Genomic DNA, 264903 nt, shown 5'->3' with positions numbered 1-264903 from the left:
TCACACCTAAAGGGAGGAAAGAGATTCTCTCCCTTCTTATGAATGACTCAGAATGCATATACTCAAATAGTGTTGGCTTTCAAAGAATGAGGATATGTACTTATGTCAAAGATCTTATCACTCAAAAGGCCTTTAAATTATTATGTTAGCTTCAATGTTGGCAAATCCTGGGCTTTAAAGGTTGGAGTAGGATGTTTGGGAAATAGCCAAATGTCATTTGGACCCACTGTCTGGTGGAAAATGTAATTTCCAGCTGCATTAAAATGGATCTAGAATGAGCAGTGACAGTGGAGTGAGGACACTAGTTTCTCCTACGTGGCTCCTGAGCCAGCTCTGAAGGCATTTCCACAGAGGAGTGGATTCCGACCTGTGCCTTTCCCCCCCAACATCCACCCTCCTGGTCTGGACCCCTCCCCAGGGATTCAGAGAAGTCTGAGACACAGAGTTACTTCTCTTCTCTACTATCCCAGGTGACCTAGGAAACCTTCCCTGGAAGGTCACAGCCATCAAGCGAAGATCTACATTCTCACCTCTTCTCCATTCTCTTCCTCTGCTGCTCCTCTTGCCCCATCCTCACTCCCTGACGTGAAAGAGTCCTTGGTAAGAGACCAGACAGCTTTCCTGGAGGATGTAACCCACTGTTATCCTGGACACTTACATGGATGCTTATTTCCCACTGAGGAGAGCTGCCTACACACTGGACTCCTGTAGCTCTCACACTTGTTTCCACAAGTTTCTTTCTTTTTTTTTTTGTGAGGAAGATCGGCCCTGAGCTAACATCTGCCAATCCACCTCTTTTTTTTTGCTGGGGAAGACTGGCCCTGGGCTAACATCCATGCCCATCTTCCTCTACTTTATATGGGACGCCGCCACAGCATGGCTTGACAAGTGGTGCGTCAGTGCACGCCCAGGATCTGAACCGGCGAACCCCGGGCCGCCGCAGCGGAGTGCGCGCACTTAACCGCTTGCGCCACCAGGCAGGCCCTTCCACAAGTTTCTAATCCACAACCATTCAGTGAGGTTCTATTATGTGCCAGGCATTATGCTGGCCCCTGTCAGGGACACAAAAGTATCAGACCCCATCTCTGACCTTGGCCAGATGGGAGAGGGTGACAAATTGTAAACATATAACAGCAAAATCTTTAAAATGCCATTCTAGACAGTGAAAGCAGACATTGGTATAAGACAGTTCACAATTCTGTGATAATTATAATTGGTACTAGAAGGCAGAGGGTAGAGGCTGGGGTGGTCAGGGATGGCTTCTTGGAGCAGGTGGATTCTAACAGGGTCTTGAGAGACAGGGAGGATTTGGGGGAGCTGAAGAGGAAAGGAAATATCAGGAGCAGAAGACAGTGCTGGGAAGGCAAACCTATGGTCAAGATTGGACTGTTTGTGACCACCTCTGGTTTATTTTTTATTTCAGTCTGGTCATTCCTTACAGGTATCTTGTCAAGGACCTGAGCTTTGTCTTCAAGCAGAGGCTTCCTCCTCCCAAGTATTCAGACCTAATGACTCTGTATTAGTTAGGATTCTTTTGGTTGCAAGTGACAGAGACTCAATACAAAATAAAGCAGAAAAGGCTTTAATTGTCTCTTTTTTTTTTTTATAATTTTATTTATTTATTTATTTCCCCCCTAAGCCACAGTAGATAGTTGTATGTCATAGCTGCACATCCTTCTAGTCGCTGTATGTGGGACACGGCCTCCGCATGGCCAGAGAGGTGGTGTGTCGGTGTGTGCCAGGGACCCGAACCCAGGCCACCAGCAGCGGAGTGCGCGCACTTAACCGCTAAGCCACGGGGCCGGCCCTAATTGTCTCTTATAACTGGAAAGTGCAGGTATGGAGGTACACTAGTTTGCAAAGTATTAAGGCACTGCTGGCTCTAATAATACTGCAGGGCTCCATTTTCTCTCCTTTTTCTACTTCACTGAGATCCATTTTACAGGCCGGCTCTTGTTGTGAGGCAAGGAAGCCAGCTGCTGGCAACCCTAGGTTCATGTTCTCTGAGCTTACCAACTCCAGTGGAAAGAGAGGAAGTTTTCTTCCTAGCTATCTTCTTAGCCCCTTGTCAGCATCCCTGACAAAGCAGGTTTCACTGTTGGAGTCCCAAAGTTGGCCGTCATGTGGGGAATACCTGGTACTATGGGGTGGACCCACAAGACTAAAAGGACAACCTTGGACTGATCTGGGGAAGAAGGCCAGGCTGTGCTGCATTATTCTGGATAACCTCGTCCCCTATTACAGACTTCCCAGATAGATACATGTCCCCACTTCCTCCCAACTCTAATGGCCAGACTCTTTTCACAGGGAAACAAATGGTTAATTGCCAAGAGAGCTTGTGTACAGACAACAGCTATCTATAACAGGACGCTACAGCAGGGTTAGTAACTGGATAAACACCCGAGGAGAGGTGGTGTTTTAGGAAAGAGACCTAGACCAGGTTAGGCTGGTATATCCTCACACCCTGGAAATTCATGAAATGGATTTGGTGGTGAGCAGAACAGATTCCTGTTGCAGGCCAGAACCCACTTAAAAGGTTTGAGTGGCAGCTTCAGGACTATAGGTGTGACACTCAGGAAGAGCAAGATGTCAGAGCCTATGGCTGCCCTGGACTCAATATTGAGGAGGACTGGAGGCATTTCTACCCTGCTTGAGTTCTCAATAGGCAGCACGCTCTGGGGGTCCCAGCCTAAAGCAGCAGCTTCCAATCACTCCAGATCAGAATCAGAGGAGAAATGAGAGGAGGCTTCGAGCAGTGCTGTCCCACAGACCTTTCTGTGATGACGGAGGTGTTCCGTATCTGCAATGTCCATTACCGTAGCCAATGGCTGCATGTGGCTGTTGAGCACTTGCAATGTGGCTAGTGCAACTGAGGAACTGAATACTTAATTTTACTTAATTGAAATGAATTTAAATTTCAATAGCCACATGTGGCTAGGGGCTATGTATTAGACACTAGGCCTTAGAGAACATCCTTCCTCTACCCACCTGCAAGGCTTGGAAGGGAAAAGGCAGGATAAATTGGAACGGAACTTCCCAATCAACGATCTACGTCAGGCAAGGCAGATGGTGTAGAATGGGAAACGGGGAAGACCCCTGGTGTCAACCTCCTTCCTAGACACAGACATCAGCTGCCTGAACTCTGGCAACTGTCACTCAGCGTCTCCCTCAGAGAGTCACTGCCTCTGAAAAGTACCTCACAAAAGGTCATCTGAGGCTACCAGGTGGTCCCAAAGCCACAGTCCAGTGAGGAAGGAAATAACTTCCATGCCTCCCAATAGCCCCACAGGGAACACCCTCCCCTTCCCACCATGATTTTGGAGACCCCACATCCCACACTCTTCCCCCACTGTGGGAAGTATCTCATGCTGTGTGTGAGGACCCAGCTCACACATCCATTAATGGCCAGGTCCCTGAGGGATTTCAGTTCCACGTGTGTTGACTGAGTGCCTCCCAGATCATCAGAGGAAAAGCTGAACTTAAATAATTTCCTGTCCAAGAACAATCTGTCACCTAACACAATGGGAAACCATCCAAGCTAGCCCATAGGAGTGACACAGCTCCACCCACAGCCTCCAGCCTAGAAAGGGATCTGCCCTATCAAGACAGGCAGGGACGAGGTGAACAGGTCCTGATAATGCAGGAGAGACCTAAACCAGCCCTGCAAATTAACAGCAAGGCACAGGCCCAAGACTTAAAGAAAAAATGAGCTTGTGGGAAAGTAAGATGGTTAATCGAATGCCTTTGTGTTGAACTCAGATCACAGCTGTTCACCTTCTGGTGAACAGAAGCCAGACCGGGGCACTGGGTAATATGGGCAGGGCTGGGAGAACACTGAGAGTGGGAAACACTGTAGAGACAGATGGATGGCAAAGCGGACCATGTGCCAGGCTGATGCCAACTTAGCTCCTTTCCGTGTACCTTCCACACTGTTCCATGACTCCGCCTCACGCTTCTTCCAGCTTCCGGACCATCCCAAGAGGTCAGGCCTTGACAAACTCCCCAGCTGGCAGGAGAGTTTCTGCCCTGGGCTTGCTCTGGTCCAGGAGGGACTTAACTTCTAGGCCTTGTCTAACCACAGTTTCTGCATCTATTTGGGATATCGTTTTTTAAAAATAAATTAAGCTTGCACACTCATATTCACTGCAACATTGTTTGTAATAGTCAAGAGGTGGAAGCAACTGAAGTGTCTACCCACAAATGAATGGATAAAGAAAATGTGACATAGACATGCAACGGAATATTATTCAGCCTTAAAAAGGAAGGGAGTCTTGGGGCCGGCCTGGTGGTTGCGCGTTCCGCTTCGGCAGCCCAGGGTTGGCAGGTTCGGATCCTGGGCGCAGACCTACTCACTGCTCATCAAGTCATGCTGAGGCAGTGTCCCACATAGAAGAGCTACAATTCTACAGCTATGATATACAACTATGTACAGGGGCTTTGGGGAGAAAAAGAGAAAGATTGGCAACAGATGTTAGTGCAGGGCCAATCTTCCTCAAAAAAAAAAAATGTACATTAGAAAAAAAAAAGGAAGGAAGTCTTGTCACATACTACAACATGGATGAAACTTGAGGATATTGTGTTAAGTGAAATAAGCCAAATATTGTATGATTCCACTTATATGAGGCATGTAGTCAAATTTATAGAAACAGAAAGTAGAATGGTGGTTGCCAGGGGCTACGGGGGAGGGGGAAATGGGAAGTTCTTGTCTAATGGGCATAGAATTTCAGTTTCACAAGATGAAAAAGTTCTAGAGATCTGTTGCACAACAATGCGAGTGTAGTCAATATTACTGAACTGTAAACTTAAAAATGGTTAGGATAGTAAATTTTGTCATGTGTTTTTACCACAATTTAAAAATTTTAAATAAATTAAGCTTTTCATCTTTTTATCATACATTATCATCGTCATGCATGCCCATTATGGAGAATGCGGAAAACTGACACAGAATTTCTTGTAAGTTTTGTGAAAATATAATCTGCCCATGATTTAAATGTGATACAATGGGGACTATAGAGAAAAGCAACACTGCCCTGCCCCACCTGGTCCTTTTTTCCAAAGACGTCTGCTTTTAGATGGTCATCACTCTAACACTAAGTAATTTGCTGCTAAATTTTTATTTATCAACTTCAGATATCTCTGACTCCTGCCTAGGAAACATGAGGATTTAGGTCACTAACCCAACCCCCTTCTCCCTCCCCAATCCTCTCATTTTTAGTCATTACAACTTTCAATTATTCTATTGGTTATCTTTGTAACTTTAAATAATGTACTTAAAGCTTGATTTCTGGTTGTGTCCATTTTCAATAGTCTCCTCACTGCGTAAAATGAGTTAACTAGGGCCCTTACCTGTCTTCCCACCAAGATGTCCCCTTCCACCCCCTACTTCTGACAGTTTACTTCTACATTTATATTGTTATGGTGGATAATGTTTAATTCAATCTTTCTCTTTTACAATAGATTGATTCTAGAAGTTGAAAACCAACCCTCCATGCTTACATAATTGTGACTTTGTGGGTGTGGTTCCCTCAGTGTGGAAACACTGTACTTCCCACTCTATGCTCCACTGTCACAACGGAGATGATTTTCAGAAGGCTTGTTTGGTGAATATGAGGGGTTCCCATGCTTCATTTCTACAGATTCCTCTCAGTTAAAACAACAATAAAATCAGGGCAGAGATTACGGAGAACACCATCCTAACTAAGGTAAACTGTTCCATATGGGAAGGTCCTCTGTGATCCTCCCAAATAAAATCTTCCCACTGGCAGGCCTGGGTGGCCTCTATAATCAGCAATTCACTCCTCTGCATTGAGCAAAGCCCTCAACATGGTGTCATCTAATATGCAAATAGTCCTGGGAGGGCCAGCACATTAAGCGGCTGACACCTAGGAGGAACCCAGTTTTATCAGATCACTGCTTTCCTGTGTGTCAGGAAGGGTGAGCTGGCTTTGGCTCTGATAAGCTTGGGCCCCAAGCAGCCCTGAGGCCTGGGCCAGCCCTCATGGGAAGGGGAGTGGGTGACAGCTGAGCTTTCTTCACTTTCTAGCTCCCACTCTCATCTGTGACCAAAGCAGCTCTCCAAGGCCAGCGAGGCTGCCGTTGGGCAGCAGCGGAGAAGCCTGAGGTGTCACCGTGGTTCCAGCTGTGCCCGGGGGGCAACATCCACCCACCCAACCCAGCCCGCAGCCCCGACCTATTCAGAGCCGTGAGGGAAAGGGGGTGACAGGCAGAAAGATAACCAAGGAAGAAGGCTGAGACTCTGGGGTGGCTCTAGGGAAAACCTGAAAGGGCTTCAGAAAAGAAGAGTCAAGGGGGGCTCCTACCTGCCTCTGAATTCTGGGGTCAGCCAAAGCTGAGGAATGCTCTGTCCGCTGCCTGCTTTTCCACCACGGCTCACATCATCTGTGAATTATTTGCCTTGTGTTTGTCTCCACCATATGACTACAGGCTCCATGAGAGCAGAGCCTGCCCTGTCTCGTCTCCACTGTCTCCTCATCTCCAACACGGTGTGGAGGGTTGTGTGTGTCCCGTGAAGACCTGCTGACTAAATGAAGCAATAGGCAAATGCAGGCGCTCTAGGCTCTTTGGCTTGCAAATGCCCTCCTCCTCGGCAGATCTATAACTTCTTCCTCACTGTCCTCCCACATCCGGGCAGTGTTAGCTTGTTGCATGTGGAATGAATCCAACTGAAATACTAAGAATCAAAAGGAAAGGGTTGTTTCTTCAGCCACAACAAGGATTTTTGGGGTTAGTTTATGGTGCTGGGAAAACCCAGTGTCTTCCAGTGTGTATAGTATTGCCATTGGACTTCTTGGTTGTAGAAGTGAGTGCCTACAAAAGAGGAAGAGGGATCCATGGGCCAGGAAAAGTGGCCTTTGGTGTCCATTTTATAATATTTACAGCATTAATGGATACACTCACACCTGCGGGTGAAATGACATCTATACAGGACTTTTCACTGCAGCTTTGAAATAGCAGAAGATTGGAAACAACCTAAATGTCCCATCCACTGAGAATTAGTTAAATAAATGATGGTACTTCCATATAATGGAATTCAATGCAGCTATAAAACAATGAGGAAGCCCTTTATATTCTAATATGGAACATTCTCCAAGATACGTTGTTAAGTGAGAGAACTGAGGCACAGAACAGTGGTCATGGTTGTGGGGAAGGAAGTAAGTGGTTTGGGAGCAGGTAGGAGGGAGACTTTCCTATGTACCCTTTTCTGCCTTTTGAATCATGTGACGGTTACTTATTTTAAAATGTAAATGTAACAGAATTTTGAAATAAATAATAACAAATGCCTCTTTTATGCCAGGCTCTATCTTTCAAATCCGTTTTCTAGTTTTAGCACAACTCTGTGAAGAGAGTAACATTATCCCCATTTTCCAAATAAGAAAATTGAGACTTGGAGAAATAAGGCAAGTACCTCAGCTCACACAGCCATAAAAATGTGGAGCTGGGACTTAACCCAGAAGTCTGCAGGTTTGATCTGAGATCTGAATCTCTCTTTCTGCCTCTGTTTTCTTTCTCCCAGCAAGACCAATGGGTGCTTTATCCCAGGAAACCCATTTATAAACTGCCACTAAGGTGCCAACTCAAGGAAGCCCCTGCTCAGGCACAGCAGAGCCCTAAGCAGGGATGTTCTGGGAGCAGGTATGAGGCTGTGTGTGTAGGTGAGTGTGTGTGTGTGAATGTGTATGAGCATGTGTGTGAGAGAGTATGTACAGGTGTGTATGTGTGTGGGCATATGTGAATGTATGTACATGTGTGACTGTGCAAGCCTGTGTGAATGTGTGTGAGCACGTGTGGGTGTGTGATTGTGTGTGCATGCATTGAGCATGTGTGGGTGTGTGTGAACGTGTGTGTGAGCATGTGTGTGTGTAACTGTGTAAAGCATGTATGAGCGTGTGCGTTGAGGCCTGAGATGTCTGACATGGAGGAAACCAATCTTGGAGGTGGGCAAGAAGCTGAGGAGACAGAAAGTTAACAAGAGCCTCTGGGGAAGTGGGAGGAGGAGGTGGGGTGGAGGCTGGGGCAGGCCTGGGCCCAGAGCTGGGCCTCACAGCTTCCCCCTGGAGCTGAGGGGAGGAGCTGGGACAGAACGCCCAGTGGGCTAGAAGAGCACCACCGTGCCTGGGGGCCAAGAGTCCACAGGGCCAGCACCCCTCAGGCCCAGGGCCCAGGAAGCAACATTCCTACCCCTAGCTGAGGCCTCCCCTGGTCCCACCTACACCAGATGAGTGGGGGCTGGTTAATCAAGGCCCAGCAGGACTGGTAACTAACCAGGGGGGAAAACTTGCATGTAGCTGGAGAGAGTCAGATGGCAGAGTCCATGTCGCAACTGGCAAGCTGCCTCCCTCTGCCCTCGATGCTCCCTAAATAATCACTCCTGCACCAAACGCTGGTGCTGCAGAGACAGCCCCCTGCCTCTGCCCTACTTGGAGTACAAGGAAAGCTCCAGGCCAAGGGAAGGGAGGTGAAGGGGGATGAATCTGGGAGGGTAGAGGGATTGGAGAGGAAATGGGGGATGTTTTAAGAACAGATCTGGTATGGCCTCATACACACTGCTTGCTCAGAGGGCTGAGTGTCTGCATGGCTGGCTGTTTCCTAGCCATCCTGCTGGAGCACATGGCACTCTCCATGCCTCGCCTTGGCCAGCTGTGCCACTATCTCCATGGGGTCCAGATGTGGATGTGGCAGTCCAGCCTCTGTCCTGACAATTGTCATCTGTGTGTGTGTACACTGTGTGAGCAAGTGAAACGGGGCCTGGAAAGAGGCTTAGCTTGCCCTTGGAGCTGAGGGAAGCATCAGCTCCTCTTGATGCTCCTAAGAAAGCCTGGGCCACCAGGGTCCTGAACAGGGAAAGGTGCTGTTATGGGTTGTTGAATTGTATCCTCCCCAAAAGATATCGAAGTCCTAACCCCAGTTCCTGTGAATGTGACTTTATTTGGAAATGAGGTCTTTGCAGATGATCAAATTAAAACAAGGTCACTAGGGTGGGCCCTAATCTAACACAACTGGTATCTTAACAATAAGGGGAAATTTGGACACAGAGACAGACAGGCACACAGGAAGGACGCCAAGTGAAGATGAAGGCAGACATCAGGTGATGCATCTACAAGCCAAGCAGCACCAAAGATTGCCAGCAAACCACCAGGAGCTAGGGGAGAGGTGTGGAACAGATTCTCCCTCACAGCCCTCAGAAGGAAGCAACCCTGTGGATGCCTTGATCTCAGACTTCCAGCCTCCAGAACTGTGAGACAATAAATGCCTGTTGTTCTAGGCCACCCAGTTTGTGGCCCTTGGTTACGGCAGCCCTGGGAAACTAATACAAGTGCTATAACACAATGGTCAAACACGTGAACTTGACCTCGGTCAGAAGTGCGTTTCAGTCCCAGCTGCACCACCTGCTGGCTCTGCCACCTCAGGCAGGTCACTCGAGTCCTCTGAGCCTCCGTTTCTTACACTTAATGTGGGACTAGAAAGAGCACAGCCCTCCCAGGGCTGTCGTGAGGATACGGGTTTGGCCCGGTGCCTGGCACATGCTGAGGACTTAGTAAACTGTGGCTGTTATTGCTACTAAGAACACATTTGTTTTCAAGGACTCAGTCAAAATTCCTGATGACAAAATTGTCTCCAACCTGCATCAAGTCCAAACATGAGAAGCCAGAAAAGGAAACCAGAAGAGAAAGTCACTTTTGGGGATGGCCTGCTGTACCAGGCATGATGGGGTGTGCTTCTCAGAATAATTTAAATTAGAGCATTCCAGGCTTGGGAGTGTGAGCAGTGGGTCTGGGAAAGGACCTACAGGAGGGGGTGGGGGGCGAGGGAGCAAGTCTGACATGGGAGGCAAGCCAGGAGCTTCAAGAGGAAGGGACTCCCAGGCCCTGAGTGCCCCGAGACCCCTCCCCGCCCAGCCTCTGGTCAGCCCGCTGGCCTGGGGAGGCACCGAGTGGGGGCTGTGCAGACCACAAACCTCATCCCAGTGGAGCCGGAGTCACCCGACCGCAATAATGCGCCTTTCTGCCCGCGGAGACAGAGGGCATTGTGTGTGTCGGCTGCGGCCTGAGACCCGAGGCCCCGCGCTCCCCTCAGAAAGGCAGGATTGTCTTGGGCAACCTCTGTGGCCTGGGGCTGCCACCCTGCACGTCACAACAAACCCAGAGCAGGGGAAGGGACAGCCGCTCTCGCAGGACAGGGAGCCTTTGAGACTCCGGGCTTCAAGACCCAAAGAGCCAGGAAGGAGAAGGGAAGCAGGAGCTTTGGGACAAACTGGATCATTCAGAGCTGAGGGATCATTTCAAAGGCTCTGGGATGAGCCTCACAAAACCCACATTATGTCCAGAAGATCTGTCAGGAACATCGGTGTTTAAGAGCAGGGGGTGCGGGGTCAGAGTGTCTGGGTTCAAATCCTGACTGGGACACTTCCTGGCTGAGTGACTTGGGGCAAAATTACAGATGGGGCACAGTTTCCCTCACCCCATAGACAGGGGGTTTGTGAGGATTAAATGCACTGATGTCTGGTCCCTTGGTAGGCACTCGAGAAGTATCAGCTATTACAATGATTATTAATCTTATATTGTCCCAAATGAGATCAGAAATGCAAAACCCTTAGTGCAAAGCCTGGCACCTGGGAGTTGCTGAATGAATGTTAGCCCGTGCTCTGCATCCCTGACTTCTGTCTCAAAAGCCCCAGTTTCCAGGGGCCAGCAGGGTGGCCTCTTTTCCTTAGAGACATCCTTTCCCCAGCAGCAAAATGTGTCCAGGGAACCTGCCTAGAATCGCTCTAGGCAAATGATCCTGCTCCATTTCCTCCCGGGGCTGGGCTCCAGCCAGCCTGCAGGGAGCTTCTGTTTTGCAGGTGGGAGCCCATGGCCAAGTGCAGACAGGAGGCCCTCCTTTGCCTGCCTCCGCTTTGCCTCCCAATGAATCCACATCCTGTGTTCTGCCTGAGCTTCAACCTGGCCCAGTTCTGGGGAGATTATCTTTCCTCTACCTCACGTCTGGAAGAGCCAACACCCTCACCACAATCAGCAACCAAATGAGCTTCCAGAAGCTCCCACCAGCCAGGCACGGCCCTCTCCGCCTCACGGCTCAGGACCCTGCAGGAATCAGGAGAGAATGTGCCTCCTGGGCCGGTGCCCAGTTCTGACTGAGGGCCCCTCCTCGTTCCTCCCCCACAGACACACAAGGCTTTATAGTCAGATTATGCCATGGAAACTATGCACACGGTCTGCCCTGTTCACATGGCCTCAGCAGAAAAAAATAACAGAGTCTTCTCTCTCTGCCAAGACCCACAGTCCTCGCAGGCCCAAACTACCACAGCAGGCCCGTTATGTGAAACAGGTCCCCACGAAAATCTCAGGACTTGTCTGGGGGCACCCTCAAGTCAGTCCCCCTCCCCCGGCCCACAGCCATCTGCATCTGTCTCCTCAGAGATCTGGAGAGCTCGGCTGCCCGGGAATATGCGGCCTTATATGGCAGTTTCCTTTTGAGAACAAATCTCATTTCCCTCCCCGGTATGTTCCTGAGACCTGGGAGCCCCACTCTGATCCTCCTCCAGTCAGCCCCCTCCCCACGGGATGAAGTCGACAGAGTCAACAGGACATGTCCATTCAGAGGCCCTCACACCCCCACTTTCTAAACGTGTGCTACCTAATATGGTAGCCACTAGCCACATGTGACAATTTAAATTTAAATGTTACTTAATTAAAATTTTTTAAATTAAAAATTCAGTTCCTCAGGTGCACTAACCACATTTCAAGTGCTCATTGCCACCTGAGGCTAGTGACTACCATATTGGATAGTGCAGATAAAGAGCATTTCCAATATCACAGAATGTTCTATTGTATAGCACTGCTCTGGACCATGCTCCAGAATTCCCTGGTCAAAAGGCCCCAGCCCACTTGGGCCTGTGATGTCTTCCCTGGGTCTGACCGCCCAAGGGCAGATCCCACCACGAGTGTGCACACCCTTAGCCATGAGGGGGGCCAAGGGGAAGCTGTGGATGGAGCTGGAACGTGTGAGCTGAAGAGTCCAGTGGCATGCTCACGAGGCCTCTCAAGGTGCAGGTCAGAGCTGGGGTGGGAAGATGGGGTGGGGGGAGGTGTGAGGGCCACACCAGCTCTCCCTGTGCTGCCACATTCCGTGCAGAACTCCAAGGACGCCGACAACTCCAACTTCAAACCCCGTCTTCCAGGTCATTATGGGGGAACATTTTCAAGGTAGGAAGATAGACCTGCAGACGATTTCTGGCTTTGTTTTCAACTTAGCAGCAGCAGCAGCAGGGTTTGGGCTCTTCCTCTTCTCAGTTCAGGGTCTGGCCCCTGCCCGACCTACCTCCCTCCGCCAGCTCAGGGCTGCGCCTGGAGTTGGGGCTAAGCTTTCCTCTCGGAGCCTGGGGCTGTGTCGGAACAGCAAAGGTGACTGGGTTGGCATGCAGAGTTGAGCATCTAGCAAGTGAGCTGAGATTAATAAACCCAAGAAACAACAAGTCCCAACAGGCCTCAGGGAAGTTTCGGGAAACAGGGCCCAGGACACAGAACTGAACAAAGCACCCTGAGTCAAGCCAGACAGGAGACCACACTGTCCTGGACCCGGGAATAGGGGCCACGGCCCAGGACTGGGCTTGCTTTTGTTATCCCTGACTGCAAGCCTGGGTTGGGGGACAGCAGGCTCCATATACAGGGGGGCAGGGAGCGGGGGGGTCAACAAGTGGTGACTCCTGTGACCAAGAGAAAGAGTTTACTTGTCATTGGTTCAACAGAGAAAAGGGACGGCTTGGTTTCTCCAGATTTGTCATGAGCGATACAGGGTGGGCTGAAGGGCGTGAGCCAAGGTCCTGAGCATCACCAGATGGATGCACAGCCTGGGATCCCTCTGGGAGGGGGAGGAGAAAGGAACTCCCACACAGTAAGTGCCTGGCACCATGCTCAGTGTTTCACTAGCTAGGCACTGTCCAAATACCACCCGGACACTAACAACCCCACAAAGAGAGGAAACTCAGTGGCAGAGACGATAAGTAGCGTGTCTGAGGTCACACACCTTGCAAGGGGAAGAACCAGAATTTGAACCCCGATGTTCTGGCTCCAGGACCAGGCTTTACCCACTCTGCTGGCTGCATCCCTAGTGCCTTCTTTTCACTCCCATGACAACCAGGGGGTGCACTAGCATGACTTCTGTTTCTACAGACATGAAAGGTAAGGCACAGAGCAGTTAAGTGGCTTGCTCTAAGTCATGCTGCAAGTAAGCCGCAGACCCAGGATTCGACCTGGGCCTGTGAGCACAAAGCCTACACTCTTTCTATCACCCTACAATGAGTCTCCTGGAGGAAACAAGGTGAGGGCTTAGTATGTATGGCTGCTTTTCAAAATCATAAAATACAAATTTTGTTTTTAAAGAAATAAGGCAATAACATCCCTGCGATGATGGTGTAATCAGGCTAGATAACCTGTCTGGGCCACAAACAAATCAGCAGCGAACAAGCGAGCCTTCTATTTAAATTTCTTCCACAGCATTGTTGTTGTAACTTCAGGGGCCAGCTGCTCATGCTGACACTGTGTACATCACTCCAACTGCACAGGTGAGAGGGTTTTGCAAAAACCCTTTGTGGATTGACCCATTTTCTTGCTTGAGAATAAGTTATACCGGGCCTTGAGTTATTTTTACCTCTGGTATCTTCTCACTGAAGCCTGCCCCCTACCCCAGCCCCCTCCCCTGTGTCTAGAGGCCTTGCAGAGTAATAGAAAGAGCTCTGTGCCAGAGTCAAAGGACCAGGTCTATTTATGTAATCACTTAGCTGTGTGAGGTCAACCTAGTGACTTAACTTCTCTGAGACTCATCTGGAAAATGCAAACATTGAATCCAGTGACCTTCAAGGTCTTTTCCCACTCCAGGGCTGATGCTCATTGTTATTCATTCATTGGACTGGCTGTGGCCAGGCACTGTGCTACGTGCTGGGGAAACGGAGATTACTACAGCCCATCACTGGCCCCAAGGACCCTAGCACTGCAACACAGTTCTGTGTGGCAAGCGTCCTAAGAGAGGCAAGCTGGTATCATGATAACTCAAAGCCTAGAGTTCTTGCTTGAAGGGACAAGAAAGGCTTTAAAGAGAAGGAAATCTTTGAGCTGAATGTTTCGTGATAAGAAGGTGAGGATGGACATTCTAGCCAGAGGGAATAGCATGTGCAAAGGCACAGAGGTGGGAACCAGCCTAGTACAGCCAGTCCTGTGATGTGGCTGGAGCAGAGGTTTTGTACACAGGAGAAGGAGACAAGTCTTGAGAAATGGGCAGGGGCCATGTCATGGAGGCATGGGGACCCTATAGAAGGGTGTTAAGCAGAGGAATGACACAGTCTGATATGCGTTTGGAAAGATCATGCCTAGGGGCCGGCCTGGTGGAGTAGTGGTTAAGTTCACATGCTCCACTTCAGCGGCCCAGGGTTCACAGGTTCAGATCCCAAGCATGGACCTACACCACCCATCAGCCATGCTGAGGTGGCGTCCCACGAGCAAAATAGAGGAAGATTGGCACAGATGTTAGCTCAGGGCTAATCTTCCTCAAGCAAAAAAAGAGGAAGGTTGGCAACAGATGTTAGCTCAGGGTGTATCTTCCTCACAAAAAAAAAAGGAAGAAAAAATAAAAAGATCATACCCATGGCAAGGATGGGTAGAGGAAAGCAAGTACAAGTCTAGGGGTAGAAAGATCAATCAGAAAACCATTCCAACAACGCGGGTGAGAAATACAAGGGCCTGAACTAGGGCAGCAGTGGTGGGGATGAGAGAGAAGACAGAGACAAGAATTCTTCCAGTTTAAGGAAAGACTCAGGATAGACTGGATGTAAAGCAAGTAGTCTAGGAGGAGTCTCAATTTCCGACTTGGGTCCTGGGTAGACTAGAAACACAGGAGGAACAGCCTTGGGGGAAAAGATAATGAGATGACTTTGGGAAAGATAGTGAAGTATGTGCGTATATCCGAGTGGATGAGAATCCCACCATTTTTAGAAAATTTGTATTTTAAAGATAGTCCCTTAACATGCAGCAAAAACACTTCCTTGGAAACGACTATCTCATTCCTAAAATCCTACAGTAATGGAGATACTGTTTGTGAAACACTTTCCAAGGCGTTTTCACTATCAGTGAGCTACATTCTCTTACTGAAGCACGGGTCCTAGGGAAGGAGACAGGTGGGTACCATCTAGAACAAAATCCACAGGGCAGGGAAGAAGGAAGATATGATGAAAGGAAGTCTCTGAAAAACAGAAAGAGGAAGCACAAACCCTTCTGGTGTTGGTGGGAGAGGGGGAAGAGGTAGGAGGCCAGAAGCCAGTGCTCTCCCACCATAACCCTTGATGGCAGTGTGGAGAAGAGTAGAAAACCACAGAGGTTGAGAGCACGCCAGAAACAAAGAGGATTTGTGCCCCACTCCTTGACTGGAGCCCTGGAACAGCCTCACACTGTGTCCCTATGTCCACCTGGGGCAGCTGCAGCGAAGCAGAGACAACTGCATGGTGTGGTTAGTCCAGGAGAGGGACTGTAGATGTCCCTCCACCCCACCCCAATTCCCATTGGCTTGACTGTGGCCCAGGAGAAACCTGGAAGTTTCTAGAGCTGCTATGGAATGCAGAAGGGCATTGCGAGTTGAGAGCCTGTGGACCTGCCTTGGGAAATGGAAAACGTGGAGACACGGAACAGGTGCAAGTCTATACCTGAACCAGCAGAGCTGAGACAGGACCAATGAGCCAGGTGAACCATCAGGCCACACCAGCCTGGACCTCAACCATGGACGCCAGCAGACCAGATGGGTGAAGGACATCTCTGCAGAGGCCGCTGAGGACCAGAGGACAGTGCAGTGTTCAGCACCCAGACCAGCCATCCTCTCCCATTGCCCCAGAGTTATACACAGGATGGGGAGGAAGGGGGAGGGGCGGGACGGAGGACACCTGGACAGCAGGTAACAGTCCAGGCAGGGATTGGACTGAATATTTATCCAAAAGAGGCTGAACTACTTTAATAAAACTATTTTAAAGTGGGAGAGACTGGTTTTCCTTTAATTGGCAAGTTTAAATTCTCCCACCTAATATAAATGGGGTTGAGAATTGGTGAGGAAGCTTATACTGGTTCTAAAAAAATAAAGAGGTTAAATTTTTCTCCTTTTTTACGCGGCTGAGTTGCAATCTGTAATTCTTGACACCTCCTTCAACTTGTTTTCAAGTCAGGTTTATGAGGTATAATTTATATACGGTAAAATTCACCCTTTTAAGGTGTACATTTCAATGAGTTTTGACAAATGTGTACAGTTGTGTAATCATCACCTCCATGAAGATACAGCACAGTACCATCACCCCAAAAAGTTCCCTCACACCCCTTTGCAGTCAGTCACCCCCCGACCCCTGGCCTGGCAACCAGTAATCTGGTTTCTGTCTCAGCATTTTGCCTTTTCCAGAATGTTGTATAAAGGGAATCATAGAGCGTGTAGCCTTTTGTGCTAAACTTTTCAACATATCTCCTTAGCTGCCTCAGCTTTCTCCACTTCTCCACTCCGCCTCCTCTGCAAATTGCTTTATATGGACAAATCTGGACGGGCAGCAGTCTCTGCAGTCTGCTCACCCCTCACCCCGTCACTGGACCCTTTGTGTGACAACGGCCCCATGCAAGCCTCCTCCGGGGTCAGCAGGTTTGGATATTTAACATCCTAGTCCTGTTGGTTCTCTGGAAAGTTTGCTTTTCTTTCTAATGTGTTTCTTTTCGCCTCTTGGGACACAGATCCCTCCCCACCTCCTCATCCTCTGGCCCTACTTGGCCCCGCAGCCTGGGCACCTGGGGAACCCATGCACGCTAGCCTTACTCCCTTTGAGCTTCAAGCTCCCTCTTCTCCTCCAGCTTTCTCCTTTCCTCATCCTCTGTCCTTTGGCATCTTGGTTTCTGTGCCCAGGTATCCCAGCATCATTTGGTTGATTGGTTTGGGGTTTGTTGACAGTTGGGGTTTCTCCCTCACTGAGGAAGAAGAAAGGAACCTTAACACTACAACCTCCTTCTCACCTCACAGCCTTGGTGACGGATTCCAAGTCTCCAGGGCAGGGACGGTGTCTTTACATGCCCTCTTGAGTGCTGCCCTCACAATGGTGAAGGAATAAGGAGGTGAAAAGGCAAGACAAGAGGGAACAGCATTTGTGCTTAGGGCAGGGCTCAATTTGTCTGACAAGGGAGGACCTTTCTCTTCCCACCTGTGCCAGAGATTTGCAAGCTGATTGCACCTCAAAGGAGCTCCACCCCACTTCTCCATCCGCCATGAGTCTCTGCAGAGGGGCATGCCCAGGGAACGAGTGTCTGCTGGGCCTCAAGCAGGGTGGGAACTTGCTGGGGAGACGAGAGCCAAGCATACGGGAAAGACAGTAAGTGCTGGAAGGGAGTATGGCTGTGGGATGCTGGCACTCTCCCTGGGTGACAACTCTTCCCTCGTGTCACTGACACCTTGACCCGACTCAGGGGCTGGCCAGAGGGAGCCCAGGCCTTAGGCAACTTTTTGATGAAACAGGTATTATCAAAGACCTTAGGCGTTATCCAAGAGAAAGGAGGAGTGGGAAGGGAGGGTCTGTGTTTATTCAACTCTCTTCACAGCCAAGTGATTTGGAATTCAGCTCTGGAGTCAGATTGCCGGGTTCTGCTCCTAAGCTCCTTCACTGACTACCCATGAGGCTTTGAGCAAGTTTCCTAACTGCCCAGTGCCTCAGTTTCTTCATCTGTAAAATGAGAGTGGTCATAGGAACTACTCCACTGGGTTGTGGTGGACATGGAATGAGAGAATCCACCCGCACTTGGCACATAAGAAGGGCTCAAAAAATGGTAGCTGCTATGATGCTTATTATTATTATTTCCAGTTAGGACCTAAGGATCTTGACATCTCAAGCTATTCCAAGTGAAGCCAAAAAGAAGAGAATTCCCAAGTCGCAGAGTAAAGAAACTTACTGACACCCTCAATAAAATCAAACCTAGATCCTCCAAGGTGGGCGGTGAAGGCGAAGTTCTCACTGGGGTAGGGAGGGGTGCAGCTCTCCTTACCCATGGCGGCACCAGTGAGGTTAGGGGGACAGCTCCAGGGGAGGGTGAATCTTGGGGAATGGAGCCAAGAGATGCAGCCACCCTTCCCGTGCGGAGAGTCTCTCGGCAGCCGGGCCGATCTTGGAGGAAGCAAGTTTGATTTTATTAAGGAAGCCAACACATTTCCTTCCGTCCAATGTGGCCTCTGTTGTTCATATTAGTTTCCAGGATGTGAAATGTCATCCTAGGCCAGAGCCTGGGCTGAATGCCTCTTTAGAGAGCTTTAGCCAACCGTTGAAGAAAGTGGATTCCACTTCCCTTACAGACTTAATAATCACATGCTGATCAGAGAGCAGCAGTAACAGTTGAGGTAATAATAACAGTAAACTTTTTTTTTTAGCAATTGTGGTATAAGAATCACAACAATCCTGTTTAGCTGGTATTATTATTCCCACTTTACAGAACAGGAAACTGAGGCTTCATGAATTTAAATAGCCTGCTGGGGTCACAAAGACAGTAGATGACTGTCTCTGGATGTGAACGTGGGTCTGTTTTTTTGTTTTCTTTTTTTTCCTAGTTTTATTGAGATATAATTGACAAATAGCATTGTGGAATTTTGAGATGAACAGTGTGATGATTTGATATACATATATCTTGTGAAATGATCACCACAATAAGGTTAGTTAATGCATCCATCACCTCGCATAGTTACCTTGTGTGTGTGTGTGTGTGTGTGTGTGTGTGTGTGGTGAGAACATTTAAGATTGACTCTCTTAGCAAATTTCAAGTATACAATAACAGTATTGTGAACTATAGTCACCATGCTGTACATTAGATCCATCAACTTGGGTCTGTTTGAATTCAGAGCCTGAGCTCCTACCAGTATTCTGTCTCTTAGAGGATTCTAGATCACATTTCAATCTAGTGAGAAAAGCATGTGTAAGATCTGCTTCCTTTCCAACCACCTTGGGTATTTATTTTCTCGTTGAAGTTCTGGGGAAATCTGAAGGCTCAGCCCCAAGAAAGAACAAGTGGCTCGTTTCTGCCCCCTAGAGGATGCAGCCTGCACCGCCGAGAATAAAGGCGGGAAGGCCACGGGTAAAAAGTGTGTTCAAAATCATGGCAGGTCCAGGCCTGCAAGAAATAGAGCTAAGGAGAACACCCTTCAGTTCATGAAAAGCTGGTGACAGCGGGTTGGGGATTTTCTGGACCAGGAGTGAGAACAGTATAGCAAGGGCAGCACTGCTAGTCAGAACAGAGCTCTCGTTTTAACACATGATCCCAGATGATTCTTACGCTCAGGCAAGCTTGGAAAACACAGATGCGTGTGTTTCATTCATCCTACAAGAGTTTGAAGAATGCCTCCCATCCACAGCCCACTGTGACTTCAGCATGAAGTGGAGTCTAGGTCCCTGTCCATGGTCAATTATATCACCTCTCAGGCCTTGGCTTCCTAATTTAGAAAGTGGCCCATTTTCTGAATGGTGTGGAGCCAGGAGACCCAGGTTGTACTTGCAGACAGGGTGTGCCTTACCTAATCTCCTGTACCTCAGTTTCCCTGTCTGTAACAAGAGAGGGTGAATTCCTTCCTGCTCCAAGATGCCTGAGTCTCTGTCTCTGCTGGACCCCAGGCCCCTGTTGGGAGGCTACACGGACTCCCTGGGTGACCTGCTCCGGAGGCTGGTCTCCACAAGTGCTCAGACCCACCTACTGCTGCACTGCTGTCCTGGTTCAGAAGGAGTCAAAAGCTCACACCTGTTGTTTGCGTTCACAGTCACACTGTAGGAGCCGCCTTTTCACTGCGTGTGAACTGTAAAACTGACTTTCTGTTCACACAAAGGCCCTGGGGAAAGTGAAGTTGGTTTGGAAAAGGAAAGTTCTCTAGAAACCCAGAAATAGGGCTTCTGAGATCCTGAACTGCAGAATCAGACAGACCAGACTTCAAACCCTAGCTCTGCTACTCATTAGCTATGTGATTTTGGGCAAGTTACTTACCCATTCTACACTCGGTTTCCTCATCTGTAAAATGGGCATGAGAATAGTAGCTATGTCATTGGGTTGTGGTAAAGATGAAATGAGATGATGCCGTGAAAAGAGCTTAGATTAATACCTGGTACACAATAGATGTTCTGGGATGTTCCCTGACTGCTGCAATTGGGAAATGGCAGGGCAGTTCAAAGTTGGTGTCCCACACAGAGTTTTAGCATCCAAGGTCTCCTCCAGGGAACTCCAGCTTGACCTCTGCAATGATCTGAAATGCCATGTGTCCCCTCACTCTTGTTTACAGGTGTTCTAATGAAGCCAAACCTTCCTTTCCCAAATTTCTCAAGGTCAGTCCTTAGTGGGTCCTTGGGCTCACAGTGCCACTACCAAGTTGCCTGAGGGTGTGGCCATCTGGGTTTGAGGCTACAGGAGAAGAGACGCATGAGGAGCCCCTCGCAGGCCAATCCCTCACAGACGCCCTTCACAGGAGCCAGCCCAACAAACAAGACCTGGGAAGGCCAAGGTGTGGCCCTGATTGACGCGTTGATTGTTTGCAGCTGGAATGTGAATAATCGCTGCCTTTTCCCTTGTAATAAGCTACTGCTTTTGACTAAAATGAAACAAAAATAAAATCCACAAAAGCACCCAGGCATTGCAGGGCAGCAGCAAACAAGCATATGGGATTGGCCAGAAAGAGTACTAAGGTCTTAAGAGCAAATTACTTACTGACTGAAGAGAAGGGTCTCAATGAGAACTGGCGTCAGCACAAAAACACAGCTTCTGAGATTGTACTGTTTTGCTCCCACCCAAGTGAACAGCAGCAGCTGCGGGGGCCTTGGGGCCTATTGGGGGGTGAGGGTGGGGTATATGGGGGCACTGGGCTCTGGTCTCACAATTCACAAAGGGTTCTACACTCTGTCTTCCGATATTATCTCCAGATGACAGGACAGAAAGAAGGTGACATTCAGGATAGAACTCGAAATCCGTGTTCCATCGTTGCCTGTAGAGCACTGCATGTAATATATTTAAAATATGTCCTGGAATTATCTTGCAAAAGCATGATTACCTTTACTCTATTCTTCTTAATGGTAGAAGTATTAATCTATCAAATGTAAACATTTAAAATATACCACAGTGCTCAGTAACTGTGTGAGGGCGGGGGCGGGGGCACATTTCTTCGCATTTTAATATACTAGGCGCCTTAAAAAATGCACATGACTGCGGGTCAGCCTTGACCTCCAGGAGGCCCTGGCTGGGACCTGGCGACGAGAGCCCAGAATCAGTGCAGCTCCAGTTGTGACTGGGTCTCTCCTGAGAAAGTGGTTTCTCTCTTTTCCAAATTGGTTTTTTCTCAGGATCTCTTTGCTTCTCGATAAGGAGAGATAGCCTGGTAAAGGAGCAGTCTTCCCCTTCTCATTCAGAGGAGATACGTCTTCAAGGACAAACCCTGAAAATGCCCCTGTTCAACCAAACTGACAAGGGCCCCTGAGTATATTCCCATGAGGAGGGTCCGTCCCCTCTCCCTACATCCATCCTGCTGGGGTTTGAGCTACGGACACAGCATATTTTTCTGGATTCATGACAGCTCTAAACCATGGCCCCAGATAGCACCAACTGGTTTTCTTTCACCTCTTACGTAAACTTCCAAAGCCTACAATAAAACACATCAACATTCTAACCCGAGTATTTGCCACCTGCCCCTGTCCCCACATGATTAAGATGATGTACTCGGCTTCGATGTGTAGGACGTTTTTGTTGCTCTGACACACTCCAGAAATCAGTTTTAAGAAAAAAGGACGGGAGCCTGCCTTTCCAATTTCCTCTCTTGAAGTTAATAAAAATGTTGGTGGTGGACCATCTCCAGCAAGGGTGCCGGCAGCCAACCCACAGTCACAGACAAATCACAACCACACCCTTTCCACACTCAGAGTGCCAACATCTCAACCTTTAGAGGCCAACTTTCCTCACAGCCACAGCTAGCAGAAACATCCAGAAAGGCTTGGAGTTGATCCAGAGCACCCTGAGTTTGCATCACTTTCAAGGATGAATTTCATTCAATAAATATATATGTGTTAAGGCGGTCTTTTTTTTAAATTGAGATATAATTCACATAACACAAAATTCACTACTTTAAGGTTTACAAGTCAATGTTTTTTAGTATATTTCCTATGTTACACAACCATCGCCACTCTCTAATTCCAAAGCATTTTCACCATGACAAAAAGAAACCCCATTAGCAGTCATTCCCCATTATCTCCTCCTCCCAGCCCCTAGCAACCACTAATCTACTTTCTATCTTTATGGATTTGCTTATTCTGGACATTTCATTTTAAGTGAAATCACACAATATGTGACCTTTTGTGTCTGGCTTATTTTACTTAGCATAATGTTTTCAAGGTTCATCCATGGTGTAGCATGTATCAGTACTTTATTCCTTTTTATTGCTGAATAATATTCCATTGCATGGATATACCATAGTTTATTTATTCCTACATGAATTAATGGATATTTGTCTTGTTTCCACTTTTTGGCTATTATGAATAATGCTGCTATGAACATTCACATACAAGTTTCTGTGTGGGCACGTTTTCAATTTTTTGGGGTATATACCTCGGAGTGGAATTGCTGGGTCATGTAGTAAACCTATGTTTAACTTTTTGAGGAACTGCCAGTCTATTTTTCCACTCGATACCCATTAGTTGAGACCTACTGTGCTAGAAACCAACAGCACAGTGGCAGACCAGACAAGCCTGGCCGCCTGCCCCCGTGGAGCATACAGTTCAGCAGAAGAAGGCATTAAACAGATCATTAAAAAATAGATTTTTAAGCACAAATGCTGAGAAGGGGAAGTTCAGGCAGCTATGAGACTGTAACATAGGGAGACCCAACCTGAAGATTGAACGAGGTCACAGGACAAGAACACAGACACTCTTGAAACATCAAATCCAGAGCCTGTGATACCAAAAGAGCCTCCCAATAAAATAAAATGAAGTTCTTGTAATTCCGTGGATTTCTGAAAGTTCTCACCATCTGGGGACAGGGAAACTCCATACAGGGCTCCAACAGCCCCAGTGAGGTCCCAGGTGGCAGCCAGCATCAGTCACCAGCCACGTGAGTGAAGGAGACTTTGAATGATACCAGCCCCCAGCCTTCATCAACATCTGCCATCTGAAGCCCCAGACATCATGGAGCAGAGAATAGCCATCCTCACTGTGTTTGGTCTGAATTCCTAACAAACAGAAATCTTGAGATAATAAATGATTAAATAATTTTGCTTCAAGACTTAGTTCAAAAATTTTTTATCTAAATGATTCAACACTTGAAAGATGCATAGGTCTCTAAAGAGGGTGAAGAATAAAATTGCAATGAAGGCTTTGCTATCAAACCTGTGAGAATTGAGCACACCCTCCCTAATCTAGGGATTCACTCACCCTCGGTGATTTCCTCAACAGGTGTTTTAGGTGATGAGGCAGAGTAGGGCCCAAACCATAGCCTCTAATGTCTGGCCTGGAGAGATGCCATTTCCCCTCCCAGTGGCTACACACCCGGAGACTCAGGGATCCGGCCTCCCCACGTTTAAGAGAAACTGATGGCCAGCTTTGAGGAAGAAGCAACTGGCGGAGTCATTGACTGCTTTCCAGACCTTCTGAAACAAGGAGATTTAGATGGGCCACCTCCAGATCCAAGTCATGCCCTCCAGAGGCCAAGAGGAAATTCAATCAAGCCCCAGGCTGTTCAGGAAGAGATAGAAGTGAGCCCCAGCATGCTGCCACAAGGAACAGGAAGCCCGGATTGTGAACAAGGGCTCAGTGCTGGAGCTTTCCTTCAGACATAAGCACTTGGACTTGGGAATCTCAATTCATGCCAAAGAAAATAATTCTGACCAGTGGCTGGTCCCAAAGACAACAATGCCTGTGATGACAGTGACACATTCTCGAAGCACAGCCACAAAGCTGGAAAGCCAGTGTTTAGTACAAGGAAAGATGTTCATCCCCTTGAAGCACGTGCAGGCAATAAAGACAGCTCGAGTTTATGGAGGGCTTGCTGTGTGCCAGGCACCAGGCTCAGCTCTTTCACAAACATTATCTCATCGAATTCTTAAAATATCCTCCGAAGTAGGTCCACTATTAGCTCCCCTTTACAGATGAGAACGCTGAGATGTGGCCTGCGGTACAAGTCAGGTATATTGGATTTCAAAGCAGGTAAGCGTCCTCTTACCTGCTTGCTGTTGTCCTGTATTCAAAGGCAGAGAGACTGTTCCCCACTTAACACATGAGTGTGTATTTCCCAAGTACAAGGATGCGCTCCTACTAAACCGCTGTTCAACCACAACAATCAAGAAATTGACATTGATTCAATAATACCATGTAATCCACAGACCCCATTCAAGTTTCACTGATTATCTCAATCACGTTGCAATAGGTCTAGCATCCAAATCAGGATCACGTTGCGTTCAGTTGTCATGTCCCTTTCATCTCTTTCAATCTAGAACAGTTCCTCAGGCGTTCCTCATCTTTCGTGACCTTGACGTTTCTGAAGAGCAGAGGCCAGTTGCACTGCGGCATGCCCCTCAATTTGGGTTTGTCCAATGGTTCCTCGTGATTTCTGTATTTGGGGAAGGAATACCACAAAAATGATGCTGTGCTCTTTTCAGGGCATCGTATTAGGAGGCACACGACATCAACCTGTCCATTATTGGTAAACACAGAGGGACTTCTAACCAAAGACCTGGAGTCATATACTGAGAAGGAAGACTACAAGATCCTGGATTTCTGCCCCACTCAACAAACCCTTTAATACACTTTGGCCAGTGGGACCGCCGGGCAGAGGCCAGACCTGGTCTATAAGAGAGCAACAACATCGGCGGAAAGGACAGAACGGATTGTGTCTGCCAGGACTCCCCCTGGGGAGAGAAGGTAAGGGGTTGGAGGGAATTCTTCAACAAGCCATTTGGAGAGGAGGGTGAGACCCCACGGGGCATTCTCAAAGAGCTGGGAGAGCAAAGAGCTGGATGCTGGGTGAGTTAAAAACGAAGCTCATACAGGAGCGGGAAGGAAAGCATGAGGCAAGAAAAAAATGGATGGAAGGACAATAGAGTAATGGGAGGAACAGCATCATCCAAGGGGCTCAAAGTATTTCCTTCATGTGCCTTCACAGGTGTTTAAAAAATAAGTTTATTTTGATGAGCTTCTTATTCACTGGAGTTGGAGCCAAACAAGTTAATCCCAGATCATTGGGTAAATGACTCAGTTTTGCTGAGACTCAGTGTTCTCATCTGTAAAATGAGGAAAAAAATACCTCACAGCATTGCCCTGAGGGCTAAATAAGACAGCACCTAGTCCCATAGTCAGGCAATGTTGATTGTGCGTCTGCCGTGTGGCCCCACTGTTCCTTGTGCTGGGAAAACAGCAGAGGACAAGACAGACAGGAATCCCCAGCCCCACAGAGCTGACAACTGGGGCGCAGCCTACCAGAGTGTTCTCCAAATTGTGGAGCTCTGTGCACATCTAAGGAATTACTGTTATTCAAAGGTAGTAGTGAGTGTGACCTGTGTATTACAGATGGGGACACTAAGTCACAGAGGTTATGTAAACAACGGAAGCGCTAAGAAGAGACAGGAGGTCACCTTCCAATTCTGTTCAGAGTCTGTTATCTGTGGAAGAAATGTGCCCATTTGAAAACCGACCATGGTGGATAAGAGCAGAAAAGCTCTGGAAGAATATTCCTGGAGGAGGAGGATAGACAACCTTTTCCTCAGCCACGGCCGCTGAGTCAGGAGCAAACTGGTCTCTGTGTGCCTCTGGGGGTCTGGACACAGCGACCCTGTCGGCGGAAGAGTTGCTCCCTCACTCCATCTTCAGCTTCCTCTCGCCTTTCTGGCTTTCTGTGCCTCTTTCTTTAATCCGTGTCCTCCTCACATCCTCCCAAACCCACTGCACACACAGTCAAACGTTTCAGTCCTCCTGATTTCCAGTCAGGTTCGGTACTGAGCGGCTACCTCCCTTTTCATTTCCTCACCTTTCTCTTGCACTTTACAGAGAGCCAATTTACACACACATAAAAAGGTTTCCAACAGAAGCACAAACAGCGATTCACTTTAAAAAACTGTTTTTACTTTTCAGAAAGATGGTGCTGAAAGCGAAGAAGGAGGCCCCTGCCCCTCCCACAGTGGAAGCCAAAGCAAAGGCTTTGAAGGCCAAGAAAGTGGCGCTGAAAGGCGTCCACAGCCACACAGAAAAGAGATATTTGCATGTCACTCACCTTCCGTCAGCCCAAGACACTGAGGCTCCGAGGCAGCCCAAATATCCTCAGAAGAGCGCCCCCAGGAGAAACCAGCTTGACCACTGTGGCGTTATCACGCTCCCCCGGCCACCGAGTCAGCCATGAAGAAGATAAAAGACAGCAACACACTGTGTTCACTGTGGGTGTCAAGCCCAACAAACACCAGATCAAACAGGCTGTGAAGATGGTCTGTGACACTGACGTAGCCAAGGTCAACACCCTGATCAGGCCTGATAGAGAGAAGAAGGCATACGTTCCACTGGCCTGACTGTGATGTTCTGGATGTTGCCAACAAAATTGGGATCATCTCAACTGAGTCCAGCTGACTAATTCTAAACACCATTTTTTTCACCATAAAAAAACTATTTTTATTGTGGTAGAATATACATAACACAATATTTATCATTTTAACCATTGGTAAGTGTAAAATTGTCATTAAATACATTTCCAATGTTGTGTAACCATCTATAACTATCTATAGCCAATATAGTTTGTGTAACTGTCTATACCCAAAACTTTTTCATCATCTCCAACAAAAACTCTGTACCTATTAAATGATAACTCCCGCATCTCTCTTCCCCCAGCCCTGGTAACCTCTATTCTACTTTCTGTCTCTATGAATTGGCTTATTCGCAGTACCTCCTATAAGTGGGATCATACAATATTTCCCCTTCTGTGCATGGCTTATTGCTGCCTCAATGTTTTCAAGGTCCATCCAGCATGTTTCAAAATTTTGCTCATTTTTATGGCTGAATAACATTCCAGTGTGTGTGTGTGTGTGTGTGTGTGTGTGTGTGTCACATTTTGTTTATCCATTCATCTGTTGATGGACATTTGGGTTGTTTCCACCTTTGGGCCATTGTGAATAATGCTGCTATGAACATGGGTGTACCAATATCTGTTCGAGTCCCTGCTCTCAATTCTTTGGGATATATACCCAGAAGTGACATTGCTAGGTCCTATGGTAGTTCTACGGTAGTTTGAAGCAAATCACTTTTGAGGATTTTTTTAAAAAAGAATATATTCATATCCCCACTGTATTCCATAAAAGGATTTGAGGTGTTGAGAAAAATACACACAATAAAGAGAGATAATGAGTTCAAGGAACTGGGACAAAGAGAGAACGGGTTAATGCTTGTTCAGGGCGGATCTGCTCACAGAAACAAGCTCACGTCTCCCCTCCTCTTGGGACATGCTGCGAGCACGTTCAAAGGCTGCTTCCTTTGCGGATGACTGCATTGCCCCAAGTTGTCGGAGCTGCTTCTCCGAACGGAATACTTGTGGTGGGCTTCCCTGTGTGTATGAACCCTGTGGAAGCTGGCGCCACGACCTTAGCCGCACGGAGTTTCCCCTGGATGCAGACCTCTGGCGGGGTGGCTCCTTGAGGATGGTCTAAGGCAACCCTCTCAACTTCCAGTTGAGGAATGTAAGACTCGGAGAGCTGAAGTGCCCTGTGGAAAGACACCGAGTGTGTAAACAGCAGAACTGAAATTCAAAGCCCCGTGTTCTGACGCCAGGCGAGCTCCTCCCTGGCCCCACCCCCCCATCCCCCGCCTCTCATTACCATAACTCCGCTTTCTTTTGCTTTGGCGGAGTAAACTCTTTACTTGACTTATTTGGGAAATCATTATGTTCTCATTCTTTTTAAACTTCTCCAATAATTATGCAGTTTCAAAATTCTGCAGGCTAAAAGTATACCATTATGTGGTAGTAAACGTGGTGGACCTTAGCTGTGTGACATGGGAGAGATGCCACAAATCCCACTGCTGAAGCATAAGCTGTGTAACTTATTTTATAAAACTTTCCATTAGTTGGTTCCCCAAATAGGAGTGTTGCTTCCTGGTTTCCATGGTGATTTTAAAAATTTCACTCAAACATTAACAGCCAAATGAGACTGACCACGAATCCAAAATACCAGACCTTTGTGAAGACCAGAGCTGTGATGGATCCAGCATCAGCTAAATATTCACACGGCTCTCCGTCACGCAGGCTGGGGGGACAGGTGGGTTTCTGCTTTGAAGCTAGTGTGAACAAAGCAGCTTGGCTTTATTTGTGTTCATTGATTTTTTTTTCCTGCTGATAACGTTTTTTTTAAACTTGATTTTTTTAGAACAGTTTTAGGTTCCATGGCAAAATTAAGAGGAAGGTATAGAGATTTCCCATAACCCCCCGCCCCCACGCATGCATAGCCTCCCCCATTATCAGCGTTCTCCCGGAGTGGTGCATTTGTTACAAGTGATGAACCTGCACTGACACATCATTTTCACCCAAAGTCCATAGAGTACCTTGGGGTTCACTCTTGGTGGTGTACATTCTATGGGAATGGACAAATGTGTAATGACATGTATCCATCACTATAGTATCATACAGAGTATTTTCACTGCTCTAAAAGATTCTCTGTGTTAATTGATTTTTCAGACATAGTTCATCCTTCTCTAAACCAACCGCCCTCAGAGGCATTGCAACTTCCTCCCTGCCCTCCATGAGTCACCTTAAAGCACACTGGTGGTTTCCAGGACTTCCTCAGTAGTTTTCTAGAAGTATCTGGTGTAAATATAGAGGCTTTCCCTGGAAGAGGTCTGACAGATCTCCTCACTCCACTTTAATTCAATTCCACAAACCCTGTAGATGTGGTGGAGAGGGTGGTCCCAGACTCTAGAGCAAGACTGCTCTGGTCCAAATCCCAGCTCTTGCTTTGTGCCCTCCAGCAAGTCACCTAACTTCTTTGTGCCTCATTTTCTCATCTGAAAAACGGGGATGATAAGAAGATAACCTACCTCATTACGTTACTATGAGAATTAAGTGAGTTAATATATGTATGGGTCCTGGAGATGTGCCTGGCATACATTGTAAGTGTTCAATAAATTACTGACAAAACTCTTGCCTACCCCAAGCCAGGCATTGCCAGGCTTTGGGGACATAATGATGAATAAAAACACAGATCCTGCTTTCAGGAGGCTTATTCATAGGAGAAGACAAAAAAAATTATACACAGAAAAATAGCAACATTACATGTCCTTATAATGAACATTTTTAAGCAAGATAGTACCATGTCACATTTGTGTTCCATATGTAAACTTGTTGCTATAGTATTACCACTGATTACCAGTATTTTCATTTTGAATTTGTTAAATGCCACCATCTGTTAAGTCACCATTTATTAAGCAACTATTATGTTCTGGGCATTTAGGATATAAATGTGACACAGGCACAAAATGTGACCATGTCATTCTTCCCAGTCTTCCCTCATCCTCCACTCTCTGTGCTGCACTCCAGGGTGCCTATGACTGCCTGCCTGGTTCCTGGGGCTTCAAGGTAAAGAGGGGAGTTGAGAATTGAGAGACGTTGACTTGATCTATATAATTGAGGTGGGGTGGGGGTGACAGGAGAGATGTGAAGATTTGAGTAAGTTTGGAAGAAGAGAGATTTTGGAGAGCAGTTGCTGTGATGAGGGGGACTTTGGGGAAATAGAGGAATGAAGAGGAAATTTAGAACTTTTGCTGGGCAGTCTGCAATGTAATTCCTCCTTCCTTGCTCTTCTGAAGACGTCAGTAAAGACTCAATTGCTTTCCAGTGCTTGCAGTTGTGAAACAGGTGCTTCTTTTGAATATGGTACGCTGCTGAGACTGGCTGTAATAGCCAGCTTCCAAGAAGGCCCCCAATGAGCCTTGCCTCCTGGTGTTCATGCTTTTGTGCCGTCCCCTCCCACACTAAATAGAGATGAACTGTGTAACGATAGAATGTTGCGGAAAGGAAAAAGTGGAACATCTGAAGCTATATCCTAAAAGGCATTGCAGCTTCCACCTCGCTCTGTTGGACCACTTGTTCTCAGGGAAGTCAGCTGCCATGTTGTAAGGATACTCAAGCAGTCCTATGGAGAAGTCCATGTGGGCAAGAACCAAGGCCCCCCACCAACAGCCAACATAATTTGCCAGCCCCATGTGTGAGCCTTCTTAGAAGCAGATCCTCTGGCCTCAGTCAAGAAGTGGATCCTAGATAGCCCTGGCCGACAGCTTGCTGCAACCTCATGAGTGACCCCCAAGGCAGAACCACTCAACTAAGCCACTCCCAAATTCCTGCCCCGTGTGAGATAATAAACATTTACAGTTATTTTAAAATCTCTAAGTCTTGGGGTAATTCGTTGTGCAGCAATAGATAGCTAAAACACTGGCTACAAGGTGGCCCAGGTTTATTAAGTTTACCCAAATTACCCTCAGTTTCCCAGGGCACCTCAGCCCATCAGTACAAAAGGGGACGCAGCAAGAGTAATGCGTGGATTTCACTGCTCTTGCCGTTACCTGTGATCTTCTGTAAATTGACCATTCCCCTACCCCTACGGGGAAATGCAAGTCTGTTTGTGAATTGGGAGAAGAGAAATAGGTCTCACATGTGTGTCTCCCTGGGCGCTGTTTTGCTGTCTCTCACTGGGTACTGCTAACAGTTTTCCAGATACCGCCGTTTCTTGCCAGGCACCACAGTTGCCACCAGGGGTCAGTGGCCCTGGCCAAGCACCCAAGTCTCCCACTGGGCATTGTCCCTACTTTCCAGACATTGCTCTGTGATGAAGTGACAGAAAGATGCTTCTCTCCCCTCCAATGTGCTGCCCTTGCCCTACAGTTTTACAGAGATTTTACTGAAATAATTCATTTTCACTCACAACCTCTCTTCTCAGTTCTCAGACATGTGTCCATGGGTTGGGTGGGGACAGAACTGAGTGATCCGTATGTTGTTATTAGGATTCTCACTATCTTTTAGTGACCTAGACTTTGTTACTGGGCCAGGCTCAACATGGCCACAGGCAGCTCTCGGTTCACATCACGCCAGTTTGGCAACACTAAGAAAAACTTTAGAAAACATAACTCCCAGGAAGAGCTCTGATTGGCTGGGCTTGGGTCTCATGCCCACCCCTTGGGCTGTAGTAAGAGGAAGGCAGGGGACTGTGGTAGGAGCCCCACCAGGACCGCATGCAGCTCCCCAAAGGAAGGAGGCACGGCCTTACCCTCAGGGCAGTGGGGAGGGGAGGGGGATGGTGGAGGATCAAAGCAACAGCTTCCAGCTGCCCTCCACTTTCCAGACCTGCCCAGGCATCCCAGTCTGACCTCTAGCAGGGGACCCCACCATTCACAGTCACGATCCCTGCTCCTGAGCAAGGAGCTCGCCGTCTCCAGAGTAGGGTTCATCTGCACCGCCTTCTTCGACCATCTGCTCCTTCCTCAGAATCTAGTTTAAGGGTCAGACTGTCATGATTTTTGCACCTTCTTTGTCATCTTCCTTCTAACCTTCCCTGAATGTTCTCCTCGGGTTGCCTTCCCCTGCATCCTGATGTCCGCCCTCCTCTCCAAAAGTCACTTCCACATAGCTAACTAAAAAGGCATGCAAGGATTCATAACCTCCAGCTGTGAGAATTTTAGGGCAAGCTGTGAGAATTTTAGGGCAAGATGCTCTGGGGTCCAGATGTTATAACTTTACATGATTCAGGAATGGCAGCCTCTCCCTTCCTACCTCATCCCCTGTAACTTTGAGGCGAGAAATCAGACGATTGCTCTTTTTGTGACCAGGGGAATCTTCTCTGCTGACAGCAGCCCCATAGGTCCTCCTGCTGCTGCCAGTAACCCCTGATGGCTGGGTCTAGGAACTAACCGATCCTCGTGGGTTGTGGCACTCCACCAGTGTCCCAGCAGGACACCTGATGGTGTTCTCTGCATGCAAACTGCCTTGCCCATCTTCCTCAGGCTGCCAAGGAGATGTGCGTCAGCTTCCTGTGGACGGTCAGGTGGTTCTTTGAAGAGTAGGACACCAGGGGAGGAGCAGAGGTTCTAACGATACAATGTCATCACCTTCTCAAACAACACAAGGGAAAAGTGTTGCTGAATTAGTTTCCTATAGCTATGGTAACAAAGTACCACAAACTGGGTGGCTTAGAACAACAGAAATTTATTGTGTCTCAGTACTGGAGGCTAAAAGTCTGAAAGGACCTGATCCCCTGAAGGCTCTAACTCTGTTCCAGGCCTCTCTTCTAGTTGCTTGGCTTGTGGCAGCATAACTACAACTTTCACATGGTGTTCTTTTGTATGTGTCTCCAATTCCCCCTTTTTATAAGGACACTACTCATATTGGATTAGGGCCCACCCTAATGACCTTATATTATCTTGATTACCTCTATAAAGGCCTGATGTCCAAATAAGGTCATATTCTGAGGTACTAGGGGTTAGGACTCCAATATATCTTTTTTTGGGGATAGACACAATTCTACCCATAGCAGTTGCAGACTTAGGCCTTTAAAAGAAGGTCATCCTGTGGGGTTGCCTTCTCTCTCAACTTCTCTTTCTGTTCTCCAAATTCCCCTCTTTCCGGGCAGCTGCCTTCTCCACGAGCTCTGGTCCAGGGCTCCTTATCCTTCTGTCAGGAGACTCTGTCCCTGCCCGTAGGACGAGGCTCTTCTGGGGTCTTGCCATCTGCTAGTGAAGGCCCCTCTGCCGAGCCACTGTGACTCTAGAGGGACAGGGTGGCTGCACGGTGGGGGATCCCACTTCAGTTCAGCCTCCTCACCAGCCAGAGGTGTGACAGATCTGCTCACCATTTTTCCAAAAAAAACTGGCAATTGCTTCAAAACGAGCATTGGCTTTTCTTGGCAACCATGTAGTCTAGCCTCCTTTAAGGAAAAGAATCCCTCCTGGTTGTTTGTTTGTTTGGTGTAGAGTTGAGTCAATGCTCCTCTCCAATTTGGGGTGACCCACCATCAAGGGTCAGTGTACTTCCTCCTCCCCTCTTGCTTGGCGTTCCTCTTCCTCATCAATGGCCTCTCCCTTCCCTGCCCCCTGCCCAGAGGCCCTCCCTCTGGGGTTCGCTGTGGGTCCTTGAAGAGGCCTGGGTCCCTGTCAAGTAGGCAGAGTTGTTTTGTACTTTTAATTTTTATAAATGGTGTGTCACTGTACATAGCATCCTGTTTCTTACTTTTATTATTGTACTGACGTTCTTCCTGTGAATACGATTTTATTCTCACCCCTTGTGCAACGTAAGCTCAGACATGGTTGAGTTAAGGAGTATTTGACCCTTCCTGGGTTTGGCTTACATCACAAAAGCCTTCTATGTAGCTATAATTGACCCTCTCCTCCACACCCTGGAGGGGCAGTACCGGGTCTGAAGAGACTGATTTCTCACTCCACATCTCTCCACCACCTCCATGGAGAGGACAGTGGAAGTTCCCCGTGTTACCTCACACGGCCCAGACACAAAAATGCACTGCGGTCATGGTAAATGATGCAGTGAGGATGCAACCAGCCATATCCAGAATGTGGGGATGCTATAGGACAAAAGATCTGGTTCCTTCAACAAATAAATGTCATTAAAAGAAGGCAGTGAGGTGGGGTAGTAAGGGAGAAATGACAATGGATTAAGAGATAATTAAGCGATATATTAACCAAATGCAATGTATGAACCTGTTTAGATCGTGATGTGAAAGAGCCAAGTGTGAAAAGACAGTTTTTTAAGTTAATAGGGAAATTTTAAACTCAGATCGGGTATTAGATGACATTGAGGAGTTATTGATTTGTTAGATACAATTATTCTATTATGGATATGGCATTAATAAAGCTCTTATCTGTTAGAGATTCATATTGAAATCTTTACAGGTAAAATGATATGATATTGAGTGTTTGCTTTAAAATACTCTAGTCTAGGGACTGACAAACTTTTCGTGTAAAAGTCCAGATAGCAAATATTTTAGGCTTCCTGGGCTACACAATCTCTATCACAGCTACTCAGCCTTGCTGGTGTGATGCGAAAGCAGGTATAGATAATACATAAATGAATGGGCGTGGCTGTGTTCCAATAAAACTTTACTTACAAAAACAGGAGGCAAGTTGGATTTGGCCCAATGGGTCGTGGTTTGCCAATCCCGGTTCTAGCGCAAAAAAAAGGAGAGGCGCAGATAGGTAAAAAAGATTGACAAAATGTTGATAATTATTGCAATTGGATGATCGGTACATGGTGGTCCATTACACTATTTTCTCTATTTTTGTGTATGTTTGAATCTTTCCATAATAAAAAAATTCAAGTGCACTGAAGAGATCTTTTTGCATCAAGAGAACTGTTTGCCTTTGACCTCTCTCCTTATCTCCCCCACTTCCTTGACTTTTGCCTGTCTTTTTCTCAGATCTGTTTCACACACCCACTCACACACATACTTTCACTTTGATATATTTTTTAATCTAAATGAACTTCCTAGACAGTCTGTCTCGCTAAGGAACGCAGCAAAATTCTGCGGCATATCCTTATGGCGGGGTCTCATATTCTCTCCCAGGAGACTCACAGGCCCGTTTCCTCTCAGAGCTTTATACCCTTGTAAACACTTTTCCTAAAATGGAGATTCCAGGCTCCAGGGTTGAAGCATACCACCCTTAGGGAAGCATTGTTGTTTTCTTATTTCTCAGCAGGAAATAGGAATGTCCTGGGGAGGATTAGAAAATTACCAGACAGCTCTCCTGAAGGGCTGGGAACCTCGACTGGAAGTTGGAATTTGGTCAGAACATCTGGAAGTTCCAACAAAGAAATGTCAAGCTATTCATCAGGCTCCATAAATTCTCTTAAAAGTAGACAATTAGGCAACAGGGAGACGACAACAGAGCACGTTGTCAGAGGAAAGGAATTACATACATCTCACTTAAAACTGCCCTGAATGTGTAGGCTGAGAAGATATGTCATTTCAAATCATGGGCCGCAGATCTACTGAGGAAAGAGTAGCCGTGGACCCTTCTTTGCCTTTTTCCTTCTTTTTCCATGACAGGGGCACCTGCAGAAGCTGGCCCTAACCTCTCGTCCACCTGCAGGAATGGGATGCTCTCCATCTGTCCTCCATCAGCATCAGCCCCCAAGCCTCTGCCCCTACCTGGAAGGATTTCTCCCTTGACTTACCCAGGCCCCATTCTCCATGTGACCTCCAGCTCTTGTAGATGGAAAAAGGCCTTTCCTGACAACCCTAGCTCCTGGCGGCCTCTCCTTCTTATGAGCTTCTCCAGCACGGGTACCACCTGTTCTCGCTTAATTGTATACTGCCCTGTGTACCACCAAGGATAAGCAATGCTGGCTGCTGAAACAGGCCAACCCCAAATTCCCAGTGACATAACACAAAAAGTTATTTTCACTCATGTCACAACACAAGGTGGAAGTTCCTGGCCACATGATCATTCAGGGTCCCCCGAGCTCTCTCTATTTTGCCGCTCCACCCTCTTCTAGGCCCTTGGAGTACCTGTCATTTAATTGGAAGATGAGGAAAGAGAGCACAGGGAAAGTACATCCATTTCTTTTGTACAATATTATATCCGTGAGATTCATCCATATGTGGCTTGAAGCAGTAGTTAATTCTCTTTCATTGCTCTATAATATTCCATTGCATGAATATACTACAATTTATCTATTCTACTGCTGACAAGCATTTGGATTATTTTCGGTTTTGGACTATTATCAGTAAAGCTATTATGAATGTCTCTTTTGGTGCACATATCTATACATTTCTGTCAGGTATGTACCTAGAGGTAGAATTGCTGGGTCATAGACCATGCATATGTAAAACTTTAGTAGATGTTGCCAAATAGTTTTCCAAACTGGTTATACAAATTTGCAAGCCTGAATTTAGCATTGCCTGCGAGTTCCGGTTGCTCCATATCCTTACTACCACTTGGTATTGTCTATCTTTCTCATTTAGCCATTCTGGCGTGAGTGTAGTGCTATCTCACTGTGATTTTAAGTTGCATTTTCCTAATAACTAATGTTACTGAGCACCTTTTAAAGGCTCATTGGCCACTTTGGTATTCTCTTTTGAGAATTTCCTGTTCAAGTCTTTGACCTACTTTTCTTTTAGGTAGTCTGTCTTTTTCCTATTGATTTGAAGAATTTCTTTATATATTCTGGATATGACTTGTTTGTCAATTATATGGATTGCTATTACATTCTCACACTCTGGCTTGCCTTTTCATTCCTTTCATGGTATTTTTTTTTATAAATAAAAGTTTTAAATTTTAATGAAATGTGGAGTATCAATCTTTTCTTTTATGGGTAGTACTTTTTGTGTCCTGTTAAAGAAATCTTTGCCTATCTGAAGGTCATAAAGATATTCTTCTGTATTTCCTCTCTTATCTTTTGGAAGCTTTGGAAAACTTTTGGAAAGTTTTACCTTTCACATTTAGGTCTATGCTTTCTCCGTCATTTATTTTTGTGTTTTGTATGATGTAAGAGTCAAGGTTTTTTCCGTTTGAATATCCAACGGGTCAGCACCATTTACTGAAAAGACCATCCTTCCCCCACTGTATTGCAATGTACCTTTGCTGCAAATTGGGTGATTATGTAGGTGTGGGTCGATTTGGGGACTCCGTTTTATTATTTTGGCCTATTGTCTATCCTTTTGCTGATACCACATAGTTTTAATTATGGTAGCTTAAAAATCAGTAACTCACATCCTCTGACTTTGTACTTCCTCAAGACTGTCTGCTGATCTTGACCCTTTGCATTTCAGAATTTGCCTGTAGTTTTTACACACACACGCACGTGTGGGGATTTTTCTTGGGAATGAATTGAATCCATAGATAAAATTAGGGCGATTTAACAGATTTACAATATTCTTTCAATCTATGAACAATATATGTAATTCCTTTTTTTTCTCCCTTCTTTCATTTCTCTTGGTAATGTTTTGTGGTTTTCTGTATAGAGGTCTTGCACATCTTTTGTTATGTTTATTCCTCAGTGACAGTTTTTGGTGTTATTGATAATGGAACTGTTTGTTTGTTTTTTGTGTGTGTGTGAGGAAGATTGTCCCTGAGCTAACATCTGTGCCAATCTTCCTCTATTTTGTATGTGGGACGCCGCCACAGCGTGGATGATGAGTGGTGTGTAGGTCTGTGCCCGGGATCCGAACCTGCGAACCCCAGGCTGTGGAGGTGGAGCATGCAAACTTAATCACTACACCTCTGGGCTGGACCCCGGAACTGTTTTTGAAACTTTACTTTCACGTTGTTTTTGCTAGTATAAAGAAATACAATTGATTTTTGTATACTGACCTTGTACCCAGTGATGTTGACCCATTTCTTAACTATTTTGGTCTCTCTCACTCACAATTCGTCGGTCAGAATTCAGTCACATGGTCACATCTAATGCAAGTGAGGCCAGGAAATTGAGTCTTTCCGGGGGGCCAGGAAGAAGAGGAAAGGAGTTTTAGGGAACACAGTGGATTCTCCCACACTCTACGTTGAGATTTTAACACCTCTGGGATTACTCTGTCACTTCACAGTGCTGCAAGGAACTCTAAAGCTCTCCAAGTCTTAACAGTGTTTAGCTAATTTATAACTTGAAGAGTCCTTCAGAATGCTCTAGTTGGAAAAAGACTGCATTAACAGTTACACTCTGTTCCTTTAGATAATCATATGGCCCCAAGGTGATCACAAACCACATGTGAAATCACATGGTGGTACCCTGCTCCACCGTGAGCATAAAGATCATCCATGTTATGCTTATGTTTCTATGGTTTTAGACTGACGTAGACATCAAGCACGTGCTGCCCACCTCCTAATGAACTTGCAGACCACACTCCCCACCCGCCCCTCATTTTTATGTAACTACCCAAGGCTGAAGTCACACATAAACAAGTTGCTTCATATTTTGAAGTACCTGGTTGAACGTTTTTGCTCTCATAATGTTGTACTCTCATGTGTTGTTTAATTGCTGTTACCAAACACGAATGATTTACTTTCTCAATCTAATTTGCTCGTAAATTGGCACAGCAGCTGAGCCCAGGATGTAGTCACTGAACTCTGATGGCCCATGTTGGGCATTGCTGAGTCCTGACTGGCTGAATTTGAGGGTGGTCTTCAGTCTGTCAACCATGAATACAAGACAGTTAACCGCTTTTGTAGTGATCAGATGTGCTCTTGTTTTATATTTTACACAGAGCATAATTTCATTTGTTCTGAGTACACATCTGATAATGTTTAGGTCAATGGATTCCAAAGCTGAGATGCTCCAAACACGATGTCTCCCCCTAGACAACAGCTGGAAACCCAGGCACATTTCTACTGCATGTTTGGTGCAGACTGTGCTTCTGTGAACAAAGAGGAAACAAGTGTGAATGGAGGGTTGCCCGTTCTCACACAGGCCAGGAGAATGTTTGATGACATCTGTCAAGGTCTGAGGCTCAGTACAATCCTGCAAGGCTTTGAACCTCTAAGGCGCAGTCAGAGGCCCTGAGTGTCCCTTCCAGAGGATCAACAGCTGGTTACTCTTCGTGCCCCCACCCCAAGTCTAGCACAGAGAGGGAGGGTAGGAAGGGTGTCTGGAACAAAGGATGGGCTCAGGAAGTCATCTCCCAGCTCTAGGGAACTTTATTTGCACTTTCTCTCCCCTCCCCTCTCCCCCTCCTCTGTTTTTCTCTCTGACTCCCTAAGCAGAGATTTAGCCAAGAGTTTCCTAACAGAAGATCTTCTCACTTCTCACAGCCCATCCTCCTGCCCCAACCCTACCCCCAGCACAGAGGGCTTTTCCCCTAGATGGCCTTTCTAGTTTTTGTTTTGTTTTGTTTTGTTTTGCTTCAATATATTTCTAAGATTTTTTTTTCCCCATGTGCTGCTGAATCACATCTCAGCTTCAATCAGTGGATTAGATTAAAATTCTAAGGCCAGAAATAGAGGATTGAGGTGCCAAAGGCAAAGTGGCCTCCAAAGACCCCCCCAAAAATCCCTGTAGCCTTTCTCCCCCTCCAATGTGTCCACTGTAGCTCTTCTGGGCACATTCTGGTCAGAATTGTTGGTGTACATGTGTGTTGGGGAGTGTGTGTTTTGCTGTGTTTTTTTTCAGGAAAACTAAGATGGCGGAGTTGGGTGAGCTTGGAACAACAGAGGGTGGGGCTGGGACAGAAGATTCTCATGATCTATGTCTCACTTAGGACTGGACCCTACCTGAAGAACACAAAGAGGACTCTCTAAAAAACATTCTCTGAAAAAAGTATTGGGTTAATAATGGGTTAACATGTTACCACTTTTCTAAGTTTCATAGAATTTTAGAACCAAATTAAGAATAAGAGCCACCATTTATTGAGCATTTACTATGTGCTGGATTTTTTAATCTTCATAACAACCCTAGAGGGTAGATATCGAACTGAGGCTCCTGCCGTGTGCCATAGCTGGTGAGGGGGAAGCTAGGAAAGAGGACAGTTTTGCTCATCTAATCCACTGCTATTTCCTTTGTTTTCACTTTTATGGAGGTAATATAAAAGTAGGGCAAATTAGATCATTTCAGGAGTTTTAATTTAATACACTTCTCTTAAAGGTTAAAAACAAGATCGAATTGATTATCTCTATTTTTTGGCTGGTTGAGTAATTCCTCCCTGGGGCCACTGGTCTTGGATCCTGTGCTCCTCTGCTCTGGCGGCCGAGTTTGCTGACACCCGGGGCGCTGGGAAAGCTTGAGGCTGGGTTTGACTAGCAGGGTCCGCTGACATTCTCAAAAGGCCCAGCAGGTGGCAGTGTTTCCTACACCGGCGGAGCCCACCAGGGTCGGCCCGGAGAGCCCTGGAGGAAAACTGAAGATAAATTCGTGGGGGCAGCAAGACCATACTACCTTCCCGTGTTACACTTTATTAAAAATTTTGCTTTTTTGAAACATTTTACTGAACATAAGCAGGATAGGCCTTCGTGAAAATGGTGGAAGACCAGGTGCCTCCCTTCTCCTCATGTCACCAGTTGCCCTTGGCTGCCCAAGCCCCTTGCTGTGATGCTCCCCTCAGGTCTGCCTTTCCAGAAATACTCAGGGAAGACTATTTCCAATCTTCAGCTTCACCCACCTGTCCCACCACCCCATCACCTACCTGCCCGTTTGCTGCCCCACTTCCTTGAAAGCCAGCGGTGTGTGAAACTGGTAAGCCAGCTGCAGCCACTCAGCTGTGCTTCTCAGCTGTGAGTCTCCTGGGGGAACCAAGCACACTTCCTGGAGGAGATCGCAAGGGAGGCTGGCTGAGAAAAATCCTGGTACCCGAGGAGTAACTAAAGGCAGCGGCTGCTGGGCGTGAGGAAGACACACCGGGACGGACGGAGGCTTTGCCAGGGTGCCTGCAGGTCCAACAGGCAGGGAATGCAAGTTCAGCTACAGCCCAGTGAGACTGTCTTCCCTCCCACGCACAGCCTTCATGTAAATATTTCTTTCTACCACCTGTCCCACAGCCTGAGTATCACGATTGGAGATACACTTCCTTTGATTTTTAAAATGGTCAAGTTTTCAAGAGTTTCCTACTAAAAATGTAAATGTAGTGGGAGGGGCATCAAACTGGGGTGTAAATACTATGAAAGTGGGGAGGGGCTGGCTCAGGGGAATTGGTGAGGTGACAGTATAGATAAACATGGTAAGACACTCGTCAGTAATTTTCCTAATGGTAACATAAAACATTTTTATACGCAAAAATTAAATTAATTTTTATTTATTTTGTGTGTGTGAGGAAGATTAGCCCTGAGCTAACATCCATTACCAATCCTCCTCTTTTTGCTGAGGAAGACTGGCCCTGGGCTAATATCTGTGCCCATCTTCCTCTACTTTATATGGGAGGCGGCCACAGCATGGCTTGACAAGCAGTGCGTCTGTCCGGTACTGGGATCCAAACCTGTGAACCCAGGGCCAGAAGCGGAGCGCGCAAATTTAACTGCTACGCCACTGGGCAGGCCCCTGAATTAATTTTAAAGTTAATTAGAAAGATAAACAGTCCTAGAAATTTTGTTTTTAAATAACAGGCCACTTTAAATAATGCCTCTGAGTTTTCGTTGGAGGGACAGGCATCAGGCAGGCAGAAGATGCTAGGAAATTTGGGGAGAAAACTTGTAATAAGTCTAGGCTTTACCTACATCAGCTAACTTTGTCACGATTGTTAAATGCCTACTGTGTGCCAATGTGGTGTAAGAAACACTTTGTAGACAGTATTTTGTTTAGTATTGGGCATTTTATGGGTAGGAAACCGAGGCTTTGCAAAGGTAACTTTCCCAAGGTCACAAACTTATAAGCACCAGCCATGATTCAAACGGGAATTCAAGCTGGATTCCAGCACTTGCTGCCTTTGTCCACGTGACCACACCACAGTTACGCTGGAGTAAAGCAACGTCACAGGCCTTGGGAAGTGACGAGCTACTGGAAATCTCCCAAAGTCCCCATGATATTTGTCCTGGGTCTTTATTGAAATGCCGGGACAGATCCTTGTAATCCATTCCCCTGATTTCCCGGGTTCTCAGACGCTTCCGTGTGAGAAATGCTCTACTTAGAAGAATGTTATATTTCTGTCCCTATAACCAGGACCAGTGTTCTGGCTTGGGGACTTCCACACAATGTGATACACTATTCAAACGGGGACTTGGTCAGCCTGTGGGACACATGGTCATCACAGCTAAGCCCTGATTCGGAGTCCACATCCTTTTTTATTCCCAGCACGTAGAATTTAGCATTCCTTGCCTTGTTCCACATCCGCCTCCTGGTGCCTCCCACTCCCTGACACATCTGTACAAGTTTGGGTGCCCACACGCTCCTCTTGCTGACAGGCACCCTATCTGTCCTGTCGCTCCAGGAAGGGCAGGGGACGACAACAACATTAACCCATGGGTCGTCAAGCGATGACAAAGGGAATGTTGTGCACGACAAAGAGGCAGCTTGTCTTGCTCTCAGGCCTCAGGGTTCGGGGCCAGCCCATAGCATGGTTCCTCTGGAATAGCAATGGCACTTTTGAATATATATTAAACTGGTGTGTTTTTCTTTCTGCTTAAATCATGATGCTCTGTGGCCCTCCACCCATTTAATCAGCAGGTTTCCGTGCTTCAGGGAAAGGGAGATGCCAATGAGGACAACCAGGTCATTGCTCAGCTGTGACTGCCAAATTCCTTTTTTTTTTAATCCCTTGCAAGACAGCAGTAGTAAACAGGGGCCTCCAAAGCGGGGTGTGCCCAAGACAACATACGGGGGTGCAGAAAGAAAATATTTGCCCTTCTATTTTCATTTTTATCTTATCCTTTAAGATGTCTATTTTTGGATGTATGTTTTATAAAGCATGTAATATATTAGTACAGTATTAAATGTATATAATTCTAAGACATATATATGGTGTACATATATATCAAATATATATATGTACATATTCAAATTTTTTTACTGCTGGGGATGCATGCTCAAAAAATTGAGGCCACTGATTTTGAAAGCCAGGCTTTGTTTTAGGAGGGAATTTTTTTCCTAAATTCCAAAAGCTCCCTTTAACTATCAAAAGTATTGCTTAGAGTTCTCCACGTTGACTTTTACTACAAGCCATAGGGAAAGATAACTTAAGTACCCACTCATCTAGAGAAGAACAGACAGCCCCTCCAGTATGGGAAAGGGGAGGAAAGAGAAGGAAGAGAGGCAAATAGTGTGTTGGAGGGAGACATGTCCCACTCCCCACTTGGGCTTGAAACTCTGTTGGGCAAGTCGAGGAGACTCCCAGAGCAGTGGGGCAGTTCCTTCTTTCCTTACCCACTGTAGGGAATGTCCACGTCCTACACGGGCCTTCCAGGCTGATGATGGTGAAGAGGTGGGTGGGCTGCAAGGTGGTCTCACAGAGCCCTGAGCCCTGCAGTGGGAGCGCAGTGGCACCCAAGGGTCCGAGTCTCCCAAGGGGATGATGGAACCAGTGGATTACAGAAAGTTGAGGGAGAATGAGAGGCCACAAACTGTGAGAACCAAATGACCAGGGGGACTATGATGCAGGAGCCAAAAGAGCCAGGTGAGACCAGCTTCACCTGAGTGAGCACTGGCAGGTGCTGCGTGTTCAGAAACCAGGCCAAACCAGCCACTCTACAGGGAGACCAAGAAGGACAGGGAAGACAGCTCCCAGACCCTCCACCCTCGTGAGGACACATACATATCCCTTTCCCCGCAAATGTTTCTACAGCCAAATACCATTTGCTATGGGTTGAATTGTGTCCCCCCCACCAAATTCATATGTTGAATTCCTAACCCCTAGTACCTCAGAATGTGAGCTTATTTGGAAATAGGGTGGTTGCAGATATAATTAGTTTAGATGAGGTCATACTGGAATAGGGTGAGCTCCTAGTCCATATGACTTATATCCTAAGAAAAAGGGAAATTTGGAGGCAGATGCACACAGAGAGAATGACACTTAAAGAGACCCAGGGAGAAATGGCCTTTACAAGTCAAGGAGAAAGGCCTGGAACAGATCATTCCCTTCCAGGCCTAGGAAGGAACCAGCCCTGCTGACACCTTTGACCTCAGACTTCCAGCCTCCACAACTGTGAGACAATAAATTTCTGTTTAAGCCACCCAGTCTGTGGTACTTTGTTATGACAGCCCTAGCAAACTAATATACCGTCTTTGCTAAAGGAGCAAAGTGCATGGGGAGAAATTTGAAAGAATAGATCTTTATTCAAGAGGGGCTCAGAAAACCTGGAAGAGACTATTCTAGACTATAAAAAAATGGTTTCTCTCGAGTTGCCTTTCATAGACAAGAGGAAGTCCTCTGCCTCCGCCAGAGGAAATAGAGGCCTTTGAGGAAGATAAGAGTAGTCAGAGAAAAAGAAGCCTGGCCTTTTTCACATATCTGGGTGCACTGAATAAGGCTTCAGCCTAGCTCTGCTCAGATCTCTCAGAGACTTTGGCCCACCCTGGCCTGCTCTCTCAGTGTGACCAGAGCCCACCCTCCTGGATATCTTACGTTTCCAGGCTGGTCACTTATGATATTCTAGTCTTACAACAGATCCCGGCCTCCTCACTGCTTGCTTTAGTCCGGGTAGCAGGTTCCTAGTTGCACAGGGAGCAGTGGCATGCTGGAGCTGGTTTGTACTGACTCACAAGAGCTGGCCGTTGAATTTTCAGGAATTTTGTGAGCTGGTCATTAAACAGCCATTATTAAAAATTAAACTATTAAATAATTAAACTTACAATCAAATCAGTTCGATTTTTTTAAGTAAAAAATACTTAAAAGTCATCACTTCCTAATTATTTTACTATCATCTGTGCTTTTGAGGTTATTTTTATCTATTACAGCTGTATGGTACAAATACTTTGTAATGAATTGCTCCTGTGCGTCTCTTCCCAATTCCATGTTCAGTGAAGTCAGGTTGGTAGCTTGAAATCAACTTTGTGTGGGAGTATTTACATCATGGAAATTGGTGAGTACTACATATCAGCCCCCACCACCACCACCCGGCCCACAGAGCCAGTTGTTAAGCATTTACCAACACACCATGACGTGCTGACATGGGCCTCGTGCTCTTTGCTCTGATAAAGTAGCAGATCAACTGAAAAAACTGGAGTAACAACTATTACCAGGTGTGCCCAGGTCTGATGTGGGATTTAAACCACCAAGGACAGTGAGGACAAATCCAGTCTTCCACAGTTCCACAGAGGGAGACAATGAATAAAGGTGACACCAGTTGAGACCACCCCTGTGGTCCCAGATTTGGGGTGGGACACTCAACAGATAGCTACTGACCTCACTACCTTTGTGCTCTTTTGTCATGATGGAATAACGATGCTGAATGGGGAACCTCTGAGAGGTCTTCTACCTAACCGTCCCTATTACTGTAAAATACTCTGGACTAACTCTTCTAATCCCGCTTTCCTGCAACAAAGAATGAGGGAACTCAAAAGGGCGCCAGACCTCCAGGACTGGATCACAGGACTCTGCAACCCACTCTGTAAACACCCCTCCTCCACTAGCTAACATGGTATTTTAACTAGCCAACAGAGCCGAGTCCTTGGAGAGCCTGCTCTCTTTGCATAGTAACAGGTATAAAAATAGCAGGTGACCCCACTTCAGTGACAGGTGCCAGGCAAAAGTAATTTCAGGGCCACAACAGTCATAGCCAGGCTTGGGGGCTGACCAGGGCTTGTCCCCAGCTCTGCCAGTTACCAACTGTGTGGCCTTGGGCAAGCGATGGTCTTTCCAAGCCTCCATTTTCTCATCTGTAAAGTAGGGAAACAAGAGAGATTGTCAAAAGTTGAAGGAGCAAGAGATAGAGACTCAAGTCTATATTTTTCAAAGTTACAATGTTAACCAATGCAATAGAGGGGAACATAGTAATTTAACCATAAAAAACAGGAGGGGTGTCGTAGGGGTGGCGACGTAATCTAAACCCTTCTCTGTGAGCAGAACAGCAGAAGTCAAGCATGTTATTTAGAGATGAGGAGGTAGCCCCTAGACGCTGTCAAGTCAGAGCAGGTAACAGTAGTCACCTTTAGGGTTTGGGCCTCAAGGTGGGCGAGATGCAGTTGTTGCTTTTCATTGCTGGATTTTCCAAACTTTTTACTTTTTAATCCTGTTCGTGTATTACCTCGATTCAATTTTTTAGGAAGAAAATAGCCGTGCATTATATTAGCTAGATTTGTCATCTTGAAAAGTGAGTTGATCTCATCTGTTCTCTTCTCTGGAGTTGAGTTTACATGCCTTGCTATGGGGACACTGGAAATTGTTTATTTTTATAGCTCCTGGGTCTGTAAGTTTCTGTAGCTCCTTTAAGTCTGTTTTATATGTCTCTTGATTTATAGTGTGTTGGTGAATCATTCTAAATAAAGCCTTCTTTTCTTGCAAAAATATGTAAAGAAATAGCAACGGATGATTCAGCGTTTGAAGCGAATGCTTTCATCTCCGGAGCACTAAGCGGGGCAGCCAGCAGCCGTGGCGGACTGAGTGCACATCGCCCTCATGCAGCTCAACTTGGTTCCAAGCTCAGAACCAGGCCGCCTCCTGCTTGGTCTCCTCCAGCAAACCCTCCTCCCACCCCCACCCCCACCCCATCTCCAGGCCAAACTGGAAATCTTAACCTCAAGTTCATAGGCCTGTAATGGGTCTGTGGATGGGCTTCAGGGGACCACAAACCTCCAGAATTACATTTGCAATCGTGTGTTTTTCTGGGAAGAGTGTCCAGACAGTCTTCAGATTTTCAGTCTCCAGGATCCTAGAAGTGAAAGGATTTAGCTAGAAGCAGGTCTCCAATATTCCTGACAAAGCAAACTTCAGTGGGTTTTTGTGTGTGTGTTTAAGATCAGCCCTGAGCTAACATCCATGCCAATCCTCCTCTTTTTTTGCTGAGGAAGATTGGCCCTGAGCTAACATCTGTGCCCATCTTCCTCCACTTTATATGGGGCGGTGCCATAGCATGGCCCGACAAGCGGTGCGTTGGTGTGCGCCTGGGATCCGAACCCAGGCCGCCAGTAGCGGAGCACGCACTTAACAGCTACACCATGGGGCCAGCCCCCTTCAGTGGGTTTTTATACCTATACAAACAGGAAAGACTGTGATTCTCTACCCCTTCTTATGTTTCTAACGCAGAGCGGTGGCTAAGAGCTCCAGCTCGGGACCAGAGTGCCCAGGTTTGAAGCCTACTTAACCTCTCTATGCTCCTGTTTTTTCAATTATAAAATGGGGCAAATAATAGCACCTCCCTCGTTGGCTTGTGGTGAGGGTTACATGAGTTAGCATAGGTAAAGGGCTTAGAACAGAGCCTGGCACCAAGGCTGTGTTAGGTGGTCTTTGGCCCCACCTTCATGCAGACTGACAACTCATAAGTGGTCACCCCCGATTACACTGTGTGGGTATCTTCTGTGAGCTTGGGGATGTAGCAGAAGCACATCTGGGGGGTCAGTGCAGTGCCTTGGAGGGCCCTAAATGCAGAGATGACACTGCAGAGATTCCATAAGAAGAGCAGAACCTTCCAGTGCTTGTGTGTCGGGTGTTGGGGGGCAGGGGTGATCCTGGCAGCTCCCGCATTTAGCACTCTCTCATGGCCTCATCATGAGGGGCCCCTTCATCTGCTGGGCCTAGAAGGACTGCATGTCATTCTCATCATCATCATCCCATTGTTATCCTCCGGTTACAGATAAGGAAATTTGGGTTTAGAGAAACTGCTAAAACTTAATCTCTCTGAGGCTGGGACCCATGCTTTTATCCACTTCTCCAGACTCCTCTCTGCTTCTGCCCAACTCCACTGGCATTTTTTAGCTTCTAATTTGTTTAAAGTCTCCTGTGACCCTCTTGAAGACAGAGATCATATCTAATTCATTTCTATATCTCAAATAGCTATCACTGCGCCTGGCATACGGTAGATGTTCAATAAATGGATGGATGGCTCTTGAATTCAGGCTCTGCCAAATTTCTACTCCAGCTCTCCCCAGGTCGCAACCTTTTAAAAAGGCTTCCAGCCTCGATCAGGTCATTTTTAAATGCTTCATTCATTCACTCATTCATTCATTCATTCATTGAATAAACAAATATTTATTTAGTGCCTACTGTGTGACAAGCACCAAGGATACAGCAATAAACAAAACAGCAGAATCTCCTGCCCTCGTAAAGCTTATGTCCTCTTTTCATTGAAGAAACCTTCGTGGGGACCCCCTCCTGGCAGCACCATTCTGATGCCTCTTGCTGGGAAGACAGTGGTGAAGAACACAGACATGCCCTCTTCGAGTTACAATCCTAATGAATCAATACATGAATATCAATAAAAAGCTACTCCCAGGCTCAAACCAGAATACCGCCAGCTCTCAGGCAGGGTGACAGCCCGAGGGCCCCTGTCTCAGGCATAGGAGCCCTCCTGGCATCCTCCTTCGGGTTCACTGTTCTCACACGCTGGGCTGCTGCCTCCTCCTCCTCCCCGGGCCTGACTCAGAGAGGAGCCTGGGCAGGCCCGGGACACTCCTGTCTTGCCTGGGCTGTTCTTAGCACCAGGATCAAGGAGAAAAAGTGCTTCCAGGGAGGGCAGGGTGGGGAAGCCGGGAACTGAGGCGGGAGCCAGGTCTGGACTGGCAGCGACTGGAACACCCGAGGTCAAGTGCAGGGAAATACTTCAGAGACTTTGAGAGTGGCCAGGGACCCAAGGTCACAGAGCCCACCACACATGTCCTTTCTGTTATTTCCCTCCATGCTCAGATTGTCTATTATGAAATCCCTTGTAGTGTGGAAGGGAGGGGAAACCTTGTTATTATGAAGGCTCCACGCAGACCCCAGAGACTGGGTCAAACCCCGTCCTGGCTCTTTCCTTCCAGTTGCCTCTCTACCCACACCTACAAGACAAACAGAGCTGACTGGCCATCCGACCTCCTCACACGACACAACAGTCTTGGCACTGAGCGTCAGCATTCTCCAGCAGCTCTTTCTGGGGTCTCCCCTACCCTCTCTCCTTCCTCCCGACTAGCCTTGGGCACCCAGTGGTGTCCCCTCTGTGACCCCCGTCCCCCCACCTCAGCTTCTATAATGAGCTATTTGTACCCCAGTGACTCTGTATGCGTGCATTGGGCTACTTGGGGCGGGTGTGGGATTTAGGGGCTTCTTCACCATCAGGGGTGCAGATCATCTCTTGATTTGGGGGTAGGCCTGCAGCCTAACAGGATTCTCTTACTCAGTTAAACAGGCAAAGGAAGAAGTCTGGAAGAAGTTCAAAGTAGAGGAGGGGCCGCAGAATGGGTCCCTGGACGTGCCAGGGCCACCCTTAGTTTTATGCAGTGTGGAGCACCTTTATTTTCTTCCCTGTCTTTCCACCTTGTCATTCTTCCTTGATTTTTCAGATTCAGTTCAAATAGCTCCTCTTCTAGGTCACCTTCCCAGACCCCTCCAGTCACCAACGACTTCAAGCTGCTCTGAGTATGCAGAGCTGTCACTGCATACGCAACAGATTCAACCCCATGTTGCCGTCGTGCCTCCTCCTGGGTTGAGAACTGGACCTGTTCATTATCGGCCGCATGGGTCTGCGTGGAGAGTACGTTGGAGTGCAGTCTACATGGCAAAGCCTTGGGGGCAGAGGGCATGCCTCTACCTCTGGGAAGCTCCCTCGCCCTTCGGCTTCTCGACAGTGTGTGGTAGGTGTGTACTTCCTTGCTGATGGGTGGCTGATTAATGATGGAAACTTGCTCTGTCATTTGATTTCACTTCTGATAATGGGGAGGTGGCTGGCACTTTGGAGAGTAGCCCATACCTTGTCTCTTCTTTGCCTCATATGCTGTTTCAGCAAAAATGAGGCTGCATAGAAATCTAAAGGAGTGGAAATTACAGGCAAGGTTTTGCTTTTCTAGGCCTGTGTTCCAAAGCGATGATAAAACATCCAAGTACACTTCCATTCCAAGTTCAGAAACCACAACAGATGGAAGCAAGTGTGGGCAGTAATTAGAGGCCAAGGTGAGGGAACAGAGTCATCCATCAGGCCCTGAAAAACCTCATCAAAGGAAATCGGCACAGAGAATAGAGGCTCCCAGGGTTTGTTTTGGAGGAAAGGACAGGGGATTATGTCCTGGCTCCTACAAGTACAAGAGACCTGGCACTGGCTTGGACTGTGCAAATATTAAACCCAGTAATTACGTGTTGTGGGAAGGGCCAGCCTGGTTTCTCAGTGCCACATCCATTTCCCGTGGTGGGTGGCAGGTCTACAAGGCACAGTGATGCCAAGTTTTCTCAGTCTCTTCCTGGTGTGGGGAAGTTAGAAAAAGGCCAAAAAGCATGGTCTGGAAACACACAGTGAGCCACTCAAGATCATTTGAGCAAGATGGGCCAGGTTTCAACCAGAACAGATAGTTCTTGATGAACAGAAGCCAAGCCATGGAACATGTTCTGGTTGGGGAAATGGTCTGGGGGAGAATGGGTCTTCTGGATGAAGAGACACTGAAGGCAGGAAGAGGGTAAGGAAGATCTTCTCTGATCTGGGCCAGTGAACAGTTTGGCTAACATCATTATCTTTCCCAAGGACTGCACGGAAGCCTCCAGGGATTTCTGAACCCTGTGAGAGGCTTAGGGTCATGGTCCTTGCTCTCTCCTTTGGCACTGGCATCGGCACCCTTGGTTAAGGGAGATGGCTCCTTCCCTTCACTCCACCAAATCAACTAAATAAAAATGACCTAATTTGATAAAAATAGTCATCGGCTACCTTCACATCTAGGAGCTATGGGAGTGGGAGGTACTCAAGAGGAAGAAATTGTGGTCCCCACCATTTTGGAGCTCAAGGAGGGAGATGGCCATTAGGGATGCCAGCTTGGAGGGATCCCTCCAAAAAGGAGTCCTTCCCAGTGTTACACACCCCATAGAGCAATACTCTATGGTGTCTGTCTCATTATGCCCATGTGACTGGGTGGCACATGCCCTGGAGTGAGGACTACCCAGAGAGCCCCTTTGAAGTCAAGGTCCCCAAAGGACCAACCCATAAGTGCCATTAGCTCCACCTCCCTGAATGTTCTAGAATAAAGCCTTGCCCATAGTGAGTACTCAAGGATCTCAGTAGGAGATTTGTGCAAAATCTGCTTACCTCATGCAAACGTTCTAAAGTTCTAGGAGGCACCCACTACTGAGATGTGTTACTCAGCATTATGGGGTTACTTTTTCACATGGTCTAGTTGGCATGCAGTTCACTGCCCTGGTAAAGAGATAGCCAGTGAGCTGGAGAATAACCTCCCACTGCCTCTCTCTCTCTCTCTCTTTTTTTTTTTTTTGCTGAGGAAGATTAGCCCTGAGCTAACATCTGTTGCCAATCCTCCTGTTTTTTTGCTTGAGGAAGATTAGCCCTGAGCTAACATCTGTCCCAATCTTCCTCTACTTTGTATGTGGGTCGCTGCCACAGCATGGCTGACAAGTAGTACAGGTCCACACCCAGGATCCAAACCCGCAAACCTGGGCCACCAAAGTGGAGCACGCCGAACTTAACCACTACACCACAGGGCAGGTTCCCCACTGCCTCTTTTTTTACCTCTCGATGTACATGTGTCACCAAAAAGTCCTTGAATTTTTTTTCCAGCTTTCCTGAGATATAATTGCTTGAATATTTTTAAGGATGCAAAAAAATTTTTAAGCAACTAATTTAATTTAAATAATTTAATTATTTTGAGATAGCATTTGCTAGCATATATATTAATATTTGTTCATGAGAGAAAATCTAGGAAAAAACAGAAAATTAAAATAATTTTTAAATCTCTTGTAAGAACACAAACTAGAGTTAGCCACTGCTACCTTTCTGTAAATATATATATATATATATATATCTCTGTGTGTATGTGTGTATATATATCTTCTATTTAGCCACATTGTAAATAGTGGTAACAAATATTTCTTCATATATTTCTAGAACCACTACCACAATCAAGATACAGAGTATTTCCATTACCCCAAAAAGTTCTTTGTGCCCTTTCTCAGTCAATTCCCTCAATCTCCAGCTCCAGGCAACCACTGATCAGCTATCTGTCATCATAGATTAGATTTGTTTTTCTGGTGTTTCATATAAATGGAATCATACAGTATGTATTATTTTGTGCTTGGCTTCTTTCACTCAGCATAGTGTTTTTGAGGTTCATCCACGTTGTTGCAGGTAAAAGCAATTCATCCCTTTTGATTACTGAGTGGTATTCCACCATATGGAGACACCACAGTTCATCTACTCACTTGTTGACAGGCATGTGGATTGTTCCAGTGTGGGGCTGTTATGAATAAAGCAGCTATGTACGGGTCTTTCTGTGGACATATATCTTCTTTTCTCTTGAGTAAATATCTAGTAGTAGAGTTGCTGGATCATAAGTAGGTATATGTTTAAATTTATATATTTAAAAAGTGTTTGTACTCTTTTATAGTCCCACCAGTTGTGTATCAGAGTTCCAGGTCCTCCACATCCACACCAACACTTGGTATGGTCAGTCTTTTTAATTTTAGCCATTCTATTGAGTGTGTCATTATATATAGTGTTTTTTTATTTAACATTATATCGTGAGTGTTCCCCATGATATTAAATATTCTTTGGAAACATCATTTTTTGTGGATGCATTACATGTCGTTATATGGGTGAACTATACTTAGTTAAATAACTTCCTCCTGGAGAACATTTAGGTTGTTTGCAGTTTTCTCCATAAATAATGCTGTTAAACCATCTTTGTCAGAGTAAGTGGTTATTAGGATAAATTAAGTAATTCTTCTTTATGGTAGAAAATTATAAACATACAGATAAGCAGAAAGAAAAAGATCGTCTATAATTTTACTACCTTGAGAAAACCATCCTCAACTATTTGGGGTACACTCTTTCAACCAACTAGCTAATGAGCTAGCCACCTACATGTTTGAGTCCATTTTCTTGTTCACTGTGCTAAATTGCATCTCAAAACAAGGTCAGTTTCTTTTAAGTTATCTCTATTTAAGAAAATAATAAAAGATCATAGTGGAGAAGGGACTTTTTTAGGGCTCTTGATACATATTGCCAAGAGCTCATTTCTGGTATTTTGGTGTAAGGAGAAGGAATTCTAACATTTCAATCTGTCCAGTGGGCAGCTTTGGATGCTTCCAATGGAAGAGTCCAAACCTTGAGAATAATCCCCTGCAGACCTCAGGGCAGACTCTAGAGATGCTCTCTCTAAAAGTCTCAAATGGAGCTCTAACCATCTCTAGAAGAAGCTGAGTGTACAAAACTAGGAAGCAAAAACACAGGCTCCTTCTTTCAGACACCCTCATCCCCTCTGCCAAATAGATCTATGCATCTTCTAGGAAGCATTCTGAGGGAATCCTCCCATTTCTGAACTTTGGAAAGAACGTGCTGCTAGACACACCCTCTCTGGACCCAGAGAGGAATTTCCTAAATGCTGGGTGTGTACTAAAAGCAACGAGAGGCTCTCAGCTGGACTGTGGGACAGGCCCTGACAGGCAGATGTCTCAAAGCCCCAGGCTGGTGAGCACCTGGAAAAGACTCCAGGGTAGAAACCACCGCTCTCAAGAGGGTAAAGAAGACAAGAGAGAAACTTGGTTTCTTGTTTCATCCAGAAGTTAGAGTTATAGGAGTGTACACTCGAGCAATTACTTCCTAGGCAGACTCAAGAAGCAACACTTGGAAAATGCGTGCCAACATTTACTTTGCACTTTCTATGGGCCAGGCACAGAATTAAGCGCTTTCCGTGCATTAGCCCTAGTAGTTAACATTCACAGTGGCTCCATGAGGTTGTTAGTATAATTACCCCAATTTTTTAGACATGGAAATAGAGGCTCAGAGAGCTTAAGTAACTTGCTTGAGGTCACACAGCTCATATGTGTGACCTGAGCCTCTCTGACCAGATTCATATTATATGGACCCGCATAGCCCAGTAATTCCCAGTCCCTTCCCTCTCCCCCATACCAAGCAGATCTCAGAACTGTGCCCCCCAGTAATACTACCTCTGCTCTGTTCTTTACGTCCACACGGACATCAGCAGCTAGTCACACTGGTGCTTTGGAAAGTGTATATACCAGAAATATGAGTGACTCGCCTGAAGCACCCAGGTGAAGGAGGCAGCACTGTGTGGAGCAAAGGGCACTGGCCTGGGGATTAGAAGGGCTGGGTCCTAGCTTGAGATCTGCCATCACCAGCCTAATGCCCGTGGGTAAGCCATTTAACCTCTCGGGGTCTCTGTTAGTTCATCTGTGCAGGCACTGGCATGCCTCCAGCATCCATTTCCCCATTTGATTATAAGGCCTCCATCAGGGTCACTGTGAGGACTAATTGGGACCATGGATTTCAACATGAAGCCTCTCAAGCCACCCAGTTGCCAGAGCAGACGGCCTGGATGGAATCCCAGCTCTGTCACTTGCTGCTTGTGAGACCCTGAGAATTTATTTAACTCACTGTACCTCAATCTCTCCTCTGCAGAATGGACCTACCTCTTTGGATACTGTAAGGTTTAAGAGATAATGCCTGGAGAAGCGTAAGCAGTACATATATGTTATGATTACTGTTAAGAACATGTGATCTCTACATCCCCACACCCAGGCTGGTCTTTCCTATTGTCTAAGCCTTGTTCTAGCTGTCTCATCCATGATGATGGAATGAATTTCATGTGGGCCGCTGGATCTCTTCAGGAGTTTGCAACAGGGCAAGACACACGGTTGGTGCTGTTATTAGAAGGTGTTTAAATGCAGAGCCAGTAAGACAGCTGACTCCTGCTCAGTAAGAAGAGAGTCTCCCGCCTCTTGGTTCACGGCACGGTGATTGTATCATGGGCAAAATGCTCTCCCAGAAATACTCAACACTAGTTTGGTGTCTGGAGTGAAATTTCCACTGTATGTGTGTTCACTTGGGATTTGAAACTGGGGCAGAGCCAGGGATGCAGGAAGAGGAGGAGCAGGAGGGGAAGGGCTTCCACAGACATTACCCATCTGCTCCTCATTTTAGAGACGGCTGAGAGCACAGCATCCTTGCTCCTGTATTTTAATAAAATTGCCCCAATGGCACAGTGCCTCATAACCTTCAGACAAACTGCACTAATTCAGACCAGGTGGACTTTGTAAAATGTCAGCATTTTAAACTATTTCATTCAATTCAAAATATTTTCTAATTTCCCTGTGATCTCTTCTTTGACTGGTGGGATATATAGAAGTGTGTTGTTTAATTTCCAAATATTAAGAGATTTTCCAGATATCTTTCTTTTTTTTTTTTAACATTTTCTTTTTTTTTTTTTTGTGAGGAGATCAGCCCTGAGCTAACATCCGCCAATCCTCCTCCCCCTTTGCTGAGGAAGACGGCCCTGGGCTAACATCCGTGCCCATCTTCCTCCACTTTACATGGGACGCCGCCACAGCATGGCTTACCAAGCAGTGCATCGGTGTGCGCCCGGGATCCGAACCAGCGAACCCCGGGCCGCCGCAGCGGAGCGCGCGCACTTAACCGCTTGCGCCACCGGGCCGGCCCCCAGATATCTTTCTTTTATTGATTTCCAGTTTAATTCTGATGTGGTTAGAAAACACACTTTGATTTCAATTCTTTGAAATTTGCTGAGGTTTGTTTTATGGCCCAGACCATAGTGGGGCATAATTCGTGTGCACTTGAAAAGAAGGGGTATCTGCTGTTGGCTGGAATGTCCTATGTCAATTAGGTGAAGTTGGTTAATAGTGTTGTTCAGGTCTTCTCTGTCCTTACTATTTTTCTGTCTGCTTTATCTTCTTGTTCTTTCTTGCTACTGAGAGAAAGAAGAGTATTGAAATCTCCAATCATAATTATGGATTTCTTTATTTCTTCTTTCATTTTTATCAGTTTTTATCTTAGGTATTTTGAAGCTTTGTTATTGGGTACATATAAATTTAGAATTTTTTTATCTTCTCTTTTTTTCTGCAGGGGAGGATTCACCCTACGTTAACATCTGTGCCAATCTTCCTCCTTTTTTTCTTCCCTCCAAAGCCCCAATACATAGTTATGTATAGTTGTACGTTCTTCTAGTTCTTCTGTGTGAGCCACCACCACAGCATGGCTACTGACAGACAAGTGGTGTGGTCCCGCACCCAGGAACTGAACCCGGGCCACTGAAGTGGAACGTGCTGAACTTTAACCGCTAGGCCATCAGGGCTGGCTCAATATATATCTTCTTGAAAAAATTATTCTTCTATCATTATGTAATGTACCTCTTTATCCATAGTAATATTCTTTGTTCTTGAAGTCCACTCCAGCATTCTTTTGATTATTGTTACCATGGTTTATCCATCTCCATCCTTTTACTTTTAATCTTTTTGTGTCTTTACATCTGAAGTGTGTTTCTTATAGGCAGTATACAGCTGAGTCTAGCTTTTTTTATTCAATCTGCTAATCTCTACCTTTTACTAGAGGTGGTTTAGACTTTAGTCCTGCATCGCTTAACAAGAGGGATATGTTCTGAGAAATGTGGCATTAAGCTATGTTGTTGTTGTGCAGACAGTGTAGAGGGTGCTTACACAAGCCTAGGTGGTGTAGACACTAGGCTATATGTACTAATCTTATGGGACCACCATCGTGTATGCAGTCCATCATTGACAGAATTGTCATTATGTGGCGCATGACTGTATTTACATTTAATGTAATTATGGCCACGTTGGATTTAAATCTGCCATCTTGCTAGTTGTTTTCCATTTGTCACATCTTTTCTTTGTTCCTTTTTTCTCTTTTCCTGTCCTCTTTTGAATTAATTTAGTATTTTTAAATTATTCCATTTTACTTCCACTTAAAACTATTTTAGTTGAAAGTGTTCCCAAACATACTTAAACCTCTTAACGTACTGATTCTTTTAATGTATTGTCAACTAGAGGTCCTTTTTATTTTAGTTGAAGGAGCATAGACTTTGGAGTCAACCAAACCTGCATTTGAAACCTGGCCCTGCCACTAACTGGCTGTGTGGCCTTTGTCAACTTAATCTCTATAGAATTCAATTTCCCCATTTGTAAAATTGCAATGTTCATTACTACTTTCCAGAGTACAATGAGAATCAAATGAAAAAATTAATTACAGTATAGACATAGAACATAATAAATGCTTAATTTATGTTATTGGCTTTTTTTGTTTGTTTGTTTGTTTTCTACATAGCTCTGTTTCTAAAAGAGATTTGAACACTATTAAGGAAGCAAATACCTGGCCTATTTACTACCACTCCTGTCTTCCTTCCTGAGCCTAGTGCAGACATTGCTAATCAATCCCAGCAGTGTTTTAAATCAACTCAGATATAGTCTTTCTTTCTTTTCCTTCCTGCCTTCCTTTCTTTCTTTTTTTTTAAGTGTATAATCTTTCTCAACATTGTGCCAATCAATTGGAGATGTGCCAAAATATAAACCCTATCTACCACCAGGGGCTACCACATCAACCCTGCTTCAAGTCTTTAATACATTTATTATCTTAATTGGGTTAAATCCCCCCCCCCCCGTTCCTCTAAGAACTTTTTACCTTTTTCGTTTATTTATCAAACCCTTCACCAAAGGTATTGCAAAGCAAAACTTTAGCTCATTCAGCTCCAGTGATCCCAAATGCTGAATCAATGAGGTTTTTATTTGGCATCTGTGAAACCAGACACCAAAGAAGAGAAGAGGATGAATGTAGAGTGTTGGCCAGAGGTCAGAGGCAAGGCTGCTGGGCTGGCTCATCAGGTCTCATTTTAGAGTCTGACACAAGCATGTGATGAGGGTGTGGCAACTCGTGATGGGCACCAACTATTTCTCCTGGGGCCTCGGGTGTCACTTAGCTGCAGATGGACAAAGGACGATCTGTTGTTTGTTCTGAAAAAAGCCTTGACCTTGTACCATAGGAAAGCACTGAATACTCCTTGTTCAGCTGCTTCTCCCCAGCCCAGCCCTGAAAATAAAGACTTCCTGTTACTGGTGCTGGGGCCGTTTGCCATGTCCAGAGACTAGCTGGTGCCTGGGAACATACATGCACCTTTGTCCCCTCGGGATCCTGAGCCTGTGGGGCAGAGACTGGCCGTCGGTAACGCCACCACTGCCCTCCTTGTAACCCCAGGAGGGGCTGGTTTAGAACAGGTTTCGGTTCTTCTTTTTTCTTTTTTTTTTTAGTGAGGAAGATCAGCCCTGAGCTAACATCCATGCTAATCTTTCTCTTTTTGCTGAGGAAGACTGGCTCTGAGCTAACATCTATTGCCAATCCTCCTCCTTTTTTTTTTAATTTTTCCCCAAAGCCCCAGTAGATAGTTGTATGTCATAGCTGCACATCCTTCTAGTTGCTGTATGTGGAACGCGACCTCAGCATGGCCAGACAAACGGTGCATCGGTGTGAGCCTGGGATCCGAACCCGGGCCTCCAGTAGCGGAGCGCGCACACCTAACCGCTAAGCCACGGGGCAGGCCCTCAGTTCTTCTTATTGAGGAAAACATGAGCAAGGGAACTACCCTGCTGCCTGAAGAGACATGAAAAGAGACCCTCTAACCCCCTTCCAGCCTGAACCTGCAAGGGCACCTGTGTCCTCCTCTGCCAGCCACCTTGTTCTCTCCTCATCGTTTCTCCCTATCATTCTTGTCGTGGGAAACTCAGAACAACATTCAGGGGGACGGAGTTTCTTGAATTTTCCCACATTACTTGTAGGGTGTTCTATTCTGTCACCAGCTGGGGAAATAGGAATAAACTGGGATGAGTGCCCACTTCCCACATACTTCTGTGACTTGGGCTGATACTGCTAGAACCCCTAGGAACAGGGTTCGAGTAACGAGTTCCCTCTACTCCATTTATCACAGAAGAACACGTGCTCTGGCATTTACTGTTTACGATGTAGAAAATGGTCTTGGTCCAAATATTTAAGAATGGTTAACAAGGAATAAATAGATAGATAAACACACGCACACTCCCCAGGAATCTTACTCCGAGTTGTCAGCAGTGCTTTTGAAACCTTTCTGTAAGTTGGAGGTGCCCTTTAAACACATGGCCTCTGAGTTCTTGTTGCCTCAAATACTGCTTCACGTTCACATTCATCTAGAAATGTCACAGCTCTATGCCAATACCACTTAGGCAAGATAATAATGGTAACAATAACAAAAATCCCTCAAACATCAGTGGAGCATCTACTTTAAGCTGGCTGCTTTCAAATGCAATCTCTCATCTCATCCTCACCAGGGGCCTCTGAGCTGGGTGTACTGAGCCCTTGTTCAGAAAACTGGAGTGCCAATGCCAGCCTACCCAGAGTCACAGCTAACAAGTGGCAGAGCTGGAATGTGAACCCAGGCCTAGAACCTGACTCTAAATCCGGTGCTTGCTCAAGTCTTCCTGATACATGAAGAGGTGCATTACTTCCCTTAGACCACAATATAGACAGGTGGGATTTTTTTCTCTGTTGGGAAGATGGAGGCTCTATAACTTACATGAATTTCTTCCCAACACAGAGCGTGGGAGAGGAACTGGGAGACCACCTAGTCCACTCCCATGATTGCTTACTGACGGACAGACACCAAGGCAGAATAGGGCTCTAGCAGAGCCAGGAACTCTCGCTCAATGCTATCAGCTCCTGGAATCAATGGCCCCTGTCCCCTCAGTGTGCCTCCTCTTCCCGGCACCACCATGCTCCTCACTCCGCCATACTGAGTGCCAGTCCCCAGACCCGGCAGCAGCTGTCCCTCCCTAGACCTCTTCTCAGCTTCACCTGGAGAAATGCGCTCCCCTCCCTACTTTCTTCAAGGTTCACTTAAGTGTCTGGGCTTCTGTGAGCCTTTGGTGATTCCCATGCAAAAATCATCATCGGATCTCTATGCTTCCACGACAATTTGCACCTGAAATGTGCCATCTACCACACGATGTTAAATGAACTACAGTCCACTCGGTATCCATGGGTTCCACATGTGTGGATTCAACCAACCAACGGGGAAGAGGGGGAAGGGATGAGATCAAAAGGCCTATGTATAGATTTGTTTTTCTTGTAATTAGTCCCTAAGCAATAGAGTATAACAATTATTTACATAGCATTTACATTGTGTTAGGTATTATAAACAATCTAGAGATGATTTAAAGTATACGATGCCTGTTGGTTATACACAAACACTATGCCATTTTACATAACAGACTTGAGCATCCTTGGATTTTGGTATCTGTGGGGGCCTGGAATCAATCCCTGGGGATAGGAGGGATGACTGTATTTTTGTTTCTTCCTTTTCTTGTTAAACCATGAGGTCTCTAAGGTCAGGGAACAGGAATTATTTGTCTTTCTAAGGGCCTAGCACAATCCTCAATAATGGTGAGCTCAACTGAATGGAATTTATTTGAACTGAATTAAACTGACTCACTAACACAAAATTCAGGCATGAATATGTTCCATGGCATGTTATGAAGATTATTTGATAATTTCTCTGCAATATCAAAAGGGCAAAGAGCAAATATTTTCACGAGCCACGTCCAGGCTCATAATCCATGTGATTGAATATGTATGTTGTGTGCAAGGCAGCCACAGCGAGATACACAAGATTTATAATTTTGTGACATAAATGTGATAGAATGAGACAATTTTGAAATTATGACTAAAATATTGTGTGAGATGTTTAATGTAGATACCATGTGTTGTTCCAAGTTCCAAGTTGACTTGAATTAGAACTACAAATTTAACCATAAGTTTGAGACAGTCTTTCAGATGTCTAGAATAGACTCGAGGATCCCCTGCAGGAGCCCATTCTAGAAATTTTACCATCCTTAATGGTCAGCTAATAGTCACACACTTCTCGGGGCTTTGCATACATCATCTCATACCATCCTCCCCACAACCTTATGAGGCAGACACTATTGACCTCCCCACTTCTTATATGGCAAACTGAGGCAGCCTGAGGGCAAGTAACCAAGTAACCAAGGCCTCACAGAGTAAGTGGCAGAGCTGGGATCTGAACCCAGGCAGTCTGACTCCAGAGTCACGCTCTGTACACCTCAAGTCCTATACGCTAAGTTACCCAGCGCGCTAATCTGCCTCTAGCAAACTCATCTTTAGATCTAGCTTAATCCAAATGATTACATATTTACCTCTTGATTTCCAGTTGTGTCTTGTTTGGAAGAGAGAAAAAGATATTCAACACCCTGTTTATAATCACACCACGAATATTTGAAGACAGTTTTAAAGTTGTTTCTGAATTTTCTTTCTGCAGTTTAAATAATTTCAATTAGCCTAAAATTTGTCCCAGAAATTCCCCACCATCTCCTAAGTCACTCACATTTTTCAGGGCACACAATTTTTTGTATAGACGTCCCAAATGATGAAGGACGCTCCAAAGGATGGAGAGTCCTCCAGTTAAGGCCTGACCAAGGCCATAGGTGGGAAGAGTATTCAGGAGTTCTGCTTATCTTTCTTTGCCTCAGTAACGTTCCAGCACCATGTTCTTTTGTTTTCCCAATAGTTGCTCTATTGCTGACTAATTTTGTACTTGTGACACAGTTGCTAACTTTGAAAACTCCTAACCTTTTTTTTTCACTATAGCTCTTGTGAGCCATTTCTCATCTTGTATTTGTGGTATGGATCATTCTTTAAAAATTTGTCAAGGCCAATCTAAAAGGGTTGTATTGAGTTCAGTTCTCATTGTTTGGTTGTTAGCAACTCCACCTAATTTGGTATCATCCACCAAGGACAAGATGCTTATTCTTGACTGTATCATGTGGGTCACTGAAGAAAGTATTTATACAAACCGCTTTTCCTATAAATCTACTTTTCTGGCTTCCAGAGATCCTGGGAGTGGTGAACTGAGTTCACATTGTAATCCTTTCCAAGAACTGTGGTTGGTTATCTGAGCTTTAGGCCGACTTATAAAGAAACAATCAAGATTCACTTCCAAATCTGAAGAAATACTGCTGTTTGGCCCCTGCTCAGTTCCTGGAGGACAACCAAAGTGGAATTTATTCTAAATACAGGAGGGACAGCAATGTTCTTTGGAAGCCAAAGCTTGGCCTGGATATCTGGAACTTACTGAGACAGCTCTGTCCCTCATCTTGCTTCTAGACTGGCATTCTTTTTAGTTATTGCTAAGCAGAGAAAAATTACAATCTGGTAGCAAGCCAGATTGGAAGTCTTTAAACACAAGTTTTTATATTATTTATTTTATATCTTGTGTCCTAGAAAGGAAAAGACAGGGCTTTTTATAAAAAGGAAGTTTCGTGGCTTTTTGTTTGTTTTCTATTTGTAGGGAAAACTGATTCTTTGCTTATGCCAATAAATCCCAGACCTGGCTGATGATCAGAACAACCTGGGAGTTTGGAAAATTCATATGGTCCCTAGGCTTCCTGAATCTCCATCTTGTAGGTGGTGTTGAGACGTGGGGGCAGGGCATCTGTATTTTTTAAAACCCCCCCAAATGGTTAAATCATTTGTGGTTAAATCCATGTAACGGATCCTCAAGCAGCCATTGAAAAAGGAAGTAAATCTACACGTGCCTATATGGAAAGATCTCACATCAGCCATACAAAATGTGTGGAAAGTTCTTATTTGAGGTGAGCTTGTCATGAACATATAGATACTTATATATACTTACATACATCCACTTATATATGTATGCTGTATACATTTAGATGCATCACTGGAGGCCCCTGTCAATCAGAAAGAATGGCACCTGTAGTACCAGAGCACCTGAGCCTGGTGTAACCCCTTGAGATGGTGGATCGTAGGGAAGAGGGTCCAAAGGGAGGGGCCAGGGGGCTAGGTGCACTGCCTATTTATTGACTGATATGGAAGTATTTCCACATTTTCACGACTAGGTGAGGCTAGTCCTGCATGTACACGCATAAAACAATTCTGGAAGGTTTCCTAAGAACCTGAAACTAGTGGCCTGTCAATCAACACTGGCTGATTTAAGCAGAAAGAGAATTTACTGGGAGCATATTGGGTAGAATCGCCAGCAAGGCTTGGGAAACAAGAACAAAGGGAGAGTGGACAACTAGCGGTAACCACAGTTAAGTTCACACCACTGAACCACTCCAGTGAGCTGCCACCACCCCTGGTCACTGGAGGCTATTGCTGGCACCACTGCCACTTGCAGACTTTGGAATAGCACTTAGTGCATCATCTCCGGACTATTTAGACATTTAGTTACCTCTCCCACTGGACTGTGAGCCCCTCAAGCATAGGAATAGCATCTTATTAATCTCTCAGTTTCTGGTCCCCACCCTAGTCCCTGGCACCAAATGAGCAGAATGCTGAATGAAGTTAATGAGCAAATAGAATTTAATTGCTAGATAATATACTGATACAGCGGAAAGAGTGAGAGCTGTATTTAGCTGTATGTATCCCTTAAGAACCTTGAAAATAAACAGGTGCACGTGCTTTCTTATCCTCCATTCCTCCATTGGTGGTTTGTCAGATGTGGCTTCAACAGAAATATATGGCTTGGCTTTCATGGTTGATTCATCCTCTTTCTCTGAATTGAGCATTCTTTTTAGCAGAGATTTGTATAAAACCATGGGGTCATGAAGTGATTATCTTAATTTCAAGTGTTACATCCAGATGAAGTGGGTCTAGGGGTCAACTGTGCTTCCACCTCTATTAGGACTCTCGTTTTAATTGCCTACACACATGAAAGAATGCCCGACCACGTCTCTGAGGCTTTCCCAAGGAAGCAACTTGAAATCAAATGTGGTTCACATAGACCAGGATTCTGGAGAGAAGAAGCAAAAACAAACTATATCTTAAGAATTGCAGTGGTTTCATAATAACAACATAAAAGCCAAGAGTTGAGAATATATATCAGAATTCAGGCTCCACTGGACCCCAAACAAACTAGGTAACTCTTCTAAAGTTTCGTGTGCTTTTTCCCAAGCCACAAGAGGAGTTAGAGCCTGGGAAACTGTAAAAATGAAGGATAATAGAACGCTACTAACAATCACGATACAAAGAAAATAGATGGTCTTTGTTTATTTATGATTATATATATGATCCATTCATAGAAAAAGCCCTAAGATAATTCACTATAAAAGGTATAAGCTCAGAGAAATGAACTTATGTTCACCCAAAAACCTGTACATGAATGTTTGTAGCAGCTTTACTTATAATAGCCACAAACTGGAAACAACCCATATGTCCTTCAAAGGATGAATTAAACAAACTATGGTACATCAACGTCATGGAATACTACTCAGTAATAAAAAGGAACAAACTGTTGATACATGCAACAACCTGGATGAATTTCCAGAAAATTATGCTGAGTGAAAAAAGCCAATGCCAAAAAGTTACATACTGTATGATTCCATGTATGTAACATTCTTGAAACGACAAAATTACAGAAATGGAGGACAGATTAGTGGTTGCCAGGGGTTAAGAACAGAAGTGTGTGGCTATAAAAGGGCAACACGAGGGATTCTTGTGGTGCTGGAATGTTCTGTATCTTGACTAGACCAATATCAATATGCTGGTTGTGAAATTGTACTATAATTTTCCAAGATGTTACCATGGGGAGAAACTGGGGAAAGGGTCCGCAGGATACCTCCCTCTGTATTATTTCTCACAACTGCCTGTGAATCTGCCATTATCTCAAAATAAAAAGTTTAACTAAAAAAAAAACAAGAAAAGATGTAAGCAACACAAAGTTGTAAAAATAGAAATATGAGAGACCAAAACTCTAAGCTCTTACAATTAAGCGTTAAATTTATTTCTGTGCTTCCTTGCAGCAAAAGAAAAAGATAGGTTATAGGTTTTTGTTCTCTGATGAAAGTAAGCTCAGTAAATTTTTAGGAGAGAAATCTTTCCCCTGGTGGTCAACCCTAAAAGAGAAATGAATTCAGTCTTAAAATACAACCCACCAAGCACAAAATAAGATCTATAGAGTCTAAGCAGGCTCACAGCCCAGGTGCTATTAATTTGAATGCGTGATGATCCCCGACTTGGTTAAGGGATCCCACCAGAAAAAATGATACAATTTTCATGGCTAGTCTTATACACAAGTGGAGTAGATGATCAGCCAAAAACTGTGGCTTCAGGGAAACCAAAAAACACTTCACAGCCCACCTCTGTCTTTCCTATGCGGTGTCTGAAGGTCCGCCTTTAGGATTGCACTTCTCTGGTTAAGAATTTTTGCTATCTGGAATTCTTCCAATAAAAATTCAGAGACTGGGCCTTGCTCAAGCGATGCGCACAGAGGGGGCCTCTGGGCATCTAAGAGACTCAGAAAAACCTGGAGAAAGTGACTGCAGATGCTCCTCCCCATCAAGGGCAATCCCCAACCTGTTCTTCTGGTCCCAGCTCTCAAGGTCTCAGCTCCTACAAGTATCCCCTCTCTGTCCTGAATTGGTCAGTTCTACCCACCCTACGAGATCATCTGTATCAGCCCACAAATGCGTTCTAGTATCGCCTATCTCTAAAAAGCTAGAACCCAAAACAACTCAAAAATAAAACTCCACCTCCTTCACCCTACATCACCCCCTAGCCTGTGCACCACTGCTTTCTCCCCTTCACGGCAAATTTGGCATTGTCCATCGTCTCAGTATCCACTTGCTCACTGACTCTCTCTACTCAGCCCATTTCAAGGGGGCTCCACACCTCCAAGTCTGCAGAGTTGACCTCCGTGCTCCCAAATCCAGTGGTCACCTCTGCTGTCATCTTACTAGTTCTCCCTGCAGCATTTCTACCCAGCTGCCCACTCCCTACTTATGTCACACTTTTTTCTCTTGTCTTCCATGACTTCTCACTCTCTCGGTTTTCCTCTTACCTCACTGGCTGGTGGCACACTCTGAAGTTGAGTTGTTGGAGCATGTAAAGGATTTGCTGCATTTCCTTGCTCGTCCTCTAACATCTAAAGTGTCCTACAGCTGGTCCTGTGTCTTCTCTATCTTTACTCTCTCCTTAGGTAATCTCATCTTGTCCCATAGCCAGTTACCTCTACATCTGTGTTTCCAGCTCTGATCTTTCCCTAGAACTCCAGATCTCTATATCCAAAGGCATCCTACTTGCATGACTAATTGGCATGTCAACCTTAACAAACCAAAACGGAACTCAAGATTTTCTCCCTCAACCTGTTCCTCATCCACTCTCCCCTATGGAAACCCTGAACACCCAGTTGCTTAGGCCAAATAGTTGCGAGTTATCCTTGCTTTCTCTTTTCTCATCCCCAACAGCCAGTCTGTCAGCAAATCCTGTCAACTTTACCTTATCCAGAATCCATTCCTAGTCCAAGTCACCATCTTTCCTCTCCTGGGCCACCTCTATAGCCTCTAACTGATCTCCCAGCCTCCATTCTCCGTCCCGCCACTCCTACCCCCAGCCCATTTTCTACACAGTAGCCAGTGTAATCCTTTCAGACATAAATTGGATCAGGGGGCCCACCCAGTGGTGTAGTGGGTAAGTTCTTACACTCCACTTTGGCAGCCCGGGGTTTGCAGGTTTGAATCCCGGGCACAAACACGCCACCCATCAAGCCATGCTGTGGTGGCATCCCACACACAAAATGGAGGAAGATGGGCACAGATGTTAGCTCAGGGCCAATCTTCCTCACCAAACAAATAAATAAATAAGTTTTAAAAAATAAAAATAAATCAATTGGATCATGTCACTCCTTTGACTAAAACCCTCTATTCTATTCCCATCCCAATTAGATAAAATCCCAGCATCTTGCCACAACCTACAAAGCACAAACCATCTGGTCCCTGCTAACTCCCTTGCATTCCACCATCCATTCCACCCTTTACCAGGAGGGACTCCAGCCACGTGGAACGGCGCAGACCATGTCTGACTTGTCGGGGGAGTATTCTCAAGGCCTAGCACAGCGGGTACATAATAAATATTTGTTTGTGAATCATTAAACCAATGATTTACTAAGACAAACTTACAATTCTAAACTGGGGACAACAGCTCTGTAACTCAGGGTCCTGATTTGAAAGGCCAGCAACTATAACCACCATTCTTCCTGGTTTGCTATGAGAACTGACGGAAAAATTTTCTAGTTCTAAGATCCACCCAATTGTTCTTCAATGGGTACATGTCACAGTGTGAGTCCTGTGATGACGTTTAGGGCTCCTCCTCACTTTATTCGTTGTGTGCAATGACACAAGACTCAAGTCCTCAAGCCAATGCTCCATTTGTGCCTTTCAGGTCTGCATCAGTGTGTGATTACCAGCCTATGACAAGGGATGTGTGTGGGGGAGGAGATCGTTATTCCCACGGTAAGCAACAGTGTTTGGGAGGAACCAGCACATTTATCTGTAGTCAGTGGGCTCAGGGAAGCTGCACAAAAGCACACACTCCCCTGAAGTGGGAAGTGTGCTGTAAATCTGCTACTGGATCCGTTGAGGCCTGGCAGCTGCTGCTCGCACAGCCTGAGGGAGATTCCAGTTGTCTGAGCTCGCAGGGGATTACTGAAATTTGTTACTATTTTCTTTTTCTTGAGGGTATGTTTTGTTTGTTTAACATTCTCATTCATGCTTTGGTCTGCTTTTCCCAAAGGAAAAGGACTGGGAAGAGGGTGTAATACTTGCCAGACAACCTGCAACTGCATCCGGGAGGACACGGAGAGTTGATACCTACTCACTTTTTCTCATCTTCCTTTCCATTGCCTGCCCTTTTTTTTTTCCTTCTGTAAATATTTAAGTTTGTGCCTCTAAAAAAAAGGGGGGGGGGCTACAAAACCATAATAACATTATTATGCCTAACAAATTTTTTTTTAATAATTTTATTTATTTATTTTTCCCCCAAGGCCCCAGTAGATAGTTGTATGTCATAGTTGCACATCCTTCTAGTTGCTACACGTGGGACGCGGCCTCAGCATGGCTGGAGAAGCGGTGCGTCGGGGCGCGCCCAGGACCAGACCCCGGGCCGCCGGCAGCAGAGCATGTGCACTCAACCACCAAGCCACGGGGCCGGCCCTATGCCTAAGAAATTTATGAATAATTCCTTAATATCAAATATCCCCTTAATAGTAAATTTCCCTGATTATATCATATATCTATATATATCTTAAAATAATTGGTTTGTTCAAATCAGGATTCAAGCAAGACCCACGCATTGCATTTGACAGATAGAATTTTAAGTCTCTTTTTTAACCTGAAGGTTCCCCTTCCCTCCTTTTCTCCCCCTTGTTACTTGTTGAAGAATAGAGAAATTTTTTCTGTAGAGTTCCCCCCATTTTGAATTTTTCTGATAGAATCCATGTAGTATTATTTGACATGTTTCTCCTCCCCTGAATTTCCTATAAATTGAATGTTAGATTTAGAGGCTCAATCTGATTTGGGTTTTATTTTTGGGCAGGAACAGGTCATAGGTGGTGTTGTCTATTCCCATCAGGGGGCACATGATGACCAGATGTCTCTCGTGAGGTTAGCTGCCACCAATGATCATTGCCTAGACCCATTATTCCATTAAGATTTTGCAAGATGGTAATATTCTAACCCTATCATTCCTTCTACATTTATTACCTGGAATATTGCTACACAGAGAAAATCTTCCCTCATCAACAATTTGAGTTGCCCTGAGGTTACTTTGAAAGGAAAATCACTGGCTGCCAGGGAAAAGAGGCAAACTCAGATGCACCAGCTGTGCTGCTTGGTAAGAATGTCCGTCAGAGCACTGGTGCAGGCGGAGCACGGAGTGACCAGTGGAAGTGAGATGTGAGCTCCTGCTATGTGGAGTCCTCTGCATGGGTGGTTCTGAGCTGGCGGATAGGTGAGCCCTTAGCTTCCACTTCACAACACAGTCTTCCGTGCATGCTATTCCAGTCTGTTGCTGAGCTTTGTCCTGACTCTGTGGGTCAGCTCTGAGGGCAGGAACTCCGCCTCGTACTTCTGGAGTCCCTCACAGACCTAGCAAGGCACTGAGCACCGAATAGGCTATCAATAAATGACTGACGACCGCTTATAAATCCAAGATGATAAACTATTTTGTCACTATCGTAATCATCCTCAAAAGCACTTCTCAAATGTCTATGGGGTCCCAGGGCTGGATGGAATGACAGAGCTCCACCCCTCAATAAGTCTTAAATCAATAATGGACAACACCACTAAAGAGCAACATGAAGGAGCCAGATATTTGAAGCAGCCCTAAATGAATACACAAAATACACAGATATGTTCAAAAGGTGATAAGTTACTGCCCAGTTGCCTTCCAGAAGGCTCACACCAGAGTACGCTTCCCTGTCAGTGTATAAGAATGCCTACTTTCCAGCCACTTGCCGACATTAGACATTACCATTTCTTGGAATCTTTGCTAATTCTATAGGTGAAAATGGAATCATATGTTCTAATTTATACTTCCAACTAGTAGTGAGAATGAATATTTCTTCACATTGGCCACTTGTGTTTCTCCTTTTGTGGCTAATTACTTATTCATATCTGTTGCTCACAGGCAGTGAGGTCCCTATGTACTGCCGGATGGGAGTGGGTGATAGGTGTCACCACTATGCAAGAAATCAGGGACATTTTAAAAATATATATATATTGTACCAAAAATAGGAAATACATGTAAACAAAAAATATTTAAAGAAAAATCATTCATAATCCTGCTTCTCAGAGAGAATCATTGTTAATAACTTAATTATTTCCTTCCAGACATTCTACACATATAGGTACATGTGTTTTTTACACACATGGGATCTTACTTTATTCAGCTTTTCTGTAACCTGTTTTCCTCATAGGAATCTTTGCAATTTCTTCAAAGGCTGACAAAGCAATAAAAGAAAGATAGAGTCCACTAACAGAAAAATAAGACAGGATATGAAAAAGTAACTATTCACAAAAAGAGAACACAAATGACCAATGTGAAGAGGTAGTCAGCCTTACTGCTAACTGGAAGTATAAAGTAGAACAAACATACAATTCCATTTTCCACTACCATAGAATTGAGAAAGATTCGAAGAAATGATAATGCCCCGAGAGGAGGTGAGCATTCTTATACACAGATGGTGGGAGCGTGCTTTGGGGCTAGCCTTCTGGGAGGAAATTGGGCAATGTTAAGGTCTTGAGAGTGAGCGTGCTCTCTGACGCTGCTACCTCACCTACTGGGCTTTATCCTAAGGAAATGACCAGCAGTTTGAGTGACAGTGTGTGTGTGAAAGAAAGTAGGGGATTGAGCAAGGACATTGTGACATATTCATACCATAGAACACCACAGGGCCATTCAAATCATGTTTTAGGTGGGTATTGGCTAACTGGGAGAATGTTCATGATGCATTACCACGTGAAGGAGGGAGGTTGCAGACAAGGGTGCATGGCATGACCCATTTTTATTTGTACATATATGTACACAAATGCTGAAAGGAGATTCACAAACATAAACAATGAGTTAACCTGGGGGATGAGATTATGAGCATTTATTTTTCTTTGTGCTTTTCTAAGGTTTTTGTATTTCTTCATGTTTTCTTAAGGTTTTTTACACTGAACAAGGATTACTTCTGTAAATGAGGGGGGTGATGTCACTAAAAATTATTTCTAAGAGAAGTCCAGGTTGATAAGGGGCAACCACGAGTAGACTCAGGACTTCAATTCTATATAGCTCCAATGTTCTGACACTGGCCACTGAGGGCAGAAGAGGTGACTTCCGCAAAGGTCCTAGGTTTGGGTGGCCACTCTCGTGCCAGGCTTCAGTGTGGCCTGACTTCTCAGGGGAAGAGCTGAGGCATTCTCCTTTTGCTCTGCTTAGGCCTCTGGATTAGAGGTAGGAGCAGTGAAGGAAATGAGAACCAATCATTCTGTACAGGAGGGGGAGGGAGGCCAAGGTGCAGAGGAAGTGGCCTTCACACCAAGCCCCTTGGCATGGCTCACCTAGACTGCTTCAGGCATCCCCCTCACCCCCCAGAGAGAAAGCCACCAGCATGCGCCCAAACTCAGAGACAGAGAACAACCTTACAAACCCACTGCCAGACACAGACTGCTCTGGAGACCTTCTGCAAATTCAACCAGAGGACAGTTCACTCTGTGCTCTCAGTCCCCTGAAACTGCTTGCTTTCTGCCAACATGTTCAGAGAGAGGGGGGCTGAATGGTAATGGGCCTGGGGGAGTCAAATTTATTTTCTTTTTTGGTATAAAAATTAGCTGAGAGGGGCTGGCCCGGTGGCAGAGCGGTTAAACTTCCATGCACTCCGCTTCGCTGGCCTGGGTTTGGATCTCGGGCACAGACATACTCTACTCATCAGCCATGCTGTAGAGGCGTCCCACATACAAAATAGAGGAAGAGTGGCACAGATGTTAGCTCAGGGTGAATCTCCCTCAACAACAAAAAACAATTAGCTGAGAGATCAGAATGTCAAATGTCAAGTCAAAATCAGATGATTTGTCTCGCTGATGGAACCAAAGCTCAAAACAGCGTGTATAGGACACGCTGACATAGTTGGGCAGGCTGAATCCTAGAAGAGGGTGATGGTTCAAATGTTATAAGATGCTGGAGGAGGCAGCCTTAAAACAAAGACCAAATAGAAAAAGACATCCATAGCCAGCGAGAAAAGGTCAAGAAATAAGACCCCATCTTTCCTATCTAAAGGAGAAGTCCTCGCTACTCTCTGACCAACCCTGAGTCCAGCTCAACTGCACGAGGCCTCATCACCACCCGGTTTTCAGGTCTGAACGCTGTGAGGACCCCAAGAAGCATTCCCTGATACCCTCCACCCCATCTCTACCTATCCAGACCCCTTACCTCTTCAGGAGCTATCTCTATGCCCATCTCTCAACCCCCTGACCCGGTAGGTTCTCTCCTGTGAGCGCTATGATTTTTCTTGACTTCTGACTTCCAGCCTCTTTTTTGAGCATGTACTTGTCTTCTCCTTCTGCCCAGAGAGCAACGTGAATAAAGGACTGCACGTTGTCCGTCTCTATGTCCACATGATCAGGTGCTACGTGAGTAACTGCTGATCATTTTTTTAATCAAATTTTTATTTTAGAACAGTTTTAAATTTAAAGAAAAATTGCAAAGATAGTATAGAGAATTCCTGTATACCTCATGCCCAATTTCCCATATTATTAACATCTTATATTAGTATGGTACATTTGCCACAATTAAGGAACCAATATGGATACATTATTATTAGTTACAATCCATTCTTTATTGGGATTTCCTTAATTTCTTCCTAGTGTCCTTTTTCTGCTTCAGGATCCCATCCAGGAAACTATATTATGTTTACTCATCATGTGGTGGTTTCTCAGACTTTCCTTGTTTGTTTTTAATTGAGATATAATTCACTTACCATAAAATTTACTCTTTTAAAGTGTACGATTTAGTGATAGTCTATTCGCAAAGTTGTGTAGCCACTAGCACTATCTAATCCCAGGACATTTTCATCACCCCAAGAAGAAACTCTGTCCCTCTCAGCAGTCACTCCCCATCCCCTCCTCCCCTCAGCCTCTGGCAACTACTAATCTACCTTGTCTTTATGGATTTCCCTTTTCTGGACATTTCATATCATTGGAATCATAGAATATGTGGCCTTTCGTGTCTGGCTTCTTTCATTTAGCATGATGTTTTCAAGCTTCATTCACATTGTAGCATGATTAGTACTTCATTCGTTTTTATGGCTGCATAATATTCCATTGCATGGATATACCACATTTTGTTTATCCATTCATCAATTGTTGGACATTTGGGTTGTTCCACTTTTTGGCTATTAGGAATAATGCTTCTATGACCATTTGTGTACAAGTTTTTGTGTAAACATATGTTTTCAATTCTCTTGGGTAAATAGCTAGGAGTGAAATTGCTAGATCATATGGTAACTCTATGCTTAACTTTTTGACAGTTTTCCAAAGTGGTTGCATCATTTTACGTTCCCACCAGCAATGTTCTGAAGGTTCTGATATCTCCACATCCTCATCAACACTTGGTCTTGTCTGTCTTTGCTCATAGCCATCCTAGTGGGTGTGAAATGGTATTTCCTTGTGGTTTTGATTTGCATTTCCCCAATGACTAATGATGTTGAGCACTTTTTCATGTGCTTATTGGCCATTTGTATATATTCTTTGTATTCAAATCCTTCACCCATTTTAAAATTGAATTATTTATTTTTTATTGTGGAGTTGTAAGAGTTCATTATATATTCTGAATACTAGATCCTTATCATGTACATGATTTGCAAATATTTTCTCCTATTCTGTTTTCGCTTTTTTTCTTTATAACAGCTTCATTGAGATATAATTCACATGCCATACAATTCACCATTCAAGCGTACAATTCAATTGTTTTTAGAATAGTCACAGAGTTATAGAACCATCACCCTCATTTTCTTGATAGTGTCCTTTGAAACACAAAAGTTAATTTTCATGAAGTTCAATTTATCAATTTTTACTTTGGTTGCTTGTATTTTGGTGTCATTCATGTTTAAGAAACTATTGCCTAACCCAAGATCATGAAGATTTACTCCTGTGTTTTCTGCTAAGAGTTTTCTAGTTTTAGCTCTTAAATTTAGATCCGTGATCCATTTTGAGCTAAATTTTGTTTATGGTGTAAGGTAGGGATCCAACTTCGTTTTTTTGCATGGGAATATCCAGTTGTCCCAGCACCATTTGTTGAAAAGACTATTCTTTCCCCACTGAGTTGTCCTGGCACCCTTGTCGAAAATCAATTGACTATAAACGTATGGGTTTATTTCTGGACTCTTGATACTATTTTATTGGTCTAAATGTCTATTCTTATACCAGTACCACATAGGCTTGATTTCTGTAGCTTTGTAGTAAGTTTTGAAATCAGAACCTGTTAGTCCTCCAACTTTGTTCTTCTTTTCCAAGATTGTTTTAGCTACCTGAGTTGTAAGAAGCTTAAAGTAAGAAACCTCCAAATTGTCTTCTAAGGTGGCTGTACTATTTTGATTTCCACCAGCAATGAATAAGAGTCCTGTTGCTCTGCATCCTCACCAGCATTTGGTATTGTCAGGTTTTTTGGATTTTAGCCATTCTAATAAGTGTGCAGTGGTATCTCATTGCTTTTTGCAACTTGCATTCCCTAATGACAAACGATATTGAGCATCTCTTCATATGCTCCTCATGTGTATAGCTTCTTTGGTAACATTTCTCTGTTCATATCTTTTGTCTATTTTTTCATGGGATTGTTTTTTTCCTTCATGTTGAGTTTTAAGAGTTCTTTTCATATTTTGTATACAAATCCTCTATCAGATATGTGTTTTGCAAATATTTTCTCCCAGCTTGTAGTTTGTCTTTTCATTCTCTTAATTGCTGAATATTTTGTATAAAAAACCCCTCTTGGTAAGCTTTAACAATGCCCTTGCTTAAAAACCATCAAAGAGTACCCATTCAAGGCTGCTGCCTTGTGAATTACAAAAAGAGATTCCCTCTGGAAAGACCCAGAAGCAGGTAAAGATATGCATTTGGATTTCAGCCCCCATCCACCTGCTTGGCTGGTGCCTTTGCGCAAGGCACAAACTACACAGTCACATTGCAACAACCCACATTGATCTTTAGTGTATCCTTAATACACTTATAGAACCTTCCATAATAGGGCTCTAATACCAGCTACATATCTCATCCTTCTACCCTTCCTCTCTACACCCACAAAAGCCTTATCTCGGCAACTTGAAGAGCTTTGCTTCCAGCCTCAAGACTTTCGTGTTTCTTCTGCCAGAGTGGCAGGCTGACTTTTAAGATGCCCCGCAATGATCCTCACCTGCTGGTATTCATGGCCTCATGTGGTCCCCTTCCCTTGAGAGTGGGCTGGACCCTGTGACTTGCTTCTAATGAATAGAATAGAGCAAAAGTGATGGAAAATCAGTTCCAATACTAGGGTTGTAAGTGACTATAACTTCTGCCTTGCTTGCACTCTCTCTTCCCCTCTTACTTGTTCCCTCTGATGAAGCTGCTTACAGCGAGGCTCACGTGGCAAAGAACTGAGGGAGGCCTTGGGCCAACAGCTTATGAGGAGCTGAGGCCTCAGTCCAACAGCCTGCAAGAAACAATCCTGCCAACAACCACTTGAGTCATATTGAAAGCAAATCAACTCCCAATTGAGCCTTTAGATGACTTCAGCCCTGGTTGACACTTTGATTGAACATTTTGAGAGCCTGTTGAGTCAGAAGATTCAGCTAAGCTGCACCCAGATGCCTGACCCACAGAAACTGCGAGATAATAAATGTTACTGTTTTAAGCCACCATGTTCGGGGATAATTTGTTACATGGCAATAGATAGCTGATACAGTCAGGAATATTACCCTCCTTCCTTCCCATCTCTCTAACATCTATATGTCTTCAAGTCTCAGATTAAATGTCACTTCCTCAGGAATGACTTCCATTTCTCCTGAGAATCCCCCACACCCGGCAAATCTCTGGTTACAGCCTCTCCTAGCATTCTCTTCTTCTCTTCTGCAGCACTCGTTGCCATTGCAATTAGTTCATTCCTTGAGTATTTGTTTCCCGTCTGTCTTCCCCCAGGACTGTCAGTTACAAATCAGAGCAGGCTCTATTTTTTCCACACTGAATTCCCAGCACCAAACATGATGCCCAGCACAGAGTGGGGATATAGCAATTGTAGGATGAAAAAATGAATAAACAAATGAATGCATTAATAAATGAAGTACACCAAAGCCTCACCATTCAGAAAGGAGGAAGAGAAAAGCCCAGTGCTCTAGTAATTCCCAAGCTTTATTTTTTAAAATACCAAAACACAAAAACAAAAAACCAAAATAAAACCATCTCAACATATTCTAAGTAAAAATTTGTTACAACAGAGTGCATTATAACCAAATTATCTACATAAATAAAAAGACCAACAAGGGTTACCTCCTAGTCCAGGATTTTGATAAAACCTTGGCAATTGTAACAGGAATTGACCTGGATACTAAAGGATGAGAGAGTAAAGACAGGGCATGTGTCACAGAAGCTGCCCCACATTATCAATAGGCTGGAGTTGGTGTTCCTCTGCTCTTGATATTAAATCTTGGAAAGGTATCTAGCTTTTCCTGAAACGAATGAATTTTTAGCTAAACACTGAAAGGAGGATTTTGAAGTTTGAGGATAAACCTGTGGCCACAGAAAAGTAAATTCAGTCCAGTTGTTTTAATTGGCTACACTCCTGCAGGACTTCTTAAGTGACAATACTCTATAATCAGCAGCTCAGTATGGTACTCCACCTGGTGAACTGGTTTCATCGGCAATTCCTGATCTTCACTGCCTCCAGATAACAGCCAGCGCACCTCTCGCAGGACCTCCAGGGCTCAGCTGACCTTCCCAGCCTGCTCTTTACTGCGCCCCCTCACGTGCATGTACTTGCTCTCGTCATTCCTCAGTCACCGGGTACACTTTTTCATCTCTGTGCCTTTGCATGTGTTCTCCCTCTGACTGGAAGTCCCCCTTCAGTGCCACCCATCCCTGCAAAGCCACGTTCAAGTCAGAACACTCCTGGACTCCCGGAAGTGACGGCTCTCCTGATCTGTCCTCTCAGAGCACTCAGTGTTTGCCTCTTTCACGGCCTCTCACAGGTCAGTACTGTATTGTGAGCAGGTATGTACTTACTTGTCTTCTCTACTACCCAGACCTGGAGGATACAGTCTCTGTCTTAACGATCTGTTTTCCCTACATAACCCAGCACAAGGCTTGCATGGAGCAGAGGCTTAGTAAATATTTGTTGTTAAATGAATAAATGAGAGAATGAATGAAGCATATAAGCTAAAAAGGCTTCTAAATGAATCAGATATACTTTATATCTCAATACCAATAATAATATAGCCATAGAAAAAGATTTAATATTAAAAACATTTTAATCTTTTTATGAACTTTTGTTTTCAAATGTACTAAAGACACTCTCTCATAAAGCAAAAAAGAACTTAGAAATGAATAAACAGAATGTTTTTTCACTAGTACACTAGAACATTGGCTAAAAGTTTTAATACCTTACTCTAAATAGCCACACAGGAGCCAAAGAAGTAAATAAATAGCAAAGCAAACTATTAAATACACGAAAACGAGCTTTACAAGAGCTTTCCGGAATTCTTTAATAGTCTATTGCTGAACTTTTAACAAAATGGTTTGAACAACTTTAAAAGTTTAATAATAACAAATATTAGTCCTACATAACGTGATTAAGTCAAAGTAGTTTACTTCAAATACAGAGACTTAATTACAGAAATGGAATGTACCAGATTATTTAGGGAATGTTTGAGAGGATAGTGCTCTCATGACTAAGTCCAGTGTATCCTGAATCCTCATGTCATTTCTTTCTACCAGGGAAGGATGTCTCCCAGACGGTTTCATGTTTTCCTCTGGTTCAAGGGGGAGAAGGGTATGGGGGTTGAACAGACATCGAGGCTCCCCCAAGATGCCAACTCTGTGAAAAGAATTATTGGTACAGCCGAAGTAGTCAGGCCAAAGACTAAGGTGAATGGTTGTGCTTGTGTGTGTGTGTGTGTGTGTGTGTGTGTGTGTACTAAAGCCAAGACTCACACACACACACACACACACACACCCCTATCTTTATTTTATTTTTTTGAACCTTCCCCTGTTTCCATGAACCACCACTGGGGTCTTAAACATAGGTTCAAAAACTCAGCCCATAACCAGATTTTGTACTGGCCCTTCCCATATTTCCCAAAGATGATTCTTCTAATGGAAAAACTTCAGCCTTAGAAAGTTTGCTGCTCACTCCTCCAAATTAGAATGATTTGGAGTCTAGCATAACTTTCTAGCAATATTTTCTAGTCTAGATGGGTGTACCAAGAGCTGCTCTGGAAAGGAAACAGGTGGAGAGGAGTAGGGGGTGGGTAGGAGGGCAGTGCTTTCATCTTTGTTCAACTCTCTGGCAGAGGCATGGGATCTGAGCAACTGCCCCTCCCGGGCCCTACCTAGGGAGCGACACTCAGGCTCTCCTTTCTCTCCACGGGCCACTTACTTTGGCATGGGCACAGAGTCCAGATTCTCCATGTCTTCTTGCATCTGAGCTGGGATTTTGATGCCTCCTCGACGATACTTTTTCTCAAAGATATTCTGAGCTTTTTCTCTGAGAGATGGCAGCAGAGTCGACATGACTGGAGAGCGCATGTTAATGGCTTTTTTAATCGCTGGGCGTTTTGCCATCATTCTCCTGTGAGGGGGAAGAGGTGATATTTAGGTCACATCATCTTGTTTTCTAGAAATGTCCTTGAGCTTAGGAAAGTCATACCTGAACTGTACCAAAGTCATGCGTTTCTTTTCCCCTCCTGCTTCTTCGTCCTCACGCCTCCTTTGAGGGATGTTGAACATACTGGTACGAAACAGCCTCCCGATTTCTTCCTCAATCTCCGTGAAGTGTTGACGTCGGAAGACAATCCAAGCCACATACGTGCAGAAAGTGTAAAAGCACTATGACAGAAAACAGACAGGAATAACACCCACAGCTACATGGAAAGCTCCCAGCTGTCTATCTAACACTGCTAAGTAGACGCAAACCCAGATGACCCAATTGCTCCACATTCCTGAAAAGCTGTGGGAAATTACACATGTACTCACCTTTGCAGCAGGAAAATCAGGCCAAAAACTTAAGGCGTGGCGTACAGCTTGTTAGCATCTTTTTTAGAAAGGATAGTCACCAAAAATAAGTGCCTGACAAATGGCTATCAGTTATTGCTATACTTCATGTTTCATATCAAAGTGAAAAGCTTCAGAACGTAAGTGACTCACCTCAAAGAATTTCCAGTCTTTTTGTGTATCTGATATTTTCTCCCTGCAATATAACAAATCACAACCATTGGTTGAGAGGAAAGTTCAATCTTTCAGTGATCTAGGCAAGCCCTTATCTTCAAAAGGTCCCTTTGCAGGATCATTTCCTGTGGCCTCAAGACTATTTAGCCACATAAATGCTATCAAAAGGCATTGATAATGAGTCCCAATATCTTTTTCTTCGACTTCTTAGGTTACCCAGATCAAAACCCCTAGAGCTTTTGGTGAAAAGTTAATCAACATAAATTCAGGATAAACAAGCCAGCAAGGAAATGTATTCTTCCAAATGCTTCTGGTGATGTGAGTGTTGGGGAGGTGAGGAGATTGGAAAGGTGTTGAAGAGGTAACACGAGGTGTTAGTAGGTATGGAAGTAATGAAGTAGAGGGTAAGTCTAAAAGGAAGAAAAAGAAAAAAATCTTAAATAATGGTTATGGCCATTGGGTGCAAAAAGAAATAGAAACAAAATGGACAAAGGTCTATGCCATGCAATCCATTGACCGGGGACAGTAGCGTGCTCTTCCTCCTGAATGAGGTATATAGACTGAGCCTCGTCTCTTAAAGGCAGGCATTTGCCCAGGAGTTCTTGCAACACAAACTCAATGTTAAGGATACTAGACTGACATGGGCATACTTAGTGAACCTGGCCTCCCCTCCCCAACACAGGCCATTCTGATTCTGATTCCAGCCTTATGACAGCAGGCACGGCCTGGGGAGGACTTGAGAGTTGATGGAGAGGGCTGTGCACCTGCAGTCACGTCATCAGTCATGGGGCCAAGGCTGGACCCAGGGCACTCCAAGGTTGATCCTGCATTTGCTTCTGCTTTTGCTTGGGCCTTCCTCAGAGTAACTGACCCCTAGGATTGACCCTGGTATCAGACTCTCCAGAACCGTCCTGAACTCCCATGGTCTGGGGAGATGACCCAAACCCCTCAGGACCTCCCGTCTTCTCACAGGGACTTCATGGTCGGTACAGGCCCAAACTAGCCCTCCATTTGGGGGAACCACTGAAGAGATAGTTCAGCTTTTACTGGGGTAGGTTCCTCCCTTCCTGCAGACTCTTCATTTACACACTCGTGTGCAAGTCTTCAACAAAGAGTCATGGCAATAGTTATTAAAGTGAGTGTTTACTAAGTGTGGACTCTGCGCCAAGTACTATGCTAAGCTCTTTACATTTATTATCATATTTAGTTCCCACAAGATCCCTATGATGTAGTCAGCACTATTATTTCCACTTTATAGTTGAGGAAACGGAAGTTGAGACTGAAGTTCAAAGACGTATATTTAATTAGGTGCAAAGTCTGTACTCAGGCCTGTCATATTTCCACATTTGTTCTTGTAACCAGAACACTAGGGAAACAAGCTTTTTCTTTAGAATATTTTGCAGATAAAAATATTAAACCCCATTGCCCAGTGGAAACTTTTCAGGACAAGCCTCAGCATCCTTCTGTACCACCTGAAGCCTCCACCTGCTGGGAGCACTTATATGGCATTTCCGCTCTTCCATGGCCTCTGCCACCTGAACCCTGAGCCCATGCAGACCTGCCAAGCAGAAGTGGACACCAACCAAACCCTGTTCTCGGAATACCAAGTCAGCCTGCGCTCTGGGAGAAGGTTTAGAGCAGCATTTACATGGGCACGACCCAAACCAGTACCATCTCAGCAAGGTTTTGAAATGACAGAATGGTTGCCCAGGAAACACACACCTTCTCTCCTTGTCTTCTCTTTCATCCTTTTTTTAAACATTATTAGAAGGTACCATAAGCCTCCTCCCCTTTCCCTCAAGTTGCCATAAAACTGGGACTTCTTTCTCTCTTAAAGCCCAGAGCAAACTGATGTAGGCCACCCCGCAGAAATTAAGTACAGAATGTGGTGGTTTCTTCTTCCCATTCCAACCGAGCTCTGCATATGAAGCTGAAAGGAGCCCAGGAAATGGAGGCAGGGAATGAGGACATCTGAGAGCCGCATGGTTTAAAGCTGTAAAGTCATATCTCGCTGGTGGATTCTGAATCATTTTTCTTTCTTCTTTTTTTTATTTTATAATTTTTATATTAAGAACATACAAATCAGTTATAAATTTAGAAGTTCAATGAGTATAAATAACAAAGTTAAGCCCCCCCAATCCTCTACAAATTGAAATGGGAATTATAACAGCACAACCCAACAGAAATATAATGCAAGCCATAAATGTAATTTAAAATTTCCTAGTAGCCACAGTTAAAAGAAATGGGTGAAATTAATTTTAATAATATATTTATTATATCCAAACGCCCAAAATATTATCATTTCAATATGTAATCAATATTTTAAAATTATTAATGAGATATTTTATTCCTTTTCAAACTTTTTGTATAGTGTACATTTTACATTACAGCACATTTCACTATGGACCAGCCACATTCCAAGTGCTCAACAGCCAATGGGGCAAGTGGCCACCATGCTGGTCAGCAAAGACACTGTACATTCCACCTGTGAGGGCAGAATCCAAAGGAGAGAGGGGAAAGCCAGCCTGGTGGTGAATCCAGAGATTTTCTGTGGCCTGTTATGATGTTTTCTTATTCCTTCTTACTACATTAGACTCTAAGCTCTAAACCAAAATGAGGACAGTATATCATATTTTTAGTTATTCCTGAAGGGATGCAAAGCCTAGGGCCAGGCCCACAGGGTTCTAAGGACTGGAGAGAAAAAAAAGTTGTGTTCCCATTTGCCCCTTGGTGCTTTAGGTGAAATCAGGTTTAAATGAAAGTCAAGGGCTGTTCTGTAAAAGGGAAGAGAAATTTCAAAGGAAATTTCAAATTTCAAATTTCAAAGGAATGTGTTATGGGGAAGGGAAAGAGGCCTTGGTGCACATGACTGGAGGTGAGGGAGGGGGAACGGGCCGTAAGGATGATTTATACACCTGACCTTCAAAGAGATCCCTTTCTCCCCATCCTCATGCACACTGCCATCCTCTTTGGTCACCCGTCAGGTGACAGCTGCATTGAGAGCAGAGGATGAGGGGATAAATCCTAGAGTAGAGCGGGGGGTGGAGCCAGAATTGGCCATAACCAGACAACAGATCTAATTCTATGTCATGTGCCATGAGGAGGTTTTCTTATAAGGGCTTTTGCAGGTCCCTAGAGCTGTTGGTAGAGATTCAGCTTGCTACAGATCCCATTATTTAGGAAGAAGTGGTATTTTGTCTTTTCTTGACAAAATTTTCAAGAAAGGTCTTATGATGAAATTACAGTCAGCTTTACAATTTCCTATTCAATCACTTGTAAAATCACCTTTTCTCAACATTAACTCTACTTTCTTTTGTCTTCAAACTCTCACTTCAAATTGAGAAAACTAGAATTTGAGGTTTGTATTAGTCAGCTTGGGCTGCCATAACTAATTACCACTATTGTTTAAATAACAGAAATTTATTTTCTCATATTCTGAAGGCTGGAAGTCCGAGATCAGGATGCCAGCATTGTCAGGTTGTGGTGAGGGCCCTCTTCCTGGCTTACAGGTGGCTGCCTTCTCACTAGGTCCTCCATCGTGGAGAGAGAGAAAGCCCTAATCTCTCTTTCTCTTCTTAGAAGGATGCTAATCCCATCATGAGAGCCCTGCTCTCATCTAAACCTAGTTACCTCCCGAAGGCCCCACCTCAAAATACCATCACATTGGGAGTTGATAGGGCTTCAACATATGAATTTGGGGGTGGGGGTACACAAACATTCAGTCCATAACAAGGTTAAAAAAACAACTATTCTAAAACAATAATTGTATTTCTTAATATACTTATGTGTAATCTTTAAAAGCACATATACATTGGAAACTAATTTTGGGTTAAAAAAATCAAACTATAAATAAGTATATCATAATTAGAGATGTTATCGTATCTTTTAGTTCCCTGGATATAGAACCTCCCCTTAAGTTATTGTGCTTTTAACAGTACATTTTTATTACAGTGTAATTTTTATACAAACTTTTTAAAGGAACGCATTATGTTTGAAAGTAAGTGATTGCCTCAGTTTAGCACCAGCTCTTTTCCAGGAGATGTTGGTCTTTTGGCCATTGGATGCAACATCACCTGCTTTCCTCCCACCTGTTGAGTGGCAGTCAGGAAAAGAATCAGTTTAGAGCTCACCACCCACGATCCACATAACAAGTGCCGTACAGGTCAGAGAGCTGAACACAGGATATCAAGGAAAACAGATTACGGCCTGTTTTTGCCAGTAAAAGTTATTACCTGGCCATGGGTGTTGATTTTGTTCTTGAATGGAGTTTATTGATTTTGTTCTTGAATGGAGTTTATGTTGTTCTTTTGGTTGTTTCTATTTAGGAGAAGATGAGGACAATGTTTTTGCCAGTTACGAGTTATTGGCTGATTTTAACATATTATTATTTTACTTTCTCCCAATGTGAATAGTCTCATGAGAACATTTTCATGTGTATTTTCTGACTTTTCTCTCTAATATATGCACACTTAAAATTGGACTAGAACACCTTATGCCATTTGTCTCTGGAGTTAAAGATTTCAGTAGAACCAGCAATTAGGGGGCTGTTAATTTAGTGCTGTCATGTTTTGTGAGAAGTAGGAGGACATGCCTTTCTATTATAAATACATCTGTGAAGTCCTGATATAAAAGCTTTGGCACAATTTTGATGAACATGTTCGGTAAAAGCTCTCTGTGTTTTCCAGCTCAGACATTGGCTGGAGGCAGTCCCTGAGAAGCGTGACCTCAGTGCAAACCTGGTGGTGGATTCGGAGTACAGCAACCAGAGCCACTGGTCAGTCATGCGCCCCACTACGGCAGATCTGAGAGGCACATTGTCATGGCTGCCATGCTGAAAGACAGCACTAAACTTGTCAACTCCATAAAAGAGCTGAACACAGCAGCAAAAACTCTAAAGAGCAGAACTGATGCAGTAGAATAAAGAATGAATCTTGCTGGAGAAGCATTAAGAGGGCATTCCCAAATCATGGTAAATCCCACAAAGTGAATCACAGAAATGGTAGACGTGAGAAGCAGATCACGTAGTCTACCACGTGGACAAGAGGGGTGCAAGAGAAGAGAAATGGCCAACAATGCCAAAACATAACCAAAAAACACAGAAAATGAGCCTAAATTGAAAATATAAACATTAAGTCTCATTTGAGAGAAACCTCACATGCCTTTTTGTTTTTACACTTTATAGACCAACTGCAAATAGCCAAGGAGAAATGAGAGAACGTACGCCTGCCCCTTAGACTCTGGAGAAGCTTAGAGAAAATCTACTCCAACTAAAGAATGACGTTGTTAACCCAATACTATCTCTGTCCAACCTGATTTTTCTTTTTATAGGCAGAAGAAAAAGGTTTCAAGACTTGAAAAAAGTGAAAGAAGAAAAAGCTTTAACCACATCCTATAGTTGTAAAGTTCACTACATGTAAGGGTAGAAATCCAAGCTCACATGAAAGACATCAAAATGCAGATAAAGTAAAATGTTTAGTAAGGGTTAAGGGTAATGATAAAAAATAAAGTAAAAGAAATTGGGGAAACAGGGTGAGAACAGCAAAGTATAAATATAGAGTTCATTAGGGGTTTTAGATTCCCACATTGTTACAAAGAAACAGGGACAAATCATAGAGTCTCAAGAGAGAATGCGAACACAGTAAATATCATATTCTATATTTCAAAAGATCCAACAATTTATTTGATAATGCAAGGCATTTTTTTTTTTATTTGTGAGGAGATCAGCCCTGAGCTAACATCCGCCAATCCTCCTCTTTTTTTGCTGAGGAAGACGGCCCTGGGCTAACATCGGTGCCCATCTTCCTCCACCTTATATGGGACGCCGCCACAGCATGGCTTACCAAGCAGTGCGTCGGGGCGCGCCCGGGATCCGAACCAGCGAACCCCGGGCGGCCGCAGCGGAGCGCGCGCACCTAACCGCTTGCGCCACCGGGCCGGCTCCTGCAAGGCATTTTTAAAATCACCCATACTCCCTTCACTCTAACAAATCATCTATTTTTTCCATTTATTCTCTTCTCTGTAATAACATTTGCTCTTGAATAAGACTTTTAAATTTAAACATAATGTGTGATATTTAAATATGCATATTCTTTGACCCAGGAATTCTACTGTAAGGCATTTAGGACAAACTAGACAAGTACATAAAATATAGGTAAAAGAAAGTTCATTACAGTGTTATTCATAATATTTAAAAAGGAAACATCCCAACTGTTCATCAAGAAGTTAAATACATTTGGGGCCCAGCCCCGTGGCATAGCTGGTAAGTGCACGCGCTCTGGGGCTGGCGGCCCAGGGTTGGATCCCAGGCGCGCACTGATGCATCGCTTGTCAGGCCATGCTGTGGCGGCGTACCGTATAAAGTAGAGGAAGGTGGGCACAGATGTTAGCCCAGGGCCAGTCTTCCTCAGCAAAAAGAGGAGGATTGGCATGGATGTTAGCTCAGGGCTGATCTTCCTCACAAAAAAAAAAAAAAAGAAGTTAAATACATTTGGAATACCAGGAAGCCATTAAAGATGATGTTATAGAGCTATATTTACTATAGAAGATTAATAGTAATAACAATAATAACAATACAAATGAAATAATAATAGCTAACATATACTGAGTGCACACTATGTGCCAGGGAGGGTTCTAAATGTTTTATACGTATTGTGTCATTTAATTTTCACAGTCTATAAAGTAGGTATATTTAGGTATATCCTCCAGATGGAATGCTATAGAAGAATAAAATTCTATTTATGTAAAATTGTGTGTGTGAGTATGCGTGCATACAGAGATGTCTAAAAGGATAATGAACAAAATGTTGACAACAGATAGTTTGGTAATGGTATTTCAACAGATTTACCTTTGCCTTTTTCTGTATTATTTAATTTTTTTCATGACTATGTATCAATTTTATAAACAGAAAGAACAAACTATATTTGAACATATAGGGAAATATTGAGTTGTTTTCTTGACATGATAAATAGTTTAATGTTTAAACTAAGGGTCAACACAAGTAAATAGCTAGTTTATTCTCTATTTTTTTTTTTAATTTGAGGAAGATAGGCCCTGAGCTAACACTTGCCAATCCTCCTCTTTTTGCTGAGGAAGACTGGCCCTGGGCTAACATCCACGCCCATCCTCCTCCACTCTATATGGGACGCTGCCACAGCATGGCCTGACAAGCGGTGCGTCGGTGTGCGCCCGGGATCCGAACTGGTGAACCCCGAGCCGCCCCAGCAGAGCGTGCACACCTAACCACTTGCGCCACAGGGCCAGCCCCTAGTTTATTCTCTTTTAAAACAGAAAAAAGATAAGGCTGACTTCAGTTACTTTTCTAATGGAATTAGACACAAGAAGTGCTACTATTTATGTATAATTAAAAAAATTAAAAAGATGACTCTAGGAAAAAATGAAATCTAAAAACTACCCTTTTCAGATGATATGATTATATACCTAGAAAACCCCAAGAAATAAATTATAATTTTATATAGGTAAGAAATGAGTTTAACATGTGTCATAGGTTTTAACATAAATGACAAAACCAAATGCATTCTTATATATTTTTATCATCAGAAATATATTACCAAACATGCATCAACAGGGGAATGGATAATCAGTTAATTATAATAGATTCATAATATCCATAGTTTAAGAACTATTCCATTCTTCAAAAGAATGTGATAGATCTATCCATACTGATATTCAAAGATATTTAAGATTTGTAAGTGAAAAAAGCGCATCTCAGAATAACACATATAGCATTATCCTATGTATATTAACAACAACAACAAGGTAAGTGCATATGTGTGATTGGATAGAAAGGTAGAAGGACCAAACCAGAATTAACAGTACTTACTTCGGGGGAGGGGAATGAGCTTGGAAGAGGGTGGGGGAAGTAGGAGATTTTCATTTTTAACTCTATATGCTAACTAACTATAAACCAACTATATACAGAACGGTTATTTGAATTTTTTCCCCTCAGGATATGTTCATGAAGTATTTGCATAACTAAAAATAAATAAATAGGGGGCAGGCCTGGTGGCGTAGTGGTTAAGTTCACGCACTTTGCTTCAGCCAGCGGCCCGGGGTTCACCGGTTCAGATCCTAGGCATGGACCTATGCACTGCTCATCAAGCCATGCTGAGGCGGCGTCCCACACAGAGCAACTAGAATGATGTACAACTATGACACAAAACTGTCTACTGGGGCTTTGAGGAGAAAAAAAATAAATATAAAATAAATAAACCAAAACTTCACATTGGTATAAGAACTTAAATACATGAGTGCTAGTCTAACTTAGGACCACATAAATTTCTTTAAAGATTATTATGTAAAGCTTTAATGGACAAAATAAAGAACGATATGAATAAATGGAGAATACATCTTACAGCTCTTTGAGAGGATTCAATACAGTCAAGATGACACTATTTCCTAAGCCAATATATAGGTTTCAATATAATATACAACAAAAGGTTCTTGGTAGATATCTCTTAGAACTTGATTAATAGTGAAATTGATCTTGGGGCTGGCCTGGTGGCATAGTGGTTAAGTTCAAGCACTCCGCTGGGGCCGCCCGGGGTTCATGGGTTCAGATCCTAGGCACAGACAGATGCACCACTTGTCAGGCCATGCTGTGGCAGCGTCCCAAACAGATGTTAGCCCAGGGCCAATGTTCCTCAGCAAAAAGAGGAGGAGTGGCAACAGATGTTAGTTCAGGGTTAATCTTCCTCACACACACACACACTCTCACACACAAATAGTGAAATTGATCTCAAACAGGTAAGACTGCCAAATACAAGGTTTCTGAAGGTAAGAGGAGTGAGCTCTTGTTTTCAGCTGTTACATCAACTCCTTTCTAGCGGGGCTCACTGCCTGTGCTCCACAGCGAGTCTCCAGCAGGTGCACTCCTCCTTGCCTCTCCTGCTTGGGGTGCCCAATCTCTGTCTATACCTCTGTGTGTGTCTCTGGCCGCTGGTTTCCTTATCTGACGACTCCTCCACTAGATTGTACGTTCCTTGAGGGCAGAGACTATTCTCTTCGTACATGAGCCCTTAGAACCACAACTAACACAGAGCAGGCACACAGTCACATGTGTTGAATAAAGCAAAGCAAAATATAAACTGTATAGTCCTGTGTTTAAAACCGAAAAACTGATCAATAAAATTCAATAGGCATTCCCCAAAATGGGTTATAATATTAGAAAAATTCAACATCTAATAAACAAGAAATGTTACAGTGGAAAAAAATCACTAATAAATATTATTGGAAAGTTGGATGTTAGCAAAGAAAAATTATCTTATATTCATAGCTCATCTGATCTGATAAACAAATTTCAAATGGATCAAAGACTTTAACATTTGTTAAACCCTATTTTTAAAAACTAAGAAAGAAAGGTAAGAAGTTTAACCCAGGAATGAACAGAATGAACCCAGGAATTAGCTTGTAAGACTATTGAATAGCATCAGAAACAAGGTGGAAACGTTCAAATAAATAAAAATTTAAAACACTTTCATAATGTGTAAAAACATAAATATCAAAAGGAAAGCAACAAACTAGAAAAACAAATGACCAATCGCAGCTACATGAAACCTAAATTACATATACAAATTCCGTTTCCAGTTGATAAATGGTTAAAACTAAATGAAGACCAGGCAATAAGTTATTTTACACAGAAAAAGAGCACAGACTCCAGAGTGATGAAAGATATTCAGAGTCAATATAAAATATCTTTAAATTTTATTTATCTATTTATTTGCTGAGGAAGGTTCACCCTGAGCTAACATCCATGCCAATCTCCCTTTATTTTTCAGTATGTGGGCCACCAGCACAGCAGGGCTGCTGACAAAGCAGTGTAGGTCTGCTCCCGGGAACCCAACTCAGGCCGCCGAAGCAGAGCGCGCTCAAGTTAACCACCAGGCCACCGGGGCTGGCCTCCTTTAAGCTTTTTACACACCTTGAAGCTCTCAAAAATATTAAACTAATAAAACCATGTATGCTTATTGCTGATGGTGATACAAAATATTTTAACCCTTTTGGAGAACAATTTGGCAATATGTAACAAGAGCTATAGAACTGTTCATGCCTTCTAGGTAACACATTCTAGGTAACAAGTCATAAGTAAATAGCCCAAATGAACAAAGTAATTTATATAAAGATATTCAATGCAGAAATATTATAAAGGAGAAAAACTGAAACCACACAAATGTACATAAAAGGAATGGTTAAGCAAATTGGTATATTACACAACAGAATAACTATAGTTGCTATTCAAAGTGGTAGGTGAAACTATGCAAGCAGAATAATAGAGGAAGCTACATAGAAAATGTAGAAGACAAAAAGTATATACGAGTATCTGTATTTTGAAAACGTAGGGAATGTGGAGAGAGAGAAATCATGTATTGGGTTCTTTTCCTCTAAAGTTAAAAAAAAAACGTTCTGGCCATGACCACGGTGTGGATCTTGAGCCTGTCGTGAAACTACTCAGAGAAGGGGAGTTTGGGTTAAGGATTGGAGCTTTCCCTCCTGGGATCCCAAACTTTCCTGGGATGAGACACTTGTAAATTTTAATTACAGTAGTGTATAAACTGTCATCCTGAGGTAAAATGATCTTCCCGTAAACGGGGTCATCTTAGAACTCCCACCTTACAAGCTTGTACTCACAACTGTTGTTGCTGCAAAACAAGCAGATAAAGGGCAGGGGACACACCCAATACCCCCATCAACACCGGTTCATCACTCGGCCTCCTGCCCAAGGCAGCCAAGTGGCCCTTGCCTGGCAGCAGGAAGCCTCCCTGGTTGAGAGCCAGGTGCCACTGAACTGATATATCCTGAGAGAAAACTCATTTAAACCCAAGCAGCGGAGGTTTTTAAAATAACAGCTGAGATTCTGGATTTTTCCCATACTCCTTTGTCTCTCTCAAATGAGACATCATATGTGCTTGGGACAGAGTCTCACCTGAGCCCAGTTATTCTGTACAACAAAAAGGGAAACTTTCTCACAGGCACCAAAAGTCAAATTTCAGGGTCTCAGGACGTGGCTGTACAAACCAGAGAAGATCTAGTGAAATCCGAAGTGTGCGCTTACTTCCCACAGCACATGTGGTGCTTCTCCGGCATGCCCAGGCCCAGCACGAGGACACAGTACTCCTGTGCCAAGTACTTCTGGGCTGCTTCTAACTCACTTAGAACCAATTCCATCTCTTTCTTCTCTACAAGGCCCCTGAAAAGAAAAACGAGAATTTGGGTTAATTTTGGCAAATGCCTCTATTCATTAGCAAAAAGTCAAAGTATGAACTATTTTGAAAGAAATACAAATCAACACATCTCACTTATCTTTTCATTATTTTATTCGAGCTGTGGCAGAGGGAGGTCGTCAAAGTCCTTCAATACTTATCATTGCAATCAGCATCTCAAGGTAATGGTGAATTTTCACTTTTTTATAGATTCTTTATACTTTGTGCTATGTATCCTTAGTTTTATATACAGGCAGTCCTAATTTATATAGAACACCTCAACTAACAAATTCCCTACACTGGTTTCTAAGGCAGCTAGCAGCCCAGTTCCCTGCTGTTTTGCTAAAACAGCCATGGAGACTCTTTCCCCCGTCAGCTCCCCTGGGTTCCTGATGTTACTACTAAGTGCGGGGGCTCGGGGTTTGCCTACCCTCAGCTCCGCGTTTGCTAAAGAGGCATCTGTGGACAAGTACTCTGGAAACTTCAGCATCAATTATAATAACCTTGCTTCCCTATGAAAACACAGCCCCAGTGCCAACTGAATTGCAAATGAACTTTCTAAAAGAAAACCTGTTTGTAGGTTACAGCATGTCTGAAGTCTAATTTTAGAAGTTTTTGCAGCACAACATGGTAGGAAACAATATTGCTGACAATGCATTCCAATGATTGTATTGAAAAGTGAAGTGTCATCAGCTTTTTTTCTGCCTCTTAATTTTCAGAAAGATTTAAACCAAATGAAATGCACTCGATAAACAGGGACAAATTACTGCCCCTTCGGATGTTAACCTCTAGACTGACCACATGAGGATTTGCTGCGGGGTAAGGGAGGGGTGTTAGGATAATATAGATACTTCCAAGAACAAAACATTATCACATGTGATGATAAGCCTTGTGAGTCACTGGAATAAAATGAGTTTCTGGAATAGATAAAGCGGGTTCCAATTTAAATGTCCAAATTTCATAGAACCCAATCACACACCCGCACACACACCCCAGTGACCATCACTGTGCCTGCCTCCCTGTTTCTCTGAGCAGCCCCAACCCTCACCCTTCACCCCTACTTTGCCAGGGTTGCCAGTACTTGCTCTGCTTTTGCTGTAGAACAAACCAAACCAAACAACAACAATCAAGAAATGCCTTGAAACTTTTAGGCCAATAGTTCTCAAGTTGTAATATATGTAAGAATTGCTTGGGGTACTTGCAGATTCCCAATGCCACTCCCTCTCCAGGATTACAGGTCAGCAGGTCTGGGGAGAGCTTGGCATTTAAAACAAGCCCAGGTATAATCCTTTGGAAAAAAATTTGATAATAATTTCAAGTGTCATACAATTGGTCATAAACTTTGATCCAAAAATCTCTCCTGGAAATTTATTCTTTTTAGAAAATTATCCAAAATTAGGGAGGAAATCTAACACATGAAGATATTCAATGTAATTCTTATTTACCTATTGGTCTATCAGAAAAACTGGAAACTCCCAAAATATATAAAATAGAGGGATAAAAGGACTAGTAATACAGCCAGGTACTGTTAAAGGACTTGACATTTATTAACCTATGAGTCCCCGTGGGAATTAAGCCAGGAATCAAAGTCTGTACCCTTAACCACTCTACTATACTGCCTCTTAATAGGTAAGTCATTAAGTCAACAACATACATTGGCTTGATGGAAAATTATACCACCATTTAAAATTGTAATTATCGGGCTGGCCCCGTGGCTTAGCAGTTAAGTGTGCGTGCTCCGCTGCTGGCGGCCCGGGTTCGGATCCTGGGCGTGCACTGACGCACCACTTCTCCAGCCACGCTGAGGCCACGTCCCACATACAGCAACTAGCAGGATGTGCAGCTATGACATACAACTATCTACTGGGGCTTTGGGGGAAAAAAATAAAAAATAAATAAATAAATAAAATTATAAACAAAAATAAAAAATAAAATTGTAATTATGAAGATTGTAATAACTTGAAAAATACTTATGATATGACGTTTAAAACTACATTCATAATTGTGCCTTTGTTCAGAAGCTATAAATCCTATTTACAATTGGATAAACTCTGGAAAAGAGAGCATAGTTAATTGGTAGGCAGTGTGGGCACACTGCACAGTGGTTTAGGCACAGGCTTTGGAGTTCTGGACAGACCTGGATTCTAATCTCAGCTCCACCAGCTAACTAGGCAAGTAATCTCCAACCAGCTATTTAACCTCTCTGAGCCTTAGCCTCTTCATCTGTAAAGGGGCATAAGACTTCTTCTTCTGGAATTAGGGCTTTTAGTCATCTAAAACCATCAAAGTGCATCTCTGCTATCCTTCTACATCCCTTCTGCTCTCCTCTCACTGGTTGTAGACTTTCCTCCCAAGTGCCAACCACATTCATATTAATACACATAACCATATTTATACACATTATCTCATCTAATCTGGGCGATAACTCTGTAAAGGAGATACTATTATTATCCCTGGTATACCTCACTAGTTTGACTGAAATCAATTTTTTTCTTAAAGTTATTTATGTCCAGATATCTCAAAGCAATCTATGTTCACGTCTATTATAATAAGTAAGCTGACTACTAGAAGCCTGAAAATGAAAAGTTATTATATTTTTTTTAGAATCACACCATAGAACCAATAATTTTAAGGCTTGGATTTTTCTTTGTCATACTGGAACTGATTCCTTCTAAGAAAGTCTACCTTATACCACTGTGTTCTAATAAGTTTTAAAGTATTTTAAAAATGACTAAGAAATCTTTCTTACTTAGAAGCGCCTGGATCAGTACAGTGTTGCGTCTGCCGGGAGAGGGAGCAGGGGTGAGGCGGGGTCTAGAGGACTTCTCCCGGCCCCTACTGAACCAGGACCCCTGGCTCAGAGAAAGCAAAAAAAAAAAAAAAAAAGAGAAAGAAAAAAAGAAACCTTTCTTCTCTGTTATCTATTCCTGCAAATTAAGAAATGAAACAAATGTCTCTGCTAGGTTACCAATAACCCTCAGCATTAGAAAACATCACAGAAAATATAACCTAATATGCCACCAAAGTCTAATAAGTTTCTTTTGGGGGAGAGTAAGACTCCTCAAACCTTTTGAGCCCACAGCCAGCTGGAGCCCTTTTGCTTGCTACCACAGAAACCCTTCATGATCTCTAGCTGCTCTGCTGTGAAATGCAGGCCTGAAATAACATGGAGCCAGCATATTATGATGGCTTTACCGAGCAGCAGTGTTTGAATTATTTATTTGGTTCTTTACAAAACTGCTGTCCAGATACATTTCTCTATCCATAAAATGTTTTTCAAACTGCTTGGTTGTACGCAAGGATTTTGCATTTTGAAAACATGCTACAGCAACAAATTGATGACTCTACCCGCATTCCTAACAGCTAAATCATTGGGTTGGTTCCACATGTACTAGGGAGGGCAGCTTGGGCTCTCGGAAAGTTCCATGGCTTGCAAAAGGTCACCACGCCTGAGAGGCATTGTTCTACTCTGGACTTAGAGCCCCAGATTCATACCCTGTGTAGCTCTGAGCCACCTCTGCCTAATGCAGTTACATTCTTCATCTGGAGCCTAAGAAATCTTGTTTTCTTCTGTGACATGGAATATCATTTTGGTCATATCCGTTCACTTTTTTTAATGCTTAGCTTTTTTATTAGACACTTACAAATGCTTTAGCAAGAACTTTGTAAGCATAAAAAGCATAGAAACAATATCTATATCTGCACTGTCCAATACGGTAGCCATGAGCCACATGTAGCTACTGAGCACTTACTGTGGCTAGTCTGAATTGAGTTATATTGTAAGTGTAAAATAGACACCAAATTTCAAAGACATACTACAAAAAAAAGTAAAGCAGTTTATCAATAACTTCCTAATATTGACTACATGTTGCAATGATAATATTTTTGAGTCATTGGGTTCAATAAAATATATTATTGCAATTAATTTCACCTGTATATATATATTTTATTTTTGGTGAGGAAGATCAGCCCTGAGCTAACATCCATGCCAATCCTCCTCTTTTTGCTGCGGAAGACTGGCCCTGGGCTAACACCTGTGCCCATCTTCCTCCACTTTATGTGGGACGCCACCACAGCATGGCCTGACAAGCGGTGCCTCAGTGCACACCCGGGATCTGAACCCGGGCTGCCAGCGGCAGAGCGCGCACACTTAACCGCTGGGCCACAGGGCCAGCCCCCTCACCTGTATCTTTTTACACTTTTAAAATATGGCTACTAGCAAATTTTAAATTACGTATGTGACTCTCGTTATATTTTTATTAGGCAGTCAGTACTATTTATTTGCACTATCTATATTATTCGGAATATTTTGTTACCAGAATACCCATCTTAACTATTCAGCGAGCTTTAAAAACTGGTGGACTCCTCCCATGTAAAATGTTTTAATATATCCAAAGATTTAAAATTTTCCATCATCTCTTTACTCTAGACAAAAGTTAGTTTTAATACTGGCAGTGATAAAACTTTAAAGCACACTACAAAATCCTACTTACACCATATAGCTTTTGGGTTTCTTTTCCAGTGAGTTTTTTTCCAAGTAATGAGATAAATAGTACAATAATGCCATGAGGAAATTGTCAAGATTCTTATTCCTATGGGAAGATTAAAAAAAAGGAAATTAATGCTAACATATTTCAAACATAAAGCTTCTCATAAAAATATATGTGCACACAACATAAAAATAAGTAGAAATATACATCATCATGCCTACCACACAACTAATTTACCATTTAAAATTCTATCTACTACACTCTTGAAGATGTAAGAAATCTGATTTTTGTAAACAAAACTTTCTAGGAGGTCACATATTAAATTATAGTTTTGCTTATTAGTTTCCAGTCTTAAAAAGTTTTTATTATACAATATTTTTCAATTGTTTAAAAAAATGTACACAAATGTAGCAAGTAAAACTCTCCCGTCACTCCTTTGTCACCATCCTACTCCTGAGTGGTAGCCACTGATAAGAGTTTGGCATGAATCCTTTCTAAACATTCTAAAGCACAGACAATCACATATAAGATCCTCCCCCACCAACACACATACATATGTATGGATATATGCCTTAAATTTTTTTTGGTAACAAATGGGATAATGCTGTATACACAAGTCTTTGCAACTTGCTTTTGTCACTTCCCTGTGTAGCATGGATCTCTTTCCATGATAACTATGCATAGATTTTCCTCATTCTTTTAAACAGCTGAATAAAGTATTCTATATATTTAACTAGTCCTCTATTGATGGATATTTAAGTCTTTGAAACATATTATAGACATTGCTGCCATAATTATCCTTATAGCTATGTCTTTGAGTAACTTCCTAGAAGTGAACTTACTAGGATATAGTATATACGCATATTAAATTTCATAAGAATTGCTCTCCCAAAAGATTGCACTGATTTACAAGCCTATCTCATTTGTTTTAAAAGTAGAAGCCACTGTTTTCTTTCTAAATATTCTTATGAGATTTTTGTTGCTTTCCTTTCTAGCCCCAAATGGAAATTCTTACTTGGGCATGCTTTCCTTAACTATACCTTCAGAGCAGGATGAAGGTGAGCATTGCAGATTTTTTTCATGATATTAATAACTACCTGTTCTAGGTTGGGTTCTCCCAGAAACACACCCTGAGACAAAGATTTGAGAGTAAGTGGTTTACTTGGGAAGTGAACTCAGGAAACATCAGTAGGGGAGTGGGGAAGTGAGACAGGAAAGGGAAGGAAGCCAACAAAGAGGGTGTTAACAAGTTCGTTATCACTGTGGACAAATGTAGTTCAAATGTATTTCAGTCCCGTGGGGGACTCTGGGAGACACTGCAGAAACTTCTCAGAGTTACCCCGACAGATGGAAGCTGGGATATTTATCTACCAGCTCCTGCTCCGGCAAAGCACTGACTGAAGGCTGCCTCTGGGCACCGACTGCCTGGTGCTCCTAGCTCGCTCTGTAGTCAGGCTGTGTGCTCCTGCCGTGGAATCAAGATGCAGGTGGAGAATCTCAGGTGTTCGCCATATGCAGCCTTCACTGAATGCTAAGGGATCTGGGTATCCAGCTCTCACTGGGCACTCACAAGTGCAACGCCACGTGAGGCACCTTCCACACGCAGCCATATGGAGACACTATTAGTTCCAATTTTGTATCTGAGGAAACTGAGGCTCAGAAAGGTCAAGAAGCTCAGCCAGAGTCACATGCCTACTACTTGTGGGGGTGCCAAACATAACTAGTGGAGAAAACCGATCTCCAGTAAATGGGTATATCCTTTAACTACTCTATAACTATAGTGCAGTCTTTACGGGACTCTGACAACATGCTCTCCATACTCCTTGCCCTGGGACTTTATTTGTGGCTCCTGTGACTTCTGGCTTCCTTTCTTAGGTCTCAGTCTTTGAAACTGAGTCCCGAGAGGATGGCTTGCATAGAGCCAACCCCATGCCCTTTCTCCAAAAATCAGATTTGTCATCATTTATCAGATGGAATTACTTCAAAATAAAGGATAAGAGGTCTAATGTGTCACAAGCATTACATACCTCATAAATGTTGTAAAAGAACAGATCCTCTGCATCTCAGTGTCTTGTAGCAAAAGCAAAGCAACAACTGAAAGGAGAGAAGATGGACGATTGAAAGAGGGACAGAGGCTCCCTTAGAGGTTCACAGCTGACAACACACACAAGGCAGAGGAAGGAGTTACTCACACTTAGCATCGTGCAGTGTGACGTCGCCCCGCGGACCTCGTTTCTCGGAGGCTTTAGGTGACTTATCGTCTCGTGAAGAAAACCTTTTATCTGTCAACCTGTTTCAAATATGACAGTCTCTAGTAGTTCTTTGAAAGGCTTTAATTGTATTTAATCTATCCTGAGGTGTACGAAGCTTCCACTATAAAGTAATGAGAGCCTGAGTGTCATGCGTGGGTTTCTTTAATATAGGGTCATTTTGGAATGCATTTTATTAAACAGTATATTTACTGTGCTGGGGTAGGAGGAATGCACACTGCCTGACATAAAATGTAAATACCAATTCCATCCAAAATACATCATTTAAATCATATATTTATGGTGTAGCTAGCATTTTCAGATTTTAAAAAAAGTATGAAAAGCTGAAAATTTGCTAATAGCCGAATTATTACAGGGATACATTTATTGGGACTATTGTAACTCCCACCATAATTGTGAACTAGCGTGTGTTCTTTCCTTGATGGGTATTTGCCTTTCAACCTAGGATAATGGGAAAGATATTTTCTCAGAGTTGTAAAGGCTTAAGCCATTCTGCTGAGAGGAGCTCTCAACAACATCGCCACCGTTGGGAAGGTAAGCTACCTGTCTGAAGCTGGACCATCAATTTCAGCAAAGTGAACTGCTTTGCCTTTCTTTCCTTTTTCCTTGAGTTCTGCTGTAGGTGTAAAACTGTAATAGAAATAAGAAAATTAGGAACTTAACCTTTTTCCAGAGAAAAACTAATCATATCATGACCATAGATTCCTCATGGAATCTTAGGACAAGCATATATTACGGGTAGAGCTTGAAGAGAATTTGAGGTACAGCAGGACTCAATTCATGTGTTCACATATAAAACAATCATTTAGAAAAAGATTAAAATTTCAGACTTTATATTCAGCCTCTATGTATCAGAAGCCTCCAGAAAACCACTGTAGACAAAACGTTTCCATCTGAAAATGTTGCAGTAACTTCACCATAAATAGAAAGCTCATGATCAGTTTGGAAGGATTTTCTGATTTACTGATTTTTTAATTACTTTTAAGCACGATCTCATTCAATTCTTACAGCAACTCTATCAGGAAAACATTACTATTACTGCAATTTCTATATACTAGAAAAGTTGAAGCTTATAAAGAGATTAAGTAACTTGACCAAGACACTTAGTAAGTGCCAAAGCCAGGACCGGGGCCCAGCTTCTCCAGCCACAGAGTCACGTGCCTACCCACCAGGTAATCCTGCCTCCCCAGCAGCCATCTCAGTTGTCACTGCTGTGAACTCTTCTAAAGGCCTTGACTATCTCTAGGCAGGTTTCAGGATCTTTTACTTAACTCAGGGTTTCTTAAACTCTACAGTCCTTGTACAAACAGTACTGAGCAGTAATGGGCCTAACTAACAAGGGACCACAATTAAGCAACAAATAAATATATACTGAGGCCATACTGTGTGTCAGGCATTGCTATAACATTGAAAAGAAGATGGTGTGTGACTAGAGTCAATGCACAAGCTCTCGGGAGTATCAGCAAATGCTTAATAGAAAAACCAAGAACAGCATTTTGAAGACCAGCAGGATGCAGTTCCTGCCTTATAGAGAGAGCATTTTCTGGGAAAATTGTGGTATCTACCAAATGTACTGGTTTGGTAGCCCATTGTGGATTATGACTTTTCTTTTTCTGTCTGAAACAATGCCACGCTGATAACGTAACCCAGAAGATTAATCTCTCTTTGCCCATAGTTAGATATATCTCTCTGTTAAGCTTAACTGTAGACGTAGTAATAGAAGCACTCTCCCCCAAACTTCAATCATTCTCTAAAGATGGATATCAACCATGGATACTCTTATTATCTTCTTGTCAACACAATAGTTTTGAAACAACTTTCTTTAAAAAATTTCTGGGATTGGTGTTCCCCACAAAGTAATCATTTTAGAGAAACACCTCCCCGTGGGAGTAATGAAGTTAATCAGTTTGGTATTTTCTTTTTCAAGTTTTTTCCAACTTCCCAGCAATATTCAGGTTGTAGAATAGGTTAGCTCCTAAAAGCATGTACATGATGTCACCTCAAGGGAATGATGTTTTTTTATTTTTCTACATTTTTTTTTAGACTATTGGCATCAAGTTGGTCAGTGGATGATTTCTATGCTCTTCCTTCTTCCTGGTGCTCCTCTTACCAGGTCTCCAAGAACGGGGTATTTAGAGGGGAGGGTGTGCTGCAATACTTGGGGTAGGGTGGAAAAAAGAAATGGAAGAATACCAAATGTCGATGATGGCTGCCTCCAAAGAGAGGTGGGGATCAGATGGGGCAGAGACCTGGGATGGTAAGGAAGAGATCTAGCTTCCACATCTGTATACTTCTGTATTATTTGAGTTTTTATAATAACAAGTATGTACTGATTTATTACCTGCATAACTAAAAAAAAAGTTGATAGAGATATATAGGAAGATATACTATGTGGTCCTATTCTATTGGTGGACCATTTAGATAGCGTTTAACAAAATACTCAAATCCTCCAAACATTCAGACATTTTCTAATGGCTCTTTGAAGCCCATTCTGCTTGCCAGATGTCATTGTGCAGATTAGTAACTCTTTCCTTAATATAACCATCCTAAACAAGATTACAAAATTGTTTTCAGGTTTTTCCTTGGATCATCACAGTGTTTCGGCCACTTACAAGCCCTTGGCTGTTTGTTACTTTCATACCAGGCTAAAGAAATCTCAGGTCACTAGCCCTCCCCAGGGTTTCTCTTCTCTAGAAGACAAGAAAAGATAGAAACACCCAATCTCGAGCTGGCTCAGTAGCGTAGTGGTTGAGTTCGCCCATTCTGCTTTGGCTGCCTAGGGTTTGTGGGTTAGGATCCTGGGTGCGGACCTACACACCACTCATCAAGCCATGCTGTGGCTGCATCCAACATACAAAATGGAGGAAGATTAGCACAGATGTTAGCTCAGGGCCAATCTTCCTCACCAAAAAAAAACAAAAAAAAACCCACCCAATCTCAATTAATGTCAAACGAAATTGCTGTCTCCTACCCTTTTCTCAGTCCCACCCCTGTAAGTCAGTTTCTTGCCCTATTAGTTTACCTGAAATGATTTCAGATGAGACAACCTTAAAATAAGAAATTTGAAAGGATATATTTGGGACTTTCTTGTAGATCAGGTCTAGGAACTAAGTCAATGAATTTAGAATTATAAAGTCATAAGTTCATAGAATTTTGGAGGGCATCTAAAAGATCATCTAGTACATGGCTGTCATTTTACTGATGGGGAACTAAGGCTCAGAGAGTCTGATCCCTGCCCCAGTGCCTGCCCTTAGCCAATAGTCTGGCATGCACTGCCAAACCTCTAGTCTTTATTCTCTGACCTCTGGTCATGCCTTCCCTACTTCACCCTTGTCTAAGTGGCTTTTCACTCGACTGAAGTCATCCTCTAGCTCAGCTGGTGAGATGGGTTTCTCTTTCTGAGTGCCCTGCCACAGCTCTAAGGGCAGCTACACTCACCGTGCGTTTGGAATCACTAAGAAGCATCACTAGTAACAACTGAAAACCCTCCTTGGAATTACACCTAAGATTGGCTCCAAACCACAGCCTGAGCTAGTTCTGTAGCCTCCTACAGTCTCCAGTCTCCCCCTCAATCTGGCAACCCATTTAGAATCTGGTCCTTTCACAGACCGCATTTTGTTGATGTGCTTTCCTAACATTACAATATAGTTACGTCATTTCTCTTTGCCCTGAAAAACGAGGAAAAAAATCATATTTTCCCTCTAGAACCCATCACTATAATGCAGAGGGCTGGACCACTTTGACTTCCACATAAGTTAGAGCTCTTCAGTGGTTATTAGAGTCTTCTCTTAGGCCATCATGAAAAACAAGAAAAGCTCAGGGCTTCTGGAGATGTAGAGTTTCTTTGGTTGTATGTCGTCAGGGGAGTCAATGACCTTGGCAAAGACTCATACAGGCTGCTGGTTCTCTCCCAGCTGGGAGTAGGGGCACTTGAAACAAGAAGGTATAGGACTTATGGACACTGTGTAGGGAGAAGCATGCTTCATGGGTCAACCCAGATGTGGCCTGTGAATAAAGGTATTCTCTCTTTAACAGATAAGAAAGAAACAAGCATGCATGCTGAAGAATTATGCAACACCCTCATTTATTCCTCACGAGGCATTATGATTTCATTTTATAGGTGAGGGAACTGTTAATTACTGAGGTTAAATAACTTGACAAATCATGACCACCTAGTAAGTGGCAGAGCTAGGATTTGAACCCAGGTCTCCCTCCAAACCACTCTCCACTGCTTCTTCGCTAACTGCCTACTAAGAAATAATGACCACCCTTTCCCCACCCATCACCGTGTGTCCATATCTTGCATGGAGGTTATGGGTATGTAGTCTGATACAGCTATCCCCTCAGTATAAAATCTGCAAAGTAAGGTAAAATCTGCCTGTGAATAGGGAGCTAGGTCTTCTCTGAGGGGAAAGATTTCCAGCGTCATTCATCCAGGAAAGATGCCAGGAACTGCAAGCTGGGGGAGAGGAAAGGGATCATCTTCTCTCCATCTGAACTTGACAATATACAGAAGTTTGTGAACTCTGGTTGGCTAGCTGGTGGCCTAGCCTACGTGGAGGGAGATCAAAACTCTGGAAGAGATTGCCAGGGTCTTAAATTGATGGGATAGAACTTGAACACCCCTGAAGTCAAGCTGTTACTTTGCAAAGCAGATTATCTGCATTCATGACACTCCAAACTACCTCCCCCACTCCCTCATTTTTAGCTCCTCTTTCTTAGTCTCCTTCAAAAGCATCTTTTCCTGGGCATGTTCTCTAAATGAGGGCCTTTCTCAGGGTTCCATTTGGTTACTCGTCTCACTTCCTCTGAGTAATTTCATCTACTCACTAACACTGATAACTCACAAATTTATATGTAAGGTTCAGACCCTCCTGTAGACTTATAAACTGATACATCTGCCTATTGGGCATCTTCGCTTGGGCATTCTACAGACACCTCAAACTCAGCATGTCGCAAACGGAACTCATTTCTCTTTAAACTGTATTTCCTACTCATATTTCCCCCATCTCAGCAAATGGGTACCAATATCCACCAGATGTCCAAGCCAGAAAATGGTGTCATCCTTGACTCCTCCATCACCCTTAGCCCTCCCAGCCCACTAATCACTTAATTCTCTAATATATCTTGAATTTGTCTACTTCCCTCTCTTCCCATTGCCATCATCTTAATTTTAGCCACCACCATCTGTAAACCGAATTTCTGCAGTTGTTTCTTAACTGATCTCCCTGCCTCCAGTCTTGCCTCCCTCCAAACTGTTTTTCATGCTGCAGCCAGAGTCATTTTTCTAAGATGCAGTTCTAATCAATCTCTTAACTCCCGCCTGTAACTCTACCCCCAGCCTACGGAACTACCTGCAGTCTCAAATACATCCCATGCCCTCTCAGGTCTGGGCCTTTGCACATGCTGTTCCTTCTGCCTAGAATGCACTCTCCTCCTCCTCAACCAAATCCCCCTTTGCCTTCTCAACTCTTACTCCTCCCCAGGTCTTGGCTTGGATATCACCTCCCCAGGGAAGCCTTCTCTGGCTCCCCTGTCCCCTGGGCTTCAGGAAACGGCCCCATTTGGGTACTAGGTCAGGGTACTTGGGTGAATGTGGTTTTCCTCAGCCCTGGCCCCAGCCCAGTGTGACAGTGGGGGCAGTTACTGATGAGCGAGCGCCAAGGAGAGCAGCAGTCTCAGGGGAAAGAGTTAGGGTCAACAGCACTCTTACCAAAAGGTTCTCATTCCAATAGTAGCCTGGAAGGGTCTGGTTTATTTTCAGTAAGGAGAGCAGCATAGATATCCCTCCCTGCACCTTCAAATTCCCAAGCTTACCTGTCTGTATTACTTCCTTCCCACCATAGTCAGTGGAAAAGCTGCTTCTATCTTTTCCAAGCTAATCTGTGTTCTTGATCCCATTCTCACTTTCCTTCTCTTCTATTCCATCTCTTCTTTCTCCCAAAACAAACAAACTTGAGATTTTCCTACCTTTAAAACAAAACCAACAAGGCCGGCCCTGTGGCTTAGCGGTTAAGTGCGCATGCTCCACTACTGGCGTTTGGATCCTGGGCGCCCACCAACGCACCGCTTCTCCGGCCATGCTGAGGCCGCGTCCCATATACAGCAACTAGAAGGATGTGCAGCTATGACCTACAACTATCTACTGGGGCTTTGGGGGAAAAATAAATAAACAAAAAAAATAAAAAATAAAAAAAATAAAACAAAACCAACAAAAATTCCCTTCCCTTAGTACTGGATCCCCTAAAGGCTACTATCTCTTTCCTTCTTCACTGCTAAACTTCCTGGTAAGAGTACTCTATCTCAGCTAGTTTCTCCTATTTATCTCAGATTCTCTCCTCAAGCTACTGTTATCTGATTTCCACCCCACTGTCCTCCTGAAACTGCTCCTCACCTAGGTCCCCAGTGATCCCTAACTTGTTAAATCCAAAGGCTTCTTTTCATATCTGCCCCACCTTGAGCTCTCTTGAGCATGTGACATTGCTGACGCCTCCCCACTCCAATCTCCCTTCTTAGACAACCTTCTTTTGCCTTTGAAGGCTTTGTGTCTCAGGGTTTTTCCTCTGACCTTTCTAATCCTTCTTTCTCTTTGGCTAGCTCTCTTTCTTTGCCTGTCCGCTATCCCCAAGAGCCACGTGAAGATACCTATCAAAACCTTCAGACGTGCACACTGATTAAGAGACATATCAAACCAACTGTAATGTATGGAATTATCCGGATCCTGAATGGAACAAACTTAAAAAATATTAGACAATAGGAGACATCTGAATACAAACTGAATATGTGATGACATTAAGAAATTACCATTTATATTTTTAGGTGTGTAAATAGTAATTTAGTTATATTTTTTAAGAGAGTGCTTATTTTTTTTGAGATACATACTGAAATATTTATAGATGAAATGATACGATATCTGGGATTTGTTTCAAAATAATCAAGGGGTGGAGTAGATTGGGGCAGATGCTGACCTTAATTGGGTGATTGTGGATGCTGCGTTATGGGTACATTGGGGTTCATTATACCATTCTCCCTACTTTTGTATGTTTGAAATCTTCCAGTATAAAAAGTTTAAAATGTTTATATTTATAAATGTTTTTTAAAAAATAATGCTGTAAGAAAAAAATGGCAACAAAATCAAACATGAAAAGACTGTAGATATTGGAATTATTAGTCACAGGATCTCAAATAAATGTAACCAGTATGTTGAACACAAAAAAATAAAAATAAGGTGGTAACCCTTAACACTGGCACACTGGTGGTCTTTGGGGGTAGAACTGTGGTAGAATCTTCACTTTCTACTTTGTACATGTACGTTTTTTTTCAATACATATATACAACTTTGTAACGAGAAAAAAAGAAATGGAAATGCAGAATATAGTAAATTAAAAGTGTGTGTGTGTGTGTATACCTACGTATAGAAGAAGATTGGGAAAGCTATATAAATAAGATGTTAACATGTTAACAATTACTCTTGCTGGGTGGGAGTAAAGGAAAAACTCAGGATTTTTCCTTCCTGAGTAGGGAAAAGCCCAGTTCTCCCCTGGGTGTCCTCCCTGTAAGTCTCCTTTACTACTCACATAAAACACTTCATTTCTGACACTTCTGGTTACCAAGTGTGTGGAGGCTTTTCCCCACACCAACAAGCAATTCTTGGATACCAGCAGGTTGTTCAAGAATTCAACTCAATTCTGACATAATCTACCCAGAAATAGCATCAGATTCCACAGGTTGAGAAATCAGTCCCACAAGTCTGCCCCCTACCAACCCTCACTTCAGATGCCAGTCGCAAGCCCAGGTTATCACCTATGCTTCTGATGGACCAGTTACAGATCAGAGGTTCCAATGACCCCCTCTTAGGGTTCAATTAATTTGCTGGAGTGCCTCACAGAACTCAGGGAAACACTTACATTTACCAGTTTCTTAAAGCATCTGATAAAGGATACAGATGAACAGCCAGATGAAGAGATACATAGGGCAAGTTCTGGGAGGGTCCCGAATGCAGGAGCCTCTGTCCCTATGGACTTGGGGTGCATCAATCTCCTGGTATGGGGATGTGTTCACCAACCTGGAAGCTCTCCGAACCCCTGTACTATTGGGATTTTGTGGAGGCTTCCTCACGGAGGCATGATCAGTTATTAACTCCATTTCCAGCCCCTCTCCTTTCTCTGGAGGACGGGGAGTAGGGCTGAAAATTTCAAGCTTCTAATCATGGCTTGGTGTTTCTGGTGACCAGCCTCCATCTAGAAGCCACTCAGGAGCCCACCCAGAGCTGCCTCATTAAAACAAAGGATGCTCCTAGTGCTCCTATCACTTAGGAAATTACAAGGGTTTTAGGAGCTCTGTGCCAGGAACAGGAGGCAGAGACCAGAATATATATATTTTCTATTACCTCATAAAGTTTTTCTGTTTTAGCTTACTCATATTTTCTGATTCTTTAAATAATATAATTAAAAAAAACTGTTTTTCATAATTTTTTAAGTAGCTATTTCCTAGGCTCCCGGCCTCAATAATTTCACTTCCCACTCTAATTTTGCACTGGCCTCTCTCATGAGGGCCAAACTCTTGCTTACTGAATTCTTGATCTGGGGTTTCACAGGCAGGCACCTCAAATCCTCCATGTCTAAAAAAGTAAACTTGTTACCTCTCACCCCCTCCACAAACTTACCAGCTCTCCCACCTTCCTTATCTCAGTGGACCATATCATCATCCACTCAGTAACCCAGACATTCTTGCCTCCTCCCTTTGTCTTACAGCAGGTCTTACCAGCTCCTTCCTCCTGCACACAAGGCCTGATTTACCTCCAGCTGCCTCTAGAATGAGTCTTTGATTCTCCACTCTCCTGCCAGTTTTCATCTGGGTCCTAGTCACCTCTTCCTGGGATTGCTGCAATAATTGTCTTGTCCTCCTACTTCTAACTTCACCCCTCCATGCTACTGTGGGAGGATGCTTTCTAGAACATAGATGTGATCCCATCATATATGCTTAGTGAGGTTTGTGGAGCGATTCCAAACAGAACTAGGTATGAGAGCAGTGACCAAATAGGCCTCAGCCTCTGCAGCTCCCATCCTACCACTGTCTTCTCCCAAGCTCCTCTGCCTCTGCCCTGTCTTGTCACCACGAACAGGGGTGACATGAGTCTCTGCAGTTGTGTCTCTACAAAAAGAACATGTTCCAGCCCACAAGTCCTCTCTGACTTCAAACCTGCATTTTAAAGTTGTGATAGGATATGCTTAGACTTTAAAAGGGAATCAGTACCAATATTTCCATCAAATGCAAACACTACCTTTGGCCTAAAACCAACACAGGTCTGCTTTCCTCTTCCTAGCACTGTCCTGAGCAGCTGGACTCCCAAGGTGGCCCAGGTACTCTGAGGTTTGCCACAGTGAGTCGCTTAGACACGAAGCAGCTCCACCACAAGAAGGCTGCTCCCCATCTATTCCTCATGGTGTCCCTTTCCCCATCTCTCCTAACTGCTCCCAATTTGTGTATACTGTCTGGAGTTTGGGTTTGGTTTTTTTTTTTTACTTTTTAAATTTAGGTATAACTTAGTAAATTTATGCACACAGTAAAGTGCATAAATCTTAAGTGGACAGCCTGATGAATTTCTTACTACGTATATACCTATGTAACTACCACCCAGATCAATATATAGGCCATTTCCAGCACCTCAGAAGGTTCTCTTGTACCTTCTCCCATCTGTTGCCAGTTAACAACCCCCCGAAGGTAACCACTTTTCTGACCTCAATCATCACAGTTCTCTTTTGCCTCTTATTTTAAACTTTTATATAAACGGAATCATACAGTATTTACAATTTTGTATCCGGCCTTTTTTGCTCAACATTGTCATACATTCTATCTTTTAAATCATACCATCCCATGTATATTCTCCAAAATTAGTGGAAATCAAGTCATTTTTAAAAGAATAATTTGCTAACAAACCAGAAAAAACTTTAGCTTATGAATATGAGTATTTTATGAATAAGAAAGTCAGTGTGAAATTATTCTCTGTGAATTTATTAGTAGGCTCATACAGGAAATAGTGCCACTTGGGGTGGGTTATTATTAGATTAGCACTGCAAATTAGTTTGAAAAATACTACAAATTAACTTCATTTACAAAGAAGGTCAATAAGTAAAAAGTATGGTCCAATTTTCATGATAAGAAGAGAGGAATGAGATGGCCTTTAAATACATGTACGGAGATTGAGAAAAGAAAATTTTGGCACTTAAAATTTATACCCGCATTTTCTTGTGCTGTAACAAGTATTTTGCCTCCTGTGATTATCTTTCTGTCTAATCCCAAAGCTATCTTGCTGTCCTTCTCCCTATCACACTCACATTCCAGAGCTGTTCAACAGAATCTTCTGTGACGTATCTATTTGAGAACAAAAACTGAAATCACTGCTCTGGAAATGACAAATTACTCAGAAATACTGAAATAAATATTCTATGAAATATAAACTTTGATTTTGACTCTACTATAACATTTAGACTTTAAATTATGTATGTTTAATTGACATTAAATGTCATTATATTTATAATGTAACTATAAATTTCATCTGCTTAGCCAACGCCATTCCTGACCTCCAGCCCCATTTGTCCAACAGCCTAAAAGACGTATCCATGTGACAATGTCACAGCAACCTCAAACACATCATCAGTTTTGCCTCTTTTATTCTGTGTGAGTGAAGGGCAATCCCAGCCACCAAGCACCCAAGCCAGACACCTGGGCGTCAACCTCAGCATCCACTTCTCCCTCCACCTTCACATCCAGGCACCACATCCTATCAATTCTATCCAAACATCCTATCAATTCTCTCTCTTAAGTATTTCTTAGTCCTGCACCCTTCTCTCTATTTCTACCAACATGGACTTAGTTCCGACTTGCACAGTTTCTTAGCTGTAATCCTCCTACAACTAGCCTTCTAACTGGTCCCCTACCTCTAGTCTTCCTCTGCTGCAATCTAGTTCATTTACTCAACATGTTCAATAAACATCTAGGGAGTGCCCACTTCGTGAAGTTCTGTAGATGGCTTCAGGGACATGAAGATGAGTAAGATCGTTCCTGCCACTGAGGGGCTTACAGTCTAGTGGAGGGAGACAGTATATGTGCAGAAAGGGCTTTGGCATCAGACAGATCTTGGTTCAAAATGTCAGTTCTGCTACTTACAGGCTACACGACTTTGGTTCAATTGCTTCATCTCCCTGACCTTGTTTCTTCAACTATAAAATGGGGATATTAACACTCACTTTCCATGGCTGTTATAAGAATCAGAAAAACATGCAAATGTCCAGGTCATAACAGGTGCACAGCAGATAGTGGCTAGTATTGTTAGTTTAGTTATATACTTTTAATAGAGTTGGTATTTTCTCAATGGAGATTAAAATTAGTTTTTTCTAATCTAATAATTTTACCTTGTAAAATTTACCATCTATTGCAGCAGGTGTAATATGGTCTCATTAATGTAAAACTTTATATCTATAACTCAAAAAGGCAATTTTATAAAGTAGTTAAGAATATGGACTGGGAGCCAAACAGACCTAGATTTAAATCATCTTAGTCCCCTTTGAGCTGTGTTATTTGGCCAAGTCACTTAGTTTTCCTCAAACAGCTTAACTCTGTGACATCGGTTTCTTCACCTGTAAAACTAGATCAACATGCAGCTGTTTCAAAGGGCTGGTAAACTGATTATCACAGTGTCTGGTACACAAGAAGTAGCTGATGAATGTTATCAGAAAGTGATATCTGGAAGGCTGTTCACCAAAATGGTTATCTCCAGATGGTGGGATTTCAGCACATATTTATTTTATTCTTTATACACTCTTCTGTATTGCTTGAATTTTTTTTTTTACCCTAAGCACACGTAAATTTTATAAAAGTCATAATAAAGTTGTGTTAAAATTTACCTTCTGAATTCAAGAGTTCTGGTTTCATCTTTCCAGTACCACATCCCTAATCGTAATCCCAATTTCTGTAAAATGAAATGATTCCAGCAAATTAAAAGTTCAATTTGCAATCCACATGTCACAATGAACTTTTAATAATAATTCCCACTAGTCGCTCTTTAACTCTATTCAATAAACATGAGAATCTTAAAGCGTTCTCTTTAACTTGAAGCTAGGATTTTATCCTTTTTTATTGTTGTTAGGTGTAGCTTCAGTAGAAAGGAAGCAAGGAAAGGAGGAAAGAAGGGAGGAAGGGAAGGAGGAAAACTTCACTTAGCCCACACTAGTTCAAGGCTCATCATAGCAATTTACCGATTAATTGGGACTCAGACCACAATGAACTAACGCCCAGGGCAACCTCAACCTTCTAGGGAAATTAGACACTCCTAATAGGAGAAGCCTGTCTAACACCGACCCCGCCCTTCGGAAGACGTCCGCAAAGAACGAGTTTACTCTCTTCACGGAGTTGGTAGCTACCAACCCACCAGCCTTTCCGCTCGGAGATCCCACCCATAGAAGGACTGCCTCCTCCGCAGTAGGACTATTTATTTTGCAACCAACCAATTAGAGGTAGTGAGGTGGAACTTTCATAAACATCTCAATATCTGCCTAGGGGAGCCAGAATTCAATTCTGACGGTGTGCCGAATACACTTGTATAGTTTTGCTTTTGCAGGCAGATATGCCCATAGCTCTTTGAGTACCGCTCGCCCGGGGGCTAAGGCGGCGACCCGCCCGTGGAGGAGGGCAGGGCCGCCGTCTGGGGCGCCGCGGGCCGGGCGGGGGCAGCGGGCCAGCCTTCACCGGCCGCCGGGGTGGGGGCGACCGAAGCGGCACTTACATCCTGCCGGATTGCGAAATGGCCGTCCAACCGCTTCCTCCTCGAATAAAACTCCGGCACCCGGTACATGGTCCCACCGAGGCCGCCTCTCCGCGTTGCCGAGGTAACCGCGGCGCGAGGGCGAGCGGGGGGCGGGGACCTGCTTCCGCTCGGGCGGGCGGCCCACCCCAGTCCCGAGAGGCGTCCGCGCCGGCGTCGCTCGGTCCGCTTTCTGACCACCTCTGCGGTGGTGGCTTATTGGCGTATCCATAGCAAAGCTGCCCAGGTGATACTTCTTTAAGGGTCAGTTCTTCATGGCCCTCCAGCCGTGAAGTAAACCACTTTACTGTTTTGTTTTTCATTAGAATAACTAGATTCAGTTCCACCGGGAAGATCCTTTTGTTCCAAACTTGACTAGTTAGCACTAGATTACGTTCAAATCCAGATTGGGACTAGGTTGATTTGTGGGGGTTGATGGGAGGAAGCATGGAAATAAGTTTTCAACTTTATAGATGTGGAACCTAGGGCAAGACAACACTGATCTTGCTTCTGTAGATACCCAAGTCAGGGGTTATCAGGATTTTTAAGGAATAATGTGTGTAAAGCACCACCCTTAATAAGTACTGAAAATTAGTGTTACTCAAAGCAAAGAACTTTGCTTTGTGTCAATGGGTATTCAACTGATATTTTTACATTTACATTTTTCAAATCACGTGTCTTGTAATTCCTTCTTGCAACTGAGTTGATAGGCAGATTCTGATATTTTTTTCCTTCCAACACTGATGTAAGCAATGCTGGATGACACTACATGATTGGGAATGCCTAATATAATCTGCGTTTGTTTTATTCCCATAGCTTAATAAGCGTTAAGAGATGCTCAGTAAATAGTTGATGATTGTATACTCCCATAAACTTCAAAAATATGGCAATAGACATTCCCCCTACGCCCACTCTCCCAGGCTCAATACTTGGTAACAATCACTGGTTATAGTGGTATAAAATTGTAATCACCTAGACTGACGTTCCACTCATTTGAGTCCATTGCTGGTAACTGTTCCAGTTGGCTCAGGTATATGGAAACGCACCTATACACTGGCAGTGCTGCTTTGAGGCTGTGGCCTCAAGGCTGGTTTATTACAAGAGGACTCACTTGCAAAGGAATAAGAACATGGAAGTCACCAAGACTTTTTCACCAAGCGGTGTATATAACTAGGGGTAAGGAGGACAGGAAGAAATAATGAGCTGAAGCTCCAGAAACGCCTAAGACCAGGGACTCTGGGTGGAATCCATTCACCACACAACCATTATCAGGAAGACCACACTTGAGTTAACCTCCTCAGTTTAATACAATGAGAAGAAATGCTAGTAGAAAACCAAAGATCTTTTATACTTCACCATAGTTGAACTTCAGGCTGTCTAATGTACAAAACTAAGGTGAAAATAAGAGTTGAGAAGCCAAACCAATGACCTATATCAAAGTTACATGACAAGTTATTCCACATGTGCTAGAGGGACATAATATTTAAAAAAAACCTTTGATAACTCTGAAGGGACCATCTTATACTTCTGTATTATCAGACCCTAACAAAAGGGAATAAAAGATTGTTTTTATGGCTCTAAATCATTATTTAAAAAGTGACCCACTCATTTCTTAGGTTAGATTTTTCACCAATTAGGTCTTTAAATGACATGAGAAATTCACAACCTAAAATGGAAATACTATAATTTTCCCTTTAGAAACAAACAATTCATGATGTTATAAAGTAGGGAAAGATTTTTTTTTTCCCCCTAATTAAGGGAAACTTCTCAAGGGCATATAACATAGAACTAAGTTGCTGATTTTGGATTTTAGGCCCAGGACGTTAACTGAATATAATGCATGCTTATACTATGAAAAAGTCATAATGGACAAGTTTTCATAGTGTTAATAATTCTACCTTTAAAAAATCAATATGTCAGAAAAAAAATTAACATGTCAGAAAACAGCAATGCCAGTATTTGAAACAGCAACTCCGTTTTTGGTTGCTTATTTCCCCAATCTTGAATTCACAGACAACCTAATCGATACCGAAAGGGGTGGAGGAAAGAGCCTATGGCTTCTTGATTTGTTCTAAAAGAAAGACATTTCAGTATTAAGTATCACCCTATTAAATTTCAGAAATGCATATCCCCTAAAATATTTCCATTCAAAGAGCTATATCAAGAATAAATACTTGCCTTTTTTCCTACAGATCCATACTTTTTCAAGACATGAAATTCTGTATCTGATCTTAATGCTTAAGGATAGTCTGAAACAGTTTTCTCATACCTATTTATAAATTAAATATAGAGAAGCAATTGAACATTCCTCTTGTTCTTTAACCTAAACATATATATTCCCTTAGCAATTGTCTTGTGACATATGGATTTGAGATTCTTTAAAACTTTAATTCCAGTGTTCAAAAGCAAGAGGACCATGCCTCACAATACAACTTTTATAAACTACATTCAATTTAAAGGAGATGAATGCCTTATCGTGGGCCTAGTATTTGAGCTTCATAAAGAAAAATCTTTTGATTTCATCTAGATAGCCAGGTTGTATTCCTGTTTAAAATTACATATAGGATAAAGAAATTCTCATTAAGTCTCCTTGACATATTGAATAGATGATTCATTAAATATCCCATTATGCATGTTAAGTTCAAATATGTAAATGGCATTAATATCTCCTAATATACAAGTTTTAATGAATTTCAATAATATAAAATTAATACTATAAAAAATTTAGTGAGCTTGTTTTGAAATTTCACACATCTCAAATACTGTAAACAACCTATCTTATTTTGACAAGTGTCTAGTTTTATTGCCTCATACAAGGACAATTATGTTAATCCGACATTCAGGTAAGAAGAATTTAAGTGCCTCTTCTGAGAAATGTATTTTTTCAATCCCTTAGTAGTCTATGCATATTGCATTTGCTTTAGTCATGACCACTAGTCCCTAGTATATAACTCACTACTTTCAAGTTCAAGTGATGCTAATTATTCCTGAAACTGCAATTTAGCCTCATCCTAACACCAAGTACTTTTTTCATTGTCATTTGACTATGGCTGACCTAACATCTGCTAAGGAGTTCCCAGGAGATATCGGGTTACCAGTTTCAACTGCTCCCTAGAAACATTGAATGGCTGCTTTGGTGCCTTTATCTTAGTAATATTCACATCTAGGTAAATTTGAGAAGACAGAATTAGATAAAAAACACTCAAGAAGGCTAGGAGTTGTACAAATTATTTTTCAAAATAAAAGAAAATGAAGTATCTACATAGATTGATATTAATGTTATAACAAGTTACCGGAGGCCAGGCCACAGGATCAGAGAGACTACCGTTGGTCATTTTTTTGATGCTTTAGAAACTAATTCCTTCTAAAGTGAGGAGTAAAATGAGTCATACTAATACCAGATTGCTCTTACAGAAAGACTCCCTTATATTTTGAAGTTAGAGCAAGGGATAAACACTTTCAACAAAGGACTAATAAAAGGTTAATAGAATGGGTATTATCTTGGTAAAAATTCATGTTAAATGTCACTCTAAGGCTACTATTCATCTGATTCTATTAGTACCCAGTTAGTTTGTCAAATATTTATGTGCTGCTATCTGTAGTCAATGAAACACCCTTTATGCCTCCTGCTGAAAACTTTCCACCAGCATGGCACCAGCACTGAAAAACCCGAGTTACCTTCAGCTTTTCAGAGCGTAAAAAGCAACTACCTTTAAAAATTGTTTTAAGCTTATTTTGAAGCAATTTCACAATTGCTTTTTTATCTTCCTCCCCTCACCCAAATGAGACTTCCCAAAAGAAGAAAAAAACTTGTATGTACATAAGAGTCAGCTCTTGTGTGAGAGGGTCATTACCAAAGTCCAATGTTTTTAGGCTAATTTGTTCTCTAGTTTTTATATTACTTCAAAAATTAATCTCTCTGCATGATACACAAGAGTCCACTACTAAATTAAAAATATAACTTCTATAATTCACTGTTATCTTATGAACAACATGAAGCAAATCTACATCACTTGGAAAGAGATATCAAAATGTCTACGTGTGGTGAAAACATTAGGTTAAATATGTCTTTTCCAATCAGCTTTACCGAATTTCTCCCAAGTTCCCCTAAATAGATTAAATCAGAACAAAGCAGAAGTGGCATTCCACTAAAAAGTAAACATGAACCCCCTTCTCCCAAGGATGTGGATTTTAAAGCTTAAGCCCAGGATAGTGGATCCCAAAGGGTTGCAATATTCCTATCTGTAACAATCTCAAATCAGATACACGGGAAAATGGACAAGTTGCATATTAAAATACAAGACTATCTTGCAGTTTGTCTTTTAAAAAATAAACCTATTCTAGTGATTTAAGGCAGGTATTGTAAAAGCATTAATTCTCAAATCAGGAAAAAAATATCAGAAAAAAAAATTCATATTATCTCCCCTATCCCCCATGAAATTGTAACTGCTGGAAACATATCCTTATGGAATTTGCCATAAACTCAGAAGTTGAGCTGTTTTACTAGAAAATTAAAGACAAGTTTGACTAAATTTGGACTCGATATTAAGTGGCTTTAAAGTTTGCCTGCTGTCTCTTATTTCAGGCAACCTGCATGACACAGAAAGCAACTTGTTTCACACTACCTTGGGCTATTATCAGAAGATAACTCCTGCCCCAGCTTTTGTTAGTTTAGAGAAAGAATCATTTTATACTTAACCCCAAAACATAGCTTGTATTTTGCTGGAATATTCAGGTGGATTTTCACTTGAACACTTAAGCCAAGCCTTGGGAGTTTGGGTACACTGGAAGACCCCAGTCTGGTTTCTGTATTAAAAGAGGGAAAGAAGTTTACCCAGATCTTCTCCCCTTAAATTGTTGGTAATTCAAAGCAGGCAACTCATCTGAGAATTAAACAAGATAGGGTTAGATAAATTTCACCTCATACTGATATCTTACTTAGTTAAAGACCAACATGGGTAAAACAGTAAGAAGGGAAAATTGAAAACTCCAAGACAGTAATTTTGAGATCAATTTCAGCTTTACTTTAAATTTGTATTTATGCATTTGTTTGCAAAAAGAATGCCTGTCCTTAACATTACTGCAATATTTTTAAAGTAGTACATAAAAATAAACAACTCACGCTTCTATATATTTTATTGTTACCAAGCTTCCACAGAGCATGTGTGCAAACTTCAGGTTTCCCATCTCAAACAAATCTCTATGCACAAACTAAGCTAACCAAAAACGCTCAAGTCAGCAAACACGCAAAATGCATTAAAGAGGAACCTCAAATAATGTTTTTAAAAATCAAACTTTAGAATTAACCTTTTATAATTAAACTAAGTTGTTGCACCTTTCCTTTCATATGCATACACCAGGCTAAATACTTCCAACAATAGATCTCATAACTTGGCACCAGGACATTTCAAAGAACAACAAAAACAAAAGGAAAAAAAAAATAGAGAAAGGAAAATAGGTTTACGCTGACTCGAGTGCAAGCTTACTTAGTCCACTTCCTCGATAGTTGGTCCCCCGGAGGCTCCAGAACCGCCGCCGCCGCCAGGGCCGCCTTGGTAAAGTTTGCTGATGATGGGGTTGCACACTCTTTCGAGCTCTTTCTGCTTGTGTTCATACTCATCTTTCTCTGCCATCTGGTTTCGATCGAGCCAGCTGATCACCTCCTGACACTTGTCGAGGATCTTGTTTTTGTCCTGCTCGCTCATCTTGCCCCTCAGTTTCTCGTCTTCCACCGTCTGCTTGATGTTGTAGGTATAGGACTCCACGGCGTTTTTCGCCGCGACCCGGTCGCGATTGGCCTCATCCTCCGACTTGTATCGCTCCGCCTCCTGCACCATGCGGTCAATGTCGTCCTTGCTCAGACGACCCTTGTCGTTGGTGATGGTGATTTTGTTTTCTTTACCGGTGCTCTTGTCGGCGGCGGTGACGTTGAGGATGCCGTTGGCGTCAATGTCAAAGGTGACCTCAATCTGGGGGACCCCGCGGGGTGCTGGGGGAATCCCGGTCAGGTCGAACTTGCCCAGCAGGTTATTGTCCTTGGTCATGGCCCGTTCACCCTCGTACACCTGCACCAGCACGCTGCTCTGGTTGTCTGAGTAGGTGGTGAAAGTCTGCGTCTGCTTGGTGGGGATCGTGGTGTTCCTCTTGATGAGTGGGGTCATGACGCCGCCAGCCGTCTCGATGCCCAGCGACAACGGGGTCACGTCGAGTAGCAGCAGGTCCTGCACGTTCTCTGACTTGTCCCCGATGAGGATGGCTGCCTGCACCGCGGCTCCGTAGGCCACCGCCTCGTCGGGGTTGATGCTCTTGTTCAGCTCCTTGCCGTTGAAGAAATCCTGCAGCAGCTTCTGAATCTTGGGGATGCGGGTAGAGCCGCCCACTAGCACGATCTCCTGGATCTGGCCCTTGTCCAGCTTGGCGTCGCGCAGCGCCTTCTCCACCGGCTCCAGGGTACCACGGAACAGGTCGGCGTTGAGCTCCTCGAAGCGGGCGCGGGTGATGGACGTGTAGAAGTCCACGCCCTCGTAAAGGGAGTCGATCTCGATGCTCGCCTGCGTGGACGAGCTCAGGGTGCGCTTGGCGCGCTCACAGGCGGTGCGCAGCCGCCGCACCGCGCGCTTGTTGGGCCCAATGTCCTTCTTGTGCTTGCGCTTGAATTCCTCCGCCAGGTGGCTCACCATGCGGTTGTCAAAGTCCTCGCCGCCCAGGTGGGTGTCGCCGGCCGTGGACTTCACCTCGAAGATGCCGTCCTCGATGGTCAGGATGGACACGTCGAAGGTGCCGCCGCCCAGGTCAAAGATGAGCACGTTCTTCTCGCCGCCCGTGCAGCCCTTCTTGTCCAGGCCGTAGGCGATGGCCGCCGCCGTCGGCTCGTTGATGATGCGCAGCACGTTGAGGCCGGTGATGGTGCCCGCGTCCTTCGTGGCCTGGCGCTGCGAGTCGTTGAAATAAGCCGGGACGGTGATGACCGCGCTCTGCACCTTGCCCCCCAGGTAGGCTTCGGCGATCTCCTTCATCTTGGTGAGGACCATGGAGGAGATCTCCTCCGGGAAGAAGGTCTTGATCTCCCCCTTGTACTCCACCTGCACTTTGGGCTTCCCGCCCTCGCTCACCACCCGGAACGGCCAGTGTTTCATGTCCGACTGCACCGTGGCGTCCTCGAACTTCCGTCCGATCAGCCTCTTGGCGTCAAAGATGGTGTTGGTAGGGTTCATGGCCACCTGGTTCTTGGCGGCGTCGCCGATGAGGCGCTCGGTGTCGGTGAAGGCCACGTAGCTGGGGGTGGTGCGGTTACCCTGGTCGTTGGCGATGATCTCCACCTTGCCATGTTGGAAGACCCCCACGCACGAGTAGGTGGTGCCCAGGTCTATGCCGATGGCCGGGCCGCGGGCGGACATGCTGACAGAAAAACGGGCAAGCAACGTTAGGCGAGAGCACCAGGAAAAGTCCACAGCGTCAACTAACGGTCGCTTCGCACCACACGCCGCGAATGCCACCAGCGTCTCCCGCTCCCTTCGCTCGGCTCCTCGCTCTTATATCCGACTCCCTGCCGCCTTCTGGAAACGCCCAGAGCCAATCCGCTCCCAGGACCGCCCGCCACAGGCTTGCTGGGTCCGAGTGACCCGCCCCTTGGCCCAATAGATTTCAAGTTGGGTGAGGGGCGGGACCCCGGTCCGCGTGAGGAGGCCAGGGACGGCCGTTATGCAAATAAGGCCCCGCCCACGTCTCCCAGCGGCCCGGGCCGGCAGCGGCTCCGGAGCGTTAGGCTCGCGCTCCCCTCCCCCGCCAGGTGTAGGCTCTGTTTCGCGATCTTTGCCTTTCCTAAGGCGGGATTCGTCGACGTCCTCTGGACTGGCAGGGCGCACGACCAATGAGCAGTGCGGACTCCCAAGTGGGGTGGGGAAGGAATGGCTGGGGCGTGGCCGGGGAGGAGGTTCGAGAAGCGAGATGCGTAGGCTGCTCGCTCAGGCCGTAAGGTCTTAAAGACAGCTCGGGGCCAGGTGTCTCGACGGACCTAACACGCAGGGCCAGGGCTATTCATTCTGAGGTGGTTGCATCGAGGAAATAGAGCCAGAGCCGGCTTTTTTCTCCCGCCAGCGCCGTTTAAACTGAGGGGAGAGGGCTTGGACGCGGCCTGGGCGTGAAGGCGCCTCCCCCCAGGCGGGGACAGAAAGCAGTGACTTTGAAGTTCCTGGGACCGGCGGTCGGCCTCCAGGGAGTTGACTTCTCGTGCTTCGCAGCGTCTCAGTGCGTGTGAGCGCTCGTAGAAACTGCCTGGGGCGCCTGCGCGGGCGGCCTGCGGCGGGGGAGACGCGAGTGGCTGCAACTCGTCCTCCCGGCGTTGCAACTCGCTCTGCCTCGCTTCCCATTTTCCTGCTTGTCCTGCCACGTTAAGCCTCCTCATTTCGTCTCCTTGTTCTCTCCACTGCTTTCCTTATTTTCAGTTTCAAGTGCTTTATCCGCCGCTCTAAGTTCTTCGCGGGGAAATCTATAAATTCATCAGAACCCGCACGTTGAAGCACCATCAAATGACCCCGTCAGTCTCCGCACGATTCTCACCCCCAGCACACGCACAAGCGATCGTGGTAATGACCGAGTCACGTTTGTGACTGAGCTCCACCGAATGAGATTATTTTCTTGAGCTATACTGAAGTTACATTAGAGGCATAAACCCTCAGAGGAGGTAGATAAAAGGAGCGCAGTTCCTTCTATCATGTTGAAGAGAAATATAAGAATAGGTCTGGAGGTACTGTCTGGCACCGGGTGATAGGAGGAGGAAGCAGACTCCTATAGAAGGGCCCGTGAAGAAGACAGTAACAAAATCGCTGCAGCAAAAACAGCGATGACACTTCATTTTATGGGGGGAAGCTGTAACAGGTACCTACCATGTGAAAGTAAGAAGACAAATGACATGGCCTGTCTGTAAGAGGTTGAGCGTCTAGTGAAGAGGTGACCATAATTCGAGAGGAGTCTTGAAAGAATGGTGCTGTGGGCACGCGAAGGAGGGGCGCTTCCAGAGGGGAAAGTGTGTTGGCGAGGGCTTTCTGGAAGAGGTGACATGCCTGAGCCAGGCTCTGAAGTTTGCCAACCAAGAGGAGATGAAAGGCGTTCTTTACATAGGTTGTAGCATGGGCAAAGATGAGAGCAGTGTGTGCCCGAGCAACTACCAGTTCCGTACAGATTAGTGTCTCTAGAAGGGGAGGGATGCAAGCAAGAAATAGTCTCTTCAGGTGGACAGGAGCGTTAGGTGCTAGTCTTTTTCCTGAGCCTATGGGAGGGGAGACCATCCTGCGAAGCAGGCTAGTAAGGTATAGCCCCTATCAAAGTTGTGTGAAACTGGTGGAGAAAAGTTTTTGCTTGAGAAACACAAAAGTTGTCGTTGACCAAAAAGTAATGTTGGCAGAATCCTATAAAGTCAACAACAAATATCTGTTTCTTTTAATCTGGTTGTATATGTAATTTCCAATCTTTAAAAACACATTTGCTATTAATTAGTTAATCTCATTGGTTAAACAGTACAAGTTTTAACCACAATTTCCATCCCCTTTTCCATGAGAGAAGTTAAAGAAAAATTTTGAACTACAAAACCTTTTAAAGAAAATATTAGGAAAACAAAGATAAAACCAAAACGTTTTTATTGAAGCTACCTTAAATTGTCAGTACCTATCTCTTGATTTTATTCTTGAAAATTCTTGTCTTTTATGTAGTTAAAAAAAAAGAGGGACTCAGTGGACTGGAGAGCAATACAAATTCTTTTGGGATTTAGAGACAGGGTCCCAGCTACAACTGAAAGCAGAAAGAACTGTGAGAAACACAAACTCTTCAGATCTCTGGCATTCAGACAGCCCTCATACACTTATCTCAAGCAAAGCAAGATTGCAAAAAAAAGCAGACATGCCAGTTCTTCACACATGAACACTAGAATGAGAGCTTCAGAAGGGAGAGGTTCTTCAGCACAGTAACTATGTACTATCTCTGTGCACAGTTATTACAAACAAATCTGGCAATCTAACCACCACATTCATCTTTAACACAGTTTTCTGAAACCACAGTAGCAATTTTATCTGCATTTTCATTAGCTATATATATTTTTTCTGCTCTAACCTTTCACCTAGTAAATTAATATTTCATGTTTCATACTTTAAATGGCATCCTGAGCTTTTCCCAAAAAAAAACACAGTATTTTGATTTTACATGAAATAAACTTTTGCAATACAAGAGCATTATCATATACTGACCATTCTTGGAATTTTTACATTGTTCCATATTTGTATTGATTTTTTAAAAATCTTGTTCTTTTCTCTTTGATGGATGTGGCTCAGAATTCATTAAAAACATATCCCATTAAAAATTATTAAATTAGCAAATTTATAATCAAATAATATTCATCAGTACCAGCAATGGTGCAGCAAAACAAGTAAAGCCTACTGGTTGGAATGTAAATTAGTACAGTCTTTCTGGAGGGCAATGTGATGATATTTTTTCTTTACCTTAAATATGATCATACCCTTCATTTAGCATTACTCTTTGTGGGATTCATCCTAAGAAAATAAAACATGCAGGTAGTATTATTTATGATAACATTAAAAAGGAAATGGCTTGGGCTTGCCCCGTGGCTTAGCGGTTAAGTGCTGGCGCTCTGCTGCTGGCGGCCTGGGTTCGGATCCCGGGCGTGCACCGACGCACTGCTTCTCCGGCCATGCTGAGGCCGCGTCCCACATACAGCAGCTAGAAGGATGTGCAGCTATGACATACAACTATCTACTGGGGCTTTGGGGGAAAAATAAATAAATAAATAAATAATTAAAAAAAAAAAAAAGGAAATGGCTTAAATATCTGACAATGAGAAAATGATTACCTAAACTATGGTACATCTGTATGATGAATTATTATGTAGACATAAAAATTGCTTACTAGAATTTTAATGACACAGGAAAAAGTTCTTGATATAATTAAGTGGAAAAATAAGACACGACTTTTGTATTTTATTATCCTATATATAGGATAATCTTATATAGATGAAAAATGCATCAAATTGATTATCTCTAGATGGTAAGATTATCAGTAATTTTTCTAAATTTCCTTATTATACTTTACAATTGATTTTTAAAACTTGACTTTATTGGGCCGGCCCCGTGGCTTAGCGGTTAAGTGCGCGCGCTCCGCTGCTGGCGGCCCGGGTTCGGATCCCAGGCGCGCACCGACGCACCGCTTCTGTGGCCATGCTGAGGCCGCATCCCACATACAGCAACTAGAAGGATGTGCAGCTATGACATACAACTATCTACTGGGGCTTTGGGGGGAAAATAAATAAATAAATCTTTAAAAAAAAAAAAACTTTATTAACATTTCATTGAAACAAAGTTCACGAATCCTACTGCTTACGTAGAAATTACAACTGATTTTCAACAAGTGAAATCTGTCTGGCAGATTATAAATTCTCCAGTGTTTCAAAATATTTTTAAAATCCAAAGACTGAGGTTCCACACAGTGTGGAAGAAACAAGAGCTTTAACATCTGTCAAACCATCTCTAATTAATTCCCAGCATGCAGAAGAGTACCTGGAACACAGTAGGGATTCACTAGCTCAATGTTTATTAAAAGTGATCTGAGGCACATTATTTGACCAAAAAACGTGAAATAATAACTTCATTTTTTTCCTGTACAAGAGGAAGATTCTTTGCCTCCTTCTTATATTTCCGTACTAAATAATACTGCAGAGATCAAAAGTTGAAACTAATTCCCATCTGAAAATATTTTTACTAGAGATACAAAGATGAATAAGACGAGGTCTAAAACTATGTGCATGGGTAGTCCGACCTGCCCTAAGGAGACTGAGCAAGAATAAATTTTTCCAGAATTACTAGGAAAAAAATTTATGGATTTTCTGGAACCCTCTCAATCCCCACTCAGGCACAACCTTCAAAAAGATTGTGGATTGTTTTGAGGAGGTAACATTGGCCTGAAGAGAAGGTAGAGTAAGCAGTAGCCTGTAATTTGAGGACCTATGAGCAACCTGGAGTCAAACTAGTTATTATATTTAAGATCTCTATAAATACTGCCATTTTATAATTCTTTGGAAGTACCCTGTCCCAAAGTATTTCTCCAATCTGTCACTATAGGAAAAATTTCACCATTTGTTTCTTTGAGCATTGAAAAACTCAGTCTTTAAAAATTACAGTTAAACTGTAGACACATAGTAGTCTGCGGTAGGACACTAGCAGGCCTGGTATGGAAGGCTATGAGACCCAAACCCGGAAGAGAGACTTTTCCAGAAGAGAAACGAATCTATGACAATAGCAGACAAATTGTGCCCACTTCATTTTTGTAGTGAATGCTAACTTCTAGGATAGACTTTTGTGGAATAGTCTGAAATAATCGGAAAGAAGTAAGGCTGTTGTCTTATACATGGAGAATCAGACTCAATATGCTATTATTGTTAATACTTATTAAATTCTTATGAAATTATGGCAATCATCTTTCAAGACTGACCTGAAATGAAGAGAATACTCATTGCTGATCACTTGGGGGAAAAAAACAACTTATTAAACTCTTACACTGAAAATAAACAAAATGAATTATACTGCTAAGGAAGTTATTTCTCTGAATAAATTATGTTTGCTATTTTGAGAAATGAATTAACCCTCTGAAAGAACTAAATACTATGCCGGTGGATTTTTATAAATAATTATTTCTTTTTGTATTATGAGGAAACCTAATTAATATGTTGCCACCTATGTTTGCCATGAGATAGTACTTTTCCAATCATTCTATATTGAAAGAAACCAGGACTTGGCAATAAGAATTTTAGTTAATTCTCTTTGTGCGCTTCTTAAGCCGCTCAGGAACACCATAATTATATCAGATACTTTATTATTTTGGTATTAGAGAATGGAAAGAGTTGGTGATAACTTCTCAAATAATTTTTTAAAAGAGCCAGGTTGAAAAAATACAATATAAATAAAATATACAGACAATTTAACTTCTGAACATAGAGGAGGAAATTTTATTGGATAAAAGCAATGGATTAAAAAATGTAACAAAAATTCTCTATGTAATGCAATAACTCTATTTTATACTAATATACAGAAAATAATCACATTATAGAATGCATTTATATCACTTATAATTATTGTAACTCATTACATTTGTAGTTTAGTACAGTCAAAATTTAAGCCATATTTCTTTGTAAATCTAATTCCACCACCAGTCAATCAAAAATTATTTGTCGAGTCTCCACTATATTGATCTGGCACCTTTAATTATTGGTAATATTCTTTTATCTTTTCTGTTTCCTGTTTGTTAGAAGTCTGCAGTTCTATATGCTTCCTTATGTTTCCAAAAGAAAGTAGCTATAGCCTTTTTTTGGAGTCTAACAATTCTCTAAACTTGTTTTATTTCTCTTAAAGCAGTTGAATTCATATGAATTTGAAGTGTTTAGTGAATTTCTCTTCTCTCTTCTCAACCCTGTACCCACTATCACATTCTAATTAACTCTGTCTCTGATTTTTTTGTTAGTCTAATTATTAGAATGAATAGTCAAGTTATCATCCTACTTTATAGCTAGAGACTTTAAATGACTTAACTTCTGCATATACTATTATGTATACTCTAAGTTAGATCTCTTTGTGCAACTCCTTATTAAAACACTTGAAGAAATAGGCATAAAAACAAAATAAGCACTTCTGAAAATATATAACATCTTGATATTGCACAAGAAACAATAATAATAATAAGGAATTGGGTACACAGTTAACCAAAAGTAAAACTACAAGTATATTCACAATAAGGAAATAATATGGCTATAAGGTCCATATAATTAAGAAATGTGCATATGAGTATATATACATATATAAAACAAAGTATTTGTAGCTAGGTTAAAATCTCACCAAACATTTCATTTCCCCATGAAAGGTTTTTTAAAACATGTTGACCATTGTTTCATTCAATACTTAGTTGACTTTTATCTCGAAATTTGAAAGCTGAGAAGCATGGTATTATACATTAATACCAGGAATAAATGTTTAACAGAAACTCATTCTGCCTTATTAGGTGATGTTGCTAACTTCAGGAGAAAATAATGTGTCTTAAGATACATTCTTTTTGGTTGTCTGTGATTTGTGAAGATGTACCACTGTTGAAGTGATACCACTTCTGTTTTTCCTTCAAGTCAACAGACCTAAAAGGGATCTTCATTAATATTAATAATCAAATTTGTGACTGGTATATACAGTGAAAAAGGAGGAAGGGTAAATGTTACATTACAGTGAGTAATAACTAGATTATCTTTTCTTGTTAAAATATTGGTCTTACATTTTTTTTTTTCTCTGTCAACTTCTCTTTATTTATACTCTAAACTACAGATTTGGGGGTGTAATTTTTTAAATTGTCTAACTACATTTCATAATATGTAAACTGTAATTCAGATTATTTTAAGTTTAGAATTATATGTGTTTACATAGATATGTGATTATCTCTCTTTATAACATATTTATAGCAGCCTAGCAAGCCCTTTTATTTTAGAAGGGACCCTTGACGATAATTAGCATATAAAGTTTCATTTTAGTGTAGCTTTAACCACTGATGTCATATGAATATTCTAGTTACTTTTCTTTATTGGATTTTCCACAAATACTAGGAGAGTCACTGTGAATCAGTTTTGTCACAAAGTGATTCCAAAGTGGTCTTTCCTGAGTTTTCTTGGATCCTTGCAACTGGAACTTTTGGGGTTGATGAGGTTTGTCAGGAAGACAGAAAAGATGGTGTCACTTCAGATCTGATATTCCTGGGTCTGGACTTAAAGTTTATCTGTTGAAGATTGATTCTTCCCCATGTCCTCTCCAAATTCAGATCTCACTTCTCCAGTAGTTTAGAAGGCCCTATTTCACCACTGCCACACAGAAAAAAACAAAACTCAAGAAAAATAATATTACAAGTTGACTGCTCTACAAGATACAACATAATTCTTAGGTCAGAATTTCATGGCTTTTGGCACCAGGCCAGCACACTGTTACTAGAACAAAGAATGGGAACAATGCTTTTGTTCCCATAGCATAGTTCTTAGCTTAAAGCTAGAAACTATGGTTCCTAGAACTAGCATAGTTCTTAGCTTAAAGCTAGAAACTATGGTTCCTAGAACTAGCATAGTTCCTAGAACTTAAATTTATTTTCTTCCCCAGTGTAACTCATAGTACCCTTCAAATATAAGATGTTCTTATTATTAATATAATTCTTCAGCTATAGGGACCTTTTTTTCTTGCATGACCTAAGCTAGAATGAGTAGGGCACATAAATAAGTAACATAAAGAAGACAGGAGGTCAGCCAGGTAGAGGGAACTAAGGAGGAAGGAAGGAGTTAAAAAGTGTTTTCCTTGAAATAAAATAATTTTACAATGTACTTTAATTTGTGCACGGCAAATCTCTGATTGAAACATAGGTCAAACATTTAAAAGCTCATGTTCTTTTTACTGAGTGACTTCAGCCATCAAGCTAACATTTTCTTCAAATATTAAGTGTTGTACATTCTGCAAATGAAAATAAAGTACACACACACACACACACACACACACACACACACAGAGGAGTTGTTGTTTTGCTTCAAAGTCCTAAGTTCATAACTCTCTTAACCTGCCCCAGTAATTCTGGGTAGAATTATATATTTTTTGTAGCAATGTTTTGCCCTAATTTTTCAAAAAAGGGATTATCTCCCCTAAAATATTTTTCCCCTAATCAGGGAACACATAAAGCATTTGAAAGGAAAGATGACTTTCATCATCTGGATGCTTAGAATTATATTTCTGTTATCTAAAAATGAGCTCTGCTGAGTCTAATTGGTATAAGGAATTGGTTTAAGGAGGATAAAAACAACATAGCAACTTTTTAAACAAAGCTTAACTGGGGGCTTCATAGGCTGTCTACCTAATTCTATTCCTTTCTCAAATAGGTTAAGTACAGAGAGTTGCAAATTTTCTCACATAAAATTATTAATTCCTGACTCTGAAATGAAATCATGTCCTTTCCATTTTTGTCATCCTTTGGCCCTAAAGTTTCCTGTGATTTCTTACTTATTACAGGAGTGATTAGTACATTGATACATTCAATTCAGAGCCAAGTACTGAATTGTAATCTTCACACCATTTTTTTTGTCAGCAAATGAGTAAGATAATGAGAAATTATAACGAATTCCTGCCCCCTAGTGATCTGTGGTGGTTTCGATAGAAAGGATGAACAATTCTGTCACAACTAATGGACCTCAATGATTTTGTTCTCCTGAATGTATTAAGGGAACAACTTAAATAGGATTTAAACTTCTTAGTGCTAAAGTCAACTAAGCATGTGCATATAAATATGTAAGTAGTGTTAGATTGGTTCAAAATTAGCATGAATTTACAAGCTGCTATTGTCATTTAGTTAATATTTATATTTACCCATACTCACAGACACAAACATTCTAAATCCTTGCATTTTTGCCTCTTGCCAGCATATAAATTTCTAAGTGGCTAAATTTCATCTGGTTTTGGTATGAGTCTAACCATATGTTACCAAATAATATGTCCTTGAGTTTGATAGAAGGAAATGAAAGTGAGCCACCTAAGTGATAATACAAACATTATCCATGGAATCTCACCCTCCTGTTCTTCTGTTCTCACTTAATAACATTTGGCAGATGGTGGAGACATCATTCAAGTAGTAGATTTAATACAGTGGTAGTAAAACCTATTGTGTAGGTTTTAGAAATCAGGCAATAGATGCATAAAGTTAAAATCAGATTAGATTGGGAGGATTTTTTCACTTAAACCATTAAATAACTATTCATTTTTTAAAAGTTTGCTGCTAGGTTAGGGTGGATATACAGCTGTCGTTTCCTGAAATTATCTTTCATTTCTTTTACAAGTAAGACTGTCTTTATAAGTTTATACTAGAAATCCATAGATGTTTTTGGTAAATTGAATTATAAATGGCTAGAATAACCAACTTTTGTTTTAAGCAGACTTAGATTGCTCTGTAAACTTGAACTGAATCAATCACAATATGGTAATTAGGGATTTTGTTTTGTTTTTTAGCCCAGGAAAGGGAAAATTTCTTATCCACATCATCTGTTAAGGCAAAAAGAGGAAACTGGTTATTCTGGGGTCCTAATTTTTCTTGAGAATATTTTCAAATGATTTGAGTTATTCAACTCAACAGTCTGCTAATCAATAAAAGGAAATGGTGATTGGTGGGAGAGATTAAAACATAAAGGTCAGGAATAGGGAAAACGGGGGGGGGGAGTCACAGAGGTAGAAATACAGAAGTTGAATTCAAATTAATTTTTAATTGAGCACCTATAGTGGGCCGGAAGAAATGGCTGACAATACCACTAAATGTTTTAAGTTTAAATAAAGGAAAATTAAAACATATCAGTATTTAGTACTTATTTGTAAATCATCATTCTGAATGACCCATTCAAATAAAGTTTTGTTTTCAACTGACATTTTTTCACATTACTCAACTTGTTCTTTAAGGACCCACTATTAGCAGCTACCTTACCAGGCATAGATGACAGATGATGAACAAGGAGCACAGAGTCTCATAGGAGCTTTATCACAGGCTGAAAAGGCCCTTCTTTGTACTTCTTGGTAGGTGAAGTATGTAGCTTAGTGGTTAAGTACAGAATGTAGAAACCAGATAGGTCTAGGTGCAAATTCCAGCTCTAGTATTTAGTTTCTGTGTGATTTTAGGAAAAATACTCAGTCTCTCTGAACCTCGGTCCCCCATCTGGAAAATGAGAATGATACTTACCTCATAAGGCTGTGAGGATTAATTAAAACTACCTATGTAAAGCACTGAGCAGAGTATAAAGAGTGCTAACTAAATGGATGCTGGGATTACTAAGTGACAGGCCTAGGACGGATCATGGGTTCCCAAATCTGGGCTGCAGCTTCAAGTTCTTAACACCAAATATAACTCTATTTGCTTCAGTTCCTTGGCGGTCAGCCTGTCACTCCCAGTGTACTGCACTTTGGGGATCAAGGAGCTGGGAGACATTCCACAAGGATATGTTTCCACAAGCTTTTTGGTACCCTGGAATCCTAGGCATTGTTAATGCCAGGGTGCCTGCAGAGCACCAGCGTGTATCACTGAGAAGCATTTTGTTACAGAGGTGGGGGTGCCGAGGAAAGATGAGGAACTGATCAAAGAAGATTACTGGCAAAAAAATAAAAAAGAATTTTAATTTAAACTCATAAAAACCATTTAAAACTAAGAAATATACCAAATTTCTTTATTCTCAACTATGTGTGCACGTAGACATTCAGGTTTTTTTCTTTGGGTTGGTACTGATTTAGCTTTTTATTAACAACAATGACAAGTTTTGTTACATTGATTCTTTGGATTTTCCAGAGATCTATTAAATATGGAAGTTCTTTAGTGATATAGAGCAACAAGCATTGTTTAGGGGGAAAGCTGCCAACCACTACCAGCCTTTCTTCCCACTTCCCACTTTTTTAGAATATAAAAGTTGGTATATTATCTCAAGTATTTAGGCATATCCTTGGCATATTCCTAACAATTATTCATTAGGCATTCTATAGCTCTAATTGAATTACTTTAGTCTAATAATCTAATCAAATCATTTTAATTTATCAAATTAATTCAATCTCTACTCATCTTACCTAGAAGAGTTCAAATGTTTTTAATTCAACTTTTATATCTTGTTGATATTTTTGTTCTCAACTACAGTACTTAAATATGATTTTTCATGTCAGTCTGTTATTTTTCCTTTTAATTGGTGCTCTGACTGCCCTAGCAAAGTCTGTCCTTATTTTAATTCTTTTATTTTTATAACTAGCCCCTGGAAATCTTATGTTCTTTCTTCTAATTTTTTTTTGTACTCAAACTTCACACATTAAACATTAGCCATGTAACATTTTACTCATGTGTCATTTCTCTGAATATTTTGACTTTAAAAATATGGGAGAGATTAAGACAAATTTCTGAGTTCTAATCCACTGCCGCCTTGGTTGTGCTTTATTAGTCTCTGAGATCCTTAGTCCTGTTTACTAAAGAAAAATAAACATCTGAGTTGTACTGTAATTGGTGGCAAGCTTGGTAGGCACTGACTCCATTCCTCCAGGATTTCTTGCTGGAAAACAAAAGGCCCTTTAAGCAAGACTGTGTTTGTGAGACAGAAAGAGAAACAAGATTCCACATATATCTAGATTTTCCTTTCATTTTTAGATTTGGAGCCTAATCACATATAAGTTATAAAGGCAGGAGGAACAGGCAGCTTCCACAACCTAGATTCGTCTTCAGAGCAGTGGAGGGCAAGAAGCAACAGTCAGGGGTTACAGCTCTGTAGCTCCACCTCAGGAGAGAGGAGGGAAATGGGAGGATACTGGGTTGGAGAGTGGTGTTGGATATTTTTCATTCCCTCTAGTTTTAAAAGGCAAGTAGCCTTTAAATGAACTCTTTGCCTTAATAAAGAAAATTGTACGTTATACTTAAAGAAGACTGTGCTGCCCTGTAGCTAGTTCCAAAACAAAACAAAGGTGGGTGTCCTGTGTAACATGAAACTGAGAGAAAACAACAGCATGAGGTGTGGTTTGTGAAACTATAAACATCTCAGTTATGTAAAATTAGAGACTGTTTAATGTTTATATATTTGCTTGCTAACTGTTGGCTGTTACTACATGTCAAAACACTCAATTAAACCCCCTTTCCTAATGGAATAGACAATCCTTTTCTGTAGAGTGGTAGATTTAGAAAGAACCCTGTTCTTTAATGGTGGGAAAGCCATTGCAATAGATTTTAATGCGAGTCAAGGAAAAAAGTGACCCCAAAGAAAATTATGTCCACTAAGATACTATATAAATAGTTTGGAAATTTGGTCTGGGTTTATCTCTTTACACTGTTCTCTGATGGTCTCTGGGCTTGTTACAGAACTTTCATCAGGTTCCTATCGGTAATATATACACCATGTTTCATTTTAAGTTGCATTTCAGATTTAACTACTTGATAGTTAAGTAGTATCCAAGACTAAGATGAATCACTTTTCCTGCTTTTTCTGCTAACCTTGTGGCTTTTAAAAAGATTCCTGATTTCTCATTTATCTTTTCGTATATTTCCCCCATCTCTACTTCCCATTATTTTATTTTAATACTGCCTGGCTTCTGTACTATTCCTATTCTTACTTAACACCTCAACATATCCCCACAAATCTCTGAGCTTACACTGTGCTCTAATACTTCTCTTTCAACCAAGTCTGTGCTAGTCCATATGTCTCTCAATTCTCTTGGCAACTAGTTCTTTTATGCAAATTGTATACAAAAATTTGACTTGCATATCTTAAAAATTTGATGTAAACAAAAAAGCAATGCTGTTAAATTACTGTTCATAATCACAAAATTATACTTTTAAATATAGGAGTTATTTAAAATCCCTTTCATTATGTGAAGGGTATTACAATGCAAGTAATTCACATTAAAAGTCATTCTATTCAATAGGTGTTTATTGGTGAGCTAGTTTTGCCAGTGTTTTAATTCACATGTAATTCATGTAGACCCTGTGTCAGCAACAACTAAGAATAATACTAATTTAACTAAAAAATGATAAACTCTTTCCATTTATATGCTCTGTGATTATTTTATAGTCCTCAAATTTTGTAGTCCTAAAAAAAAAATAATAAAGCATGGTGATAAACTGCAATTTGCCATAACACATTTTCTCCAAATCTTAGTATAAGACACAAAGACTTTTTTTTGCACACTCTACTTTTATAGAACAACCAGATCTGTAATTGATTTCTTTATTTTATTAGATTTATCAATATACATGGCAGCTTTCTCAAATCTCAAAGTAAGTTCCGAAAGTATTTAATTTTAAAGGTGAAAAATCATTTTCCTTTAGATGTCATATTCCTAGAGAGCTATTAAAGTCTATTTATAAACAAAAATAATTGATAAACTAACACACTTTAGAAATCAGAATATTTTAAATTATTTTAAATGAATACAAGATATGTCTTTTTAATTAACTATCATAGTTAAATTTAATATCACAAAACAAAATGACTTGTCCCCACTAACTTCTCAAGTGAGGTAAAGTCATTGGGTTTTACACTTAATATAAGTTTTAAATGTGATTATTAAATGATAATATTTTATCAATTATAGGAAATATTCATTTATAGGAATTTCCTTAGGTCCATCAATCTTTTTAGGCCAAGTCTGAGCCCATGTCAACCTTCAAGGTTAGATTCAGTGCATCTAACCTACCTAATAAACTTGTCAATTTAAGAATATGAATTTCATTAATAAGAAGGGGGAATAAACAGTGTCCATTAAATCGCTGTTCAACTTACAAAAAAAAAGAAAGAAAAAAAGAAAAAAGCTAAAAGCAAATGGGATAGTTTCCAATAACTAATTACTTAATTTTTTTTTTTAATTTAAACAAGAATGGCCAATGATCTTGGGTTTAAAATTTCACAGGATAATGTTAAGAAAAAAACACATAGAAGTAGTGACATCATCACCTTATTGATAAAAAACTAAAGTTTAATAGTCATTGAAGGGGTAACAACCACTTGTAGTCTACATTTAAAAATAATTTTAATCATAGCTAAAACAAACTAAAAACAAAGAATTCTATTAAGAAATAACAAAAATGATAAACATTTAATAACACCTAAAATGTAGATACTTAAGATCCTAAACAAAAATATTAAAGATAAAGGGCCTTGAAATTTTTTTCCAACAATTCATCTTATAAAATCAATTTCTAAATAGCTCATATCCTTTGCTTTGGTTTTTTTCTGCTATCAACTAAACATTAGTACAGTAGAAAATCACTTATGTTCTTTTCAAATGCTTGGCATTATAATGTGATCTCATATCTTTCCTCAAATTAAATTTTGCTCCACATATTCCACATGTATACAGATGAACATCCATGTGCTGTTCCAACTGTTCATTATTTGGGAATATCTGAAAGCAGACCTGGCATATAGTCTCACCAGCAGATAAATGAGAAATCATATGCCGTACATGGTCATGTTTTCTGAAGTTGCCTTGATCACAAATGGAACAGACATACCTGGCCATGCCTTTGTGCATATCATTGTGCAGTCGCAACTGACGTTCCCTTAAAAACTGCTTTCCACATGTCTGACAAACAAACTGTTTTTCCTTAGTATGAACAGTATAGTGTTCTCTTAAGTGACACCGCTGATAAAATCCTTTTCCACACAGATTACAAAAATGCTTTCGTCTGTGATCTCTTTCATTTTCTTCCATGATGGCACTCTTAAACATATCTTGGTCTAAGCAGCTAGACATATGTTCAACCACTAGATTTTCAGTTTCAAAACGCTGGCCACAATTAGGACATCGAAAAGGACAGGCAGAATGTTTAAATAACTGCTTTTTTTGGATACTGTTTATCTGGAAATGAGTGTCCCTAAAATCATCCAACATTTCAACGAACATATCTCTTATTTCAGACTGCTCATCAGGATTCTCTTCCATGTCCATTTTCTCCTCGGTATTTCCTAAGCCATTCATTGTCAGATCTTGGGGTTCTCCACATCTCTGAGCGTGTTCCTGAAGCTGTCTACCCTTAACAAGTATTTGTCCACATTTACCACATGCACAGATATTCTCAATGTGCTTGGCTAAGTAGTGAGATGACAGGTCCTCCTCAGTTATCGTGAGTCCACACAGTTCACAAGATGCATTTTCAGTATCCTCTTGTACTGGACTGCTGTTGTTAGGGGGCCTCATATTTTCTAACCCACCTCTTTCATCAGCATTTATTGACATCCGAGGTTTTAGAGTTTTCCTACCACTTTTTTTAATACTGACATCTTCTTCAACATAGTATCTGTAAAATGGCTCTTCAGGTTCATCTTCTAATTCGTCATTGTCAGTGGATTCATTACAGTCTTTATCAGTAACTTTAATAATGTTAAAGTCTTTCAGTTCATCTGTAGGAATATCTTCTGGCTCCATCTTGATAATGATTCTTTTCCTCTCAGCAGCTCTGCTTTTTTCTTCACTGGCTAGTTCAGACTCCACCGTGCTACTTTTTCGGCTTCCAGTGGTTGAAGTTGAATCATCAGCAGCCTGGTTTGTGTCTCCTCTGTATTTGTCCGTCTGTGCAGAAAATGTTTTAGAAGAATCCTTTTCACCAAATTCAGCTTTGATATTACTGTCTTTTCCATCTCTAATATCTACTATTCTGTGATAGGACCTTGTGTTTTGGTATGAATGTCTGTTAGTACAGGTTAGCACATGCTCATCTAATAATTTTTCACAGCTAAAGCCAAATCCACAACTATCACAGGTAAAACTCCGTCCAAAGCGTCGTGACACACGTTCTTTTGGAGTAGATAATTTGGACACAGAACTTTTTTTACATACATCAAATAGTGGTTCAGGAAAATTACCTAATTGTAAAGACTCTTCATCAGGCTCCCTATTATGTGGTGTATTTACTGTTGAACTTGGCTCTGCAGACCACCTATTGGCTTCATTGCCATTTCTAGCCACAGTGTCTTCATACATTCTTACCCCAAATATCATTTTGCTGTTCTGTTTGCTAGAAGCAGAAGATGAACATTTTGAACTAGAACAATCTGCATCCTGTATGTCTTCTAAGCAGTCAGGAACATTGTACAGCTGTAGATAGTTCATTGCCACTTTAAACTGCTCAAAACTGGAGGGAGCTGTCATAATTTTTCCTAAATACATAAATTGCAAAATAAGATCAAAACACTCGGCACTAATTTTCATGTTGCTGAGATTCAGTTGTGCAGTACTGTGCTGATGGTTCATGAAAAACATCCTAAAATAGGAGCTACAAGCAGCTAGAACTGCTTTGTGTGCTTGAAAGTAAATGTCATCAATTGCAATACAACAGTCACAGAGAAAACCCCATTCCCTTTGGTTGTTCAGCTGCTGAAGGACGTAGCTGCTGTGGCTGGGCTTTGCCATCTTCTATTAATTAGAGACCTATATAAAACAAAAATATTAAAGTCAGACAAGATATCAGAAAAGTACTTGAAGAAAAGAATAATTTTGATCATGATTTGTGACGTGTGACTTTGCTATTACAATCAAGGTATGAATAGTTTTTCATTCTAATGTAGCAAAACTCAATAATATATACCTGAATCATTTTTTAAAATTTGAATATGAAAACACTCAGCCATTTATTTAAGCTTCTCATTTGATTTTAAGAAATACAAGCAAAAACCATCATTTTGGTTTCATTTCAACTCTGGAGAAAAATGTATACTAAATTTGAAAGAAAAGAAGACACTAGGTTTAAAAGTACTTGAAGGATATGAACAATGAAAGTAAATAAAATAACAACCTAAATTGAAAGTTAGTAACTGGATTGCAGAGTATTAAAAACTTCTTAGATGATTGCTATAAAGGAATTATTGCTCATTTTTAAGTGTGATGAGGGTATTTTGGTTGTGTTAAAAAAGAGTCCTTATGTTTTAGATATACATACTGATGTATTTATAGATGAAATGATATATCTAAGACATGCTTGAAAATAATCCATGGGGTAGGTGTGGGGGCTATAGATGTTATAAGATTGGCCATGTGTTGATAACTATTGAAGCTTATAATTCTATATTTGAATGTTTGAACATTTCCAGAGAAAAAATTCTATTTAAAACAGCTTGATTGTATGGAAATGCCAAGCCAAAAGGTTTGATCAGTGCTTTTCTCTTTTCTTGATTATTGGAGAAGCAATAATTCTGTAGAGTCAGAACATCTGTCTGATTTGGTGAGCACTTTAGGGCATAAGGAAGCAGTGGATCTATTTGAGGAGATATCTATCCTTAGACTGAATTTTCCTTCTTTTTTTTTTTTAATTTTTATTTGTTTATTTTATTTTTCCCCCAAAGCCCCAGTAGGTAGTTGTAGGTCATAGCTGCACATCCTTCTAGTTGCTGTATGTGGGACACGGCCTCAGCATGGCCGGAGAAGCGGTGTGTCGGTGTGCGCCCAGGATCTGAACCCAGGCCACCAGGAGCAGAGCGTGCGTGCTTAACCGCTAAGCCACGGGGCCGGCCCTCCTTCATTTTTTAAATGTTAAAAAAAATGTATACAAAAGTCACATGCTCATTGCAGAAAATTCACACATAAAAGTACATAGAATAAAAACACACCTTAGGTCACATACTTCTTCCCAGAGGTAACCTCTGCAAACACTCTGGATTGTCTATCTTCAGATCTGTTTATATGTATACATACAGAGTCAACAGACACTGAGTACCCACTATGGGCAAGGCATGTAGTTTTGCTTTTGTTGTTTTCTTTTTTTTTTTTTTACCTAAATGGTATCATATATACTTTTGGGTGTGTGTGAGGAAGATCAGCCCTGAGCTAACATCCATGCCAATCCTCCTCTTTTTGCTGAGGAAGACTGGCCCTGGGCTAACATCTATGCCTATCTTCCTCCACTTTGTATGGGACACCACCACAGCATGGCTTGACAAGCAGTGCCTCCGTGCGCACCTGAGATCCGAACCCAAGCCGCCAGCAGCAGAGCGCATGCACTTAATCGCTATGCCATGGGGCCGGCCCCCATATATACTTTTTTGCAACTAGTTTTCTTCACTTAACGACATATGGTAGACACTATAAGTATTTCTAATGTATGGAGTTGACTTTGGATAAAGATGAAAGAAGAGAAAAATATGAAAAGCACTGGAAGTCCTATCTATTATATTAGAAAGCAAAAGTAAGATCCAATTTTAGCCTTAATTTTTAATCTGTATACATAAAACTTCAGAATCCATCTTCTACTTAAAAACAAGTCCCTACGCAATTTGAACATAAAAAGAACATTTAACAAGCTGTTCAGAGGAATAAAATGTTCACTCTTCAGTCCCCAAACTCTTCAGTCCCTGCAGTGGTAATTAAGAGAGGACCTAAGTTTATTTACTTCCACTTGTTCTTCATCTCATCATAGATCACACGTGGATCACATGCCCCTCTTCCCCACCGCCTAAAGACCCACCTGCCTCTTCCTGCCTGACAACATAGAGCTGCATAGCCAGCGATGTGCATCTGGTGAAATGAAGGTGGCTTATGAGACCTACTGCCTTCTTAAAATTGCAACCATTGTGCTTTTTCTGTAAGCCAGATCAACTATTTCAAGTCAACCTTGCAATATGTCCACCTTTTGTAACTCAGCTATCTGTACCCAGACTGTGAGGAATCACGTTCAGTATGTACCTAAATACAAAATGCAATGTATGCACAAAGATATTCATCAATGTGTTATGTATAATTTGAAATGCCTGGTAATAAGGGAGTTGTAAGTAAACCAAGATAAATTCACTCCCTAAAATTCACTGTCCTGTGGCCTTTAAAAATTATATTCATGAATGAAGACTGTAAAAGAAAATGAGAAAAGTTTCAGGATGGAAACCTGTAAATAGAGGATAAAAATTATGTAACAATTACAATTATGTAAAACAAATCCAAACAACAACAACAAAACCTTATTCAAAGAATGAAAAAAAATGAAGAAAAAAAAAACCCACACAAGCCCATTTTATGTAGGATGAGATTTCTAGGCCTATAGTCATTTTGTAGGATTCAGAGAATAAAGAGAAAGAGGCAGAGGGATAGATATTATCTCAAAAACTTTTCTCTAGCAATAAGAGTTTTTTGAAAATGAAACAAAGTTGTTCAGAGGATAATGAATGCCCTGTAGGCAAGCAGAGCCGAAATGTCGTGAGGACGGGATGGTACAGCGAAAAGGGCACGGGCTGTGGATCAGACAGACCTGAGTTCCAGTCTGGCTTTGCCACCTTGGGTAACTTGTTTATCCTCATTGACCGAAGTTTCCTGAATGGTCAAAGTGGAGATAATAATACCTCAAATAACACATCAAACACGAGGATTCACAGACGCAATGTGTAAAACGTATACCGTGCTTGGCATGTGACAATTAACAGATTAACAGTTGCAGTTGTGGTGGCGGTGATGCTTACTCAAGCATAAAGAGGTAAGCTGGACTAGATAACCTTAAAGTTTCCTTCCAAATAGGAGTCCGACAGTGTGAAAGCCAGCTGTTAATCTGTAAAAACATTCAAGTTTTATATATCCTATGCTTTAAATAATGACATAAAGAGCTTAAAAGTTCCAAAGACCCTTCTAATCTAAATGAAAAGGAGTTTTATCATCAGCAACCAATATTAATGCAACTACACAGAAGACCAATATGATAGGCACCTCTAGCTACAGTCACAATTCAATTAAATTAGTGAAAATGTATGCATTCTGTTAACATAAACAAAACACTAAAACAAATAAGAGCATCGATAGCATTTTTAATGCACATTTATTAATTCAACAAATATTTATTGAGTACTGGGTGTACCAGGCACTGTATAAAGTACGGAGAATCAGCAATAGCACGGGTATTCTGTAATCTCAAGGGTACATCATTGAGGAGAATTCTGACTTTTTCTAGATTGGTGACTTCATTCAGTGAAGTGCCTACTCTAGGGAAGAAGGCATCGTGCTGAGGGGAGAGGACAAGACCTCGGGTCAGGCAGAAGCCCACCGCCTCCACATGTCCCTCTACATTTCTGTCTTCCCCTCACAGAGCTGGAAGCTGAACAGGTACTGTGTCTAAAATTAATGCTAACACTACAGCTTCTAGGCTGACGTAGAGCTGCGGTTTCATCAATGTTATTATGCAAATGTCAGAGTTCTGAGTAAAACTGAATTTAGGAAATGTCCGAGTTCTGAGTAAAACTAAATTTAGGCAATGTCCGAGTTCTGAGTAAAACTGAATTTAGGTGGAGTAACTTTTAATAGCAATCATTCACACATTAATACCAGCAATTGTGTTCTTGTTACACCTCATTCAGAAAAGCTTTAAGAAAGCTAAATAACACCAAAAAAAAAAGGGCAGGGAGTGGAGTCAGGGGTGAGGGATCTAAATTCCTGTGAGACTTTTAGCTTATCTCTTGAGAATAATTTTTGCATTAAAATTTTTATAATTCATTCACTTTTATCAAACAACCATTTCACCCAAATTTCAAAGGAAGTTCGTTCTCTTTTCAACTCTTTGATATCCTTAACGTACCAGATAAAACTTAGTGATCTTTATGTTATAGTAAAGCTTGCAAACTTTTATATATATATTTTTGTGTGTGTGAGGAAGATCAGCCCTGAGCTAACATCTGCCAATCTTCCTCGTTTTGCTGAGGAAGACTGGCCCTGAGCTAATATCTGTGCCCATCTTCCTCCACTTTATATGGGACCCCACCACAGCATGGCTGGACAAGCGGTGCCTCGGTGCGCGCCCAGGATCCAAACCCGGGCCGCCAGCAGCGGAGTGCACACACTTAACTGCTACGCCACAGGGCCGGACCCGCTTGTAAACTTTTAAATAAAAGGACTGCTGTATTTCCACTGTCTTTGTTTTTATAAGGAAATCTCTGAGTGTTCCTGTTCGTGTCACTAGATGCATCACTGGCAGAACAAGTTTACTACAGATGGAAGTCCAGGGCTGGGGTTGAGAGCAGAAACTTCAAGTGTGAGCCAGAGCCCAGGGTTCTCCTGAGGCTGGCAGGACAGCCAGTGTGCATGCGGCTCTCTAGGAAGAATAAGGAGTTAGGTGATGCAAAACATTCTACACTGGATTTTTAAAATTTTAGTTTGAAAGATTACCAGCTCATCTCAAATTTAAAAACAGCCACCAAGCACATTAAGCATATTAAGTAATTTAGATATTCATCGACTTTTAGAGCTTAGAGAGATCTAATCTAATCCAACATTCTTACTTCATAGAAGCATGGCAAAGATCTAGGGCATCTAACAATGTACCAAGGGTATAGTTAACTGTGGTAAAGCAGGTACTAGGACTCCTGACCACGCAGAGGCATACTAACCACTTGGTACTATGCACTGTGCCCTTCTGCAAAGAACACTCAACAAGGACCGGGCATGGGTCCTCAATACAGACAGGGGTTACTGGCAGGTGCTCTTGCACAAGTGACTCCTCCCATCTGCACTCTCTCTGTAATGTGGTTGTATCTGTATCTGTACATCTAGTCTTACTCAGCAGACGTGCTCCCTAAATTATACTGTGTAAGCCAATGCAGTCAATTTCTCACTGACATAGTAAGTTTTCAGAAATATTTTTCCTTCACTGCTAAATCTCTTCAATTGGAAAAAACAGTTTTGCTGGAAGTTTCTTTTGCCCTTGCCTTAGTCAAATGATAATTTAAAAGTCTATAAATAAGCATATAAAGTGAATGAAGAAGTAACTTAAAGGAATTTTGGAGTGACTCCTGTAAGGCAAATAATCACCCCCAAATTTGTCATAGACTTGCATTACCACAGAGGCCCCTGAAGACGACTTGCAGAGCCTCGCATCACACTGTCAATTCAGCATCCCAATCTTTGAACTACTAACATTCACCTCTGGACCCCAAAGGACAGTTAAGTGTATATATATATATATTCATTTCTCCATACCTATTTCTATGTCTTACATGATTGAATGGATGTATATGGATTTAATTTGAGGGTTATAGACTATCTTTTTGAGAAGCCTGAAATGTAAGGAAAGGATTCTCTCATGTTGATAAATCAGAGTATCAGAATGTATTGAATACCTCCATGTTCCTAACACCACATCAAACATTGAGGCGGAGGGTGGAGAAGGATGGCATACAAGAGAGCTAATTACATACGAGGGATTAAATTTTAAACCAAGAAGCAATCTGAGAATAATTAAGTACTAAATTATATTGAACAAAGTTCAGCAAGAGTTTAGAAAAAGAAAAGCATGAATTGTACTAGAACAGTAGGCTTTAGGAAGGATGTAGGATTTGAGTGAAGCCATGATGAAAGAATAGGCTAGAGAAAAATAGAAAGGAGAAAGGTATTTGAGGTATCTGTGTAGGTGTGTATGTAAACAACTGGGGAGGGAAACATAGCAGCATAAACAAAAGCTTGGGAAGGTAATGGGAGGAAAGGCAGATTTGCTTTACTAGATTGGTAGATGAAGGTTATGAAGGTAGGGTAAATGACAGCTGTAATATGAACAACAATAATATGAATAGCTAACATTTGTTAAGCCTTACTATCAATGTGCCAGGCTCTAGTCTAAGCAGATGTGTGTGTATATATCTCTCTCTCACATATGTATTATATATACATACATATGTATGCATGTAAATATGTGTACCCTACAAAGTAGGGTACTGTTTTAAGATCCACTTTCCAGATAAGAAAACAGAGGCACACAATGATATAACCTTCCTAAGGCCACAGAGGATTTGGCGGGATTAGAACACAAGCAATATGACTCTTGAGCCTGAGATCATGGCCTTAACGATTTTGTCACCTATAAAAATAAGGTCACCTTGGCAACCTTCTTTCCTAGAATACCATTTTCTGGGGTATACATGCAATTTCTAAATTTAATTAAACTCTTTAGGTTTTCTCCTTGAAATTTCCAGAAAGAACCAGTTGTACAGGCTCCTAAAAATAAAAGTTTTTACTTTAAGGCACTTAAATGACAGCCATGATCAAGTTTAGAAAATTTTATTCACTTTTTAGAACACACATTCTGGCTGATTATTAGACTGCAAATTCAATACTTAATATAGGAAGTTCTAAACTTATAATTGGGTTATGTTCCAAAACTTTATTTTTAAGTTAGTTATTTGGAACTTGAAACACATATTCCCATAGAAACAATGCTATAAATGGTGGCTCTGTTCCATGCTCACACCCTAAAGTCTTTAAAAACCCTAATGTAGCTGTGTAATGTCCTCACAGTGCTGTAGTGTCATTAACACTAACAGAGGTACTATGCAGCAATGCCTACTACACTGAACTCAAGGTCGAGGACGAGGCTTAATGGCCGTGGTGTTCCCTCTGCCTAGCACAGTCTTCCCACATAGTCAGCACTTCATGCATGCTTGTTAAATCAAAGTATTAAATAAGAGCCGATAGATTTGATTACCAGCTCCACCACTTATTTAGCTGCAAGGAAACTTCTTTACCTCTCTAAGCCTGCTTTTCTCATCTGTAAAATAGAGATAACCATACTCCTCACAGGACTCTTGCATAAATTAGAGATAACAAATGTTTGTCTTTTCAGTCTGAGGATAATACAATTTTTCTTAAATATTGTCATCATTGTGAACATAGTTCATAGAACTTTACTAAGTGGTCAAGTTCAACCCGATGATTTATAAGACGAGAAAACAAACTGAGGCCCTGAGAGGTTAAGTGATGCTCGAGGTCATATTTAGTTTTGGTGGCTGACAGCATAGGACGCTGGTCTCCTTAATCCTGGTCCCAGGCTCCTCCTGCTATTCTAACTGCAGCCCCACGTACAGCACACCTGGCTGGCCGCTTTCTCCTCTGCATCATTGATGTTTTGCTGAAACACAGGAGCTGATTAGTAAGGGCTGTTTGCACCTACACAAAATGGCCTGAGCCCGTTATGCTTTTGGAGACTGTGGTGTGTCGGCTGGTTAGTATTCTTCTGTCTCCTTGCTTGTCAGGCCAACAGCTGTCACTTCTAAAAGGTGTGCTGATCTCTTGCTGCCCACCATTTCAATCTATTATGGGTCATGAAATTAGACAAAAACCCATGGAAACGGAATCTACATAATTTCCTGTGAGGACCTGGGAAGTGTTCTATAAGTAGGATAAGGTTTTAATTCCTGCACTTTATTTATTTTAATTGTTGATAGGCAACGAATTGCCTTACTCTTTTGCTTCAGCCCAGGGCACTGGATAGCTGAGGTTGCCAACCAAATAACTTCCGAATAAGTGGGGTGTTTCTGTAGTTCAGCTGCATTATGGGTCTGGGAAATGAATTCATCTACACAGAAGGCAAAGGGGACAGAGTGGCTTCCAAAATATTCCTCTCTCCCTCTAGGAGAGGAGGAGGAAAAGTATTTAATCCAAGGAGTCTCTACATTTTTTCTGTTCCTCCTAGAGGCAACATGGCATCTTCTGACCACCAGAGGGCACTGTGTGAACAGTAGGCTTCTCTCAGCAAAAAAACAGCTTCACCAGGAAGTCCCTTTTTGCACGTGGCGTTCGCATTCTTAGGGTTCATTTTGTGGAACTTCTATCTATTCCAAAGTACTCACTCTGTGACTTTGTCTGAGATCCACCTAAGACTGCTCCTCCCCTTTATTCTCTGTCTCACCTGGCATAGCCATGCACCACGCTACTTGGGAGTCACCTAGGACTTCTCCCTCATATTTAACTATTAAGTTTTGTCAATTTTCTCACTAAATATTTCTCAAATCTATCCATCTGTTCCATCCCTACCTTCCCTGCCCCACTGAGGCCTCTATCATCACTCCTGAGTTATTACAACAGGCTCCTTAACTGGTCCCTCAAATCCATCCTTCACCCTCAGATGATCCATAATGAATAAAAATCAGACCACATCATTCTCCTGCTGAAACCTTCTATGGTTTCCTTCACATATCCTCAAGCTAAAGGACAAACTCCTTAGCAAGGCATACAAAGCCCTCCATGGCCACCCACCTAGTCTTACTTCCTGCTTTAAACTTCGTGTTCAAGCAAAGTAAAACTGCTCGCCACCCCCCCTCCCCCATTATACTTCATGCATTTCTTATCCATGCTGATTGGCTCTTCTGTCTGAACCAACCTCCCACATATCATTTAAGAATCAGTTTATCACCTCCTCCAGAAAGTCTTCTCTAACATCTCTCTCTCCCACTATTTTAGGTTTTGATATTACTTTGTGTACTATCTTATTCTGCACTTATTATACTATATTTTAATCATCAGAACAGCAACATAAAGTAAGTGTTAAAGCAGAGACTAACCAGACCGCCTGGGTTCAAATCCTGGCTCTGCCACTTATTGGGTGTGTGACCTTGAGCAGGCTGCTTAACCCATTTGTGCCTCAATTCTCTCATTTGAGAATGGGGATGGTAATCCTTCCTAGCATTTAGAGTTATTGTAAGGCAGTGTCCGTCAGGAAGTAAGTGCTAAATAAGAATCGGTTACCAGAATTATCTATATGTCGGTCTCCCCACTAGATTATGAGCAACTTGAAGGCAAGGACTTTGGCTTGTTCGTTTCTCTGCAACATAATCAGTATTCAGTAAATGTTGCTGAATGAATAACTGGTGAGGCAGCTCTCTACGACAGGACTACCCAGTTTCCTTCTTTCAGCAGATCCATACATATATTTAAATTGTATTGTTTCCAATTTTGTAGCTCCAATGTTTAATGTTTAATTCTAACCAAAATCCTGAAAACTTCAGTTTTACCCTAATTAAAAGTCAATGAAATGAAACCAATAAAAAGAGTATCATAAAAAGCGTGTTCATTCTAAGAAACTTAACTCCATTTTTAAGCCTTAAATCTATTTAAGATTCTCCCTCATCCCAAAGCACCTAACACAGCAAAACCCTTCGTGTTTTCATATAAGCTATTCCCTTTGCTTAGAACCTTTTTGATGTCCAGCTCACTCTTTTCAGGAAGTTTCTTCTCATCCCAGGGTGAGGCAGATGCCTCTCTTCTGAGCTTCCAAAACAGCCTATACCTACAAGTATCCAGTGACAAATAACGTGTCATCCAAACTGGGATGCTCTGTCACTGCACTCACAGCAGGGAAGATAATTACGCGGCGACCCTGCTCTGCTGTGAGCTCTTTGAGATCAGGGTATGGTCTTAGTCATCACCGAATCCCCTGAGCCTCTGACAGCTGCCTCACATTTAGTTGATATGTGATCAATTTTTGAATGAATAAATTTTGAAGTAGTCAAGTTTTATTTTGCTTATCAATTTTTTGCATTATTTCAATCGGCAACTTTTATACATGCAGTGGTAAAAAATTTACAAAGCAATTTCCCACACATTATATAAATGATTCTCACAACAACCTTGAGGCAGGTATTTTTATTATCCTCATTTTGTGAATGAGGAAACAGGTTTAGTGATTGATACTTAAGTGCTCATCACATAAGTAGAAGATGGGACTCAGACTCTTGACGTTTTTGATTCAGAGCCCTGAGTTTCAGTTTTTATAAACCAGACAACACTCTCTCTGGCAATGACTATTAACTGGTGTCCCTTTGGGACATTCTAAGCCTCCCAGAGTCACCCCATTCTCATACAGCCCCATATTGCAGGCAGAATGCCCAGCCCCTTCCCCATCCCCTCTTCCATCTGCTGACTGCCGCTGTGCCTCAGAGCAAGCCCTCCTCCAATACTGAAGATGTGAAGTGGGGATGGAGCTCTTCTGTTATCTCTAACAAGGATTACATGTATCCCCCATACACAACGAACAGAAAATCTGGTTGGTGATTTAATTCTTTAATTTTCCACTTTTATTTCAAAAACTATTTTCAACTCATAGCAGAGTAGTGTGAAAAACACCCATGTCCCCAACACCCTCAAATCAATGTTGTGATTAAACTTCTATGTACCATTTTGGGGCTTTGTTTTCAGAACATCGTCAACTACTTCACAGTTCCGTCTTCTCGAATATACCAGGCTAAGGAGTAAAAGATTCTGTATTTTGACTAAGATCTCTTGTAGTTACTAGACAAATGACTATACATGTCACATACTTAGAAATCTATCTTAACTATGTACCATCTCCTTCTATGCCACATCTGAAAACCACACAGTCATTAATCCCCTTCTTTCCTCTAATTTCCTTTCCTTGATGTTTGGCAAGCTACCTCCGGATATTGATCAAGAGGAACTCATCCCATATCAGCAGTGGTCATGACAAATATATCAACTCCTTCCCAACTATAAATTATGTAACTCTCTAAAAATGTGAGGATTTTGTTTAAAGGAGTTTAGTCGGTATAAATCAACCCATCAGAGGCTGGACATCAACATTAACATTAAAAAAGTGTGAGAACTAGCCCACCAAGCTACAATAAGTACTTCATAAGGACAAACCCAAAATAGCCATCCTGTTATATGTAAACTCTCATGTCTGTTACTTAATCATACAGTTTTAAATCAGCCCAATGCAAAACATTCCCTTTCCCTCCACCTGGCCCATTCTTACCAACCAGAGCAGTGTACAGAGAACATGAGCCCATGAATCATCTAGGCCATCCCGAGGCAGGGGGAAGCACACACAGCAGCACAGTTATGATCAAATGTTGCCTTCTCGAGTTTTAAACAAGGAATTGACCGTTAACAGTGATTATCTCTGGGGAGTGGGAGTCAGAATGACTTTCATTTTTGTACTATATGTACTTCAGTATAGGTTAAATTTTTACAAAGAGCATGGATTTTATAATAACTTCCATTTTGAGAAAAACAGACATGAGTCACTTTTAATTTAGTTTACATGAGTATAAAAATAATTTCAATATTTTATTGTAAAAAATACTATCACAAGAAAAAAATAGGAGAAAATATCCTATACAGACCAAAGTGACCTCTCAAGCAGATGTTTTTCAAATGTACCTTGATTTTTTTTGGAAGACAACAGATTGTAGCTTAAAAATAAAAACCTATGGTAGTCTTTCTGCATTTTTATCCCAAATGGTTTCCTCCTCTTTGGGCCAGAAGGTTAGCAGCAGAGGCTTAGCACTTTTCCTGGCTGGAGGAGAGGCCTGAAAGCAGGCCCTTCTTTTCTCCTGCACATTAGAATGGGAAATGGTGCTGCAAGGAACACAGACATCTTTAAAAAGCTCCATGAACTGTACCTTTCCCAGAGCCTGGCAAAAGAAGAGAATGAGAAAACAGTACAAAAATTTATCAGCGTTAAAGCGAAATCAAAACATAAGGTCAAGAGCGAGGGGTTGAGGCGTGCTCAGCCCTGCTAGGTCCTGGTTAAACATGGTTTCTCTTTTCTCCGACAATGAGGCACCAGGGCTCCCCCACCTCCTCTGAAGCAGGCCATCATAGTGGGGTGGGAAGAATAGAAAGGCTTCAGGCAAGACTGCTCAACCTGAATTATTCTATACCATGAAAATTTGGTCATAATGGAGAAATCTGCTTTTAAAATGAATATAAGATGTTAACTGAAGGCTCTACTGCAGACTGTCTTTATTAATCTTTAGAAAAGCATTTCACCTCCACTATGCTTCAATTTTCTCTGTTTAAGATGAGGAAGCCCCCATCTAGCTCCCAAAGCCATTCCATTATTACTGAGACTTTTAGGCATCCAGCAAGTAATTCAAAAGGAAAGTTTTGAGGTTCTTATGGTCAGCCATCATTCAAACTTCATCTTTTTGTATCCTAATTCTTCCCATTTCTCCCCATCATATCCATCTGCACTGGCAAAATGTCATAGAATCTAATTTCTCAGCTTCAAAGGACAAGGTGGTGATTGCTTTGAAGTTATCACCAGAACTGCATCCTTCACCAAATCTGCTCCCGAGGGCCTTGAACTTTAGCTCAAGGAACTGATTCTAAGTCGCCTACAAAATGCCTGGGACCACTCCTTGGGTTCGAATGTCAAAGAGAAAATTGTTCCTGGAACAGTTTTCCTGCCGTGATACATACTGTATGGAAATACACTCAAGCCAAGGAAGAATCTGCGCGTACCTACCACGCTGAAGCTCCATTTAGGAATATTATTATACACATACAAATGCCCTACTGTCCCCAGAAAACATCAAGGACTTTCACCAACATCTTCCTGACACTTCCAATTTGGAGAATGTCACGTCAACCTTTCAGATCAGGTAGACGCGTTGCTTAGGTAGAAACGGAGACTGGGAGGGTGGCTGAGCTCAGACCCAAGCCTACATATTTTAGCGGTAACGACTCCCAATCTACGTCCAACACACGTACCGACCACTAAGAGAACTTCTTAGTAAGCGCCCACCACTGGAAGCGAAAGCACTTTCTTCCCAGGAAACAGATCTTTTCCACTGAAAATTCCCAAACCCGAGACCTACCACTTTTTACTGAACAAAAAACCGTGTGTGCCGGTAAGAGGAGGTGGGAAAGAGCGTGGCAAGAATTTGCACGGCTCTTACGCCTCCTCCCTCGGAGCGCGCCCAAGTCTGCGGCCTCGGCTCCGGGACACTTCCCCTCCCACCCGCCCAGGAGCCGCAGCTGTAAGTTGAGAGAAGCGGGCTCTGGGCACGTCAATCAACCGGGTCCTCCCGCCTCCCGTCTACACCTCCCCTCCCCCCTCAAAAAAATAAAGGCAGAGAAAGAAAGGGAAAAGAAGGTAACTAATTTGGGAACTAGTCTCCGCGGGGGCTTCGCCTCCGACCCACGGAGGCCGCACGTCCCGGACCAGGCGCGCCGGCGGGCGGCGGGGTCGAGCAGGCGGCCCGGCAGCCGCCCGTCGCCGGGTCCTCGCCGCGCGTCCTCCGCGCTCCGGCTCCCCGCACGGGTCGGCGCCGCTCCGGCTCCGCACTCCGCCAGGCCTGCGGTCCGCCGCCCTCCGGCCCGGCCCAAAGTTGCGCAAATAGCCCCACAACTGGCAAATACTCACCGGCCGCAGCAGGAACCGGGGCTGCGGAGATTTTAGGGAGTTTAAGGCAAATCAGCCGCGGGAAAGGCGGGCGGAGGCGAAGGGGCCGCGAGCTGCAGTGGCGGCGGCGCTCGGGCTGGGCTGCGCGGAGAGGTTCTGGCTCTGCCAGGGACTGTGCTGCAACAAAGGACTTCCGCTGCCGCACAGCCGCGCCTGCCGCACCGCACTGAGCCGGCCCCGCTTACGCGGCGACTCCGGGTCTGCCCACCAGTTCGCTGCGGCGTCCGCCAGCCTTCCCCTCCCTCTCGCCCGCCCACCCACTCCGCCGCTGGCTGCTAGGGGCACCCGCGGTCGCCTGTTTGTTGCAACAAGTTTCTGCGTCGGGCTCCGAGAAGGCTGGCGCAACCCGCACCGCGGGGGCCGGCGCGGCGGCGGCCTGACCACCTCTCTCGCCCCTCTCCCAAGGGTAGGCTTGGGACCTCCTCCTCCTCCTGTTTGCACAGCTGGTCAGGACGGGGCTGGTCAGGACGGGGCTCCTCCCGACTCCCCAAGGGCAGGATGCTGCTTTCCCACTCCGTCCAGATGTCAGACCCCTGCCCCGTAGGGCCCAGCAGCTGGGCCTTCCCTCGCACTACGTCCGTGGTGTTCTGGGGGTGCCAGCACCATCACCCTGTCTCGTGCGCGGCCAGTCCGTCCATGGTTGCCCATTCCCCGCGCTCCCCCCACCCTGCCTTCCATGGGCCTGTCCGCCTCCGGCCTTGAGTCACTTCCCCCGCCATGCCCCACCCCGCCCAGCCCGCCTCCCCTCCCAGATTCCCGCGGCTCAGCTTCCCTGGCCCCGCGCCCTCACCCCTCTCCTCGCGAACACGCGGGCGCATCCTTGCCCACCCCCACCCCCGAACAGAGGGGGTGCCCGTGCTTTTGCACACCCTGGGGAAAGTCCCCAAGTCACGCGGTTGTGTGTGGGGAGCCTGTGACGCTCAGGCTCGTCTGCACGCTTCCGCCTACAGTCACGACTGGGGACTGTGGCGGAGGCGCCCCAAGCGCACGCCGACCCCTGCCTGGCCACTCGAGCGGGCGAGTGCGCACGCACGCACACAGACTTCGGCCCCGCGCCCCTGGTTCCTCGGCTACCAGGCGCGCGATCACGTGGGCCCATCGCGGGGCGGCCGGCGCGGGAAGCCGCGCGAGAGCCGGCAGCGGGGTGCGTGAGCCGGCGCCGCCGCGTGACGTACACGGCGCGGGAGCCGCCCCTCCCGCACGGAGGAGCCGGCCGGCGGCCGCGGCGGCGTCTGGGTAAGCGACGCGGCCCGGCCCTTGTGGGCTGCTCCGGGCTCAGTCCCTCCCGCCGCGAGCCGCCCTGGGCGGGGGCCTGCAGCTGCGCCGGTCGCGGGACAGATGCAAGTAGCTGGGGAGAGGGGTGTTTTTGGTCCATTTGAGATGTCAATCAGGGCACAAGAGGAAAATGGCAACCGCATGTGAGCGCTGGGCTGAGGATGCCCGGAGCCGCCTGTCGCTGCCGACACAAGGCGCTGCCGGGGCCTGACGCAAGCCGGGACGGCGCGCGGGGAACCGCAAAGGCATGGCGCCCTCCCCGCCGCGGGCCTGGGTGCGACCCCAAGCGGGAAGTCCCGGCGGGCCTCCGGCTTTTCCCCGGCGGCCGCGCCGGCCCTTCTCGCAAGTGGGCGGGTCTCCAGGTGCAGCCTGCGAGACGCTGCGGCCGCTGTCCTCCCTCTCCCTCCCCCACCCCCGTTGGTGATTACCCGTTTCTAGGGCAGGAAGTCCCCCCCAAATTCATTTGTTTCTTTTTTCAGATTATATTAATCTTACTTTAAGCAAATCGAGTTTTTCGTTTTTGGAGCTTGCCCTATTCATTACTGTCTTCCCTGGCGCTTATTATTTGGGGAAATCAAGCTGCTTAGGCAGCACCTAGCGCTATACCTGGAACTTGACAGCAGCCAACAGGTTTCATAAATTAACGCCCATTTCCCCCAAGGGATTAAATTTGGCATTCATTCTCTTGAGACAAATCTTTTTGGCAAAGCTGTCGATTCTCACAGGATTTTGTCAAGTGTGTAAAGTACACTTTTGAATCAGATTTTAAAGCTGAAGGGGGCCTTATAGAAAATCTAGTTCATCCTCTCGTTTTACAGATGAGGACACCACGCCTAAAGGAGCGTGTAGTTTGATGGGGTCCTACACTTGAGTAACTGAGCTCCAGGGTTGCGCTGTGCACCACATCAGGAGTCCAATGCCAGTTTAACCCACTCACTGTAGAGACCCTCCATCAGAGCTGATTATACTTGCCTTAATTCAGGTTATGGAGAAATCAGGTTTGGCCAGTGTGTGATGGCTCTGGTACTTTAAGGAATGGAGTTGGCACTATTTCTAGGTGGAGTAGACTGCCTGTGATGTACTTTGGAGTTCAAAGCCCGTCTCCCCCCAGTTCAGCCCTATTCTCTGCAAGAATAACCAACGTTTGCAGCATTGCTTGCTTCCTTAGGTTAAGGCATCAAAGTCCTCTTTAGCAATCTGGATATGTTTTAATTAAGGATAAACTATTAATCCGTCATCAGACATCAGCTCCTTAATAGGGAACAGAACACTGATGGGATAGTACATGGGATAGATTAGTTCTTATGGCTGGGAGGTTATCAGGAAACAGTGGAACATCACAGGGGTGGTCAGCAAGAAAGGAGGGAGGACCTCATGTGACTTGCTACGCCTTTTTGCCCAGCCCTGCCCTGAGTGTCTTATTTGGAGGTAGTTGAGATGGATCCTGCTCAGGTTTGGTCGCTGTTTGAGTACCTGCAGTGGCTAGCTACTTTCATAGATGAATTTTGAATACTTTGCAAAAAGGAAGTAGTAGTATCTCCATGTTACAAATGAGGAAACAGGCTCAGAGAGATTTACCTGGCTTCATTTGCAGTAGAATTCAAGTCTGGATCACTTATCTCCCAAGTCCAGTCAGTGCTCTTTTGCATTATATCTTGCTACCACTTCAAGCCAGGAAGGGGATGAGAGAATCGCCTGCGGCTGATTTATTGGCGCCTGTGGTTGCCCAGAGAGGCCGAGCAGGACTTTTCAGCTGCCCTCTCTGCTTTAGAAAGTGGAGTTGTGTGCTTCCACCCTATCTCCTGAGGGGAATGCGAAGGAGCCAGGCTGTCTAGCTGGGGAGGAGGGGCCCAAGTGCCTTGGCCGTAAAATATCCTGCCCAGGGCTGTGCTGGGAAGTGTTGCGTAATGCCCTCCCCACCGCTGAACCAAAGTGATTTATTTACTATGGTCTGTAGGTGGTGCTTGACCATCTTGTTAAAGAAAAACGTGTCCATTTTAGTAGTAACAGGGCCAGAAAAGAGGGGGGGTTTTATATTATTGCAGGCTTTTTTCTTGTCTTAAAAAAGCAGTGCAGGTGCTCTTATCTTGATCAATTATAAAGTACTTCTACACCACTTCCTGTGCCCCCTTTCTGCTTATTTATTCCAAATTGCATGTGAACTTCAGTCTTTTGAGAGAAGAATGTTAAGAGAACTACTGCTCCAGTTCATAGTTACCAGCACAGGCTATGGAGTCAGACCTAGCTTTTGATCCCCACTTGATACTATTTGCTAGTTATGTGTCCTAAGCCTAGGGGTTTTTTCATCAGTAAAATGGAAATAAAAATAACACGTATAGTCACAGTGAGGATTAAAAGAAATAATGTACATAGAGCACTTAGCACAAGGCCTTGCGTATAGTATTTACTCATAATAGTAGCTTTGATAATAACTAGAACAGTATTATTCCCTCTAGGATAGGAAAGATATTGCTACTTGAACTTGCTTCGGGTGGGTGGAGGAAGAGGAAAGAAATTGAAGCAAACATCAGTTTCAGGATTATTGATTGAATTTATTAAAACTTCTGCTTTCCCTTTGCCAGCAGGAATTTTTTCTTTTTCTCTTTTTTTTTTTTTTTTTGACCTTATCTGGAGAAAAAGTGTCCATAGTGTTAAGCTGGTTATTTTTGAAATTTTTCTAATTCGTTCCTTCCCTGGTTACAAATTAATCATACAATGACTTTTTGTTCCTCCTGAAAAACTCTGGGCACTTTAAGCAAAGGGTTTCATTAGCCCATGCGGATAAGGTGTTTGTGGAATGTTCCATGGCAAAGGAAGTATTGGCTCACCTATATTCAGAAGTTATAATCGTTCTTGTTTCTACTGTATTCTAGGTCTGTACTAGCCTTGTCGCTTTCCACCTTTCTCCTGTCCTTTGAGTACCTTATATTTTCTTTCAGAAATGCAGTCTATTTTTTTAGTGGACTAAGAAGAATCTTTTTCTTTCCTTCACAGCGTTCTGATGTTTTTAAGGTCCACTAGCAATTTGCAGTCACCAGTGTTAGCATTCTTGTTTGCCTGGTGCTGCGGCTTTATCAGGCATCCCACATGTTGGTTAGATGGGTTAGAGATGTAGCAGGCTGGCTGTGTCTGCCAACAGGCAGGAGGCCCCAAACTAACGTTTCCCTGTTCCGTTAAAGGTTTTTAGAGCATAACTGCACTTCCTGTATCATCTACCACGTCTGCTGCTTACCCTCTTCTCTTATATTCTCAGGGATTTTCCTAAGCAGATGCCTGGAATTACTGCAGATTTTACTGCAAACAATATTTTCAGATTTGGAATTTCCATATCACTTGTTAGATGTTATGAAAATAGGTGTAATGGCATATGAGAGTAAATACCTCTTTTTCCCAAATACTTTTTTAAAAAGTTGTCTGAAAATGGTGTGTTCCTCCGCTGCCCCCAGTGCCCCTCCTACTAGTTTGGGACCACTTTGTTTCTTAATCTGGCTAATTTTTTAGTTTAAATTACAATTAGAGTTACAATTGTTGATTTTTGTTCATTTAATGTGATTGATATAATTCCCACATTTTGAGCACTTCTTGTGAAATTGGTTCTTTTTTTCTATAATTTTAGAGTGTGAAATATTCTCTTGGATTTCCTTGGTCCCCTCTTCTAACACAGTAGTTCTAAACTGAGGCATCATATTAGAATCGCCTGAGGAGCTTTTTTTAAAAAGGCTCAGTACCTCACCCTCAGCAGTTCTGTTGGGTTAGCCTGGAGTATGGCTCAGGCATCAGTAGCGCTCTGCGTGGAAGGTTTTAGAGTACAGTCAGCGATAAGAGCCACTATTCCAGGATAAAATGATTTCTGCAAACATTCTTTCTCTGGGTTATAAAATGTTACATCTCCACAATCATGTGAAAGTACCATTAAAAAGTTAAAATCATTGTATAAACTCTTTTACCATGTGGCTCTTTGAATATTTTTGCTTTTACCTTTGTATTTATAGCCATGAGTAAGTATCTCAAAAAAGCTGTACACATTCCTCTGCCAACTTTCCTGTCTCCTTGTCTTAATGATAATTAATAATAAAGTCACAGTGATAGGAACCACAGAGAAGATATCTAAGGCTGTTTGTTTTCCACAGAAACAGATGTCTTACTCCTCTTGTTCCTTTTCTTATTAGAGATTCTTACAGCCTGAGAGAAGGAAAAGCTGTGTATTCCAGGACATCGTTCTGGCTGCCATAGATCTGAGAGTCCAGTGTAACTAATACTATAGATTTTTTTAAATAAATAAAAATCAAAGATGGTGAATATCAAGCTAACTCTGAATTAAACAAACATAGCTACTGGTATAAAGCTGGTCTAGTTTACTCAGTTTAAGCTAATTCAGAGTTACTGCAATCTAGTAAGTAAACAAGGTTTTTTAGTCTCTCTTAAATATCAATGCTAACCCTATTGTAATATAAATACCACTTTGATAACAGATAAAGCATTTTAAGATGTAGCACTCTTGGGTGAGCCCCGTGGCTTAGCGGTTAAGTGCGCGTGCTCCGCTACTGGTGGCCCCGGATCCCAGGCGCGCACCAACGCACCGCTTCTCCGGCCATGCTGAGGCCGCGTCCCACATACAGCAACTAGAAGGATGTGCAACTATGACATACAACTGTCTACTGGGCCTTTTGGGGGGGAAAAAAGGAGGAGGATTGGCAATTGATGTTAGCTCAGAGCTGGTCTTCCTCAGCAAAAAGAGGAGGATTAGCATGGATGTTAGCTCAGGGCTGATCTTCCTCACAAAAAAAGAAAAAAAAAAAAAGATGTAGCACTCTCACATTTTGGCTCTAGTATTTGTAAATATAATAAAATGATAATTATTTTTCTGCAACCTCTCTCACATCTTAAAATTTTCACCAAAAATTCTCAAATGTAACTTCTAAGATCTTTATGTATGCATAGGAAACTTTGGCTATTCCACATACTAGATAAAATTGATGGTCAAAGAAATGATGAACAAAGGCTATATAAAAAGCCTAGCTAATAATTTGCAAAGTAGATTGTATTGGAAAATGTTCTTAACTTTGATGGATTGACTCTGTTGATGTGAGGTAAAAATCTGTTTGTGTTGCCTTTAAACATCAAAAGTCTATTATTATGCAAATAAGCTTGAATACACCTATTACATATATAAGTTGTGGTGTTTTTTTTTTTTTAACAGATCTGAATTTGTATCATTTTATGAACTTTGAAAATTTACCCCCTTACTTGATTCAATATATTCGCAAAATCTGCCGTCAATATATATGTTGAAAGTTCTAGATGGGGGTTTTGAAGAAAGGGCACTGAGTTTAAAGTCAGACCACCAACACCGTTTAATAGCTAGTTGTCTGACTTTGGGTACCTTTCCTGCCTTCTCTGAGCCAGTGGTTCCTCAACCATAAAATGAAACTAATGTAGTACCTACTCTACTACCTTATAGGATCAAAATAAGATAGTGTAGGGCAGAGGTTCTCAAAGCGTGGACCCAGTACCCCCCAAGAAGTTCCTGAAACCCTTTCGGTGGGTCTACAAGAATCTTCCTTTTGCAAGGCCAAATTCTCTTAATATGTTTGAACCAGAACAACATGTGGCAACAGATTGAATGTAGAAGCACATAAAAGAACCCAGCTGTATTTTTGTAAAGCCGAGTTTTGAAGAAGATTGTAAAATATAAAACAATGACATAACAATGCTTTTCTTCAGTTCTTTTTTTAGGAAAAAATGTATTATTTATGTTAATAAGTAATGAGTTTATTTTTTTTATTTTATTTTTAATAAATTAAATATTTAAGAATTTCTCACTTTTAATTTCTAATATGGTAAATATTGATAAATATAACCCACATAAACAATAGCTCTTTATAGACCTTAATGCTTTTCTTAAGAGTATAAATGGATCTTGAGACCAAAACTTTTTAGAACTGCTGATAAAGGATAATGGCCGAGTAGTATCTTTTGGGACAGTTCTGCAGAGAAAAACTATAAACTTGAAAAAAAGTTTTAGAAACTACCAGATGGCATTCAAGAATGACAGCAGGCAGAAACTGGAATGAGGTCTACACTTGGAAGAAGGGAACAACAGTGGATAAGTTTCCATTTTTATGGCTTTTAGCCTGAGAGAAGGCCCTAGCTGGTGACATGAGAGGATGGATAAAACTGGGATAACCCATAATCTTACTTGCTTGAAGAAAAGAGGATGAAGTTCAGAGTGATCACACAGCTGGAAAGTAAGGAGCAAAATCCTAGAAAAGCTGTTGGGGGGGGGACCCTGAGTACTATGTATAAACTCAGCTTGAATCTCTTGCCAACCCCTAAACTTAGACATGTGTTGAGCAGCCTCCAGACAGCACACCTAACAGTAAAGAAACTGAGCTATAGGGGAGGCAGAACTTGGAGTTTAAGTCCAGCCAAGTTAATTGTCTGCAAAAACTGAACAAAAACATAAATACTCCTTGGAAGAATACTACAGAATCTAGAGTCTTTGTTATAGCAATCACAATGTCTAGGATATTATCCAAAATGACTAGACTTACAAAGAAACAGGCAACTCACCCTAATAAATGGAGGTTGACCTCAAGATGACCCAGAGGTTGGATTTGGCAGAGATTTAAAGCAGCTATTATAACTATACTCAAGGATATAAAGCAAAGTAAGGTTGTAATGTGTGAACAAATAGGAAATCTCAGCAGAGAAATAGAAATTAAAAAAGAATGAGATGAAAAATTTTGACCTGAAAATGTGATATCTGAAATAAAAAATTCACTGAAAAGGTTTAACATTAGAAATGATGGAGTTAGTGAACTTGAAGATAGATTAATAGAAATTATCTCCTCTGAAGCAGACAGAAATAAATTAGTGAATGTGAAAGTTCTCTATAAACTTCAATGCTCTGTATTAGCATCAGGAATTATTACTCGAGGTTTCTTTCAAGGCCTAAACTCACCTCTTCCCTCTGCATATGGACTGACTATAGTTTGTAAATCAATGCCATCTAAAAGAGTACTCTCTAGTTCTCTCCCCTAACCTCAGCCCTCTCCTTTCCACAGTAGCAAAAGAGATTTCTCTCTCCTCCATGGCTGACTGCTGCACTTATACTTTTGATTGCATTCCTTCTGGCTTCTAGAGATTCCACTCCCCCTCAGCCTCAGTCTTTGATCTGCAGCTCCCTCACTATCCTGTGTGTACCTACCCTTTATGGCCTCTGCTTTCTAGAACATCTTGCAGTCAGATGTGCTCTTGCTGCTTTCCCAAACTGTTGTCAGAGGTCACCAGAAACCTCTTGGTCACCACACTTGGGGTCTGTAACAGGCGTCATCCCCATGTTTCTCTGCAGCATTTTAAACCATTGCCTTCTCCTCCCTCCAAGTTTCTCACCTTTCCTTCACCTCCTTTGCCCTCCCTTAATGACCATATGTTTTCTTATTTCTCCTCTTCTGTCTTATTGGGTCTTTACTGTGTTTTTCAAGCATTCATTCTTAGCTTTTTTCCTCTTACTTCACTCAATAGTCCCAACCACTTGTGGTGACTTCCGCCCTGTCATTTCAGAGGGCCTCCTCTCCCTCTAGCCCTGCTCTCTCTAGAGCCCCAGTCCTATGTACTGTCTCCACCAGTCATTTCTACTCAGATGTCCTAGAGTAAACGCTTTCAACTCACTGTGTCCAAAACAAAACTTCTCTCTTACCAAGCCAGTTTCTATGCCTCCTCTCAGGCATTCTAGGACCCTGCCTTTATATTAACACCTAGCACATGGCAGTTGCTCTGCAAATATGACCTGAAGAAGTGAGTGAATTCTTCCAGTTACCCAAGCTGGAATTCTGAGACTCACCTTTGACTTGGTCTTTGTGGCTGACCACATCCAATCTGCTGCCAAGTCATATCTGGTGTATCGTGTAGTCCTTCCTTCATTTCCACTGCAGTAGGCTCTTTGCTGATCTTTCTTTCTCCATGCCTTTCCGTTGCTAATCTTTCTGTTATATTGCTACTAGAGCAGTCTTTTTATTTATCTATTTATTTATTTATTGTGTGTGTGTGTGTGTGTGCACGAGGAAGATCAGCCCTGAGCTAACATCCGTGCTGATCTTCCTCCACTCTATATGGGATGCCGCCACGGCATGGCCTGACAAGCAGTGTGTCGGCACGCGCCCGGGATCCGAACCCGGGCCGCCAGCAGCGGAGCGCGCGCACTTAACCGCTACACCATAGGTCCAGCCCCACTAGAGCAGTCTTGACTCCCAGGCCTAATGATGGTGATGATGATGATGATAACTGGTATTTATTGAACGCTTATTGTGGGCCCCACTATTTCTAAGTGCTTACATGCATTATCTTTATTAAATCTATATAACAACGTGTGAGGTAGATACTGTAATTATCCTTATTTTATAAGTGAAATCAAGGCCCAGAGAGTTAAGTGTCTTGTCAGGATCACACAGCTAAATGGCAGAGCTGGAATTTTAATCCAAGGTCTCTGATTCCAGAGTCCAAGCTTTAACTGCTATGCTGTTCTTCCTCCCACAGAAAACATCTTAACATAGTTCATTACAAGCACAACTGGAGTACCGTTTAACATTCAGTACACTCTGTGAGCTGACCCCATCTCTTGTTATTCACTTATATGCCAAACTGAATTCTTCAGTTATCTATATATTCATACCCCTCCCTGTAATTTTATCCATTCTATTTTTTTCTGCCTAGAATGCTGTGTTCACCTTCTGCCTGTTCATCCAGATCCAGTTCAAATGGCTTATTTTCCTTTGGGTCGCCTGTTATTTATCTCCCCCACGTAAGATGTTCTCCGAACTGCTGTTATGGCACTTAACACTTTTACTTCGTATCATAATTACTAGGTTTTGTGTTTTGTCTCCCCTGGTAGCCTGTAATCTTGATTGCAGCATCCATGTAATTTTTTTTCTGTCCCCATGCCTTGTACAATGCATGCTTTCAAATATTTTTTCTTTATTAAATTTCTCTTCAAAAAATATTTGTTCAATAAGTGAAGAATTTAACCGTTACTCATAGATGATTAACCACAAGATTTTTCTGTATGTGTTTTTTTAGTGTGCCATTTCTCATTTCCATATGGTTCCATAGTTTATTATACTAATGTACAATATATGTATAGAAACAACTGCTGAAAATTTTTATGATCTGAGGGGTTTTTTTTTTTGAGACAGTTTGTAAGGGTATTTTCAGATACTTCAATTTGAACCTTTTCATTGAATCTAAGACATACGTTTTTCAGATACTAAGATCTCCAACATAGAAGTTTATTTTAGTTTTTCAATCTCCCTATAAAGTGATGATGCTTTAAAATCAAGGAAATGTGGTAAATATAATAAATAGTGACGTTTGATTAAATGCCCTTTTGGAACAATATCTACAATTTGGGTTTTTGTTTATATTCCTAGATGATAGGCTTGGGTGTGTAGATTATCTTGTTATTTCTTATTTCATTGCTGCTTAAAGGCTTTTAAAATGAGATGGTAACGGGTATGAGTTTTGTTTTGTTTTTTTTTTTTTAATTGGGGGAAGATTGGAGGAACTATTTTGTTTGAATAAGTAGGGTTTTTAAAAGTAGTGCATGGGCCGGCCCCGTGGCTTAGCGGTTCAGTGCGCGAGCTCCGCTGCTGGCGGCCCGGGTTCGGATCCCGGGCGCGCACTGACACACCGCTTCTCCTGCCATGCTGAGGCCGCGTCCCACATACAGCAACTAGAAGGATGTGCAGCTATGACATACAACTATCTACTGGGGCTTTGGGGGGAAAATAAATAAATAAATCTTTAAAAAAAAAAAAAAAGTAGTGCATGAATGTTGAATTAAAAGAAGCAAGTTGTAGGATCCCTGAAGTAAAATTTTACTTATATAAAATTTTAAAACATGCAAAACAATACCTTGTTAAGTGATATATACATATGCAGTAAGAATGTGACAATGTATAAGAGAGTCATAAACACCAAATTCAAGATGGTTGGTACTTTGGAGGCGAAGTTGGTGGGGAGATAGAATGAGGGAGGGAGAGATGCCAGGGGTCTCTACCATGTTTGTAATGTTTACTTTTTGTGGCCAGGGGTAGGTGGGTGTTTGTTACATTGTTCTCTGTACCTGCTTGTCTATCTGAAATATTTAATAATTTTAAAAAATGAGAGAAAAAGGAATACATTTAGGTATGTATTTATGATGTTCAAATTCAATAAAAGGTTTTTTTAAGTTCCAACGGTACTGTTCCCCCATGCTTAACTCCCTGCTCCCTAGTTTTCCTCCCAGACATGAACATTTTACTTGTTTCTTTGAACCTTTCCAGAGATGTGTACATAAACAAGAATATATTTATGTATAAATTCCTCCCCCACCTTTAAAAATAACCACCCCACCCCATAATAATCTTCTCTATACAGTTTTACACTTTGCTGTTTTTACTTAATGTATCTTGGAGATTATTCCATATCAGTACATTAAATATGTAGTTTTTATAAGTTTAACCTTTTTTTCAGTAATAATTACCTTTGTCTTTACCAGTTATAGTCTAGACTTCATCCACTAGAAAGTATAAATATTTGTTTTGCTATGTCACATTTGCTTACGCAGCAGGAAATCGGAGTTTCTCCCTGATTCCTCTTTCCAAATATTCCTCAGGCTTCCCTGAGTGCCTTGATGTGTAACTGGACTGTTCCCGAGGTTCCTCCGGTTTGTGGGTCGTGTTCCCTCTGGGAGGTAGAAGGGGAGGACATTTGGGCTCTGGAGCCGAGTGCCTGGGTTTGGGTCCCCTGCTCTGCCACTTACTAGCAATGTGACCTTGGCTAAGTTAACTCTCTGTGCTGATTCAGTTTCTTCATCTGTACGATGCATTGAGTATTCCCTTTGTCGTAAAGTTGTACTGAAAATTAAATGAGTGAAAAGTGCCTGACACATAGGAAGCACTATAAAGTGTTAGCTATTTTTATTAAATTATCAGTCACTCAGCTGTCTGCTGCCCAAGCTACTGCCAATCTCCAGACGGCTAGCCCCACTCTCTCATCGCTGAGCTCCTTAGACCTTGTTCTCTCTGGCTAGTGAGGAAACTTCATTCTCTTTTCAGGATCTGCTCTTTTAGAGGAGATTCTCCCAGCCCCCCAGTGATGCACTTTATATCACAGCTGCCTTCTCCCTAAAGCACCAGGGCGCTCTGCACAGTTGGGGCGGGGAAGGTGGTGAAGCACAGCCTCCCATCTGCCTGGAGCCACAGCACTCTTGAATGTGCCTGCTGCTCACACTAGACTTCTCTGCCAGAATTCTTTTGCATGCTTTTCCTCATGTGTGATGTTCCCCCTGAGACCAGTGGTCCCATCTTGCATTCACTTCCTTCGGTAACTTCCATTTTTATATGTATCTGAATCCAGTTAAGATCAGGGTTTAGGTTCTTTCCCATGGGGCTCCTGGGCCCCATGTAAATCAGGGGATGTGGCTTGACATCTATTTTAAGGGCTCCTGAACTTACTGTGACTGATAAGTTTCCCAAACATTGTATGATAGTTAGGAGGCCAGTGTCCCCTGAGCACACAGAGGATCCGTAAGGAGCAGTGACACTTCTAGCCCAGCCAGGAGACACTGCTATGTTATTAACATTTATAGCTAACATGTGAATAGCAGTTTCCATTACAAGGTGCTTTTCACGTAACTTACCTCATTTAGCTCTGAGGCAGGGATCAGTATCTCATTCCCATTTTTCCAGTGAGGAAACTGAGGTCTAGAAACACTGTGGTCGCATAGATAAAAAAGGACAGGCCTTCCTTTTGCTCCTGTGTCACTCGTACCAAGCTACCTTCTTACCAGATGAAAAAAGCCATATTTTATGGTTTCAGCAGAGTTGATATTGATTGTCATAATGAGGAGATTTAATGTTAGCTAGGTTTGGGGTAAAATGAACAGTATTGAAAACTTGAATAATTTCATTTAAATTTAGGTCTCCTTGTACTCTGTAGGTTTGTGTAAACTGTAGCCAATTTTGTAAAAAAAATATTGTCCTTTTTCTCAGAGCCACAATGGACACAGCTAGCCATAGCCTTGTCCTCCTGCAGCAGCTGAACATGCAACGAGAGTTTGGTTTTCTGTGTGATTGCACAGTTGCTATTGGAGATGTTTACTTCAAAGCCCACAGAGCAGTGCTTGCTGCTTTTTCTAACTATTTCAAGATGATATTTATTCACCAAACAAGGTAAGGATGTGCTTTTGTAAATCAGTTAAGAATTTTTAATATTGTGATATATCTAAGCCTTACTATAACATCATTTTGGGGATTCTTTGTTATGGGGTCGCCTTAAGAAATAAAAAAATCTTTTATAATAATTTTGTTTTTTACACATCAGTAATTAAACTCAATGTAGGATCCATGTTGGAAGATAAGAATGAAAACAATAATAGCTAAAATTTATTGAAGACTTATTCCATACCCAAGCACTAAGTATTTGCCTAGTGTAAATTCTACTATTTTAAAGAAAAGGAAACTGAAACTGAGTTGTTAAGTAATGTGTCCATCCAGGATTATATAGCTAATGAGTTAGACTCAGATACAAATCTGGGCTCTTAAAGGTGTATGCTCTTAATCACAAAGTTGTTGATTTCTATTCCGTAACACTTTCATAGCAAGGTTTCAATGTCGTAATTCTATCCACCTCATATTCCATATTACAGTTCCAAGGTCACTTGTTTCAAAAAGGCTTTTGTGTTTTTTGCTGAGGAAGATTTGCCCCAAGCTAACATCCACTGCCAGTCTGCTTTTTGTATGTGAGCTGCTGCCACAGTATGGCCACTAAGACAAGTGGTGTAGGTCTGCACCCAAGAACCGAACCCAGGCCGCTGAAGTGGAGTGAACCAAACTTAACCACTAGGCCACTGGGGCTGGCCCTCAAAAAGTTCTTTTGAATTTAGGTTACCCCAACATGACAGGTATGTAGAGAGAAGGCTGGAAAGTGGTATTCAGATTCTGAGTATTTGCTAAAGAATAGCTTTAATTCATTCTAGGTTAAAAGTGATAGAACACTCTATGTTTTTTAAAGGACATTATATGAAATATTTAGGAGTTCAGCCACAATTATACATTTTTATTTAATTGTTCATTCATTCAGCTATTTATTGAGTACTTACGTGTCAGGCACTGCTCTAGACCCCTGTAACAGGTAAGTTATATTCCCTGCCCTCAAGAAATTTATAGTCTAATAGAGAGGTAATGCATGTAAAGAAAATAGTTGCAGTGTAATTGATCTCTCTGTGCCTCAGTTTCCTTCTCTGTAAAACACTAGAATAGTATACCCACCCCAGAGTGTTGAGAAAAATTAAACGATTAATAATATTAAAATACTTAGAGCAGAGCTTAGCACTGTTAGCTGCTGTTATTAATACTTAATGTAATAAGTCTATAATAGAAGTGTTGTATAAGGTGAGTGGAGTGTCCGCAGCCCTATTTTGAGAAGATTGGAACAGGTTTCACAGAGGCCCTGGATCTTGAAGGATCAGGAGGAGTTTTCAGATGTTGTAGAGGAATTCAAGAAGGTACATTGTAGGCAGAGGGAAAAAATGCATGAAAACGCAGATATGAACCAGGCTAGCACATTCAGGGAACAGAGTAGATCAGAATGATCGGAATGTATGCCACAAAGGGGAGAGGAGGTTAGGGTGGGGGACAGGTCCTGGCCTTTTCTGCCACGCTAAAGAGTTTCCTTCCTGACCTAAGTGTCAATGTAGAAAGTAGATTAGAGATACTACCTTCACATCGGGCTCGTCCGAGAGCTGTGAGTTGGTTCAGCTCTCAGAGCAGCTGTTGTGTACCAGGCACCATGCTCAAGTAAATCCAAGAGATACTAAGGTGGCAGGCCTGCTACGTGGTATCTCGGTTGAGCAACTGAAAATCCTCAGTTAATGCAGCTCTGTGCTGATATAAAAAAACCCTGCCACAGACCATGGACATGGGCAGGTCAGAGTGAAACCCACGAGGGAATCCCAAGATATCAGGACTGAAGAAATGGGTTGCCAGCATACTGACACCCAGTGCTTTCTGATGCACTGACACAAACTTCTTTTCTGGGAAGGTAAGTTCAGTGACTGATCCCAATGTTCCTTGACATCCAGTGCTTCCCTCAGGTTGTCTTCATCCTGATTTTGCAGGGCGTTTCCTGATGTTTTGTTACACAAAAATAACAAGATGTCTTGTTATTTCCATCTATTAGCTGAATTCGAGATTGCTATGTAAAAATTGGGCTTGGGGTTATTTTAAAGCTTTTCAAAGTTATACCTGTATTCATTTGTGGTTTAAAGAGTAGATACATTAATATAGTTTGGAAGCCAAAATAAGGTTAGCATAATTTAAATTCTAAATATTACCAGTTTCAGTAGACTCTTTTTAAAATTTTAAATATTTTTTATTATGGTAAAATATGTATAACATAAAATTTGTCCTTTTAACTATTTTTAATTGTACAATTCAGTGGCATTAATTACTTTCACAACGTTGTGCAACCATCACCACTATCTATTTCTAAAACTTTTCATCACCCCAAACATAAACTGTACCCATTAACTCCCCCACCAAGCTCCTAGTAACCTCTAATCTACTTTCTGTCTCTATGAATTTTCCTGTTCTATGTATTTCCTATAAGTGGCATCATACAAAATTTATCCTGTTCTGTCTGGCTTATTTCACCTAGCATAATGTTTTCAGGGTTCATCCATGTTATACCATATATCAGAACTTCATTACTTTTTATGGCTGAATAATGTTCCATTGTATGTATAGGCCACATTTTGTTTATCCATTCATCTGTTGATGGACACTTGGGTTGTTTCCACCTTTTGGCTAACGTGAATAATGTAATGAACACTGGTGTATAGGTATCTGTTTGAGTCCCTGTTTCCAGTTCTTTTGCTTATATACTCAATAGACTGTTAAGTTCCTTCAGAGCATGGCAGCTATTTCATTCATCATTTTTCTGCCCCCTGGCACCTAGTATAGTACATATCACTTAGGAGCCACTAAATAAATGTTGAATAATAATAACTAATCAGAATATCTGTCATGTTTCCTAACTTCAGGCAGTAGATTGAATACATGAAGATTTGTTGCTGGGCCATAAAACTGGTATACAGTGAAAGTTTAAGCTTTTGTTGCCGTGTTTCATCAAGTCAGATTGCTAAGTTTGAACTTCTTAAGAACTTGCTTTAGCCTAAGACCGTATACTGTTAACTAAAAGGCCAACTGGATTGTTTCATTTTGTGTGGGTCTGTTTTTTGTTTTTAACAGTGAATGCATAAAAATACAACCAACTGACATCCAACCTGACATATTCAGCTATTTGTTGCACATTATGTACACGGGGAAAGGGCCAAAACAGATTGTGGATCATAGTCGTTTGGAGGAAGGGATTCGATTTCTTCACGCCGACTACCTTTCTCACATTGCAACAGAAATGAATCAAGTGTTCTCGCCAGAGATGGTGCAGTCCTCAAATTTATATGGCATTCAGATCTCAACGACCCGAAAAACAGCTGTCAAACAAGGGCTGGAGGTCAAAGAAGCTCCTTCCAATAACAGTGGAAACAGAGCTGCTGTCCAGGGTGACCACCCCCAGCTGCAGCTCTCTCTTGCCATTGGGCTGGATGATGGCACTGCAGACCAGCAGAGGGCCCATCCTGCTGCCCAGGCCTTGGAGGAGCACCAGAAGCCCCCAGTGTCCATCAAGCAGGAGAGATGTGACCCAGAATCTGTGAGCTCTCAGAGCCATCCCTCACCCTCATCAGAGGTGACAGCCCCCTCTTTCACTGAAAGCAGTATCAAAATACACTTATGCCATTACTGTGGTGAACGTTTTGATTCCCGTAGTAATCTAAGACAACATCTCCACACCCATGTGTCTGGATCCCTCCCATTTGGTGTCCCTGCTTCCATTCTGGAAAGTAATGACCTTGGCGAAGTGCATCCACTTAATGAAAATAGCGAGGCTCTTGAATGCCGTAGGCTCAGCTCCTTCATTGTCAAGGAGAATGAGCAGCAGCCTGACCACTCAAACCGGGGTACCACAGAGCCTTTGCAGATCAGTCAAGTGTCTTTGATCTCCAAAGACACAGAGCCAGTAGAATTAAACTGTAATTTTTCTTTTTCAAGGAAAAGAAAAATCAGCTGTACCATCTGTGGTCATAAATTTCTCCGAAAGAGCCAATTGCTGGAACACATGTATACACACAAAGGTAAATCTTACAGATATAACCGATGCCAAAGATTTGGTAATGCATTAGCCCAGAGATTTCAGCCGTATTGTGACAGCTGGTCTGATGTCCCCCTGAAAAGTTCTCGCTTGTTGGAAGAACAGTTAGACTCATCTTGTGCCTTAGAGTCAGAACTCACACAAGAAAATGTGGACACTATCCTAGTTGAGTAGCAGTTTCTCCTTCAGAATTCTTATATCAGTTCTGAAAAAGAAAATTCACGTGCATTTTTTTATTCATAAATTATTTTCCTCCTCAAGTTCTATTGACTTTTTTCCTTTATCATTTATCTCTAGTTTTAAAGTTGTATATATTAGGTCTTCTTATTGTAAGATATATTAATACATGACTACTAAAATGTAACCTTCAGTTAGGGCTGTGGACTTTTCATAAATTAAATGACAATTTAGAAATCAGAAATCAGTGTAGAAATATGGAACTTTAGAGTGCATAGTTATTTATAGAATTTCTGAGTTTTTCCAGGTTGTAGAATCAGTAAAATCAAATTGAATATGAAGTAAGTGAAATCTTTTTTAAAAAATATACTAGGCTGTCACTTCTGGCTAATGTTTTACATGAATTAAGCCACTATGAGGATTATTTTAAAATATTTTCTGCCATATAGGAAGTTAATACTTATTTTAATGCATAACTATATGTTATAAAGTTTGTTTTAAGGCATAGCTATACCAAATCATGAGTAGTTTTAAAATTACTTTTTACTTACTAGCTCTGCAACATCTCACATGGCTTTTGTTTATTTTTTAACATTGCACATACCTCATTTTCTTTTATGTTTTTTGTGAGGAAGATCAGCCCTGAGCTAACATCTGCCAATCCTCCTCTTTTTGCTGAGGAAGACTGGCCCTGGGCTAACATCCGTGCCCATCTTCCTCCACTTTATATGGGACGCCGCCACAGCATGGCTTGACAAGCGGCGCGTCAGTGCATGCCTGGGATCCGAACCCCAGGCCGCCGCAGCGGAGCGCTAGCACTTAACCACTCCACCACCGGGGCGGCCCTCACATACCTCATTTTCAATAAAAAATATTTTAATTAAAAGAAGGAAAGGGAGAAGAGTCACACACCAAAAAATCTTAAAGAGAGAAACAGTAAGATACATACACATAGATGAGCATGGAAGCCCCCAGTATCAGAGAGAGATTCAGGTAGATCTGTGTTGACTAACACCCCAGTGTTGTTACCTGAATCTAGAGTGCTTTCTTAAAGCCTTTAAGAGAAATTTGAGATTTTTCTGACCAAAGGTTTACATGAGCTTAAAGAAGAAAATGATAAAATACAAATTATCTTTCTACCTTCAGTGTGAGACAATTTTCTAGGCTGCCCGAGTTGATGTAATTTTCTAACAATCGCACGAAAAAGTAATTTTTTGGTGGCACAGTTTTCACTTTTTTCTGCTCCATAAAACCAGCAGAGTAGATAAAGTCAGTGTCCTAGAACTGTTTAAAATCCATGATAGCTTTCCCTCTGTGAATAAACTTAACTCCCTTTTATAATGGTGAAACTTACAAAGCGAAAACTCCAGAAAAATTAAAATTGATGGACTAAATGATAGATTCTCTTGCTCTGTGTAGCTGGGAAATAGCTGGTCAAACTTTACCACAAAGGATAGATCTAAATTTTTCTGAAACGTTTAAATTTCAAATACTAGATAGTTAAAAATAACACAAGAGAAAAGCTTCAAAACAGCCTCATCTTTTTTGTATGCTGCCTGTTAAATTCTAAGCCTTTGGATTTTAATAAATCTCACAAATTTGGTTTCTGAAGTTTAGAATTTAACTGCATAGAAAAACTCTTTGAGCTCCTCGCTGACTACACACTTTTGAGGACATTTGCTGACACCATGAGAGTTTCTCGACAGTATGAGTTCAGTTAGGAGGGAGCTCAAAGGGAAATCCAGCTCATTCTGAGGGCCCAAAGGTTTTCTCTGGGTAAACAGCAAGTTTAGGTGAATTATGAAATGATAAGTTTTCCTTAAGGACTGAATGAAGAAAACCAATGGGCATTGTTAAAGGCAGTTGAGTTTCTGCCTTAGACAAGAGAGTAAAGCCTCCTGGGGTCAAGATTGATATGTGTCGAGAGCGGAATCTAAGTAGCTATTGATAAAGGGTCAGTTGTATTGGGAGGAGTTAAAACAAACATGTTGTTCTTGGGGGTCAGAAGTTCATCTAATCAAACTTAAATCATTTAAGCAATTATTCAAACTCATACAGCCCTCAAAAATATCATCTCATAGGATGAACACAAATATTAACATTGATTTCATGTATATTAGGCTATTCAGGATATATTCCCTAGCCTTCTTCAAGTAAAATTTTTTTTCTCATTCAGGTAACAGTTTTTCTGATTTTTTCTTCTATATTCTTTCCTCCTTGCTCAGTCGTTAGTCCTTGACACAAGAAGTGTTGTAGCTAAAGCATGGGATTAGGGTTGCATATGAGTTGTGGGGTCAGACAGCAGTTCAGGACAGAGTCTGGAGAAATGTGAGTTTGCTTGTGGCTGATTGGCCATGATGGACAATATTAATTTAAACCAGAAATAGATCTTCATTCGTTGGGTGTTAAGAAAATAGTGGTTAACTGTATTTTTATTCTTATGCATATAGTTCCTTTTAATATTAGGAATTCAAAGCAAATGTTCTTTCCTTTGTCTTCATAATATTCTCTGTGTTTTAGGAAGTGGAAAAATGTTAACTCCATTTTGTAGGAAAAAAACCCCAAAAACTGGGTTGCAGAGAGCCAGTGAATAGTGGTATGGGAACTGGCCCCAGTTTTATTTTTTTTCATTCACTCAACAGGCATATTTTTTAAATAACTGTTAAATGACTAACACTGTGCCCTGAGTGTTTGTTTGTTTTTTTAGGGAGGTCGGGGGGAAGTAAGATTGTCCCTGAGCTAACATCTGCTGCCAATCCTCTTCTTTTTGCTTGAGGAAGATTGTCCCTGAGCTAATGTCGGTGCCAATCTTCCTCCACTTTTTTATATGTGGGATGCCGCCACAGCATGGCTTGATGAGCCATGTGTAGGTCCGCGCCTGGGATCCAAACCCACAAACCTCGGGCCACTGAAGCAGAGTACGTGAACTTAACCACTATGCCACCAGGCGGTACCCCCGAAGTGTATTTTTTTAAGACATGATTCCTCACTGTAAAAATCTACTTTGTATAAAGAAAGTTCTTCCAGCTAAACTCTTTAGTTTTGACTTCATCATTTGCAAAATAGAGGTATAATCTTAGCCATATAGTATGGTTTGCATAATGATTACCAAGCTCTTACAACGGCAAACGCTATATGCACCTTCATCAATGTATCAGGCAAATACTAACCCAACATTTTCCCCTTGGATCAGCTTAGAATTTTCCCCTCTTTCCAGATCCTATATAGTTGTTTTCTGGAGAAAAACAGACTGTTTCACTATTTGTTCTTATTAGCATATTGTTAGAACTCAGTATCTGATAAGTGTAGTCTGCCTTATAAGAAAACCAAAATTTCTTGATCTATGTCTCTTGAGATTATTATTTCTTGCATTGATTTTCTGATTTCCCATCTGTAAAGTGGATATAAGCAATCCCTACCTCACAGGGGTGTTGTGAGGATTGTATTAAAATTGTGTTAAGTTCTCTCGGTATTATTGATAAAAACCAACCATATAAAGAAAATTTCATTTGTTCTGTAGCTAAACCTATTAACTTTACTATTCCAACCCATAAATTCTAGTATGTGTTAGGAGCAGTCATATACTATTTAATGTTCAATAATTAATTAATTGACAAAATTCTTATTTTTATTTTTTACAAATACTCTAGAAATAGCAGTGTTGCTAGAATTCCTGTTCTACCATAGTTTAATCATCAGTATTTCTCTTAGCCTTTAGCAAGGAGGATGTTAGTTCTTTGGCATTCTTGGGAATGAAACTTTGCCACTTTCAGCTTACTGCAAGTTCCCCCCAAACATATTATTTACACATAGGAAAAGGAACAAAAGCAATGGCGAAAATGTCATTTTTATTTCTTTGATGTAGGTCATCTGAAAAGTAGATGGGGATAGGAAATGGAGTGGGGATAATATAGTAATGCATTATGTTCTATTAAAATATTATTGGAAAAGGCTTTAGTTAAAACTCAAGGAAATATATATTAATCATGGAAAAAGATAGTCTGGAAAATGTATGCTTCTATTAATGTTTATTTGCACAGGGGAATTCTTGATGTAACTCAGATCCTTGAGAAGTATCCTTTATTTGTAGTAATTGAGGTAAAAATAGGTCATGTGATGAGTTTTCATAATGTAAATTGTGTCTTTGTATGTTTTAAACTAAATATAGCTCTATGGTATTTTATTATAATTAATTTTTAAATTCCTAAGAGTGATATCTGTAAATGATTATGCTCTGCTGTACTTCTGCGTTTGTATGGTTGGACTTTTTGAAAACTGGTGAGATTACCCAATCCCCAGCCTGGATGTCTTAAATACCAGGAATCACAAACTGTGACTTTGTCTTCACAACTTGGAAGAATCCATTGTGCTTCAGTGTGTATCTGTGCCACACTCGATGACTTGGTAGATATTGCTTCCATGCAATTGACGTTAACTGTCATCAACTCTTCTGTTTTATGCCAAATAGTCATTTAGTCAGATTAGATCAAATATCAACTTAAAAATACTTGAAAATTGGATTTTAAAAACTTGTACAATAAAAAGGCCCAATGAAGAAATTTTCAAAGTACAAGTTACACATAGGAAAGATAGGAGACTGAAATCAATAATATACTCTTTTATTGACTGAAATCAATAATAAACTCTTCCACCTAATGTACTGTGAGTTCACTTCAGAAATATTCTTTTAGAAAGTTCTGTATCCTCTATTTGGAATGAAAACAATGGGTTTCGTGTATTTTCTCATGACAAATAAATTAATGTGACTTGGTCATAAACAAAACCTTTTATTAGCTCAGCTTATAGAATGTGTTCTTGTTTTACAGCAGTGTCTGCCAAATGTTGTCTTCCTAGTGTTGAGGTAAGTTGTCTCTGCCAGGTAACGTTTTGGAGGTGTGATGCAAAAATGCCTCAGTGAGCCCAATTCTTATCAACCCTAATCTGTGTTAGCAGAAAATTGGTGTCCTAAGCAAGTGCTTTCCAGCTACTATCTCTGGAAAGAAAGGTAATATCTAGTCATTCCCTATTGATTTCTTGCTTTGCTCCTTTCTTTCTTCCCTATTTACTGTCTACTCTATCTCCTCCAGTTTTGTAATCTAAAACAGTGGTTCTCAACCAGGATGTATCAGTCAGGGTTCTCCAGAGAAACAGAATGAAGAGGATGTGTCTGTATGTGTGTGTATATATACAGCATATACAGTATATGTGTGTGTGTGGATGTATATATATACAGAGAGAGAGACTGATTGATTGGTTACAAGGGATTGGCTCACACAATTATGGAGGCTGACAAGTCCCAAGATCTACAGTTGGCAGGCTGGAGACCCAGGAGAGCCAATGGTGTAGTTCCATTCCAAAAGCCAGCAGATTTGAGACCCACAAAAGCAGGAAAAGACCGGTTCCCAGCTCAATAGTCAGGTGGGCAAAGTTCCTCTCACTCTCAGAAGGGTCAGCCCTTTTATTCATTTCCAGGCCTTCAACTGACTGGATGAGGGCCACTCATATTAGAGAGGACAGTCTGTTTTCCTCATTCTACTGATTCAAATGTTAATCTCATCCAAAAACACCCTCACAGACACACTCAGAATCGTGTTTGACCAAATATCTGGGCACCTTGTGGCTCAGTTAAGTTGACACATAAAGTTAACCAGCATACGGGGTGATCCCCCTCATCATGGGGACATCTGGCAATGTGGAGATGTTTTTGGTTGTCACACTGGGTGGGAGTAGGGAAAGATTGCTACTGGCATCTACTGAGTAGAGCCCAGGGATGCTGCTAAACATCTCACAATGCAGTTATTTGGCCCAAAATGTCAGTAATGCCGAGGTTGACTAACCCTGGTCTAAAACCTTAAAATAAGGGCCGTCCCCGTGGCTTAGCAGTTAAGTGCGCGCGCTCTGCTGCTGGCGGCCCGGGTTGGGATCCAGGGCACGCACCAATGCATCACTTCTTCGGCCATGCTGAGGCTGCGTCCCACATACAGCAACTAGAAGGATGTGCAGCTATGACCTACAACTATCTACTGGGGCTTTGGGGGAAAAAAATAAATAAATAAAATTATAAAAAATAAATAAAACCTTAAAATAAGTTTTGTGATGGTTGTCAAGAGCTAAAGCATACAAAGAAACTTAAATTTGGGGATTTCTGTCCCAGTTATCTTTGAAGTTAATACTGTTCTTATGGAGTATGAGATGTGTTAGCTCAGAATTAAGTTCTATTTGTATTATCCTTTATCTCAGCTTTTAAAAGACAAAAAAATGTAATTATTAGAAATCAGAGATGTATTAAGCAGCAAGACAGTTTTAAGTCTATTAATGTTTGAAATAATTGTGTTTCTAAGAAGGTCTCTGTGAAATTAAAATGTGATCATAGGTTGTAATTTGTGTAAATTTTTAATCTGGCCAAAAGGTGGCACCAGTGTACCACCTTAAAAATAGATTTTAAAAATCTATTTTACGTTAAGCTCAAATTTGGCATCACTATTTAATTCACTATTTATTTAGTACTTAGCTACTGCTGGATCTTGCTTTACTTTATAGAGTCATGACTAATGAGAATTTTCCTAGAATTCCATAATATATTAGTTACTGCATATCTTGACATCCCTCTTTGATCAAGATGCTTCCAATTTACATGTAAATATATTATAGCAGCAGATAACTGTTTAGAATATCACATTTATTGTGATTGTTATATTGAGTATTTCTGAGGATTCTTGTAAGTCTTAAACAGTAAGCCCTTGGAATTTTAGTCCCAATCCCATTTGCTCTTCAAATCAGGCATCAAACTCAGTTTTGGATGTTCTGTCTAGTCAAGAGATAAATCCAGGGGTGCCAGCCCCGTGGCGTAGCGGTTAAGTGCACGTTCTCCGATGCTGGTGGCCCAGGTTCGGATCCCAGGCGTGTACCACTTGTCAGGCCATGCTGTGGCGGCATCCCATATAAAGTGGAGGAAGATGGGCACGGATATTACCTCAGGGCCGGTCTTCCTTGGCAAAAAAAAAAAAAAAAAAGGATTGGCATGGATGTTAGCTCAGGGCTGATCTTCCTCACAAAAAAAAAAAAAGATAAATCCAGGGACATTTGAGTAAACACTACTTATTTCTTGCCTCTTGTTTCTTTTCTTCACATCCACAACATGTGAGGTTGGCCTGTATATTATTTTCTGGAATTTACTTTCTTTTTCAGCTATGGTTCAACAACTGACTTTCTAAGCTGGTGTTCTCTATTCCTTTCTCCCCTCACCTCCATTCTCTGAGCAAACTGAGGCCTTCTTTATCTTAATAGAGTTCTTTCACCTTTAGCCCCTCTTGCCTTCCAACAGTGAATACAGTCTGCCCTCTTTTTCCCCCCGTCATTGCTCCTTGCACCATTATTGTTAATGTTATCCTAGGACTTTGCACCTCATCACCAAATGCTTCCCTTAAATTTATTTTACAGCTGATTAGCCAACTTGAAGAATGGACTCACTTCCTCTAAAATAAATTCTCTTCCAGTGTTTATACAGTGTTGAAACTTTTTTCATTGAAAAACTTGGTGATACTATATCAAAATAATGGAAAGAAAGTATCTTCCCTTAAGCTATTAGAAAACCATAGTGTCCTTTCATGTCAGAAGTCTGCAGGGATAGCAGTGTTCTGGGAAGGGTTCTCTGCACAACTGGACTGGTCCCTGTTCTGGGAACTGGGGGAGAGGCTTGTTCAGGAAGGAAGCCTGAGGAGGCCCTCACCAGCTGTAGTTGACACCCCGTGGTGGTCTATGTTATACTGAATTTCAAGAAGGTCCATGTTAGATTTGTGTGGACCAAACAAGCCTTTGAGGAATGAGATCCTGTGAATTTAGTGCTGCCACATTTTTCTGTAGTAGAAGGCATATAGTCCAAACCATGTGTAGGTAAGTGTCTAATTGAAAAAATTTGGGGCCAGCCCCATGGCCTGTCAGTGGCCATGCTGTGGTGGCAGCTCACATACAAAAAGAGGAAGATTGGCAGCAGACATCAGCTCAGGGTGAATCTTCCTCAGGAAAAAAAAAATTGGTAACTGGCATTTGTAATAAGTGCCTTGTAGGGAGGAAAATCTAAAGAATCTATGGTGGTTCTTTAGAAAAAGGGTATAACATTTGCAAATGTAAGGGGAAAGGTTTTAAAATGCAGACCAAAGATTCCAGCAGAGTGAGTCTCAGAAGTTTTTCACTGGACCAGTTCTCATTTCCCAGCATTGCCCTACTTTCACATATGTGCAAAGTCTGGTGCTGTGAGCTCAGTGGTTACTATCTTCTCTTTCTATCACAGTATTTTAAAGAGTGGGAGGGAAGGTATGTAAAGGGAAGACTCCTTTTTTTATTTTAACCATCTCCTGTTTTGCAGATCTCTCAGACTGGTGGCTACATTCAGAGCCACGACCTGTATGGCCATGCAGATTATGCACAATAAATGCTTGGGGGTGCCACTTGCCAAATGAGAGCTTCTGTGCAAACTGCACAGCTGCATATGACAGCCTTGCCTTCTTTATCTGGTTAAATGTTGGATGTAAGAAGCCCTTATTTTGAATTTCTGCAGCAAGGAGCAGTTTTCACTGATGCATCCAGGAAATTATATTAAACTAAAATACACAGGTGATAAAAAGAACAATGAAATCAGAATAAGGAAATATCAGTACTCCCTAGGTGACACAACTATATGTGTTTGTCAAAATTTGTAGAACTGTGAACTAAAAAGGGTGAATTTTACTGTATGTAAATTATACCTTCACGGAAAAAAAATATTAAAACCACCCAGATAAATATAGAAAAGTCTTAGAGCTTAATGAACCATAATGATTATTATTCAGTACAGGTCAGAAAAAACAGATCAGCCAGACATTAAGGGCATCTAGGAAACCCATAAAACTAAAGAGGTTATTCTAAGCAAATTCACTCAAATCAGTGAAATTACTGATAAGGCTGTTTGTGGCATATCTGGATAAAAGATCAGAAAATCAGGTTGACTTCTTTCTCCTGAATTGAGTAGTGACCAGTTTTGGCATTCTGTACGTCTCAGCTTTACACAGAGTACAAGGACAGTTCTAACTAGTTCTGATGAGGAGGATGGACATGTTCAGTGTTGGATGACCTGTTTAAAAAACAGAAGCAATAGTCTAAGTTTTTATGCCACAAATGGCTGTTCCATGTGGAACCTCTGCATTGTCATTTTTTTTTTTTGAGGAAGATCAGCCCTAACATCCATGCCAATCCTCCTCTTTTTGCTGAGGAAGGCCAGCCCTGAGCTAACATCTGTTGCTAATCCTCCTTTTTTTTCCGTTTTTCTTCCCAAAGCCCCCGTAGATAGTTGTATGTCATAGCTGCACATCCTTCTAGTTGCTGTATGTGGGATGCCACCTCAGCATGGCCAGACAAGCGATGCGTCGGTGCGCGCCCGGGATCCAAACCCGGGCCGCCAGTAGCGGAGCGCTCGCACTTAACCGCTAAGCCATGGGGCCGGCCCCTGCATTGTAATTTATATATGAGGATAGCTGATCGGTTCAAGCATGCCCGTCTGCAGCTGCATTAGTTGTGACTGTGCTTGATCACAGATGTGGTCCAGAGACCCACAGACCAGACCTAATAAGGTACAAATGTTGAAGTAGGGATTTGGGAATAAAAGGTTCGAGTACAAGTGTACAAATGATTGCGCCTGCTTTTGTGTCACCTTGTGCTCCCTACCTCCCAGCAGTGCAGAGGTGGGAGGCCTGCGTTTGTGGTCACAAGTATAGCTGTGAAAAGTGTATAGGCTCAATCCCTGCCTCTAATTGCACTGTCCTAAAGATCAAGATAAGGCGAAAGTCCTACTTGAGTTTAGCCACAAAGTGAGTGATGGAGAAAGTGCGTCTGTCTTGCTAATGTGTAGAAACTGCTGGACACTGCTGCCAGTGCTATTATGATAGGTTGGAATTTAGGGAAAATTTTCAGTTTGAAAGTTTTCCAGGCTAGGAGCCACTGCACTATCCTCCCCTCACCTAGATTTTCCTGAATTGTTCTTGGTGCCTGTGCCCAGCTTTGCTGAGGATTTTCTGAGGATGTGTAGTGTGTTCACGTACACACACACATACTCACTCTCTTTCCTAAGCTCAGGAACTTAACCCCTAATGATCTCAAGCTTTCAGGGAAAAAAAGAAAAGTAAGTACTCACATAGGGTCTGGGGACTCCAGACTTGACTATTAAAGGTAGGCCTAAAACTGGGTTAGCAGCATTGCCTATGAGGAAAAGTTTTGCAAAAGGTAGTGTATCTTTCTTTTACATTAGAAAGGTATGATTTAATAAAAAATCTTAAAAGTCTACAAATTGTGAAATATTAAATACCCTAAGTACAGTGTTTGTATATTACTAAGACATTTTGCATTGGAACAAGGTTTAGTTTTAGGATTTTTAAGGCACTATCAACTTTAAATTGGTCCCGAGATTGGAAAGTACACTCTTTCATAGAGCCCAGTTATTATCATTGAGCTGTGCTTAAGAGAAAACAGGGTTGTCAACATTAGGGGAATAAAATCAGTGTCTTAGTAAACACAGAACTTTCAAAACACCCAGCTTTAGCAGGCACCATCTGAATAATTTAAGCATTTTCACATCAAAATTGTTTAGTTATTTAGAAAATCATAAAGATTATTAACAATTCATAGTTTAATATAATGTAGAAAAGACAACCAGTGAGTATAGCAAGAGATGATGAGAACAAGTGCACTTCTGTCAGATTGATAGATGGCATCAAAATCAGAATTGCCTGTTAGATGGAGAGAGTTCAATGAAATTGAATTCAAGTTCTAGGTGTTTGTGTTTCTCTTTGCTGGAGGTGGCTCTTTAAGCATGTCACTGTGAAGTCTGTCCAACACTCCATCAGCAGATAGAGCTTTCAGTAATGCTAACTCAGTAGTTTCATCAGTGTGATCTTTGTATTTTTAGGAAATGAATGTCATATACCACATTTCTCTTAAAAGATTTGGATAAATAAAATAAACATAAGCCAATACAACATTTATTCTGTGTTAATAGTATATATATTAATTCAGGTTGAAATCTTTTTTTCTACAGAGTATTATTTCTTTAATATTAGCATCTGATGCACAGTAATATAGTACTAATTTTAATGAGAAATACAAAATGGAACTTTTACTTTCATAATAGCTCATGATGCACTTAACATTTTTATAGACAAAGAACTACTATAAATATGTAACATTGTGCAGGCTATTTTTTTGCACCTGTTTACAAATCAGAACGAATATACTGTTTAACTATTAAGAAACTGAATGCTGTCAAACTGCCTCTGTATTTATATGACCACATTCCCACATCAGACAGAATTTATCCCTTTCTCTTGATTCTCCCCTCTCTGGCACTTATGATGCTGCATTACCTGTGGCTCTCGGCCTTACCCCATCCCAATTTCCGTTGCTGCTGCTCCCTGTGTTGAGTTCTTGGAGGGCAGGGAGCCTGTCCCCTTTATCAAACAGTGTTTGGCATGTGTTATACCCAACACATGTTGAATCAAATTGAATTTAATCAGGACATCTAAGTTTTATGTAGCTTCCGTTAAATTATTTTAACTAAGGATCATTACCAAAAAATTTTGTTCAAAAATGTACCATATATTGAAATTTTGAATTTTTATAAGAAACTTCATGTTACACAATAAAACATCATAGGAATTTGAACCTAAAGAACTCTAAACCTTAAATGAGGATTTTTAAAAACACAGAAATGGCAGGCAGAAAACTCAAGCCCTGATATACTGAGTATCAGATGAAATTAGAAAGTAGACTTTACATATTTAAATAAAGAGAATCTTTTCAAACAATGGGATTCTAAAGCCTAACAATTATTTTAAAAATTGTGCTGTAAATCCCCCCAAAATTAATTCTTAACTATAAAAAAATAAGGCAACTTGAAGTGAGAAATTGGCAGATGAAGTTAACTGGATTGCATGCAGTGGCCAGATCTGACTGGTGCCTTCTCTTGACCTGTGTCTCTAAAAGCCTCTAGCAGGAAGGCTATTCACACACATTTGTGAAATAACATAATCTCTCAGAAATAAATCAGAGTTTCTAAGACTCCACTAAATAGTAGACCAATTAAGATCGTCACAAACTTCATGCTGTCAAATAGGTTACCTTGAAAGAAGATTATGCAGACAGCTTTTCTGAAGAACTCCATTTGTGCCACATGCTTATTATTCTTTGAGGTGGAGGAGGTGGCAGGGAACATAATTTCTGTTTGAAAGTTCTTTTGTTTTCTGCTACCTTTACTTAAATGTTACCAGGTACTATTTTTATATCCTATAAAGTACTTTGAGAAAATGTTAAGTGAATAGTGCTACATAAAATAGAGGAGGATTTTCCTATTCGCTGGGTTGTAAAGCAAAGTGAATAATACTTGACTCTTAAAAGGGGAAGATAATATGCTGAAATAATTAGAAAGCATCTGATAAACCACCCAGCCTTGTAAAATTCTGAGTTCAAAGAGAAACTGAATCCCAGCTAATTAATAAATGGTCACTAAAAGCAGCATTTATAGCACAGCAAATTTAAATGAAAATTAATTCGGTGTTATTAAATTGCCTTTTAAATGATCATTTAAATATTGTCAAATCGATGTGAATTAAATAAGAACCTTTTTATATTCATTTAATGTCTTGCATATCAGGTCAAAATGTGTAAAATAAATGCCATTATAATAAAAAATATTTTATGAGAGACTTCCAAATCATCTGATTCCTAATTATTTCTATAACAACAAAACAATTTGGATCACCTTAGAATTCCCTGTAGTAGGCTTTGGCCATGCAGCAGATTGAGACCAGTTAATTTCTCGATTCCTTTTTCAAACTGGAATCCTACTGATTTAATTCACCAGATAGTCTCAGTAGAAAAGACTGAGGAGAAAACAACCACTTAAGGATGAATGCAAGTAGAGTACACATCACAAAAATCAATCAGTTATAATACATCCTAACCAAAAATATATCCAACTACAGTGGGAAAAAAAGTAGAAACCTAGGACTAGTTAGATAAAATGTTACTTTCTTAACAAAAAAAAATTCATTACACGTATTTACCTCGTATGTTTTTAAAACTCCCAAATAAATTGCCTAAACCTTTCAAAATTTTTTCAGTAACTGATAAGTGCTGTACATTTTGCTCATACATGAGAGATTACTAAAAACTTATAATGCAAGTGTATTGGCTTGAGCCATCCTTGCAGTAAATAAAGGCAGGATTCTTCAAAACACTGTAAAATGCACCAACTTTAATCAGGTTTTTAATTAAAATTGTTCACTTTTAGGGGCGGGCCATGTGCCATAGCGGTTAAGTTTGGCACACTCTGCTTCGGCTGCCCAGGTTCATGGGTTCAGATCCTGGGTGCAGACCTACGCCACTGTCAGCCATCCTGAGGCGGTGACCCACATACAAAATAGAGGAAGATTGGCACAGATGTTAGCTCAGGGCTAATCTTCCTCAAGCAAAAAGAGGAAGATTGGCAACAGATGTTAGCTCAGGGCAAATCTTCCTCACCAAAGACAAGAAAATTGTTCACTTTTAAATATGGTATGATATTTGCTGGTAGCTGTCCAAGTCCATTAGCACCACATATAGTGAATTAAAAAGTATTTTTAGGGAGGATGACTTAGCAGTCTTTTTAAAAAAAAAGTTTAAAAGTTGTACAATTAAAATTTCTTAAATTGATTTCTTGGGTCATGTGTTTTGAAAGATCCACTTTTGATCTTCTAAATTGGAGGAGTTTGATGGGTTCCCCCCCCAAAGTTATAAGCATGAAGGTAGGAAAAGCTGAGGGAATACTTTTGCACTTCAGCAAAGAATCTTGCTGATAATATCCATTATTTGGTTCATTTCCAAAGTCAGATTAGGTTCTTCTGCCAGAGGTCTCAATATGTACTTACAGAAAGAAATCAGATTCTATAGGACAAATTAGCATGTACTTTCTATATGCAATCTATAAATAATGCAAGAAGTCACCAAATCATTTAAAATCATTTAAGGTACATTCTTTTCTCCAAGGATGTACAAAAACTCTTTAACAAATACCTTACACCTCTAGTGAAAGCTCTTCATGACTTCATCCACTTTCCGAGTCACACTGTCCCTCAGTTTAGACAGTGGGGGACTACACAGTATGAGTCCTAGCCTGTGAGGTAGGGCGTGTGTTGTAGTAGTGTGGTCATTTCACACGAGAGATTGAAATCGAATTTCTGTTTCAAAAAATATGGCAATCATTGATGAGATCGATGATTTAAATAACTGAATAAAATGCAAATAAGCCCTTCTCGTTATATTAAGTTCATTTTTTGTAAGGGATTAGCTGGATTGAAAATACTGATGAAAAAGTTAATTTTCAATATCCATGTAAAATGTTTTTTACTGGTTTCTCTCAACATACAGGCACAGTGAAAGAATACTAACATTTAAAGTATAACGTGCTTTGGCAATAACTTTTCACTTTCTATACAACCGTGTCCTTGGCTCATTCTATGTCAAGAATGAATAATATTTTCACTAAATTATTATGATTTCCTAGGACTTTTACTGCCAGGCTGGCTTTGAATCCACTTTCCCCTCCTCTTTGAGAGGTTGATGAGTATGGTCTCTACAGAAGTCATCCCGAAAGATGAATCCTGTGTTATCAGTAATATTTATTACTTGGGGAGTTTGCCTTCTCCTCGATGGAAAATAATATTCCATTCTTTTTGTTTTTGTTGTTGCTGTTGTTTTGGTTTTTGTTTCTAAGTTTTCAGCAGATGATCCTTTGCAGAAATGGATTTATACAGATCTGTTTGGGGCAGAAGAAAGATAGAGAGGGAAAATGCACTCCCTCCTTCCACACCTTGGCACTTGGTAATTATTTGCCCGTTTGAAGCAATTTGTGAATGGCTTTTGTAAGGGACATGAGCAAGACTAGAACCACTCATGTTTAATTTAAATGTGCATATTCTGCTGGAATTGGGGAAATGCAATATTTTTTTGAGGTAAGACTACTGCCTAGGAGTCTAACAACTCTAAATCACACATTCACAAAAATAGCTCACCTTATTCACCATTTCAAACAACATAAAAGTGCACTGTAAAAAAAAAGGTTTTTGGAAAACTGAATGCGATGTTAACCTATACAGAGGGTTGAACTATCAAAAGGAAACCAGGCTCTATGACATCAGAGGATATCAAAGAGCTTATGGCATACCGTAAGTGCTCAATAAATACATCTTCCTCCCAGCACCCCAATCTCCACGTGCCATTTTAGCAACTCTCTGTGTGTCACCTTGCATTGCAGTCTGTACTGACTTCCCTCCAATCCAGAAGTGACTGCATTTCACTGGTAGGGAGGGTTTTATTAACTTGATTAATTCTTTAGCACTTCTGGGCTGGAATTGTGCCTTTGAATTCCACAGATGATAAATCTCTCATTTGTTACTGAATAAGAAATGCCACAAATATGTAAAATAATTTATCATTAAGCTTTTTTTCCTCCCATGATCTGGAAATTAAGTCACTGTAGAAGATTGTTTATTTTATTATCATCAGAGGCCATTTCATTGACCAGCTGTTCTACAGACAACTGGATAGCATTCTTGACAAGAGAAGAAGCTGTTTCTATTAAGAGTGTTTCGTATTGTTCTGAAGTTCTACCTTCAAAACCACTGTCATTAGCAAAAACCCCTACTTGCTCATTTTCAATTGATATTAAGAATTGCTTAGGGACATTTTTAGATTTCTTAACATCAAATTCACTGATTTCAGTGTCTGTAATAATAATAGCAATTGGCTCCATTCTTTTGCTTTCTTCTGGTTTGGGTTTCTCCGCATTGATCTCATTTTCTTTAAAATCTGATTCCTGGGTCAATTCAGTATCTTTTGGCTTACTTTCTTCAGCTACAATCTCTCTACTTTCATGGTCTTTCCAATTTGGTCCACTTTCTAGGATACTGTTTCTGGCTTCTTCCACAATTTGTTGATCTGGGATTGCAGGTGAGGGAGGAACATCAGAAACCACTGTTAGCGGATGTTCTGTTTCTGAAGTTTCAAGTGGGCTTGCCTGCTGGGGTTGAACACTTTGTTTTTCCTCAGTCATTTCCATATCTTTTTCAAGGATTAGAGTTCCTGTTGGAAGAGCAGAAGGCCCCATATCTAACCCAACTTCTACTGAAACCACTGTCTGTGCAGGAGAAGTTATGCTGTTGCTCACATTTGATTCACAGACCTCACCAACCTCTTTCTGTGAGACATCTTCACTTACATCCTGGGTGGACTTGGTCTTTGCGGCCTGGTCATCTGATTGGGTCCGAGTTTTTGTATCCAAACTTTCAGCCTCTCCCTGGACTCGAACGCTGCAGTCTGAGTCGTCTATAATTTTGGAATGATTACTTCTTTTCTCCCCTTTTGAGAATTTTATGCAGGGAATCTTACATCTGGATTTTTTCTTTTTCTTAGAAGGATCAGCATCTTCAGCATTGATTTCAGGTTGCACTTTAGCCTCAGAGAGCTTTTGCTGCTTTGAAGAATCTGACTTTTTCCTGCGTGTTACAAGACGTTTGATGGAGGCCCAGGCCCCCGCTGGGAGTTGTGGCTGATCAGAAGCTCCTCCTTCTAGGGGACTCTTCCTTGCCACGTCAGCAGCTTCAGAGCCAGCTTTGGGCTTCACTGCTTTGGCTGCTTTCTTTCTTCTCTTGAAGCAAAGCATTGATGCTTTTTCCTCCTGCCTCTCATCCTGAGGACTAACTTCTGCTGATTTCTTCTCATCCTTGCTTTCTACTTGAATTTCAGAAACTGTTGTCTCCATTTTTACATTACACTCTTTCTTTCTCCAGAAAACTATATTCTTTCTTCCTTAGCAGCCTTTTATGACAAAAAGGTGGGCAAAAATATCATACTGAGCAAAATTTCTTCCAGATGTATGCACTTCTTTCGTCTTACTCCATACAGTTGTTTTAGGAGGTTTCTCCAGAATACAAATGCCTGGTTTCTCTATTGTAATTTCTCCACGAACGCCCTTTACTGGATAGATTTTTGTTTTATTTAAGAATCAACCTGATGAGAGAAAAGAGAATGGTGTTTTATTTCACCATCAGCCCATTGTTTTCTATAGAAACTATTTCAGTTGAATGTATATGATTCTACCAAGCACGTTTCCCATAAAACAACTTACTGAAATGAGTAGAGAATAAAATTGAGGTTTACATTTGCCCTATCAAAAAGATTTCAATGTGAATCTATTTTGCTCTGTTCTCTTTGTTAAAACTTCATTTTGGATTACTCTACAAATCTGATATTATTTTTTCAATTCTTTAGTTGGGCTGTCTCTATAAATTGTTCATGACTCTGAATTGCAAGTTAGCAAACAAAAACCAAAAACAGTGAAGGGAGGGTGATAAGCAAGCTAGTGTAATTTTTATTACATGCAATAACGAATTCTGAAGCTGCAAAGGATCTTAGAGATTATTCAAGTCCAGCCCGATGGAGAAACTGAGCTCCAGAGTGGGCAGTTGGCCTGCCAAAAGCCAGTTAGATAAGGTCACAGCCAGAGTTAGAACTGAAGACTCTGACTCTCCAGTGTTCTTCCCATTATACCATAAGGCTTCTGTTCTAAAAACGTATGTTCCGCCAACGAGGTGCTACTTTTCATACATACTCTTGGGAAATTTAACATTACTGTCATTTTCCACTCTTAAATTTACTTGTATAATCTTGACATTTTTCCCCCAAGTATCTGCTGTTCAGACATTCTCCACAATGAGCACAGAGTTGCAGGTCAGTCAGAGTGAATGATAATAATAGCTGACATTTATTGAGCAACTCCTGTGTATTAGGAAGCGCTGAGCACTTTTACATACATCTCTATTCCTCCCCACAACACTCCAAAGTAAGTAGGTGGTGGTATCACCATCAACAGATGAAGACACTGGGGCTTGAGAGGTTAAGCAATGTGCCTGAGATTACACAGCTAGTAGGTAACAGAGCTCAGATTCAACCCAAGATTGCCTGTTTCTGAAGCCTGTGCTCTGAAACTGGGCTTTAAGAGTTTCGTCAGAAAAATGAATTGCTTGGCGATGCTAATCTGCACTAGATTCACTAGTCAAAAATTTATAAAATTGTTTAACAGCCATTTAACCATAACACAAGCCCATCAACTCATAATTAAACCAAGATTAGACTGAATTCTTGCTATTTGAAAATCGAGCTTTTGAAATTCTTTATATTTTATTTTCTTGGTTCTGGAAGTAATTTGAAAGCCAAATATACATTAATAGGCTATGCAATTGGCAAACTGATTAGTTATATATAAATATACAGGTATATTTTAAAATTAATCCACAGAATGGTATGACGGTACCAATGAACAGAGATATGAAGTGATCATCTACCAAAATTCCTAAGAATTTTAGTTGACGGATGTCCTAAAATAAGCAAAGAGACTCTTTCCTTGTACTGTTTTTATGTAAATCCTTCATTGTTGAAGGTTTATTTCAGTAGCTCTTGATTCTATGAACCACAGAAGGAACTGGAACTCTGAAAATCAGTTTATGATCTAAGTAAATATACCCTTAGGTTGGCTGCTACATACTCCATGCCTCTAACAGAAAGACAAAGTCATCCTAGAACAAGAATGGAGCTAAAATGCGAACATTTTACTGTGTCCCTCCTCATATAATGCTTCCATAAGCACCAGAACCACAGCTGGTTATAGCTCTCTTTGTCTTCTCACCTCTCTTGAGTTCTCAGTGCCTAAGAGTTTTTATTAACCAGAGGATGTAATTAGATCACGTTTAGGAACGTATCATTTGAAACTAACCTGGATTGCCCAAAGACAATAACTGTTTGTGAAGCTCACTTGAATGTCTACCACACTGTAGAAATAAAACAAATATTCAAACAAAAACCTAACTGAAATGGGGAAAATGCAGCCTGTAGACAATAAAACTTTGCAGAATGTTAGACTGCAAACGATTCGTCTTTAACCTGCAGGGATAGTTTTATCGCCTCAGTAATCTTAAACTCCCTGTTATCATTTCCTGAGAGAATCATAAGTCCAATGCCACAGAAAATGCCCCTTCCCTTTTTCCTTGAGCAGAGAAGCACAGAGGCAAAGCGCAACCCAGCGAATCTCTCCCAGAGCCAGATGTGGACGAAGCTTCCTCCTGGAGGAAGGCGTCTCTCCTGGCTCGGTGCGCCTCGTGGCAGGAGCCAGCGCGCAGCATCAAGTACTCAAAACGGAAAGTGCCAGGGGCGTGGAGCAGGTAACCCAGCTTCAATCTATCTGCACAATTATAATGGCCAGGAACCCAAAATCACATTTCCCCCAAAAAAGGGTAAAGAAGGAAAAAGGCTACCGGCAACCCATGCTTCTAGGACGGGCTGTAACCCGAAGAGGGTAGGTGGGCAGAGCTGAGCAGGGTCGCGCTGGCTGAGATGCCTGGACTGACGGCCTTCCCGGTTCTTACCTCGGCCATCTCGGGGGGCCCGGGTTCCCAGTGTCCAGTGGATCTCCCGCCCTCTCCACCGCCCAGGCGGTCAGCGGACCGGACAGTGGCCCGCACCCTCTTCTCCCGCAATCTCCTCGCCCTCCACTTACCGAGGGCGCCGGGGTCCCTGTCCGACCCCGCTGCCGAGGTCGGGGGGGCGCTCGCGGGGCCAGGCGCCCAGGGAGCCGGGAAGTCACGGTCGCAGCCGGAGCAAGGAGCCCTCTGCAGAGGGACCGCAGCCCCGCGGCGCCCCCTCCCCAGAGCGCGGGGACCGACAGGCGGCGGCACCAATGCGCGCGGAGCGGGCGGGCGCGGGGCGGGGCCAGGCCGGGGGCGGAGGGGCGCAGAGGGATTGGAGGCCACCTGCCAGCCGCGTGCCCAGCCGCGCGGGAGCAGACCTTTGCGCCCCTAGCCTGGGCGCGAATCCTGCGGCGCGACCTCATCCGGGCCAGGGCAGGGGACCACCGAGAGAGAGCCGGCAGATGGGGAGGCGACCAGGGTAGTTAGCCTCGCATTTTCTGAGACGCAAAGTAGCACTGCCGTTATAACCCCCCCGCCCCCGAATATTTAAAGACACAGCAGAAAGCACATTTTAAAAGTAGGATTCAAAACCGTGCAGAGTGAAGTCTCGTTTATTTGGAGAGAAAATTAAATATATGAATTGAAACAGAAAAAAACAAAACTTTCCCAGGTGTGCGTTTGGGTGTAATGAGGTTACCATGGTTCATTGCCAAACAGGCTCTCAGAGGCCCGAGACTCAGACCCTTGTCTCCCTAGTCTAGAGGGCAGGTAGCGATGATGCGACCTGTGTGCGGGCGAGGTCAGAAGGGCACAGGAACCCAGCCCCACCCATCTTTTATACCTTATATATTTCCAAAAATAAGTTAAGGCAGCTTACGAGTTACCCGTGTTTCCCTTCAGGATATTCCTAGATGCCTACTTAACCTTGTCCCTCTCAATTGAGCGAGGGTCGCCAACAGGAGATGGCTTTCCTCAAAGGGCACGCGTGACATCTCCTCTCCTGCCTGACTGGTTAGGTCGTATATTTTCATGCATTTTCTGAGTCTTGATCTAAACAAGTTGCTGGCCATAGTGGAAAGCATCACAAGCATTTATCTGTGCACATAAAGCATTACCATATCCCCCAGGAAAGGTGCTGCTGTGATTGCTTAGGGTGACTGTCCTTGGGTCTCCCATTACCTACAAGGGCATTCCTTGGAGCTGCAGCTGTGAGGCCCTGCAAGATGCACAGTTCTTGCCTCCCCCTCTGGCCTCTCCCAGGCACACCACCCAGATGAAGGTGGAGGGAAGGACTACTGAAAAGCAGCTGTACTTCTCTCCTTTCTTCCACAGGATCATGGTCTTTGGGAGCGTAAATCTTGGTTATCCATTTTTGGATGTTTTCCCAGGAATATATTTTACCTTTCTAAGATTCTATAGCTTCCACTGAGACTTATTAAGGAAAGAACTATTAGGACACAATAGCAAAGCTGAATCTAAGTCGTCTGGATTTTAAATTTACCGATAAAATTTAGAGACCAGAGCTGTAAAACAGGAAAATCTATAAGCATTTAGTCTAGTTGTATTAAGAATTCAATTTATCTTTGTTCATTCAGCAAACCCCAGTCTGTGAAAAGCTAACCCTGCCTACTGCCAGTTTCGAACTTCAAACAAGCCAAAAGAAATCCAGGCACTCATAAGCAATTGAGATGCTATTACTTATTGAGATCCAAGTTTTCTCAAATCTAGTGCATCTGGGAGTTTGCAACAATTTCAGGCAAAAATAAGATGAGCTTATCTAGATGAAGACAGGGTAGAAAGCTGTCTTATTAGGAAGTAGTTGGAAATAAAACAAGGGACAGGTTAAAACAATAAAGTAGATCTCATTTCACTTGATTTTCTTAAAGACAAAAAAAAATAGTGAAAGGGAACTGAAGGGTGGTTTGGGGTAAAGAGGTGAATTGCTTTTGTATCTGAAAAGCACATTTCTTTAAGGTATGTCACAAACAACTCATCCCTAGCCTCTACCACACACACACACTCACAAATTATACTGCTATAAATAAAATACTGCACTGTGGTTTTTCTTTAGGATATGACTAGAACCCGATGCCATATCTGAGTTTTAAAAAAATGTATCCAGTACCTCACGCATGAAGGAAACGTCATTCCTGATCTCACTTAAGTGACAGACTGTTTAAGCTATTACCCATATCATTGTCTGCTACATCACTAGTAGCTTTTCATTATATAATGAGAAAGAGGCTATAAATATCTGTCTCCAATCTGATGAGAAATTATCCTACCTACAGCTTATCTTGTTAACATCACCAGATACCAATAAAATAGTTTGCATATTTATCCTAACTCGTATTTATCTGCTCTCTATTGATCATATCATTTCTCCCATGCTGGTCCCTATCCACCCATGCCTGCGCCTGTAGTTACCAAAAATGGTTCATAACTCCTTTGTAATGTTTCTTACATTTTAGAGACCTTCTGGGAATAAGCCCTCCATCTCCCTGGTTCCTCCATCCCCTTTCCCTGGTACACCATTAAATGAACCTGTGGCCCCAGTTCTCTGGTGGTTTGATCAGTTCCTGGGCACCATCAGGGTTGCACTAGCCAACAAAAACTCAACAGTAATTCTGTTGGAATCTGCTTTACTTGACAGCACATAAATGCTGTCTCTCTTTTGAACTGATTGTATATACATCTTCAGTGCATGGCAACAGCCTCTGAGGTGCAGATCAGAGAAGGTGCAAATCTTATTATCAATAATATTACAAGTATGGGGAGGGAAGGCATTAGCAGCCCAGACAAGGGAAAGAATGGGGACAGGGAGACCACTGACCTGGAAGGACTCCTAGCCCCAAGGTAAAGGCACTGGACTTCCTCTGGCAACACATCCTAATATGTACCCCAAGCACTAATGCTTCTGTAGGTCTTAGGTTGGGTCTTCAGTCAGCCTGCAGTTACTTTTTGTTCTTGATGCCTTCTCTTTATCACACCTCTTCTTGATCAGATTGAAGAATCATTCCACAAAACTCATGCCGTCAATAATTGCTCAGCAGCCTTCCTCACCTTTTCACTTCTTCCCCCCATTATCGTCCCTTCCTTCCGAAGGGATGTGAAATGGGCACAGCTTTCCTCCTGTCACAAATGGACGTCCATTTCTGTACAGCCTGGCAGGGGCTGCCTTCTAGGACAAACTCTGAAAGGCAGAATGTGGTGACAAGCAGAGGCTCTGGAGTCAGATGACCTAACAAGTTCATCTGGCAGGCACTGGCAGTGCAATTTTGAAGTCTGCCTATCTGTAAAATGGGAATACAAACCTAATTTACAGATTTGTCCTATTATAATTTATCTCAGTTCCAACCAAAAGTCAGCTCCCATTTTGAAGCTAGAGGTCACTCTTTGGGCAATTCTATAGCTAGGAATTTATCCTGTAGATGCTTCCATGTAAGTTACAAAGATACATATGACATGGGAGTATTCACTGCTCCATCATATGTAATGGCAAAAACCATGAAGCAATGGTAAGTGTCCATCAACAGAGGACTGTTTAGATACTACACAGCCGTAAGAAACAAGACGTATCTCAAACTGCCGATGTGGTGAGATCTCTAAGATATATCGCCAAGTGGAAAAAGCAAGTTGTACCATTTGAATTTTTACTGAAGGCATATTTTACTTCCACTTAGGAAAATTCTTGCATTACTGACTGGTCCATTAATTCCAAGCAATACCTGGTAAAAACAATTTGGATTATTTATTGTAATAGGGCTTTGTTTACAGCCTTTGGCTTATAAACCTCCACTCACCCTCTCCCACCAATTGTGTTCACTATTTCTATCAACATTAGGAATTTAAACCATGTGGGGACATGAGGAAGCCTAAATCCTTTAAGATGATCTTTAAGTCACCATGTCTGACTATAGACTGCTTTCTTCCCTTGTTACAAACTGAATTCCCCGCCAGTCCCATTCCAGGTGAGGTTCTATAGGACATTTAAAAAGAACATCAGAACAGTGAACTCTGCAGACAGGGCCCGAATGATGCTCTGGCATGGGAACTGACAACATCACTGAGGGTGTACACTGCCTGGCATGGTACAAAGCATGGTCGAGCTGGGGCTCTGCACTCAGCACCCCTTTGCCACATGCCCCCAAAAGCATGGCCAGCATTTCTCTGCACTGCAAAACTGACTGTATTACAATACTGATGTGAACCTGGGTGGTTAAAAATAATAAACCAAGGACACCAGGAAAAACACTACTCTGCCAATGCCAGCAGTGTTTATCACTGCCACCAAGGGGATGCAACATCTTCTGGAAGGATCCAGTGCAGGAAGAAGAGTGGAAACAGGGAGGAAAAAGTGGGAGAAGAAGAACAGAGATAGAAGATAAGAAGAGAAAGGAAAACATTCTGTAGGGAGGGACAGAGCCCACATACATGGTATAAGAAGCTCAGTAAATATTTGCTGAACCAACAGAGCAGAGAAGGCTAACCTACTGTTACTGCTATATGACTATCCTTCCTGAGGATGTTACAAATAAATGGTGCTAAAGCTGTGACAGAAATGGGAATTCCAAGGAGGTTCAGGACAAAGACCTGTATAAGCAATACTTTCACAGGGTAAAAAAATGGAAAAATATAGGAAGGTATATGATAAAAAGGCCGATCCTCCATACCCTACTTCCCCCTAACCCACTCAGGAGGTCTCCTGATTATGTGTCCTCCCAGAAAGACGAAGCAGGCACCATTCTCCCCTTAAATACCACAGTATCATAAAGTACATATTGCAACTCGTTCTTCAGTCCCAGGGGTCAGCCCAGCAAATGGGCTCACACAGGATGGCAGAGATACTGCAGAGCAGTCTGTTCATGCTACAATTTATATTTAAACAACAAGACAGCAAAATTATTTCCTTTTATTCTATGGAACTTCAGTAAAGTAAATAGACATGTGCATGATTTGTGCTAATTCATACATGATAATGGGAATTAAGACCAAAGAAAGGCTTCTGGGGAAACTCCCACTATTTATTTCAGAAGATCTTCGAGGCAGGGGCTGACTTCTCTCGACTTCCCCACACTTCTCAACTGACAGTGGGCCTGAATAGACACAGACCAAACTTTCAAAGTAGCTTCTTGAAGATGGACAATCTGGAAGGAAAAAGAAACGAGAAATAAATGTTTTCTCTAAACGCTGAAATGTTTCCTCTTCCTTTCCACATGGCACCACTACCCTCTCAAACTGTCAACGTTGTTAACATTTATATCCTGTCCCACAACCAGCTCTTCTAGGGTCTGTCCATAGACTTGAAAACAATGCACACATTTACATATGGCTCTGTGAATACCATTCAAGGCCAGACCATTTCCACTGTCACATACGCCCTCCTAAAGCGGTGTTCCCCCACCATCAAGCGCACAGCCTCTCTCCTACAATGTAGGCAACCAGCCTCACAGTTGCTTAGATGGTGACTACAGTTTGCTTCCACCTGGACCTTTCCTTTCTGAAACAATGTGAGAGCTTTTGTTTACTTTATTACCTTTTGACACCCTTGTCTTTTCTAGCTCTGTCTAGTCTTTCTCAGTTCCTGCCTCATGCTATTCCACGGTGGATGTGTAACTCTAGGTCACTTGCAGGTGTCAGGACTCCCCTTGATTACTGTCCAGATCAAGATTTGGTTTCCTGAAAATCACGTCTTCCTTTTTATTGGTTTATTCCTCATTTTGCTGGAGTACATTGCTAAACAGGAAGAGACATGGTGGTGGCAAACCTGTACACATCTGAAAATAGCTGGATAGATGTAAATACAGGTGGAAAGTCATCTTTCCCTGTGAACTTGGAGGGAATTCCTCCATTGTCTAAAAGCCTCTTATTGCTGATAAGAAGAAAGGTGTTCAGTCTAATTCTCATTTTTCTGTAGGTAAGCCATTTTTTCTTCTCTGGAAAAGGATTTGTAGGATTTTTATCTTTGATATTTTTGAAATTTCAACTAGATGTGTTTAGGGATGGCTCATTCACTGTGATGAATACCTGGGGGCCTTTTACCTAAGACCCCAAGAACTCCAGGACTGATCCTGTTCCTTCTCTTTTCTACTTTCTGGGATATTTACTCAACTCTTGACTGCTAATTGTCTATTCAGAGTACAGTAGTCCCCCCTTATCCACAGTTCCACTTGTTGCGGTTTCAGTTACCCACAGTCAACTGTGGTCTGAAAATATTAAAAGGAAAATTCCAGAAATAAACAATTCAGGAGTTTTAAATTGCACACTGTTCTGAGTAGCGTGATGAAATCTTGCACCGTCCTGCTCTGTCCCACTCAGGATGTGAATCATCCCTTCGTCCAGTGTATCCACACTGTATACACTTCCCACCTATTAGTCACTTAGTAGCCATCTCAGTTATCAGATACACTGTCACAGTATCGCAGTGCTTCTGTTCAAGTAATCCTCATTTTACTTAATAACGGCCCCAAAGCACAAGAGTAGTGATGCTGGCAATTCAGATATGCCAAAGAGAAGCCATAAAGTGCTTCCTTTAAGTAAAAAGGTGCAAGTTCTCAACTTAATCAGGAAAGAAAAAAAATCATATACTGAGGTTGCTAAGATCTACAGTAACTTTTATTACAGTATATTCTTACAATTGTTCTATTTTATTTTTAGTTGTTGTTGTTCATCTCTTACTGTGCCTAATTTATAAATTAAACTTTATTATAGGTAGGTACGTATAGAAAAAACATAGTATATATAGGGTTTGGTACTATCCGTGGTGTCAGGCATCCGCTGGGGGGCCTTGGAACATATCCCCTGTGATAAGCGGGGACTACTGTATACAGACCTTCAGCTGCTCCTGCCCCTCAACGTGCCATTGACTCAGAATGCAGAGCCTCCTGGGGCTCCAGCAGAGGAGGTCTAACCTCCGCGCAGTCCTTCCATAGTTCACTAGACGGTAGCTTTCTCCCCTACACTGCCAACCTGTGACAAGTTGTGCTCTTCTTCCAAAAATGTGTTGAAATATAAATATTTCATTCATTGGTTACTGCCAACTCTCAGACTGCCCCCTCTCCCCTCAGTGATGTCTGGAAAGAAATGTTTTGAAAGCATTAGAATTTGCATTTTCATAGCTTTAGTTGGAGTCTGATAATTTATAAATATGCTGCATAAGGAAAAAGGCGAAAATCACCAGTGACAACTTACCTGTTTAGAACAACCCATTCACCTGCTCAGTTTCAGGGTCCAAATCAATATCATAGAAACAGGGCCGGGTAGGGAGTCCAGGCATCGTGCTCATCTAGGAGATATGAAATAGCACTAAAAATAAACTGAAAGTGATCTTTTTTTCCACCTTCCCCTCAGATAGAAAGCCCAAAGCATAAGATAGAATATTACTCTGTAGTTGTCAATAAAGGGGCACTCTTCTTGTTATACATTAAAAATCAAGGGGCCGGCCCTGTGGCATAGCAGTTAAGTGTGCTCGCTCCGCTGCTGGCGACCTGGGTTCGGATCCCGGGTGTGCACTGACGCACCGCTTGTCCAGCCATGCTGAGGCGGCGTCCCACATAAAGTGGAGGAAGATGTTAGCTCAGGGCCAGTCTTCCTCAGCAAAACGAGGAGGACTGGCAGATGTTAGCTCAGGGCTGATCACACACACAGACACACACACACAGACACACACACACACACACACCCCCCAGCACCTTCTTACTGTACTGAAATAACCTAACTCCAAAAGCATATCTACGGGTTTCTTTTCCACTGTGTATTGGCTTAGTTTAATATTTCACTCCTGGATTGCAGGTAAGTACAATCTGCAGGAGTAGGGTAGTGGGCAGATCTCAGGGGGAACCTGGGCACAGGATCAATGTTAACTCTGGGACAAAGTCCGTCCAAACTGTGATTACATCCGTAAGCATTGGTCTACCTCCCTATTGGCAATTTCTCTCCTTTAATACGACAAGAAAGCACCTGATAATTAATTCATCTTGAGGTGTAAATAAGCAACCTCACCTTTCACATCTATAGGGTTCATTTGCATTTTAAGTGGGAAGTTCTTTACTCATAAACAACGAATTCTCTGAATTTCAGGCATAAGCTCTAGGCCTGTCAAGAAGAGGAGAGAGGCACAGAGCCTCTGTCCCGACCTCAGAAGGGCTGCTGGGAGGACCAATAATCTGTGAACGGCACCCAATAAATGTCAGTTGTGGTTATATACAAGCACTAACACAGCCTACCAATCAGGCCCGTCCTGGATCCAGTCATACTGCCTCTGGGAAACAATTGTTATTCAGGACACACAGTCATGGCATCATCCTTGAATTGACACCAAGATGGTCCACAGCAAGATGATTATTCATCCAGGCCAGACTCCAGCCTTCTCCTCAGCAATGAACTCTGCTCATCTGGCATCTGCTGATGGCTTCAGTAATCAGTTTAGGACGAGAAGCAGAGGAACAAGCGCCCTTCTTTGTCTGCTGCACACACTTACCGTTCCTACCAGGGGGTACAGAAAACCAGCCCCGACGCTGGCGCGGATGTCTCGAATGGGCAGGACAAAGCCTGTAGGCACGCCTTTTTGCTCTGGATCGTGAGACAAGGACAAGTGTGTTTTGGCCATGCAGATGGGCAGATTCCCAAAGCCCTGGGGAAAGAAGGGAGCAGAAGTAGGACAAATGAAAAGCTGGCAACACCACAAAGAACATCTGGACTTTGTGATGATATGGATTCTGCTATTTGAAACATCTAACTCCCTTTATATCCATCTCTACCTCACTGCCCTCCAGCTTAGTTATTATAGATCAAAAATAATAATAATCATCTCTGTTGGGTGAGGAAGGTAAGTACTCACAACGATATTCCACAGTGAATGTTTTACTTTCATCTATATAAGCAATTAAAAATGACAGTTTGGAGCAGATGTGAGAATATGACTGAAGGCAGGCTCTCAATATTTTGGTAAGACACTCGTATTTCCTCATGGCTGTTCCTCCCATCATATACCACCCATGGGTGGATAAAGAACTTGGGACTAGACTACCTCATCCAAACTCAGTTTTTCAGAGGAGAAAAGGCTGCCGCCCAGAAATGTGAAGCAGTGGGTGCTTGGGGGGCTGGGAGAACTCAGGGGTTCCGACTCCAGGGGTTCCTACCAGGGGGTACAGAAAACCAGCCCCGACGCTGGCGCGGGGGTGAAAAAACAAACCAACCCAGCATCTAACCTGCTTTGTGTAGACTTCCACTTTGTGCTGAGCTTCGGGGAGCAATTCAATGTCGTCAGCCCCATAGATCTTCTGCGCAATGATCCTGATTTTATCCTCAACTGGGAGCTAATAGGGGAGAGAGGGGAGATCATGACTGGACACAGGTGAGGATGCTTAACAGGGACCTAGCCACATTCCAGGTCACAGTGCCCACAAGGGCCAGAAGATGTTTTATACACATATACAGATATGCAAATAGTTTTGAGGTTTATCAGGTTAGAAACATTTTCTTTTAATACCAAGCCCCAGATCTTAGAAGTGGAAAATGTCCCACAGAGGTAAAGTTACTGTGTGTGTGTGTGTGTGTGTGTGTGTGTGTGTGTGTGTGTGTATTTAGGACCTCACTAGGTACATCGCAAACTACATTGCTGACTATCCAAGAATAATTATTTTTTTATAAATAAAAAGTAATGTTCTAATGCTGGAGATCAGTCTCCTGTGAAACCAGACCTGGGATACTGTTTATGAAATAAGACACCCAATATCCATCCACACAATCCCTGGTTTGTATATGAGAGGCAGATGCTATCGTTAACACAACATATTGATTGTTAATTGCTGTTACTTGGAAATAGTTATAAAAGCAAAATCATCTACATATTAAAAAAAAACCCAGTGAATTATATGATCAACATGCACTGGGAGTCGTGTTAAAGGATGTGCATTCCGTGGCCCCTGAAGCAAAGAGTGCGGCAGACGGAAGCCAAGGGTCCAACCAGTGTAGTGAGGGCCTGCGCCCCACAGGGCTGTTTCCTCCAGGGCAAAGCTTTCAGAGAAGTGGGGCCTGGCGTCTTAAATGCTGCTGCAGCCTAGTTCAGGGCAGTAGGATTCAGAGGAAACAGCAGGGAGAAATTGCCTAAAGGAAATGGGAAGGAAAGCCACTCACAGGTAACTTGGATGAGCAAGACTCAGGCAATATATCTGACTCTATACTCCCTAGCAACTAAGGCTAAGAGAACACACTGAGTGAGTTTTGTTTTTTTAAAGGAATAATAATCTATCTATAAAAATAACAATTCCCCTTTGAACTAAACAGTGATAATTTACGAAGGGGCTTTGTATAACAGGTATGAATAAAGTGACTACTCAATTATGGCTTCATAAAGATGCAACAGAGATTACTTTCATATGCATCTTATAATTGGAGCTCCATAAATGCCGAGGCACATTCAGAACTTCTGAAGCAAAAGGACTTTTGTTGAGTGATGATTTAAGGCCAACAGATGCTGAATGAGACAAAAAGTGGCAGCCTCCTGTTTGTCAGAACAGAGAAACGTTCCAAGTAGAAATGGGTTATAAAGTCCTCATTACGCCACTTCTTCCAGGTTTGCTGCTGGCCTTCAAGGACTGGGCTTCCTAACTTAGGCACCGTGGATGGGGGCTCAGAGAAGGGACCTATAAATGCTTTGCATTTGTGTACAAATTTGTGTTTATGGAATTTCCTAAAAAGATGATTGGTTGGACAGATTTTCAAACCAGTTGATAAAACTAAGGCACAATAGGAAAATATCCACATCAATAGGAGAATGTTAATTAACTGTCAGTGTATTATAGCTGCAAGGGGCAAAGAAAATAAGAGAATGCTAAGAATCAAGAGTAATTAGGTTTCTTCCTTCTACCTTTTTATGGCTATTTTTGAAAGTCTATGATTATCTTTTAAAAACCAAGCCAAGAACTAGCCTAGAGAATACAAGCAGAAAACATCCATCCCATATTCCTCACAAAGTTTCCAACTATTGTAGGCAGACTTCTTAATGTCCAATCACATCCTGAAATACATGGACAGAGAACAAAACACAACCGTATAATAAGAACCACCTTTCTCTGAACTGACTTTATTGTATCACCGACTAGCAGTGGTCTGCTTGGGCCAGACGTAATATAATTGACTCAGTGATGAGGAGGATGCTGATGCCCGCCAGGGTGCTTTGGTTTTGCACCTGAGAGCTTCTCTGACTTGAGGCAGCCCCGTACCCAGAAATGAGCTTAGGAGCACACTGCTTTCCCCTCTTCCTCGGAAGCAGTCAGAAAACTTTTCTGAGTGTGATGTAGCCCCTTGCCAATCTGCCATAATGTGGTTGGTGCCTTGGGTAAAGACTATAGTGAATTACACTCCTGGTTCTATATGTAACCTTTTGTCCTGCCAGCAAAGAGACTGTACTGGGAGCCTTTTCAAAAGTTAGGATGTGAGCCAACTTCCCACGGCATTCTTGCCTGGACTCCCTACTCTGCAAGTAAACAGCAACCTGCGTTGACAAGAAAGCTGTCTGGAGTGGAAAGTCCAGGCTGTGATCGTGTATTGCACCTTCGTGGGAATCAAACCCACAGGGCTGAAGCTGCTAACCCCAGGTTCTCAACAAAGGCAGCCACACAGAAACCTCATCGTGCTTCTTGTTGTTTTGCCTACAGCAAGTAACCCACCTTGAGGTCATAAAGGAGCTGGAAGCTGCTGGGTGCCTGAGCTGCTCTCTGGACGGCCTGAGCCAGGGCTAGGGCGCCCCTGCCCCCTTCTGCCCAGTGAGTGCATTTCACAGCGTCGAAAGCCCCATGTTCTTTGGCAAGGCAGCTGATGAGGTCCAGCTCGGCCTCCGTGTCTGTCCTGTAAAGGCAGCGCTTCATGTTAAAGCATTGATGATGGCTGGAGAAAACAGAATCTTTGTTTTTCCCATTAAAACCATGTGAATTACCCACTGACAAATGGACACTAACCGAGTAACTGCCTGGATTTGAATCCCGGCTCCACAGCTCACAAGCTGGGTGACTTTCGGCCAGTTACTTAAGCTTTACGTGCCTTCATTTCCACGTGGGTAAATGGGAATAATCACAGCACTTATTTCATTGGGATATCATGAGGCTTAGATGGTAAATATATGCAAAGTACTTAGAACTTTCCAGGCACTTCATAAGGAATCAATAAAATACTAACTTTTTAAAAATTGTGCTTCCCATTTTGCTGTGGTTAGACCATTAGAACAAGACCAGCATTACAATACCTAAACTACCCATACAAGTTCTCTCTTGCATGGACACTTCCAGCTCAATATGTTCAACTCTTTGTCAAGATAACATCCCACCAGACCTACTGAAATAATGCAACTCTGTAGGGCAATGACCTTCTGTTAGCACAAAAGGCGTCTAGATACCAAAAAAGAACATTTAGCTTCAGGCCTGTGTGTTATCCACTTCACCCATGAAGCAGGGGACCCACGGGAGCCAAATCTGACCCTGGACCCCAGGTGGGTGAGGTGATGAGTTTGCTGGCAGTATGTGGTGCCTGTCATACCACAGGCTCTCAGTAACGGCTCCTAAAGCACAGGCTTAATGACCAATAGCAGCAACTGAAGAACAAGATAAAGCTAAGAGCAGTGCTGGACAACTAGCTCCGGGAGGTGTTTTCTGACCATTTTCCACAGTCCCCCTTGATGCTCACACTTTGTACTCACTTGAATGCATTCACGGCCACTACTACTGGAACTCCAAACATTCTGGCATTTTCAATTTGTTTCCTCAAGTTACTGAAGCCTTTTTCAACCAGCTCCAGGTTCTGTAAAAACCACAGTGAAAGGTCTGTGAGGTCAGAGAGCAGAGCTGAAAACGGCTGCAGGTTCTTCTTAAAAGGGAACCTGTCTCCTTGCACCAGCAGCCACTCACTGTCAGGACAAGCCGACAGAGAGAAGGTCCACTGACTCGTTTCTCACACTGCAGCAAGCGTGCGCTATGGAGCCTGTCCTGCCGTGCTGGCCCGTGACACCAGAGCGGAGCTGTGCTCGTTTCCTGGCTGTCCCGAAAACACGAGAGCTGGTGTATCTGCTGCCATCACACCATATCTTAACTGCTTCTTTGCTGTTTGAGGGGAATCAGTTGCCCTTAAACAAATTACATTACAACCCTGTGTTTATAGATTTTATGTACTCATATGGCACAATGGTACACACCAACTCGACTCAGCATTTCACAGACCCTTCCATCCCCAGAGAGAGCCTAGCACAGTGCCTGGCATTCATTATACAGCGGCCCTAAGTACTGTCAGCAAACAGGAGGTAATCAGCAATGCTTTCAAAGGTTTTAATGAACTCAACCACGAACTGGCACTAGGGACAACAGAAAACAAGATAAATGCCATCTTTAAGAACCAAAAACTATGAAATTTAAAGGAAAGTAATGGAGGAAACATACTTCTAAATATGTTTACTGCAGCACTGCTTGCAGCATTGGAAAACTGCACACAACACAAACCTCCTTCAATAGAGGACTGGGCCAATGAATGATGATGTACACACTCAATAATATTTATCATGCAGATGTCATGAAAAGTGAGCTAATCTGTGTTAACATGGAACCTCTCAGAGATGTACCAAAGTTGCAAAATGGAGAGCTTAATTACATTTTTGGACAAATACAGAAATACATATGTATATTCATTAAGTTTTGTTAAATGTTGAGAGATATGCACTAAACTGTTAAGAGGACTCAAATCATATATATTATATTCTTGTATTGCTTAATCTTTTTACAAAGGTATGTTATTATTATAACCTTAAAATATATTATATATTTAAAAAATAAAAATCTAATAGTCTTATATAAAAAAATATACACTGGATCATGAACAAACCCCAGCAGTAAGAGCAGATTCCATAAAACAGTAGAAAAAAGAAGTTAAAGGTGGAAAACAAATGAGATCATCATAAACATGATTTATGCTTTTTTTCCTTTAATAATTGAAAACTGAGATTAGGATTTGGTTGATATTCTAAAGAGCACTGCTAATTCTTTACCTCTAGTCACATGAAAACCAATTAATATGCAAGACTGAGAACAGCTTTAAATAAATAGAATTTCTTAAATGAAGACACCAGCTGGGCCAGTTAGGGGCAGTCACTGCAATTAGACACAGGACAGGCTGCGGGGATGCAGGAAGGCCAGAACTGTGAATTCCCCTCCCACGCGTGAGTCAGACAAATGACCATAAAAGGCAAATCGTAACTCAGAAGACAGGCAGACTCAAGGCACCGACAATTCTTTTCTAGCTGCTTTTGAAATACTTCATCTGGGGCCGGAGCAGTGACCCTGTATTGCTTGACAATTTAAAAGCCTCCAAAAAAGGCAGAAAAATGGAAATAACTGTGATAGCAGCTGACCTTACCAACTCATATAAGAGCCTGTCTCTCACATAACCACCCCGGACAGGCTCTAGAGATGTTTTGTTGATGGCAAATGACATAAATATGAAAAGGGTGGAGCTCACAATTCTTTGAGCTCTTGCTTGATGCTATAAACCAAATCAGCTTACGGAAGCTTTGCCTAGAAAAATAACCATGATGCTGACCACATCTTGGGCCTTTAATATGGCTTTAAATCTGCAGAGACCTTTAATATGGCTTCAAATCTGCAGAGGAAAAGTCTTTTCAAAAGAAGTGCCTACTTGCTTCCAATTGGAATGGCATTTGGGAATCAACCAGCCAGTGCAGGAAAGACAATGGATGGAAACTTTCAGTCATCTAGCAAGGGTTTCTCAACCTCAGCACTACTGATATTTGGGGCCAAATAATTCTTTGTAGTGGGGAGTGTCCTATGCACTGTAGGATATTTAGCAGCATCCCTGGCCTCTACCCACTAGATGCCAAGAGCATTCCCCTCTTTGAGGTGTAACAATCAAAACCGTCTCTAGACATTGCCAAAGTCCCCTGGGGGCACAATCGCTCCTGGCTGCCTCAGTCTAGGGCAGCGGTTGTACTGACATCCCACGTGGGGAACTCTGTTCTAGGTGGTCGTTCTTCCCCACTTCATTTAAGCCAGTTCTTGAGCACACTGCAGGCCTTTCAGCAGCCCTTGCTCCCAGGAGCAACCCTGGGTCATGGTGATACCCCCTCATTTCCAAACGGGCTGGGTGAGAAACACTGATTCACGGGGCGGTGCTTTCTAGAACAAGGAATTAGCAATGACTGAAGTTACCTCCTCTATGTAAGCCTTGGGAAGAGGCAATCCAGCAGTAACCTGCAAGGAAAGGAAGCAAAGTCAGAGGCACAGTCTGTTTACAATTAGATTTTAGCTTAAAATGGTGCTTGAAATGTGTTATGGCCAGAAGCCGCGTGTGGGGGGCACAGCAGTATAAGGCTACTTCCCGCCCTAAGGATTTAGGGCATATGACCAACCCTACAGCACAGAACAAAACTCGTGCTTTGAGCAGAGTGGGAGACCTCTGCGGCCTGAACTAAGGAGGTAAGACAGGATGGATCTACGAATGGAGGGAAGGGCTGTGTTCTGGGGGGGCAATAACCTCAGCGAGCGAAGCACACAGCAGTCGGGTGGAAGTAAAGGCGACTATGGGGAAAAGGCAGCTGTCTGCCCTGCAAAGGCCGCTGGGAATGTCCACCAATAGAGGCTGTGACAAACCCTGTGATGGACTCATGAGCTGCTCCACAGCGCCAACCTACACCTTTCAGGAGCTGAACTGGGGAGCATGAGCAATCCAAACACCACACAGGATCTTCTTCCTCTATCAGAGCATATTTAAAGGTGTGAAAATACTTCAGCAGTGAGTTCAATGTCTCGGAGGTGCCTGGTGGCTCGGCCCTGCCGCCTCCACAGGGATGAGCACGAGGGTGAAGGTGCCGATTCCAGGGACCCCACTGTGGCAGTGGACAATGACTAAGAAGCTCTCAGCTTTTCAGCGTGGTCTGCTCCTATTCCTCAGAGAGACTATGGTACTCCAACTCCAAGAGGGGCCACAGAGAAGCGAGGCAGGAAGCAGGAACCTGAGCTGCCACGTTCCAGGCCCGACATGCAGCTCCACAAGGCAGTGTAAGCAGCGGGTGTGGCTGCTTGAAAGAGCTGGGTGTGTAAAGGCCCTCAGTGCTGCTCAGGTTAAGTGCCCAGCATCATTTTTGAGACCATGAGATCAGGAGGAAAGAAGGAAAGGAGGTGCGATGGTGTGAGGGTAAGTGAGGGGGTGTGAGAGAGAGAAATGCTGGTTATGGTGGGCAAGAAAACGGGAATCCATCCTGCACTCCTAGCAGAAAAGGGTGTCTTGGGTTAGGAGTCCTTTTGGCACCTCGGGGACAAGTAAGGCTGGAGAGTGTGCTGGGGTTGTGTTATGGCTGTGATTCTCACAGTGTGGTCTGGGGACCTAATCGTTTCACGGGGTCTATGAGGTCGAGATCATTTCCATAATACTGAGATACTGTGGCCCTTTTCACTCTCATTCTCTCGTTGAGTGTACAATGGACTTTTCCAAAGCTTATGTGACATGTGATACAACGGATCCAATGCAGAAGATGGGAAGCCAGCAGTCTTCAATTAAGCCAGATCCTGAAGAGATCTGAAAAACGTACAATGCCTAAATTTTGTTTTGGAAAATATAGTAACTTTTCATTTAAAAAAATGTTATTTATGTTAATATGTAACTCAGTTTTAATTCCTAACATAGTAAATGTCAATAGATATAACCCCCCTAAACAAAAGTTCTTTTAGGCCCTCAATAATTTTGAAGAGTGTAAAGAAGTTCTGAGACCAAAATGCTTGAGAACTGCTATATTAGGAAAAACCCTGATTACTACACTGAGAAACACTGATTTTATTCTGTAGGTGAGGGAGGTCTTATTTCTCAAGTTACAAGACCAGCTCCTGGAGGGCAGAATTTAATAGTTCTTCAAATAATTTCTGAAAACTGGCACCATGTCTTCACATGTGGGTGCTGAAGAAAAGGTGTCAAAAAAAATAGGATAAAAAGTGCAATTTCTAACCAGTAAGAACTCAGGAGAACACACAGTTCAGGTTGGAGTTGAAGATAAACCAGTCCTGCCCTCTGTTTCTCTCTAGTACCCAGAGGCAGTCCTGAGCACATCTACCATTCTCCTCTTCCCCTCCCTCTCCAGGGGGTCAGTGGTCCATCCAGCAGGCACCTCTCAATCAGGGGCTGACCTCTGTCTCAGCTGAATGGTTTGGTTGGCTGGCTGCCAGTGTCACTATGTAGAGGGAAAATGGGACTCAGACTTAAAAAGAACAGTCTGAACATAAAGGAGTTTTTAGTGGGTATAGCCAAGCGCCTGTCCTTGGAGGGGTTTCGATATCGCCAGATGTCTTCCTCAGAAAGGTAGGCCATTATGCCAATTTTGGCCCACTTAAAGTGCCGAGAGCTGGCAGTGCCCATGAGTGATAAGGGGGCCAGCACAAGAACTGTCTGAACACCTCCTGCTTTCCGCACCCTACTTATCATAAGGACAAGAGCAGCTTGATGAAGAAACAGGCACAAGTCACCCAGCTTCCCTTTAGCCTTCAGAACATTCCCGAGAATCAGTCTCTTCCAACTCTTAATCCTCACCGTGGGGCCGCCTCCGTGCATTTTAAGAGCCCTGACAGTGGCAACAAGCACCACCACGTGAGGGCGGAGACCTGAGTACCGGCATTTGATGTTAAAAAACTTTTCCATTCCGATGTCTGCTCCGAATCCTGCTTCAGTCACTGTAAGTCAGGAGAAAAGCAACTGTAAAAATGCCACCCCAACTCCCTTGATGTTAAAAGAAAAATACAGTCTATCCACTGATTTTGCAAAAATACTCACCAACAAACCCTTCGGGGCCAACAAGCTTGAGTGCAATCCGGTCTGCGATGATGGAGGAATTGCCATGTGCGATGTTGGCAAACGGTCCCGCATGAACAAACACTGGGGTGCCCTGTGGAAATCAAGACATCAGGAGTGAAGCTGCCCATCCTGCTTCAAAATGGGATCACACAGTCAAGGGGATGAAGTTACTGGAGTCCAAAAGAAAAAGACTTCCCAGAGGGAAAACACGAATCTGCCTCTTTTATATTTCAGTAATGTCCCAGTCACAACTGTGACAAAGAATGGGAAGAAAGAGATGAGCAGGTACAGAAGGTCTCTGACTCTCCAAGAAAAGTGGGCTTCATATCCATTCGGCTCCGAACATAGACAACCAGTTAAGGAAGGCAGGAGTCACTCTGCTCACCTCTAATGTCTGCATGAGATTGGGCTTGATCGCATCCTTCATAAGCACTGTCAACGCACCACTCACTCCCTACAAAACAAAGGCATGCGCATTGGTTCCTACTAGCACAAAAACCAACCTTTTGAAGCCAAAATTCCACATTCTTAGGTCTTCCATTTTTAGTCATCTTGGACCAATTAATACTTTCACCTGAATGAGACAATCCATGTATTTATTTATTTCTTCTGGATATACTATGAAGTTACCATTATTTTAAGCAGGGAGAACAGATAGAATGAAGATGACATTCACATGTAATTTCTGGAAAAACATGTAACTCTGGAAACAAGCATCTTAATCAAGCTTTGTTGCTAACTGATGAGAGGAATCCACTGCAGACTAGTTTACAGAACGGAAATGCTGGTTCTTAGAGCACTGAATTATTTGTACCTTTAGTATCTGGTCAAAAATGGCTATAAACCAAATTCAGTATGTGTTTCCCAAAGCTGACACTGAAAATTTACCCAGGAGTTCAATAGCAACTCTCAAACATCAGGTCCCTCTTTTAAGCCATCCAAACTGGTAACAAAGTAACATAAAGCTATGGATCTCACTTAATATTCAGTTTTAATGAGTTTCTAAGTTTCTGGTTTGGGTGAAATAATTTAAAACAATTTTCTTTCTTACACATACTAACTGTGAAAACAGGAAATTAATATCTACCCCCTTTTCTGAATTCATCTGACATACCACTAATCACACGCCAATGGTTTTGGTGGATGTCAACAAAAACAGACTTTTAAAAATTAATCTATAAGATTATCTCATTTCAAACCTCATATTACCAAGCAGACAGTTCACAATAACCCTGAAGTGGAGAACTAGCCTAGTAGGACCATCAGATGAAGTGGATAGGACCATCAGATGAAGTGGATAATGAGTTGTTCCTAAGTGTGTATCAGCCTCTGTGCAGAGGCCTGTTGTGGGGAGAGGCCAGGATGTGACTTGAAGCTCAGCTACTAGGGGCCTCACCTGGTCTCTTGATGTTCATTCTCTGCATGCTGATGTCATACACTGGGTCTTGGAAATACAGGTTGAAGATGTTGCTCAAACTACCTGAAACCTGGGTCTATTACTAGGGCTTACCACCTATTACTCACTATGAAGTACTTTTTATAAATTTCGTAATTATCTTGTAAGTAGCAAAATCACATTGAATTGATTAGTTAACTGCAGCATTTGAAGTACAGCATAATTCTTGTTTTGAGTAATCGCTGAGATCGCCTAGCACAATGGCCACAGATGCATCACCAGGTTGGCAGTGCCCGGGTACTCACCAGATCTTCAGCACTGATGGGCTCCCCTTTCTTGCTGGATGCCACCACCATTTTGCTCAGTCTCTCTCTCATGTCTTCTAGAGAACTGGTGAGAGCCAGGACAGCCATGATTTCACTGGCCACAGAGATATCAAACTGGGCCTGTTGGCAGGGAAAAGACACAACAAGAAAAACTGTGTTAAACCGCAAGTGTGAATTGCAAAAGTCATCCTTGTTTGCATCTGAGGCTTAAACGCATAGCTGAAAGGACAGAATAACAGAATAGTACACAAAGAACTTAATGAAAATAATCCTCCAATAGCAAAAATTTGTAATTAATTATTCCAAGACCTTGAGTAGTCAATTTTTTTAAAAAAAATGTGCTAGCAGGACCAACAATCCTTGTGAAGGCAGCTTGTAATCATGTGGTCATGGTTTCCCTAACACACAAAGGAACAACACGGATGCTCTGAAACTGAAGAGACATATAGCAAAATGGCCACAAAAAAGAAGCAATTTTCAGCAATTCATGTGCAAGGATATTCGCTTGGGGCTCTCCACCTCCAGGAAAAAATGCTGGGGAAAAAAACACAGGTGACACATGGGCTTCACTGCAAAAGCTGTCAGGAGAGCTCAATACCACACACCTACTCACTTCCATTTTAAAAGGGAGAAGGCAGAGCAACACCTGGCAGTATCAGTCATAGGGGAGAGGATGGAGGAGGAGAGAAGCTGCAAGGATCTAGTTCATCTGAATTAATTTACTTAGAAGGGAACAGTTACCGTCCGTGTGTGCCCTTTCTCCGTTGGAGCCTGTCCAATTGTGATCTTCCTCAGGAATCTATCATTGGTATCCAGCACTGCAGTGGAAGGGAAGACACAGAACAATTTTCAGTAAAAGGACCACAAAGTTAAAGGAACCAGTGGAATTTTAAAGCAACAAGTCTAACTTAATGACTGTCTATTGACATCTGATTTCAAAATTCATGGCAAAGCTAGAATATGGGCTAAAGTTAAGAAATGATGTTCACATACCATAAATGTACAGGAATTATTTTAAAAGAAATGAATGTGGAGTGGCTTGGTCTTACTCTGTCTAGAGAATTCCAACAATTAACTAGAAATCTGGAATCTATTTTAAAGCATATTCCATATTACAAGAAAATGGAGCAGGCCACAGTTTTTCAAAGGCTGAGGTTTGTGTTGCCGCTCTGTGGATGACTCACTGACCTGACACCATCCCGAGAAACACAAGAGCCATAAACGCAGGGCGAGGGCAAATGCCTTTTGAAGCATGCTGGGTAACTGACCTGCTCTTTCCTTTAGCACACTTAGAAGAAATAATTTCCATTCTGATGAGAGAATATCTATCCAACTGTATACCCTTGGAAAACAAGGCAAAGATCAACCAACTAACTAATCTTAATTCCACGTCCCAGGACTAACTACTGTTAACATTTAGCATATGCCCCATTTTGCTTTTTGTATAACATGCCAAACAACAACGACAACACACAAAAGGATTAACACACCAGTTCACACTCCAAATGGGTCAAAGAGGAGGGACATTTTTAAGGCACTTGATAACATGCCAAATTATTTTCCATAAAGACTTTAACAATTTAAACACCAAAAGCAGAGTCTTATACAGCACCCAGAGACAGACACACACACATCTCATTTAGTAAGAGAAGGATGTTGGATGCTATTGGAGCCTATCCTTATTTTTCAAAAAATATACTGTCAAGTTCCTTGTCTCTAACCTCTCTGTATAAAATAGCCAGTCAATAGGTATGATCCATTTTTTCCCTTGTCTGCTTCTACTTTCTTGAAAAGCATGAATTAGACATAAAATAAAGGAAAAGTGAATGAGATGCTAAATTTTCAAGATGGATCTTTAGCCTATTCCTCATAAAATATTATACCATCTGTCTAAAGCTACTGAAGCAAAGAAAGAGAAATATCTGTGGTTTTAGATTTATTAAAGAGTCATCTTAGACTCCATTAGAATGGCATTAGCTAGCAACAGTTACTGAGCCAATGAAAATCACAAAAACAGTCAATAAATCAACCGTTACCTGCATTCTGCACATCTGGATAAAAATTCCATCTCAGCAGTGTTTTGGGATAGACAGATTCACCGCTGGTACAAAATAAAACTCTAAGCCATGCTAGCTGTACACAGAGCAAAGCAGCACACGGCAGTGAAGCCAGGCAACGCACTCACTAAACTGCTGAGTGTTTAAACCTTGAAGGCTACTTACTTTGTTACAAGAGAACCAATAAAATGAGTAGGCAAAATAGAGTACTGTGTCCTTAAAAACTGGTATCGTTTGTCAGGAGAATAAAATGTGGACGTAGCATTGAGTTTTATTATGAAGTTAATAGGTATGCAGTGCTTTAATTGCTGAGGAGGCTGTTCCTTTCTTGTTGATGTAATATTTTCATATCTTTTAGCCACTTACCCAGAAGAAAGTAGTATTAAAAAAAAAACTATAAGGTTGTATCAGATCTTTATTGTTTTCCATGTTAAGTTTTATCCATCAAAATTGTGGCTACTTTTATCTGTATTGCTTTCCTTTTAAGCTTTGTAATTTTTTAATGTACAAAAAGTTTTATTTAGGTCATATTCATCACCCATGGGTGATAATTTCTTCTTTTGCTTTGTTGTTAATAAAATTCTCTCAAACATTGAAAAAAAAAAAAAAAAAAAAATGAGTAGGCAAGCTACAGAGCTACAAGAAAAATCAAGTCGCTTATGCCAGACAAGCGTTCTGAGAATAAAGGGCAACGTGATTCAAGAAGTGATTAAACATAATTTCTCTACTTCATGACACCAAAACTTTTTGCATAAAATGAAACTTGCAAAATGTTATTTTTGGTTTATGCATGAACTTCCTTAAAACCACCTTCACTCCAATCAACACTGAATAGCTAGCAAAGTGTCCAACTAACCCAACAAAAGGTTTGATTACAGCTAATAAAGAGATTGATGGAGGTGGCCAGAAAAACAAATAAGTCACCATCTTGGCCATGCTTTAACCATGAAAATACCGACAGACAAGCTTCTGGACCTCACATCTGAACAACTCTTATGGAGGGCGTGGGGTGCACAGTAAAACCAAAGCAAATGAGGTGTGCATCCTGCTCTGGTACCTCTTTGCCAAGTTATCGTTTCTGGATCAATATCCAATCTTGCGAATCTGTTTATCTCTTCATCTGTCAGGGTGGTGGGGTCAGTCTTTTCAATGCCTAGTCTCTGAAGAGGCAGGAAAATTAAAACATAAAATAAGACACAACAAACAAAAGCATAATAAATTTTTTAAAAAGTTACTCCCTATCACCAGATAGGGTCCCCTCTAGGAAATATAAACCACGTTAAATTCAGAAGGGAAAACTATGATCCTTTTGGCTAAACCTTTTTTTCCTACTCACACATGTACGAAGCACTCACACATGCACAAAGCTGTTATTCACATGCTTGTCTCTCCACCTAGCCCTAAATAAGCAGTGACCAAGAAGCGCTGTACCTAATTCAGCAAACCCAAACGTGTTGAAAGGAAAAGCAATGGGCAAAGATTTTTCAATCAGGTAATTGGGAAGCCCAATTCAAATGAAGTACCTGAAGGGCAAAAATAAATATCAATCGATAAAAATCAATGAAAATCACTTTCACATGCTTTTTATGTAGCACCGTACTTTCACTGCCTTCTTAGTGTTACAAAAGGCACAAAAAGGGTTTGTCTTTTCCTCCTTACAGAACATGGAAATTTTATTTATTTACAGTGTGTACCCAGATCACATCCTGAAACGGGAAATGTGTATAAAATGCACTCTCCTTTTTTCCAACTCAGTCTTACCACTGTCTGCCCCTGGGTGCTCAGTCAGAAATGGGCTGTCAACAGCAGATTCTCAGCCCAGCAACTGAGGGTTTTGCTGCCAAGTGGGGGACCCTAGCAAGCCCCCTTTTCCCACAGTTCCTTTCCTGTGCTATGGGGACTCTGTTTTAAAACCTCAGATGTGTTTTCAGAGCTGGTGCTCGCTGGCTTGTCAAATAGCCTCATAAGCCTAGAACATGACACTGTTTACAGAAGGCAGCAAAACCCTCAGTTGCTGAGCTGAGAATCTGCTGTTGACAGCCCATTCTTGACTGAGCATGAGGGGGCAGACTGCAGTAACACTGTGCAACAGAGGATGCCCGGGGACCCAGGGAACCAAGTTTCTAGTCCCAACCTGGCCAGGGGGACGGTGGACTTGGACAAGTCCCTTGATTTCAAATCCCAGAGCTTTTTTAAAGGATCATTTAAACATCCAGTCCAGCCCTTCCCCACATCTGACAGAAAGTTCCATCAGCAAAGGTAAGGTTAGAAGTTGCCTGCTCTTTTCATGGAACTTTGCTGCCTTGCAGAACACAACTCTTTTATAAAATAAGGTAAGAGTTGACTCACCTTATGCGTAAGATTGGTGGGGGAGTGAAAACAAAATAAGCTAAGGAATATCAAACTGTATAAAAGTGAGTTTTTCTCAAGTTCAGAAAAAAATGCATATATATAAATTGTGGCAGAATTGTAAAGCAAGTAAACAAATGTAAACAGTTAATGCATCTGGGTAAAGGGGAGCTATTCTTGCAGCATCAAAATACAAAGTTGCAAAAAATTAAAAATAAAGTTGAATATAACTATTACAGATAATAAGCAGTATATACCATTTATTGAATGCTCACATGTGCCAGGCTATCTAAAGAATATATATATGTAAAATTTCTTTCATATGTAAAAGTAACATAGGAATATACTTGTAAATTTTAGTTTTAAAACTCTCCTGTGCTATCCCTTTATAGTTACACCATCCCTTGACCCTGAACCCCTGGCCCCCACTGATCTGCTCTCCATCACTATAGCTTTGTCTTTTTGAGAATGTCATATAAATGGAAGCATACAGTATGCAACCTTTGGATACTGCTTCTTTCACCCAACATAATGCCTTGAAGATTCATTCAAGTTGTCATGTGTATCAACAGGTCATTCCTATTTATTGTATGGATGTACCAGTTTGTTTATCCATTCATCCATTACAGGACATTTGGGTTGTTTCTAGGTTTTTGAGATTATCAATAGAGCTGCTAAAAACATGCATGTTTTTTTTTCGGTGAGGAAGATTAACCCTGAGCTAACATCTGCTGGAATCCTCCTCTTTTTGCTGAGGAAGACTGGCCCTGAGCCAACATCTGTGCCCATCTTCCTCTATTTTTTTTTTATGTGGGATGCTGCCACAGCATGGCTTGATAAGCAGTACGTAGGTCCAGGCCACCGAAGCAGAATGCACGAACTTAACCACTACACCACTGGGCCGGCCCCAAAACATTCATGTTTTTGTATGAATACAAGTTTGCATTTCTCTTGGGTAATTACCTAGGAGGGGGATTTCTGGGTCATATGGTACAGTGTATGTTTAATGACTATATATTTGTTATAGAAATTCAAATAAAATATAGAAGTAACCACTCTTGCTTAAGGTCCCAATGCTGAGAAGAGCAGAGATTCAAACTCCAAAAGCTGCAATGGTGCCATGATGGCATCCTGATTTATATCCAAGCTGCACAGGAAGTGTTACTCTTCTTCTAAGCTGAGGGCAGACTGTCAGTGCTCTATTTATTCCAGGACTAACCACTTATAATTTACAGATAAATGAGAAATAACATCTACCACCATCTTTGCTATGTATATCATGACCTTAAGACTATGGTTATGGATGTAACTTGATCCAAAATAGGCTACTCTAAGGAGATTTGTACCTCCTTATCAGTCACCCAATTTCATACAATATCAAAAATGAAGAAGGAAGAAGAAAGCTTACCCGTAACCTTCGGATTTGGATATCAGAGAACTTTCTCACTCCATTTACTGATGGTACCAAACGATTAAAGAGAGCCTTAAAAAAAAAGAGGAAAAGAGCTTTTAAAGGAGAAGAACCCCACTGCCTTGCTACCTGCATCATCAGCACCCAAGGGACCAACATTAATTCAGGTGCTTCAACCCTTTCAAAAGTGCCCATGGGGCCACAGCAGCCTACCTTGTCTGTCTGGGTCAGTTCGTGGAACATCCGGGCATCGATGGCCGCAGCAACGAGGTTATTAGCTGCGGTGATGGCATGGATGTCACCAGTGAGGTGGAGATTAAACTACAAAAAAGCAGAAGCCACATCAGTCTTCCAACTTCTCTGCGAATTTCCAACATTCATTCTATTGCAACCAGATCATCCCTATGTTACAGCCAAAGGAGAACTGAGGGCAGCACAGCTAGTGGACAAACACCAAGATGGGTAGCTCTCGAAAACATAAATTACTATCAGTCCTCACTTTTCTCCAAGTGACGTGTTCAATAACCACAAATGCTACACCACGGGGATCAATGGCAACACTGGATTACTGACGACACACTCACGTCCTTTCAACAGCAAGCGAGAAGTACACTGCAGCAGCCCAACTCTGTGCCTGTACACTGTTCCATTTCTGTAAACACTACCCTGAATGCACTTAGTGTTGGTTCTTCCCAATCTCATGTTTCACTCGATCACTTGCTTAAGATTATTACTCCCCCTGAAAACCAGACTTTTAAGTCCTTGTCATGTCAAAAAACTAAGCTGTCTTACAAGTCTGCAAATTAAGACGTTTTTCCCTTAAGTGTTGCTTCTGCTGAGAAACAAGTCATTTGTCCACTAAGACGTCTAAAATAAACGTTAATCTCTGGAAGGAAAAACTATAAGAAAGAGTCTGATTCAACCAAATCCCAGAACACTTTACCTCTTCCATAGGAATGACCTGTGAGTAGCCACCTCCTGCAGCGCCACCTAGAGGACAGGTCAAGGGTAAGGACTCAGGTTAAGCACGCTTCTCCATGACTTAGAAATCAAATAAAAGCAAATAGGTTTTTGTAACTGGTACGCATATTATTTATTTACTTTTTAAAACCATTTGGACAGATATGATAAAGTGTTTTCTAATTTTATTTTACCACACGAAAATACCTGATCTTGTTCATAGTGAATAGTCTCTCAATTGAAATCTGAGTCTAAATGACAAAACCATGAACACATACCCACTACTCATTATCTTTAGAAACAGGTTCCCTGTGATTCCTAACATTTGTTAAAAGACTCAGCCTACAGTTACATAAAGGCAAATCTGTTCAATTTCCTACTTTCATAAACGCTACTCTGGCATTTTAAAAAGGGAATATTTAAAATACACCCAACACAGAGACTGCAATTCTTCCTAAATAGGACACACATGTTAGAAAACAGCTTAACTGCTAGATTTTTGCTGGCCCATTTGGATTACTAACGAAGGGTCAGTCAGAAATGTCCAGGTTATCAGGTTATCAATGACATAAAGGTCAATGTGAAGTATAGATTTTGTGTTTTTTTGTGAGGCAGAGACCACACAATGAAAACGGGGCAATTCATGATAAGAGAAGGAGAGTATTGAGGTCAATAAGGAGAACAAGACAATGGCTCATTCTGGAGTTGACAGGCGGCTGATAAGCTCAAAAGCAGAACTAAGTCAGCACTCCTAAAAAATACATCAAAACAGGCAGAAGGGCAAAGGCATACCCCATGTCAACATTTGTAGTCATCGCAAGAACAAGCAGAACGTGGGATACTCTATCACCAAGCAAATGAGAAAGCTACTTGTAAGAACTTGTTACAATTAATAAAAATAATTTTAATTAAAAGAGCATGTTTGCAGTACTGCAGCTGTCAAAAACTGAAGGTGAAGTATGATTACTGAAGGTCGTGTTTTCATCCAATCGGAAGAAACACTGTGTTGTTTGGGAATGGTATTGTTTTAGGCCCTCTCTGGTACCTCATAATAGTGCCTTTGACCAAGTTACCTCTGAAGTCCCAGTGCTGCTACTGTAAAATGGTGATAATACTAACTACCTTATATTAGAACATCAAATAATATGCATAGGCTGCTTAGCACAAAACCAGGCACAAAGCATATACTCAATAAGGGTAGGCTTTTCTTATTCCCACAGGATGGGACATCTGTAGGGTTTGTCTTTGTCTCCCAGAAGTCAGCATGGTGATCAGTAGCTAGGATAACCTTTATTGTTACTGTGACAGTTGATTATTAGTCATACAAAAGAACCCCTGACTATGTATTACTCATCCCAGGGAACCCCTGTGCAGTCTCAAATAGTGACAGCAGGAGTTGGGGTGATGTGATGAAAGCCTTCCCCCAAAGCACCAGGATGTGGGGTGTGAGGAGGACATTGCTGGTGTCTAAATGAGTTGAAGACCCCAGAAGCACTCAGGGGTCGAGTGGGCCAGGGAGGACTGAAGGAGAGGCAGCTGGGGTCTAGTCCTACTAATACCTTTTATTCCAAAGGTGGGGCCCTGAGAGGGCTGCCGCACACACGCAAAGACGTTCTGATGAAGGTGGGTGCCGAGGGCTTGTACCAGCCCGATTGTGGTTGTGCTTTTCCCTTCTCCCAGGGGCGTTGGAGTTATTCTTCAAGATGAAAGCAAAAGAGGAAAATTAAGTTTATGTGAATCACTAAGCCAGACCTAACAGATCATAGAGAGTGACCCTTAACTTGAATAAGATAAAAGACCTGAAACAAATCTTTTCCAAGAGTCTCAGTTGTAATTACCCCAAATTTTAAATTAAAAAAGACTACTGCATGTTAGCTCTTCTCACTGTAAGAGGCAAACATACTTTACCTCTGAGAGAGACAGTGCTTTAATGTAATTTCTCAATTTAGTCTCAAAAACTAGCTTTTAAATGTAACAACAAGCAATAAAAATTAATGCTCAAAACATCTACTGAATTACTGACTTTGGGGTTAAAAAAAGGTGATTCCATCTGAAGGCCAGGTTTTAAGACCTAACTCTTCCACCTACTAGGTGGAGAACCTTGATGAATTTTCTCATATTTGAAGGGTTATAATCTACTCTCACCTCACAGGATTGCTTTAAGAATCAAATGAAACAAAATACATGTGAAAATGCTAAAACAAAATTAAAGGAACCTCTACATACATGCTACGTGCAAATGCAACCCCTGGTAATAATAATCAGGATTATTATTAAGAATTAATTTGCAAATGAATAAAAACCATACCCAGTCACCACCACATATTTTCCATCAGGCTGGTGCTTCAGGCGTTCCAGCGTTGACAGCAGAATTTTGGCCTTTGTTTCACCATACAATTCTACCTCTTCAGACAGCAGACCAATTTCTCGAGCGAGGTTACCAATGGGCTTCGGCTTGCAAGATCGTGATATATCAATGTCACTTAAAAGAAATATAGAAAATATGTAACAATCTTTATTTACTGAATTTAATTAATGCCATCCTGGTAATGACCCACCCCAACCACTGATGGTACCTTCAGGGGGGCATACATGTAGCCATGTATCCATCAGCTAAAAACTGACAATCCACAAAGTTTTAAACTGGTAAAATTTTATTTTTACCTTGGAACAGGTGTCTTGAGGTCAAGGCTGTTATAACGAATAATCCACTTTCCTGGCTTAAATTTCTGTAGGAAGCGCTTTGCGCTCTCTACTGTGCTCTAAATAAAATGTCATAAATGGAACTTAGAAGAGGTAATCATTTTAACCCCCACCTCAATTTCAAATCCTGGGTCATTCCAGTTCATGAGCAGCTTCATGATCCACCTATTAACACGCTTCAATTGTAGATGCGAGTCAACAGGTACCTAAGATGCCCTGGGCTCCTTGTCCCTCCCCACATCAGCCAGTGTGTGTTAAAAAGGGCAAGCAAGCCAAAACACACCTAGCAAAGTCAGTGTGCTTGCACTTCTCTCTTTCTGGAGTTACATTCCAAAGTAAATTAGAACTGCGCCATGCCTACTTCACTAACATGACTGATTCTATTTCTCTCTCTTCCATTCCTTCTTTTCTGAGACAGATTCACATCCTTACTTAGCTTCTGAGTAGGTTTTATGACATTTCTAGTTGGGGAGAAACGCAGTAACTTGAATTCTATCAGTTTCTTAGAACTATTACAGAAACTTTTATTCACAGGTACCTGCATCAGCATCGCCACCGTCATGGGCCCAACACCACCAGGAACAGGAGTGATGAAGCCTGCCCTCTCTTTGGCCTCGTTGTATGCCACATCACCCACAACTTTTCTCCCATTTGTTTTGGTATCATCTGGTCAACGCGGAAAAAAATCAAAGCAAAGTCTCAGAATCGCAATCCTGCTGTTTATTTCTAAGTTAAGTGATCAATTACAACAGCTTGTTCTAAAAACTAAGTCAAGTGTAGGGTGTGCAGTCCCATCTGGCTCAAGTGCCTACTTAAAACTATGGGTGACCGGTGTTTGGTATTTCCTAGGGAGAAACTTATTTTACCTGCAAAAATTCACAAGATGTTTGAGTGGTTTTTCAGAACCAGGAGAATTCTTTTGTGGTCTATCAGGTGGCAAATAAAATACCAAATTTTTTTTATTCTTAAAGCCAACTACCCAGCATATAACGAGCACCTTTTAAAATGTTAATTTACCAAGGCCTACAAAGGAATTTTTTGGGTGCACAAAGCTCCAACTATGTCACAGCTGCCAGATACCGTTTCTACAGCAACTGTCAGCACTTGGTAAGCTCCACGCGTGAGCGGGAGGAACAATTCACATCCAGTTCCAAAGACGAGCAGCTACTTAAATGTATGCAAAAGGCAAAGAACATAATTACACTTCCCTTAAAAGGATACAAGAACAACTACAAATCTTACCAGCAAAGAACAGCTATTCAAGAGAACAAAACCCAACGATGCATCATTGCTCACGCACACAAAGTACTTCCTACACCTGGCTTCAGAGCACTCTCGGGAAGGGCTGGGGGTCAGGGCTAGACCTTGCAGCTCTAAGGCTTCTGAGGCAGGATCTGGTAGGATCTTAGCCTTTTCACTACTTCTCTTTGATGGGATCGCCACAATCGAGAGAGAGGAAGCGTCAGGGTGAGCCAAAATGCCAGAACTAGGAGACATGGGCTCTAGGATCAGCTCTTCTACTAACTGCTAGTCCTCAGCCCCTGTGGGCTCCTCACTGATCAGAAGTCCAAAGATGCAAAGAAGGATTAACACTGCCTATGTCACAAGCTTGCTGAGAATCAGGTGAGAAATTGTGCACATTCTTGAAATTGAAAAAGCAATCTCCAAACATAAGAGTTTCTCTTCCCTTCCTAGATACATAGATATTTTCTATATGCACTATAAGGAGCTGGTGAACACAACTCCCTGGAATATTTCAGGTTTCTAGATGATTATAAAGCAGCAAGCTACGGCAGAACATTTCCTTTCACAACCACTAAAGGAGTTTCCAGATGCCAAGGAAATACGGTTACGCGTTTGCCCTCTGCGCAGGTTTCAAGAGTTTAACACTGAAGTTAGCTTAAAACACCCTTGCATCTCTCTCTGTTTATTAATTAATCACTTTCTCCATATATAGGAGATACATTAATTCCTGTACAGCTAAATGCTGCACTGGATGAACTCAGTTTGCTCCTTAACTAAACACTATCAGGTTGACCCAAGTGCCCTCTGATGTACAGTGTTTCATGGAACGTATGATGTGGTCAGTGGAAATAGCAACCACTTCTCAATCTAAGTGTATAGCTTCAGTAACCAACAAACGTTTCGGTTATCTATCTCAGCCCTAGAATTTCTCTTTCATTGGGAATTATACGTACAAAATTCAGCCTAAACTCCAGCTAAGCCTTGACTCCTTCACATTTAATGTGGGGACCCCTAAAAAGAGAGTCCAGCATAGAAGCCACTACACTGGACAGGTTGAGACTGGATTGGACTGGGTGGGGAATCTGTTCCCTCTGTTTATAAACCTTACAAATTAAGTACTTACTACTAATCTAGCCCTTCTCAAATTACCTTTAGTAAGCCCAGCAAGAACACTTAACGTGTTTCTCTGGCCAATACTTTCTGCTCTGCAACTGAATCTTAAAAAAATTCCCTTTTTCGAAAAAAACTGTACATACCTTAATTCATTCTTAATTTGGCAAGTGGCTTACGATGTTATCCCTGAGAGGACCGTGCAAACGACTTAAATAAGCAAAATATGACTCAAGAAGTGGCCCAGTGGTAGAACATGGTGCTTCAAAAATTAACATTTGCAAAGAACAGTCTTTAGGTTCTCCTGCCCACCCACTGGTCTGTAACTCAGTGATTCTGCCATCAGCCTTATCAATACTTATCCAGCTCTATGCCCAGGATCAGTAAAAACACAGTTGACCAGGAGGGAAGATATTGCTTTGACCTTATTCATATTTTACCATCTATGTGAGAAATTAACGTGAACAGGACAGTAAATTTCATGTTTAAGTCAACATTTCATATCTATGGCATTTCTCCTTCTGTCTCTCGAATCTAGTCCAAAAAAATACCCAAAGCAGAAATAGGATAGAGAAGATGCAAGGTTTTAAACAGAATGAGATTGAATGTCACACCGCAAGTACTCAAAGTGAGGAGTTGTAGGAGAGCAATTTCTTTATCACTCATTAGATAATTACACTACAAGACAATGAGTGATCAATTATGAGCTACTGTCTTAAAAGCATGGTAGGGAGAGTGGGAGGGAGGTTAAAAACAGTGAAGGCTTGACAGTGACTAATGTTCCTAGCAGCTTAGTGTCTATATTTCAAACTTGAGATGGAAAAAGAGAAAAAAGAATATTCTTGCTATAACTGCCTTCAAGAGATATGAGTGTCAGCAGTGAGAAGGCATAAAGCTGGACATGGCACCACAGAGACCACTGCCCTAAGGAGCTGACCATCTGATGGAGGAGAGCACAGGACACCAAGCATGAGAAACATACGATAAAAGAGACACCAAGTTCTATGGGAGGGGAGGGAGGGAAAGAAGGATTTTCCAAAGGAGGAGAGATCATCCCTTGCTGAAGGGAAATCAGACAAGGATTGGAAGGAAGCACGGACATTTCAGACAGAGAGGACATGGGGAGGAAGTGGCCGAAAGTGAGGATCACAGCTGAGCTTTATTCAGTTGTGTAGTCCAAGGGCACGTGGTCCATCTTACGACAGTTTAAGACAGGTATTCACAAAGCGTGTGAGAAAAACGGCCGCAGACGTGGCTGAAATCAGCATGCGGCAAGGAGCCTGACAAGTAACGTGGGAGGAAGAGGCTGGTACAGATGGCAAGAGCATGCAGATGGATGAGCGGGAGTCAGCTGGTGGTGGGAGACCAGTGAGAAAGTCACAGCAGTGCATCCAGCTGAGAGGATAACACTCAATGGTGACACTGAGAACAGAGAGGATGAGAAAAAAATTCCTAACATGTAAAAACGGATCCATATATAGAATGATTGGGAGGGAAACTAAAAGATTTCAGATGTGTGAGAAGGAAGAATGGTGATATCATTGACCAAACAGGGGAGCAAGGTGTAACTTAGAGCTGAGGATGCCACACACAGTTCTGGACATAGCTACATGGCTGGCTTTATCCTGTCTGCCTAGAAAAGGCCCAGGTCAAACGTCTTCTTTGTAAAGCCCTCCTATAGGACTCTTGGCAGATTGAGTCCCTCTCCTGGAGTCTCACAGCACTTTGCAAAGATTACGGTATATTTTAAAACCATCCATCCTTTGCTAAAATAAAGGGTGATCCCTACATGAGGAGAAAGCAAGATCTCCCCCTTGCCCCACTCCCACCCTCTCCCTGGACGAAGTCATCTCTGGAAAATTTCTGCATGAGGCCAACCTGCCTGCCAGGGGCGACTCTGCCATCTACTAACTGCATGCACCGTGGGCAGGCCAAGCCCTCTGAACCTTAGCACTTCAAGCCTAAAACAGGATAAAGGTTCTCACTTAGGCTTCATATGACAACCTAGACATCTTCCTCCACACGGCCCTCCACTGGAAACCACCCTCCCCTCCAGTAACACTCACCTGGGATGTAATTGATCCCACAGTCGATGACTATTGCCCCGGGTTTGATCCATTCCCCTTTCACCATTTCAGGCTGACCAGTTGCAACCACCACGATGTCACCTTTATTTACCTAGAGAAAGAGGGTTCTGACTTCAGAAATTAAACAGTGAAACATAAAAAAAAATCCAGAAGTGGAAAGGACATCCCTAAGCTTTGTATGAACTTCTACATCGTCATCAGCTACTTATTTAATGCAGGCCACACACCAATCCTGACAGCTCTTCATATGCTGTGCTCATTCCCACACACCAAAAAACTGCCCTTTCATAGAAGTTTTACTGAATGGGGAACTTGATGAGAACCTGCGGGGAGCGAGGAGCACAGACTGGGAGCCACAGGCCTAGAACAACGTCCCTGAATTATATAACATCTGGAGACTGCTCCCTATCATATGGAATATGGGGACAACCACCTTCCGCACAGCATTGCTTGGGGAAGATTAAAAGAGAAGGTGCTGGGTCTCTCTCCTGCTCGCTCCCCACATTTAAGAGACTGCACTCTCAACAGGGATGTATACATGTGAGAATTCTTGGGCTCAGCAATCAGATCCCAGGGTCAAGAACAAGCTGCGACAGATGTCACAGGACCACCGTCCACATCCCCCTCTGGAGCACTTCCAGCTCTGAGGCCACCACTGTTAGAAATCTGGGATCTGGCTGCCAGCTCCGACACTGCTAATCCCTATCTACCATGAAGCAGACTGGTGTAGAAAGAATACGGTCAGAACAAAATCTCTATAAACTCGGGCAAGTTTTTAATTTGAATTTGTTTCTTCATCTTGTAAAATGAAACTAGAATCATGGAATTGTTACGGGGTTAAATGAGATAATGAGGTCAAGTACATGGCAGTTTCTGGCACTTAAACGTTAGCTATTCCCATTACTTGAGAACACCCCCTCACACGTGCACGCGCACACACACGAGCACACGTGCACGCACACAGAACATCTTCCCCTCCACTCTGGACCCCTTACTTCCTCGTCTAGATTGGCAGTCTTGGAGTGGCAGGTGGTCACTGTGGCATGGTTCCAGAGAAGCAAGTCATGCATCGGAGCACCGACTATTTTACTGCGCCCAACCACCACCGCATGCTTTCCAACAATCTGCACCCCTGAAAGAAAAGCCAATGTGAATCAGAGAATTGCAGGAAGCTGCCCTCCTTCATGTGCCACCTAAAGGGGAAAATTCGGATCTAGTGCACAAAAACAGGTTGTTAGCATTAAAAAGAATTCTTCCTAAAAACATTGCTTCTTTGGAGGGAATAATAGTCTCAACTCTAGGGTTTTAGCTACAAATTGGCACTTGTACATGTGTCCTTCTTGCTGTGGGTTTTTAAGAGCAGCTTAAGCCAAAATCCATTCATTGAGTCATAGGAGAGTGGGAAGAAAACCTACACTCAAAAGAAAAAGAGACCCAGACATACAGCTAACTAGCCATATGGAGGCAGACATCAAATTAAACCACATGAGAAAAGCAAGTATAACAAATAGGGTGCACGGAACGGGGTGGAGGGAAGCAAAGGAAATTAGATTAGTACCAGTAATTCTTTCCAACTTCGGTAAGTTTATTTATGCAGTTCCTCATCCAAATTTCTCTTCTGACTTAGGGCCTGAGCCATAGGGTTACTTGCAGGGAAGTGATACAGGGGAACTTCGTAGCAGTAAGCTTTCTTTTCGTTTCCTCAGCATTCATTCTTCTGGCACTATCCCAATGTCCTTTTTAGGATGGACATACTCTACTCACTGGAGATGGTTTGGGCGAGCACCCCATAGAGGCCAAGTGACCATACTTCATCCCCTGGCCAATGAGATCCAATTTCATGACTGTCAGGCACAAGGACAGAATAAGGCTGGAGCTGCTCAGGGCCACCAAGTGGAGCCTACAAATGAGCCGCCACCCAGAAGAAAGCAGAGATAAGGTCTGAGGACTCTGCCTGAGCCCCTACGCCCAGGCGGGCTGAAGGGGACTTGTGCTTAAGGCTGTTTGTGTTTCAACTGTGCTTCTTGCAGGACATTAGTTTTATCCAAAAAAGATAAGCCTCGATATAATGCTAACACATGAACATCTAGAAGTAAAGCCCTCAAAGTCTGAAGTGTTTAAAAGGTAACTTACTATACTTTTTAGGATTCAGCAAATGACTTGAAGGTGCATTAAGGCAAATGGTAGCCTTAATGCCTATCAACAAGTGGAAGTGGGAAGCCTACAGCTGCTGTGGCTCATGGGATTTCTTTTTATCAAGCTGTAACTCTCTGTTTGCTAAATATACTGTAGAATATAAACTCAGTTGCAGGACTGAACAGTAACAGCTGTCCCCAGGCTTATAGCTTGACCTGTTCTTGCCAACCACAGAAAATTTTCATTTACGTTGGCCAACACTTTCCACTTGAAACTTCTGATCCACTTCCCTTAAACAGGACACACTTCCTTGTAAAAAATAACCTCTGTTAAAAGTATTCATGAAGAAATTAAAATACCAAGATGCTGACTAGCTAATGGAGTAATACAGCCAACGGTTCAAGAGATCCGTTTCTGGCTGTCTGTCTAGTCCTAGAACCACCATGGAGACTTGGTGCCCATTTTGGGGCTGGGTGCCTTGCACTTTGTACTCTTACAAACTCTCTGAATTGTTATTACTGTATAAGTTATTTTTTCGCAAAAAATAAATTGCTTTGAACTCAAATAACCCTGAGTTCAAATCTTGGTTCTGCTACCTCTTGGACAAGTTACTCAATCTCTCTGAACCTGTTTTCTCAGCTATTGAACAAAATAGTACCTACTTCATAGGGTTGTTGAGAAAATTGAGAATTTAGTTAAAGCCCCAACAAGACAGGTCCCTGTGCCAATCAGGTCCATTTATTTAGGGCCCACAGTGGTCCTCCTCTAGTCTTCCACACGTCAAGACCAGGCTCTCTGGACTGGCCCTGTGGCCGAGTGCTTAAAGTTCCACGTGCTCTGCTTCGGTGGCCCGGGTTCGTGGGTTCGGATCCCGGGCACAGACCTACTCCACTCGTCAGCCATGCTGTGGAGCCATCCCATATACAAAATAGAGGCAGACTGGCATGGATGTTAGCTCAGGGACAATCTTCCTCATGGGGAAAAAGAAAAAAAAAACCAGGCTCCAAGATATGTGCTTTGTTTTTGTTTGTTTGTTTTTACCTGTCTCTTTGATGAGTTCCAAGCATCCTTTAGGTGTGCAAGGGATGAAACAGTCATTCAGGTCACCTCTAGCAAGTTTTCCAGCATTGATGCTAGTCAATCTACAACAAAAGTGATGAAGGGGTACATAAAGGTAATTAAGTGTCTTCACTCTTTAGAAGCAAATATGGCGTGTTCCCAAAACAGAAATACATATATTATAATTGGAATCAAGCAATGTGATACAGAAGGCCAAGCGACTCACCCATCCACATCCTTTTCGGGTGCAATAGCATTGACCACTGCTTCAGTGTTAATGGGGTTCTCTGAATCTAAAGGTAGCTGCACTATGAACCCATGGACAGTGGGGTCTTCATTCAACGATGCAATGTACCTCAACACCTGAAAGCAACACAGCACACCATTTGTATATCACATAGAAATCAAACCTTGGAGACACACTTTCTAAGTCAAAAGTCAGGTTGTCTCATTTTCCTCCAAGAGTTTAACTGTATTCCTCTCAGAAATTACTTCCTCTTGAATCCTGAGGGCAACTCTACTTTAACACAGAAAGTAATGTTCAGGTGTCTGGGAAGAAACTCACCAAATAAAAGAGCTGAGAACTTTAATGACTTATTACTGCAACTGTACTATCCATGCTACCATCATCCAAATCAAGATTTCTGTGATGACAGGAATGTTCTATAATTTGTACTTTACACTACAATAGTGGCCACTGATTACTTGAAATGCAGCTAGTATAAATGAGGAACTGAATTTTTAATTTTATTTCACTTTAATTAAATCGCCATATGGGGTTAATGGGTACCCTATTGGACAGTGCAGATATAGAATATTTCCATGATCTCAGAAAGTTCTTTTTCCCTCCTGCTCCTTCGCAGTTAACCCCCTTACCTACAGGCAACAACAGTTCTGACTTTAATCACCAATGATTTGTTCTGCTTATTCTTGAACATCATATAAATGGAACACACATTTGGTTTTTAAAATGCAGGTAACTACGGACCACGGATCAGTTTTTAATGAACATTGCAGGTGATGTGGAAACAAATGATGCTGCAATCACACTTTGAGTACCACACATTCAAACCTTAGGGCTGCACCATTTACTTCGTGGGTATTTTTCAAAGATTGTCTGGAGGTAGAGTCTGTGAAGAAAGAATTGCCTGGAGGTCTTTCCTAAGCTGAATGTAGCAGTCCCTAAAGTTCCACGAAACCAGAAACCAGAGAGGAAAGCACTCTAGCTGCCCTCTTAACAATCAATTCCTAACAGCTCACCTCAGATTCTGTGGCCATTCTTGGTAACTTAATGTGAGTGGCTTTGATCCCAATCTGCAAAAAAACATTTAAAACAGGTATATGGCAAGAGAACTTGAGACCTGGAGCCATTTCTTTTATAGATATGACTAAAACACACCGGGCCAGTGTGAGTCATCATTTCACCCTCATATGTTCTGAGGAATTAGTCTCTCATTTTGACCCATTCATCATTTACTTGTTCATTGTCACCAGTGCACTTTAGCAATTTCATGTCCACTATTCCTGCGCTTTGGGAAGTAAGCAGATCACTGATTAGAAAACATTCGAGGGCAAACCAGAGGCTGCAGAACTAAGTCACCCATGTGTGACTTGCAAAATAGATAAACTGAAGTCTGCTGTGGGCGATAAAAGTTTTTATGGGGGACCACCGAGAGCAAGGGGTAACCGACAGGACCATGGGTGGGGTGGGGGTGGGGTGACAGCACCGCTGTGCTAGGCTTTACCTCTTCAGCAGCCTTCAGCTTCACATTTATATAAAGATTGGAATCATCTCTGTTGCCAACCTAGAATAATAAATACATGCAAATCAGACGGTTAGGGAAAGGCAAAGTGTACAAAAAACCTTCTAGAATTTTAGTTTTGACAAAAGGAATGTTTAATCATGAGACTCGTTGCAGAGAGCTTTAACAGGAGAATAAGGAGAACGTCAGGGCAGGATGGAGATGTGAACACACGTGGTAGTACAGAGCCCTCCTCCAACAAGGCCCACCTGATTCCCACTGAAAACGCCAACAGAAAAGAAAAAGGAGGGGACTTCTGCATCTGCCTTGAAAACTAAGCCAGGGTGCTACAGGCCTGCCTGAACCACGTGGAATTTCTGCTTGTCACGGAGCTGACACATCAGGACAACAGGGCATGGAGCACTGAGGAACTGTCATCATGCAAGAAAAACACCGTAGCTCTGAGAGGCAGGAACACCCAGAGGGCACATTCTGCACCCTCCCCCCACCCCAGGGGCAGTGGAAAGCTCTCATGCCCAGCCGCACGGCTGAGGTGGACCTAATTGTAGGTTGCACAGAACAAGATACCTGTGCGAGGCAAAGGGCAGTCTGCTGTCCTCAAGACAGAAAGTGTGGCACAGAAGCCAAATCCTTTGAACCGCTATGGTAGGTCTCACTATGTTCCCTCTGTTTCTTTAATCACGAACATATTTATATTTTTTCATTGTAACCATTTCTCTGTAAAATTTCATTTTACAAATATTTTTCCATGTTCCATTTGTCCTTTTCATGGTTGAAATAGTCTCTCAGGGTGATATGCCACAACAAACTTGATTTCTCTTAAAACTGCAGAGGGAAAAATGGTAGGTCCCTTGATACCAAAGGTAAGTGACGCATGGATGGCCCCTTTCAACCGGACAACCGCAGAGAAAGAAGCTGGCCTTCGTAATAGTATTTCCAGTCCTTGTCATGTTGATGCTGTTACTGGAAGCTCCCCTCAGGCTCCCCGAATGAGGCCCTACTCTTAGCTTCAGCTATCCTTTACTCAGAGAGTTCATAGTTTTGCCAGCACTTACTTGAATTTCAAGAGAGCCAGATGAGTCTTTGAGGGGAATTTGATTTTTCTGTGGGTTATCTGCACCTAAGTGCATTGTTGCTTCCTGTGGGGGCCACCCTAGAATTTTAGTACCTCTCATGTTTCTTCTTTGGTCATTCTCTACATATGTTCTTTGCCCCGACCATCCAACTCTCATTGATTCAGATACCAGATTTAACACTCTGAGATTTTTAGATGGAAGTAGGAAAGGAGGTGGTTCCAAATATAAGAATATTGTTTTTTACATTTTCATTAATATTTATAACTGCAATTAGTTGTTTAGACTTCACTGAGATTAAACAGTCTTATGGCTCACCGTCAGTGCTTTTTAAACCACAGCTTCTCTGTTCTATAGTTTATCTTCATTCGTCTCGCAGGTAGCTGAAACGCAACTGTAAGTCACTTTTCCAGGAAAGGTATGTGGGCATTTCTTTGAGTCTATGCGTATCTGAAAACATTTTTGTCTTTGCCCCTGCAGGACTCACTTCACTGCACTTGGAGTCATGACATTTTCCTTCAGATGTTGTCTTCGGCACCTGGAGTCACAGAAGTCTGAAGTCTTTCGTTGTTGTTTCATTATAGGGAACTGTTTTTTGTCTGAGTGCTTCTGAAGGAATTTTTCTAAACTCCAAAACTGCCACCAGTTTTAAAATGAAAGCTTAATAGCTATAGTTATGAGCATATGTCAAAGTTTTATTGTAATCCTAATGCAAAGGAAAAGACCTCTTAGGAGCTAATTCAAAGACTCACTCTCAGTATAGGCCTTTTATAGGGGAAAACGGTTATACAATCATTGACAGACTGGATGCAAAAAGAATGTTTAGTTGAAGAACAATTGATTCTTGACTGACAGTTAAGTGGGTGAGGAGAAGACTGGCTTCCCAGAACAAATCTTAATCCCATTACAGTTTATCAAGAAAATCACTTAAGCATTTTATCAGGAATGCTAATTTCTTTCTTGAAGGAGGTGAATTACATCATCCAAAAAAGATCCTTTCCCAGAACAAGTGAGGGACAATTTTTTCTTTTTTTACAGCACGAGTCTGCAAACTGTTTCTGTAAAGAGCCAGACAGAATACATTTTAGGTTTTTCAGACCACATACTCTGTCACATATTCTTCTTCTTTTTTAACCCTTTACAACTTGGGCAGCCTTCGGACATGCACCACAGTTTACCGATCCCTGTTTTATACATAAAATATCTTGGGTGTTGGTCTACTCATTAATTTTTCTTCCTGCTTCAGGAGCCTTCTGTAGATATTCAAGCCAGTTGAGTTTATTAATTTTATTGTTTTGTCCATGTCTCTTGTGAGGACTGAATGAGTTACTATACATAAAGCACTTTGAATAGTTCCTGGTAGAAAGCAAGTATTAATTATATTATTAATAATTAAAGTATTTTATGTGCTAAGGGGATGGAAATACAGCCTCATTTGTATCTCTTATAATGAAAAGTCAAGTCTTAATTTTCTTTAAATATTCAGTTATTTGGGAAGTTGCCAGTCCATTGTTTTAAAAAACATTCCAACTTTTAGGAATATATATACCTGGGCCAGATCACGAGTATCCTTGAATGCAATGCTAAGGAATCAGAAAAACAAAGGGGAAAAGCAAATGGGTTTTGGAGATGGACAGACCTGGGTTCATATCCCAGGTGCAGTCTGTTCCTGACTGTGGCTTTGGGGAGGCTACCCAGTAAGGAGGCAGCTCCCACCTTGTAGGAGCAGAATAAAAATTAGACCAACTAGAAATATACACAAATCATTTGAATTATACTAGACACTCTATATAAGTAGTACTGTCACTCCTTCCGTAAAGGATCGGGAGTGGGTGTAGTTGGATGGATTGTGGTCAGATTTGCATTTTGCCAAGGGCTGCAGCTGCAGTTAAAAGCATAGAGTGGAAGTGTCCAGATCAGAAGCCCCAAGTCCTTGCTGCAGCTGACTGCAATGGCCCCGGGGGGTGGGAGTAGTCGAAATGGAAATCAAAAGGAGAGAACAGATTCCAAGAGCTTATGAAAGGCAGAATCAATAGCACAATAGTCCCTAAAGGGACGTGGCGAGTGAGGAAGAGAGATCCTAAAGAGATGATCTCAGGTTTCTGGCTTGAGTGTGTGGGAAGATGGTGGTGCCAGTCACCAGGATGGAAAAAAACAAGAGGTCAGAGTAGCAGAAATGTGATTACAACATAATATGTAAGACTTGCATCAGAGAAAGATGTTGACTCTCAAGCTAAAGTGCAAGACTGAAATATTCTACCACTGTTTTTTTTTTTTTTTAAAGATTTTATTTATTTATTTTATTTCCCCCCAAAGCCCCAGTAGATAGTTGTATGTCACAGCTGCACATCCTTCTAGCTGCTGTATGCGGGACGCGGCCTCAGCATGGCCAGAGAAGCAGTGCGTCAGTGCACGCCCGGGATCCAAACCCGAGTCGCCAGCAGTGGAGCGCGCTCACCTAACCGCTAAGCCACGGGGCCGGCCCTCTACCACTGTTTTATTGGCAAGAACATAGGAGATAAGCCATAGAACAGTGTTGATATAACAAAGACATTTGCAATCAATAAATTTAGAATACAAGTTTGGAAGTCAATCTTAAAAACAGGAAGATAAAAATCTCAATATTGCTAAGGAAAGATTTACAGAAACAGATTTCTTGCCTATGACATTTACTCTTTCTACAACAAACAATTCACAAGAATAAGCCAAGAAATAACTGGTCCCCCAAATGTACCAAGTGTACACCCACAACATATACCTTTGATTCTTAGTAATTTGCAAAAAAAGGGAAAACCCACCACAGCAGAGAACACAGCAGGCAGGACAACAAGCCTTTTGTGCTTTTCTTCTCAGCTAAGGCCTCTTAGATAATGAACAGCAATGGGGGAAAATATTTAAGTACCATTCACTCTAACATTCTTAAAGAACATGAGACAGAAAGTTAGCAAAGGATTAAATGATGTAGATAGAGACATATATACAGATAGAAATGGGAAGTGAGGAAGCAGGTGTTTCTGAAGCGAATTTCAAATGAAAGCTGTCAGTTGCCTGTCGTCCTTATCAACCCTTCAAACACTCACTTGGACATTTGTCCACACAACAAATATTTACTGCAGGCCTCCTCCTGGATGAGTCTGGAGCTCAGGGAAGAAACTCTGGATAGAGGCCAAAATGAGGAAGTATTCTCCCACGTAGTTATGGGACTGGGTGAGCTCACTCAGGGAAAGAAGAAGGTGGAAAAGAGGCTTGAGGGCTGAGCCCTGAGGCAATCAATGGTTTAGGTATCAGGAAGAAGAGGAACAGGCGAAGATTAGAGAAGGAAGGGAAATGAGTGGTGTCCCAGAAACCAAGAGTGTGGCCCTCAGACGAGAGCCACGTTTAGAAGTTGCTGATCTCCAGCTGATTATTTGGGGCCAGATGAAATTGCCTAGGGCAATGGCTCCCAAAGCGTGGTTCACACACTCTTGGGAGAACCCCAAGACCCTTTCGGAACATCTGTGAATGCCAAACTACTTTCATAAAATACTAGGATGTCGTTTGCCTTTTCACTATATTGATATCTATATGGAGGGTGCAAAAGTAATGGTGGGTAAGACCACTGGTGACTTAGCACGAATCAAGACAATGGCACCAGACAGTCATGAGGGCATCCTTCACTGCCACACACTCTCAGTAAAAACAAATGCCAACTTTACTTAGAAGTGCTCATGATGAAGCAGTAAAAATTATTAATTTTATTAAACCTCAACCCTTGAGTATACATCTTTTTAACATCTCTGTCAAAAACCAGGAAGCACCCCTAGAGCACTTCTGTCTATTCAGGAAAAGCACCTGTGCTTTGTTGCCTTGCAAGCCGAACTAGCCGCGTTTTTTTTTTTTTTGTTTTTGTTTTTTATTGATATTTTAATGGTTTCTAACATTGTGAAATTTTGGGTTGTACATTTTTGTTTGTCCATCACCCCATATATGACTCCCTTCACCCCTTGTGCCCACCCCCCACCCCTACTTCCCGGGTAACCACAGTCCAGTTTTCTCTGTCCAACTAGCCGCGTTTTTAAATGGACCGCCTTCTTTACTTGAAAGAACAACTGACAAACAATGATTATGCGGGCTTGAATATCTGGCAAATATTTTCTCAAAACTGGACAAAGTGAGCTTGCTACTTCAAGGAAAATAACTAATAGTATTTGTTGCCAATGATAAAATTCAAGCTTTCAAGCGACAATTAGAATTTTTTTTTTCCTTGTGAGGAAGATCAGCCCTGAGCTAACATCCATGCCAATCCTCCTCTTTTTTGCTGAGGAAGACTGGCCCTGAGCTAACATCTGTGCCCATCTTCCTCCACTTTATATGGGACGCTGCCACAGCATGGTGCGACAAGTGATGCATCAGTACATGCCCGGGATCCGAACCCGGGCCGCCAGCAGTGGAGCACGCACACTTAACCGCTATGCCACGGGGCCGGCCCCAGACAATTAGAATTTTTTTATCCATTCCTGTGAGCTTGACTTCTCAAGATTTAAAGACTTTTCTGATGAGTTTGCTGGTGATACTAATGACTGCGATTTTTTTTATATTGCATAATGAAATGTGTTAAGATTTGGAAGATCTGCATAATTCAGTGAACCATTATTTTCCAAATGAGGAATAAACGACATAACAAAACCACGAACGGGTAAACAACCATTCAAACAGCACCATAAAACAGCTGACTATGATGTAACAAAGTATGAAAGTCCACTGATACAGTTCCAGATTCCACATTCCACTTTAAAAACTTTACCTATTGAGTCCTGGTGTAGCATCAAAGAAAAATATCCACAATTATCTGGGAAGACTATTAAAAAAACTCTTCTCTTTTACAACTATATGTGTGTATGAGGCCAGATTTTCTTCATATATTGAATCAAACTAGCATATAGCAAGAGATTGAATGCAGAAGCGGATGAGAATCCAGCTGTCTTCTATTAAGCCAGACAGTAAAGGGTTTTGCAAAAATGTAAAATAATGCCCTTATTCTCAGTAAATTTTGTTTTGTAAAAGTTATTTTTTCATAAAAATGTTACTTATGCTAATATATGAGCTTACTATTGGCATTTTTAAATGTATAAATATTTTTAAACTTGTTAGTTTTAATTTCTAATATAGTAAATATCAATGGATAACTCCATATAAACAAAAGTTCCTTAAAGTCTCAAATTTCTCAGAGTGTAAAGTGGTCCTGAGACCAAAGTCCAAGAAACAGTGGACTAGGGAAATGGTCCAATCCCCACAGAGGACAGCAGGGGGCCACAATACACCCACAGTTAGAAGTTGAGCTGAAGAGGAGGAGCTGGCAAAGAGAAACTGAGAAGGTATGAGGTTTCACAGAAGCAAAAAAAAAACAAAAAAAGGAGGGAGAGAGGTCTGAAGTGTGTGTTGTCTGTCTTGAGTGCTACTGAGAGACTGAGAAAGAAGACATGGGGCCAGCCCCGTGGTGTAGCGGTTAAGTGCGCGCGCTCCGCTGCTGGCGGCCCGAGTTCGGATCCCGGGCGCGCACCAACGCACCGCTTCTCCGGCCATGCTGAGGCCGCATCCCACATGCAGCAACTAGAAGGATGTGCAGCTATGACATACAACTATCTACTGGGGCTTTGGGGGAAAAAAATAAGTAAATAAAAATTAAAAAAAAAAGAAGATATGGGCAGAAGTCCACCATCACAATACCTGTAAAATTGCCAGGCCTGGTGTGAAACCAGGTACTTGCTCCTTCATCTGAGCGACTTGGTTCTTCAGTCTCTCCTTTATTCGCCTGGAGAAAAAGGGAAGGTTGGAGTTAACACAATGTTTCAAGCACAAATAAGTGATGTGGACTATTAGATGTATTTCTCTTTTAAATTAAAAACACCTTCACTGAATAGACACTATCTGGTATAATACGTACTAGGAACTTCCCATCAATTTTCCAGGCCTCAAGTAGACCTGAATCTTTTCTAACTCCTACTGACACTGGCTGGGCCATGGGCTATGGGGACAGTTAGTTTAAAACATATTAGTTTATGGCATTCAAAATCATACAGTGAACAAAAAACTTGGATTAACACATCTGGAAGGCTGCTAATCCTTATCTTTTCAGCATTTCCACTCTGCAGGTGCTATATGAAAATATTTTGCAGGAAAGAACTCAAGCTCACACCTTCTGCTCAACCCACCCTAGTAAGATGATCCAAGTACCCACATAAGGCTGAATGATAATCAATGAATCCCACTCTGAATTCAATGTGAATTTATAAATTATATTCTAATTCACAAAAGAATTTTCCTTACACAAGAATTTAACACAAGGTTAAAAGTATAACCTCTTGTGAAACAAAGATAAATCAATTTACCAACATACAACTTCTCAACAATACAATAGGACATCAAGTACATTAAATTACATCCATAAGTAAATATTCAAAATAGTCCAACCTCGCCCAGTTATGATGTAGTCATGAACTTGAACAGGATCTGTCTCTCTCAAAGGACCAGTTTTGTCACTTGCCTTCATCTTAACCACATTTGACATACAAATACACACAGACATTAGCAGGCAGCTCTTCCCTCATTCTAATCTGGTTACTCCCAGCTCCAATTCTCCACACTTTACAAGTAACTGACATAAACAGGCACAGGAGTCACAAGAAATAGATTATTTGGATTAGCTTAGTAAATAGTAAGAATGTTGAACGATACAAGAAGTCACGCCTAAGACTTCGAAATTTAATTTCTAGCTGGTGACCTTGTTTTTTCAAATCAATATTCTATAAAATAATATAGTTCAAAAGAAGAATGAATAGACTGTTGGGTTTTCTTTTACTGTAATTTGACCTGAACAGAGGCCACAGTTCTGCTCGGACACAAGAGAATAGGAAATACTGGGGCTGCTAAGTTTTCACTAGGCTGCCACTCAAACCCCCAGCAGTTCCAGCTTCAGCTGCTTCCCCTGCATGACAATCAGATGCGGTGCCTGGGGAGCTGCACAAGGCCCTTCCCAGGGACCAAGTTTCCAGACTCCGCTCCCTCTCTCCCCCTCCCTTCCCTCCAACCACTGTATTAACACAAAGGGCTGGGAAAGACTTTTACTGGTTTTCCTTAACTCTTCCCAGACCCAAACAAAACCTATGGGGAAAAAAGAAACACAAAACAACCTTTCCTAGCACAATGTAAGACAATGAAAAAACCAGCAGTGAAAAGAGATGAACACCTATGAGACTCTCAATAACCTTGCGAAGTAGGCAAGCGGGGAAAGGCTTTATTCCCATTCACAGCTGTAGACACAGGCTCTGAGCAGTCATGTGGCTTTCTGAGGGCCAATTAGCAGAAAGAACAACACGTGCAAAGGCCCTGAGGTCCAAGGGGAAGCAGTTACCGGATCAGATGGACTGTCTTTTACTCTGAATGTGATGGAAAGCCATCAGAGGGTTTTGAACAGGGCTGACATGATGGGACTTCTATTTTTAAAGGATTATTCTGGCTGCTGAATTGGGAACAGATTGGAGGGGGAAAGGTGAGAATCAGGGACAGTAGCAAGAAGTTATTACAACTGCAAAAATCTACCAGGCCAGAGGCGATGGTCGCTTGGATTACAGTATCAGTGGCAGGCTAGCAAGAAATAGTTGAATTCTAGATACATTAACGTGAAACACAGAGAAAATGCCAGGGCTACAGATGACTCTGAGGTTTTTGGGTGGTGAAATAGAGCTGAAAAGACTGACAACTACAAATACTTTAAGGCACAGAGCAGATTTCATACTGATACAGTGAATTTATTTACCAAATCTTATAAAAATTCTAGGGCCTGCCCGGTGGCACAAGCGGTTAAGTGAGCGCGCTCCGCTGCGGCGGCCTGGGGTTCACCGGTTCAGATCCTGGGCGCGCACCGACGCACCACTTGGCAAGCCATGCTGTGGTGGCATCTCATATAAAGTGGAGGAAGATGGGCACAGATGTTAGCCCAGGGCCAGTCTTCCTCAGCAAAAAAAAAAAAAAAAAAAAGGAAGATTGGCAGATGTTAGCACAGGGCTGATCTTCCTCACAAAAAAAAAAAAAAGAATTGTAGAATAAGTAAGCATCTGAGTCTTGAAGAAGGCAGTCTAGGGACAAATAAAAATAATACTTATAGGGGCCGACCCCGTGGCTTAGTGGTTAAGTGTGCATGCTCCGCTACTGGCGGCCTGGGTTCGGATCCCGGGCGCACACTGACGCACCGCTTGTCCGGCCATGCTAAGGCGGCATCCCACATACAGCAACTAGAAGGATGTGCAACTATCACGTACAACTATCTACTGGGGCTTTGGGGAGAAAAAGGGAAAAAAAAGGAGGAGGATTGGCATGGATGTTAGCTCAGGGCTGATCTCCCTCACACACACACACAAAAATAACAATAATACTTATACCCAGCAGGCAGCTAGCTATGGGAACCCAGTGCTACAAGGAGGTAGAGGTGGAAAACATTGTTTCAGCCCAGTAGGCTAAGAGCAAAGAACAGAATGCTGTGCATTTCCTATGCTATAATTTAAGTGGGTTTAAGTTTGAAAATTTTTTTTTCTAAAAAAGGTTATAGCTTGAGATTAGTTCCAGTAACTCCCTTAAACTCTTCCTAAAACTTTTCCTAAGAAGCAGGATTGTTTTTGAAGTCGCATTAGCAGGGATATTGTCCAACTAGAAAGATTTGTTTAAAAGCTAGCATTCAGGCCTCTTTGAGACATGATCAAAATAACAATAAGAGACATTTTAAATGCACATGAACCACAATCAGCAAGAACTAGACAGCCCAGAACCCTAAAGCAACAGGTGGAAAGTTTTCTGCTCTGGTGAGAAAAAAAAATCAAGACAGTTGTAATTAGGTCTTCATAAGTCCCTTAAAAATTTTTCCCTGCCTTGGTTTTCTGGGTTGGCCACTAACTGAAGAAACCTAAAATGAAAAGTGGAATAACGAAAACCAAGTGTCAGATATGCCTGAAGTCAAGAAACTGTGAAAGAAGAAGATGGAGACAAAAGTCAACACTCCCTCCCTGTCTGTCTGTATTTTAGGGCCATGAAGCTGTGATGAATTAAATGGTGGGAAGCCCTTTAATTTTTATAGCTCATCAGAAAGTTTAAATGCTATAATAGAACAACTTCTGAATCACTGAAACAATCTAAATCAACAGAAATTTCCTTGAGTTGCAGATACCTCACATTTCTATCCATGGCCCACGAGTTATGCTGTCCTGGTAAAGATTCTGGGGCAACTAAAGAGTCACTTGGAGAAACACCCCTGATCCCTGTGTAATAGATCTACGTACGCCAGAGTCTCACCATCCTGCATCAACATTCTCTAAAATCTAAGGGAAGACATATCTCCATCTCAATGTAGGAAAAATCAGTAGTAGAATGCCAAGGAATGTAGTTAAGACAAAGAAGCAGTAAATCATGAAAGTCTCTCTGGCCCTGATGGATAGATACTAGTAAAAGCATCATAGCCAGTTAGATATGAACAGACGTAGATGCAGTTTTAAGTTGCTACTGGCATCTAGTGGGTAGAGGCCAGGGATGCAACTAAATATCCTACAGTACACAGGACAGGCCCTCACAACAAAGAATTATCCAGCCCAAAGGTTAATAGTTCCCAAGGTTGAGAAACTCTGCTATTGCCCAATAAAATGCAATGTTTTGGGTTATTTTTTCTATCTAAGGGTCAAAAATCAAGGTGGAAATCATTTGTATCTCAACCTGTCAAAATTTGTTTGACTCTCTATGAGCAAGAGTCGTTTGCATTACTGTCAGTTTTCTCTAAGTTAACTTCTGCACATTCAGTTCTAAGAATCCAGTCAATAACAGTCAAAGGTGCACATCCCGGGGCTGCCCCGTGGCTGAGCGGTTAAGTGCGCGCGCTCCGCTGCTGGTGGCCCGGGTTCGGATCCTGGGTGCGCACCGACCCACCGCTTCTCCAGCCATGCTGAGGCCGCGTCCCACATACAGCAACTAGAAGGATGTGCAACTATGATGTACAACTATCTACTGGGGCTTTGGGGGAAAAACAACAACAACAAAAAAAACCTCATTATAAATTAAAAAAAAAAAAAAAAAGGTGCACATCCCTATAGAATCACAGTACCCCTGAAGAGTCCTGGGCAGAGCCAGGTACACCTACACAGTCCACCTAGATCTCTTGTGCCCAAAGTCTTGTAGAATTATTCCTGAAAAAGTCCATTACAGAGTGACGTCAGCATCATGGCGGAGTGAGCTTTCCCGTGAATTCTTCCCCCACAAAATACAACAAAAGTAACAGCCACAGACCAACAACGGAATCCCAGACAGTCAAAAGCTGGAGCGGAGGGATCCACACTGCCGCACATCTGAGAGCGGAACGTGCTGGGCCCCCGGAGGAAGTGGGGAGAGGTAAGGAGAACTCCGCTCCCTCCCCATCAGATCAGCGATCCGGTCCGGTCCGCGCGGCTCCCAGAGAGGGGGGAGGGGCGGCCCTCGGCGGGAAACTGTAGCTCTTCGGGCTCTCTCAGCCAGTGGGAAACTCCCGCACAGAGGGCTCAGAGGAGCCACAGGGCTACCATCAACATCTGAGCAACCCAGAGAGCGGATAAAGAGGGGCAAACGAGAAGCCTCCCACGTCAGGGACCCAGAGGGCAAAAGAGAGAGCTCCCCCCTCCCCGCAACCCAGAGTCTGCAGCTCGACCAGATCTAGCGGTCCGAGGCAGACCTGAATAAACTGGACTGGACCCGTGGATCGCAGTGGGGAAAAGAAACAAAACAAAACAAAACAAAACTGCGGATCGCAGCAGAAAAACTGGGGCAGAGCGCAGGGGGCTTAGACTACACAGCCCTTTACCACCACACAGTGGCGGCAGGTGGAAATTGCAACCAGAGACTTCCAGGATGAGGAAAATCAAAACCAACACAGGAACCACAATGCAAAAATATATGAAATCACCAGACCAGAAACAAAATGACAAGCACCCAGAAATCAACCCCGAAGACACAGAAATCCATAAACTAAATGACAGAGATTTCAAAATAGCTGTCATAAAAACACTCAACGAAATACGAGACAACACAGACAAACAATTAAATGAGATTAGGAGTTTCTTCACAAAAGAGATTGAAATCATAAAGAAAAACCTATCAGGGCTGATGGAGATGAAGAACACAATGGAGGAGATAAAGGAGAATCTGGAATCTTTAAAGAACAGAGCTGACAATATGGAGGAAAGAATTAGTACTTTAGAGGATAGGAATACAGATATACTCCAGATGGAAGAAGAGAGAGAACTAAGACTAAAAAGAAATGAAGAAAGACTCCGAGAAATATCGGACTCTATTAGAAAATGTAACATAAGAATTATAGGTATTCCTGAGGGAGAGGAGAGGGAAAGAGGAACAGAGAGCCTATTCAAGGAAATAATAGCTGAAAATTTCCCAAATCTGGGGAAGGAGCAGGAAATACCAGTAAGCGAAGCCAACAGGACTCCTATATATATTAACAGACAAAGGCCTTCACCACGACACCTAGTGGTAAGGCTAGCCAGGGTCAACGACAAAGAAACAATATTAAGGGCAGCTAGACAAAAACAAAAAATAACGTACAAAGGAACTCCCATCAGGCTCTCAGCGGATTTCTCAACAGAAACTTTTCAGGCTAGAAGAGACTGGAATGATATATTCAAAATACTAAAAGACAAAAACTTTCAGCCAAGAATACTCTATCCAGCAAAAATATCCTTCAAATATGATGGAGAAATAGTAACTCTCCCAGATAAACAAAAGCTAAGGGAGTTCATGGCCACGAGACCGCCACTACAAGAAATACTCAAGAAGGCCCTCAGGCCTGAAAACAAGAAGAGAAAGGGAACACAAAGCTTGGAGTAAGGAGAAAAGTAGGTAGACAAAATCAGAGAAATAGTAGATCTTTACCGGAATAGGTTAGCAACCACTTAAATACTAAACTCAAAGATCAAAGGAAGAAATTCACCAAAAATAAATTTAACCTCATCACTGTAAACACACAGCCACAACACAAGATAGAATAAGGTATAACAAGAGCAACTTAGAAGGGGAAGAGGAAAGTGACTGAATTGACTTAGTATAAGGAAATAGGAGGCTATCAGATAACGGACTATCTCATACAGAAGATTTTTCGCCCAAACCTCAAGGTAACCACTAAACAAATAATCAAATTAAAACCACATATGATAAACAAAGAGAAAACTAGAAGAATCATAAGACAGAACAACCAAACTGAATTGGCAGTCCAAAACAAATGGGACAAGAAACGAAATGCAAAAGAACCAGAAAATAAGTGACAAAACAGCAACATTCAACCCTCATATTTCAATAATTACCCTAAATGTAAATGGATTGAACTCTCCAATCAAAAGATACAGAGTGGCAGGATGGATTAAAAAGCAAGACCCAACAATATGCTGCCTTCAGGAAACACATCTTAGCACTAAAGACAAGCACAGGCTCAGAGTATATGCACCCAACATAGGAGCACCAATGTACATAAAACAACTATTAACAAACCTAAAAGGAGAAATCAACAACAACACAATAATAGTAGGGGATCTTAACACCCCACTTACAGCAATGGATAGATCATCCAGACAAAAAGTTAATAAAGAAATATTAGACTTAAATGAAAAACTGGACGAGATGGACCTAGTAGACATATACAGAGCACTCCACCCAAAAACAGCTGACTACACATTCTTCTCAAGCGCGCATGGAACATTCTCTAGGATAGACCATATGTTGGGAAACAAAGCAAGCCTCAATAAATTTAAGAAGATTGAAATCATAACAAGCATCTTTTCAGACCATAAGGCTATGAAACTGGAAATGAACCAGGAAAAAAAAACTGGGAAAGTGACAAAAATGTGGAGATTAAACAACATGCTACTGAACAACCAATGGATCATTGATGAAATTAAAGGAGAAATCAAAAACTATCTGGAAACAAACGAAAATGATAACATGCCATATCAAACCATATGGGACGCAGCAAAAGCGGTCCTGAGAGGGAAACTCATAGCGATACAAGCCCACCTTAACAAACAAGAAAAAGCCCTAATAGGCAACCTTAAATTACACCTAACAGAACTAGAAAAAGAAGAACAAACAAAGCCCAAAGCCAGCAGAAGGAGAGAAATAATAAAAATCAGAGCAGAAATAAATGATATTGAGACCAAAAAAACAGTAGAAAGGATTAATGAAACAAAGAGTTGGTTCTTCGAGAAGATAAACAAAATAGACAAACCCTTAGCCAGGCTAACTAAGAAAAAAAGAGAAAAGGCTCAAGTAAATAAAATTAGAAATGAAAGAGGAGAAATTACAATGGATACCATGGAAATACAGAGGATTATAAGAGAATACTATGAGAAATTATATGCCAACAAATTGGACAATCTAGAAGAAATGGATAAATTCTTAGACTTATACAACCTCCCAAAATTGAACCAAGAAGAAATGGAGAATCTGAATAGACCAATCACAAGTAAAGAGATTGAAATAGTAATCAAAAACCTCCCAAAAAATAAAAGTCCAGGACCAGATGGCTTCTCCAGTGAATTTTACCAAACATTCAAAGAAGATTTAATACCCATCCTCCTCAAACTATTCCAAAAAATAGAGGAAGATGGAACACTTCCTGAATCATTCTATGAGGCCAACATCACCCTGATACCGAAACCAGACAAAGACAATACAAAGAAAGAAAATTACAGGCCAATATCGCTGATGAACATTGATGCAAAAATCCTCAACAAAATATTGGCAAACCGAATACAACAATATATTAAAAAGATCATACACCATGATCAAGTGGGATTTATACCAGAGACGCAGGGATGGTTCAACATCCGCAAATCAATCAACGTGATACATCACATCAACAAAACAAAGAAGAAAAACCACATGATCATCTCAATAGACGCAGAGAAGTCATTTGACAAGATACAACACCCATTTATGATAAAAACTCTTAACAAAATGGGAATAGAAGGAAAGTACCTCAACATAATAAAGGCCATATACGACAAACCCACAGCTAACATCATACTCAACGGGGAAAGACTGAAAGCCATTCCTCTGAGAACAGGAACGAGGCAGGGCTGCCCACTCTCACCACTCCTGTTCAACATAGTACTGGAGGTTTTGGCCAGAGCAATTAGGCAAGAAAAAGGAATAAAAGGAATCCAAATAGGTAACGAAGAAGTGAAACTCTCACTATTTGCAGATGACATGATTGTATATATAGAAAACCCTAAAGAATCTGTTGGAAAACTGTTAGAAACAATCAACAACTACAGCAAAGTTGCAGGGTACAAAATCAATCTACAAAAATCAGTTGCATTTCTATATGCTAATAATGAACTAACAGAAAGAGAGCTCAAAAAGATAATACCATTTACAATTGCATCAAAAAGAATAAAATACCTAGGAATAAATCTTACCAAGGAGGTGAAGGACCTATACAATGAGAACTACAAGACATTATTGAGGGAAATCTACGATGACATAAAGAAATGGAAAGATATCCCATGCACGTGGATTGGAAGAATAAACATAGTTAAAATGTCTATATTACCTAAAGCAATCTACAGATTCAATGCAATCCCAATCAGAATCCCAATGACATTCTTCACAGAAATAGAAAAAAGAATACTAAAATTTATATGGGGCAACAAAAGACCCCGAATAGCTAAAGAAATCCTAAAGAAAAAGAACAAAGCAGGAGGCATCACAATTCCTAACTTCAAAACATACTACAAAGCAATAGTAATCAAAACAGCATGGTACTGGTACAAAAACAGACACACAGATCAATGGAACAGAATTGAAAGCCCAGAAATAAAACCACACATATACGGACAGCTAATTTTCGACAAAGGTGCTAAGGACATGCAATGGAGAAAGGAAAGTCTCTTCAATAAATGGTGTTGGGAAAACTGGACATCCACATGCAAAAGAATGAAAGTGGACCATGTGCTATCGCCATTCACAAAAATTAACTCAAAATGGATCAAAGACCTGAAGGTGAGACCTGAAACTATAAAACTCATAGAAGAAAATATAGGCAACACACTATTTGACATTGGGTTTAAAGGAATCTTTTCGGATGACATGCCTACCCAGACTAGGGAAACTAAAGAAAAAATAAACAAGTGGGACTTTATCAGACTAAAGAGCTTTTATAAGACAAATGAAATCAGAATCAAGATGAACAAACAACCAACCAGCTGGGAGAGAATATTTGCAAAACATACATCTGACAAGGGGTTGATCTCCATAATATATAAAGAACTCACACAATTGAACAACAAAAAAACAAACAACCCGATCAAAAAATGGGCAGAGGAAATGAACAGACACTTCTCCAAGGAAGATATACAGATGGCCAATAGGCACATGAAAAGATGCTCAACATCACTAATCATCAGGGAAATGCAAATCAAAACAACACTAAGATACCACCTCACGCCCGTTAGAATGGCTATAATCACCAAGACAAAAAACAACAAATGTTGGAGAGGATGTGGAGAAACAGAAACCCTCATACACAGCTGGTGGGAATGCAAATTGGTGCAGCCTCTATGGAAAACGGTATGGAGATTCCTCAAAGAATTAAAAATAGAGATGCCCTATGATCCAGCCATCCCACTACTGGGAATCTATCCAACGCACCTGAAATCAACAATCCAAAGAGGCTTATGCACCCCTATGTTCATTGCAGCATTATTCACCATAGCCAAGAAGTGGAAGCAACCTAAGTGTCCCTCGACTGACGACTGGATTAAGAAAATGTGGTATATATATACAATGGAATACTACTCAGCCATAAAAAAAGACAAAATCGTCCCATTTGCAACAACATGGATGGGCCTGGAGCGTATTATGTTAAGTGAAATAAGCCAGAAAGAGAAAGACAAACACTGTATGATCTCACTCATATGTGGAATATAAACCAACACATGGACAGAGAAAACTAGACTGTGGTTACCCGGGAAGTGGGGGTGGGGGGTGGGCACAAGGGGTGAAGGGAGTCATATATGGGGTGATGGACAAACAAAAATGTACAACCCAAAATTTCACAATGTTAGAAACCATTAAAATATCAATAAAAATCAAAAAAAAAAAAAAAAAAAAGTCCATTACAAATTCCAACCCATTCTGTTTAATTCTGATGGCTCATTTTCAAATTCTGGGCATTTTATGACCGAGAAACAACCTTTGCTAAAATATAACCTAACAAGGACATTTCCTATAGGTAGGAAAAGGGGGCAATAAAGGGTGTTTAGCTACATGGCTAAGAAATCCACATGGTGAAAATAAAGCAGTCTGAATCAACACACACCGAAATGTAGCACAAGCTTAGCGTAATTCTCAAATGATTCTCAAAAGATCCGCAGAACACCCTCTAGTACTGATCAGAGAAAAAGCAAGAACATGCATCTTCAACACGTAGGGCTTTTCTAAACAAGGACATAAATTTCTTTTGTTTTGCCCCCCAAGGAGTAGATTACTGCTATAAGATTTTAAAAATGCAGTACAACACAAATATGTCATTTGCTTTATTTTCATTTTGTTCATTTGTTGTTTTATTTCATTTGTTCAATACAACTTTTAAACTGCTTAAAAATACTTCAAGGGGCCGGCCCGGTGGCATAGTGGTTAAGTTCGCCACACTCTGCTTCGATAGCCCGGGGTTGACAGGTTCGATCCCAGGAGCAGACCTACGCACCACTCATCACGCCATGCTGTCGTGGCATCCCATATACAAAATAGAGGAAGACGGGCACAGATGTTAGCTCAAGGCTGATCTTCCTCAGCAAAAAGAGGAAGACTGGCAATGGATGTTAGCTCATGGCCAATCTTCCTCACCAAAAAAAAAAAAAAAAGTCAATTTTTTGGTAAAACTTAACATGTAGTTCCCTGTAAAAACTATTGTGATTGTGAGGCCACCTAGTGTTTCAAGAAATACATATATTTCAAATTCCTAATTAGTCAAATTAAAAGACTAAATTATCTTCTTGTTGAAACTGACCGTTTTCACTGATACTAGCAAAAGCTACCTTATAGCAGTATATAGAACAATCAAGTAATATCAGTACTCTCCTTTATTATGTTTAAGAATAAAATATTTAAAATAAGAATTATTATAATTTAATGCAGATCTTTACTAAATTTGACAGATACCTCAAATATATATTTGAAAGCTTAATGTGAATCTATTTTATGCTCCAATGAAAATTTATAATGTAAAATTATTCCATCCAATTCTCTCAAACTCTCTCAAAGACCTAAGAAGGGAAGGTAAATTGCCTGATATTCATGACATGACAATAGCTAAATAGTGTAAAATTCTAATGAATCCTCTAATTCCCAGTGAGTGTAAAAGTCATCCATTAATCCCTATACACAACGATACAAAAACTGCTTATCTTAAGCTTCTAGGTCAGAGTTTATCAATCTCAACACTAGTGACATTTGGGCCAGATAATTCATTGTTGTGGGGCTGTCCTGTGCATCTAAGGATGCAGAGCAGCACTCCTGGCTTCTCAGTCTAGACGCCAATAGCACATAGCCACACCCCATATGACATCCAAAAATGTCTTCAGACATGTCCAAATGTGCCCTGGGGTGGAGGGAGGTCAAAACTGCCCCCGTTTGAGAACCACTGATCTAGAGGGAAAAAAAGCAGCTGGAAAACTAGGTTGAATTGGTCGAGAAAGGCTTTATAAAAAGTAGGATTTTAAAGGTAGATTAAAAGTGCATTAGAGAAAGGTTACACAGAGAAAAGGACTGAGTCCGGGTACAACAACCAGGTGTGGGAGGATTCCTGAACAATGTGGTCCCACCCCCACTCCCCTCACAGCGGGATGGGGGCAGCCTCTACTCAGATCCAACACATCAGTGACATTAAGAATAGAGAGCACAGTATTGCTAAACTTTCCATTTCCTTTCAAAAAGCCAGACATCTAGATTTTTATGTGTAATTAGATACATAAATGTGTTGGGAAGTAATCCAATTTAAAATAAAATAACTCAGTGAGCTCAACAAAACATATACCTACATTTGGCCTCTAGGCCACCATTTTGTGACCTTCAGCCAGTAGCAAAAGTTACCTGACATGACAGAGTGGCCCCAAGTACGAAGATGTGTACGCGAGGACCCAACACGGAGTTAGTCTCACTGTGTCAGGACTATCTGATCTGTCATGGGAGCTGATTATTGTCCCAAGTCCCAAGCAGGTCTCTAGATCATCATCCAAGAGGAATGTGGAAAGAATGTGGAAAACTGAGGGTCTCCACTCGAGGAAGAGCAGGCCGAGGGCTCTTATCTGAGAAACGCCTCACAAAGACCTGGCCTTTTTGCTTTTTGAGAAGACTAAAGGAAATTCTTGGGTAGAAAGGGCTTAGATCTAAAAGTCTGCTTACTCACTAAGCAGGGACTAGAACTTGGGCACCAAAACTCAAATGAAAGATCATTTATCATGTTAAGTCACGTAAGGCAGTGAAAATAAATTCCTGACAGGCTCTGGCAAAACGTTTTACAGAAATACTCCCTATTTCCTGATACTCATCAAGCACCAGCGACCCAAAGCTGTACTTCACCTGCCCAGGTTCCAGGGGAAGAACTTTTCATCAAGGGGGAAAAGAAGCTTAGCCGACAAAGCAAGACTGTGTGACTCGTCTCCAACCAGCCAAAACTAGACTGTAAATTGAAAATGACTTTCTGAAGAGACTCAGTTTGGGTAACTCCCAAAAACATTTATTGGTTCGTAGGAGATCCTAACAGGGAGAGCCAAATCCAGTGCACAAAAGTTTGCAATTCCTTTTAGCAAGTAAGCGACAAGCCCTTGGTGAGGGAGGAAAATAGAGTCTCTGCCACTAGCCTAGTAACTCTTGGTCAAGTCAGTCGCTTCTGGCTGAAGTTTCATAAACTGCAAAATGGAGGGAGAAGTGGCCTGGGTGGCTGAGGAATCCTGACTGTGGCACCGCTAGCCACCCACTCCTTCAAGGTCAAAGATTTACAAGGTGCCAAGAGTCACCTTATGAGAAATTACAAAGGGAGCAAACTGCACAGTGCAGGGGTGCCGGGGGCTTTCTGCACTATGGATGGGACGTCAGAGGATACAGTCGTAACCACAGTAGCACATGGGCTTGTTCTGAGAGCCTTCCACACTCTTTTAATCCTGTTGGAATCCTCCGGAGGTGAACACTGTTATCACCCATCCCCACTGTACTGTACAGAAGAGGAAAGTGAGGCTGACTAACTTGCCCAAGGCCACACAAGGCCTTAACCTCTGTCCTACCCGGCCTCTCTGAGTCAATGGCAGGAGAGGAGAGCCTTTTCCCTCAGCTCCAAGGACCTGCCTCCATGCTGGGCCAGGCTGATATCCCTTCTTCCAGAGGATTCTTCTGCAAATGGGTATATAACAGGGGACCACACACCCCTACTCAAAGCCCCACTGTCCAAATCCCAAACTGCCTGATCCCAACCCTCCTGATGGATAAGGACAGTCACTTATTCTCAGACCACAACCTCAGTCAGGATTTTCGCTGCTGCCACGGCCACAGCAGTTGGCTGCCAGCTCCAGACTTGGCCACAGTCCAGCGACAACACTCCCAACAGCCTGACTGAGCGGTCTATTTAAGACCTAGCAGAAGGTCCCGCCTCTCAGGAACTCCCACTTGCTCTCCTGCACAGGCTCCCAGAGTTGAGCCAGCTTTGACATTCACGGTTCCATGCAATGCACTTTGGAGCTCACTACACGCAAATCTTTTTAAGCACAAAAGGGCCTACAGGTATTTTATCTACAGGACAAAACAAAAAGCTTATCAACTTTACAGTTGTGAGCAAATTCTTTTTACAGAAATAGTTCTTCTAGCTCTATAGCTAAATATATAGCCATGGTTCCATTTTTATCTTTGAGTAGTAGGATAAATTCTAATTTTACGGCTCAAAATTGTAAGCCAGCTACCAAAGACACTGCCCAGATAAACACAAACACCACTTGTTTATTCAACAGGTACTTTCTAAGCACCAATTTATTAAAACTTACTATGTGCCAGGGACTGCTCTAAATGCTTTACAAGTCGTGACTCATTTAACAACCTTATGAATTAGGCGCCCTTACTAGCCGAACATACAGACGAGGAAACTAAGGTACAAAGAGGTAAACTAGTTACCCATTGACAACAGAGGAGGGCACAGCACTGTGTCTGGCTCTGGGGACACCACCCAGAGGGAGCTTACAAACACATCCAACTGCTCCGCACAACCCACAAAAGCTCAGAGCACCTTCTCTCAGTGGGCCGACAAGTGGCAAACCATCTGTCTCTTCACAACCAGTCTTTCTAGAAAGAAGACCTAATCAAGAAAAATGCCACCAATGGAGGGAACAGGCTTGAGCATAGCAAACAAGAGGAGGGAAAGTCAAACAAATCATACAAAATTTCAGAGGCTCTGCTTTGAAAAGCACACATATGTAAGAACTGTGGTTTCTAGTCTAAAAACCAAATCAGAGTGGTTTCTTCTAACACTGTCTAATCTCCACCCGGTGTACAATCTCTCTGAGGACCCCTCCCGTATGCCAGGGTGAGCTCTCATCACCAGGGTCAGTGTACTTTACTCAGCTCCTCTACCCACAGTCAGCCTCTCTGGGGCCAGCACTGTTGACCCCAAGGCAGTCATTTGGCAACTGGTGAGGTCAAAGGTCCATGGCACAGGCTGTGTTTTTGGTCAGGAGCCCTCTTCCCCATAACACTGACAGGCTCACGGCCCCACTTCCTTCAAACCTATGCGGATAAGTCACTTTTACAACGAGTACGGGCTTAGCTCCCATATTCAAAATCGCAGTCTCTGCCCCTCTTCCCTGCTCTGGTTCTCTCCTCAGCACTTCTCACCACCTCACATTCTGTTTTACCTATGTCATCATCTCTCTCTACCCATCAGGACGCAAACTCCGCGAAGGCAGGGATTTGGGCTGTTTTGTTCACTGTTACAGTCTCATGGCTCTGAGAAGTGCCCGGCATATAGGAGGCACACAGATATTGGTTGAATAAGTGAATAAATATCCAAAAAAGGCACACACTTGTCTCTAACCCTCAGATCTCCCCCAACCAAGTTCAGGCTGCAACTTTGGAACTCCCCTTAAGGGAGAAATGGGGGTGTTCCTTCCAAAGGGACATAATTTCGCAACTAGATCCCGATTTCCCACAGGGTAGCACAGGCAGAGAAGGAATCTGGAATGATGAACTTGGTTCAGTGCTGGCTACCAGGAAGGTATAAAGGGAGAATAATAAAAATAGACAAAGGCAAGGATAGTCTTCTCAGCAGAGCCGGAAGCACGACAGTGAGAGGAAGACTGCTGTAAAGAAAAAATATTGGTTTATGAAATTCCTTTTAGCAAAGTAGTAAGTGCCTGACAGAGCGGAAAACACTGGGCACTGGGTGAAGACCTTGGTGCTAGTTGAGCCTCTGCCATCAACCAGCCTCGTAACCTTTGGCCAAATCACATCACTCTTCTTGCCTCAACTATTTCCTCAGCTGCAGGATGAGATGTGGGGAGTGAACTAGATTTTGGAGAAATTCTGACTGTGGAACTCATGACCTGCCCCACCCTTCTTCCCTCCAAGGAAGAGATTTTACAATTCAAATATCTCATCAGGGAAGAAACTGCCCAGGGCACTTGAGGCTTGCAAATTTGTCCCCAGAGAGACCCAACAGTTGGTGGTAATCAAGGAAGCTGACCTGCAAACTTGAGGAATGAGGGACCCTTTCCCCAGACTCCAGGATCCCTGGCTGCAATGTAAGAAGTTCGCTTACCTTTCCTTTCAAGAGTGGCCTTGCCCTGGCACAAGAGGAGAGGTGGGGACACCCTGCCCAGAGCCTCTACCTGCAGCCCAACCTGCTCAAGCTCTAAGAACCACCTTCTAGTTCAGGACTCCCCCAGGGCCATGGCCCAGGGTCAGCAGCCTGCTGCCGCCTCAGCACAAGGAGCTGGGGGACTGCAAACTCCAGGAGACAAGCAGGCTGTCCCTGCTTCTAGAGCGCCTCCTGGAGGAATTTCAAGTACTACCAGCTCCTGGAATCAAGCTCTCCATGAAGGTCAAGGTGCCAAGGTGGAGCAGTCTCTGAAAGAGCTACTTTATAAGGACGCTAAGAAAAATCTTCTGTAAGTACAAAGATGCCTTAGTCTTAATGCTCCTTTATAAACTGTCCTAGTAGGAACTAACTGATTGCGCAACCACGGGGAGCTGTAAAAGGTTAGCCACAGGGAGAAAGACCCTTCCAGTACCTGGAACAGTCTTCCAGAAAATGCTTTCAATACCTGTGGCTAAGTCACTGCCATACTCTTCTTCAATGATGAGAACTGAATTTAGATTTAAGGTTTTAGATAAGTGGTTCTCAACCTTTAAGATGCATTAGAGTCACAGCTTTTAAAAGATTTTAAAAGACTTAACATATACCAAGTCCAGTGGCTTACTGTTGGCAATTCCAATTAAATCAGTCTGGTGTAGACACCAAGCACTGATATTTTTCACAAGTTCCCTATGAGTCTAAGTTAGTAAAACTACCTTGGAAAAGATTGGCAATTTCTACTAAAACTGATCACACATATGTCCTATTATAGTACTCCGCAATTCTGCTCTTAGACATGTAACCAACAGAAATGTGTAAATGTTCACAAAAGATATGTGAAAGAATGCTCACAGCAGCACTATTCATAACCACCAGAAACCAGAAACCCAATATCTATGGATAAGTAAACAGTGGCATATTCATATAGCAGAATACAATATAGCTACGAGAGTAAATGAACTACAGCTACACGCAACATGGAACAACCTGAGAAACACAATGTTGATTGTAAGGAGCCAGACACAGAAGACTTTATACTGTATGATATCATTTATATAAAGTTCAAAAACAGGCAACACTCATCTACAGTGTCAGAAGTCCGGATAGTGATTACGTTTGTGGGGGGTAGTGAGTGGATGGAGGTGGGGGGGGCGCTTCTGGGGTGCCAATAATGTCCGTTCTTGATCCGGGTGCTAGTCACTCAGGTAAGTTCAGTTGTGAAAAATTCACTGAGCTGTATACTTATGATAAGTGCACATTTTTGCGTGTATTCATACTCAAATTAAAAAAAATAACCACAAAAAAAGCTCCCTGATTTTAATGTGCAGCTCACGTTGAGAACCGATGAAACAGATCTCTTGGTAGCTATCACTGTCAAAAAGATAATCAATCAATCATCCATGTCTATATTAACCAATTACTAATCAGTTACATAACTAACATGTATTGAACTCTTATTATGTGCCAGGAACAATTCTAAATGTTCTTTAGTTAAGAACTTCTTTAATTCTCCTAACGACTCAATGGCCAAGATATTATCTTTATTTTACATGTGAGGAAATTTTGGCACAGAGAGGTTAATTAATTTGCCTAAATCCACAAAACTGGTAAGAAGTGAAAGAAGGTTTCTAGTTTTGGATATAGACATAAACAAGACAATGGATGTATTTGCCCTTATGGAGCTTACAGACACATTTAACTTGCTCTCCACTCAACCGAAAAATAGCCAGTGAGTACCTATTCTCACTAGCCTGCCAAGAAGCAAACCTAAATTCTCTCTTCACAACCAGTCTTTCTAAAAGGAAGATTTTATCAAGCAAAAGCCACTGGTAAAGGGAGTAGGTTTGAACATGTATAAGTAAACAAAAAAACGAAGGTTAAGCAGAAACAATGCAGTTTAGCAAACCACGGGTTGAAAAGCACTCAGATATACGTATTGTGATTTCTACTCCAACCGTCTGGGGTTCCTCCTCACCAAGGTGAAAGATTCACCACCATCTAATTTACATCTCACCTTCTTTGTCCACCATCTCTATCTTCCAGGAAACAATCATTTTGCCCCAAGGTGGGTTTCACCACCAGTGACTCTATAATTCACTCAAAAACTGTCCTCACAAAATTGGGGGTTCACTAGACAGTTACTGTTGCCAGCTCGCAGCAGTTACTAAATAACTGGTGAGGTCCAAGGTCCCAAGAGCAACCTCCAACATCACACAAAAAATATCCTTCCCTCTTCTCTCATCTTTCCCCACCAGTCACCTCCTAGACAAAAAGCAGTGGGGTGTTACTTCCCGGGAGTAAGTCTGGCAAGCATATCCACTAGTTAAGCATTCAGATTTCCCATAGGGGTAGAACAGGCACAGGTCAAATGGAATACGGAATATTGTCAGGACTCAAGAGCCAATATTGTCAGGACTCAAGAGCCCTGGAAAGTAACTCCAGGGCCAGAACAGAAGACGGCTGTTAGAGGAGCATGACATTGAAGGGAAAAGTTTATTAGGTTCCACTTAGCAAATGATGGCTGTGGTGCAGTGGGAAAAGCTACGAGCTGGAAGGAGACCCTCTTTCACTAATCAGCCCTGTAACTTGTCAAGTCTTGTCTCCTCACCTACAAATTATAGGAGAAGAGGATAAACTGGCTTTCTGAGTTCTGACTGCGGTGCTGCAGGCAGCCCCAACTACTCTCTCTTCTGGAAAAAAGTTGTCAGCAGCTGCACTCTGGGGAGCAGAGTCTGGCCAAGTAAGAGTACCTGTCCCACAGCACAGGAGACAGCGGGCGCAGCCACTAGGCAGCCCATCTGCACACGCAGATTGTGCCCGGGGCCTCTTTCTTCGGCTGCAGGGAACCGGTCTTCAGGTGTGAAGGGCTCTCAAGACAACGCCGTCCCTCCCCACCCGGCTGACCTGACTTCTGTGCTATAAGTCTCCCTCTCGCAAAAAATGGGTCCATGGGGACCTGCACACCCGCTCAGAGCCCTCGCCTGCAGCCCAACAGGTCCCAACAACGACAGGTACTTACGCGGAGACCACCTTCCCGTTCAGGATTTCCGCCGGCGCCATGACCTTTATTACTCCGCTGCCCACGACGGACACCGCCAAAATAGAGGTGCGACTCCCTCCACTGCTGCGCAGGACAACCCAACCCACGTGCTTAGTGACCGCCCAGGGCGATCATGCTACTGCGCCTGCGCCGCCCCGGGTCACGGACGTGGATGCGCGTGCGCGGTCCGGGAGGACGCAGGGCCGTTAAACAGCGGGGAGGGGACGAGTAGCAGGCCTGAAATGCCGCGGGAAGATAAAGGAACTCGATGACGACTGGAGGGAGAAAATGATTGACTGGTGGATGGAGCCGTTGAGGATCGCGTCTTCGTGTGGGGCGCGGACCCGGTGAGGAGGGGTCGGGCCTGGATTCCAGCCCTTCGCTGGCGGAGCAGGGGCGGGCCCGGAAGAGGCGGTCTCGCGGGAGCAGTTTCGCGGGCGCGGGAGGCATGCGCGTCTCCGGGACCCGCCCCGGAGCTGCGCGCTCGTCTCCCGGGCTGAGGCCTCGGGGCTTCCCCGGGAGAGTTGAGGCCCGGCTCCCGCGCGAGGAGCTTGGTGGGCGCCGGGCTGGCCCGCAGAGGGTAAACCTGCAGAGCGGGGGCGGCTTCTGGCGTTCTCGACCTGCGCCGTCAGACTGATGTCGGAGACCCCACCCCGATTCCGAGTCGGAGGGTCTGGGTGGCGCCAGTAACTGTTTCTAAAGATATCCTCAGGTGACCCTGATGCTCGGCCAGGGTTGAAGCCCAGCCCGCTGTTTTGGGTCCCGCCGAGCTGGAGCGCCGCGTGGCTCCCCCAGTGTCGGGCGTAACCCCGGGGTGAGCCGGTGGGGGGAGGGTCGTCACCTTTGCAAGATTTTGTCAGGTCCCCCACGCAGATCTGGGGTTGGAGAACGGACGCGGGCCTGACATAAACTAGATGCCAAGTGACCCACAAGGGCGGACACTCCTCCCCAGAGGCGTTCACTTTGGAGAAGTGCGATTGGATGGAGGCAGCCGGGATGTTTGTGAGGACTGGTCCTCCAAGTTGCCGAGTCCCATAAGTTAGGTTGCAGTCATACCAATATAGTTTGTTGTTTTTGTTGTTTGGGTTTTTTTTGTTTGTTTTGTTTTTTGTGAGGAAGATCAGCCCTGAGCCAGCATCCATGCCAATTCTCCTCTTTTGGCTGAGGGAGACCAGCCCTGAGTAACCATCTATTACCAGTCCTCCTTTTTTTCCCTTTTTTGCCCCAAAGCCCCAGTAGATAGTTGTGTGTCATAGCTGCACATCCCTCTAGTTGCTGTATGTGGGACGTGGCCTCAGCATGGCCGGAGAAGCGGTGCATCAGTGCGCACCCAGGATCCGAACTGGGTCCGTGGGTAGCCCAGCGTAGGCACTTAACTGCTAAGCCCCGCCCCCCCCATAAGATAGTTCTGAAGATAAATTGTTCAGGTCACTTTGCTTTTTTCCCCAGCTTTATTGAGGTATTGTTGACATATAAGATATGCAAGTTTAAGGTGTACAAGGTGGTAATGTTATACATGTGTATATTTTGAAATGATTACCATGATAAGGTTAGTTAACACCTCCATCCCCTCACATAATTACCTTTTTTGTGTGTGTAGTGATACTTAAGATCTACTCTCATAACTTTCAAGTACCTAATACAGTATTGTTAATTATGTCACCAGCTCTACTTTAGATCCCTAAAGTTTATTCATCTTAGAGCTGTAAGTTTGTACCCTTTGACTAACATCTCCTCATAGCCCCTACCTCCTCACCCCTGGCAACCGCCATTCTACTCTATTTCTATAAGTTCAGTATTTTTAGATTCCACATATAAGTAATATCTTACAATATTTGTCTTTCTCTGACTTACTTCACTTAGCATAATGCCCTCAGAGTCCATCCATGTTGTCCTAAATGGCAAGACTTCCTTTTCTATGGATGAATAACACACATATATGTGTGTATCACATTTTCTTTGTCCATTCTTCCATCGATGGACACTTAGGTTGTTTCCATGTCTTGGCTATTGTGAATAATGCTGCAATGAACATGGGGTGCAAATATCTCTTCAAGATAGTGATTTTGTTCAGGTCACTTTGGACTTGACCAAACATCTGGGTTTCTTTTTTTGTGTGTGTGAGGAAGATCGGCCCTGAGCTAACATCTGCCAATCCTCCTCTTTTTTTTTTGCTGAGGAAGACTGGCCCTGGGCTAACATCCGTGCCCATCTTCCTCTACTTTATATGGGATGCTGCCACAGCATGGCCTGACAAGCGGTGCGTTGGTGCGCACCCGGGATCCGAACCAGCGAACCCCAGGCCGCCACAGCCGAGCGCACTCGCTTAACCACTTGTGCCACCGGGCCAGCCCCTGGGTTTCTTTTATAAACCATTTCTTAGGGTGGCCTCTAGGAAGTAAGGGCAGAGCTCATCTGTTGAACTGGATTAATTTATTAAATATAATAAATATTATATATTTATTAAAAAATAAAAATATTTTTTTTTGTGAGGAAGATCAGCGCTGAGCTAACATCCATGTCAATCCCCCACTTTTTGCTGAGGAAGACTGACCCTGAGCTAACATCCGTGCCCATCCTCCTCCACTTTATATGGGACGCTGCCACAACATGGCCTGACAAGCAGTGCGTCGGTGCGCGCCTGGGATCTGAACCCAGGCCGCCAGCAGCAGAGCACGTGCACTTAACCGCTATGCCACAGGGCTGGCCCTGGGTGGCTTTTGTCTTATTCCTAAATTCTGAGGATATTTTACAGTAGCCCCATATATATAATTAGAGACTCTCTTTTTTGTTTTACTAACAGTTTTATTGAGGTATAAGTTACATATTATAAAATTCAACCAGTTTAAATGTCCAAGTCAATGATTTGTAGTATATTTACAGAGTTGTGCAACCATCATCATAATAGAGAATCTTTGGTGATTTTTTTTCTTTTAATTGCTTTTGCTTTATCAATCTTAAAGTTTGCACTAGTGGACACATTAGAGATACAACTTAGTAACATGTAATAACTTAATAATATAAGGACCTCTGAACACATAACCTCACATTATGTTATACCTGAACAAGTGAAATTAAGAGGAAAATTGAAGCAAATGTTCCCGGTAAATTGCAAGTAGTGAAACTTTTGTGGCTTTTAATACCCAATAGATATTGACTACTTCAGCTCTCTTGTTTGCTGAGGAAGATGGCATAAACCACAACTTACAGATGGAGAAATAGACTTTGAAGGATAACTTGCCCAAAGCTGCCTAGTTCTGCCTGGGACAAGCCCCAAACCCGAATGTTTCATCTCTAAATGCATTGCCTCTGCCACCTCAACAGCCTGGTTTTCCACTATAATATCTTTGTGTGACATATACAATTCATTCATTTGTTGAGCAAATAGTTATTGAGTGGCTACTGCGCCAACAACAAAAGACGCTGCTCTAGGTGCTGGAGATACTGTAGAGAACCAACTAAGTTCCTGCCCTCAGTTAATGTTCTGGTGGGGGAGACAGGGATAGGCAAGCTAACAGCATAGGGAATGGTGGCAGAGGCAGGAGGGTGCTATTTTAGAAATGTGGTAAGAGAGGTTTCTCTGGGGAATCTGACTTGAGCAGAAACCTGAATAAAGAGAGGAAGTTAGGGTATAAGAGAAAGAAAGCAAGGATTTGGTTTCAGCAACTGGAAAGATGGAGTTGCCATTACTGAGTTGAAATAAGGTTACACTGGACGGACCAGGTTTTTTGGTTTAATTCAGTTTCAGATGTTTTTAGATGCCTCTTAGACATCCAAATGTCTAAGTGATATTCATTGAAATGAGAGCTATGATATTTAAATCCATGAGCTTAGATGAGAACCCATGAAGGGAATGGGTGTAGGTGGAGAGAGGACAAAGGACTGATCCCAAGGACACATCAATGTTTAGAATTCAGGGGGATGAGGAAAAACCAGGAGGAAGATTGAAAAGGAGAGTCCAGTGCGTCACAAAGGAAACCACGAAAGCATGCAGCCTGAGAAGACAAGTGCAGAAAGTGTTTCATGGGAAAAGGGGTAATTAATTCTGTCAAATATACTGCAGAGTGGTCAAATAAGATAAAGACTGAGAATCGATCATTCTGCAGAGAATAGAAAGACAAAATATGTTTATTCAAATGTTCTTAGTGGCAGTTGCTTGAAAAAATGTGTATCCTTTTGGCAGAAGCTCCATTTTTACAAACTTTTTGATGGTAATTTGATAATATCTATGAAAACCTTAAATGTGTGCTTTCTTAGACCTTGTAATTCTATTTCTTGGAATTTATCCAAGTAATATTTACACACATACACAAAGATACATGTATAAAAGTGTTCTTCACAGCATTGATTTCAATAATAAAAAACAATAAAATCTCCATCAGGATGGATGCATTTGTTAAAGGAACAATAGATATTTATCTATAGATACACTGTAAGATAACTTTCACAGATTGTTTAATGATAAAGGCAGGTTATCCAATAAAATGTATAATATGGTTTAATTTGTGTTAATATATCCAAAACAGGCCTTCTTTGATTACATTATGAAAAGTTGCCCTAAAGAAGATGTAGTATATATATTCAATGGAATACTACTCAGCCATCCTCAAAGGTGGACCTTGAGGGTATTATGTTAAACGAAATAAGCCAGACAGAGAAAGACAAACACCACATGATTTCACTCATATGTGTAAGATAAACAAACCCATGTACAGAGAGAACAGATTAGTGGTTACCAGAAGGGAAGGGGATTGAGGGTGGCTATAAGGGATAAAGGGGTGCATTTATATGGTGACTGACAAATGATAATGTACAACTGAAATTTCACAATGTTATAAACTACTATGACCTCAATAAAAAAAATTCTAAAAAAAAAAAGTTGCCCCTCATTTACCTCCTCATTACTGTAACATTAGCCTGTTTTATTCGCAGTACTTAACACTATCTAAAATGATTTTATTTATTTATATACTTGTTTACTATCTTTTTCTTTTTCCACCAGAATGTAAGCTTTATAAGAAATTTCTTGTCTTGTTCGTACTTATATTTCTGCTGCTTGGGAATGTAATTTTTAAAATCTAGCTTTAGAGGAAAAAAAGAATATTTCTTATTTTCCTGGTTTAGTTCTTACCTATTACTCTCATTCCTATGACTATCACTTAATTTCTCCCTGCCTCATTTTTATCATATATAAATGAAGATAGTGGGACAGTCGTTCTCAACCCTAAAGTCACATTAGAATTACCTGTGTAGCTTTTAAAAAATATTTATGCCTAGGCTCCACTGTAGACCAATTAAGCCACTGTACCCCAATTACTTGGGGTAGGGTCAGGGTATCAATATTTTTTGAAGTTTTCTGTAAGATTCTAATGTGCAGGCAGGGTTGAGAACCACTAGATGAGATGATATTTGAAGTATAATCCTAGTGATTCTGGTATCAAGAATACATAATAGGGACATACTTCCTCTGGTGTAAAAGTATTTCCCTAGAATTAGAATACCAGTTTTTCCGGCCGGCCCTGTGGCTTAGCGGTTAAGTGCACGCGCCCCGCTACTGGCGGCCTGGGTTCGGATCCCAGGCGGGCACTCATGCACTGCTTCTCCGGTCACGCTGAGGCTTAGCGGTTAAGTGTACACGCTCCGCTACTGGCGGCCTGGGTTCGGATCCCGGGCGGGCACTGATGCACTCCTTCTCCGGCCATGCTGAGGCCGCGTCCCACATACAGCAACTAGAAGGATGTGCAAGTGTGACATACAACTATCTACTGGGGCTTTGGGGGAAAAAAAAAGGAGGAGGATTGGCAATAGATGTTAGCTCAGAGCCGGTCTTCCTCAGCAAAAAGAGGAGGATTAGCATGGATGTTAGCTCAGGGCTGATCTTCCTCACAAAAAATAAAAAAATAAAAGAATACCAGTTTTTCAGACAAATCATGTTTTGCTTTAGGAATAGTAGATGGGATCATCGTTTTTTTTCCTCTTCTCAAAGTACTTCTTCCTTGATGAGGTGTAGGTATTGGAGTACAAAAATTTGAGCTGTTCCAAGAATTTCACAAAAGAAAGACCCAAAACATGAGTTTCATGTTTGCTAGAATGTTTACTTTCGATGGGATCACTTTCTTAAAATTTCTTAAGTTCACTAGTGCTTGATGAAACCACTTTGTGTTTTCACTTCATTAATCAGGGAAGGATCCACAGGTCTTACTATATCACTCTAGGAGGTCCCTTTCCCCTTCCTTGGACCTCTGTGATGCGTTCACCTAGCAACAGCTTCTTTGATGTGCAAACATTCTACTGGCAAATCATGCAGGGCAGCCACTCATATTGGTGGATTCATATTTCTTCTGGGAATTGACCTTGGATTTGGAATTTTCTCTTGTGTCTGATATGGTAAAAATTTATGGTTTTTACTTTCTACTAAATGAAGCATAGCATACTGTATCTAATTTGAAGTATTGATAAGTCTTATGAGTGTCTAAAAAATAGAATAGTCAGGTGTACAAACCTAAAGTCACAGAATAATTTTGTCATTGCTGTGTTTTGTTTATTTTTACTTTAGACTCCTAATACATTTTTATTATATCTTTTAAAGGTTAGTTGGGGAGAACAATACTGTCATCTATATAAGTTAACTTTGTATTAAGGGTTTGTTTGTTTTTTTTTCTGTTAGGTTCTTTAAGTTGTTCAATCTGTACTTTTTGTTCCCAGTATGGGATGATAGAGATAAACCAGAAATAGATCCTGTTCTTAGGTACCTTTAATGTAGTAGGAGAGAGCGGATTTTTACATAATATAATATTGAATGAGATAAGAGTCAGAAGAAAGTATAGATTATATGCTATAAGAGATAGGAGGAGAGAGAGATTGCCTAACCTTGCAGGAATCAGGAAGGAGGTGGAACTTGAACTGAGACTGCAGGATTTATATGTTCACGGTTCTGGGGATACACTTTGGCCCACACCATAGCTTGTTTCTTAAAGGCAATATGAGTGAAATTCATTAAGTTGTTCTTAATAGAGTATAAGATTCATAAAATGGTAAGGAAATTAAAATAAAAGTAAAGGATAGGATTCTTAAGAAGACCTTTGTCCCCTGTATCATTTTTGTTCCAGGACTGACGAGCAGTTTATCTTCCCTTTTCATTCAGCAAAACTTAAGTTGTTCTTTGCTTCTCTTTGGTTCTCAGAAAAGGAACTGATAGAGTAATGACTTTAGGTATCAAATAATGAAAATGAGAAAGAGACTAAAGTCTCATTAGAAATATTTGCACTTTAATAATTGCCTTCAGGGGCCGGCCCCGTGGCTTAGCGGTTAAGTGCGCGCGCTCCACTACTGGCGGCCCGGGTTCGGATCCCGGGCGTGCATGGACGCATCGCTTCTCCCGCCATGCTGAGGCCGCGTCCCACATACAGCAGCTGGAAGGATGTGCAGCTACGACGTACAACTAGCCACTGGGGCTTTGGGGGGAAAAAATAAATAAAATCTTAAAAAAAAAAAAAATTGCCTTCAATATCAATAAACCAAAAATGAATTAATAGAACAATTTCAAAATGGATTTCAGGGTTAGTAAAGAAAACTAGGCCTTCATGCTTTCTGTTCCATGTTCCTCAAATCACACCACCCTGTTTGTTTTTTTTTCCTATCATGAAAATTCCTCTCATTCTGGGACTATTTCATTTTCTGGGAGATACCACTCAGCAAAGGAAACACATACCCCACTTACATGCAGCCCCTCTGGTGCACAGTTTGTAGATGCCGCTTTTTTTCTCCCCAAAATACATTCCCTGATCTTAAAAGAGAAATCTTCATCTTATTGCTTAATAAAACATTTTGGCATTAATTTGGAAGAAATCTTTTCTCTATTTCTTTTATTTTCATTTTAGAAAAGAAAAATAATACATAGAATTGAACTGGGTAAGGAAAATGGATTTAAGGCAGTACTGAAGTTCTTGGGAAATTGAATTTATAAAAATTATAATGTGAGGCTACATTTTATGTTCCTCTGGGGCAGAAAGAGCACTATGAGCTATCACTTGCTACATTATTAACTCATGTTAGACTTTTTATCTTTTGGCTGAATCTTGAGGGATATAGTTAACATTTCTGATAGACTGAGAAATTGAAAATGAAGAAAATTTGCAAGTCAGGTGTCTAAAGATATAATCCACAAGTACCATTTAAATATGATACTATGAGTGCATATATGTATATTAGCAGGTTGTTTCATCCAGTTACAATTTAAACAGTGCTTGATACTATCTTTAGAAACTAGATCTGCCTTGTCTCCAAGCAACAGGTTCAGCAGGAGCTCCTTCTGAGGTCTGGCTAAACTGAGAATCTGAAGTGGAACCTTCCTGAAGACACTGCTGTTGATGCTCAGCAGCCTCAGTGTCTCTTCCTGACTGCTCTATGCAAACTCCCCTTGGAAGCACCTTGGTTCACCATTTCTAGATCTGCTTCATGCTTTTTTTTATCTCTAGCATGTCAGGCCGTCTCCAGTTTTTAAACCACTCAGATCCAGGGAGGCTTGCTACTGGCCAAACCAAAGGGCCCCACAAGGCTAAGCCACTAGAAGTCAGGCATCTGTCAGCTCACACATCTCAGAAAAATAGCCCTGTGGTGAATTGTACTGTGGGATTTATTTTTTCTCCATTCTCAGAAGGTAGAGGTAAAACCATCTCCTGCACAGCTGACAGCTAGAAGAAAGGAAAGTCCAGTTGTTTGCCCACTTTCCTGTGCTAGCACTGAATGTCTTTGCTAGTGAATGAGGCAAGGCACAAGGTCAAATGATCTCTCACTTCTTTTGATTCCTGGTTTGACTCTGGAACAAGAAACAGTGAAACATCTAAATCTAATGGAACCTCAAAGTGGATTTTACTTATTTTTGCTTTTTTGGTGGTTCTGACATTTCATGGAGGCCCACAGTCCCAAAACAAATAAAAATAGACTATAAAGGGCCTCTGAGTTAATTTGATCCAACCCCATCATTTTGCAGATTAGGAAACTGGACACTAGAGAGAGGCCACTGTGATTTAGGGGCAGAACTAAGTAGTCTGACTCCCATCCGCTTTCTACTGCACCATATTACCCCCTCGTTTACAGCCTTGTTTTATTAGGGCTAGAGCCTAATGAGAATCTTTCTGGAAATTAAATATTATCTTGGATCAGATGATGTCCCCTCCATTGATATTTTTAAGACCACTAGAAATATCCACCCAGTCTTTAGCTTGTAGCTCCTAGGAGATGAAGTCTGGGGGTGAGGATGGGGGTTTAGGGGAGTGGTTTATTTCCTCCCTCTGTTGGCTTTAAATGAGAACAACAAACCTGGTTCCTTTGCTAGGAAAGGAAATGTATTACACTGAAAGTAAGTAAGTCGATAGATGAATGGATAAAGAAAATGTGGTGTATGTATATACAATGGAATATTATTGAGCCTTTAAAAAGAAGGAAAACCTGCCATCTGCACAACATGGATGAACCTGGAGGACATTATCTAAGTGAAATAAGCCAGACAAAGAAAGACAAATACTGCATGATCTCACTTACATGTAAAATCTAAAACAGTCAAACTCATAGAAGCAGAGAATAGAATGGTGGTTTCCAGAGGTGGAAGGAAGAGGGAAATGGGGAGATGCTGGTCAAGGGATACAAAGTTTTAGTTATGCAAGATGAATAGGTTCTGGAGATATATTTTACAGCAAAGTGACTATAGTTAACAATACTGTATTGTATACTTGAAATTTGCTAGGAGAGTAGATCTGGTGTTCTCACCACAAGAAAAAAAAAAGAGGCTGGCCCAGTGGCACAGTGGTTAAGTGCGCGCGCTCGGCTTTGGCAGCCCGGGGTTCTCAGGCTCGGATCCCGGGGGGCGCACCAACGCACCACTTGTCAAGCCATGCTGTGGTGGCATCCCATATAAAGTAGAGGAAGATGGGCACAGATGTTAGCCCAGGGCCAATCTTCCTCAGCGGAAAAAAAAAAAAAGAGGAGGATTGGCATCAGATGTTAGCTCAGGGCTGATCTTCCTCACAAAAAAAAAAAAAGAAGAAAGAAAGAAAAGGAAATGGTCATTATGTGAGGTGATGGATATGTTAATTAGCTTGATTGTGGGGATTATTTCACAATGTATATATGTATCAAAACATCATCACACACTTTAAATATATATAAATTTTGTTTTCAATTATACTTGAATAAAGATGGGAAAAAAGAAGTAAATGATACAGTGCAAAAGGACAGTATTCCTTGATCTTGAATAGTTGAACTCCTTTCAAGTACGTAAATGCCCATGAATCCATCTAGGAATTTTAAAAATTATTTTGCCATTTTTCACAGAATATGATAATGCCAAAAATATATATTTTAATATTGGTACATTATACAGTTATAAACTTTATGTTAATAAAGTAACTATAATTTTCTTTTCTTTTTTTTTTATAATTTTATTTATTTATTTTTTCCCCCAAAGCCCCAGTAGATAGTTGTATGTCATAGCTGCACATCCTTCTAGGTGCTGTATGTGGGACGCGGCCTCAGCATGGCTGGAGAAGTGGTGCCTCGGTGCGAGCCCGGGATCCGAACCTGGGCCGCCAGCAGTGGAGCGCACGCACTTAACCGCTAAGCCACGGGGCCGGCCTATAATTTTATTTTCAACGTGTCCTCATTTAACTATGAACTTTATTCTATTTATTTATTTATTTATTTTTTGTGAGGAAGATCAGCCCTGAGCTAACATCCATGCCAATCCTCCTCTTTTTGCTGAGGAAGACTGGCCCTGGGCTAACATCTGTGCCCATCTTCCTCTACTTTATATGGGATGCCGCCATAGCATGGCTTGACAAGTGGTGCATCACTGTGTGGCTGGGATCCGAACCCAGGCTGCCAGCAGCGAAGCATGCACACTTAACCGCTACGCCACGGGGCCAGCCCCTATGAACTTTATTTTAAATCAATTCTAAAACAAAAAGCTTGAGTTTGCAATAAGTAAATTTAAAAATAACATTTTATGTTTTCTTTGGGACTAATATACATTAAAATCCAAATTGAATTATAACTATAATATAGCACCATAAAATGGCTCTTGTCATCTGATAGTGTCCTTGTATTTTGTGATTTTAAAAGTTACTTGGGTTATGTTTGTAAATTTTAATTTTTGTATTTAATTTCAAACATACAGAAAAGTACAGAGATTAATATAATACCTATGTACCCACCATGCAAATTTAAATTTGGCATTTTTTCCCTCAAATTTGCTCCACTTATTTTTTTAAGAAATAAAACTTCACTGGTAACAATTGAAGGCTGTTTTGTAACCTTTGATCCCTTTGTCTTCTCTTGGGATGAATGATATAAATAAATTTAACAAATAGCATCAGACATCAACCAGTAAGAATCTTTGCCACTCCTAGCACTAGGGCAGGTCCTGGGGCCTCTGCTGTTGAGCGTTAGCCATCTTGGTTACTGGGTTATGGAGGAGGTGAGTGGACCCAGGGTCTGGGGTGGTGAGAGATGGGGGTGTTAGGGCAGCTGCTATTACAAGCCTGTGTGAAAGTACTAGTGACCATCCCGGAACTTTTTTATTTTTTCCTCTTCAGAGATAACTATTCTGAACTAAGTGTATAGCCTTTATGTCCATGTTTTTAATACTTACATGTATGTGAATGCTCCTTACATGTATGTGAGTGTTGTTTTGGGCATTTAAAAAATTACATAAATAGTATTCTATTAGATATAATTTTCTGCCTTGCTATTTGCACTCAGTCTTATGTTTTTGAGAGTAGTTGTTTTTGATTCACATATGTGTAGTCTGTGCATGTTAACTGTTGCATAGAATCCCATTATAAATTATATTAATATATCACAGGTTTTATACATTTTAATTTTTTCTTATATAAACAAGCTGAAGTGAGGATCCTTATACAGCATACTTCCTTGTCCATTTCTTCTAAACTATGAAATAAGAAAACTTTTCAAGCTGTGTTTGAAAGAACTTGTCTGCAAAAATAAGTTGTAGGTTGAATATTTCTTATTTTTATAAATTAAAAGCCTAATTGGATATAAATTATTTTTTCTTTTTATTATTGGTTTTGAAATCTTAGTGATATTGTGATGTACTAAATAAGACACTTGGCACATTTTAATTAATTTATACTTTTGTTTTAGATCTCAGGTACACTATCAAATTAATCATACTTAGTTCATGGTACATTATCATCTTTCTGTGCAAGACCCCTCTCACTTTATTTTTTTCTCAATCATCTCCATTTATATCTTGTCTCAATCTAATGTGTTTGATATATGTCTTTGAATATATATGCCATCTTTTAAGAATATGTAGTTTTGTTTTGTGTATGGATTTATTTTAAAAAATATGTCATACATAGAAAAGAACTATAAAATATATACACACATTAGATAATAAAATGAATGTCTATGAACCCACCACCCAGTTTCACAGAATTTACTGGTATCTTAGAAGCTTCCAGTGTCCTCTTTCCTGATTGAATCCCTTTCCTCCTGCCTAAACTTTAAAATAATAGATATTTTGAATTTTGTATCAATCTTTCTCTTGCTTCTCTTCCTAGTTTTATCACCCATATGTGTATCCCTAATCAATATTAGTTTTATCTTTTAAAAGTTTATATGAATGAAATTATACTGTTTTTATTCTTTTGTGCCTTGCTTCTTTTGCTTAGTGAGATTTATATTGATGTATGTACAATTATTCAATAATTTCCATCATTTTGTAGTATTCTATTATATGAATATACCATAAGTTATTTATCTATTAAACTCTTATTTGACATGTAGATTGTTTTCAGTTTTTGCTTTTTTGAATAATGTTGATAATCTTTGCTTTTAACTGGAAAGTTTAGTCCATTTACATTTATTGATAATACTGATTGTTTGGATGTATTTCTACCATCATATTATGTTTATTCTATGTCTCATTTTTTCTGTTTCCTTTTGCCAACTTCTATTATGCCAAAAACAGATTATGTTTTTGTTTTGTCGTATTTGTCTTCTTTTTTCTCATTCCATTTTTTCCTTTTCTATTAATTTTGAAGTTATATGCTATATGGCTATTGTCTTAGTGGTTATGTTAGGTATTTTAACATATATACTTAACAAAGTTAACTGAAATCTTTATGTTACTCCTGAGAAACCTGAAGATTTTATAGAGCTTTAAACTATTTCTCTATTCTCAATGTATATGCATTTTTTTTGTCCTGTGTTGGTTCTCTCTTTTATTTTCAACCCCATAAACCAGATTTTTAAAATTAATTAATGCTTAAGTCTACCTATTTATTTACTACCATTTTTTATTCCCTATTCTTTCTTGTATCTCAGATTTTGTTAGTGTATTTTCTTTCTATGTGAAATACATCCTTTAGAATTTTAAGTGAGAGCCTATTGGTGGTAAATTCAATTTTTGTTTGTCTAAAATGTCTTGATTCTACTCTTAATATTAAAACATAATTTCATTCAGTATAACATTCTAGATAGCAGTTACCATATTTCCTTGATTTGAAGAAATACTACTATTTTATGCACCATTATGAGATTTAAAAGTATATTTCCAGCTAAACTTTCCACAATACGAAGTGACATCAACTTTAAGTTGCACTCCAATTGCAGAAATGTGAAAATTTATGCCTTATAGAATCGATGAAAGACGTTTTTCTTATACATTACACATATTGTGCTGTTTTCTAGCTTCTGTGTTACTGTTGAGAAGTCACTCACCAGTGTAATTGCTATTTCTTTGTAATTATCTGTCCTTTCCACTGGCTGCTTTTTAGATCTCTTTTCTGCAACTTCATTATGAGTGTGTAGTTAAGGAATTCTTTTTATTTACTCTTCTTGGGACTTGCTAGACCACTTAGATCAGGATCTTTCAATAATTCTGTAAAATTCTCAGACATTATTCCTTCAAATAATGCCTCTTCCCCATTCTCTAAATTATATCCTTCTTGGACTCTAATTAGACATATGATAGACCTCATTTTATTCTGTCTTTAAACTCTCTTTTATATTTACCAATTATTTTTTCCTATATGCTGTCTTCTTGATAACTCCTTCATATTTATATTTAAGTTCACTCATTCTTCAGCTAGGTCTAATCTGCTTTTTAATGTGTCCATTCAATTTTCAAATTAAAATTATTATACTTTTCATTTTTAGAAGTCTTATTTGGCTGTTTTCCCAATATGTTTATTCTTTGTAGTCTCTTACAACTTACTCATATTTTGAAAGTTCTCTTTTATTTCTCTAAACTTTTAAACATAGTTGTTTTGTATTCTCTTGTGCAAGTCTTCATTCTTAATATCTTGGTAAGTATAAAATTTTAAAACCTGATAACTTTAGAAAAATATGTTTCATTCTTTTAGTACATTAAACACCATGTGATACATCTATATACTTTTTAGAGAATTAGGTTAATATGTTTTTCTTGGTTTTATTTGAATCATATAAACTTTATTCTTATTGAAAGTTATGCTAATTACAATTTAGAACATGGCACACCCTTTTGACAATAGGAGGAGATATTGTAATACAGGTAAATACTCCCTAATTTTTACCCTCAATATAGGTGTGGAAGGAACAGAAAATTGATGTTGATTTACTGAAATCAGATTTTTAAAAAAAATCAATTTGTATGAGGAATTGATTTGTAATAAAAAATAAAAGAAATACTGGTAAATGTTTCATCAATGACCTTCTACTAATAGTTCAAGTTTCTAGAAAGATTTTATTAGATGTGAGTTAAAATTTCCCCAGACATTTTATATCTGTTTTCTTGATTCCTATACACTCAGAAATAAAGTGTATTTAGATGTACTTAATTTACTTGTGGCTGGTGTTATAAATAAATTGTCAGGTAAGAATTCTTAGAAAAATGTAAAGTAGCCTTTTAGGTCAACATATTACTTGCTATTTTCCTGAGACCTATTGCATTTGTTAGGGTAGCACCTCAAAATGAATATTTTAAAGTTGTATCCTATTTAGAGCTACTTATTTGAGTTTGTCTGGGCTAGAGAACACTGTGGATTTTGATCTATAGGGTACATATTTAATTACTTAATTTGCACTTTCTCTTTGTAGGCTTGTTTTGATCCACCTCTTGAAGTGGTTCCACCCAAGAACCCAAGCATGTACAACAAAAAGGCAGCTGACCCAGTCCGTCCTGACCTTGCTAGTTTGTTGGTGAAAAATAAGAATCTTTTAGCTGAGGTATATGGATTATCCAAAAATAAAACACCACAGAGGAAACTATATCCTCTGTAAAAGTAGGGAGAGAAACATTCTGCATAAAGGGCTCAAAAGTATTATCTTAACTCAGTTTTGCTTTTTTTCTCAATATTGAATTCTCTCATCACTGAGGAGCACTAGTTTAGACCCAAATCTGTCTTTGCCAGAGAAATCCCTTTGAAGATGGTACATAGTTAAGTGCTTTTGAGTTGACTACTGAATGCTGTACTGTTAGAACATTGCTTAAGAACTGCCATGCTCAAAATTTATGTAATAATAAAAATAGTTACATGGACTAAGCATTTTGTGCATGTGAGGAAGATTAGCCCTGAGCTAACATCTGTTGTGAATCCTCCTCTTTTTTCCTGAGGAAGACTGGCCCTGGGCTAACACCCATGCCCATCTTCCTCTACTTTATATGGGTCGCCGCCACAGCATGGCTTGATGAGGGGTGTATAAGTCCTCGCCCAGAATCTGAACCTGTGAACCCCGGGGCCGCCGAAGCAGAGCACACGAACTTAACAGCTTCGCCACCTGGCCAGCCCCTGGATTAAGTATTTTTTAATGAAAAAGATGAGTTCCATTTTCAATATAGCACCAAGTGGCAAAGATCCACTAGTCTTATTTAAGACTTGATGAAACATCTGAGTAGCATTAACAGATAAAAAAAGAAAGAAACCGCATTTGTAGGAAATGCCTTGACTTTTAGCCCTGTGATGAACTAGAGAGTGCTTGTAGGAATTCCTTAGTTGAGCCCAAGTACCCTCAGGATATTTGCTGTAAGAGACAGTCTTATAGGTAACATTGGCTGGAAGCCCAAAGGCCATTGTCATTGTTAATGGTACAATGATGTGGCTGTTTATGTCTGTACTACCTCTATGGTTACCTTTAAGTAAAATGTTCTGAATGCTTACTTACATTCTGGGACACTGACCAGCCCTCTGAAAAGTAGCTATCTATGGAGTCTGTATTAGTTTGTATTATTTTGCTAGGGCTGCCATAGCAAAGTACCACAGGCTGGATGGCTTAAACAACAGAAATTTATTTTCTCACAGTTCTGGAGGCTAGAAGTCCAAGACAAGGTATCAGCAGGGTTAGTTTCTTTTTCTTTTTAAAATTTTTTTTCCAGCTTTATTGCCATATAATTGATATATTGTGTAAGTTTATGGTGTACAACTTGATATACATATATATTGCCAAATGATTACCACTGTTGGGGAAGAGGGAGAATCCCCTTCTGCCCTTTCCCTCAAGATTCTTATGGCTGGCCAAATAATTAAAAGACAGGTTAGCAGGAGAAAATAATACCAAGTTTAATAACATGTATATATGGGAGAAACCAATAGCATGTTCAGGTAGACAAAGGAGGATATTGGGGTGGGGTAGGACACAGCTCTGCGGGATTACCAGAAAGCACAGCAATCAAGGGTGTGTAGATTTAAATCCTCTCCTTCCCTCCTGATAAGAGTTTCCAGAGATAAGATCATCCCCCTCTCTTCCCAGTACACAGAGGGAGATGCCTTTACAAATGTAAATGTTTGTCTGACAACCCTTTTACAGGGCCACCTAGAGAATGTGGCTGGGGAGAGACAGAATTTTTGATAAGAATGGGCTTAGCGAGGACCCTGCCAGTCTGTCCATACCTAGAGTTAAA

The 264903-nt window shown here is 42.0% G+C and overlaps 6 protein-coding genes, 1 non-coding gene and 1 pseudogene across 11 annotated transcripts; 3 read left to right on the top strand and 5 right to left on the bottom strand.

Moving 5' to 3' along the window:
- Positions 1-26144: 26144 nt before the first annotated feature.
- Positions 26145-26632, top strand: LOC131420717 (large ribosomal subunit protein uL23-like; annotated as a pseudogene).
- Positions 26633-76423: 49791 nt separating this feature from the next.
- Positions 76424-108892, bottom strand: PPP1R36 (protein phosphatase 1 regulatory subunit 36). Its single transcript, XM_058566870.1, has 11 exons — positions 108824-108892; positions 107946-108073; positions 96583-96669; positions 95962-96059; positions 95797-95863; positions 93773-93871; positions 89132-89266; positions 78043-78085; positions 77546-77724; positions 77276-77467; positions 76424-76714 (listed from the first exon to the last, which is right to left on the bottom strand). Exons 1-11 carry the CDS (start codon positions 108890-108892, stop codon positions 76531-76533), a joined length of 1281 nt encoding a protein of 426 aa, XP_058422853.1. The 3' UTR covers positions 76424-76530.
- A 4376-nt stretch (positions 108893-113268) lies between these two features.
- HSPA2 (heat shock protein family A (Hsp70) member 2) lies at positions 113269-116407 on the bottom strand. Its single transcript, XM_058567107.1, has one exon. The coding sequence runs from the start codon at positions 116236-116238 to the stop codon at positions 114328-114330; it is 1911 nt and encodes a 636-aa protein (XP_058423090.1). The 5' UTR covers positions 116239-116407; the 3' UTR covers positions 113269-114327.
- A 4891-nt stretch (positions 116408-121298) lies between these two features.
- On the top strand, positions 121299-121367 carry LOC131421343 (small nucleolar RNA SNORD2). The gene has a single exon (XR_009223816.1). It is a non-coding gene; the product is annotated as a small nucleolar RNA SNORD2 (small nucleolar RNA).
- A 1926-nt stretch (positions 121368-123293) lies between these two features.
- On the bottom strand, positions 123294-146555 carry ZBTB1 (zinc finger and BTB domain containing 1). Of its 2 annotated transcripts, XM_058567106.1 has the most exons (3): positions 146300-146555; positions 130913-132828; positions 123294-123731 (listed from the first exon to the last, which is right to left on the bottom strand). In XM_058567106.1, the coding sequence occupies exons 2-3, from the start codon at positions 132808-132810 to the stop codon at positions 123695-123697; spliced, it is 1935 nt and encodes a 644-aa protein (XP_058423089.1). In that variant the 5' UTR covers positions 132811-132828; positions 146300-146555; the 3' UTR covers positions 123294-123694. The 2 variants fall into 2 exon arrangements, with proteins under 2 accessions (XP_058423089.1, XP_058423088.1); XM_058567105.1 differs by lacking the exon at positions 123294-123731 and having other exon boundaries at positions 130354-132828.
- Positions 146556-147509: 954 nt separating this feature from the next.
- ZBTB25 (zinc finger and BTB domain containing 25) lies at positions 147510-176199 on the top strand. Of its 3 annotated transcripts, XM_058567103.1 has the most exons (5): positions 147510-147574; positions 159646-159825; positions 162904-163847; positions 168868-168902; positions 172407-176199. In XM_058567103.1, the coding sequence occupies exons 2-5, from the start codon at positions 159653-159655 to the stop codon at positions 172470-172472; spliced, it is 1218 nt and encodes a 405-aa protein (XP_058423086.1). In that variant the 5' UTR covers positions 147510-147574; positions 159646-159652; the 3' UTR covers positions 172473-176199. The 3 variants fall into 3 exon arrangements, with proteins under 3 accessions (XP_058423086.1, XP_058423084.1, XP_058423085.1); XM_058567101.1 differs by lacking the exons at positions 168868-168902; positions 172407-176199 and having other exon boundaries at positions 147511-147574; positions 162904-168847; XM_058567102.1 differs by lacking the exons at positions 147510-147574; positions 168868-168902; positions 172407-176199 and adding an exon at positions 153524-153861 and having other exon boundaries at positions 162904-168847.
- A 1853-nt stretch (positions 176200-178052) lies between these two features.
- AKAP5 (A-kinase anchoring protein 5) lies at positions 178053-183696 on the bottom strand. Its single transcript, XM_058567104.1, has 2 exons — positions 183654-183696; positions 178053-181111 (listed from the first exon to the last, which is right to left on the bottom strand). Exon 2 carries the CDS (start codon positions 180861-180863, stop codon positions 179574-179576), a length of 1290 nt encoding a protein of 429 aa, XP_058423087.1. The 5' UTR covers positions 180864-181111; positions 183654-183696; the 3' UTR covers positions 178053-179573.
- A 4764-nt stretch (positions 183697-188460) lies between these two features.
- MTHFD1 (methylenetetrahydrofolate dehydrogenase, cyclohydrolase and formyltetrahydrofolate synthetase 1) lies at positions 188461-263130 on the bottom strand. 2 transcript variants are annotated; one of them, XM_058567099.1, is made up of 28 exons: positions 247980-248109; positions 228781-228865; positions 221984-222043; positions 221499-221552; positions 220465-220601; positions 220221-220321; positions 218039-218175; positions 217023-217134; positions 213140-213267; positions 212563-212660; positions 212207-212380; positions 211458-211594; positions 209882-209928; positions 209152-209259; positions 208936-209010; positions 206236-206338; positions 203863-203939; positions 203101-203241; positions 201785-201853; positions 201379-201490; positions 201139-201278; positions 198771-198812; positions 196259-196359; positions 195237-195414; positions 192774-192881; positions 192044-192196; positions 190756-190849; positions 188461-188711 (listed from the first exon to the last, which is right to left on the bottom strand). In XM_058567099.1, the coding sequence occupies exons 1-27, from the start codon at positions 248018-248020 to the stop codon at positions 190760-190762; spliced, it is 2808 nt and encodes a 935-aa protein (XP_058423082.1). In that variant the 5' UTR covers positions 248021-248109; the 3' UTR covers positions 188461-188711; positions 190756-190759. The 2 variants fall into 2 exon arrangements, with proteins under 2 accessions (XP_058423082.1, XP_058423083.1); XM_058567100.1 differs by lacking the exons at positions 220221-220321; positions 220465-220601; positions 221499-221552; ... (1 more) ...; positions 228781-228865; positions 247980-248109 and adding an exon at positions 263127-263130 and having other exon boundaries at positions 218039-218086.
- Between the last annotated feature and the right edge of the window lie 1773 nt (positions 263131-264903).

Source organism: Diceros bicornis, chromosome 24 (assembly GCF_020826845.1).
Source record: "Diceros bicornis minor isolate mBicDic1 chromosome 24, mDicBic1.mat.cur, whole genome shotgun sequence".
In the NCBI taxonomy this organism is placed as follows: Eukaryota; Metazoa; Chordata; class Mammalia; order Perissodactyla; family Rhinocerotidae; genus Diceros; species Diceros bicornis.
Note: the sequence above shows the minus strand (reverse complement) of the source record. Positions and strands in the feature narration are given on the sequence as shown.

Excerpts from the sequence above, each read along its gene's own strand:
- ZBTB1 (XM_058567105.1), bottom strand. The coding sequence starts at position 132,810 with ATGGCAAAGCCCAGCCACAGCAGCTACGTCCTTCAGCAGCTGAACAAC.
- AKAP5 (XM_058567104.1), bottom strand. The coding sequence starts at position 180,863 with ATGGAGACAACAGTTTCTGAAATTCAAGTAGAAAGCAAGGATGAGAAG.
- ZBTB25 (XM_058567101.1), top strand. The coding sequence starts at position 159,653 with ATGGACACAGCTAGCCATAGCCTTGTCCTCCTGCAGCAGCTGAACATG. Across the intron at positions 159,826-162,903 it reads ATATTTATTCACCAAACAAG|TGAATGCATAAAAATACAAC; the intron begins GTAAGGATGTGC and ends TGTTTTTAACAG.
- HSPA2 (XM_058567107.1), bottom strand. The coding sequence starts at position 116,238 with ATGTCCGCCCGCGGCCCGGCCATCGGCATAGACCTGGGCACCACCTAC.
- MTHFD1 (XM_058567099.1), bottom strand. The coding sequence starts at position 248,020 with ATGGCGCCGGCGGAAATCCTGAACGGGAAGGTGGTCTCCGC. Across the intron at positions 218,176-220,220 it reads GGAACTCATCAAAGAGACAG|GGGTGCAGATTGTTGGAAAG; the intron begins GTAAAAACAAAC and ends CTTTTCTTTCAG. Across the intron at positions 201,854-203,100 it reads CCATCAGTGCTGAAGATCTG|GGAGTGAGTGGTGCGTTGAC; the intron begins GTGAGTACCCGG and ends TTTGTTTTGTAG.
- PPP1R36 (XM_058566870.1), bottom strand. The coding sequence starts at position 108,892 with ATGTACCGGGTGCCGGAGTTTTATTCGAGGAGGAAGCGGTTGGACGGC. Across the intron at positions 93,872-95,796 it reads TCTTTTACAACATTTATGAG|GAATAAGAATCTTGACAATT; the intron begins GTATGTAATGCT and ends ATCTTCCCATAG. Across the intron at positions 77,725-78,042 it reads AAGACTGGAAATTCTTTGAG|TGCTTTTACACTTTCTGCAC; the intron begins GTGAGTCACTTA and ends TTTCTGTCATAG.